The sequence below is a fragment of the Lepisma saccharinum genome, chromosome 1 (assembly GCF_977018435.1).
Source record: "Lepisma saccharinum chromosome 1, izLepSacc3.1, whole genome shotgun sequence".
NCBI classification, from domain to species: Eukaryota; Metazoa; Arthropoda; class Insecta; order Zygentoma; family Lepismatidae; genus Lepisma; species Lepisma saccharinum.
In genome coordinates, this window is record NC_139229.1 from 150826868 (window position 1) to 151070660 (window position 243793).

The 243793-nt window shown below is 39.5% G+C and overlaps 2 protein-coding genes across 2 annotated transcripts in view; both read left to right on the forward strand.

Annotated features, from left to right (window-relative positions):
* The window catches only part of LOC146002502 (chondroitin sulfate proteoglycan 4-like), a 549973-nt gene extending 464242 nt beyond the window's left edge, over nucleotides 1–85731 (forward strand). The window contains exons 3-10 of the mRNA XM_083140394.1: nucleotides 23319–23461; nucleotides 25269–25574; nucleotides 44595–47772; nucleotides 59958–60488; nucleotides 63157–63349; nucleotides 72121–72276; nucleotides 74775–75184; nucleotides 76529–85731. Coding sequence (XP_082996520.1) covers nucleotides 23319–23461; nucleotides 25269–25574; nucleotides 44595–47772; nucleotides 59958–60488; nucleotides 63157–63349; nucleotides 72121–72276; nucleotides 74775–75184; nucleotides 76529–78742 — 7131 coding nt within the window. The 3' untranslated portion in view covers nucleotides 78743–85731. The remainder of the gene's footprint in view (nucleotides 1–23318; nucleotides 23462–25268; nucleotides 25575–44594; nucleotides 47773–59957; nucleotides 60489–63156; nucleotides 63350–72120; nucleotides 72277–74774; nucleotides 75185–76528) is intronic.
* Nucleotides 85732–95062: 9331 nt separating this feature from the next.
* Cib2 (Calcium and integrin binding family member 2) lies at nucleotides 95063–243001 on the forward strand. The gene is made up of 5 exons (XM_083140407.1): nucleotides 95063–95118; nucleotides 144875–144909; nucleotides 187565–187682; nucleotides 201487–201634; nucleotides 242759–243001. Exons 1-5 carry the CDS (start codon nucleotides 95068–95070, stop codon nucleotides 242974–242976), a joined length of 570 nt encoding a protein of 189 aa, XP_082996533.1. The 5' UTR covers nucleotides 95063–95067; the 3' UTR covers nucleotides 242977–243001.
* Nucleotides 243002–243793: the final 792 nt, after the last annotated feature.

Below are 243793 nucleotides of genomic sequence, written 5' to 3' on the forward strand. Positions count from 1 at the left end.
CTTGCTGGAGAGTGGCTCTGCCTCGATATGAACGCTATACCTGTCTTTCCTCCGTCACTTACATGCCACAGACCATAAAAACATCGCGCGCTTCACCATCACCATGTGCACACACACTTTCTGTACATTTCCAGTCTCTCGTGCAAGCGGGGGAGAGTAACCCACATTCCCGACCCATTCTCCAGATCAAACGGACACTTCTGTTGGCACAGAAATGCTGACACAGAGATTTTCTTTTTTTTACTTTCTCCCCTTCATCGCAGTTGTCATGGAAACCTGCCTCGCCCAGCATCCCTCTTCCGAATCTTCACAATGGAGCTTTACCCGTTGCCTTTCACCGGCGGACAATGAAGACTCCTCTTTGAGGCAGAGACGATCTGGAAGGCTTCGGTATAATAGCGTTCCGAACAGGTATTAAGGTGCAGCGAAGAGACCAACGTCATTTAAGGCGTTTCTCCCTCCTCGCCCACCTCTCTCTCTTTCCCCACACAAAGCATATTTTCTCCTTCGACAGCAAAACGTGATTTCGCTATAAGGCTGTCAAAAACTAAAGTAGCTTCCCCACCACGAGATTATTCTCAATTGGTTCATCACGGAAGATGTTTTATCTTGATCTCCCATCCCATCTCTGGCGACATCGGATTTAGACATTAGATAGTGCAACCCTAATTTGACTGGTTCCAAAAGAGTAGTAAGATTGTATAAGAAAACTAGAAAGAGATACGTTTTTACAAATTGAAACTTAGGCTGAGTTCACACCTCTAAAGATAAACGTTTAATAAATTTCTCAAAATCAAACGTTTTCCAGCACTTTCTAGCATGTCTCGCGGGCTTACACTAGATCATTAAGGCAGACTATTGCATCCTTCGCGTTAGCTATGAAGCCACACACCATCAGTCATTCTTGTCGTCGCGATTAATCTGAAGAGGCAGAAGAGAGACTTTAAGAATTAAAATAGATACAACACCGACCCAAAGGCATCTGATCTGATTCAACATCAAAGCTCGCAGCGTAATGGTCAAACAGAATCATCCGATTTCAAAAGACTATATTTAGGAAACCAACGAAGATAGAAACTTGCAGTAAGTTGTAAAATACATGTTAGAACATACAATAGGTTTTGCCGGCCCCCGTGGCGTAGTGGTTAGCACTTCGCGCTGCGACGCCAGGGGTCCCGGGTTCGAATCCTGGCTTGGGCATGGACGTTTGTGATGTCTATTCATCAATTTCATCATATCATCTCTCATACCTATCTTTGCAAATTAGCCAAAAGTGGCACAAGAAGCGAAGTAAAATAAAATAAAATAAAATTATACAATAGGTTTTATTTTGTTTCGGATAGGTGACTTCCTGGTGCAGCTCACTCTTTAGTCCGCGTCAAGATGGCAACACAGCAACAGAAAGCATTCTGCGTGCTCCACTTCAACAAATGTGAGTCCGTTACAGCTTGTAGCGCGAGTTTCGTCGTAAATAAGGTACGGCATAACTTACTAGTCAGAATATTCGACGTTGGTACCAACAGTTTACAGAGACTGGCTGTTTATTTAAAGGGAAATCCACAGGTCCCCCCCGTGTTTCCGACGAAGATGCTGAACGGATCCAGACTAAAGATTGAGCTGCACCAAAAAGGCACCTACCTGCAACCAAGTAAAAAACCTACTGTAAGTAAAACTTCATATTCCAGCATGTATTTTACAACTTACTGCACGGTTCTATGTTCATTGGTTTCCTAAACATACCCTTTTGAAATCGGATGATTCTTTTTGATACACCCTGTATATCTGACTTATACAAATATAGGCTAAGCGGAACTGATTCCATGAAGTTGGCAACACTGCAAGAACAGACACCGATACAGATTCGCGATCCAGATCCGCCTGTTTGACTTAATGTGATGCCCTCGGGGGGACAGGGGGAAGGGGGAAGAAGTTTTCGAAAGCTCGGGAGAAGTGTCCGAGTTGTGTGACGGGCGCTTTGAGGGCAACGGACTCCCATTGGTGGACAGAGTCTCGCTCGGATGCACGCCGGGCCATGATCAATGATGCATCCTAGACCCGAGCATCTCCCTAGCGATTTGTACGAGTGGAGAAAAAGGGGGGCACAAGTCCCCCCCCCCTCCCAAGCTACATTTAGGCTTCGCTGATAAAAAGGCTCCGACAGCTAGGTCGAAGGAAACGTAATTTTTTTCTCTCTCTCTCTCTCTCTAACGAACCCTTCTCTTAGAAATGGAGCACTAATTGCTCTAGATTGGGCGCAGCATCCGAAAAAGGCCATCTAGTTCTTTTGAGAGAAGATTTGAAAGCAACAGCCCTTATTTTTTATACCCCCTCCTCTCCGCCGTTATTTATAAATTTACGCGAGTGGAAACTTGCTTTGCTGTGTTTCGGAGGGTATCAAGCAGAGATCTTGGTGATGGGAAGGGAACTTTTAAACTTTCTTTGACAAGAAGTCTTGAATCAATCATCAACACCAAATATGACTCTCCATTGGTGACTTCAATGCAGGATTGGGGCATTCCACGTTCGCTTCCGAAGCCAAGCGAGCACTCCATACGGTGCGCGAATTCTGCCTGCACCTCAAGACCAGCTGCCAGCAGAGCAGGAGCCAGAGACTCGCTTTAAGAGGCAAAAAAATATTTCAAGGCAGGAACGCGACCGGCTAAGCCTTCTGTCTCGTTCACTTCCGCCTCTCTTCTTACAACGCTGTTCGCCCTGCAGTCTACATGCACACACGAGAGCACTCGTTCACAAATACGGACGGTTTAACATCTCCAGACTTGCATTTTCTTTGTACTTGAAGAATTGAATATAGATGTCCTCAGTTTTAATAAAATATTCTTCTCGGGGCTTCTAATACTTCGTCCAATACAAGAATGCAACGATATGTAAAGGAAAGAAGAACAGAGGTGTATTTCAAACCAACATCAAATTATTTTTGTAATATGTTTTTATAAATATTTACACTGGTTTCAAAGGACAAGACGCGTTTTAGTTTTATTAAAGTGTATGTACAGTAGTGGCATTAATTCTGGACACTTTTAGTAAAATGTTATTTTTTAAAAAATTTCGAATGTAAAAACTATGTTTTGTATAGAAATATTAAACAAGTTTAAAATGACATCGTTCAGTAACTTCAATATTTGCATCTGAGTGCATCATTGTAGTCTGATTATTATTGTTATTGTTGTATAGTAGGTGTACTGGGAGCATAATTGTTGTACATCGTTCAGTAACTTCATGAATTTCATCTTACTGCAGCATTGTTGTTTGATTATTGGTATTTTCTGTACGTACAGTACTTATAAGATGTTCACTTCACAAAAGTCAGCTTCCAACTGCTGCAAACAATGAAGCTCACACTTAACTCACAGTACAGTACAGAAATTACCAATAATCAGACAACAATGCTGCGAAATTCATGAAGTTACTGAACGATGTACAACAATTATGCTCCCAGTACACCTACTATACAACAATCGCACACAAGCATTCTGTTGGTTGAAAATAACAATAGTAATCAGATAACAATGATGCACTCAGATGTAAATATTGAAGTTACTGAACGATGCCATTTTAAACTTGTTTAATATTTCTATACAGAACATAGTTTTTACATTCGAGATTTTTTAAAAAATAACATTTTACTAAAAGTGTCCAGAATTAATGAATGCCACTACTGTATATATAATTTCAAGCTCTTGAATTGTGGTGTACAATCAATCTGCGTTAGTCGCGACCAACGACTCAACTGCGCATGCGCTAACTGGATTAGTCTACTGGCAAAATGGGATATAGACAAAACGGATATAGACAAAATACTAATCTGAAACATTCGTGACTAGTTAGCTGGGGGAAGGGACGGGGGGCTGGGACAGCCAAATGAGGCGAAAATGCCGTCATCAGTGTGTCTCGCATACCTTTACAATATTTTTCCCTCAATGTAATGATTTCACAACCTTCATGGTCGTTTACCTGTCAGTGTAAGAGTTACTACCTTTATGTTGGAGTTAATGTTTTCTTTACAATACATAAAATGGGATATACATTTTTAATATTTTTGCTTGGGAGGTTGAGGATCACTTTTCACTATGGTTGTTTTCTTAATAATACAATAAATGAGAGATAAGTTTACAATATTTTCGCTTTCGATGTTGACGCCCACTTTTCACTATGGGTGTTTTTTAGAACAAAAAAGAAAAAGAAAATTTCAAGATTTTCTCTAGTGTGGCTGAGGAGCATTTTTCTCCATTCGGCTCTTTTCTTGGTTAATGACACAAGAAAATGCTTTTACTATTTTCGCTTCACAAGAAATGCTTTACTGTATTAGTCATAAGGTAAATTTGCCTTGTGAGGCGACCTAGCGCTCTTCAATGAGGAGAATCAGGAAGTTGTTAAGTGCTACTGCTAGGCTTCTCCGTTCGTAAGCTGTAGTGTCGTACGACAAGATTTCCGTCGGGGATCATCTGTACGCAGAATCTACCGCGGCAAGCGTGGAGCATCCGATACCACTTTTCTTGAAGCTGGTGCTGATCAATCCCGACGCCAGCGTCAGTCGTAAGTAAGTAGGTAGGTAGGTATGTATGTAAGCAGAAAGAAAGAAAGCAAGATAATAGCTCTTGCTCCATCTTTGCCTCAGCGTCGTCCTCTGTCGTCTAACAGGGTGGCGACAGACCTGGAAAACCTGGAAAACCGGGAAAAGTCAGGGAATTTGAAGTGTCAAAAAAAGTCAGGGAAATGTCAGGGAATTTCGTCTTCATTGACTTCGAACACTCTTTTGACGAAAATTGTTATAACTCGGGCACTATGGGAGCAATCTACTTCGGATAACTTTTGTTTTGCAGCTAAAACATCAGCGCATGCAACGGTGTATAATTTAGAACGCTGAACCGAGGAAAGGGGGCTTGGGGGGCACGTCGCCTGAATTTCAATGGGAAAAAACAAAAATCTGGAGTTTGCCCCATCTTCTCCCGCTATTTCGGGGAGAAGGCGCAAACTTTAGTATTCTTTTCAAAGAATGGACATTTCTCAACAGAATGAAACATGTTTTATGTTCTTGGGTGCCATACAAGTTGAATAATAAGCCAAAATGTGATTTTTGTTTTATGAAAAATAGGTAATTTGCATTTTTGGAGGAAAATTGTTATAACTCGGGCACTAAGGGAGCAATCTACTTCGGATATTTTTTTATTTTGCAGATAAAACATCATAACATGCAACCGTGTACAATTCAGAACGCCGAACTGAGGAAGGGGGGTTTGGGGGGGTGACCCCCGAATTTCAATGGAAAAAACAAAAATCTGGAGTTTGCTACATTATTTTCAAAGAATTGACATTTCTCAAGAGAATGAAACATGTTTCAGGTTCTTGGGCGCCATACAGGTTGAATAATAAGCCAAAATGTGAAACTGTTTTTTACGAAAAATAGGTAATATGCATTTTTGGAGGAAAATTGTTATAACTTGGGCACTATGGGAGCAATCTACTTCGGATAAGTTTTGTTTTGCAGCTAAAACATCAGAGCATGCAACCGTGTGCAATTCAGAACGCCGAACCGAGGAAAGGGGGTTTGGGGGCAGCGACTACCGAATTTAAATGAAAAGAAAAAAAACATAAATCTGGATTTTACCCCCTCTTCTCCCGCTATTTTGGGGAGAAGGCGCAAAGCTTAGTATTCTCTTCAAAGAATGGACGTTTCCAAAGAGATTGAAACATGTTTCATGTTCCTGGGTGCCATACAAGTTGAATAATGAGCCAAAATGTGAAACTCTGTTCGAAAATGTGGCATGGATATGTTGCGGAGAGGGGGGAGGTTGGTCATCAATATGAATTTCCCAGGCTTTCTCCAGACCTGTGTCAGAGTTTCCACCCAAACATAAGAGTATGAAGGTCCAAAAAGCACATTCATTTCGTAATCAGCACCATGATACCATATGGTATCATCGGGCCAGTACGACCTTACTCTGATTATGGTATCATCGGGGGAGCAAAGGTTAAGCCTCTAAATATTACGTGGAAAATGCATTGAATTAACATTTTTTCTTGTCCGTATGGGAGTAGTAAGGGGACTTGTTAACAGATGGAGGGAATAAGAGTGGGTGGCGCCGTCCGATAGTTGTCGGACGTCGTAGTAAGGCATTTTGTTGGGCAAACTGAAGGAACATGGAAACAAATAGGTTCCATTGATACATACAATTTTTGTTGAATATCACCACCCGGCAAAGTATGTCACTACAACATGCGACAGAAATTGCATGGACTGCAACATCCAACAAAAATCGCATGCATAAACAAGAAGAGCTTTAGACTGCAAATTTGCTGCTGGAATTTTGTTACTCTTCTGGCTCACTTCACCTTATTGAATGTAGCAGTGCTTACGAAGGTTTTCTTTCATCATCCTGATGCATTACTGGTTTCGCGCAAGTTAACATACGTTTACAATGACATTGCAATATTCTTAGATATCAAGAAGAATCCAACCAAACGGGATATATATTGAATACTATCACGATAAAGTACAAAAAAACAACTGCATTGGTGAACGTTATAAAAATTGGCAAGTGCATGCTCCCAACCGAAAATTTACTGCAACATTAGTATTGCAATGAAATTAACGCCACTCTCTGTCCTGTCTGTTTAAAATCGAGAGAGATGGTCTTAAATCTCTCACTTAGTGAAGTTAATGTCCAATATTATGAAATAAAATACTAATAATAAATACGTAAATATTTTAATATCATATTTACTCGAATCATTCATTCATAACAGCAAATCACTTCCTTCAGGAATTGACTTTTCTTTGCCAGCCCTGCTAAATTTTCACTTTCCATCTACTGATTTATACGAGGGGTGGCCAGAAAGTAATTTCCAATTTTTCGCAAACGCCAAAACCGTGAAAAATGATAATTGCTGCGAAATTATGTTTAGGAATGTGCAGTGATGTCTGGACACATTTTTCGGCCATTCGAAATATCGAAATAATGTGAATTTGGCAAAAAAAATGCGAATTGTTGGCATTTTTAGCAATTTTTTTAAAAAAGAAATGTCCTAAAACAACGAAAAATTCCATGAAATCTAACATCCTTGTCTTTTCTAGGCCATGTTTGTGTACATAGAACATGCAAGTTTTCCAACATTTTACTCAAGAGTAAACTATAGAGTTATACGTACATGGAATAATTCCGACAGCCACATTAAATCATTTATTTCCCACGATTTTTTCAACTTCTATCAAAACCATTTACATCACAGAGCAAAGTGGCAGTGTTCTAATAGGAGATTGAGTGCGTATCTACCGTCACACAGGAGCCACATCTTCAGTATTTGTCGCACGAGATATGTTTTGAATTACCAAGCTAAGTGCGCACTATTGGCGAGTAATAATGGAGCTCAGTTGTTAGGGCATCTGACTACTATGCGAGAGACCCGGGGTCGATCCCCTGCGGGGGAGAACCGGGATGTTTTCCACCTATTCAAACTGCTCCGGCACTCACCCAGCATCATATGAAGCTGGTACCTTGAGAAAACTTTGAGGGATAAAGGTAGCCAGTAGTGTGGTGCTGATCACATCACCCCCACCTTCAGCCGTGATCAAGAAAGTGTGGGGCCCTAACTCCACACCAAAATTCCATTATCTAAAATCCTTACCTTAAAATTAATAAAGGGGTATGGAAAATAACTTTCCCAAAATAACTTTCAAGATATCAAACTCTCACGAAGAGGCGTAAGCCATGTGACTTACAATTAAACAGTAGTTTAAAAACATCATGAAGGTATAATTTCAGATATTTGCCAGAAAATGCACTAAAATGAAAATGTGAATTTTGGGGAAAATAACACCGTATAGTAAAAAATAAAAAAATAAAATACACCAATTTGAAAAAAATAACAAAATATCAATGTCCCTACCGATTAGGCATAAATAAAACAAGAATATCAGTTGTAATTTATTGCATTAGTAACAGTGAGTCCTAACCTAATTTTCGGCATAATCACCACCGTTGTTCTGGCTTGTGTCGTAGCATGGCACTAAATTTTGTATGCCCATGGTATATGTGTCTGACAGCAAGGACTGGAACTATGTCTACCGCAGTGTAGCTGTCAAATCCTTGTCCTGCCAGAAACCTCTTCAGTTGAACAATGAGATGAAAGTCAGTACATTCAAGGCCAGGGCTGTACAGGGAGTGGTCTAAGATCTCTCACCTTAAGTGATGCAAAGGGCCCGTGTGTACTCAGCTGTATGGGGTTGTGCACATTCGATTGGCCTTTTATGAATTGTCTGCACCATCGTCTGACCGTACTATCACTCACAACGTCCGGTCTGTACAACTCACACGATTGCTGGTGGCTCTGTGCCAAATTCTGAGCGTGCAATGTAGGCTACATCGCAGTCGGTGGGAGACTTTATGAGAGCTGCAATCTTTAACCTAGAACTGTCCTAAACCGGCTGCATTGCAACTGTACCAGATTACAGCTACATGCCACTTCTTCCTGCCTGCATTTGTGTGTGTGTCGCTCTCCGGCCACTAGTGCTGCATACAGGCACCATTGGAGCTATTTCAGGATGCCCCTCGTATATGAACTTTCAAAAGCTTTTATTATTATTAGTGTTTTCCTGTTTTAATGTGTTGGTTTAAGTAAATCAGGTACCTATACAATGCAATTCTATAAATTCCATGCGTTAAATTTCTAATACTTACATACCCTTTTCGTCAGTATTAATGGTATAACTGCATGTTGTCAGTTTCACAGCACTTCACTTGGATATACTGTATTGAAGTAGAAATCCCATCGATAATGTAAGGAAATATGACACTTTCTTTTGTTCGATTCAGTTGTTTCACTTATATGCAAGAGTTGTTTGCGTTACAGACAAGAGAGAAGTAGCTTTATGCATCGAAAAATGAGTCCGCACTCATAGTTTTTGCAAGCAGAGGGTTCCAAACCTCAGTGGAAATATCAACATATAATACCGAGAATGTATAGGGAGACTGATAAATTACAAATTGTATTTCTTAATCATTCACTCTTCACTCTTATCTCATTTAGTCTTAACTTTAAAAATAATCAAGTATTTTATTTTAAAACTTACTGCGTATGACAAAATTCCATAATCCTTCCTTAGCTTGTGAATTGTAATAATTTTCCAAATTCACTATTTTGCAGTTTGAATTTAAATCATAGAGAATAGAGAAATTAAGTCAATTTAATAGAAGATAATATTGGTACTTAGCAAAACCATACGTGGATCTGTATGAGTTTATTATTTCCATTTGCAAAAACATCGATGTAGTTTAGTTTGTAATTGTCAGGGAAAAATGTAAATTTTGTCCTGGAAAACCTGGAAAAGTCAGGGAATTTAATTTCTGCTTGTTTGTAGCCACCCTGTCTAAGTCTCCAACGCTGCCTCCGTTGCCATGAGGGCTACTATCGTGTACGAACTGCACAAACCTGCCCGCAGGAAGTATCCTCGACTCCCCGTGGTCACGAAGGGAATTGACGACCTCTGGCAGGCCGACCTCGTGGTGATGAGCAGCGGAAACCTCAAGGGCTTTCATAAGATCAACTAAGGTTTCAGGTACTTGCTCACCATCGTGGACACTTTCAGCAAGTACGCTTGGGCGGTGCCTGTCGCCGGTCGAGGTCGCAAAACTTTCCGATCCGTTCTTGGCGTCGGAGCAGGCGAGAAAGGTCCCCTCGTTTCCTTCTGACCGATCGGGGCAAGGAAGTTTACAATTCGGCCTTCCAGAAGGTGTTGAAGGAGAACGGCATCCTCCACTATTATTCCACCTACAGCGAGTTGAAGGCGAGCATCGTGGAACGCTTCAACAGGACCCTCAAGAATCTCATGTGGAAGCTGTTCACTCTCCGCGGGAACTACAAGTGGGTGGACCTGATGCCAGAACTGACACAACAACCGCCGCCACAGGACGATCCGAATGGAACCGTCGGGGGTGTCCAAGCAAGACGAGATGCACTTACTCTCCGAGGTGTACTGCAAGCGAAACCAGAGCGACCACAGAGAGCCAAGTATAAAATAGGAGAGAAGGTGAGAGTGAGCAAGTTCAAGCAACTGGGGGTATTAGATAAAGGTTTTACCAGGAACTGGTCCACTGAGATTTTCACTGTAACCGACGTTCTCCTGCCATCCTCGCCTCCCTACATGCCCACCTACAATCTTAAAAGTGCCGTGGACGGCGAGGACATAGAGGGGAGATTCTACGAACACGAAGTATCCTCCACCCAATTCCCGGACATGTACCTCGTAGAGAAAGTGCTGCTACGCAAGAAGGGCAAACTTTACGTCAAGTGGCTGGGTCTTCCCGGTTCGCAGAACTCCGGGGTAAATGCTGTATGAGCTGGGACGTAACCAAGAGGCTACCCGACGTCGTCGAAGGCGATAAACGGAAGAAAAACTGAGAGTTGCTCCCTGAAAGCATTCGACGTCTCACAGTGTGGACAATGGTGGACAATTTCATCCTGGTTCCCCACTGGCTTGATTGGGAGAACAGGCAACTGTACGTTTTCTCAAAATTCTCAGGCAACCGAAATGCAAGCTACTGATCGAGATCTATGGCGATCTGGAAATAGCCACCTTCACCTCGCAGATGGTGCCTTTGGACGAGAGTCGGGAGAATTCAGTGGTAGTCTTCGACGACGTCATTCTGGAAAATCAAGACGAGGTACGCAATTACTTCACTCGAGGCCGCCACAAGGGCATGGACTACTTTTACTTGGCTCAGACCTTCTCGAAAATCCCCAAGCAGTTGATCAGGGATAACGCTAACTTTCTGTACCTGTTCCGGCAGGATAACGCCAACCTCAAGCACGTGTACGATGAGTTTGTCGGCGCAGACATGTCGTACGAGGCGTCCCGGAATCTCTACTTGCATTGCTGGAATGCCGACGACTACGGCTTCGCGACGATAGACATGACTCGAAAACCCAGCCAGATCAACGAGTTTCTCGTAGCAGAAAATATAATGTAATAGCACGAGGTGAGAAAGGAAAAAATGGATTATTCTCGACCGCTTAATGTAACCAACCTTCCAGCGGAGCTGCTCTATGAGATCTTCAAGATCGTGTTGCATAAAGAAGATGACATCCATAGAATAATTTATATCACCCATAGTTCGCCGGCGTTCACTGTGCCGTGTCAGGTGGTCACGAAGGATCACATATTTAAAATCACGGGGAGAGGAATCGAGAATACCGAAGATCTTCCCGCAATAACGGATCAAACGGGAGACAGGCTTGATGGATACCATAACCAGAGTGTTAGAAAATTTTTAGATGCATGGTACGAGATGAACAGGGAGAGAGGCACGATTCTTAACAATATCATTTCATTGACAACTCTGTATTCTTTCTTCCGTCGAAATAAAATAACCAAATTGTAAAAAACAGATATCCATACTTTATTTCGCAATGTCCAAAAGGAAAGCTGAAGAAAACATCAAGTTGTGGGAATATCTCGCCAAACGATTCAAGGAGTGGAAGGAAGTTAATCGCTGATATTACGAACAGAAAAAGCGACGGGAGCAACCGCTTATCGATGCCATCGGTGACCTGGGCAAAGAAATCAAGGATGTTGCCCAACATATCAAAGATTTGATCACGGAGCCGGTTCCGGTGGCAGTTCGTAATATCACGGACTATCCACTCACCCCTCCTTCTCCAACAACGTTCCAGCTGCCTCCACTTCCCACTAGGTGTCCGTCGACCAGCAGCAGTTCGTCTTCCGCCTCATTTTGACGTCCCAGGGTCCCCCCCCCAGCTAACTACTGGCGTGTGTAGTTCCTTCTTCCATTCTTTTCATGTTATCGTCCACTCTAGCTAGGAACATGTCCTTGGTCCTGTAGTCGAACATTAGTAGGACATTTTTAAGTACTTGGAAGTTGTTTTTTTTTTGTTTTTTTTCGTCATGCCAATTGGAGTTAACAAGGAACATGGAAACAATTGTTGAGTAACAGTACATATTGTTTACTGTCAGAATTGCGCATTGCTAATAATTCTTATTCGACCTATTCACCAACTTGCGGCCGGCTTCGTGCTACGATGCTCGGATTCGAATCCCGGTGCTGGATAAGGATGTTCTTTGCGAGTGTCCATCAATTTCATCATGTCATCACTCATCCTCATCTTCGCGATTAGCCAAAATATGGCAGAAATGTGAAGTAAAATAAACTAAATCAATCCAACTTGCAAGTCAACAACCATTATACAGGGTGTTTCTAAAGGTCGTTTACAACGCTTGGGAGGTGATTACTCACACGAAAACAAGCAAAAAGTCTAAGTTCCATTTTTACGACTGAGGCTTCGTTTCCGAGATAGGAGCCTCGCAAAAGGTGACAAAGTGATCGTCACACCTAACTGGGACGAATACTATAACAGATAGAGAGGCGGTTCCAAGGGAATCATAAAGGAATCGTATGTGCTCAGTCCGGAAGTCACTATGAAAAGTTCACTGCACGCATGCGCAATGGAGTCCTCAAAGGAATTGGGGATTTCCAGCAAGAACAATGCATGGAAAAGGTATGTAACGCTGCAAGAAGGACAGTGACAATGAGAAATGCGTTAAAGACAACACATCCCGACGTCAAACATCAAAACATGAGCACCGAACACAAAATCCGAAAAGTTGAGCACGGTTGCATACCCCAGTTACACGCGAGGAATGAACGAATCATGTCATGTGGCATACGAGAGACACATTACTCCACCAGGAGGAGGGAAAGAAAAACACATTATCAGGTGATTGCGACAACGTGTATTTTTACACGCGACAACTACGTAATATCCCCCCCACACACACACAACAAACAACAAATGCTACAATATCTTACGCACAGACAGTCCGTGTCACTGTACACCAACTGAAGATGTCACTTTCACCACACAAAGGGGGTGGGGAGCAATACCAAGAGTGTTCTCACTGAGATTTGCCGAGGGCAATAATCACAGACGGTTTTCAAAATGTCTGCCATTCACTTCTACGCAGAGATGACAGCGACATTTCAAGGATTGTCGAGTACGAGCAAATAAGCCAGATGTATCTGCTTCCGTCGCGGCGGCGACGTTGATGCGACAACGAGGTCCTCAGCTGATGTGACAGGTGTGTCGTATACGAGGGTTTTCATTTCTCCCCAGAAGAAAAAATCGAGAGGGTTGAGGTCTGGCGACCTCGGTGGCCAAGGCACAGGCTCATCACTACCAATGAACCTATTGCGAAACACGTCATGCAGGAAATGTCGTACATTACAATCGATATGAGCTGGTGCACCATCGTGTTGGTACCATATTTCTTGCCGCAGTGCCAAAGGTACGGTCTCCAACAGTTCAGGCAGAACGTCACTAAGAAATGCATGATACGTGCGACCATTCAGGCGAACAGGGAGAATGTATGGTCCAATTAAATGATCATGTACTATAACGCACAACACATTCACTGAAAACCTGTGCTGGGGATGGGCCACAAAAAGTGCATGTGGGTTGTCAAAGTCCCATACATGACTGTTTCTACTATTGAAGACATCAATCCTGGTGAAAATGGCTTCATCTGTCCACAATACGTTTGCCCCGAAGTGAGGGTTTGTGTCCAGATGATGCAACAACCATTGGCAAAACTCCATACGAGGGCGAAAGTCACGAGGTAACAGTTCTTGTACTTTCTGCAGTTGAAAAGGGTGCATTCCTTCCTCTGACAACACTCGCCAAACATTCACATGAGACGTGTTTCGTGCCCGAGCGAGCACGCGCGTACTATACCGCGTTTGGTAGAACCTGTCCCGCTTCCCGCGCTAGGGAGCGCTCAACAGTTTCGGTGTCAATGAGAAACGAGGAAAAAATCGTCTGCTGGGCAGCGAGGAGCGAATGAAAGCCAGAAGAGAGGCGTTTACGTAGACGCTGTTGCGACGTTGCGTATTTTAATTGGCTGCCTGGCTTTGACTTTCCCCAGCACGGAAACTGTTGAGCGCTCCCTAGCGCGGGAAGCGGGACAGGTTCTACCAAACGCGGTATAGTTCCAGGATGTTCTGCGACCGCTGTTAACACATCTTCTGCAAACTGATGTGTGCGTACACTTCGGGGTCTTCCAACTTCTTGCCGCGGTGGTAACACTGACCCTGTTTCACGCAGTCGATTGTCCACTACCTGAAAGAAGGTGTGAGACGGTAAAGGTCTATGTGGAAAGCGTTCTCCATAAAGACGCCTTGCCTCGCGGCTATTACCACGTGCCTCCCCATACATGAGATGCATGTCTGCTAGCTGCTGGGTCGTATACGCAGCCATCTGTGTAATAGGGAGCTGGAACTGCAAAGTATTGTTTTTGTTTAACACTGGCACACTGCACAAATTGGCCGTATCACCGTACGAACACCACAGACCAATTGTTGCGATACTTGACTTGTCCACTCCACAACGTCAACTTCTTTCAATACAACATACTAGTACTCTTCAATGCGTATGACAACCTAGAGCGAACTGCTGATCATATCCCAGCACCTGCAACACGACTGGAACGACTGCCGGAGAGAACCAACCCTTCGAGCTCCTCTCGCGGGAACAGCAGTCATGAAGGTCAAATGTAGACTACGAGAGCCAGACTTGCCTGTGCAGCGCTTCCAAAACTGGTCTCTTTTACGTCACAATGATCGCGTGCGAACACTTTTGGTATTGCTCCCCACCCCCTTTGTGTGGTGAAAATGACATCTTCAGTTGGTGTACAGTGACACGCACTGTCTGTGCATAAGACATTGTAGCATTTGTTGTTTGTTGTGTGTGTGTGGGGGGGATATTACGTAGTTGTCGCGTGTAAAAATACACGTTGTCGCAATCACCTGATAATGTGTTTTTCTTTCCCTCCTCCTGGTGGAGTAATGTGTCTCTCGTATGCCACATGACATGATTCGTTCATTCCTCGCGTGTAACTGGGGTATGCAACCGTGCTCAACTTTTCGGATTTTGTGTTCGGTGCTCATGTTTTGATGTTTGACGTCGGGATGTGTTGTCTTTAACGCATTTCTCATTGTCACGGTCCTTCTTGCTGCGTTACATACCCTTTCCATGTATTTTTCTTGCTGGAAATCCCCAATTCCTTTGAGGACTCCATTGCGCATGCGTGCAGTGAACTTTTCATAGTGACTTCCGGACTGAGCACATACGATTCCTTTATGATTCCCTTGGAACCGCCTCTCTATCTGTTATAGTATTCGTCCAAGTCAGGTGTGACGTTCACTTTGTCACCTTTTGCGAGGCTTCTATCTCGGAAACGAAGCCTCAGTCGTAAAAATGGAACTTAGACTTTTTGCTTGTTTTCGTGTGAGGAATCACCTCCCAAGCGTTGTAAACGACCTTTAGAAACACCCTGTATATGGAAAATGAATAATAAATCTACTACTGGTTACATAACAATAATATATACAGAAGATTTGTTGTTAAATCATTTTAGTTTGCGCAAATAATCTATACAATCAAGATAAAGAAGTGCAGGTTGAATGATAACCGTAATAAGGTTGCTAATTGGAAATCTTCTTTCGTTGGAAACTATATCAGGGTATTTCTGTGCATATAAATCTTGCTGTGCATAGAGAGGTAACGGAAGTCAATGTGATAACTCTAGCCGGTTCTGGCAAGAAAAGTGTCTGGAAGATTTCTTTGATCAGAAGTTCAACAGGTGGCAGCAGAAGTAGACCATATAAAAACTACATGCAATAGAACAATGCTGTTGATTGCAAAATGAGCTACAACTCTCCACGTTTATATGCCATACAAGTCAATGTGCGCCCCTCTCAGAACATGAAGGCGGTAATCCGCTTTTGCCCATACACGCCCCAGCATATCACCAGTAACAGTTAGGATACTCTCAGTTATTCTTCTTCGAAGAGTAGCAACATCTGGAACCGGAGTGCGGTAAACACAATCTTTGACATACCCCCAGAAGAATAAATCCAAGAGTGTGATATCAGGCGAGCGCGATGGCCAGGAAATAGGTCCATCACGGCCTATCCACCTCGTAGGGAAATGCCTATCCAGAAGACTTCGAACATCCTTAGACTAGTGAGGGAGTGCCCCATCTTGTTGAAAAATTATAGTCGGCATATAAACGTGGAGAGTTGTAGCTCATTTTGCAATCAACAGCATTGTTCTATTGCGTGTAGTTTCCGAGCTACGTTTTTTTAATGGTACCAAGAGTTTATGAACACCCTGTATATTTGACAACGCAAACCAACCTGTAAGGGGACTATACGCTGTATTCAGAAGCCTTGAACTGATACTAGCAACGAGGACATCACTCTACAATGATAAGACTAACCATACTATATGCCATACCAGCTTGGCATCACGCAGCCAGGACAACAAGAGGAAAACTATAAGTAATCGAAAACAAGGCGGAAAGTATAATAAGCGGCCATGACAGATACACATCAAACATCGAAATACAGGAAGACCTGGAGATAGATCCAATCGGGGAAGAGGTCACAAGACGAGAAACAGCCAAATTCTGGGCTAGTCTTAGAAGGCACAGTAACTCCTCAGTCAACATAATTGGAACAGCGGCCATCTTTAAGCTCACACATCGAACCCCACGACCACAGTGAGCCCTTAACAACTAGAAGAAGACAAACCCCTCGAGCGACAGTAGCAAGGGAAAATAAACCAAGGCAACAAAAACTCTAATAGAAGGGGGAAACATCCAAATAGGAGTCAAGGAAACGTCACTCCCAGATCAACAAAACAAAAAAAACCAGTCAAGTCAGATAAAGCATTGTTCGAATTGTCCGACATCAAACATCACATTCGTGTTTGGAAAATAAAAAAAACGAGAGAAAGACTGAACATTAATGATTGCCGAACACCGTTGTAAATCAATTTAGAATGTTATACAATGCAAGTCAACAAACATAATATGCTAATTACATTGCTGTTTTTAGTGCTGTAAAAACTATATGTGTCGAAACAATGCCACGGGAGAAAAGTAAAATAATCTGTGGACTGTTCTTACCACAGATTATATAATTGTCAAGCGGCGATTGAGTTTTCCAGAGTTACCACGTTTGTAGTCTATAGCCGTGGTAGAACCTTGACTGAACTCTAACCCCTGCTCAAGATAATGTAACATTTCAAAAAAGAAATGAACATTCAGTTCATACCCACAACACGAAATGCTTTGTTACAGCCCGTTAAACCTAGAGATCACTTTTTGTTGACAAACTTCTACAGGTGGGAGCAGTAGTTGACCACATAAATATCACGAAAGTTCATCAAACGTTACAACCGACATCTGTAGTTCTCCAGGTAACAAGCAGGAAAATTTTGGAAAATACATTCTTGAACTAGTCCAGAAATTTGTTAAAGAAATACTCACGAGGTACACTATGAATTCTGCCTGTCTCTATATTCTTAACAATTTATAACAGGCAATAAATTCATATTGTGACATAAAAACCATTACTGGAAGCAACTTCAAATTATCATTAGCTTTCGCTTGTTACTTTTAAATAGGTGAGTGGAGGCTACACTCTGTTGTTACATTCTCCTGTCTTCCTGGCTCAGTGTTGCCAGTGCATTGTTTCTTTTATAACCGCCTTGTAGTATTTTTACGCAACGGAGCAGTCAGCGGAGGACTGATATGTTTTTTTGGAAACAGAAATACTGTCTTCGGACATTGCCTTGCTTCATGACAATGCGCGACTGCATGTTGCTGGGTCAACCCAAGACCTTCTTCAACGATTCCACTGGGTTGATCACTACACTCCAGTCCTGGCGCTGAGTGACTTCAACCTTTTCCCGGCTATGAAGAAGTGATTGGAAGGACGGCGCTTCCACACCAATGAGGAGGAGCTTCAGGACACCGTGCAGACCTGTCTCAACAGACAAGCAGGTGGCACCTTTTTTTGCAAAGGGTACTCGAAAGATGGTGCATCGGTACGATAAATGTCTGAATCTTGTTCGTGATCACGTTGAAAAGTAGATTATACGTGTAGGTAACTTTTGTCAATAAAACCATTTTGCTAATCACTGTGGTTTTGATTTCATGCCCTATCGGTGGATGAAAAAAAAATAGCCCTCGTATACACAGTTCAGGAAGATGCGGAGAGATTGATTTACTGAGAATCATCATACTGCTGCTGGCAACATTGCAAAACAGCCATTGATCAGAGTTAGAAAGAAGGGAGAGAATTGGTCCAGGGTGAGGCTTAGAAGCTCGGCCTTGAGCCGCCTCTACTCGCGAAACGAGGTATAACCTCATCCAGCAAAATGAAGTGGATAATTAATTCAGATTTCTAACATTAGCTCCAAATTCTCAAGAAACCATATCCATTCGCATCTTCCGGGAACTAATAAGTTCAATGTGATTTCTGGAAAGAACCAACTCAAAGAAGGTAACTAACTGATACCAAAAATAACAGCTTATGTCGGCGTCTAATCTCTCAAGTGTTAAATACACTCATCTTCAGTGAACCGAAGATGTTGAAGTGGTTTCCACTAGCAACTCTTGCTTATCAACTGTTAATGCTAGTCCGCTCGCCAACAATAACATTTGAGAATCCCCAAAATTATATGAGAGAAAAATGTGTTTTTGGACGCTTTTCTCGCAGTCGTCTTGAATTCGACACCCAAAGGAAATTGCAACATTCTTGTTCATTTCCACTACCCTTCTTTGTTATAAGAATCCTCAGCAACTTCCAGAAATGCAGTTGCTTTATCCATTGTCTGCAATTATAAGAGTATATTATCTTTTCGTAGGAAGGAGTTAATTCCATGTAAAATTTTATGGTTCAGTTTATGCTTAGTCCTACAAACTTAATTTTCCAATTTTTCTTATCACTTGACCAACTACTGGACAGTTTTTCCACAACTTTTATGCATTTCGTTCTAATTCACTAATAGCAATAAAAGAGTCCTGCTCTCAGCCAATTAGACCCTTCCACTTTAGAAATAAAAGGTAAAGCTTTACCCTGTCCGTACATTTCATCGAACGGAATGTGGAGGAAAATTCTGCCGTCTCTACTACGGTGGCTCAACAATTTTTTGAACCGGGTTGTCCAGTTCCTAGAACGATGGCTAGCAATCAGGAGGTTATGGGTTCAATCTCCAATGGAAGTATCCCACTTTAAAATGTGCGTCTAGTCCCAATTAGCCTATCTGAGCATAAAGTGGACTTAAACTTTAAGAAGTAATGTTCTGTATTATGTAAAGATTATATCAGGAGGAAAATAGCGAACGCAAAGGTATTCGTGGCATAATCATCCTTACCTCTGAATTATTGTGGAGGAGAGACACACTGTATATTATGTACAAATATCTACATGCATAACTTTTCTGTATTCTTAGGGGAAAGTCTCCTTCACTAGCAAGGCTTGTGCTTCGCGGTAAAATTCAATCGCATATCACATTTTTATCTGTGGTTTGAAATGAAGCACACAGAGTTTGTGAACAGACGAGGCACGCAACGCGGTGTTAATGCCATTCCACGAAAAAGTTATCGGGTAAGGATAGAGTTTTCCGAATTGTGACGGGGGTTGAATCTAGATCTGCCCCCCAAAAATTCGGATATTATGTTGCCCAGTTCCGATAATAAACGAAACCGGTTCTCAGAACCGGGTACCCGGATCCGGATCTGGCAATTAGTAGTCCTTACCACCCCCACCCCTCTTCCCAGGTACCTATTGATTAGGCTGGGGAATCCTGGAACCTATTTATGCAGGGACGCTGTCCGATGAATTCGCCCCCGAGATAGCATCCACGCCGGAACGGTTAGTGTCACGATCTGGAAAGCCAGAATTTGCAGGTACGAACTCTGGTCAAGGCATATTCTTCTCGTAACCCATTCCGTCTGTCCCATCATTCATCCTCGAGATTAACCCAAGCACAGCAACCCAAAAATAAGAGGAATTCGGAAATGGGTCGCCAGCGACTCGGGATACCACAGCATCCTGAATGGAGTCCCTAGTATCTCTCAAGCTGAACGAGGACTGCGCTTTAAAGAGGATTAAAATAAACCTCTTCTGAGGGAAAAAACCCTCCGCCCATAAAACCAGTTCCCTTGTAACAAGTCACTCTGAGCCAGATCTACCCATGCATCAGGGTTTTTCCCTTTGAGCGCAGCCTCTCGCCAGTCTCCCGAAGCACCATTACTAACGAGACAAGCACCCTTGATGACTCGCTTCGCTGCAGTTCTTAACATCTCCCGCCGGTCCGCGCTACGGGCCTCGGAGGGGCCATTACACTCGGCACCGTGCCATGGCTTCGAGTCGGGTGGTTATTGTTAATGAAAAGAAAGAGAGTCCCTTCTTCCCTTCTCCGTCCCGACGGGGAGATGGAAAGTCTCCCGAGGGATGGGAAAGGGGAAGGAATGTCCTCCAAATTTCGATCAATGGGTTCAAGTGAAATCTAAGGGAACTCCGAAATCTTGGTGAGTTGGTAACTCATGTGTCCCCCTCTATGTTCTATTGATTGGAGACAGGTGACTTCGAAAGGCACTCGCGTTAAAGGGAATAGATTGCTTTCTAATCGCTAGGTGTCACTTTATACAGTTATAAGCTTGACTTGCGAAATTGTATTATAATATGCTTAGGCGTTCAAGTGTCTTAAAGAAATTCAAAATCATTATAATCATACATACAAAAATCAAACTTATTTTAAACACGAATATAGCCAGTTGTTCAACAAACATAAAAGTTATATGGACGTTCAATAATGAAACAGAATTTAAATATAAATCATCACGTGTTCACGTGTTAAATAATTTCAACATGGATATAATCAATAGATCGGAGGATGCGAGGTCTTACAGAGTTTCAAAATGAGTATAAACAAATTCAAAACAAATAAGAATATACTGAACATCAAAATAACCGGACGTTCGAGATTCATCCAATTTTTTTAGACATGTGTAAGCCAAACTTTCTAGTATTATTTTCAAAAATAAACACGCACTGTATATGATCAAAAATTGCAATACCGAATAAATGTTAATTATATAAGACGCCATGTGTTTAATTGCAGTACAGAATTGCTTTATGTCCATTGAATCTAATTGTGACATGATCTACTTTGTTTATTAATTTTAATGCACGTTTCAGCGCACCCTTTTGGAAATATGTGTATATTTGGAAAACATAATTAATATAAAAGTTAGTGGATTATAGTAACAAATGCATGTAGGTGAACTCCGAAAAACTAAAATCAATACACATCTGGGAAGATATCGTCTGAAGCAGAATCATCAAAACATAAAACTATAAACTAAGTCGTCGATAAAAGCTGAGGCTGTAGAACCGCATTCAACACACGTGAGAACAATACACAGAACAAAACCCGACAGAGGAAATATTATCCTGACTGTTGGTCCAAGCACCAATGTATTTTTGGCCTGCTAAAATGCATTTCAAAGTAGACTCAGTGGGGGAAAAAAAAGTTCAGTTTTGAGGGACATAATCCAGAATGTAATCACGCCTATACTCTGTCCTAGCAATCTTTAAAGCAAACGAACGAAAACTAGTCCTCTGCGCAAGTAGTGACTCGAGAGGGATCATCCAATGAACGCGTGAGCGGGGAAGGAAACAACGCGACTGCAGCTACCAGCCGTTTGCACCGCGCACTTCTTTGTTCCACCCCTTCTCTACCGCGATATTGCTTTACGGACTCCTGGAACAGATTCTGGGAGTGTTTTAAGTCACCAAGAAAGTGTTCAAAGTGCAGGTACAGTCAGCGGCAATAACTATGAGAAACCTCGATCCTGAAATGCTCTCTTCCCTGCAAGGCGTTGTGTGTTTTGCCTAACTCTACGGCGATGAATGAATTTTAACAGCAAATTTTCAATGGCAACTTCTAGCACCGCAGCAGAGTTAAGCAACACACCAGAATTTTATTGCCGGTGACTGTACATAGAGAAACGGGTTAAACCGTGCCAGTAGCGAGAAAACAAGGAAATCACACGAAAAGGAGACAAGAGTAGGAAGACAGTATTTGAATGTTACTATGAAAGTCGAAATAATAATCATCTGAAAATCAAGATGCGTTATTTCGCCTGATACCACAGGGGAAAACAGATCATGATTTATAACAAGTAAAGGAGCAAAAACCCAAACCGACCACTTCTATATTTTTCTGGCAGACACAATTCCCGCTCAGACCTCCAGAGCTTCGGACACAATGGAGGAAAATTTTTGCTGTCTGTCGCATTCAGTCTCTGCCCAGCGCCATGATAAATTTATTAGCTCCGCTTTAGCGCTGGACATTGATGCCCGCTGTAATTCATTTTCCTTGTACGTTCCAATTGATCATGCGTGCCATTGTTAATTCCGTTTCAGAATCTCTGGGCAATATGTTGCGCGGCGTTAAATAAGTAATAAGGAGAGATTAAAGGTGATAGGCCTTTTCATGTGAACTCTGGGACCTCATGCTTCCTCGGTTAATGGGGAATGCTTTTGTGATGGATTTGTCGCGGTTATGTATGGAAATTTTATTAACCAATTATATCCCTATCGTTCATTTGTAAATAGTGCTTTGTGATGACAAGGTTTTGAGATTTTCATTATGTTATCAAAAGGTACCCAAACTAGCATGCGAGTAATGATCGTGTCATATCACTATCTGTCGGATTTGCATACAGAAAAAGATGAAACTCACTGGATAGACAGCTTGCTTACAAATTGTGCAAATAAATTATTTCTATATGCACGTTGCTCAATATCTAAGGGGCTTTCCAGTCTCTTGTTAGCTGCAGAAATCTCAAGAATATAAATACGAGTAACAACTGTCTTAAGAGTAGCTCAAGTCAATTGCATAAGGCCTTACGTCTCAAGAATAATAGTTACTACAAAGTTTAAACTTTGATATATCATGCAATATTGAAGAGTCTGATTTGGATTTTATATCGTTCAGTTCTCGTCTACATTCAAGATCAAAGAAATCCTCAAGAGGCTAACCGATACTTAGAAAATATTGCTCTGTACCAATCTGTCCTTCAGTCATTTATTGTTTTAATAGAGTATTCGAACAATAGCGCTCACAATGTTTTGAAAATTGGTACATAAAAATGCTTGTCTATCATCTTCATTTATTATTGTCATTAGTCATGTACTGTTGTAACAAATATAGCGTGTATTCAGCACTTTTTACGCTGCTTTCAAGCTCAATTACATGTGAATATCTTGCAGAAAATTAGAATTATTTGTAAACTTTGACTGTAACGCCAGCTATTATTAGTCTGATAACGATTCTAGTCTTGGAACTTTCTGAACACCCCTTAACTTTTTCAATACGAACTTCTTTCGTCGCCTTTTTTTAAAATTTATGTCCTCCTCCTCTTACAGGTCCACATAAACCTCGGGGCTGGAGAATCGGAGATAGCATCTTCCAAGGGCTTGAAGCTAGACGATTTGACGTGGCACGAGGTCGTTATCACCAGGAAGGATGCAGACATCACACTCCAAGTGGACACTATACACATCATAAAGTGAGTGCTTAAAAGGAGCTTGAAAAGAAAACAGGAACCACTTAAGTGAATGGCTTAATGGCTCTCCAATTCTGGGAAATTAACAGGGGAGTGTTTATCCAGTCTGTTCTAGTGTTTAATGGGGGGTAGAATTACGTTTCTGATAATGCACGGCGGAGTACGTCCTCTTGTTTACTGAGGGTCCTGTGCAGAACTGGTGTCAACAGTGTCTTCGCAAGAGAATTTTGGTTTGTTGGGGCTCAAGACTGAACCAAAAATCACACTTTAAACTGCAGATCCAGCTCCGAATTAGCCTGAGCATTAAGTTGGCCTGCAATGCACCCCCCAACTGACTTTATTGTCATGTACACTTACCTCAATTAGTACTCCAGCAGTTTGTCTTTTTACACAGACTATTTGCAGATGATACAATTGAATTTACAGGTGTATCAATATACGCTGTATAAAACACAGCTTATTACTAACTTTGTTGACCCTGTACCATTGCATTCTTATGGAACTTGTTTCTTTGAGTCTATTTTTAAGTTCAAGTTATACACATAAAGGATAATCGGGACTGGACTTACAGTTTAAAGAGGGAACCAAACTACTATGTGCCTCCACCGAGTATCGAACCCGGGTGTCGCAGCTTTGTAAAGCTTAACGCCCACTGAGACGCGGAGATACGCGGTAGCAGAAATTCTGTTGTCTGCTTCTACTGAAATCAAATGGTGTAACGCCCACTACAGGGAAACGCGCTGAATTTCCGTGCCAGAAGTCTGCAGGTTATATTAAAGGTTATCGCCCACTGAGACGCCGGAAACGCGTCTGTTGCCTCGTTTCTACGCGTCGCAGTTAGCGTTAAGTTTTACAAAGTGAATACGTCACCACTACCCGAAGGCCATAACATTATGAAATGATTTGCTCCTTCTCAATTATAGTGTTATCTTGTAAAAACGTACGTTGAGGTCTTAATATGTCCTTATAAATTACACTTATAATTTCAACAACAACCATCGTTGTATAAGTAGTTATTACAGCACAGTTCTCTTTAGATTCTGAGTGCAGCTGATTGCTTGTAGTTGTTTAATACGTATCATGGAGATTTCAAATCCGTAGGGAGAGTGTGGGATGGTAGTTGATCCTCGTAAAAAGAAAAGTTGCCTATTTCCTTGTCTCTTTTTCATTTGTATCTCTTTTCTATTTTCATTTGTCCTCTTTCTACCTTTCAATCTATTTCTTAGCCTTAGAATTTTTGTTTTGTTTACTTCATCTCTTCATGATCATTTCTTTTTCTAAGTTTCCTCTGTCGATTTTTTCTCATTCTTCTCTCTCTGTCTCACTTTCTTTATCTCTTAACTTATTTCTTTCTTTTTCTTTCCATTTGTTTTGTCCTTTTTCTCCTCTCTTTCTCTATCCAGGTGTGTCTGGCTTCTTTATTTCTTTCTTTTTCATCTCTTCTCTTCCATTATCTTCTTCCTTCTGTTTCGGTTATTTTGCAACATTTTTCTACATCTTATTGATTGAATAAGATGATGCGCCAAGCACAAAAATAAATCTAATCCCTAACCCGGGTTCAAACCTGTAACCTTTGTATTTGGCACCTTTAAAATGCTTCTTTCTTCTGATAATACCTAAACATGACGTCAATATATCTCATACAGGACAACACTTTTCGCTTTTGACCTCCCTTGGACCTCTTTGTCCCCATTTGCAAGTTTATTCTAATATAGAATCTTAGGAAACAAATGGTGATGGTGTAATGGTTGCTTGTGTTTCTTCAGGTGTTTATTTGGGGGATCTTCCTCACCACTGACTTTCTTTTCAGCGAGAAGTTGCCTGGGAGGTTCTACGAGCTGAACATCCACTACGGGATCTTCGTGGGTGGCCAGGGGGACTTCTCGGAGCTCTTCCTCGGCCATCTTGAGAACATGCGAGGCTGCATGGCTGACGTCATCTACAACAACGTGAACGTCCTCAGCCGCGCGAGGGAGCGACAGGGCCAGGTGGATGTGCACGGCGTCACGTGGAGCTGCGCGGAGGAGTTCGAAGCCGGGTCCGAGAGGGAGATCAGCTTCGTTGAGAACGGCGCCTTCATGGCCCTGCCAAATGCCATATCGAGAACTGGGGCAAGGTAGGTTGTCTTTACTTACTGTTCATATACAAGGGTTGTTCAATAATTTCGGGTTGTGGTACAGTCATAAAGAACATTGTTGATGCAGTCCGTGCAGTTATACTTGTCGGCGGCAAATGAAAGAGGCGACCAAAGGCCGGGGGGGAGGGCTGTGATGAACCACCCTTCGGTCAGTCGCCATCTTTTCTCCAGCAAAGGATCTCTGGAGGATCAGGGGTGCTCCAGAAAGTTACCACCCACTTTGATGTTTGTCAATCTCATAACCGTAGTATAGTTCATGTCCTGATTCGAACGCCAGTTCGGTATCGTTGACACAGCTCTAGAGGAAGCTGACCGGACGCGTATCTGGTTTTGAGCCAGCACCTGTTTTTATGAGATCCAACACGAACTGCGACGACATTACACTCCCAAGGTCCCCGCACTGTATAAAAAAGTAGCATAACACAGTAGCACAACCTAGCAAAGATAACAGCAACCTCACGTAATTAAATATCTAAAGAATCTGAATTGGCAACATCTCATTGACTCCACGCGGACTTGGCAAGATCTGTCAGTTTCTAAAACGAACGCCATTGTTGGGAGGGGAGGATATACTGGGCTCCACGCGGACGTGACGAACGGAGGAACTGATCTTTTGATACTTTCTTTGAAGTAAAGTGGCGTTCGAATCAGGACTTCAACTTTTTTTGCAGCTTCCGTGTGCGTTTCACTAATCGACACCCTGTATACTCTCACCTACGACATTGGCCAATGTTCACTTACAGCTTTAATGTCATGTCGCTCTGATTATACCTATAATTTATATTCTTTTTTAGTAGGCAAGCCAGCGAACCGTAAAAATGAAGAGGTACTTGCAGAATGCAAAATTGTTATTTCAGGATAAGGTGTAAATTGCAGGAATTTCAACTTATTTTTCAAGTCCCTAACGCCTTTTCCTTTAACCCCCATTGGAACGCTTCATGTAATAGAATCTCGTGTAAAGGTTGGTGCGTATTTCTTGTTAGAAGCTCTAGGCTCAGTGTATCAGTGCTAGTAATAGTACAGCGCGTTAATATTGGGTTAGAGTTTTGATTGATAATTTCGTCCATCGGCTCGGATTTCCAATTAAGCAGCAGCACATGTTATGAAAACTAGCGTAAGGTGTTGTTTGAACGTTTTAACACGGTGACCTAAGTTATTTCCGAAAAAATTCCACTCTTATCAAAAGTACGATAATATTGCAATTTTTTAGTGCGTAAATTAGAATTAATTTGAGAGAATTCAGTTGGTTTGCTTCCTATATTGTCTAGATGTCTGCAACACTTTTACGTCGTCTTAAGTAGAATGTTTATCATACAGATATCTAGACAAATGCGAAGGCAAACTTCATGAAAATTCAATTGAATTCGCTAGATGGAATTCTAATTACATGTAATTTTCAGAATACAAAATACGAGGAGAGTAATTTTTCGAAAGCTACTTTGTAGAGACGAGCGAAAGGTCCAGCCAGCCAGCCGACCTACGTGACCGAGTTGTTAGCACAGCGCGCAACGACGCCAGGATTTTCTGGTTCGAATCCCGGGCTGGGAATGCATGTTCTTTGTCAGTGTCTCTTCATCAATTCCATCACATCATCATCTTCGCGATGATTTGGCAGAAAAGCGAAGGGAAATATACCAAATCAATCAAACTTAAGGTCCAGCCGCTAGACATTTCAACAGCGCGCCCTTCCTTTTCTGCATAAGAGTTGAAGCAAGGTCGTCGCCTCCTTGTGAACCCGGAGAGGTCGAGAGAACATCAGCGGAAAAGATGTCCCGGAGTCTTGTTCATTACTAGATGCGCTTTCCGGGTTCGAAATTGCTCACCCTTTGGGGGTGGAAAGGGGAGGAGGTCTACATGGCGTCCGGAGGAAAATTGAGCAACGGTGGGGAGGGGGGAACCCCCGGTGGAGTCCCGGCAATGTTTGTTAGTCTGATGGATGAAGTGCATCGATCGACGACTGCTTCGGAGTTCACTACACGCCCTCCTCTAACTCCTGTAGGAGAGCAGGGAAAGGAAGGGAGAACGCGGACGATCCGGGATCGATGCAGCCGCGTCCAGGATGACCAACAGCATCCTTCATCTCGTCGGCCACACGAGTTGAGTCTGAGGTGATACGCAAGTTGTGAACCCATTCATCTTCTGCTGCTGCGAATCAATCAAGTTGCGGAGTAGGGGGCCGCTGTAAGGGTGGGAGGACTGCATGTTGCGCCCGCAACCGGTAACCAAGTTCAGAGACGGTGATGGGATGGTCGGGTGTACGTGCAGCATGCTCTGCACCACGTTCCAGCGGTCGGTCACACGCATGTGAATACACGTACGGACACGCGGGGTGTGGGGAGGACGCCACCAACGAACTTTTATTTTCCACGATCCACGCGTGTTGACAAGTTGATTTCATTTGAGTTTTCAAGTGAGATTTGATTTGAGTTTTAAGGCCACTTTATGCACATAAGGCTAATCGGTACTGGACCTATTCAACTTTCCTCTCATCTTGCCTCCTCCTCCTCTCTCTTACCTCTCTCCCTCTCTCTCCATTTTCCATAGCTTTCATTTATTTCTGAGAAACAGAAATGAAAATGAGGGGAGGAAGTTACAGAAAGAAAGAAGGAAGGAAGGAGAGGCAAAGAAAACGCATGGTGGGAAGAGAGAGATTAAGATAGAGGGAAGATTGATTTACTTTATTTTACTTCGCGTTTCTGCCACGTTTGGCTAATCGCGAAGATAAGGATGAATGGTGATAAGGAGAAACACACACAGGCAGCTAGCAACAGAAGTCCCATAGAGGATTGTACTGGCCTTGGGTCCAGACGCCAGGGCATCATTAGTCTGCAAAATGCAGTCCAGGATGTACTACACTCTATCCCGGGTATCTCTGGAGAAAGCGAACGAAAGCAAGCCTCTGCGCAAGTAGTGATTAGAGAGGGCTCGACCATGAACGGATGAGAGGAGAAATGCGGCTGCAGCTATCAGCAGCAATGCGTACTCCTCCGCTCCGCCCACTAGCTGTGTCCTCTTATGCGCGGCCTTGCTCCACAGATTCCGGTGACAGAGTATAGGTAAACGTACTGGCATTTGGGTGTCTAGATAAAGGTTCACCCCTTACACCCCCAGAAAGAGAGAAGAGATAGAAAATGATTTAAAGATGGATTGGAGAGGAAAAGAAAGACCAAATACAGAGAGAGATAAAGAGAAAGAAGGAGATAGAGTAGACCCCACTACTTCCATTTTCCTGTTTTCGTGTATTTCATTATCCGACAGGTAGTGTACAAATAAGCCAGATTATTCTCGCCTCCTCATAAACTCTATAGTTTCCAAGTTTTATTTTCCGGGTAATTCCAGGCGTTTTCCACAGCATCTGCGAGATGAAAACTCTTGGTGGAAAAGGCAGCTTAATTAGAATTCCCTCATCCCGGAAACCTTGCCTACCGTAGAGGCTTTCATTTCAGGATTTTCCCCTTCCCAAGCAAGGCAAGCAATCGATGAACAAAGTCTCAATTTTCTACTTTAACAGGAACTTGAGAAAGAGAACTCCTAAGAAAAATACATCGTTAAAAAAATTTCTCCTTCACTCTCGCCAGTACACAGACCCCATCAGTTTGAGTCTTTTGCGATGGTCTTAACGTTCCCAAGCAATCAGTAATGGGTTTCAGTTATGTGCACTTGTTCAAAGAAACCGGGAAAATTTGATTTTAAGCGCTTGTGAGTGCGGTTGCGTTTCAAATTGTTGCTTCCTGGTACAACAGTTATTGACGATTTAAAGATGAAAAGGCCTCAGTGTTGTTTCCAGACCATAATGGGCCACCTCTAATTGAAGTTAAGAGGTCATCGGTTTGATTACAGGCGTCAGCAAACCCACAGTATTTGTGTACCGTAGGCTGCAAAGCGAGCAGCAGTGCTGTAGCGTTGTAAGAGGGAGTGAACGAGGCAAGAGGCTTCGTCGATCGCGTTCGTGAAACGGAAAGTCACTCATGGTTTGATTCGTGAGTAACAGTGGAGTGTGGTATTGCAACCATGGCAGAAGAAACAGGATGTGCTTTCGTGAAAAGAAGAACGCCTTCACAATAGCTTTTACCTCCAAGTAAGCAGCTAACCCAATCCTGCTGAGCTACTTACTGGCCTTAAGGTGCAATTTGCAGCGGGATGTTCAAGATTGCTGTAGGCCCAGTTGCTATTAAACTATGCGGTTCCAAAAATAGTAGGGCAGGGACAGTTTACATTTCTTGGTAGTTAAAGCTTACCGTTAATAGGCCACAGTGCGGGAGCAAAGGGGGGTCAATGCTTCAGAATTGCCGCCACTGTTTATGAGTGTCTCTTGATCAATTTCATCATATCATCACTCACTTAGCGCTTAGCTAAGTGGCAGAAAAGCGACATTAAATAACACCAATTCAAACCAAAAATAATTTCTTCATTTGTCCATCACAGGACCGAAGTCCCATTTATGATGAACATAATGTACACAATGATAATGTTAATAATATACACAAATGTTAGCAATAATGTTAATGTTAATACATAATTATTTTTTTTGATAGTATGACAACATATAAATACAGTTAAAAATCCTTTACACACAAATCCGATAAAATATAATGTTTTACAGAATTTTTTGCTCCTAACAACATTACATGAATCAAAAGATATGTCCAAATCATGCACTAATAATAACTCATTAAACGATTCCTGAAATCTTATTATTGGAGAGTTTTTGTGTATGTTGAACCTTGAGAATGGCGTGAAGAAAGGTGTTCTGTTCCTCACTGTAAAAAATTGAACTTTATTCTCTCTAACAACTCAGAACATAGCCAATCTTGTCTTACTAATTTACGTAAAAACATTAGATCATTAAAAACTCTTCCATCTTTCAAGGTATTGAGACCAAAATGGCTACATAAAGTTACATAATTTGTATTATGATATTCAATATTGCTTTTAAAACACAACCATTTGACCATTTGCATTTGTACCTTTTCCACTGCGTCCTTCCCATGACCTATGCTGATGATTCCAGATTGAACTGCAATCTTCAACATCCGGCGAATTAGTGAGATGTATATTCTATTTACCGTTGAGGCTGAAAAATTATGCAAAATGTTTCTCCTGATAAAACCTACAAGCTTCAGACTTCTTTTTATGATCGCTTGATAATGGCAATTAAATGTTAAGTCAGAAGTAATAGTGACGCCTAAATCTATGACATTGTTTGTTCGTTGAACTATGTTATTGCCTATACTATAGTCGTAAAAGACAACTCTTTTCTTATTACTAAAAGATACAATCTTGCACTTATCTACATTCAGGACCATTCCTGTTTGTGTACACCACTCGGCAAAATTATTCAAATCGTCTTGCAGTTTTATGCAGTCGTCTACTGGCCGAATCTGGTGGTACAACTTTACGTCATCTGCGTACATTAAGACCTTAGCGTTTTGCATTTTTAGGGGCACATTGTTTACAAATAATAAAAACAAGTATGGGCCTAAGTTGGAACCTTGGAGCACACCAGATGACACCTCCCTTTCAGAATACGAAAAACCGTTCAATGCTACAGTTTGCGTGCAGTTTGATATAGCTATAACTAGTTGGGGTGACCTTCCACATTGTACACCCTGGATTGCATTTTGCAGACAAACGAGACTCTGGCGACTGGCCCTATAGCCAGTATAATGCAGTGTGCTGTCCTTTGTTTTGTCATTATATGTGCTGAGTGTTCGTTTACAGCCTCAGCTTTTAACAGAAGTCAGAATATTTTAAGATTTTAGTTATGCAACGTTAGAGTTGTTATTTGTAATGGTAAGGGGCTGGCCCCCGTATAATGGGACGGGTGCAAAATGCCCTAAGTGCTGACACACCCAAAATTTTAAATTCAAATCAAATCAAAATATATAAATAGTTAACAGTTCTAATAGCTGACCCGATACCCCCACTGAACGTAGTCTTTGTATGAGAATTACGTGATTCAGTTTGTCAAATGCTTTGCTCATGTCAGCGTAAATAACATCCATTTGCTGTCTGGTATTAAAGCTATCGGCAATATCCCATGTTATTACAGCTAAGTTTGTAACCGTTGATCTCCCACACATAAAACCATGCTGTTGGTGTGCAATTGCATCCCGCAGATGCCATTTAAGGTAGTCGCATATCAGCGATTCCAATACCTTGGATAAAATAGGCAGGAGTGATATAGGACGATAATTACAAACGTCATGCTTGTCACCTTTATGATTTTTTTTCTGTACAGCATTGTTAAGGGATGTGACAGTTCATTGACCCAAGCGGAAATGAAATGTGAAGGTATTAGGTCAGATCCCGTAGATTTCCCCTTACGTAGGTTTCGAATTTTTGGGTTAAATTCCTCAGTAGTTACACACAGTTGTGGTATATTGTTGGAATAAATGTCTTCCCGCATTGTGATTGGTACATCATTATCAGCAGGAACATAAAAGCTAGCAAAATAGTCAGAAAGAAGCTCACGTGACACTTCCGAATGTACAGAGAATCTTTCGCCACAAAATGCATACGATGGTCGTCGAGCGTGAATAATATATATATTACACTGAATCAGTAAACGAGAAGTTCTAGGTTTGAATATCCGTTGGAGCATAGACGACGGAAAAGGTGCCCTTCAAAACCGTAGCTTTATTGGGTTAAAATTGAGCGATATTTATAAGAGAAAATGCGCCAAGTTCAGAAACGTGTGTCTGGAATTGAGCATACCCATCCCTGCCCTCCACACACCGAACTCACTCTTCTCAAGAACAGACTGCCAAAGCGTAGACCCAGTACCTTTAAGAGTGCCTCAGAATGGTGCCAGGCGCCGAGTTAGCGAAGAAAATTGGCCATCTCGGCAAAAGCAGTCGGCAATTGACTCCAGCGGATAGCGCCGTAATGACGAGCCGAAACTGGAGAGAAAGACGTCTGGTAATACTTCGAAAATGGACCTTACAGCTGCTGGAGCAGACATGCATTAATGCATTGGCGCTAAATTCGTAAATAAACCACGCCTTGCGGTACAATGTTGAACCAACCAAGAAAACCAGGATAAGCCTTAATACGGGAGCTGTTCTAGAACTACGTACCATGTTTATAATACCAATGTTACCATACCTTATAGTACAGTAAGAATTAAGACAGAATTTGTGATTCCGTAGGCGATACGCCAAAAGTAACGTTAAATAACGAAACAACATTGTTAGATTCAGAATATCATTTTTAGTTAAATGAGTCCATTTATTGCTCATGATATGCTAAATATGGTGATGAATATACAGGGTGTGCAAAACGTCACGCAACCGAGACTTTGAACGTACATAACTTTCGTACAAAATGCGATGGAGACCTGTACCTTGCACTGGGTGTTAACTTTATCTATGTTTGAATTAAATAAGAAAATATTCTTTACATGAACGTTCAGTTTGGGGAAAAGTTTACTTAAAAAAGTTGTTGTACAAAGTAAAAACAAATATGGATAAAGACAGTTGTGGATTTACTTGCAAAACCTTTCGATGGTCTATGTGATTGATTGATTGATTTCGTGTCTTAAGTCCACTTTAAGCACAGTAAGGATAATCGGGACTGGACCTACAGTTTAAAATGGGATCCGAACCACTTGTGCCTCAACCGGGTATCGAACCCGGGACCCCTTTATTACAAGGCGGCGACGCTACCACTGCGCCATCGGGGAGGCCCGATGGTCTAGGTGGGTGGAACCAATGACCCTTCAAAAAACAAATAAAAGAAAAAAAATAATTCTCATAAAAGTTAATAGTGGGTATTTGTCGAATTGATGAAAGAACGATAATTTTTTTTCTAATTTTATGCATTACAGATGATTTATGGGATTAATGATGTCATAAAACCCTATATGTTTTTCGAAATTGCAAGGTGTACTGGCAACATTGTTCGTGACAGAGAACAGTACCAAGTGTGTCCGACATCTATCTATACCTATTATTCAATCAATGCGAAGATGAATGAAAAGAGTTGAAATTTATTGGTAGATACGTATACTCTGTCTCGGTTATCTCTGGAGCAAGCGAACAAAAACAAGTCTCTGCGCCAAGTAGTGACGCCAGACGGCTCCACCAATGAACACGGGGCATGGAACGGGACTGCGTGGAGGGGTGAAGTGACTGAAGTTACCAGCCTTCGCAGAAGCGTATTCTGCTTCGCTCTGCTCACTCGCTCCCCCACCCCTTCTCTGTCGCCACGTGCGGCCTTGCTCCACAGATTCCGGGAACAGGGTATAGGTAGGTGCAAGTAAGTTAGTCCAAATCTTTGTAATCTTTATTTATGACATTTGCTATTACGAAATCTTTGTGAGTGTAACCTATATGTTTTCATCAACACTGAAAAAATTGATTTCCTTCAGTAAACGATTTCTTAAAGGAAAATCAAAAGAAAGTGCCAAAGAAGAAAATCCACTGGAGTAGATCCTGTTTCAACCTGGCAGGCACGTACAGTCAACGGCAATAAAAAGCGGGACACCTAGATCCTGAAATTCTCGTTTCCCAGCAAGGCGTTGAGTGTGTTGCTTAACTCTACCGCCATGAGTCGATTTTAAGAGCAAATTTTCAATGGCAAATTCTGCCACCACCGTTGAGGTAGGCAACACACACAACGCCTTCCAGGCTAGGGAACATTTCAGGATCTAGGTGTGCCGTTTTTTTATTGCCGGTGACCGTACATGGTAGAACATTAATTGATTGGTTGCAATAAAAGTTTTGGTGCGTCGGCACTTTAGGCCATTCTGCAACCTTCAATGTATACGGGGAAATATCCCGTATTTACTGCAAAATTTAAAACAAGGGGTGTAAAAGGCCCCTTGAGAAAAGTTAAAAGGGCAAGGTTGTAAACGGACCTGCACAAGACAAACGCAAAACATTATAAAGTAAGAATTAACTAAAAGCTTCCTCACAGACAGAGACCAGCTCTGCTCATAAAGCTAAGAACATTTGGTAAAACACTGTTGTCATCTCCCAACAGGGATGACAAACAGCTGGGAAAATTAAGAGGCTGCCTGAATTCAACAAGAATATGCCGAATATGGTAGAAAAGACAAGCTACTTTTTACATGAGGGAAAATTGCCACTAAAGACACCCCTGACGTCAGGCGAAATTTTTATCAATACGCTGACCGCAATGCTCAGCAATCAGTTACTAACATTTATATGCTTCGTTCTTAACTTTAGCTTCCGAGTTTGCAAAAGCCCCGCTCTACCATGCCCCTTGTCCCTGAATGAAGCAACATCCCATTACACGTCGTAACCAAACCGTGAAACGAGTTTTAGAAAGCTGTACACACGGCAATTGAAACTTGGAATGAATGGGAATGGCCGTTTGTGACTAGAAATGGAAATAAAAGATCGCTGCTGTACTCCAGAGGTACTTCTATTACCGCGAAAAGCATGGCCGCAAGAAGACGCTTAATGCGACTGGCAGCGACTCCTAGCGTTCATCTCGGAACAAAATGCTATCTTAAGCTTTCAATTATGAGGTTTGTTAATGATCACGTGACATCACCAGCAATTTGGTTAAAGCAGAACGTTCCGCTGAATCAAATGACTCCCAAGTTTAATTCCTGACAGCAGTAATGTCGCCCGAACGTAAAACTAAAACGCTGTGTAGAAAGTTGGAAAACACCTTCTTGTTTTCAGACTTCTTCACTAAATGAATGCGGTTTGTCCAGCTACTCCTAACAGTATTCATTTAGTGAATAAGTCTGAAAGCAAGCAAGTGTTTTCCAACTTTATGCACAGCATTTCAGTTTTACATGCGGACAAAACTACTACTGCCAGGAATTGAACTCTGAGTCATTTGATTCAGTGGAACGTTATACTTTAAGACTAGGAGTGACAGTTTCGATATCGTCGAAATGTGAACTGCTACTGAAATAAACAGAGGTACAAGATAATATGAATTTATCCCTATCTTGAACGTGGAAGCGTTTTTTTACGTTGATTACTAAGCTAGACACGATATGTAAAAAACTTTGGTGAATAAGTATTTATAGAAACCCGTGTATTCCCCATGGAGAAACAACTTCAAGTCATGGCTAATCATGGAAATTATGACTTGCCCACCTGCAAACCAAATCATCAAACTGTCCTCTTTCGTTCTTGTGTTTTTCTGCGCCATCGGAAGTTTGATATTGCCAAGAGAGGAAATTAAATAATACTCCTATAAGCGTAATGTTAAATTTTCCCCTGTTCTCTGACAAATATCCTACGCTAGAACTCCCCTTTCGACGCTTGGGGTTCTCGAGTCTGAATAACCTTAAGAAAATTGCTGGTGATGTCACGTGATCGTTAACAACTTCATAATTGAAAGCTTAAGATAAAAAAAGAAATGATGTTTCAGGAAACATTAATTCTCTCCCACTTAATCTGTTTAAAAACCCCGATGCGTGCGAATGATTTTTGTACGAAATTGATGAACGGACACGTAGGAAAGAAAACCCCAGACTAGATCGGTGTTCGAATCCGTAACTTTCGGTGACAAGTTCGTGTGTCGAATATTCACCGCGGGGGGGGGGGGGGGGGTAAAAATTTAAATGTTATGTCTTCGTTTGGACGTGGTGTCATTAGAAGAAGCGTTTTAAAGGAGAGAGATGACGAGATATGACGGTAGAGAATGGAAGAAAGGAAGAGGATTAGAGAAGCTGCACACGCACACAGACAGAAACTAAGAGAAATCAGAGAAATAAACGAAAATGAGTGATATAAATAAATATCAGAAAGAGAAACAAAAGTACAGAAGCGAGGCAGCGAGAGAGAGAGGTAAAGAAGCAACGAGTAAGAAAACGAGAGTGAAACCATAGAAAAATGAATCACCAAAAAAGGGAAGAAGCAAGTACGGATGCAGAGATACTAAAGCTTACAAAGGAGAGAAACAGAACACAGATACAAATAAAATGAAGAAGGGAAGTTTCAGTATGAAATTTTGCTTTATTGAAGAGGGAAGGAGACAAGTGTCCCACCTTGAACATGCTTTTGCTTCGTAGCACCATGTAGGAGGAACACACACCTACAACATGCTAATTAAATAGCATAATTATTTTAAAATTATCACTTTATTTGCTTTTATGAATAAATTTTGATCATTTAATTCATTAATCTACGACAGAATGATTCTTATCCTCCTGCATACTATAGCCATTATTAGAGGAAACATCAATCAGGAGATTGGGAGCGTTAAAGCAAATAAATTATATTCCCTTACTTCGCAGCAGTTCTTTTAAATAAGTATAATAATCTTCAATAAATCAGTAATTCTGAATTGTAAAATATTGGTTTGTTTGAATTTCCTTTCAAGAAAATGGCTGTTGAATTTCTAATAATTTACTAGCGCCATCTACTAGCTTTTATTTCTCCTACATGAATAATCCACACAAAAATTCAATGAAGTAGACAAAACAATGATAATTCTTACATGGTAGAAAACAGTTTGTTGGTTTACATCTGACGGCAACCTTAAATAATTTACAAATATTTGTATATTTGTAAAGAAGTAGTCAAATATAGAAAAATGTATCAATATACGGGGCACAGTTTTTACATATTATTTAAGATAAATTTAGGTTATTCAAATTTAGAATCATCCTGTTCTTGAATAGGTGTCGGGAGTTATGTTCCTGTAAAGGTCATTTTGCAATGAAATCCAGCTCATATAAAGTGTCTAGATTATTCATTGTATTTTGAATATTTAATTCAAGTAATTCTGCCCAAACGTCTTGCTCTTTATGCAACACATTAACACAAGTTGTAAAGCGGGTTGCCTGAAAACATGCGAATAACTTTTGCCCAATTTTTGTCTGTTAAATTAAGTAAATGAACGAGAACATGAATAAAGGGGGGTGATATGTAACGTAATAGACAACGAGCAAGGTCAGCACGTAAAGTTATCTGCTTTAAGGCAGCACTAAACTCAAGGGAGAGAACTTCTTTCTTTTTTTTACCACCAGACGGAGACAGCTAACGAATAAGGCATGCTTTTCAACTTCCGTTCTCCCCCCATAGTGCATTACAAATTCCTGCCGTAAAGCGAGTGGACAGGAAAGATACAGGCGCACCTTATGCCCCCACAGACAGAGCATAAAACCAGAAATGGTTCTTTTTTATGCCGACCGTAACCGACAAAATAAGGTCCACGCAGTGCGGCCAATGCTAGAAAAAAAAAAAGGGTCGAAAAACATCCCACGGTTTTCGCATTAAACTTACGAAATATTCGGACGCACGCTGTGCAAAAAGAGTAAAAAAAATACAAATCGTTAAGATGTCCCTTTCCCGGTCTTCTCTCACTATCCCTGGTGAAGTTTGATTTACGCAGACGCATCAACGTTTTTCACTGTCGTCAGGAAGGAAATTTGGCAACATCGCATCAACTATTTACGATGCTATACGTACAGAAACGGGTTTATGTTTTCCCGTAACGGGAAAGAAGACATCGTACTGTGGTTTTCATGGCACCCAGACTGTTTTTCGAAGAAGATGCACTTGTCTTTTTCTAAGGAAACGCCTAATATGTAGGCATCTTCCCTTACACGAAATTGTTCAATTAATTTCTGTATCATATTGAATAGATCAGCGGTTCCCAAAATGTGCACCGAGCGCCGCGATATATTCAATATTTTTCACTAAGACATTTACTTGTTAGTCAATGATATGATTGTTCCAAATATGTGCTTACTTCGTACTTTTTTACATGTAAAATGTTTCTAAATTTGTAATGTGTGTTTATTTTTTTAACTTAAGGCAAGCAACCTATGAACACTCCAAATGTTAAATAGTCGTACATTCAGACTTGGGCGCTGCGGAAAGATCTTGGAGCGCCGTTAAACGAAAACGTATGGGATCCTCTGGAATAGATCGATTATTTTTGAACGAGTGGATCATTCGATTGTAAATTTATCCGATGCAACATGTCTGCTGATTTTAAACAATATTTCATAGAATGTTGATTACAGTTTCGCAATTCAAAAAACCATGATCCTTAATTGGGAAGTTGTATAGAACCTTCCTAGACACACTATATTATTCGGTTCGATCATTTTTACCGAATGATTTCACTAAAGAAAGGGATCTGCGTGGATTTAGGTATGGTACAGTCTGAAGCGCAACTTGCCCCTTTCTAGAGAAACATCTAATATGTAGGCACCTTCACTTTCACGAAATTGTTCCTCTTATTGATTGGTTTGGTTCATTTTACTTCGCTTTTCTGCCATTTTTTGGCTAATGGCGAAGATGAGGATGGGGGATGAAATTGATGAAGATGAAGGGATACTCACAAAGAACATCCATGACCAGGTCGGGATTCGAACCCGGGAGTCCTGTGGTTGTAGCGTGCTGTGATACCCACTCCGTCACGAAAGTCGACGGATTTAGATTTTCGTCAGTGCATCGTACATACCTTTTAATGTTATTTTGAACGTATCACCTTACTGTCGAATAAACTATAAGCGTCATTCCACGTCAAATCATCCAGGCCATGTCACCCAACATCTCCGATTTTGATGAAATTCGGTAAACTTATAGAACTTTTGATGCTGATTACAAAAATGACAACTTTTTTTAGATTGGTCAAGGGGTTCAGAAATTACGCGATTTTAAATATCTCCCTGTACGCCACTTGCGGCTCCACTTTGAATGACACGCATTAGGCTATAAATTATAGTATCTTCTCTCAGGTTTGCCGTAGAAACTTCAAGTTTGATTTCTTTTGCTCAGGATAGTGTAAGCTTTCATTTAAATAAGGTTTCTGATCAGTGTATCAATAATCATGTATTTTATGTATAGTTTCATGTATTTTTTAGAAAAATAAATGACTAACTTCAAGAGCGAATTTCGTGCAATGCCCCCCCTTCAATTTCACCCAAATTTTATATACAGGTAGCTGAGAGTGGGTACTAATGCTTCATGGAAAAAATGGGATGGGCGGTTCAGAGACAGGGTGATAAAAAATCATTTGCATTAAAAGTTAATCTTATTAAAAATACTTATGTATTTAGCACTAAGTCTGAAGTACAATATGTTTTGAGGTATAACATTCAAAATTTCTGTTCACTATGTGTGAAGGTAAGCATAGGCGTAACCTGGTGGGGGCAAAGGGAATCATTTTCCCTATCCAAAATTTATAGATTAATAAAAACCTACAAGTTAAATATATTTTGTGAACCTCCTGGCACTTGAGGAACAAAAAAAAAGAGTAATTATTGTGATTTTTGAAATGTATCTTTGACACTATTTCTATGGGACTGAAAACTTTGATTCTCTCAACCAAAGATAGTTCCCAAGTTCCCAAGTTACGCCCATGAAGATAGTACCGAAAACTCGATTGTATTCTATGCATTGCCAAAATTTCATGCACTATAAATTGTGCCGTTCACATTTTCTGTTCCCAATTGTAAAAAAATATATATCTGTACCTTCTCTGGATGCTACGTAAAAGGATTTTCTTGGAATTGCCGGCCTTTCAAGGAAGCTATGCTTTGTTGCATGCTAACTTCATCCAGGCTTTACTTCAATTCATATCTACTTGTATGTGAAAACTTCAGTGTTTTAGGTGGACTGTCGAGCTAGGAAACAGTCATCATTGAAGGAGTGGATCTTTGGATTTTGTTGAACTTGGAATGGAGGAGAAAGAAATAGGTGCAAGTGGAATCAATGACACCATATTCAAAATACCGTGGTCAGCATTCAATGATTTCTTAATTAAAATCGTTCAAGCAAAGTTGATTCTGTGTTTCATAATTTATTTGCAGTAGTAATGTAGGTTTATGATGACATACGGATTATGTACTAGAAACACAATTTGTAATTTTTACACAAATCAATGATCATTAACTGTAAGTTTCTTTCACAGTAACTGTAAAGTAACTCAGTTACTTTCAAAGTACCAGTAACTGTAACAGAGTTACTTTTTAAATGAGTAACATACCGAACACTGTAAATAACCTGTAGCCTAAGTTCAAAACAGTGCATACTTAATCTTCCTGGTGCTGTTGTATAGTACTTTGCAATCGCTGACACATTGTACTGCGGGTTATCATCATTTCACCTTACATGATTAATAAGAAATTTATGCCTCGAATACTATTTCTATGGAATTGGTACTTCATTGCTGAACTTGTTACTTCATACTGTTGATGTCTATACAAGTCTTCTAAGTGTTCCAACCACCCCATCACAAGGAGATTTTCTGTGGTATGTGGCAAGAAAAGCTCTATTTGGAAAAACTTCAGTCAGGACAAATGTGTATTATTAATTCTTACTTCATATTACGTATCTCCGTGAAGAGTATAAAAATAATCCATATTGAGATAAAATGCACAAAAATAAGAATGTTCTCGAAGAAAATTTTCTAAGCTTGGGAATGCTAATGACTATGATTATAATATTTTTAAAAAATTGAAGACAGTTGAAACTAACTTAGATAGAGTGGAACTTCGATTTTACGTTGTTTAGGGGACCAAGCTGAAATAACTTAGAATGCGAGAAAATGTAAAACCGAGGAAAATTTGCTATCTTAGGTCCACCAATATTGAATGTAAAATGCAGGGAAATGTAAAATCGAGGAACTTGAAATCGGGGTTCCACTGCAATTATTATTTGTAGGTTTTAATTAATCTATAAATTTTGGATAGGGAAAATGATTCCCTTTGCCCCCACCAGGTTACGCCTATGCTTACCTTCACACATAGTGAACAGAAATTTTGAATGTTATACCTCAAAACATATTGTACTTCAGACTTATTAAAAATACTTATGTATTTAGCACTAAGATTAACTTTTAATGCAAATGATTTTTTATCACCCTGTCTCTGAACCGCCCATCCCATTTTTTCCATGAAGCATTAGTACCCACTCTCAGCTACCTGTATATAAAATTTGGGTGAAATTGAAGGGGGGGCATTGCACGAAATTCGCTCTTGAAGTTAGTCATTTATTTTTCTAAAAAAATACATGAAACTATACATAAAATACATGATTATTGATACACTGATCAGAAACCTTATTTAAATGAAAGCTTACACTATCCTGAGCAAAAGAAATCAAACTTGAAGTTTCTACGGCAAACCTGAGAGAAGATACTATAATTTATAGCCTAATGCGTGTCATTCAAAGTGGAGCCGCATGTGGCGTACAGGGAGATTTTTAAAATCGCATAATTTCTGAACCCCTTGACCAATCTCAAAAAAGTTGTCATTTTTGTAATCAGCATCAAAAGTTCTATACGTCTACTGAATTTCATCAAAATCGGAGATGGTGGGTGACATTTTCACAAAATTCTGGATGATTTGACATGGAATGACCCAAAATAAGATTTGGACTCTGTTTTCAATAGTTGGACCCGCAAAACGGAATGTCCAGGAACGGGAGGGATAAATAGAATTATCGGGCTAAATGTCCTTTCCACTACTTCCTTTTTTATCTGTTTTCGTAATATTTTTTTCTTGTTTTTTCTTTCTCTGGGCCTCACCAATGGAGTATGGTATCGCTGTCATCTTTCAGTCAAGAAATCTCAGGTGCAATCCCTGTTGGAGATTGCATGGTAGTTTGAATCCCACTCTAAAGTAGATTCAGTCCCAATTAGCCAGTCTAAGAACGTAGTGAACTTCTTCATTTTTCTGTATTTTATCTTCAATAACTTGCTATTTTTCTTTTCTTTGTCCGCGTCTCTTCGCGTAATGTATTTTCTAAATATTTATTTCTTATCCTACTTTCCTTTCATAAACTTTAACATTTTATTTGTGTTTACTATTTCTTCTCTTTTCATATCTCCCTGTTCATTTCTTCTTAGTTATGGATTTCCCTTCTTTCTCCTTGCATATCTCTAATTCAGCCTTACCTCTTTCACCTCTTATTTTAACTTTTATCGCCTTAATTTCACTCTGATTTATGTATAGACTTTTTCTCCCAACTTTGTTCATCATGTTTATTTCCAGTTTGCTTCACATCTCACCTCTGTCTCCATTTTTCATCTGCTTTGTTCTTCCGCACAATGATTATCAGTACCCGTTCATCGCGCAGCTTCCTATCAGCACAGTAAATTCCTATAATCATCCGAAGACGCTTGCAGAAAATATCCCGACACCCTTTAGGCCCCCTGCACAGTCTCTGTGATTCCTCCACTTTGCCACCGACGCCGATGATAATCTGTTAAAATCGCGGTTGCAGCAATAAGCGATAATTTGAGAGAACAATCGCCTCTTGGGCCGAGGGTGGCTTAATCCACGAATCCAGAACAAGCAATTCTCAGTCAATGGTAGATCATTAACTGTGCCTTATCTGTAATTAAGCACCTCCTCCTTAATGACTCTGGTTTCTACCAGAATTGATCACCAAGGATAGTCTCCAATTAAGCCCAGTTCTCTGCTGCAAATTCATCTCTGTTTCGGGGAGGGAAAAGTGTCTGAGAGATCAAGGAACACCTACATTCCTTACTTGGTTTCCATGGCGATTCTGTTCCCAAGCACGGACCACAGATTACTTGGGAGATCGTTTCTTTCTGTCGTCGTCGTCTTACTAATGCCCTAACATTATACACCTTATATCCTCGCAGAGACCTCCAATTTTCCTGCTGAACAGCCGTATAAATTTTCTAAATTTAACTTGCTGGGAAACTTTTAAACTTCGTTGGATACTGGAGTTACCAAACGTTTCTATCTTGGAAGCAACTTTTGAGTACGTGCCACTAGATGTCAGCTTCTGACTTGATAATTTACTAACAACATTTACTTATCAATTAGTATGTAATCAATGCAGTCACAAGCTTTATAAGAATTCGCTTATATATTTGATGTAGTTCTTCATAGCATGTTCATCTTCCTCCTCCGTAGAAAGTAGACACAAAAATAAGAGCAACTATCTCATGTTTTCTTTCCAGAGATTAGTTTAGAAATGGGATATCTGAAGAGAGACCCTTTTAAAGTTCACATACCTCTCTGATTTCAAACATGCATGTTATATACTGTATGCAATGAGTTGGACTGGCATCCAGACGTGGTTTACTGGTAAACTAAAAACTACCTACCAAGAATTCCAGTTTCGAGTCCCGCCATATGCGCGAGTTCTCACTTTTGAGAATCCCTTCATCAATATGACATAACCATTATTCATCACCGTTGTACCTTAACCAAAATTTGCAGAAAAGCGACACAAAATAAGAAATATGCAAAACAGCTTGTGCCTAAAATGGTTAAGAGAAATAATTTTTAAGTAGTTTTGACTGATTAATTGAATTAGAATTGTGGGTGCATCAGCACTTGTGCTATTTGCACCCAACCCATACAAGTCAGGTTCCTTATCATAACTAAAATCAAGATGTCTCTCTGATGATAAAACTGCCCTTGCCTAGGTTAAAAGTTGGTTCTGTAAAGGGGCATTCCATATATAAGGACAATACACAGGATAATACACAGCTCTAGAGAGGATTTTCACCTGGACCTGCAGTCAGTATAGAACCTCATTGGACTGGAAAATTGCAGTTACTAGGGTTTTAAGTAGTGAAGTAAAATATTGAACTCAATTTTCTCATGTCAATAATTATCGTTTATTGGCATATATGATGGTGATTGCTCTAGGTACTCTATCGTTAGAAGTAGGGGTGTGCAGTATCCAGAAAAATTGATACCGGGATCGGGGGGAAAATTCTCGTCACGATCCCGACTTTCCGGAATTTCGGGTTAATTCTTGATATCTTCTGCAAGAGTCTGAAACTTCTCTAAAATGGTTAGTTTCTACTCCATAAATGCAAAGACAATCACTTAAGGGGAACATGACGTCTACAGCGTCGGCAAAGTTGGAACACTTCCCGTCGAAAATTTTTACCGTCCCGAACGTCGAGATTTCCCGTTCCAACCGAAACTTTGTCCCACTACTTAAAAGATTTAGCCGCCTTAAGAGATTTCTAATTAATTACCAAATGCATATTAAAGGTCTGAACTTCTAATTCGGTTGTTTGAAAAATAAATGCATAAACTCCTGTTCTTTCTATTTGCAGATGGCAGCTGGAACTAAAGACGACAACATCAAGAGGGATATTGATGTACAACACAGGCCTATCTTCAAAGTCGGACTTCGTAGGCGTTGAACTTATTGATGGGCACGTCCGTCTTCTGGTGGATAAGGGAAATGGACCAGCAGAACTCATCAGCAAGGTATCAGTGGCTGATGGTCTCTGGCATGTTGTGGCTGTGCATTTTAACCCCACGTACATGGAAATATCAGTGGACGATCAGGTTGCTAGTATGAGGCTATCTCTAGGCGAGAACAGGTATCTGGACCTGGCCGAAACACTCTTCCTAGGTGGCATAGAGCTCAACAAGAGATCTCGAGCTTTGGGTCAAGGATTGAAGTCTGGAGAAGTAAGCTTCAAGGGATGTTTCAGGAGTATGGACTTGGACGGGAAACGAATAGGTATACCCGAAGCCAGAATAACCCTCGGGATCCTTCCAGACTGCGTGTGGGAGTATCAGTGCGTTAGGGACCCGTGCATCGCTGGGGCTAGATGCATTCAGCAAGGAGTCGACTCGTTCAGATGCGAGTGTGGTCTCCCATTGTGTGTGAAACCTGATTTCGCTACCGGATACAAGGTGTTCACGAAGACAACTTTGCCCGTCGATCTTGAAATTATCGCTCTGTCGCCTCTGCAAGTTCAAGAAGGTGGGAACACCCTCATCACTTCAAACAACATGGATGTGGTGCTGGATTATCCTAAGTTCGGCGTCAGAGAGTCAGGGGTTCTGTTTCGACTCGTAGGGAACCCTCAGCACGGACAAGTCAAAGTTGATCTCTGGCACAGGCCTAGCGATTCCATGTTCACGTTGCTCGACCTGAACACCGACAAGGTTCGTTATATCCACGACGGATCTGAAAATCATCAAGACTCTATAGTGTTCGAGTTGGAGTTCGCTGCAGGTTCGGGATTCATTCTTCCGGACTATTTGCAAGGTCAGCACCGTTTCGTATTGCATGTGAATGTAACCCCTGTCAACGACCCTCCTTCGCTGAGCATTCCCGCTGGAAAAGTGCTACGTCTCGCGGAGGGGACCAAGAAGACTTTGACCTCGGATTTGTTGAGTGCGGAAGACCCTGACAATCCAACATCCGACTTGGTGTACACCATACTCAGTCTAGGAAACAACAACAAAGCGTACGTCGAAAACTCAAAAAACCCTGGGAAGTCAATACAAACATTCACCCAAAGAGACATCAACGAAGGGCTTATATACTATGTCCACAAAGGATCTTTGACAAGCAAGCTATCATTGAGAGTTTCGGACGGAACCGAAGCGGGTGAAACAACAATCCTCAGGGTCTCGGCCTACGAGCTTCAGATCATACTAGTCAACAACACTGGTCTGGTGCTAACCCACAATTCATCTACCATGATAACACCTCAGAATCTGAGCTTCACCACTAACGCAGAAGACCAGAGCTTAGAAATCAGGTACGAAGTCACTAAGCTACCTCAGTTTGGGACCATTCAGAAACTCAGAACTAGCAGCGGAGTCGGATCAGGGCCTGCTCTTTCGCCTAATGGAGGACGGTGGCAAACCGTGAACCACTTTACTAGTCGTCAGCTGGCAAGAGAACAGATACGTTATCTCCATACCACCGGTTCCCCGACACATGATGAATTCAAGTTTCAGGTATCGGTAATGGATGCTACTCGAAGTCCTACTGTGTACGACTTTCGGATCACCTTCGTAGAGCTTCGTGTGGAACCTGTTCGGAACGAGGAGCTCTACCTGGATGGCATCCAGGAAGCCGTCATATCCGAATCTTACCTCCTGTACGAGACTCGGCCGCAACCTACAGACAATTCCTTTATCACTTACCATGTCGTGCGACCTCCGCGCTACGGAACGTTGAACTTGGCGAGAGTCGAACCAGGATCTAAGCACAGGAGGCTGGGAGAGGGAGATACATTCACGCAGCGCGACGTTGCCGAGAGTCATCTTAAGTACCGCTTGCATCGCAAGTCGTTCTCGAGAGTTCGCGATGAGTTTCATTTCCACGTTAGTACGCCGGATCGTTCCTCTGATCCTGCAGTTTTCTCCGTGTTCCACGTGCCTTCCGGAGGGATTGACGTCAAGGTTACCCTAGAGAGGCTAGAGGTCGTGGAAGGCGGTCGACAACCTATTTCCAAAAGTCACCTTAACCTCGAAACGGACAAGATGAAGGAGGTCATCTACAATATAACCCATGGTCCTCGACATGGAAGAATCGACGTGCTTGATCCCGGGCTCACGGATGCCGTAAGGACGAACGTGTCGTGGTTCGCGTCCCGGGAGGTGGCGGCCAATCGGGTCCTGTACGTTCACGACGACTCCGAGTCGCGGAAAGACGCGTTCCACTTCGTCGCCATAGCGGCGGATCCCGACGAAGATTTCCAGTACGTCGGTGTCTTCCACATTGACGTCATCCTGAAAAACGACAACACCCCGACGCGCGCCGTGGACAAAGTTTTCCACGTCGTGAAAGGAGGGGAGCGACTACTAACGGGTAACGATCTGAGGTACACTGACGCTGATATTGACACGAAACCGACGGATATCCAGTACACGCGGCGCGGAATTCCGAACGGCGGGATATTTGAAGCGAATAATCCTTCGCAGCAGGTGTTCCACTTCTCTCAGGACGATCTTGATAAAAAGCAACTGCTCTTTCGTCACCGCGGCGACGAGTACGGGAAAGTTGTACTGTGGATCACCGACGGACAGTCCCACGTCACGGGCATACTCGAGGTCCGAGCTTCGACGCCGTTCATAGAGGTGGCGAACAACAGCGGCCTGATCGTCAAACTAGGTTCGTCGGCGCAAATAACGTTGGCCAACCTAAGTTCAGAGACGAACCTGAACGCTTACGGAGAACAGCTGGTGTACGAAGTCACCGAGGGTCCCAATCACGGTATCCTGGAAGTTGACGGTCGTTCGTCCAGCCGCTTTACCGAGCTGGACCTTGAAGAAGGTCGGCTCACGTATCGTCACGATGGCAGTTCAACCCACAAAGACCACTTTGACTTCAGAGTTCAGGCTATGGAATCCTCGACTGAAGGAAGGTTTGAGTTCAGGATCTTCCCAGGCAGCTACTGGGAGCCACTGGTCGTCTCGAGCAACAGGACTCTCCTGGTGGAAGAATCTACAAGCGTGATGATAAATCCATCTTATCTCAAGGTATGTGAATCTATGTCTAACTCCATCTTAAGTAGGGAATAGTGTAGTGTGTTTGTGCTTTTGGGTCAGTGCATTTGTGTCAAAACGTTCACCGAAACGAAGCTAATATGTACAGTATTGTTGTCTCACCAGTGTTTTAATGTACACGAGGTTAAATACAGTTAAACCAATAGGAAATAACACGAGAAATACTTCCCTGAATTAAAGTACAGACTGTAAGTTTGATATGTTTTTACATATCGTATTTTTCTGAATTATTTAGCCATCCTTCCCGCACCTCTCCTGAAGGGTATGATAAGCATCCGTTAAATGGTTACGGATTCGATTCACTGCGTTTGTAACTTTCAGTGTGTCAGATCTCGCATTCAGTTCTAGGTCCAATCTCAATTAGTGTATGTACAGTCACAGGCAATACAAATTGGACACCTACATCATGAAATATTGGCTTCTCAGCAGTGCTTTATTTGTGTTGCCTAACTGCACGGCTATAACAGAACTTGACATTGGATATTGAAATTTGCCCACCGTCTTAGTGTTAGGCAACACACTGCTGAGAAGCTAACATTCCAGGATCCGTGTGTTCCATTTTTATTGCCGCTGACTGTATGTGCGGCTTTCCTTTTGTCGTACTATAATCCAATTCCGCCATTACTCCTGATCATTATTCATGCCTTTATTCTGCCTCACTTGGACTTTTAACCGAGCATCTCAATGTGGCGTGTCATTGGATATCACCAATGTTTAAGATGTGTTACTTGTACGAAACCAACTAAAAGATCGTCAACTAATTCTAAATACGTGGGTTGCTCAGAAAGTAATGCCCCACAATTTTTTCTCCGAAACTATTTATTCAAAATGTATTAAAACCACTCGCAGTATAACTGAATGTTTTCTTTACACATGTTACCTTTATACATAATCTCCATCAACGTCCTTACGCCAGCGCGAAACAAGGGCATGAATTCCTTCTCGTGTCCTGTTCACGTAGCCATGTTCTCACTGCACGAATCACGCTCGCGTCATGTTCAAACCTTGTCGCAGTAGCCCACACAGATGAAAATCTCATGGCGCCAGATCGGGACTATGAAGGGGGGGGGGGGGTGAGCACAGTACAACCAAATTTGGCGATTGCCTCCTGGGTTCGGAGGCTTGTGCTCGGTTTGAATTCTTGCACATACCTTCGAATACCCGTAGGCGTCAAGAATTGCCATTGCACTACCATCGTTACTGACAGAAAGCTATACGGTCAATTGCCCTTCTGATGTGCCGATCCGTACGAATAATGACATCGGCAACATGTCTGAGCTGGTGGCTGTGACATGACACCCAGACCGTAGGCGATCATGCAGCTCCATTTGTCCATTCCCTAACTCTCTGCACTAAGCGTCTAACAATGCTCCTATCGACCACAGATCTTCCATTCCCAGCACACAGCCGTTTGTGAATGTTTCCCACACTTTCTTTCTCCACCAGTAAGAATTCAATTACAGCTCGTTGATTCTAACGTGTGACACTCGTAGATGCATTTTCACGGGCCACTACCGCGGCGCTATCTGTCGGACGAACATGTACTTACACACATGTGGGCATTAAACTTTAATGTTGCCAGCCTTCCATATTCTGGCGTCAGAAAAAATTGTGGGACATTACTTTCTGTGCAACCTACGTACAATTTACAGTCAAACAGAAATGTTTGAACCAAATTAGGGTTCCAAATAAATTACTTTAGAACTAGTTTATTCGCCTACTGAAGAAACGACAGTAGCCCAGTCGCTGTCAGCCTCCGTGGCAGAGTGGTTAGCATAGCCCGCTACGAAACCAGAGGTCCCGGGTTCGAATCCCGGCTAAGACTTGGATGTTTGTGTTGTTTTTAAAAATGACAAAACCGAGAATAAAGAGAAAAAGTGATATGTACGAATGTTGAGAAAAAGTGTGAATGACGGTGGATACTACCGAATAGGGTATTTCTTTATGTAGAAAGTCGTTAGTGTCTGACTACGAAGCGAGAGATCCGGGTTAGATCCCCGGCGGGAGAGAACCGGGATTTTTCCCCACCTGATCATGCGGTTCCGGCGCCCACTCGGCGTCGTGTAAAGTGTGTACCTGGAGGAAACTCTGGGGGGTAAAGGCGGCAAGGAGCGTAGTGCTGTTCACATCACCCCGATATGCAGCCGTGATCCATAAAATGTGGGGCCCTAACTGCACACCCACTATACGCACGCTTTCATGGAGAAACACAAATCCAATGAAGAATTTCAAACATCACAAGACCTTTAATAGTAGTTTCCTCAACGTAAATTCAGCCTTAATATTCGAATTTCTCCCTTCTTTTCATTAATTCAATTTTTGTCTCAGTTTTGTTTCCAATTGTCTTTCCTCGTTTCTAATCTTAAGCATAATATTGGTAAATTATCTGACCAGTAACTCGTAAAATCAATAACCTTACGTCATTTACCATCAATAATTTCTGTAACGATACAAGGTTTGCTCATTTAATTAATGACCAACAAAATCAGTCTTCTGGAAAAAAAAAAACAAATTGGCTAAACCCTAACGGGTAGACAATTTTCTGGAAGTAATTCAGATATGCTAGTCACTGTGAGAAATGAAAATCATGCGGAAATTCTACTTTCTACGTAAACTTTTCCTCACAAAAGGCGTGAGCCTGATCAGTGGTTTTAATTACACATGCCATTGCATTACTCTCAAGGAATAAGTTGTTGATTCATATTAATCACTGTACACACTGCATAATTAAATCCAACTCTTATTTGGTAGTAGGCTGACATATAGATATACTCAATGAATAATTTGCATTACGATTTTAACTCTGTACGATACCTCGCGGCATAGACATGCTGATCGTATGGATGGGAAAATAATAGATATTTCTTCCTGGAAGAAGCAGTATTTTAATACCTGCCTCATTGTCCCGAATTCGAGTAGCTATATACCATGACTCGACAGTGACAGTGAAAGAGGTTCTACTAAACTCCTACTACACAAGATCAAGGACTTTGCTACTGAGGTGACTGGGAGGGGGCTGTACTCCCCCCCTGGAAATAATCTTTAACTGTGCCTACTCTCCACGTCCTGCATGAGAAATGTTCAGAAAGGGGATAGAAAGTATGTGAAACAAAGAAATAATAAAATGGGAGACAGATATAAAAACACAGAGTTGTTGTATGCATTTTGTTATTTGTCGTCGCTTTTATCTACGTTTTGTTAATCGCGATGATGAGGATGAGTGGTCGTTTAGTTAGAAGTAATTGAAGATTCACTCACAAAGGCAACTCAGCACGGGACTCGAACTTCGGTGGCGAGATCGAAAGTCGACTCGACTTCGGCCTTCCTGGTGGCATAGTTGTAACGTCGTCGTCTTGTAATCAAAGGGTCCCTGTTTCGACACCGATGGAGGCACCTAGAGTCGTTTTCACGTTCAGAAGACACAACGGCGCTTATGGAGAAACCGCACAGTGTTGCCAATACAGCGTTAGCTCATGTCGCCGGGAAATGATGACCTTCCTTCACAATGAAGGTGTTACATATTTTGTATATATAATGATAATTATATGTAATTATTAATATTAATATTATACTTTGAACGTTACAGTTACCCTTTTTACTATGATCCATTGCGATCACTACACACGCGAGTGTAATGTACGAATATGACACTTCAGAAATCACTTAAAAAAGTAAAAATCACTGAGAGCTCACACAACTGAAAACACTTTTTCGAGAGAGGGAAAAAGTCTAAACAGACCGAAGCAGATCTCTCACTAAAGAGATTCAAGTTGCAACCCAAACAAACAAATGAGTTATGGCCCACGTGAACTGATAAGACGTGAATGACTCAAGCAAGGCATGTCATATTTCTATCTTGAAGCCCCATATTTTGTCACGTGTTGGAAAGCCTTCAAAGGTTAATATGGTGTCTATGAATTTATGTGTACGTTGGAAACTGAAAGGTGATCTTCATTTCAGTATTAATGTCGACAGTAATGTAAACAAAAACAACGTGTATTTGCGACAGCACTAATGTTGCTCACAACAGCAGCATTGGAAATAATTGTCAATTATTAAATTTAAGTAATTTCAATTCTATTATAACAAACTGCATGAAGTTAATATTTTTACTGAATGGAAATAAAATAACATCTCGAAAACTTGGTGGTGATTAGCCGGAATGCTGCGGTGAGACAGCTCAAGATGGCCAGACAACGTCTTCTTACTTCGCGCGCGGTTCGGGTTAAAAAGAAACTCCAAATGCATGGAAGTAATATTTCTGGGAACCTTTGAGTGGTTATAAAAAATAATTTCATTATTTTCTCCACAACTTTGTCGCTGGAAGTTTTTACTTGGAATTACAGAACAAGAAATGGCCAGCGATCACATTTTCTACTGCACGAATATAAAAAATCTCCACATACTTTATTTGAATATTTTTTAATGCAAATATGCTTTAAAGTATTGATAAATTCTGAGTACCACCATCACCTATGACAATTAAAAAACAGTGTCAATTTTTTTAATAATGAATGCTTCAATTTTGCGGCCTGTTTCAACGTTAGGAATGAAAACAATGTAAAATTGTGTTTTCACGGAAAATTTGAGTTTTTAATTTATCTAAAATTATGTAAGCAAGATACCAGTTTTTTGTGTTCACCATCGTATTCTCTACAAAATTTCCTGCAAAACTGCAGGTACCGATTTTCCTTAAGCTAAATTTGTAAATCCAGAAATTTCACAACAGCGCGCTCGTATTTCCCATAAGAAAAGCATTGCCCATAAGAGCCCATTGTGTCTTCTGAACGTGAAAACGACTCTAGTGATTCGGATTCCACTTTAAACTGTAGGTCCAGTACCGAATAGCCTACCTGAATTTTAGTTTTAAGTCAACTTCATCAGCCACTGAGCCTGCCACAGAGAGACAAAATTGAAAATTGAAAGATCGAGAGAGAGAGAGAGAAATACATGGGAAGAAGGAAGCATATAGAAACATAGCAAGAAAGATAGAAAGAGAAAACATTATTAGCAATGACCGCAGAAGTAGTCCACCGCCACCCTTGAACCCACCCAAATGTACTCCTCTGACGACTCAAGTAGAATTTCCACAAGATCTTGCCTAGCTTCCACTTATTTTAACTCTTACAAGAAAAATCCCCAAGATTCCTATTTACGAAACTCCAACACTTGTTTTCCTGGAGCGGCATGAATATTTGACATTTGATCTTGAAAGATTAAGAACAAAGGACATGACGTAATGGCCCATAATTTCCTGTCCTATGCCATGAGCATCTCCCTCAAGAACTTGTCAGCTGCTGCGAGAAAAGCCGTCAAGCTTTGTCCACCTTAATTATTGACGGAAGCGTCCAAAGTTTGCCCGTCAGTTATGCAACCCAACTTTACACTCTCATTAAAGATATGCAACACAGATCTTCATTGACAAACTTGCCTAGGATACGCAAGGGTCTTTTATTCTTACGTTGAGGCTGAAATTGTGTATAGTGCATAGTCATCTCGCCGTCTCCATATTTATTGTCCCGTGCCTGGCGTGTTAGTCTATCAGTGAGAAGTGCACTGCGCCGGTTCGGTGGTATTGTAAAGTCTATTGCTTTTTTTCGAATTATAAGATCCACGAACCAGTCAGTGTATCTATTCATAAGCCAATAGCAAATTCTTGAAGTATGCAGAGCAAGTATCCGAAACGTTGAGTCAAAAATGCTACAAAGGTTAAAGATCTTGTAAATAAACCCTAAATCAACAGATGGTGTTGATTTCTCTTAACCCAATCGTTGAACCTGTATGAATGAATAATTGAATATCTAGTGGAAAAAATAACCTGCATAAACTAAAACTTATACATTCTAGTGTAAAAAAGTAAGAATGATAGGTAATAATCTGAGTGAACAAAGCATTATTTAAATTCCCCAGCACCGTACACCACACTCGCGTTTGGAAAATAAAAAAGGTCACCCGGGAATGGTGGACACAAGCGGTTACCAAATAATTTCTCCATGATACCCAAAAACGAATTTATTTTATTTTAAAACGTAAATTAGACGTTACGTTTCAACCTTCTAGCAAGTTCTTCTTCAGACTCTGTACCAAATAGAAATGACATAGTATTTGTATTCATTTGTATTTGGTACAGAGTCTGAAGAAAATCTTGCTAGATGGTTTAAACGTAACGTTTAGTTTGTTTTAAAATAAAATAAATTCTGCCTTGGTCAGCATATTGAGTTTTTGGTTATATTTCTGTTTATAACGCTGGAATCATTGTAGGGCATGTTCCAAATGAACTTCACGGGAGAAACCTGTTCTGCAGCCGCTTGAAATAGCGATTCACCTGATTATATTTTCGAGATTCGCCATCTATAGCCGTGGTAGAACCTTGAATGAAACCGACAAGAATTATAATTTGGGTAATAAAAAAGAGTCCCTGCATTCTCCACTGTCCAATCTGTTGGCGAGAACCGCCACAAGTTCGAACTCGTAAGGGAATTGAGTCCTTACTAAGATTTGAAAATCTATCCACAAAGAGGGTGCATGCCTAAGCGAAAAATTCGGGCTGATCCCACGGTATTAGCCTCAACGCCAGGCCCTTTTTCAGCGTGAAATTTGAAATTATGAATAGATCGCAAATAAAATGTAATATTTCTTAAACTAAGAATGACAGCGTTACGAATTATACTTCGATTTTTTCGGCATAGATCATGGTTCATGCTTGGATGAGTATGTCCAGAACTATTTTCTGTTCAACGGGTATGTTCCCAAATTCACATCATCAATATCCCAACGGGGGTTGGTCAAAAATGGTTGGGATATCGTCTCGCAATCCTATAGCAGCGATGAATGTTGGTACTTAACTGAGGCTTTGGATGTCTGTTTACAGTACACTTTAAAGTGGGTTCCGAATCACTATCTGCTTCCACCCGGTATATAAAATTTAATTTCATTGAATGAAAGATGGAACGTCAGTATAATATAATAAATATATTGCAATATATTTAATATTTTTCCGAGGTTGAAATTATACTGAATTATAAATAGGAAATTATTTTTTTGTTTATTTCTATCTATTTTTAATGTCAATAGTGATGGTGCTCATTTATCCTCAAAACAGAATTTGTTTTCTTGCAATTATATAAACCCAATAATGGATAACACCCCCAAACACACACACACACACACACACAAAGTTTGTTTTTGGCTGGAATCCAGTTTCATTAATACCGGCGTCTGTGGCGGGATGGTCAGTGTAACGTTCTACTCTACAAGAGATTCCACATTCGGACTCTTTGTAAAGCATGCGTGCATCACTGTGTCTGGACCCTTCATTCATTTCTCCAGTTTTCATTCGCCCTCATCGTCGCGATTAATTCAAACCGTAGAGAAGCGATGTAAAATTCAGAATTCTCACAACACGTAAGCAAGTCTACACAGTCTGTAAGCGTGAATGTCCAGCTGGCAGGCAATTTATCCTGCTTGATCTACTTCATGTGGAAATGTAAGATTCCGCCGTCCGTTTAGCATCTTGCTTTGAAGACAGAGACTGCGTCCAAAGATTAACTTGGTGCATATGCCAGCCTTCTACTTCCACTTTCTGAACCTCTTCGTTCATTCACAGCTTCTCTGCCTTTTGATACGAGGACGAGTGGTCGGACAGGGAGTCGAATTCAGGTTATTCGCGCCAAAGACTACCGTGTGAAGCATTAGGCTAAGTGATATATCCGGCGGAAAATTACTTCCAGTACCAAACTAACTCCGATCGTGGAAAGAGTAAAACATTCCATCCGAGACCATTGGTGCATCAATATTTTCTCAGCTCTTGAACTTTGCGTGGGAATCTCTAACAGTGAATCTGACCTTTGAAGTCAGGACTCCGGAGACCGCTTAATAAAGGCTAGAAGAAGTTCTCGCTTTGCCAGAACGGCTAGTGCTACCGTAAATGACGCACAGAGAAGCTTCTGTAAACTCGGAAGATAAATGCAAGAGGAAACAGACATTGGCATATCTTTGGTGCACGAGACTCACGATGTCGAATGCTTTGGTGAAGCCACTGGGATGAGTCGTGTTCATGATGGAATAGAAACTGTGCAGCACGAATTGCGAGTGAGTCTTTACGAGCGGATTATACGTATGCGAACATAGACAAAACAACCTTTACAAGCAAATTCATGCATCAAAAGACAAGGGAAGGTTACATCAAACGAACTGCATGATGTAGAAAAAAGTACAAAAGAAATGACAGGTTTGTCAGTTTCCGAGAAAAGTTTCGTGTAGATGAAACAGAAAATAGAATACTCTTTTCTATGATTATAATGGTGTGTTCTAGCCCTAGAAGGAGCAGTTCTTTAGTGAAATTCTATGATCAGTGAATCGTATCATTCTGATAGTATCCTCCCCCGCACATATGAATCTTCAGGATTTTATAGGAACGTTTCCCGGATGTAATTGAACTCGAGTCCCTTGGATTTCAGGATGACAATTCTGTACGTATGTATCGATATCTCTACATGTATCAAAAAACTATGTTAACATACTTTTATCAGAACATCATTAAGCTTGTCCCTAGTTCCAAAAATCTACGTTCATCAATACACACAACGGGAAATGATTTGTTAAAAATGCGAAGAATCTCCGTAATTGTTACATAAGCCATATCCTTATACAGTAATATACGTAGCTTCGAAATGTTTTCTTCAGCTTTTTACATTCTTTGACAATTTGCTTTTTACCGTTTGCCTGAACGTATGGAGTTTGTACGGAACGAATCATATCGATATATACCCTTCTCCCTATCCGATAGTGTTGGCTCGCGATCTCTCTCCGCCGAAAGTTCTGGGTTTGAATTCCATCCTGGGCATTACTTTGAGCGTGTCTGGAAACAGTTTCTTGTAATCGTTTGTAATCTTCATCGTCGCGATTAGCTATCAGATAAAGAATAGCAATGTTAAGTAAGAAATACCTATACCCTCCAGAAAATTGACTACGCTCTTGGGTCACTACTTTTTACGTCTAAGTTACCAGCAAGTCTCTTGCATGACAACGCAAAAACACACAATATTCTCATTTTGAGAATGTGTTTATGCGATGAAAACAGTTGTAATATCGCACTAAGTAAATTTATCAGACTGAGCAGCTCCGGTTTTGGTTCCGAAGCTCGCAGCCGTTACCGAGATACACCTGAATGTTCTTGTTCGATCTTCTTAGCGGCTAACATATGCAGTGCAGCGTGTATCATAATAGAGTAAGCAACTTATCAGGTTTATTGTGAAAAAAATATCTGAAACACAACAATAAGGTTTGTTGTATAACAATGAAAAATCTTTGTTTTGTTTACAAGCGTATACATTTCATTGTGGCGCTGGTGTAGTGTTAAAGAAAATGCCGGCTTTCACAGGTCCACAAAAGCAGACTGTGTCTTGAAGTTTCATGAAAATAAGTCCGCAACGACTGTACAGTGATGGTTCCGTAGTATCTACAAGAAGCCGGAGCCAACAAGAAAATTAATTTACCAGTGGCACAAATCTTCATTGAAACTGGTTGTTTGTGTGCAAAGAAACGCACAGGAAGACCACCTAACGTGAAAAATGTTGATCACGTGCGAGAAGTGTTCCAACGTAGTCCAAAAAATCAACAAGGCGAGCAGGCAAAGAATTGGGTGATGTTTCTCCACAATTTGGAGGGTGTTACGTAAGAAAAGTGTGGCAAGAACTCGAATTTCGAAGGGATGTGTGTCGCATAACTGGTGGAAGCCACATTGAACATTTGTAGCCATTCATGGAAACTTGAAGTGCATGGTGATTGATACATAGCAAATAACATCGAAATAAATTCTTAAAGTTGTTTACTCTATACTGATACACCCGGTATGTAGACCTGCTGGTGCACGCACACATGAAATTGTTGTTCCTGCATCAACTATCTCTGAGAACAAATTGGTCCACGTCCGCAGCAACAGCGGAACAACAAAAGCGCATTCGTACCCACAAGGGCACCCAAATCCATTGCAGAAGTCTTCCCAAGACGCCAACGGTTTGAAGTAAGAGCTCGGCGGAAGAGGGTTTGCATTTAAGACATTCATTTAGCCAAATCACCAACAACTCTTTCCTGCTTGTAAGTCTAGCGGGCAAGGAAAATTTGGCAGCGCCCGCATCATCGCAGAGACCGGAGCTGAATCCCAATTGGGTTTGGCCGTTAGCAGCAACAATCGCCAAAGTCTGGTGCTGGAGAGAATTCTTCTCCAGGAAGCGGAAGTTTAAAATTTTGCACTCTGCAGGCCCGTCACGTTGACCCCGCAATAGAACGCTCAGATGAAAGTCTTAAATCAGGTCGAAGTGGAAGACATTTCGTGCACTGGGTACAGTCCCCCCTCTTCCCCTCCCTCAAGAGTTATCGTGTTTTGTGAAGGATTGCTGAAATTGGACACAACAGCATTGCCTCGTGTTCCATACAAGCAAGCTTGGTTCCCAGAATGCACCGCGGAGAAGGCTGTGCCACGTGATATAATGGCACACAATACGGAAGTTATCTTTCTGCTTGTCTGCCTAGTTCGCTTGTCCGCACGTTCAATAATTCACACAATTTGTCTCGGTTTCTATGTGGTCAGTTGTGCCTATTTTTATAAAGAAAAAAAATATGCTACTAGCGTACCACCAAAATAGTGGTAGCAAAGTAGCCACATCAATAGATGCAACAATTAAGTATACTTCCTATCTTGGTTCTGCAAAAGTCGAACAAGCACCAGACCAGCCTTCAATTATGCGTACTAAAGAGGCATCGCATAACAAAGTACCTCTGAATCTATATTTTAAAAATTAAATGCAATGCTGTAATTTATATATTTGGGAAGTCATATTTCACAGTTCGAACACCAAAAACATTGATAAAAAATTAATAAAATATAGAGTAAATGGAATTTTAAAACAAATCAGAAATGAAATTCAAATTAGTTACCATAATTTCAAAACTGGCTCTTCTATATGATAGCGAATATTGGACTATCAACATCATAAAACTAGAATAAATTGTTCACATATGAGATTTTTGTGGTGTTTAAGACAAAATTACAAGTGAAGAAATCCTAAGTAAATGGAGGGTCGAAGCAATGGTGGAAGATATTCAAAAACATTAGTTAAAGTGGAATCAGCATGTTCTGGGGATACCAGATACCAGTTTTCCTCGAAAATTATTAAATTACAGGTCAAAAGGAAATATAAATTTAGGAAGACAATATCGCCCACGGAGTGATCAATTTTTGTAGTCGCAGAACGGGTTTTGATTACCCAGAAGAAGAAGAAACAGCAGCTGTAATTCTATTCTACCTTGCGAGTCAACAATCTAAAATTGTCATTTTGATAGAAATTCGGATATTATACATAATTCAGTTAGTAATAGAAGACATTTTACGTATTGTTTGTTCAATATTTTTATTTACTCTTGCTTCATATTGTGTCCCACTCGTGACACAAAAAAACAATTAATTTATCCTTTATCTGTTACATTTCCACTTCAACTCATTCCCATTTCCCCATCTTATTGCACTCATCTCTCCATGACCGTAATATTCCAATTCGAGGGGCACCTCCTACAATGGTACATCCACAGACACTTTTGGGTTGTAACATCTTCATTGACTACCGTGGAATCATTGCAACCCACAAGTGTTCGCGACTGTACAACAACCTAAAGCAAACTGCAACTTAAGTGTAAATTCTGTTGATTGTTTCTATTTCTGGTGATATAGAGAAATAATGATTATACCCTGCCCCTGGAATCTGTGGATGAAGGCCGCGCATAACAGAAGAGAAGAGGGGAAAGCGAGTTGACTGAGCACAGCAGTGTACGATGCACTCATTTCCCCTCTCACGAGTTCCTTGTTCAAGTCCTCTCGAGTTACTACTTTCGCAGAGACTTGTTTTCGTTCGTTCGCTCCACAGATTACCGAGACAGAGTCTAGATAAGAGAAATGAAACACTCATTCCACTTTTACAGATAATTAATATTTTCACCAATAACCGTATAATGAGAACTAAGCAAGATTACGATATACTGTTACACATTGTACAATGTAGATGGTAGCAGAGCCGGGGCTTCCATAAGAATTCGTATTTAATCAGTGAATGGGAAATTTCAACTGACAAAGCAATGTCCTCATGAACACATTTTCTTTCCAGGTAATGCATCCGCACATCTCTCCTGGCGACATAACATTCATCGTTCAGCGACCACCGCGGTTCGGATACCTCGAGGTTGAGTCTGCAGAACAACACGTGGACACTGCCGAGCCAGCAGTAGACTACCACAAGCCACTCACCTCGCCACAGCAGCCAGAAGTGACAGTCTTCGACCAGTCCCTGATCGACGCAGGTCGCCTGCACTACATCCAGTCAGCGCCCAACCAGACCAGCGACCAGTTCATCGTGGACGTGACGAACGGCATCTTCTCCATGCACGGGCTCCTGGTGAACCTCGTCGTGGTCCCGAAGCACATATATGTCTCCGGGGGTGACCTCAAGGTCGTGGAAGGAAAGGCAGTCACTTTAGACACTGGCCTGTTGAAGGTCCTCAACCAGTACTACGCCGACAAGGTTGAAGAGTACAAAGTGGTGGTGCCACCGAAGGCTGGAATTCTCCAGACGCCCTCTCATCCTGGAATGCCGCTGGAGAAGCTATCTGTAAGCCAGCTTGTTGCTGGTAAGTTGCAGGTAAGGTCACCATTTCGTACAGTTTGTTGCCGGGTAACGTTATCGAATGGCTAGTTTTGCAAGCATTGTTTGTAAACGTCATGTTATGCCTTGTCTGGGACCTACAAACGCAAGCTCAGAACCTTAATGCACCACGCGGCAAAAACCGGGCGGTAAGAAAAACCTACTCATCATAGGCGTGCGCACGGACGTTCGCCGAAGGGACAAACAAGGTATTTTTCCATGGGGCATATTACCCTGAGAATAGTGTTGTCCCCTCAAAAAACGCCTCTTCAATTTGAAATTATCGCATAATAATTAATGTAAATTACTATGACTGAAATCAAATTATACGTGCAAAATATATACTTTTAGGTTGACATTGCATTGCATTTTCCCAACCTTGTACGGAAATCAATTCTAGGGGGGCAAACATTGAAGTGAAAGAATGCTAGTCTAGCAGAATCTAAGAGTAGCAGGACAAAAGAATACTGAAGATGGAATTAGTTTTCACGTCTTTCTTGAATTATTTCTTCCAGACTGCCAGTAGCACATGCAGGGGAGCACAGAGGGGCAATTCGACTTCAAATTTTATACAAATAAAAATTCATTTCGTAAAATTTTCTTCCTCGCTTCGCTCGCAGTTTCTGCTTTTCTTAAGTCTTGTCAAGTTCAGAGCAGTAGTAGCTAGGGGGCTGCGAGAGGTGTCCCTCTATTCCGAACGATCTGAATGAGAAAAGTTGTAAACGAGAACGCCATGGCATCCCATGATTTTTTTGCGCGGCGCTATTAAACCAATCCTGTTTTCAATTTATATACATTTGGATCGAAATTCAAAGACAATTTATATCATTTTTTGCATTTGGTTTGTTATGGGGCGGATGAATTGATTATGTAATGCATTTAAAACTAAAAGAGTGAGATAAAATGAGATTTTACTTTCCCGACTGAACTTTCATCAAGGCTTTTGCCCCCCCCCCCCCCCCAATCAGAGGGTCTGCCACACCTATCCTACTCGTGTGATCGTAACAGTGGAGGAACTAAAATGAGGCTGCAGAAACGGCATAAAATCAAGTTTTCAGACATCGCATGAGAAATGTCCAGTCGATAAAGCAAACGCTTGCTTTCTTCGAAAGATGCGCTCTAAAAGTTATAGGACTGGAATTTAATCAGACTATAGGTCTGCTTATCATGTTCATATGCACTTTTTATTAAAGGAGAAAATCCGTTACTGAAGCAGTCCAAGTGGCACACTACAACAGGATAACACACGCATGAGCACGAAGACATTAGGAATATTCTACTCGTTTTCAGATCATTGTATATTGTAGTCATATTTTTTTCATCCTGCATATCATACTATAATTGTAATCTAACAATATATTTACACTTATGTTTTAAATTTATGTTATAATTATTCACGAAAGAATTTAATATATTGTGCTATAAAGTATTGTTGTTATGGGGCCTCCCCGATAGCGCAAGCGTCTTCGCCTTGTAATGAAAGGGTCCCGGTTTCGATACCCGGTGGAGGCACAAAGTGTTCGGATCCCAAGTTAAACTATAGGTCCAGTCCCAATTAGCCTTACTGTGCATAAATCAATCAATCAATATATTGTTGTTAACTTACGCTTCACACCACATTTACTTTTTTTTGATTCAGCAGTATAACTACACTCAATTCTATTTTTATTTGCGTTCTTCTCACGTTATTTTGTCGCCTCTTATTGTTAATCACGACGATGGAAATAAGTGATGAAATGATGCAATAGGATTGATCACGTACATCCGGCATTAGTCAGGACTTGAACCAAAGACTCTGGTGTCAAAGTCCACAGTGCTAAATACTCCGGCTCAGAGACCAGCATGATTATACGTCCTGCTTTACGAGCAGAACATAGTTAACAGCGGTTTTACTCTTTCAGGATTTGGTGTAATGAATATTTGTAATATACAAGATTCACGCTTTTGTTAAGTTTTACGCACTCTAAGTTATTTACATATTCACAAAAAAACAAATTGTGCTGAAATTTTAATTAAACGCAAGACGTAGATGAATCTGCCCACACTGGTAAAACTGCTCTTTCAGAACAGTTCGAAACTGACGCTGTTTCAAACCTAAAGCAACTACAGTACAATTACACATTTTCTTAAAGGCAACTTATTCGATAGAGTATGTGTCTCGCTTGTATCCTGTTTGTTTGAAAAATTACACTCCTGCTAATTTCTAATAATGTCTAGCAGATTATCAGGTTGGAATTGCTTCCGTATATTTTGTAGATTTGAACGTTCTCTAATCTGACTTGGTCTGCTAAATACATGTCTCCATATTCATGTCTGGTCTAACGTGCCCAAGTTACGTGTTATGATATTTGTCAATAGAGGGTGTTTAAATTCCTAAATCTAGTGTGAATAATTACCACGGGTTTTCTGTTTTATAGGGTCAGTTATGTTCACGTTATTTGACTTTTAAATTATTCTAGTACAGTCCAGTTTGATTGCTCTGTCTGGAAATCACCATTTCCTTTTTTTTATCATAATGCACACGATACTCATACCAAATTATTACACAAAGTTCTTCCTCAACCTCAAAGTTATATTATCTATCTTCTATTTGGTCTATTTCAATTGCCGAATCTATTAACTATACAGTTTCGTATATTTTGATATTATGTTACCCATCTTTCAGTATCAGCACGATGGAGGTGAGACCTTGGAGGATACATTCAGCATAGTGGCAAAAGCTGGTGACAGGGAGAGCCTTCCGGCTTTAGTTCGAGTCCACGTCATACCAGTAAACGACGAGATACCACGAATCGCCAACAACACCGGTCTCGAGTTGTGGGAGGGAGCCACCGTCGCCATAACATCGGAGCACCTGGGTAGGTCTTTCATGTGTTATTTCCATGACTTTAGAGCCACCCTGAAGTTCAAAACTCAGTGTTTTGTGAATAATAGGATAGAATTGCCATAAATGTTTTATATTCAGATTCATACAATTTCAGAAACAAAAGGAAAATATTTAACCTTGGGAGGGAAAGCGGTGATAATTGTTTAAAGAGTTTTCCAAGCACGGAAAACCCCAAGCCAATAGGAGGTGCTGGTGGTCAGAATGTTTAAATAGGCTACAAACAAATGACTGTTCGCCAACACTATTTTTAGGATTCTACTAATGAACCAAAGCAAAAAGTACCAATATTCGACGGTCGTATCCGTCCGTCTGTCTGTGTTTCTCTGTCCGTCCGTCCTTGTCAACGCAACATAAATCCACGCAAACTGGCTGCGAGGGACAACTCTCGATCAAAAGTGACGTTTCGATGTCTCGCAAACTAGCAAATGTGAAGATCTAAAATTTGAGAAAACTTATAACCTAAGAAATGCCGCTTACCGTATTCAGATGCTCTGAAAGAGTAATTTTTTAACAAAAATGACGCGCATTTTTAGCTAGAGATTTACATAAAATATTATATCAACATGAATAGTAATCCAAAATGCCAAAATGTGCTGATTAGAGTGATTTTTGTTCCATGAACCTAGACTTTGTCTTTACGGAGATATTAACGATTGCAAGCATATAAATGAAAACTCGGCTGTTATTTCAAAATAGACGCGATAAAACACAATGTTATCAGTTTTGAACTGTAAAGTGTACCTATGTAAAATCCTACACAAATAAATTATTGTATCTCAAGAATATTGTCGAGCGACCATTGGACAACTTCATATACGTAGATTAACCGAGATCTAATACCTCGATGGATATGTCCGTCTTTCCGTCCACGAGACTATCGGTATTACTGCAACCTGTTTTTTGTTTATTAATGCCGATAAGATAATAATTTAAAAACAAAGATAATAGGTATTTCGATTTGGTTATTTCTGAAACCACAAATGTTATTATTGTGTGTAATGAAATCGGATGCAAATGCTAATTAATTGCAATATAAATTAATGTCATCAGCAGTTCGTTACAGAATTATTACAAATATACCGGGAGATTTGCCAATGTTCTGATTAGTACACATGGAGAATATTGCAGTTTCGAGGTAAATGCAGCTTCTGTGTAATTATCAGGAAATAGTTACTAATTGTGGTTATACCTATATTGATATTGTAGCTCTTCAATTCAAATGCAAAACAGTATCTGTATAACCAAATAGTAATAATAATAAAACTAAAGAATTTAAAATGACTTTTCGGGGTGTAAAGGGTGATCCTTCCACGTAGTACACCCTGGACTGCATTTTGCAGACTAACGAGGCTCTGACGTCTGTGTTTTGTCCTTGTGTGTGCCGAGTGCCCCTTTACAGGTTCAGCTTTTAACCGAAGTCAGAATGTTTTAATATTTTAGTTAACGTCGTTACAGTTAATTTAGGTAAGGTAAGGGGCTGAACCCCGTATAACATGACGGGTGCAAAATAGCATTTAAGTGCTGACGCACCCAAAAATTTGCTACGTGCAATCACTCGTAACTCCTAGACACGGAGCCACGAAACGGCAACACACTGCTAATTGCTCCGGCTGGTCAGTTGGACGCAAGAGTTCTCACTTTAGGGATCGCGATTAAGACGATCCACCCATTCCCATCATGACCCATTCCCTGGAAGGTAACCACCGATATGTGACGAGTCACCGTAAATAAAACTAAAACAAAGTATTTTAAGTTTAAAAAGTTCAAAAACTTGAATACCGACTCGCGCGCGTTACATACTTATTCGCACAGTTCAAATAAATCATATGTTGAGTCCTGATTAGTAAACTTTTGTCACGACAGAAACCACGCACTTCCTCTACCGTAGATAACAAGACCTCAACACCCTTCCCAAGCGCGAGGCGCAGCATAACAGATTGTTCTTTTCACAATGCTAGCAACTCACAACATAAAAATATCACAAGATGAACTGATAATTTATATAACATCAATGTTAATTAGTAGAGACCGGATGTTTAGGCACTAAAAACATATAAAATAGGCAGGCAAATAAGCACTTATAATTTTCAAAATAGGCAGTAAAATAGGCATTAAAATACAAATAGGCAATAAAAAGGGCAATGAAATTTAACTCAAAATAATGAAGAGAGACATACAAAAAGAAATAGGTGTTTAAAAATATAGAAACATACCTGTACATTCTTTATAGTTGCTTAAAATAAACCAGGAACTCATCATTAGAGACAGCAGTCCAATATTGTACTTAATAAACCACTGTAAACAGGAGTCACGTCAGCCCAAAATTTTCCATTGTATAATGGCTACACACAATAGTCTGACAAAAGAAATTGTTGGCTACTTCCAACCAGTACGCAGTTATTTAAATATACACTTTATCACTGCACACAGGGTTATTTCAGTTAAACAATTTACACTGTATATTCCACACAGCAGTTCGAACTAAGAAACTGTTTAAATGCATTTCAAGCTTGTACTGTATGGTTTGGCACCCTTTTCCCTGGCCTTCGCAACATTCGTTTTCATCATATCTCTAACAGGAAAGAATAGGCATTTTGCCTAACATCCGGTCTCTATTAATTAGCGATAGTAAGCTAAAGCTAAAGTTCAGGTTGGCAACAATTAAAAATGCCAACGTGGAAGTTTTTACATCGCCAAAAACACGTAGCGTTGTTCCCCCACTCCTAAAATTAACAGCCAATAGGAAAACTATATATTATTGAAAGCGAGAGAGAGAATTATATGCTTATATGTTACAATATTAAACTAGGACAACAAATAACGAAACTGACTTTATAAAGCAATTCATATTTGCCCTTGCACATAAAATGAATAAAGAAAGATTTAGTAGGCCTATATGAATTTATAACGAACATTAAAATACTTTGATCTTGTCTATTGTTGAGCAAAGATTGATATTAAGAAGAAATATATTTAATATGCGGTTAAACAACATTTGTGTTAAAGTTAGAAATAATCCTAGCCATCTTGGATTTAATGAAAACGTTGCATATACTAATTAGGATGACTTAATTTTGCAAAAATACGCGAATAATATAATAGAAAAAGATAAAACATAAATATATACATGAGTTATGAAAACAATTTGCATCATTCATGGACGATGAAACAATGAAAACATCAAAGCGATAACAAAAATGTTCCAGGCACACCTTGTTGGTGTACACATTGTTTTACAAATCCTAATCGGGTGAAGAGTAACAATAATAATCAGGGACCTGTAACGTAACGCAATTCATTGGTATTTGTCACCGTTCCGCGTTATTTCCGTACCGGGTACCGCGTACCGGCCCAAGTGCTGTGGACCGTTCCAAGGAAAATACCAGAACCTCTTGGTAAGGCGAACAGTAACGCTTCTGCTATACCGTTCCGTTCGTACCCGAGAGTGCTTCGGGGACGACAGCTTTGGGTACACAGAGTGGAACGTTAAAATACCCGTACCAGAAAGCATGGAACTTGTTCCTTATCTGAATGCCGGTTCCGTTACGGTACGTACCTCTCCTTAGAATCATACCGGTACAAATTCATGACGGGTATACCTGAAACTTTGGGATCGGGTAAAATTGTAACAAAACCTATTTTCAACAAATCAAATGGGTATTGAATGGATCAGAAAATATATGTCACGTAACTCTTAATTTTAAAACTTTCATTGTTGAATTCTTGAAAAATCGATAAGAACTAATATTAATGGAGGTTTTAGGCAATAAAATATAAATTGTATATATAAAAATAAATATGGAATCGTGAGATTTGTTATTAATAATGTTACTTTTATATAACCAATACACTTAATATTAGGGTGCAAGGTGAACATATTAAAAAAAATCTTTTCAAGCAAGATATTGAAAGTTCGACATGATGATAGTTTATGTAATTAGAATATTACCAACTAATACATGTGGAAAAAAGGGAAAGTTAATGTACGCCATATTGAGAAATGTTACCATCTAAGTTACAGATCTTAAATTCGGGCTGACCTGGCATTGCCAAACAATATGATTTTGGTAAAACTGGAAATTAGACGCCATATTGAAAAATGTCACTTCTTAAGATAGAGAAGTGAAATTCGGTTTGGTGGTAGATCTTGCTAATTAGTGCATGTTAAATCAACATGATTGTGAAAAACCGGAAGTTGATGGACGCCATATTGAAAAACGTTACTTCTTAAGATAGAGAAGTGAAATTCGATTTGGTGGTAGATCTTGCTAATTAGTGCATGTTAAATCATCATGATTGTGGAAAACCGGAAGTTGATGGACGCCAGATTGAAAAATGTTACTTCTTAAGAAAGAGACGTGAAATTCGATTTGACGGTACCATATGCTAATTTGTGTATGGCAAATCAACATGATTGTGGAAAACCGGAAGTTCATGGACGCCATATTGAAAAACGTTACTTCTTAAGATAGAGAAGTGAAATTCGATTTGGTGGTAGATCTTGCTAATTAGTGCATGTTAAATCAACATGATCGTGGAAAACCGGAATTTGGTGGACGCCATATTGAAAAACGTTACTTCTTAAGACAGAGGAGTGAAATTCGGCTTGATGGTAGCTTATGGGAATTAGAGCATGACAAATCAACATGATTCTGGAAAACTTGAGTTTGATGGAATTCATATTTAATTTTTAATAAATAAAAACTAAATCCACACTCAAAAGTATTTCTTTTTCAATATGGCGTCTATCAACTTCCAGTTTTACAAACAGCATATGCATTACCCATGTTCGAATGAGCAAATGAGCAAGCGCAATAATCTAACTGAATTTCACTTCGTCATCTTAATAAAATGAATTTTTCATTATGCCTTCCATCGACTTTCATTTTTATAATATCATATAAATCGACCATGTTCCAATTAACATAAGTAATCACCAAAGGAAAGAGGAATATTAAAGTAAACTTTATCCGTTAACGTCCTGTTTTCCCTAATCATGTTGATTTCCAATGCAGTAATATCCATAATATCATAAAACCGAATTTCAGTCCTCTATCTGAAGAAATAACATTTTTAAATATGACATCCATCAACCTCAGGTTTTCCAGAATCATGTTTATTTGCCATACTCTAATTCCCATAAGATACAATCAAGCCGAATTTAACTGTTCTATCTTAAGAATTGACGTATTTCAATATGACGTCCACCAAATTCCGGTTTTACACAATCATGTTGATTTGCCATGCCCTAATTAACATAAGTTACCATTAAACCGAATTTCACTCGTATATCTTAAGAAAAAGCATTTTTCAATATGGCGTCCATCAACTTCCGGTTTTCCACAATCATATTGATTTAACATGCACTAATTAGCAAGATCTACCACCAAATCGAATGTCACTTCTCTATCTTAAGAAGTAACGTTTTTCAATATGGCGTCCATGAACCTCCGGTTTTCCACAATCATGTCAATTTGCAATACTCTAATTAGCATAAGCTACCGTCAAACCGAATTTCACTTCTCTATCTTGAGAAGTAACATTTTTCAATATGGCGTCCATCAACTTCCGGTTTTTCACAATCATGTTGATTTAACATGCACTAATTAGCAAGATCTACCACCAAATCGAATGTCACTTCTCTATCTTAAGAAGTAACGTTTTTCAATATGGCGTCCATGAACTTCCGGTTTTCCACAATCATGTCAATTTGCCATACTCTAATTAGCATAAGCTACCGTCAAACGGAATTTCACTTCTCTATCTTGAGAAGTAACGTTTTTCAATATGGCGTCCATCAACTTCCGGTTTTTCACAATCATGTTGATTTAACATGCACTAATTAGCAAGATCTACCACCAAATCGAATGTCACTTCTCTATCTTAAGAAGTAACGTTTTTCAATATGGCGTCCATGAACTTCCGGTTTTCCACAATCATGTCAATTTGCCATACTCTAATTAGCATAAGCTACCGTCAAACGGAATTTCACTTCTCTATCTTAAGAAGTAACGTTTTTCAATATGGCGTCCACCAACTTCCGGTTTTCCACAATCATGTTGATTTGCCATGCTCTAATTCCCATAAGCTACGTACCTTCAAGCCGAATTTCACATCTCTATCTTAAGAAGTAACTTTTTTTCAATATGTCGTCCACCAGCTTCCGGTTTTCCACAATCATGTTGATTTGCCATGCTTTAGTTAGCATAAGCTACCGTCAAACCGAGTTTGAATTCTCTATCTTACGAATTAACGTTTTTCAATAGGGCGACCAGCATCATCCGGTTTTCAAGAATCATATTATTTGCCATGCTCTAATTCCCATAAGCTACCATGAAACCGAATTTCACTCCCTTATATTAAGAATTAACATTTTTCAATATGGCGTCCATGAACTTCCGGTTTTCCGGAATCACGTTGATTTGCCATGTTTTAATTCCCATAAGCTACCACCAAGCCGATTTTTACTTATCTATCTTAAGAAATGACATTTTTCAATATGGCGTCCATCAACTTCCGGTTTTCCATTAGCATGTTGATTTTTCATGCTCTAATTAGCATAAGCTACCATCAAACCGAATTTCACTTCTATATCTTAAAAGGTAAAATTTTTCAATATGGCGTCCATTAACTTCCGGTTTTCCACAATCATGTTTATTTGCCATGCTTTAATTAGCATAAGCTACCGTTGAACCGAGTTTCACTTCTCTATCTTAAGAAGTAACATTTTTCAATATGACATCCATCAAATTCCGGTTTTCCACAATCATGTTGATTTGCCGTGCTCTAATTAGCATAATCTACCGTCAAACTCAATTTCACTTCTCTACCTATTTAAAAGTAATGGGGCCTACTGCACATGCCTCCTAGTAACAGGTTGCCTGAATGACGAGGTCGTTGTAATTAGTATATTATACGTACATGAGCTTGTTAAAACTAATTGTTTCTATTGTTAATAGTTTGCCAGAGTGACGGTCTTCGAAATTTTTTGCATAGCTGATACCATTATTAACAAATTAATGAAAGATAAACTAGATAGTATTTATACATATTTTTCGGATAAATAATATCCAGAAAGATCACGAATGACTTTTTTCTAAAGTCTCTATAATAATTTTTAAACAAAGAAGTGTATATTTATCGGTATTCCATTTGCTGCTGTGGAATTTTGATTGACAGTTAACTTAATTCGGATACGCTCAGTATGTTATGATACGTACTGTAAGTTCCTGTTACAAATGTTACCCCCTTCATCCATTTCTATCCACGTACCGGTATTTTAATAACAAGCGCTGGTCATAGTGCTTCAGTACCGGTTACCAACTTGTGGTTCCATTTCGTACCCGGTAGCCACCGTTCAGGTACAGTATGTACGGGTACGATCGTACCCGTTCCATCCGAGACCCGTTCCATTCAGTACCTGAAGCGAATGGGTCGTTGAGTAACGGTACGCCTAATTTACCCAGGTTGTAGGTAGGTCCAATCTGTCCGGTACTGTGTGGAACGCCAATGCCATTGTAACGCATAGCGATAGTTCCGTTCGTAACTTGACAGCGTTACAAGTTGGGTTACGTTACAGTTCCCTGATAATAATATGCGTGCGCACATTCAAGTTTCCATTCTACTACTAGCGCCGGACGCGTATTTACAAAACCTACATGAAAATCGCGACTGTGAGTGTGGCTAATGTCAGCATCCAATAGTTGGTCGTTTCTTCCATGACGCAACGTTCCATCAGCTCGTCGGCTACTACTACTATTACATGTGCTACAACGTATGTGTAGCATTTCGAGACGGTGGAACAACGTACAATCCTGTTCAGATAAAGTGGAACATACTTCAGCTATACAATCTTCCATTTTATGTGAACAGGAGGGTACAACACCGACAAACGTTCACAGTTTGGAAAATGTAAGAACAACGACTCTTCTTTATAACTCTTCCTCGTCTAGTCGTCGTTCCGACCCCACAAGCCCTCAAAAAAATGGCAAACGTTTTCCTGTATTTATCCACCTATGCGTCACAGATTCCTGGTTGCCACTGACACATATATTTTCTGTCTAACAGACAAATTTTTATTGCGCTACTGTGTAAGCAATCAGTGCAAGGGACGTTCTCTGTAGAGTGAAAACCTTTGAACAAATCTTACGAAGCCCTTCTTTAATGAAAGAATAAAATACAATACGCAACATATACATGCGTACTGACAAAAATATGGTTTTAGAGGAAGATTTAAACCTAGCGATTTCAGCCATGTGACTTCTCTTTTTGCATGATCATGTTCCCATGACATAAATCCTGATCAAGCAACCTCGGTGAAAAGCGACAACTCAACCAATTCGATCGTAGAAGCCTCTAGAAGCGTCTTAACCCGTTTCGAACACTTTCTCTCCCAACGCCCTGGATCGCTAAGTGAATCGTGGTATCTATCACTGGTGGAGCATTGCGTCATGCGATAAGGGCGCTGCCATTAAGCACACCCACAGATGCGATTTCCATATAGATTTTGTAAATATACATTCCAGACATTGTATAGAGCACCTGCCTTGAAACGTCTTATTGACTGGAAACGCTCCAGCAGTATAAATTTAAATGACTGTTTTAAGCGCGACACCTTGTATCTCCAGGACACATTGATCTCTATTATACCCTTGTAACTACCATTAAATTCTTAGTGTGCGAAGCTGTAAAATAATATTGTCATTGATTGTGTATTGAGATAGGAATTTGCTTTCTCTTCAGCTGCAGTCGATGACGATACCCCTCCAGCAAACCTCACCTTTACGATAACTCCGCCAACGTCCGGCTACGTGGCGCTGCGATCGTCTCCCAGGGTTCCCGTGGAGCAGTTCACCCAAGTGGATATCAACGCAAAGAATGTGCTCTTTCTTCACTCAGGTAAGCATGAGTAATATTGAAACAGTGATAATATGAAGTTAGGTTTCATGTGATACTGTGTAAGGGAACTCATAGCAACTACTGTATATATACTTAGGGGAGAGTTGCACAGTACCGGACAGTAATGGTTTCTCTGTATCCCCATTAGTTGTCATACACGTACTGTAATAAAAATGTAAGACAGGCCTGTGTGGCGCTACTGGTAAATTTGGAGTAATCGAAGTCACAGATTACGTCACAACAGGCCATCGAGATGCAGCTTCTGCTCGTTGGAAGAAGAAAGTGAACGAGAGAAGATAATTTGCAGCAGAACAATCTTTCCTGAGGGGTGAGTTTCATCAATCGTAATAGGTATTTCTTAATTTATGATTAAGTAAGATCGAAAACAATTAACAACCTTTGCTGTCGTGTTAACTGTGCGTTGTTTGTGAGCGAATTTCATAACACGTGCATGTGGCGCAGTACCGAACAGTAGGTCTGCTCCCAGTACCGGACAGATGAAAGTAAACACCATTCGTCTTGGAACTGTGTAATTGGGCGGTTTTCTTTCTTTCAGATAAAATATCAAATTGTGAATGAAAAAGAGTTAGGGAAGTGGAATGAAGAAGACATGGAAAGTGCAATAGAGAAAATCAGGACAAATGTAGTGTCGATTAGGAACATGTGAACTTCCTGACTGCATAGGTCTACCTGAGGTTCCTGCAGAGTCTGCACATGGACCGTCCACAGTGTCTACTTCAGATCATCTTAAACTTGAAAGATATGGTTATCTTAATGATTTGGTTTGGTTCGAGTTGGTGTTTTAAGTCCACTTTATGCACAGTAGAGCTAATCGTGACTGGATCTACAGTTTTTAAGTGGGATCCGAACCACTGTGTGTCTCCACCGGGTATCGAACGCGGGACACCTTGATTACAAGGCGGCGACGCTACCACTGCGCCATCGGGGAGGCCATTATCTTAATGATGGACACTCATCTCCTGTGACAACACAAACCAATCACGATAGCCCTACGTCACTCAGACTCTGTGGAGACTAAAATCAAATATATATATATTTTGTTGAATAAGATATTTTTCCAGTGACCATTAAAACACTTTCTTGAGTTTTGATCAAGAAAATAATTACTTTTTTGCTAGGGAAAAGTATAACCTGTTTTGTTAAATTTTAAGTGCTCTTTATGCACAGGTATGCGCGCAGCTTAAAATTAAATGCGAACACTAGTAATGTATTTTTTTTCCAACGCGAATCCAACTCTACCACCCACTTGATTATTACAAGGTCTTTCCTTCCTCTTGCCGCCCCCTCCCGCCTGTCTTGGAAGACAACTTTGGAGTGGATTCTTAACGGTATATCAACTTTGACGTGACCAGGTAGCCTAGATCTGGATATATCTATTTACTTATGATTGTCAATGAAAAAACAGCCTTTAGCGTCCGATAGTTTAGAATCACCAGGAAGTAAACAAGTTCTGTGTGCAGAGAAGTTATGCTGATAGCTAATTCAACTTGAAACATTATTATTACTTTTCAATGGCACCATTAGTTTGCTGAAAATAATTTAATTATAATCATTACATTCATGGATAATACGTTTAATTTTGTTTGACAACAAATTCAACTATTTTTTCTTGTCGAAATTAAGCGAGAAATGAAAGTTCGATAAGGAATCTGAGTGTGAAGTGTGAATTACTCTTGAATAACTCCATCTACAGAGCTTCCGAGCTAACTGTGTCAAGCTCATTTGGTAGAGCAATGGTACAGTGGGATGTATAAGCATTACAAAGCAAATTGTTCATCGCCATGTGTATTCCCTTTGTTATACCCAATGAGAACTTCGAGAATTATTGAAACAAAACAAGCTAATGACAATCTATGCACTACCATACGTAACAATCCATACCTTAAGAGAGAGTAGGATGAAAGAGAAATGGTCATGTACATCTTGTCGAGCAATTCTTATTCATCTCACTGCACAGTAGAGATTCGAGCCTGAATATAGCCGACTGATTGCTATTTTGTTTTGTCGTATCTCCATTTTTCGTCGGAAATGGGTTGATGACATCGTGATCCGTACATGTTAATGCGTTCCATTGTGGTGTAAATAAATTATCAACAATAATAAAATGATTCTGCAAGTCTTGCAGTGTATTTCAAATCCACGTGTCGGCCCCGTTGCGGAGTGGTTACAACATCGCGCTACGACGCCAGAGTCCCTGGGTCGAATCTCTGTCTGGGCGTGGATGTTTGTGAGTGTCCATTCATCAATTTCATCATGTCATCACTCATCCCCATCTTCGCAAATTAGCCAAAAGTGGCATAAGAAGCGAAGTAAAGTAAAGCATATCGCTACAAATCCACGTATGTCAAACTTTTAATCAGCTCCCCTGAGAAGATGGACATAACGACAAAATTATATTCAGCCGGCAATATGTCGCCTAGTATCTGCAATAGTGGGTGTGGAAATATAATGTAGCTTCCTTTTGTTTTCTTCATCAGGAGACAAGACTGGCAGCTTTCGTTTTCGTGTTAGTGACGGAGTGAACACAGGCAAGCAGCACTCGTTCAGCATCACCGCTCGGGACCTGACTCTCCAGCTGACGACCAACAGAAGGCTCCACGTGTTCCCTCTGCTGAGACAGCCCCTGACTCCTGCCGAGCTCCTCTGCGTCACCTCGGACCATGATGCAACGCGGGAGGTCACCTTCGTCGTGAAATCTGCGCCCGGCCTCGGACGCCTCGTGCTGGAGTCCGGAGGGTCGTCGGTCGAGGCCAGGAACTTCACTCAGCAGGACGTCAACGCCAGCAGGGTGTGGTACGAGCACGAGCGACCCTTCAGCGATCTCTCTGCGAACGATTCCTTTGTCTTTGACGTCTCTGCCAAGTTCACAGACACTTTGGAAGGACAGGTAAATCATAAGACCCATCTTTCTCTTGCGATACACCTCATGTTCTCTCAATTCTCAACATGAGAAAGTGATGTTAGTAAAAGTATCAATGGCGGTTTTGCATATCGGATGCTATAAATTTGTACGTGTTGAATGGCTTTGAGGAACATCATTTTTCAATACTTTTGATGGCACTAAAATGGATTTGACCAGTTAAAATGTGAATATTTGAATTTAATCTCATTACTCAAAAAGGAATTTGTCTTAAAAATCAGATTAATCTCTAGCTGTCTCATAATAAGAGATAATATTTAATACTCCATATTGAAAAGTAAGGCTAAACATAAATAGCAAAAATATTCATCACTACAAATGTAAAAGTTTCCACACTAAAATAGAAACCATCCATTGGTGTCGTTCAAATTTGCAAGCTGTGAAACATAGGTAACATTCAATCTCCCTTTCCCTCAATGTTATTTTTATTTGCAACTAGTGTCACCTACCATTAAATTTTACAATTGAAAATTGCTAATTCCTAGTGAAATAATGAAAATAAGTTGAAGTTCTAAATCAATAGAGGTCAAGCTAATAGGGATTGCAAATTACTAAGAAATACTGACACACTAAACGCCGTATTTATGGACGTGTCGTAAGACAAAATGTATAATTGGCTTTAGGTTTACACCAATATTGTCTATAGAAAAGTGGATTATTTTCTTGAATAGCAGGTAATTTAATATTGTGCTATCGCCTATATGAACCTATGAATATTTTTAAGACGTACTCGTGTAGACTGATAAAGTATAGTTCCAGTGGATAGCTTATGTACGTATTAATTAATGTTTATAAATATTTTGAACATACAGTAAAACATCGTTAAGCCGGACTTTGCTTAATCCGGACAGGCAAGAGGATAAACCCCCCCGCAAAAAAAGCAGAATGAAAGGTTAAAAATGTGGCTAGAAGTCAACAATAGAACTTCACAGAGAAAATGCTGATGAAATTCTGTTTCGCGCAGAATTTGTACTGTACTGTATAGTGTATTTAGGCCTATGCCCTTTAAATACACATAATGAACGTGTTTCGTTTCTATGAACGGAGTTTTAATGCACTTTCTACTGTTATTTTAGGTTATTTCAGTTAATCCGGACTTTCGTTAAACCGGCCAACTTATCCCCCCCCATTAATCCGGATTAACGAGGTTTTACTGTACTTGCATTGATCATGATGGAACTATTGGTATCTGTGGGAATCCGTACAAGTATCGGAGAGTAACGGTTCCAAGTGTATCGGCCTGGTGGGTATCTCTGCAAAGAGAATTATGATCTTTACGGCTCTTGCATTTAATCGTTTTCTTCTTTTCAGGTTTTCCGAATCGACATCTCCGTATCGTCAATGACGTCCAGCGGGTTGGATAGGTTCCTGCAAGTTGAAGCGTTAGACGTGGAGGAAGGCGGAACAGCATCCGTCAAGATGAACACGACAGGAGTTGTGGAGTTCATAGAATCCCACAGCGGGTGGCAGTCACCGGTGGTGCAGGTCGTCGTCACGGAACCACCCACTCACGGTGCGCTGGCCGTCGAGGGTGAGAACATCACTGCGGGCCTGTCCTTCACCCAATCGCAGATGGACTCTTCGGCGGTGCTGTACCATCACGACCACTCCGACACCACCGAGGACGAGATCCTCTTCTCGCTCTACCTCGTGGGGAAGCCTACGGAAGACGGGGACTCCAACGACGTCCTTCTGTACAATGGCACCATCCCCATAACCGTCCGACCGATCAACGACCAGCCGTTCACCCTGCTCACGGAGGCGCCGCAGATGTCCGTGGTCCAGGGACAGTTCCGTATGATAACCAGGGATGACCTCTGCACGGAAGATCCGGACACTTCGCCGGACGAGCTGGTGTACGAGGTCATCAGCGAACTTGCCGACGGAAAGTTAGTGTTCTCCGTGGACAATGTAACAAACCCGATCGTGAAATTCACCCAAGCTGACATCGACAACGAACACGTGGTTTACTTCCACGAGGGACCTTTGCAGCCCACCAAGTTCTACTTCAGAGTCTGGGACGGTAAATTCAATCCAAAATACACGATATTCAACATCCAGGTCCTTCCGTTGACCTTGAACGTGACCAACAACTCTGCCATTGAAATACAGCAAGGGTCGAGCGTGACGTTCATAGCCGCCGAGAACATGGCCGCCGTTACCAACGGCCGCAGAGACAACGTCCGGTACAATGTGACTTTAGCGCCACGACACGGCAATATTTATCTCCACGACGTCATGGTCTCCAGTTTTGGGCAGATGGATGTTGACCGTAAACTGGTGATGTATATGCAGACTGATATGACAACGTCTAATGACTCGTTTGAAGTGACGGTGTTTCTTTACGGTACAGAAGTGGCCATTCCTCATCAGTTTTTCAACATCACGGTAGTTCCTCTTGTTAACATTGGGAACTTCAGCCCTGTTGTCGGATCAAAGGCACCGATAAGCATTGACGTCCTCGATGCTTCGCCCCTGGCAAAGTTGACGAGTAGCAACCCGGTGTACCAAATCATGAAGCGACCTCGGTTCGGGAGGATCAAGAGGATTATCAGAAGTACCTCTCGAGTTAAGAGAGAACTGAGGGAGAGAGAGGTGAGCAGGTTCACCCACGAGGAGGTCAAGAGTGGCGTCATCTACTATGTCCCACGGCGGATGGATTTGAGTGAAGTGGTCGATGACGGGTTCATGTTCGTTCTAGCAGCGTCCATCTTTCAGCCTGCTCTAGGAGAACTAAGGTTCAAGCTCCTTCCTGAAGGTTACAGAACGGGCAACGAACTGGGGACTCAGGATGATAGGAAGATGGGCACTCACAGAGCCTCCTTCAATCCAACTTTGCAGCCGAAGCTGAACCCAGGTCTACCGGGAGGACGGGAAGGGATGGGAGGGGCCAGTCCGGAATTCGCAAGCCCGAATATGAGCAGCGACTATATACTCATTGTGTCAGTGGTGGTTGGTGTCGTCGTGTTGGCGGTGTTAATAATCGTTGTGGTCAAGTGCAGAACAATGAAGTCTCGTGAAGAGAGACCTGGTAACAAAACTGAAGTTCGGCCGGGATCCGCGTACGGGACGCTACGAGGAGGCAGTGCCGGGCCCAACGGAGACTTGTACTCCTCGGACATTGACACTGCACCACCTCTACCGCGACCTCCGGACCATCTTCTACCTCATCATCCAGCGTCGCCGCGTCCTCCTAGAGCGAAGCGGTTCGTGTCAGCCAACGGAGCTCCTCATTACAGCGACAGTAGTGACTCCTGGCGAGAGCCATCCCGGGAAGTGTCCCCTGCTGTGCCTCACTGTAAGGTGATACCCCTTTGCGGATCGGAGCAGGGTGAAGTCATTGTCCCTCCTCCACCTCCGTCGTCCACGATCCCTGACAGCGTTCCTGACGTGAACGCCAGGTATCCATACGGAGCTCCCGACGAACCCACAGAGGAGTGGAGTAGTTACGACACGTCCTCGGAACCACAGTACCCCCCACGAACTACCAATCCGATGCTGAGGAGGAATCAGTACTGGGTGTGAGAAAGACTTATCCTCCAATGAGGAGGATCTGAACTGTTAGAGACTGAAAGGCTGTCCACACGTCCAACTCCTTATTTCTCGAGGAGTACTTACGGTAGTATATTGAACGTCGAATGAAGATAGAGTTGAAGCTCTGTCATGAAGAACAATACACCAAGGTACCATAGATATCACACTGTGAGATGGACGCTTGAATAATGCGTATGGTACCAAGATGCAGGAAGGTACACTTTCCATGTTGGGAAAATCCTATGAACCTACATGGGTGCATCTGGGAAGAGATCTGCTCCTTAAAAGCAACAGGGTACAATTAGTAAGATAATAAAGAATAAGTAGGCAGAGAAGACAGTGTAGAAAGCACAGCTCAAGTATGAAGAAGAGTTGAGAACCGCGTGTGTGCGTTGAGTGTAGTGCGTGAGACGTTAACAATTGTCCAAGCGGCTTCAAAATGCACAATTGATCCACCTGTACTCTCTCTATATCTTCTTTAGGGTTCAGTTTACTGGGAGAACCCATCCAAACAACGTCTGCGCAGTAACCAAAGAACTCCATATCGTGTACCACCTGCGCACATTTGAATCACTTCGCCTGTGGAAATCGGTTACCATTTTCATCCATTTTTTTAAAACTTTTGACGGACATTCTGCACGCGTGCAAATAGAAACATCCTAGTGAAACGAAGATTGTGCATCTTTTTCCATGACACGAAGATACATAACCAGGTTGATATGGATTAGGTATTTTTATATAGAATCAGTGTGGTGTTTGCTAGAATGCATTATGGGAGCTGTAAGATGTGAACTGAGACATAGTTCCCGCTCAAGTCAAGCGAATGTTTTATAAGTTTTTACTTGTTTCCTTGGGCCAAACACACAGCAACTGTTAGCAGAGTATAGTCCATAGCATTAAGGGTGATATAACATATTCTTAAGATCATGTTCTTCAGTGAACAGCTTCCACCTCGCTACACACGTTCCCTTTTAATAACGGTATGGTAGAAATTGCTGAAGGTGTCTGAAGTGCACAGCAAGTGCAGGGTGGACTGTCGTCATGGCTTCACTGTTGCAGCTCTGGGCTAAAGGTAGCCAAATATCTTCACTGCACAAGCGAAATTATACAAGGTCCAGCAATGAAGTAATGAGGTTCGTTCGAGATGTAACTTTAGTTTCTACCCTAATTTTATAGGTTCACTATATATTGCACTCATCCGATCTTCGCTGTTTTCGTGTTACGTTTCTCGCCAGAGCTACGATGTTGTCCGTCCACCCGTCCGGATTGTTGTCATGTCAATCCTTGATATTACTTGGTTATTGGTAAAACGGTTTATGTAAACGAAGATTGTATGTTGTGGTCCCATTATAACTCAACGACCAGCTTCTACTATAGTCTGTGGGGTGTAACTGTTTTCTTTCCCGCCAAGAGCTTTGACGTCATAGCGCGCACTTCAGTCAATTACCTGTATCTGAGGAGTTATATGATTGATTCTTCAGTAAACTTGTTTGTTAGTGGAGGGAAAAGAAAAGAACATGATATACCAAGCACTATGCTATGACCTAAGGCAATGAGTAACAATTGGATAAGGGCAGTCATGCCTTTAGAAGAATGTCACCAAGCAGATACAATTTTTCGATAAGAGGAAGAGCCTCATTTCTAAATCGTTGGACCTCGTATGCGCTTCACATTCTACGTTTGTAGAGTTTTTACTCCTAAGATAAGCACTCTTCCGCCTTAGTAACAGACAAATATTCCGGAATTATTAGGTGCTGGAAAAGCCACGCGATTCAAGAAGTCTGGAAATAATGTAAGATGGCGCAGGAAATAAATATATTTTAGGGTTCGTTTATTAATATTTAGTTTTGAAAGTTTTGTTGCTTAACCTGTGAAAATTTCTTATTAAATAGTTACAAATATTTTCGATGGTTTTCGATGAAAGCAATGATATGTTATGTCTTTTTTAGTATCTCTGTTCTAGTTTACTCACGCTGTTATACGAAGAAGTATGGGCTTATTTTAGCAAACATCTGATACTTGTGTGTATTAGCAGGGTATCTCTCAGTTGTGCACAACTTAAGGAAAGAAGCTGTCGTCAGGCATTTTCTTGGTCTCAGGTTGCGGTGCCAACCGTACGGTCCTGATCGTACATAATGTCCACACCTTGCAACGTACTCTAAAAATTCTGATAGTTTGAAAGCAATTAGCAATGATGTGCCAATATAGAATTGCGATACGAATTTCTTATTCTGATATTGTGGTCGAGAATCTGATATTCCTACCAACTTCAAAAAATAAATAAAAATGAATAGAAACATTCCTAAGACAAAGAAACAGTAGGCTTAATTCAGGAAATGAGTCATACTTTTCTCTTCATAAACTTTTATCTTCTCGTATAATATCTAAGATACTAAAAGTTAAAATATACAAAACAGTAATTTTGCCTGTAGTATTACATAAATGCGAAACTTGGTCCTTACATTGAGGAACATAAATTGATAGTATTTGAAAATAAGACATAAGGAGACAGGTGAGTGAAGAAGGTTATATAATTTGTATTCGCGTCCAGATATTATTAGTATGATTAAATCATGAAGACTTAGGTAGACAGGCCATGTGGCACGAATGGGAGAGGAAAGAGGAGTTTACAGGATTCTTGTTGGGAAGCCTGATGGTAAGAGACCAGTAGGAAGGCCAAGACGAAGATGGAGATGTAACGTTGAGATGGACCTAAATGAATCTGTAGGGATGGAAAAGAGTGGATTGGTTGCCCAGGATAGGAACAGATGGAAGTTCTGTGTTGCTGCAGCCATAAACCTTCGTGTTTAAGAAGATTAGAGAGTTAGTTTTAAGAGAAATAAACAACTGTGATTATGCACGCAAGCTACAACGATCAGAATTCAAAAATTATCTATATTAATAATTAACGTACGGGCAGGAATCTTTAAAATGCAAGATTATGGTCCTGGAGGCAAAATATGGTCCATTTTACACGTGTGTACGGTGTTTTGAGAATTTGGCAGCGCTAGTCTCAAGGACCCTTTAAATATCGTTGAATTCCTGACCATCCACATCATTCGCGAAATAAGGCCAGTAGTTTTACTTATCTATGTTATTTCACCATACAGAACGTTAATGTAGATGTTCCAAAGTATTATTAAGTTCAAGCCTTAAAAACAAAATCGAGAGAATAACTCTGGAGTATCCCCTTCCACACTAACATGGAAGAAAAGGCTCTGTATGGTTTCCACTTTTCGCACACAAATGTAGCACCAAGCGTCAGTTTATGCAGTCAGAAAATCATAATTACAAAAATGAAGACATATTAATACGTTCTGATCTAACCTTTGGTCCTTAAGGTAAAAGCTAAAGATACCTTCTGTCCTTTACAACATGCAGTGAAGGTATGGGGAACGTGGAGGTAGAACACCCACACGTCCACTACAATCTATCTCTGCTATTCTGTAGAGGTGGTGTGATCAGCACCAAGCTACGGCCGACTTTACCTCCTCTCGTACCCATTTAGTAGAGGCTAGCTACACCTCAGAACATGGATATTGCTCAAAAAATTCCCACCAGAAGTCGCCCACCCAGGGAGTCAAACCCTGGTCTCCCATGTAGCAGTCAGACGACGTATCGACTGGACCACTGCTTCTCTATTCGAGAGGTCTTTCGTGAAGAAAAAAATTAGAATACTACAATGTATGTAATCAATAAATGTCCCAAGGGAAATAGGAGATGCAGCAAAGAAGCAGATACGAGTTTTGAGTGTTTAAAGTATATTTTATGCACAGTAAAACTAATCGGGACTCGACCTACAGTTTAAAGTGGGATCCGAAGCACAATGGCGTCCACCGGGTATCTTGATTACAAGACGACGACGCTACCACTGTGCCATCGGGGTGGCTCTTGGGATCCCAGTATCGAACCAGGGAGCCCTTCATTAGAAGAAGACAACGTTGAAATGTAGATACGAAACATGCCTGCTCTTCTTATGTGCCAGTATGAAAAAAGGAACTGCATAAAATCCACATAAATAATGGCTAATGAATCAGATTTTTTGGATACGCTGAAAGTAACCTTCACCACTAAACCAAGAAGTTTGACACACTAGGTCTTGAAAGCCATCGTGGTATCCGTCAGGTCAGACTTCAAAATTCTTCTAAAGAGCGAGTCAGTTCATTGAACTCACCACCGATGTTATTGCCTATTAGAGAGAAGCAGGAAAGGTTCAAGGTTCTTATTCTCACCCAACGGGTCGGTCTCCAGGTGCCAGGGCTTGCCTATTGCTAATAGCTTCCCGGAGAATGAGTCCTGCTTGAAGGTTCAAGTTATTTGTAGTCTGCAGACTTCAGTTACATACAATAGACAGATACTTGAGACAACTAAACTCACAGACAGTAAGAAGCAACATAAGCTATTTTTTTCCTAAATAATGGAAAGCTTTCTGGTTCGGATTGCGGCATAGTTGCCCCATCCCGTGCATTCCTTCTTTCGAAGAAATTGATGCATACTTAGAGGAAGAACTGCTTCGTAGATAGAATTTTCCTGCTGAATTTCTGGGGTTATCAAAATTTGAAGCAGGTGAGCAAAGGTTTGTAATGCCAATAAGCATTTTTAACGCCGTGGAGCTAAACTCACATATAGGATAATTCAAAAGAGGAAGGTTAACTATTAGAGAGAGAGAGGGGGGGCGAGGGAATTAGAGAGAACGAGAGAAACGAAATTGGAGATAAAACAAACAGAACAAGAAAGAAGGAAAAAAATATATGAGAGAGAAAGAGTAGAAGAAGATCAGGAAATAGAAAGAAGGAAAGAAAGATAGAGAGAGAGGTAATGGGGAAGAGAGGGATAAAGGATGAGGGAGAGAGGGGGAAAGAAAAAGTAATGTTAGGAGAAAGAATGGAATATAAGTCTCTGAAAGACCGAAAACATTTCTGTCAACACTTGAACTCACCCAAACAAAATTCTCTGGATACTTGATAGATTTCAAGACCGTATATTCAACCTGAGTGGCCCAGTCACATAGAATTTCCTGGGGTTTTTTACTGGTGGTTTGTTTCCCATTTTAGTGTGAGGGCACAAAGCCTATTACTAACTAGAAATACACATTCATGTATTTACAATCTACACCAGAACGTTTTGGAACAAAAATACATCAAGCGTCAATAGCCCTTCCTAACCTGTCTAGTGTTTTTTTTTTTTTTTGGAGCGGGATAAGAAATCCTAGGGAGTTCTAGAACCATTTTAGAGACAGTGACAGTTCCAGAAAAAATAGGGGGAGCATACTGCAGGCAGTTATACGTACATCTAAGTACCATACAAAAAATTTACTTTTTTTGTAGTTTTCCTTGTTTGCTGATGGGGGTGTAACTGGTCTACCGAAGGGAGCGTTCGCGTCATTTTACGTCTGGCTGCTATGCATAAGACGCGGGTTCGATTTCTGGTGTGATTGACGTTGCTTTGCATGCACAAGCGGCTGTCGTTAATGGGTACTTCGGCGGAGTGGATAAAGTCGTCGGCAGCATGATGGTAAGCACACCACATCTATGGTCCAGATCGAGAAATCATTTACTTTTACTTCTAAGTTACAATGCCAATTCTTTCCTTACACATATTTCCCTCCCACAAGAAACTGAAATAAAAGTCTCCACTCATTGTTATGAATAAACGATGTGGTTTATATTGCGCTTGCACAGTATGTGCAGCTACAATTTGTTTTATAAAGTACAAACACATGGTTCAAACATTTTCTATATAACCTTGAAGAAGAAAGTTAAAACGAAAGCAGTCGCCAGTTTGAGCCCAGCCCTTGCCCAACCAAGGAACATGCTCATACACACAGGGGAATAAAGAAAGAGAAATGGGTGTAGGGAAAGAGAGATTGGTTGGTTGATTTAGTGTTTTAAGTTCACTTTAAGCACAGTAAGGTTAATCGGGACTGAACCTACAGTTTAAAGTGGAATCCGAACCACTATGTTCCTCCACCGGATATCGAAACCGGGACCCCTTGATTACAAGGCGACGACGCTAGGGAAAGAGAGAGAATGACCCAGAATCAATAGAGGGAAGAAGAACGAAAAGGATAAAGAAACATGGATGAGAGATAGACATGGGTACAAAGAAGGAAGAAAGAAGGAAAGAGAAATCGGGTTAGAAAGAGAGAAGCATGAAAAGAGAAATAGAGGAATAAAGAAGGCTAGAAAGATAGAGAACGAGAACAATGATAATGTTTTCATTGCAACCATTTTTCAGTAATATGAAAAAAGTAAAGCAATTTCCTGTACATTGCAGCTTTCCATGAAGGCACAAAGTGGGTGAGGATGCAGCCACCCCCACTTCCAAATTCTCGATGTAGACCATAGTGAAAGTGGTGTTATCGGCACCACGTTCTTCCTGCCTCTAACCCCCTCCCCAGTTCGCCCACTCCAAGAATAGAACCATGCTATGAAACGAGAGTTTCTAGGTTCGAACCCTGGTTAAACCACGTGCATATCTTATGTTTCTCCATAAATTCGTAATTCATCTTCATCGTCACGATTAATCCAAGTTGTAAAAAGGTGACTAAAACATAAAAGTAAACAAGAATCCGGGTGTCCCAAGTGACAAGTCAGGCGCCTGAATTTAAACGTATACCACCACCTTGGTAAAGAATCTGTCAGTTGTCGCACAATGCTACAGAAATTAGAAATAAGGTATTTATAGAACGATAATACAGTATCAGAAAAAGTAAGGCCATGTGAAATGAGATTGTTTATAAATTCACACCAGAAATATATGTATATTAAATGCATCATTTAAATTTTAAACCATGCTATGTTTCTCGTTATGTTTCAACAAGCATTGAAATGCATCACTGTTGCTGTATTTTCATTTAAAAGAATGGACTCAAAATTATTACAATGTGATTTGAGTTTTTAGTAATTTGATTTCAAAGTAATATATGTATACAGTGGCGGCGATTGGGTTTTAAAACTGCGGGGAAGCAAGATGCCAAACTGAGGGGGGGGGGGGGGCAAGGACAGCTTGCTTCCTTTTGTATATAAGATTTAGCATAGTGCGGGAGCAAAAGTGGCAAAAATTGTATGGGGCAACTGCCTCCTTCACGCACCCTAATCGCCGCCACTGTATGTATACACAGAAGGGTCTAACATAATCAAAATGTCAACATTGTTGGCGATTTAATGTGATAACTGTTAGTAAAATATCGTGCACATTTGTAAAGAAATAAAGAGACCTTTCAATAGATAAACATAACTTTTAAGTTAAAAAAAAAATATATCTTTGTTACTTTCATTAGTTTGATTTTAACATAGGCTACTGCAATTCTAACTGTAATGTAACGTCAAGTTTATGTCATTATGAATGCGTTATATGGACAAAGAAGAACATATCCTTGCCGAAGCAAATGTTGTGAAAGTCATCAAGATGGCGAAGTAACCATTCGAATACTAGACGACCGTCCAACAATGGATGAACAACAATTAGAATATCTCATAACAATATCATAATAACCAGCACGCTAGTTTTGCTCAACAATACATGCTTTCTTCCAATTTGAATATGCGGTGCAGGTTCTATCTGTTCCCCAAGACATTGTTTCCTTTCTTTGTCATGAAATTATATGAGCTATTTGTACTCATAGACCTTAAGACACGGAGAAACATGCCTTTTTATATCACGTGATTTGGTGCACGCTGTTATATTGTTATGGACGATTTCGCCCGGTGAACACACTGTGTTGTTATCCGAACTGTTTGGTGCCAAAGGAAGAATCATTAAGCGGTTACTTTATGAAAAACAGTTGTACATAATATGTATATCTTCATTTGTATTATGTAAAAAGAATAAATGCTATGATGTTTCTTAAAATCTTTGCCACTATTTTCCCCATTGTGTTTGCCTTGTGACCATCACCTTGGGAATTTATCAGGAAATATGGTGTAATTTGTTATGTACAGTTTTTTGTGTGTGTGTGCGCGCATGGACACCAGCACATAAATAATAATAATAATAATAAGGAATAATAAGATCAAGTTCATCTAGAAGCCCTCATCCCGCGGGGAAATACATGGGAGGTACAGAACTAGAGGAAAATCTATTAAAGAATCGAGCGAGAAGGAAGATTCTGCACAAGAAATTGAGGACGGAAGCAGAAAAAAACATTAAGACAGCGACAGAGGAAAAAGAAAGTGAATATGAAAAACGAAGAAAAGGGAATATAAATAGTCAAAAACCAAAGGAAAATATATAAGAAAATTGATTGACAGAGTTGGTGTTTTAAGTCCACTTTATACACAGTAACGCTAATCGGGACTGGACCTACAGTTTAAAGTGGGATCCGAACAACTATGTGCCTCCACCGTGTATCGAACCTCGAACGCATTGATTACAAGGCGACGACGCTACCACTGCGCCATCGGGGAGGCCCTATGTAAGAAAATAATAAGACGATAAAAAATTATGTAATACTTAAGTAAACATGAAGAAAGATAAACTTAATACATGCGAAGTGAACAAGCTTGCTTCAAGCAATATAATGCCAAGCTGTAAGCTTGCATCAATCTTCAATAATGCCAACTAGTTACTGCGTGTCAACGTTGCAGCAAGCTAGACATGACAAGTTTGCACTAAGCTTGTCACAGAAAGCTGCATGCTTGAAACAAGCTTGCATCATGCTTATATTAAGCTTGCCTTATCCAACTGGCTTTGAAAAGCTACAAGCAAGCTACATCAAGTTTATCGCAAGCTTTCTAGCTATCTGGGTAGCTAACTGTCGAATAATACACATTTTAGCAGCTTTCGTATTATTTGAATTTATCTCACCCTACCTTTGCAAGTCATGATTTAACTAACAATATAGTGAAATGATGATATTAACAGAGCTGCGGGAGGCAGTCTGTGCAGCGTCTGAGTGCCAGCAGAGAGACTTTGGTTCGATTCCCAGAGTGGCTGATTTCATGTGGTAATCTTTTATCAGTCTCCCTGCATTGACCAGCTCTGGTATTCACCTAGCCTCTAATCTAATAAATGAGTACTTGATTGATTTAGTTTATTTTACTTCGCTTTTTTGTGCCATTTTGGCTAATTTTGCGAAGATTGGGATCAGTGATGATATGATGAAATTGATGAATGGACACTCGCAAACACCCAAACCGGGATTCGAACCCGGGACCCCTGGCGTCGTAGCGCGATGTGCTAACCACTCCGCCACGGAGACCGGCAAATGAGTACTTGGCAGGAAACCCTATGGGGAGAGGTAAAGGCGGTCGGAGCGTGGTGGCTATCACATCACCTCAACAAATGACCGAGATTATGAATGTATAGGGGCCCTACCTCCACATTCCTCCATGTGCCTCGAGTGTCGCAGTGTATGCATAAACGTACCGCAAAGGTATTAACAATGCACCTTGTATTAGCACAGCATAACATACAATAAAAATAGATTCAGCCCTATAATAAGCTATACTTAGCTCAGGAACTTATTCTGATTAAATAAAATTATCCTTTTAAAAGTTGCAAAACATTTTTTGAACAATATCGAAAGTCCAATAATGTTTAATTTATTGTTCCTGCGTTTTCAATTATTTGGGAAGATAATAATGAACTCTTTTCTATTAAATATTCAATAATTTTTGTTATTTAGATCCGTTATTAGTGATTAAATGAATAAGTTACTTTAGGGATAACAGAAGTACCATGATTTCACATCAATACATTTTTATATATTTAGAATTCTATTTGCTTCATAAACACATTTTCAAAGGAAAAAATAAGAAAATGTGTAAAATCTTGGGCTGGTCTCAGAAGCACCAACACCTGGGTCACTTAGACCCCGGCGTTACTTAAGGGTTAATGGTACCAGTAAGCATGCGACTTGAACATAACGACGAGTCCGAAATGAAAACTGAGGGTCGTCCCTCTCCCTCTCTCTCTCCCAAAAGTGTTCCAATCATATCACATAGCACATCAAAAGGACCTAGACATTCTCGAAATAGGGGAGGGGGGAGTAGGGAGGAGCCATTATAGCTTCATCCTGGCTATTAGGAAGCTGACAAGGCACAAATTTCAGGGAGTGTATCATGCGCCCTTTTTTGTGTTTCCATCTTGACACATTTAGATGGATGGTCCTGAGGAAACGCGACGTATAAAAGAGATCTCGGATGGACAGCCGAAGATCGATCGCGTTTCTTTCTGAGGCAGCGTTTCGTGTTTTTGCCCTGCACACGACATCGCCTCCATTTTAGGCATTAGGACACGCAATTATACGCCGGCCAGATTGAGACTTTTAGTTATATTGATAAAGAGAACTGTTTCGGTTTCGAGGGCAGTGCTTGCGGAAAGTACACTAGGGTGCCCTTGCTATTTATTTGTTGAATTCTGATGGGTGCGTCAGCATTTTAGGCTATGCGCACCCGTCTCAAGGTACAGTAGGATGCACAAGTATTGCTCAGCAAATTGTCCACGACTATTTTAATTAATTTATATCTTGCATCTTACATGTTCTTAAGAAATTTATTTTTATGTATGCTGGTAAAGAGGTTGTCAGCAACTTGTTTGGTGTTTTGTTCAATTATTAAAGTTCTTTTTATGTAAAACAAAACGAGTGAATATGGTGATGGACAATTTGCTTGGTATTATTTATGCATCCCACTGAACACTTAACAAAATCTCAGAAACGCAGAGACTTAGTACGATGAACTTTATGAAATGGCCAAAGCACAGGTCTAAAAACCGCGACAGTGGGAATGGCTAAATGCAAGAGCCAATAGTAACGCTCTTCTTACATGACGAAACAGTCCATCAGCTACGTCGGCTGCTGCAGACATCATGAAGGAGGAAATGAAAGTTGCTAACTAAGAGCAACAAATCAAAACACGCCTATATTAACAAAAATATAAAATTATTAATAGCATCAGTCTAAACCATCTAACATAATTACAACGTATTAATTATTTTAAAAAATACCATAAAGAAGTGATCCTACGAAGCAAGGTTCTCGAAGCGATAAACAGCAATCATGATAAAACTTCATCCACAATGCCGCAACGCTCTGGTATCAAGCAATCAGCTAATTAGTCGTTGTACCATGTAAAAAATTATTGGTTGTTGCTGTTCGCCACTCCAACAGTGGCTTTTTCCATCCTGATTTTCTAGGATTCCCTGAAGCAGGACGGAACAGTGCGCCATTAGCTCCTATAGAGAGCGAGAGATTGATTTCCTACTGTCTTGTCAAGTATGTATACTGCACTGTAACAGAAATATTGTATCATTTTACGCCGCTTTTTACCTTTTTTAGGCTAAACCACGTTTGGCCTAAGCTGTGTTTGTTGCCCCGCTTGCTGAATGTTGACTTTTCTAGAAGTCACTGTCTACAGTCAACCCCGCGTTGTTGAAGGAAAGCCACGGAACGATAAGCAACACGAGAATGAACACAGTAATCACTACCACGAGAGCTGCGCCAAAAAGTGACAAAAGATTTGATGTGGCAACGACGTGTGAATTATTTTATCCCTAGTTGTCTAGCAAACATCTTCCTTCATTGCTGATTGACACAGGAACTGTCGAACGGTGGCTGGCGTGGGAAATGCTGACAGGTTAGGCCAAACGCGGTTTAATCACAGTGATTCGAATAAGTGATGACCATTGGAAGTTGGCCTAAAAGTTATCTAAAAATTGTGATATAAAATAACCCACCAATTTCGAAAAAGTTACCTATAAACTTGCATTTGATGTTAAATAGAAGCTTGGATTTTTTCATAAATGGGAAATGAATCGCAGTTCTGGCGAAAGTGTCTCGACAATTTTACGCAACCAGATGTTTGGTGGTTAAAGCTGTTGAAGCTAGAGACAAAACAAACAATTATTTCATTTATTAAATAACAATTTCTTGGGTGGCCCATCGCATCGATCTCGCCACCGAAGCTCCCGGTTTCGAGTTTCGGCCTGGCCTGGCTGTTCTTTGTGATTTTTTCCTTCATCAATTTAATGCAATCAATCTAATCATCACCCAACTTCATCAAGTAGCAGAAAAGCTATGTAAAATACACACAATTTAATATTTGAGGCTGCCTGCAACGATAAGTCTTTAATTCATTCCTGTATCTGGGGTTATCTGCATCGGGTAGCCAAGAAGACGCCTTCTTTCCCCCTTCCCCCTCCCTTTGCAGTTTTGGGAGAAGCAAATGCGACTAACGTACACAAAATGGCCTTGAAGAAGCAAAATGAAGTTTAAAAACTTCAAAGAATTATAAATATGCAGTAAATTACTGAAAATTTGCTAGTACAAAAATGTACAATGAAAACGATATATGCTCGCTCTACATTACAAGAGGCTACTATTATGTTCAGCATCCTTTACAAAGCCCGGCAGAAGTGAGGAGTTCTTGGAAAATGCACTAAGAGTTGCTCAAATAGGCATGCAAGAAAGCACTAAAACTTAGTACATAGGCCATAACTTGTCACGTTGTGAATAATAAAAGGCTTAAAATTCAAAATAACATCCAAAATCTTATGCTTCCGTAACAAGTATAATTTCCTGATATATGCATATAATTAGACAACTTTGACATTAGTATGAATAATTATACATTATTCAAAACATGAAAATGTTTAAAATTTGTTGTTCTATAACCTTCTGTAAGAATAAATACTTGTGTATATCAACAATTCTAGCAAGCTTCTTCGCAATTACATTTTTTCATTGCTTCCTTTGAAAAATATTTTTTTTTATATTCAGAAATAATTATTTCTGTCTTTTCAATTTATTAATTTCTTCCGAGCTGAAAAGTTCGTTTATTTGACCATAAAATGTATTTTGTTAGTCTTGTACATCTTTCAACTGCCCGTGAGAAAACCTAAACAGAATGGCACCAAAACACACACTTTTTCCCAGTTGTTCTTTTAGCATTTCTCGCAGTTATAGATCCTGGAGATCAAAATAGGTACTAAACGTATAAATAGACAATTATAGGAACATTGGAATCTACATATAGTGATGGTTGTGCAGTCACAGACCCTTATGGGTTGTTACGATCCCATTGAAAGTCAACAGGTTTGCTACAAGCCAGAGGTGTCCTTAACTGTACTCTGAAACGATTCTGTACTGAAAGTCTACGAAGATGTTCTCAGGATGAAAATATACATTTATGGCAATATCCGTGCTCTATTTGTGATTAAGTGCCTTACACTCCGACGACATGAATTACCCCGTCGTAGATCGACAACAAGTCGATCTGTTCCATACTTTTGCTAACTCCTAGACCAAGAAGGTCATCGGTTCAAGAACTGAGCTCGAATATTGTGCGTGAAGCACGTATGCTGCGCGCCGCTCTAAAGAAGGCTTCGGGATGTAACACGTGTGGCATATTCCTTCAGGGGCAGCGAGAGTCAAAATAATCTCCTCACGTTCCGAGGTAATGACTGAAACGTAGCAACGAGCAGAGGCATAGGTGAACCTGTGAGGAAGGGTTCCGGAGAGGTAAGCAGAGGATTTGTCTGCGGATAAGCGCCCTTGAGAAAGCCACGAGTTCGCATCCTCCGTGTGAACATTTGGATCCTAAAAGAACGGAGAGGGAAAGATGCAATAAGGATACCAGATAGGATGTAAAGCTCCAAAACGCATATATGGAAATGTATACAATAAATGAGAATATATTTTACACCTAGCGTAGTTCCGATGGATAAACCAGATGAGCTCAGAGTTAAGGTGACGGATTCGTATTCAGTTGTTCTCCGGTTCAAGTCTTTATCGCTTTCCGCAGCCACTCCTGGCCAATCCTTAGATGGTGCCGTTAGCAAAGGTCACGGATGTTTCCTCCGAACAAGACCTCCTCGTTGGCCCAGTGGTAAAACGATGCATCAATGAGCACCAGGACAGACACATCCCAGTTGGGGACATATTTTAGTAAATCGTATCCGTCTGAAAACTGTAGATTCAGTCCCGATTAGCCTACTAGTGAATAACGTCGACTGGAAAAGAACTTCGTATAACCCATATCTTCCATTATTCTCATTATCTCGTTGCGGTTAACCTGCACGCAGAAATAAGGAACTGAAATTCACCAATATCATTTTTTGTTATTTCAGTTCTATTTCATTGTGACACATGAAGCGAGAGTCAGACTGGAAGAAACTAACAAATAGTGCTGAGCCGTGAGGCTTATTGTTTTGGAATAAAACTATAAAATTTGAATAAAATACTCCTGTGGTATGTTGTGGTCCAGTCAGAAAGGAGTCTGCAAACAACGGGCTTTCAGTTCCCTGCACCAATAGCTCTGAGGCTCACCTAGCATCTCTTGAATCTTTAGGCGACTCTAGGATGTAAAGACCGGCAGGACTATCACCGAGCTCGAGAATATGTGGAGTCCTATCTCCATACCGTTCATGATGTGGTGCAATGCAAAGAGTTTTATCTCTTCCTTTCACCCCTAATTGATGCCTAATTTATGTACCTTAGAACACACACTAGCCATTCTTGAATATTTTATTAGTGCATTCTTTGCCGGGAAAACTGAAAGAGCCGAAGTTAATTGTCTAAAGTTTACTGGTCAAAGCAAGGGTGGAGGAATCTGCGTGATTCCCGGATGAACCAATATTCATTCTATGCTTCTAGTGACATCACTGACTTTTGTCCCTCTGGTGTGTTTGATGCGCTAAAGATGATGTTCTTGCGCACTGGGGCAAATTAATAGAAGAAAGAGGTTCTTAATAGAAATACAAGAAAAGCAATGCCTCATTGTGCTTCTGGTTGGGACCAGTTCCTCAATCTTCGTCACTTCCGTTTCCTGGCGAAGTTTCCCTTCAAGGTGCAAAGATCATTTATTCTTTATTTTACGTCGCTCTTCTTCTACTTTTGGTTAATCCGTGACAATGAAATTGCTGAAAGGACACTCAAAGTATACCAAAGCCCACGGAGGAACTCAAACCAGGAACTTTGATGACAAGGTCAAACGTGCCAAACACTAGATGAATAGAAGGTGCTGCTGCTTTTCTGTAATGGAAAGGAACAAAGGCCAATTGGAACAATGTTTGTTCTTGTTTGGAAAATACAAATACAGTTTGAGTGTGGAGGAAGATTGAAAAAAAAAGGTTACCGATTACCATTCAATAAAATATAGTGTATCGTGCTGAAATAATATGTAGTCTTTTAATATTTTTGTTTATTTGTATTAGAGTATATTCAAAAAATATATTAGAATCCTTCTTTCACTGAAGCCTTTGTGTTCAATCTTCCTCCATACTCGAGTGACCAATTTTTTATTTTGCAAACACGAACAAGTCATCTAATCGGTATGGCGTCTGACTGCCACACGGGAGACCCGGGTTCGATTCCCGGGGTGGGTGATCTAAGGTCGTAATTTTTTCGGTTTTGTCGCCGCATAAATCGGCTCTGGGGGTCACCCAGCGTCAAAAGTCACTCTGTACCTGGGGGCAACTCTGGGGGGTAAAGGCGGCCGGAGCGTGGTGCTAATCACACCACCTTCAAAATGGGTTAGATCGAGAATGTGTGGGACCCTACCTCCACATCTCCTAAATGTGCCTTCATGGCACGGTTCTGTATGCGCGGGCAACTTTACCTTTTTATTACCTTACCTTTTACCGAAGGCAAACATCCATTGTTCCTCCCTACCCTAGTCTCCATCAGAGTTCTTCCAGCATTCAAGCGGAGACCCAATTTTCGCCACCTATGGCCACGTCGCATACAGGAGGAGCCAATAGTTTTGTTCCTTCTTCCTTCGTCGCCTCATATTTTGCATGTCATTTTTAATTTATCTTTTCAGATTTACTTTCCTATTCAAATTTTTGTAAACTCAATTGTCTTTCACATCGGCTTAACCCTTATCTAAATAGCGAAAAATTATTCAGTGCGTCATCTGTTCAGAAACTTACTTTTGGTTCAACCTATGAAGGTTTCGTTCGTGGCTTTGGTTCCAGGACTTTTAGTCTTTAATAGGATTTAATAAAACCGCCTTGTCGCATTTTCCTTCGCTGAACCACACCACACATTGTTCACAACAACTCCCAATTGACGAGGACCAGTTTTCCGAAGTTGAGAGCCGGGCCCCTTGAACCCCTCCGTCCCAACCTTCCGTACGCCGCCTGCTTGCCAAGAACAGCAATCAAATCAACCTGATGAATTCCAGTCGGGACAACTTCCTTCCTCGCCTCAAAGTTCTGATGAGCTTCTGCCAGGTGGCCACACCCGCGTCGGCGGGGGTGTGGGGGCTGTTGCCATGGTTACCTGTTTGGGTGGTGCTTCCGAGGGAAATTACACAAGCAGGCTGAGGTCTCGCAAAGGGCTTGGCTTTTTTACCCAGTATACTTCAGTAACCATGGGCAACAAAGTGGTCACCTTCAGCGAGGAGCAGTTGGAGGACTATCAGGTAGGTTGGCAATTGTTCTGCTACTAGTTTGTACCACTGAGTTTTTTTTAAGGGGGTATGGTTACCGCCACAGGTTACCTCATGATCATATAGCTCGAACACTGCTGACAGGCAAGACTGCGCATCCTTTCACAATCTCCTGCTTCTAGACCATATCATCGAATGTCTTAGTTACATCGTTTTAGGTACGTCCAGTGATTGATGGGTATTTATTTATCTTCAACAGAGACAAGTCTCCAATTACAGAAGGTAATATTACATTTACAACTTGTACACACACCCATTCTCCCTCCTTCCTCCTTTACGCACACCCATACATGAACATAAACATACTAAACGTAATATTACGATATATCTTGGTGACAAAACAGATTTATACTTAACTGTGACAACAAAAATTTTCAGATATTTACCCATTTCACTTGAATCACACAAGACAGTATCACAACACTGGTGCAATATATCATTACAACACACTTTAATGTGACAAATCCAATCCTCTTAATAAATCCATTATTAAGGAATAATACCCCTTTAACATATTCATAAATTTGGCCTGTGTCGCACCGAAATCCAAGTCCATCAAATGATTTGAGATCTTGTTATATTCAAAAGTCATTTTTTGTAGTGGGGAACTTTTGTACATTTCTGTTCTCGGGATTTTGTATGCAAGTAAACGTCTATTACGTAAATGACCCTGTCTCACATTAAACCATATTATTCCTAGCATAGTACTGCTATCAATATATCCATTTATTATTTTATACAGAAACATTTGTTGAGAAACTTCGTCTATTTCACAGTCTTACAAAATCAAATTCATTTAACAAATCATTGTATAGTATATAAAGTGTCATTGCCAATATTTGATGCTTCTTATAATACAAAAATCTCAGATTTTTTTTCTGTATGCGTTCAGTCATATTTTTCTTGGAGTTATAGATTGGCGCCCATACAGAGCAAGCATATCCTAGTCTGTCTAACTCAACATTCTACAACATACATCATTTAAAGTTTTAGCATTTGTTATTAGAAAACCAAGATTCCATCTCTTTGAACGCCAAGATCGCTCATTGGCCATCATTGCCGCCTTAAACCTACCATGCTATCCGAATTTGCCATCCCTCTATTTTTTCTGTACAGATCGCAACTATAGGCGAACACCAACATCTTTACACACCCCGTTGCTATAGTATTAAATTCAGGGTGTCACATAATAAATGAAACATTTTTTTAATCACAATCGTCTAGAACTAACCCTCCGTTGGTATACGCGTGAGAGCGGCGCTCACCCTGGGATATAATTGTACGTTTCTCAGGACCAACCAATGATATCACTTTCTGGTCTTGTGTACCTGCAATTTGGAATGTCTATGGCCATATGATACCAGTTATATGTTGTGGCATTACTCTCAGTCTGAGCAGACACGTCATTTTGACGACAGTGTGTTTTGTGAGCGCCACGCTCACACGTATACCAATCGCGTAACCATTTTCTGAAAACATATTTTATTTCTGTGGTCACTAAATCCGTGTTGTCTCACTCTTTTCTGCTTTGACTTTTCAATAGTTCTTTTATTTGTCTCCAATTACGATTACCATTTCTGGCTAAATGAACTTTGGAATATGATATTCGTCACGAATGAAGAACTGCAGTTCCGAGCATGGTATCATAATAGGTAATCAGTAACATTGCAATGCAATACAAGAATATAGTGTTGTTGTTATAGAATAAATAAGAAAAAATAACTTATACGTGGAGGGTAAGGGGAAAGAACAAGGTATGTCACACAACCAGTTTTTGGAGAAAACGACATTTTAATACTAATCTTTCCTATGTTCTTTCACAGTACCTCAAATATTCGATCGTCTCTTACATGCACATTTCTCATTTCATTCCAGTGTTTTTTGTACAGTTGTTTAGTACAAGTTCCAACCCAACAGAATGAGCTGTAAACCTCAAAATCGAAAAAAATGACATTCCTTGTTTTTTCCCCTTACCCTTCAAGTTATATATATTAGGCAATACATATTTATATACTATCTTCACTATGATTAACGTAAAAATATATTCGAAAAAAAGACAAAAAACAATAAAATTCATGTGTGAGCGCCACGCTCACAGTATACGAAACGCGTTACTCTGGAACACGTATACCAACGGAGGGTTAAGTAGTATATGTAATACATAACTATAGGAGTTTTATCACTGTTCAAAGTTTGAAAATACCATCCCTTAGATGGTTCGACATCGACGAGAACATTATCAGGCTTCGTGTTATCGTCAATGTAGCGCTATGAAGCACGTCAGAGGGGATGGCCTCTATCTTCCTCCGAATGCTTTGTTTGTGTTTCAAAACTGTGCGGGATTTCCCAACCTCACATGAAGTAGCCCGGTGCGATTAGATCCGGTAATCCTATTGGCCAATGGATATCACCGACTTTGGAAATGGGTGCCTCGGGAATTACTGTTCAAGGATTGGCAGTTGTACAGTCATGGACACTGCCGGCTTGTAATGAATAAATTGACTTTCAATGGAATCGTTACAAACCGGCAGTGTCCGTGACTGTACCTTAGTATGACTTGCATTTTCTCGTCGCATTCGCATTTGTGTAAGACCAACCTGTTGCACATCAGGAGTGTAAAAAGTAATAGCATGGGTTGTAGAGCTCAACAGCAACAGTGGTAAAAACGGCCGAAGCGTGGTGCTGATCACATCATCTACAAAATGACCGAAATCTAGAATATGTGGGGCCTTACCCCCACAACCCCTAAATGTACCTTCGTGACAAGGTGCTCTATGTTTTTCTCAGTGAATGATAATATTTGTCATAGAAATTCACAAGACTATAAACCCGCCCAATCATTTTGAAAGCAAATTTGCTCTGAAGAAAGGTTTGCCACTCTACTTAGACCAAAAATAAAGTGCTGGAAAGAGCAAAAAGATGCTCACCATTAGCGACGTCGCCTTTTACTGACGTTAGTGACATATAGAATAATAAGGATTTTCATTTCTTAGAGTACGTATGTGTATATAACTCTCGTTCAAGATTCCAGCGCCGACCTGGGCAGAGGTGATTTTCCTTTCATTTATGTTCAGTAATCGTTGCGATTAACCTAAGTTTTAACCAGTTTTAAGAACTTGAATGAAGCGTTAGATAAAGACTGACTTAAAACATCACAAAAGTTCTGAGTACCACAAAACATCTTTTATAACATACGTAAATTATTTTAATAGTGGATCGTCAGTGATAACGCTAATTAGTGAATTACATTAGAAGGTGGTTTAGAAAAACCGGCACTACATATCAGTTGTTGTGTATGTATCCCGATATCTTACTATTCAGGGGCTTGCTTTTCGAGGTGGTGATGAGACTTAGAAATTTCTTGGAACTCTTGAAGTTAATTTCAAACTAAGACAATATTGTTCGGAAACGTATTGAACTTGGACCCCTAAATGCAAAATACAAGGTTCGCCCATAAAAAAAACGAACTTTTCTTTTTAGGAAAGAAAACAAGTAATTACCTGCAAATGACTTTAAAATAATCACCAGAGGAGGCAATACACTTTGACCAGCCTTTGTACAGGAATTGGAAACACTGTTGATAGTCATTGACAGTTACTCAAAATACGCGTAACATTTAATTTAATGTCCGCGACGTCGTCAAATCTTCGCCCTTTCATAGCCATCTTAAGCTTGGGTAAATGGAAAAAAAATCAGCAGGCGATAAATCCGGAGAATATGGAAGGTGATTGATCACTGTCACTGAATGCTTAGCAAGATATTGTTGTACAGACAATGCGGTATTAGGCCGAGCATTATCGTGTAACAGAAACCATTGGCCAGAATCACAGAGGTCCTTCCTAACCCGCTTCATCCTGTTTCTGAGTCGACCAAGCACTTCCTTGTAATACCACTGATTGATTGCTTGGTTTTCAGGGACAAATTGATGGTGGATCAGTCCTTTGGAACTTTCTCCACATTGTCGTCATTCCTTGACGTTGAAGGGCGCCCTGATCTTGGTTCATCCTCGACACTTTCACGTCCAACTTTGAAACGATTGTATCAATCTTGATAATGCTGCATCACTATACGCTGCCCGTATCATCTGTAACGTTTCGGGAACGTTTCGGTAAACCCAATTTGCAACAAAACTGTATGTTGTAACGTTGTTCCATCTAAGTGTGCATATTTTGTACGCCGCCTGCCCCGATACAGACTGCCTGTAACATGTTGAAACATACACTGACAGAAAATTTAGATATAGCTCTTCGCAGTGTTGCCAGAATACGGTACTTTTTTTTTTACAGTTCGGTTTATTTATGGGCGGACCTTGTACAATCACAATTCGATTCAAAACTAATTAATCTGCGTAATATCTACAATTATTGACAGTAAACTAAACCAGGAGGTGGAAGAGGCTAAAGTAACAGATTGTGACAGATGAGACAATACACATTGCGAGGAAATAACATGTGTCAGTTGTTGTCCGATATATCTATAGCGGGAAGTAAAATAACCCTTTTTAGAATTCACTATTCCTCAGTCATTAGAAGCAGATTTGCTCTTTACATATATCAAAGAACTTCTCTCCAAGAACTCCCTAAATAGTAATTGTGTAGTACATACGATGGAGCTAGTGCTATGAATGGTAGAGTGAGAGATGTACCAGTGTCAGAATATTTCTTGAATTATGAGATAACTGTACCTTTTATACATTTTTATTCCTATGATATCATTGCCTGAAAGCTGAATGACAGATTTTGCTGAAACCTCTTCAGCGTTACGAAGAAAGTGGAAGCAAAGTAGTGCACTTAAAGGATTTCGTCGATTTCTTATCAAAAGTATAAATTGCCATTTCACGAGATTCAGAAGCTAGCTATAATCTCTGTGACAATCAGTTTCCAGTGCAAGGCGTGAAAGAACCATTTCGTGTTTGAAACCTTTGAAAAGTTTTCCTTGCAACAGAATGCTGGATGCTCAGGCCGTCTCATTAGGCTGTTCTACATATTGAGAATTATGAATGTCAACTTTTGGAGGTCGATGCGTTCTCCAAAGAACATGAGAATTTCACTTCGCTTTCGTTGTTTCTAATACTTAAAAAAATTATTTTCTTCCAACGTCGTATTACGAAAAAAAATTAAACTCTTCCAAGCATTTTATTTATATTATTAAATTATAACTTGAATATTTATATCACTAGTTTCTTCTCAAGAAAGGCGATGAATTATAAAATTATAAATGGAAAAATTATTTTAGACCATTTTACACCTCTCAATATTGAAATAGGCCCCTAGAAACAAAACTTACGGAAATAAAATGACTGTATTAAAACGAATTGTGTGAAGATAAACTCGTAATCCACCATTAAGGAGGACAAACACAAAACACCATACATGAATAAACAATATCTATTGTTGTGTTTTCAGACGTTACATAGTTGTGAGCCTACATTAACACACTTTGCAGACTGCATTAACTCGACAAGAGATCGTACATACACGCGTATACATTGTGTGCATGTAACTGCCCGCAACTATCAACTGGCGCCGTTTCTGCTCACCATACTGGAATCTTATACTCTAAATAACTGCACTATTGTTCTACACTACACAGTTCACTTTCTACATGCCTTCAATTACCATTCATAAGTCAAATCTACAAATTTAGCTTTCTTCATACCTTGTAATAACATGAAGACAGCCGATCTCTTTTGCAAGAGATAACAATACACACTTCATGTTCTATCCTGCAGAAGACAATATACAATCGTGCGGGAAATATTTACCCCTCATAATTTAGCATTTAGCTAATGATAAGTTCCAAAGGCATCAATTTGCGAGATATCGGCTGGATGTTTCCGTGTAACTCAGTCGTTCGTGAATCACGCCATCTTTCAGGAACTGTAGGTTATAAATCAGTTAAAAGAAAAAAAGGACCATCGGCAAGTTTAAGACGTGGGTAACGATTATCAGAGGTAAATTATCATAGATACCGCAGATTGGTTCATACTGTGCGAAGGTTAAGCTGTTGATAGCTTTCATTAATTTAAATTACTTCTCTTTCATCGTGTCGATAAATCTAAACTGGTCTTAAATTATAGATAAATTCTTAAACGATACGCGTGTTCAGTTTCTGAATGTACTACTGTAGTATGTTACAAACAGAAAGGCCCTCATTAAAGTGGCGATTTTCTTTATTGTCGACTATAATTGTGGGAAACATTACAAGATTTTTATTAATATTACGAATTCTCGTTGCTTTTAGACATAATTTCTGGCAATACAGCCTTGCAACGCTCCCTGTGGGACACACTGGCGTACTCTGGCGTACGCCCCTCCCGAAATCTCGAAGAGGTAAAATCTGAATTTTCAAATTCAAACAGTAAATTCACCCTCCCTTAAATGCTCCCGATTATCGAATTAAAAAAAAGGAAGCTTAAAAATGGTAATTACAAAGTATTTGATCCGTCTCACCCAGCAACGTAACTATGTAAGATCCACATTTAATTTGAGGATTTAATTCCACTTTATGAACAGACAGGCTAATCGGGACCGGACCTACAGTTTAAGTGGGATCCGAACCACTATGTGCCTCCACCGGGTATCGAACCAGGGACCCCCTTGATTACAAGGCGACAACGCTATCACTTTGCCAACGGGGAGGCTTTTACAATTTCGGCCCCTTCCGAAATAAAATCGTGCGTATGCTAGTACTGAGGGAGCTTTCATACCTTAAGCAACAAGCGAGAAGTGATGAGCCCCTTCAGTTTGTAAGCAAGCATTCGCAGGCATGCGCGCGCAACAGGCGACACGATGTACAGTACACCATTTAGGAAACGGTCCGAATAACATGGAAGCGACAAGCAACACGTGCAACTTCTCGTGCCACTTCCGTTCGAAAAGTGTCATTGATTTCCGAGGGTTCGCTTCCAAGCTACATGTGCCGCTTGTCGCCTGGAACGTGTTGCTTCGCTCTGAAATCTCCCTTGACAAGTCCATAACAACTACAATTTTCTCCTGACCACAACAACGGTTCAGCCATATTTTTCGTCAAAACCTGTACTAGTACTAGCATTAATTAGGTAAAGGTAAAAAAGTAAAGTTCCCCGTGCATATAGCACCGTGCCATGGAGGCACATTTAGGGGATGTTGGTGTAGGGCTCCACACATTTTCGATCTCTGCCATTTTGGAGGTGATGTAATCAGCACCATGTTCCGGACATGTTTACCCCACAGGTAAAATTTCGAACGCTGATTACCCCGGAAATCGAACCCGGTTCTCCCGCGTGCCAGTCAGACACCATAACGACTAGACCACCGCGGCATTAATTAGAGACAGATTTTTTTCGTAATTAACATTGTCTAACTATGTGTACCTGTGTATTTTTTTTATTTTCTTGCAGCTCCTTTGACAGGCGTAGAGCTGCTCTGGGGCTTACACAGCCGCCAATCAAAGTGCTCGTGGTCAACTCTGAGGGTAAAGAAGGCTGGTGCATGATCACATCACTAGACGAGATAGATAATGTGTGTGGTTCGACCTTCACACTCTCAATGCGAGTTCATGGCATTCTGGTACAGGAGATAGCTACCCATATTATTTATTTATTTATTTATTTATTGATAGAGCTCAACAGACTGAGCCCAATTATAGTGCTTTAATTACATAATATTACTACAATAGATTCAGTGTTCCAGTAATAGTATTTTTAAAATTGTATAAACTCATTGCAAAAATATCAATTTGTTATTTACACATGAAATTGTGTTGAAAGAGTTGCACGCTCTCCACACCGGAGAGGTAGGAAGAATTGATGTTTTTGCTCTCTCGCAATGAAAGATTTTGTTCTTGGGACGTGTTTTGGAACTGGGAACATTAAATGATACTGCTGATAATAAGTTGGAATCGTCTATTATACCGTTAATTACTTTATACAGAAAGAGCAGGTCATTTACTTGTCGTCGGAGTGCTTGTTTGCTGAAGTTTGTCTCCGAGACTAGTTTAAAGGGGTATTCGCAATTGAACACATGCCGGGACTCGAATCTGGAACCTCCACGGTATTGGTGTGCATTATTATGGAGAAGCTTTTATACCAGTTTTAGTTAATCGCAACAATGAGATTATTGATGATTAGATTCATTTACGAAGCCAATGTGGGTGCTAAGGGCAAACGTCCCCCAGTCGATCCATGATTAATTGTGACCCCCCCCCCTCTGCGCCCGCAGTCTGCCTTCCCCTTTATATTATCTGTTGCCGTCACTGATCAGATAAAAATGATGTAAAAAATGCATTCACAATCGAATCAACAATGTCCAGGTCCGGGACTCTTAAATAGGAACCTTAATTACATGCGTGTGTGTCCGTAAGTTCAGTAACGCAAGGAGAACAAGACGAATTGTGCGGAAAGCTTGACGTTTCTCGATTTCGCAACACTGTAGTCTGCTCTTCTGGTGAATCTAGCTCTAGAGTCTAGAGAATCCTCCTCCTAGGCAGCCATCCTAGCGTGGCACCGGGGCTACGTGGTTAATTAGGACAGACGTGACCTTAGCACACCGGGGCCGAAGATCGATCGTGACGTGTCGTGCTGGAAGGTCACGTGATGAAGAATATCCGCTTGGCAGCCAACCAGTCACGCCCAAAACCTGTGCATGTCGCGGGGAAAAATCACGTCAACGCCTGAACCCTGAACTCCGCAGAAGTTGGAAGACACACGTCAGCAAATTTGCGCCCAAGTTTTGCGGCTTAGTTAAGCCAAATTTGCATTGAGCTTCCCTGACAGCTTGAGGCGAGAGGAACGTCTTTCTGGAATCGACCTGACGCTCCCGACTGGAAGGATGACACGACGCGGACCCCGATATTTCACTTTGGCTGAAAATCAGATACCACATTTTGCAAATTCGCTGCCTTGTGGTAACGAACACGACTAGGATATTTCTACCCTGAAAATCATCAAAATACGCAAAAAAAGATATGCACGTATGACGTAAAATTTTCATAAATATGCCCTATACCCTGTCCCAGCTAACTGTGGAGCAAGGTTGCGCATAGCGTCAGAGAAAGGAAGGAAATTCAGTGAGCAGAGCAAAGCAGTACACGCTGCTGCGAAGGCTGGTAACTGAAATGGCTTTCCTCCACCTCCACGCAATCCCATTCCCTCTCACGTGTTAATTGGTGGAGCAGTTTTACGTCACTACTTGCGCAGACACTTTTTTTCGTTCTCCTGCTCCAGAGATAGCTGGAACAGGGTATAGCTACTAACTACTGATTGATTTAGTTTTTTCACCTTCGCATTTCTGCAACTTTTGGCTAATTGCGAAAATGGGGATGAATGATGATGTGATGAAATTGATAAAGGGAGCCAAAGAACACCGATGCCGGGATTCGAACCCGGGACTCCTGGTGTTGTAGAACCCTATGCAAACCACGGACGCCGGCTCGAAGGTATTGAAATAGTAATTATAGGAAATAGTTGTATTACACAGATCAAATCAAGACAATTAGAATTGGGCAAGTCAATCTCCATCGAAATGGGAGGATCACGTGTTTGGATTGCAATATAGAGTTCACAAGCTGTATATTTGCGGGTGGCCTTGACTACTCTGCGCAGAGGGAGAGAGAGAGAAAGAGAGAGACATTTTCGTAGTTGCCACCTGCTCGCCGTTTCGTTGGTCGACAGTTCTTAAAACAGACAAAAGCTACCAAACTTCAACACGTACCAGTTAATAAGAGATCCCGAGCACTTTACGTCACTAAACGACTTAACAAACCTGGTGTCGAAAGAGGAACATTCCCTCTTCAAATCCGGCATCACTCACCTCCCCATTCAACCCCTACCTCCGGAATGTAATATACCCCCCAGAAGATCACAAAGAATCCACCTTCGACAAACTCAACAACAGGACATCCCTCCTTAGGACTAAGATCACCAAGAGGATAATGAAGCAGAACCTCCCACAGGAACATCAAGAAGGAGACACTAATACACAAGACAGTGATACGCCAAAACGAAAAAAGGTTACGCCTCCCCGGAGAAAGGCAAAGGATAACACTGCAAGGACTCGACCTAGGAACCAATCCAGATTTTTCTTTTTCGTTTCTTTCTTAAATTGTAATCTTACACCGCCTTCTTTATTCTCGTTACTAAACACACTGCAAACTTCTCTCACCGATTCTTGACAATTCTCTATATTTCCACTACCGAACGTACTAATGTACCCGATACTTCCCAGGAAATCCCTCCCTACTTCTTCCCTTCCTGATGATGTCCCGGGTACCAACCGTCGTACCGATGTTCATCCCAGTCCGACCAACTCTTGCTGGTCTCCCGCAAGTCTCCTTGCATCAGGTAGCTACCACTCGTTCTTTCATATCTCTTCCTACTATTAATACGTACATCTCAAAGCCAATAATACTCTCACTATCTCAAACATAACATACTAGAACATAGACCCTGCTTAACATTCATAGAATCGTGTTAATGTCCATTCCTCATCTCATCCATCAACACTAATGCACACGACACACAATAAAACTTATCCTAAGAAAACATTACCCACCCAATTACACACTTATGTAATTTCGTATCTGTGATCATAAATAATATTAATGTTAAACACTAACACTTATTTACTTCCTACTATTTCTAACCTTTATCTTAATCTTCTTACCTTGTAGAATGATGTGAAACCAACTTTGTTCAGGAAAACCGAACAAATTTGGTTCTTCGCACTGGGACATTCTTGCCAATGTCACAGTGAATTATTGTAATTAAAAAAAATGGAAATCAAGGATGAATCAAAGAAAAGCGGGGGAATCCGTTAAAAAATTCACGGAACTGACGCCCTGGGTTAATTTTCAGGTACCAGGGCATAAGCACATAGAGTCCAGCGCAGATAATTCTGCCGTGCAATGCGCGACAGAACTAAAGAAGCAGTGTTGCTAATGGAGCAGATAGAAAAATCGCTGCGGTGCGCCGATGCACAGCTGTTACGTACAACAATAAAATTAGAGAATTCAGGTCTATCTAACGTTGAGTTTTAAACGTCATGCATTATACCAGGACTAGGATTAATATGTACTAACAAGTGACTATGTATGTAGCTACATACATATGGACTAAAAATTCGCAAAATATGAACTAACACATAAGTAAAATTACCAAAAATGCTGCAAAGAAGACTTCTTCATACGATTCCTTATTTGAGTGATTTCAAACAAAATAAAAAAATATATATATTATTTTTCATTGCATTAATGCACTGGTGGCGTTCTAACTTTTCACTCCCAAAACCCGTATACACTGGTATGGAACTGCAACGGCAGATAATAACATGCCAACGTGTTAAACCGCTACAATTGCACCATAACACTCCTCCTGAAGCAGTATTATTATTTCCTCTCTGAGATCGGCGACAGTCGGTTGCCTTTGTTGTACATTTACAAAGGATGCCGGCTTCCACAACAATAACAAGTACATATACTGCCACTAGACGATAAGCTGCGCGGCTTTTTCTTTTGTTATGAACCAGGGCCGGCGCTAGTCATTTTGCCTCCCTGGGAGGTGGCGGCAGATGCCGCTCTATTTCGACCCCCCCGGTCATTACGCAGCAACGGAAAATTGAAAATCAATATATTCCTAACTAAAACATCAAAATATAAAATAAATAATGAGACTTCTTATGCTATTTCAATACTATTCAGCGCAAAAGAATATCTCGCTCGATCACAGTTTTCAATAGGCTTATTTTTTTCTTCTCTTCAAATTTTGCCGCTCTGGGCGATGGGACGGTTCGCCCTCCCCTTCCGCCGGCCCTGCTATGAACTTGGTCACCCATCAAAGCATGGCAATTTTAACACAGAAAACAATATGTATCGCATTAAGCAGCAAAAATGACAGCCTCCTCTATGCAATTTCTACAAGAACACGTGCCGGAGCCAGAGTTGAAATGATGTTGGAGCCACATAATTTATTTATTTTGAATAATTCCAAAATTATGAAATATGAACAATTTGTTGCTGCTGTTCGCTGCTCTCTTGCCAAAATGCTTTATTGGGATGCTAACACCATGACTGGCTTCCTCCTTCATGAACTCGTGCACGTTGCTTAGAATTTCCCGAGCTTGGCTATGCAAGGTTTTTGATTTCAACTTCGACAGAACTGGAGGCATTATGGAATTTAACGTTCATTAGCAAACACACACTTTTACATAAACACACGCAATACACGCACACAACGTCAAACCGGTCAAATACTTAGTATAAAATAAAAATATGGTGCTTCCAATCCAACAAAACTCACCGCCACTTTACCTGCTTTCCCCTTCCGTGACAGAAATAGTGCTTCATTATTACAGTTGGCAACACTAGTTACTAGCTAGCCAATGAACATGCACTGCATAAAAGAAGCAACGACTACGCCGTGCTATATTGCCACATTGCCGTCCCTGCTGACCGGTGGGAACCGCGAGCTGGAGCGCTGTTCAATTGTTTTCAATGAAGTTTGCGCGAGTGTGTCCAGGAATGGAATGACAATATGGCAACAATAGCGAAGGTTTTCGAGCAGGGTAGAACACGTGATGCTAAGAGAGAGGGAGACGAAACGAAAATACGTTTCTACGCAACGGCAAATTTACGTGTGTGGCACTCTACCTCCGAAAGTAGCTTGACTACTTTTATCCGTATACATAAAATAATAATCGTTCTATGTAACCATATCTTGTATACTGTTTAGGAAATAAAATTCTTTGTAGTTCTTAAAAGTAACAGGAGAATGCGCATTTTGAACGCCATTCTTCTACACGCCTACTTCCCGCGACAATGTAAAATGGCTACCATTTACCCTATCCTCAAAAGTGGGGAAAACGCTCTGTTTCTCGCTCACTACAGGCCAATCAGTCTTCTCAGCCATGTCTCCAAGGTAATAGAAAGGCTCCTGGCGGAGCGGCTTCGTGATTTCAACCTTCAAGCTCACCTACTTCCAAACTTCCAGCATGGTTTCCGTCCTAACCACAGTACAGCAACCCAGCTCATGAGAGTAGTGGACTTGGCTACTATCAACTATCAACTTTAACAGGAAATTCAACACCCTAGTCGTGTTTCGCGACTTCGAAGAGGAGTGTGGCACGAGGGTCTACTTTACAAACTTAGTCGCCTCGGCTTTCCTGCCCATCAACATCAACTACTTCCCTCGGTCACGCTTGCAGTCTTCGCCGAAGACACGGCAATTTTCACATCTAGCGTAAACAAACTATACACAGAAATACTAATGGAAACATACCTCCGGCAGTATGATCGTTGGACTACAAAGTGGCGCATCAAAGTTAACCCAGAATAAAGTTCAGTCGTGATCTTCACAAATAACGGAAAGCTGTTCCAACCACGTGTCCGACTCCACTAAAGAGACACACCGCAAGCGGACTCCGCCAAATACCTGGGCATACTCCTAGACCACGGCCCTACCTTCGGGAAGCATCTAAAAGACGTCGCCAACATAGGCACACAAAGATTAGGACAACTCTATCCGGTCTTCAAAAGCCCAACGCTAGCAATACACATACGCCTGTGCAGTGTGGTTACATAGCTCAAAATGCCACTTGGACGCCCTACAACGAGTACAAAATCATGCTCTTCGCATCATTTACGGCGCCGACCGTTTTACCGGCACAGCGCAGATTCACGATGATCTCGACCAGGACATGATATTCGAATTCATGATGCGCGAAAAAGTGAAATTCTGGCCCATGCAGCCGCACTACCACAACCCCACAGTGCAACTCATCGGGCACGTCCACCCAGCACGGAGACACACAAACTGCCCGTCTCTAGTGAAGAAACGGACCATCTTCAACCGACTTAAAAGTCAAGCGGCCCTGCGCCGGAACACCACTTGGATGGGTGACCGCTCTTGAAGGAGCGCGGCGACTCTTCCCTCCAGGCCAACAAGAAGTACAAAACTCCTGAAACAACAAACACCAGATAATCACTCCTCGCCCGCGACAGTTGTGAGGCGAAACCAAAGCAACAATATATAATAACAAACGTCTGGAACTTCACAATCAAATAAACCAGGAGGCAAAGCCCAACACTTGGAACTCCCCACACAACAAAAAACCGCCAAAATACAGATACTCGGCTAAGTTGCTAAGGCAGCCTGTACCTACTCTCGTTGCTATTGCGCAAAGTTCATCCGCAAAGATAAAGCTCGTCAACTCTATAGTAAACTTGCTTTCACACACATTCACTTATTATTCTTTTTATCACTTTTGATATGAAAAAAAACTGCGGGTGAGGAAAGGGGTGCGCAAGCATCCTCCAGTACCTTCCAAACTTCGCATATGATTGCACCCATAGTATCACCCAGAAGATAAATTTGGTTCAAAATAATGCCAATCCTTTGTGTATTTCTTAGAGAACGTTCTATATCTACGTTATCTGAACGTAACCAGTGCTTGCGAAAATGCTAGATATAAATCCTCTAATTGCATTCACGCTAAGACGCCAGGGGTCCCGGGTTCGAATTCCGGGCTGGGTGTTCTTTGTGAGTAGGGCTAGGATTTTGATGACCTTAAAATTGCCAAAAAATGACCTTTAAAAATGCATTTATGACCTAATACATGCAAGAAAATGCCCTATATACTTAGAAAAATAACCTAAAAATTCTGAAAGATTTATAAAACAAATTTATAAACTACCAAGAGAAATTAAAATTACAAATTAATGTTACATTATCTATCACATGTTAATTGTGTATGGTAGTACAAGTAAGAATGTTCACTTTTTGTCATCTTTTACACTTGTAAGTACCGAGTTGCAGTACACAACGAAAATCTGTTTTCGGACAAGAGAGCCTTGTACACGGAAAAATTTCTCTCGACTTCCACCGACAGAAGAGGAGCGTACTCGAAATGAACAATAGCACTTGCTGTTAAGTCACTTTCAATTCCATAGAGTGCAAATTGCTTCCCTGACAAAATGTCCTATACAGAACACAAAACTCTATAGAGTAAGGTGGGGCAAGACTGCGCAGTTTGAGTTCATAATTTTATATTCAAGCTATGAAACTGCAGACACACATGAAAAACGCAATACACATTGCACTATTCTTTGCTAACTCACAGTAAATTTCCGAAAGCTGAATGAATAATATTTCTGCATGAAACAATTACAAAACCGTGACCATGCAAATGCGCAGTCTTACCCGCACCGCGGGGTAAGACTGCGATCAAGTTCGGGTAAGAATGCGCACTTTCTACACAGTCACATTTGTATAAAAAGAAACACAAATCACCTAAAAAAGTTCTTCTATCATATGGGATACATTTCTCGGGGCATTCTCACAGTAGGCACAGTGAATCCCGTCCTGCACTTGGGTTAGGAATCGCTAACACAGATCACAAATAAAGGTTCCTGTTTCATACGAGGTGCAATTTTCATGACACCACTCGTCACATGAGGAACACTGTATCCAATCCTCTACTGAAGGATCGCTGTACTTCTCATTACAACCTGGGCAATTGTACTCTTTCTTCTGGCGTTTTCTGCTTGCTACATCTTCTTCAACAACAATGTTCCGTTTCTGTTTCCCCTGAACTTTCTTCTTACTCTTCTCAGCCAACGAGGCTTCCAAGTTGACTTTGAATGGAGATCCAGTTAACACCTGAGACTGCCTTCCCTTTCGTCGGCGGTGCTGAATATGCTCTGCACGTGAAAGTGGTGATATCTGGTTAACGGAAATGTGCCCGTATGATCCAGTATTGTTAACCCCACTTGTTGAAGGCTGCTCACCTGGAGTTGGAGCTGATACATTTTCACAGTAGAGGGAAGAAACTCGTCCTCAGTGAAGATGTCTTGATTGAAAGGGCATAATCCAGTCACTTCAAAGCCATTCATGGCATTCCCAACTGTAGCTGCCTTCCCATATGCCTTTGTAAAAATGGATGCCACTTGGAAAACTATGATTTGGCCACCCGGATGGTTACTCATCCACTTATCACACTCAGATGAATAAAACGACTTCAGTGGACCAAAAAATGATCTATTTAATGGCTGGGCCTTGCAAGCCACGCACTTGTGGGGTAAAACTGCGCACGTGCGCAGTCGTGCCCCGTGCTGCATTCCTGAACAAATCACGTGATGCTGCCCAGCCATTGCACAAAGCAATGGAAACTAATACAAAGGTGGACTCGGCATTAACACAGCTTCTTCTATCCATCAACATCGTAATATTGTATACATTCACAGTGACGTAGTACTTAAAACACGTAGTACCAAAATAAATAGAAAACACCCTCAAAATCTTTTCACTTGCCTCTCTCAGCACAACGAATTTCAAACATATCTTCACCACTGTCCACAACTAGCTACCATCTTGGACGAAGTAACGGTGGGGCAGTGGTGCCAACTGTGTGTGATTTTCACCTCGAAAAACCGGTGCGCAGTCTTACCCGCCGCGCAGTTTTACCCCACCTTACTCTACCCCTTGTTTTTAACAATAATCCGTCTGGCGACAATATATTTACTGATAGAGAGGGGGGAATCACATTGTTTGAGGTGAATTGTTACACAACAGCTTGTGTTAACAATACTGCACAGAATTTCTTTGTTTCTTCACGCACTGAAGGCAATGAGACGAGAGTCGGGAATATCTCTCCTTCAAAGGGTTGCATTTGCATGTAAAATGCTCCTTTCACCAAAATGTAGAAAAATGCATAAAATGACTTTTAAAAGTTCGAAAAATGACTTAAACTGTTTAAAAAGTTTAAAAAATGCCCTTTACTCCAAAAAGGGTCAAAAAATGCAAAATAATGCCCTAAGAAAGGCATCCCAATTAATTAATTCACTTACGTGTAAAACACATTTCTATCTACTTATGCAATGTTTCTGCCTTACCAAAAAAAAATATGCATTTGTATCAAAATCCTAGTCCTATTTGTGAGTGTTCTTTCATCACTCGCATCTTAACCAAAAGTGGCTGAACAACGAAATGAAATAAACTAATTTAATCAATGAATAATTTCAGTAAATACATATTGAATAAATTAATAATTTCAGTAAAGTAAAGAAACGTAGCAACACTACACTGCTCAAACTACAGAGCACTCAGCATTCTACTATTTTGGATGAACTGCGTCATATGATACGCGAGCTTTCATCTTGTAATTGGTTTTAGGCAATAAGCTACGTCTTCGATCAAACAAGTGTCACATTCTTTGGAGGCTGCCGTTGTAAATGACGATGGTGATTTATCTCTGATTAATAGGATTGCAATTAGACACACCATATCTTGCTGTTTGGCCATATTGCTATTGTCCTGCCATCTGTCATGGACTTATGTAATGCCTACCAAACTCGTAAACATGTCATGCAACAATTTCCTGCACAGTGTGTATAACAAGCAGGTTGATAGTGGTAATAATAAAAAGGAACGTATTAAAGGGGTCTGGTCTTATACTGGATATATTTTAGCCAAGGCAGATTAATACAGGCTAGTCCATAAGAAATAGTCAACAAACACGATTGGATAACGTCCAGTATTGGCAGAAGACCTGAACAATGTTAGCATTATATTGTTAAGAGAATGATGAAATTAATTTACCGGCTATGCATTTACTAAGGTTGAATTATCCATGGAAAATGAAAATAGGGAAGAAGATACCTCATAACTCTCGATATCTGCAAATTTGGTAGGGCTCTCAACGTGTGGCAACCGAAAATTTTCGAATAGAGAAGAATGTACACTAAATCCTTGAATCCTTGTTCCTGTTGAGTCGAAAGGAAATCAGAACTAAAGATTGTGGGGTATTCAAGTTTTGTTAAACTTTGAAGTTTAAATCCACTTTATGCACGATAGGCTCATCGTGACTGGTTCTACAGCTTGAAGTTAAGATCCCAATCACTATGTACCTCCGCCAGATATCAAACCTGGTACACAATTATTACGAGGTGACAGCATTACCATCGGAGAGTCCTCCAAGCATTGTTCTTCGACAGTTCAAAGGAAACTAGAAGCTTAATCAAATAGTTTGTTACAAATCAAATGTATGCTGAAAGCCTAATCGGGAATGTACTTAGAGGTTAACGTAAGATTGGGATCCGAACCAATGGGCAATGTGCCACCACCCGGGATCGTACACGGGACCCCTTGATTACAAAACAATACCATGACATTATCACACACACCTGGAAAAGATGTAGCACCGAAACTGTTTTCAGAAATGTGAAGTTGGAATTTGGTACCGAAGTTGTTATCTGAAAGCCAATATGAAATAACTAGAATAAGACTGGCACTGAATCTTTGTAGTTCAAGAGCTAGAAGAAAACTATTAGTGAAACTTTCCTGTTCAAAAGCTAAAAGATAACTGGTACTGAAACTTTGTTGTCCAGAATCTAAAAGAGAACTGGTACTGAAACTATGTTGTTCAAGAGCTAGAATAAAACTGGTACTGAAACGTTGTTGTTCAAGAGCTAGAAGAAAACTTGTTCTGAAACTTTGTTGTTCAAGAGCTAGAAGAAAACTTGTTCTGAAACTTTGTTGCTAAAGAATTAGAAGAAAACTGGTAGTGAAACTTTGTTATTCAAGAGCTAGAAGAAAACTGGTACTGAAACTTTGTTGTTCAACAGCTAGAAGAAAACTAATACTGAAACTTTCTTGTTCAGCAGCTAAAAAAATAACTGGTACTGAAAATGTGTTGTCCAGAAGCTAAAATAGAACTGGTACTGAAACTCTGACTTTCTTATTCAGAAGCTAAAAGAGAACTGTTACCTAAACTATGTTGTTAAAGAGCTGGAGAAAAACTGGTACTGAAACTTTGTTGTTCAAGAGGTAGAAGAAAAACTGGTACCGAAACTTTGTTGTTCAAGAGCCAGAAGAAAAACTGGTGCTGAAACTTTGTTGTTCAAGAGCTAGAAGAAAACTGGTAGTGAAACTGTGTTGTTGAAGAGCTAGAAGAATATCGGCACTGAAACTTTATTGTTCAAGAGCTAGAAGAAAACTGGTAGTGAAACTTTGTTGGTCAAGAGTTAGAAGAAATCTGGTACTGAAGTTTGTTGCTCAAGATCTAGAAGAAAACTGGCAATGGCATTGAAACTTTGTTGTTCAAGAGCTAGAAGAAAACTAGTACTCAAACTCTGTTGTTCAAGAACTTGAAGTAAACTGGCACTCAAACTCTGTTGTTCAAGAACTAAAGGAAAATTACTACTAAAACTTTGTTTCCGAGAGTTAAAAAGGACACCAAAGAAACTTTATTTCCGGCAAACTTAACAAATATATGGAAAAGTTTGATCTGTTCCTCTATGGTCTGACAGAGTTACTCACGAATACTGATTCAAGAAAGTCGAATGTGTCCCAAGGCATGTCAAATTCAGCACAGCACTTGAATCAAACGCCTAGCTGTAGTAGCAGCTAGAACATTCCATAAATATCCATCCGTACTAAACTTATATCAGGAAATACCCACCACCACTTCTCTGAATATCTTTGATACGTCAGTCAAAGACCCCTGTCAACGTCTGGTGTTTTCCTGCTACGTCGGCTGCCCTATCACTCAATTAAATCCTTGCGAAAACATAATTAGTTGTGGGAAGTTGTCGTAATTCGCTTAAGGGTTTCTTGGGAATCTCGCGAGCTGTTTAAGGAGGATTTGAAGTATAGAGGGAGACAAGAATGAAGTTTTGCTTTCGATCTCAGACGAACATTCAATTATCATCTCCTACAGAGACCAAAGTATTCCTCTTGTTCATGCAAATTTCAAATCGAATTACTCCGTGGCTCAAAAGTTTTTCTTATTTTTAAGAAGCACCTAATTCGGTTTCTTCATATTTGAGTTCTCAGATAAATCAGTTTGAGTAAAATTTTGTTAAGGGTAATCCATACAAAACAACAAGTTGAAATATTACACATTTTGATATCTGTGTTTGAAGAAACAATGTTTCCCAACTAGAAGAAATTATTTGAGTGTAACTCCTTGTTGTTCAAGAGTTAGAAGAAAACTCGTACTAAAACGTTGTTGATCAATAGCTAGAAGAAAATTGTTACTGAAACTTTGTTGATGAAGAACTAGAAGAAAATTGGTACACTTCTGTTCAGAAAAAGTGGCACACCTGTTTGAGCTGGTACAGTTACGGGTGGCAACACTGACAGTTTCAAATGTAAGCCCTCTCTCGCAAAGCACTTTACAAGCATTTCCGTTAACATGTATCATTTCTCTAAGTTGGACAGAAAATGAAATACAATAACCTTATCATTTGCCACACAGGTAAATCAGCGACAGCGAAAAATCCGGCAAAGCCAGGACTGGATCGGTAGCTCGGTTGGCACAGCAATGGCACAGTGTGCCACAGACCCGGCTTCGAGTCCTGGTTGAGCCTGCATTTTTTGCTCAAATTTTTACACAATAATATAGAAGTTAAAAATGAAGATTCGTTATTTAATTTCGTTTAAAAATTCATTTACTGGCAACACTTTAATATCGTGAGAAGTAGTGGTGCGTGTACATTGGTTATTTATCGTCAGTTTTCTACTTCTACATCGCGGCGCTGAAGATGAGTGGCGTTGAGACGAAACAGAACACCCATGATCTGACCTGGACTTGAATCCAAGGAAAATTCGGGGCCGATATATAATTATCAAATTTTATTGAAACTTTCCGCCACACATGAAAAATTAGAATTCACGATAACACTTCGTCGCCTCACTATTTTATTTATGTTATTGGTTAATTGGGCAATATTGGTTCAGTCTGTACTGCTTACCCATTCTAGATTATCCGATAGAATAAGTAAGTGAAGTAGTTATCAACTTATTTTTAAAAAATAAGCAAATTTAAAAAGGCAGTTAAAATTCGATCAAGGCTGGTTTATAACGTATTCTATCCCTAGATGGGAAGTTCTTTAAATCCTTTCAACGTAAATTTAACACACTCGCTCGTGGGTGGTGGGGAAGGTGATTGAAAGTTGTCCTTCCATCGGTGAAAATTTCCTCCTTCGATGGAAGGTTTTCTACCTAGAAGATAATTAGCATTCCGTCGATGGGATTGTACTTTATTCTTCTTATTTAACCACGGTGTTCTAGCCGGTATGCTGTCTGAGCACCACGCGGAAGACCAGAGTTCAATTGTCAGGCGCCTCTGGGGCTCACCCAGCATCTACCTACAGGCAAGCCTGGCGGCTAAAAGGCCGAAGCATGGTGAATGATTACACAACCTTCAGTGTGGTCGAGATCGAGAATGAACGGAGTCTAAATGCCATACGACTTAGGCACCTTCGTGGTCCGATGTACCGTTTACTACCTTAAGAATAATCGTAACTTAACAATAATGATGAATAATAATGATGAAATCTATGAAGGAACATGCGCATAGAAGCACCCAGAACCTCGCACTTTAATATTTTGCCGCCCTGGAAGGAAATTAATCCCCACTCCGAAGAATGTTCCTCTCCCTCTGGAAATCTCGTTCCTTTCTGGATGGAAATTTAACTCATTTCAACGGAAATGTTCTCTCTCTCTCTCTAAATTTTGTTCCTTCCTTGAAGGAAAGTTACCCCCTCTCTACGGAAATTCAAGCTCCCTCTGGAAACTTTGCTTCTTCTTGAAAGGTAATTAACTCCCTCTCAACGGAAATTTCACTTCTCTTTGGTACCTTTGTTCCTACCTGGAAGGAAATTAACCCTCCTCGCTACGGAAATTCATGCTCCTTCTGGAAACGTTTTTCCTTCCTGGAAGGAAATTTTCTCTCCCGCTGGAAACATTGTTTCTTTCTGGAAGGAAATTTACCCGTCTCAACTGAAATTTCCCCTCAATCTGGAAATTCCGTTCCTTCCTGGAAAGAAATTTCACCTCCATCTGGAAATTTTGTTCCTTGCTGGAAGGAAATTGAACCGCATCCCGACGAAAATTTCAATCTTGCTGGCAACACTGATCCCGGTAACCTTACTTTTTGATCATCCCATGGAAGAAGAACGACCACAAATGATTCGGGGTGACCGTTTTAATACGCTCCGTCGCTTGTTGCCCCGCATTTGCAGAAGCACCGGAATGGCCCGCTGGTCCAGAGCTCACCGTGTCCCATGGTTTATGAGTGGCTTGGCGGTCATCTCTTCTTTCCCTCCCTCTCTTGCCAACCCCGATTCCTACCACTCTTCCTCGTGGTCATCTTTTCCCTCGCCCCCTCCCGGCTAACCCTTACGCTCCCATGAGCGCTGTTTCCCAGTTTGAAATGGACAAAGTTTGAAGCCATTGCGGGTTTCGACTCCATGTACTTGGTTTGCTGGTGGAAAAAAGTGAAGAACAAAAAATTGTGAAATTGAAGTTAATTGCAGCATTTTCTCTGAAAAATTAAGTCCGCCATGTGGCAGATTTCTACGGTTTAGTGCCTATTCTGCGCAGGCAAATAGAGGTTATTGGCAGTAGAAGTCTTCTAGGTCCTCTTTTTCGAAAGGGAAGAGGCACATTAGAAATAAATTTCACGATAATCTGTGGAAATATAGGAAAAACGTTTCGGGGCGTTCAGTGTGATAACTAGTGAAGAGAGTAAGCCGAATCAGATATTTCACTTCTCCAAAAGTTCCCCTGCAGTCAAATTAAACAAATTTTTCACATGGATACTAGCTTAGATTAAATGGTTGGAGTTATGTTTGCGGCAACAGGAATAAGTGTAGTTCCTTATTCTTTTTATATATTTTACATCGGTTTTCTGCGCATGCCCAGACTCGAACCCATGACCTTCGGTGGCGAGATAACGAGTTCTCCACCCCATGTGCTCGGCACAAAGTTTGTTTCTTAATGCGTTTCTGACATTTACATGCATAATATTGATGAAACTGTTTTGTTTTTTCGAGTTTAACATTAAAAGCAACTATTCTTAGTTAAATTATGGCTTTCAAAAGTGTGAAAGGAGAGAAATATAAAGAATTAGAAAAGTAAGTAATGATGTATTCAGTCAGTATTATTAATTCGTTAATTCTAACTTTAACACTGCAAAATTATAATTGAATGTTCATTGTATACAAATTCTGCACTCATTCCTATTTACTTACACAAAATATTTTTCAGAAATTTTATAAGATGAAAATAATGTGTGTTTCCAAAGTATTGATCAATCAATTTTGTTTGCTTACACCAAATACTCGCGTACTTTCGACGTGGCCTTTGGCCACGTCTTGTACGCTCGCATGCGTGACCTTCGGCCACGTTGTGGACGCAATCACGTTATAGATGGGGTTCCTCAATGATCTTAATGACTTTAGAAATATCTGCATGTTGTATTGGATGAAGGGGAACAAATGTATAAGTTTGCTAATTTGAAAAGTTTAGAAAATAACGTTATGTGTGTACTATAATATTGTACAAATATTCAACACATTATTGTCTATTTTCATAATAATAAACAGGGTAAATATTGTTAGTTTCAAAGAAGTTAGATATTTTATATATTGAATAGCGACACTATATTGGAAAAGCAGTATTTACGTCTTTTATCATTTTCACATTTGTAAACATAATTGAAATATAATTGTTTTCCGTCATTCCCTTCAAATTCCTACCTCTTCTCTGTAATAAATTCTGATGCTCATGTTTTGAAATTCAAAAAGTCTAGCAAAATTCCCTTACAGTAATTTTCGGGGTGAAAATAAACTTTCTTTAAGTTCCCTAGCAACGTCCATGGACAACAACAAGTACGGCAAGCTCTAAAGAATTGTTTGTTATTATACCCCTAAACATTTAGTTAAAACAATCACGATGTAGATATTTTCGCATTGAGTATGAAAATGTATGCGTAATTGTATCTGGACTGAATCTTCTTCTTATGTCGATGTCACCCTTATTTGAGGCACCTTTTCAAAAGCAGGAGTTCATTCATCTGTGTGTGATATGAGAGAAATATAATGTAGCTATTTATTTTATTTTATTTACATTTTACTTGGGATTACCGCTAAGCTTATATAATGTAGCTAGACAATTAAGAATTGAAGGAAACAATGTGTTCTGCAAGAAAGGCCCTTGGAAACGGTTGCTAAGGACGTAAAAAAGGGCATTTTTACCCATAAGAAAAGGTCAAGTAAGGGATTTTTTTAATTTTCTCGGCCTTTTGGGATAATTTCATAGGGGGTCGTAATCGGGCATTTTTCGCCTCTGGGGTTTCCTTCATGTAGAACATTTATGTCATTGAGTGAGTGAGTGGTGAGATTGGGGCTTTATAGATATTTGACTCGTGTGCTTTCGACGTGGCCCTTGGCCACGTCTTATACGCTTGCATGCGTGACCTTCGGCCACGTTGTGGACGCAATCATGTTATAGATGGGGGTTCTTCATAGATCTTAATGACTTTGAAAATGTCTGCATGTTGTATTGGATGAAGAGGAAGAAGTGTATAAGTTCGGTTATTTGAAAAGCTTAGAAAGTAACTTTATGTGTGGAAGTGCTCTAGTATTATACAAATATTCAACATATTTTTGTCTCTTTTCATAATAATAAACTGAGTAAATATTGTTCGTTTCAAAATAGATATTTCATATAAACTAATTAAATAGCAACACTATATTCGGAATAGCAATATTTTACGTCTCTTGTCATTTTTACATTTTTGAACGTAAATGAAAAATAATTGTTTTCCGTCCTTCCCCTTAAATTCCTACCCCTCCTCTGTAATAAATTATGATGCTCATATTTTGAAATTCGAAAAGTGTCACAAAATTCACTTACAATAGTTTCGGGGGTGCAACTAAACGTTCTTTAAGTTCCCTAGTATCGATTTTTAAGATAACACAATAAATACATTCTGCACAAAACTTAAAACCTAAGTTACGTTGAAGGTAATTCTAGTTATATCTAACATTCAGTGTTCATTTGTGTTTCCTATATGAAAATTAAGGAAATATATGTTATCTTCACTTGTTAGATACAGCCCATAATTTTCTACGGTATATTGTTAGAATCTCTTATTGTGCACACGAATCACTTTTAAACAACATGAGCCACACTCTTAGTTATCTTCTGGTAGTCAATTCCCCTCACAAAATTTATTTTCCGTAAGGTATGGACAGTCGATACGAGTCATATTTTACGTGACGTCACAACTGGAAAAATATGACATTAAGGTACCATTTTCAACGTCTATTTCCAAGTTCAATTACAGGCATGGCTAACAAGACAGTATTACATGTCTAAAACATTTCGTTAAAATAACAATGATGTATCGAATTTTGAGTACTAATGAAGTAAGTTATACATGACTGTTTATGTTATCTCTTGACTAAATCATCTTATGTAGATGTCAATATTGTCTGATGCATGTTTTCTAACTATGAAGTTAATCATATGTGATATTGATTACCTCGAGGATAATAAAAATGTTCGAAGGCACCAAAAACTCTCAACTAAGCACCGAAATACCAAGTTACTTGAATTGTTATTATTTTCTTGGACACCATGTGTCGCCTCAGTCGAATATGACCGTGTATATTTTTAATCTAGCATTGCAACATCTGCGCTTACATTAATCAGTGAGATTCATAAAAATCGAAACATATGCAGGAGATTTGTTATTTTAGATATCAAGATTAACTATTTTCCAATTAAGAAATATTTAAAGAAGGTATGTCAATTTCAAATGTAATTATTGTATGTAGAAGTTGTAAAAGCCATGAGGGGAAAATGCCGGATTTGTAGCCCCTGGACGGAAACAAACGTTGCTAGGGAGTATGAAGCGGGTATTTTCACCCTTTGAAAAAGGCTAAGCGAGCGTCTCGTGCTCTCGCCGACGTGGTTCGCTTATTTAAAAAGTTTTCAACGTAATGTTATGTGTGTATAGTCTCTAATGGGGCTTCATATATATTGGATAACCGTGTTATTGACTAAAAATTCAACCAGTGCCATCTACTGACTTTTTAGTGTAATGCCAGGTACTGTACTACCTTCAATCTTTGCAACAAAGATGTGTTGAATGCTGTACGTGTAGACTACAAACGACGCACAAAATGTAAAGTTCCTCAACTTCGTAATAAATAAAGGTTCTTATTTTCAGAAGGTTGGGTTGTAAAGTAAGTCTAACTTCAAAGCAAATACACATGTTCCACACAATGGACAAAAGTGTACGCACATTCTAAGAAAATTAGAGTACACTCCGAGCTAGGACGAAGATATACAGAATCAATTATGTGTGTAACAAAGAATACTCACAAACAAGAAAATTTAATGTTATGAACGGTAGTTGTTTACATTAGTAAAGCACAAGGAAGATATAACAATTGTCGAGCACTTGTCGAATCTGCCTCACAATTTAATTTAAACGTGGCAAAAATGTGTAGAAATTTTGTATAGCATTTAATTAATGATAAGTAAAGATGCTACAGAAAACAGTTTTGTTTTCTGGTCTTGCAAATATGAAGTTAGTATAGTAAGAATCAAACTACGGATACAGTAAATATATTAACGTAAAATGTATGGATCACGTGAGTCTCCACGCACCTACTTAAAGATTAAACTGTAGGTCCAGTCCCACTTAGCCTGTACAGTGGACTTAAGTCTTGTCAATAAAGGACAAAGAAAGAACAGAGGAGGTTGCTAAGAAATGTTATCAGAGTTTCAAGGATAAAAGGTCGTTTATCCTTATCTGATCATCCGCTCATAATACCCGTTTCGGTTAACCTAGCAGCAGAAGTCAACGTAATTTCACTTTATTTTTTAGAGCGTGCCTAATTTCAGAAGCTATTTCAGTGGGCTTTACAGAAAGCCTCTGGTTCATAAGCTCCGAAATTATTTAAGTTTGGATGCCTTTCCCTCATACCTGTGGACGTCTTTCTGTTAATACGCATGTCACGGATGTCTTGCCCCCCTGCGCCCCACCCCCCGAAACCATCGCACCATGTTTGCTATCCAACCACCTCACGTCCCCCCTCGCACGCGTCTTGAATCCGAATGGGGGAACAGAAAACCCGCCCTACGTGCGCGCCATTCCCATTGCATAGCTCGCAGGATATAAAAGAGATTAGTCGAGGAAATGGCCAGCACGCAGTTTCCCGAGAAGGAATGAAAGAAAGAGATACATGGGCATCACTGGTCGGATAAGTTTCTTGCCCTTCAAATCCCAAACAGAAAGTTGGGTTAAGAGAGCTGGCTGCCTGATGAAATTCAGTGACTTTTGATTGGTAGGATTTGGCTCCCTCGACTCTTCTTAAGAACAACCCTAGGATTTCCTTCAGCAAACATGGGTTCATTCAAGACAGACTTCGCAAGTATTGTCCAGCACTAATGATTACGCACACATTGTCAGTTTTTATCTTTTCTTTAAACAGAAAATGTATATGTGACAGGCCACCATGAATCTGCGCCCCGTGGTTGCATACATACAGAATAACTCCCTTTCTGTTAGTTTGGTGCATCTAAAGGAAGCCACAACGTAACATACATACTGATCTGTGCAAATCGGTCTTCGAATTTTGGTATTGCTATTTTTCGTTGATCATAGTTCTCAGATAGGCTAAAACCAGTTTGCCAACGCAAATTAAATAGGAAGAAATGGATTCTCCGGACGGAAAATAAGTTGGCAATGCTGCGAACAACGAGGCAATCTTGATAAGACGCTTGAGGAGCGTCGAGCAAAGTTTCCTGAAAAGCACAACTCCAGTATCGAAGGTCATGCTACACGTGGATTGGCAACTTTCGGGAGCATGCTGTCTGTCTTCACAGTTCTCCCCAAATGCCTGTTTGAAGATGAATCTTCTACTAGCATTTAATTTTTCAAATGTAGTTCTGATCTTGTAGTCATTTTACAATTATTTTTATTTGTTCTTATTTTGCTTTGATTTTATGTCACTCTTATAATTAATCTCAACTATGAAGATTGATGATAATCAGATTAAATTGATGAAGGGATACTTAAAAGAGAAATTGTCAGACCAGGACTTGAACCCGGAAACTAAAGCGGATACGTTGCCGAAGACAGTCAATAACTCCCGGCCATGAACTGGCTTATAACATTTGTAATTCCTCAGGAGTAATTTGTGTTCTGTCCATGCCTAATACCTGCTTTCGGACAATTAATTTATAAGTGACATTAATCCATACTTCGTTCGGTGAGGACAAGCCCCGTATTGTGTGAGAGGAGAGACACATCTCGTTCATATACCAGATACAATCATGACCTACACTAGAATTGAATTACTCTATTTTACTTCGCTTCTTGTGCCACATTTGGCTAATTTGCTAAAATGAGGATGAATGAGTGATGATGTGATGAAATTGACGAATGGACACTCGCAAACATCCATGCACAGGCCGAGATTCGAACCCGGAACCCCTGGCGTCGTAGCGCGATGTGCTAACCACTCTGCTACAGTGGCCGGAACATGCTAAACAATACTTTCGGAGATCATTTGGACATGGCAATTTTGATATACAAGTTGCATTTTCTCTACTTACATTCATTATGTCCAAATTATATCCTAATAGATAATCTCGCAACAACGCAAAATGTTTTAATTGACTCGAATTCACAGACTAATATATTCTTGACCTACATTTTTTAAATGAAAAATCTGGGTGACGAAAATGTGCCTCAACACAAAATGAAAATGCAATTTTCATTAAATACACTGAAAATGCTGACCAAAGCAGACTTTATTATATATTATTAACAACACTACACACGAATTCCTCTAACAGGGTTTTCTTCGGAATAAGATTATCATTCTTTACAAAGCAATAGCTATAAACATGAGATAAACCTGAAATGAGGGGTTAGTATTCACCATAAGAGAAGTGCAGCAGGTAAAACGATATAGGCTACATATGTAAGAAAGAGGTGTTCAAGTTTCTATGTGAAAGTTGACTGAGTGGTAGCACTAGAGGCTTTTTCGTCAAGGATCCTAGGTTCGAATACCGGCCTGGTCATTGGTGTTATTTTTTAATGTTCTATTTATCATATGTTCACTCATCTTCATCGTCGCGATTGCCCAAAAGTGGAAGAAAAGCGACGCTAAATAACAAAAATAAAAATATATGTGAAAATTAAAAGGCAAATTAAGAGCTGATAGGGAAGATATATTTCATGAGCGATGGTCGATAAAATTTCTGTTAAGATGTCAAAACTGTAGCAAGCATATAGCGAAGTTGTGTGAAGGATTGACGATAAGCTCACACAAAGATAGCGACTGAGCGAGCAAGAGCAATGCAAAGCAAAGAAAGCACTTAATCAATCACTGAGAGAACCAATGAATTTCAAGGCTGCAAATTTCTGCAAATGTCAGAGTTTGAACTCTCAAATAATAATCCTTATGTGATGAATAATATGTTGTAAGCCAGTGGAGATTTGAGGTGCTTTGCGTATTGTTGTTTTTCGAAATAATTTTCGTTGTTACCATTCTTGATATAGGCAGCATTTTGCAATAAGTTCTAAATTAGTTTGGGTTTTTGTTTCAATTCCATTTTATGCACAGATAGGCTAATCGGAACTGGTGGAATGCAAACATTTATATGTCTCCGCCGGGTATGGAACCCAGGGCCCCTTGATTGCAAGGCTTATCACTACGTCATCGTGAAGGCCCTCCGTAATGGGTTATATCTGCATGGATTAACATAAATTCATTTTAAACATATTTCGAACACGAAATAGAGTTCATTATCACCACAGACTGGAAATTAGATTTTTGCAAAAAATACGAGGATTAACTATCGCTCTTCTGTTGTTATTATTCATTCGAAAGTAAGAATTATTTCATTTCACTCTCACGGTCTATCGTTGCTGTTGATTGACGAAACAACAATGCCTCAAACTCAGAAGCCGACACCGAAGGTTAGATATTTGTTACTTCACGCCATTGTTCTACCAGCCTCCGTTAATTACGATAACAAATTTTAAAGATGCGATAGGTGGAGGTGGGATGAAGACCAGGTTCTAAACCCAGCTATTCGACTTTGAAGCACGTTACGCTAACCAATTTGCCACGGGGTTGGCTTTTCAGTTCATCAAATCACTCTATTTGTCATTCAAAATCCAGAGGTAGCAAAGCAACGTAAAATAACGAAAACAGAAAACAAGAACATATCCACTTATCATCACACAGCAAATCCACACACAAACCTTTATTGGCAACGTTTTGCAGAATGGCCTTCGGGATTAAAGATCGCCCATTTCCTGGTTCAGTTCGAGACAATTGAGGTGCCTTATCAAAGCTGCCCTGAAGCACGAAGGGTTTCTAACCCACTTCGCCGTGAGGTCTACTATTACCTTTGCCGTTGTTTGTACCACCAATTAATCGTATCTTCTATGAGTTCAGACATGGCCGTATATATACAGGAGAAAGGGTGGGGTACAATTTACAGTAGCTGAAGAATGATACAGTTTAACAGCAGTAATATAACTAAAAGATTCTCTATCTCTAAACAATTTAGACATTAGCATAATATACATTAATTATATTTAATAATATTAATAGTAATTTAAAATTTAACTGGTTGGATTTATTTTTTATTTTAAAAACACATGTTTCTGTGCGTATCAGTGTTTGGAAGTAACTAGTTACAAGTAACAGTTACTCTTTTTGAGGAAATGTAACTAACTAGTTACTTTTGAAAGTAAGTAACTGTAACTCAGTTACTTTTTTACAATAGAAGTAACGTTTTAACAGTTACTTTGCGACACTTAAATTGCCATGTAAGTGTCGTAAATTATTGGGTATTTAGGACTTAAAGGTGAGCCGGAATTCAGTTTCTGCTGCGATATAAAAGTCCATTCTTTGACTTGCAAACAATAGATGAAGAGGAAAAGAGAAAGTTGTTGTACTAAATGTGTCTCCTGTCAGTGGGCAGTTGGTAGGCTCCAGCCAGGTGCCAGGAATTTCAAGGTTTATCGTATGTTTCATCTTTCGTTTGGAAGATCTGAATTCCAAACCAATACACACACCTCGGAAGAGGGGTGGATTTCCCAGAAGCGGGAAGGTAAGCTTCTAGGAGGAGAATTCCATCCTATTGCTGACAGTTTGCCGTTGTCAGTTTTGTGATGTGAAGTGTCTCTTGCTTGTGTACTTTGTTCCTCTGTGGTGTTGCCCCTTCTGTAAGCAGCATCCGATAGTTTTTTCTTTGCTATAATATTGGTTTAAACTGAAAAGGGACGTACTGCAATATTTCAGTGTTTTTACGAAAAACTTCAACGGTACTGGTACAATGAACGAAACTGAAAAAGACGAGAGCTAGCAAGTGCGCATATGAATGGAAAACAATGTAATTGTTTCCACGTGGTTTCATTTATTTCACTTCCTGATAATTTAAAAATGGAAGTAAAAATATTTCCGGTTAGAATTCGCTTATTTACGATAATTCAGCATTTCCGGAAATTTTGAAAAAAACATATATTTTGGTAAGTGCTATTCGATTAAGATGTAAATGAGAACCCATCTTCTTGAAATGACAAATATGACAGATCTCACCATTATTATTGATACAACAGTGAATTGAACACTCAAGTGGCAAACGAACGAGTCAGCAAGACCGTAGCCATCATTCTCGCTTGTTTACGTAATCGTCTCAGAGAGAACTGAAGGGGTAAGTTTAAAATGCTATTTTCACCTTCCTTGATAAAGCACAATTATAGGCTACTACATTGTCATTTTTATCATTTTCTTGTTCATAAACACTTAAAATTGTACAACAAATTTATTTCTCTCTGACACACCCTTTATGCGCAACAGACCTCCCTTGTTAGAATATATTCTGCGTCAGTGATCTCTCTCTCTCTCTCTCTCTCTCTCTAAACACACCCTATGGTAGTCGGTGGAATATGAGCAGTTGGGTAATATGAGCAGGTTGAAGCATTATCGCGCACACCGCCAAGAGGAGAATCGCGTTTCCGACACCGACAGTTGGCAGCACTTCGTTGAAGCCTCTACCAGTGCCCCACAAAATGTCGTGAGCCTAGCGACAATCTTTGTCGTGTCAGCGTCATTTTAATGTAAGTCTGTGAAAAGTTTGTCAAAATGTAGTCTCATAGTTATTTAGGAATATTTGTATAGGCTAAAATAACATGTAAATTAGTCTGACAAAATGCCATAATAGTCATTTGAAAACGTAGTGATTAGGTTTTCTATTCAGAATGAAACTGTTTCGTTGCATGTAAACATTGTGGCACAGGAGATGGTAATTCAAATTCTGGGGAAATATGAGCAGAGGTATTCGGAGTAATATGAGCAGAAATGGGGAAATATGAGCAACTATTTTCGACTGTAAAATATACCAAAATTAGATTAATAGATTAATTATTCTGGTCTTTAGAACATTTAAATTAAAGAAATGAATGTAATTTAACAATATTATAAACAAATAAGTAAATAAACAAATAACAATGAAATACATTAATGAATGATTTATTCATTCTTTAACTGATGACAATTGTATGTGTCCTGTTTGCGGAGGAAACAATGACTTCAATGGAGAAAAATGGTTAAGGTGTGAAAATAGCAGCGAGTGGTTACATGAGGACGGTGTAAACATTGAGGAAGATGGAGCCACCTTTGTATGCGAAAACTGCAAATGATTTTTTGGGTGGTAATGATGGAGACATTCCTTTTGTGGTGGATTGTGCTTGTGTAGAGTATAAAAGGTAATAACTACCAGGTTCACTGAAGAAAATGTAAAAATTTTGATATATCCAGCTTCATTTGCAGTGGCCCATATTACCCCTGGTCTATGCTCATATTACCACGTGTCTGGGGTAATATGAGCAACTTGACATTATTTTGTAAAATATTGTTTTTACAAGAAACTGTTTCTTCTTTTATATGTTTTGGGTTAAAGTAGAAAACAAGCTGCGGAATCAAACGGAGAAGAGTTTAAGACTGTAACGAATACGGATTTTTAGTTTTTTAATGAAAAACCTTAACTATGTTTATATTCCCCCGACTTCCCCTACCAGCCTATACAGTGGAACTCCGTAACTTTGTAAGTGGATAATGTTTTGAAGCTCATACATAATCTTTCAACACCCCTGAATTAAAACACAAGGCCAGTTGGAAGGTGGTATTTTTTGGTAGAAATAATTTTCGGTTTCAGCATACGTTCCCAAGTATAATTAGCGAACAAATATCATTACTAAAATACAGATGAATCTATATTGAATTCATTCTCTTGATCAGTTCCAAAACAAAAAACAATTATGAAATTATGTGCACAGTAATGGGCCTCCGAGACATTGTTTATTGCTATGACCTTGTATTCAATAGATTTTCTAGTGGGAGTGTGAAATCTTACTTTAACCTCGTGTAGGCCTAGTCACAACAGCTATTCTGACCGTAAAGTGGCCTTGAACTTTTTTTTGGTCAGGATACAAACTCAACTATTAAAAAAATTATGTCTCATATTTTAAATAAAAAGTTTTGTACAAAGCTTATTTTGAACTTAAATGACTAGTAAAACGGAAATGTAGTTCGACCCCCGTAAATTGTCGAGATAACACCCTGTATCACTTGAGCGGACACAAAGACACACATACGTGAGCAGCGAATGAGAGGAACCGGTATGTTAGATGGTATAAAATCATGAACCCGCCCCCTGTCCAATGGACATTCCTTAAGTACAACAACGATAATAAATATAAATTTTATTTAAATATAAATGTATGAGTCACGGTAGATCAGTCGGCCTCCGTGGCGGAGTGGTTAGCACGACGCACTATATGCCAGGGGTCCCGCATTTTAGGTAGTTCGGTTCGGACATGGATGTTTGCGTTTGTCCCAATGAGAATACAGATAACTGAGAAAATTGAGAAAATGTGAATAACGGGGGATACTACCGCATAGGGGTATTCTTGTTTTTTTTTAAAAAAAAGAAAGGGTTCCTGACTACCATGCGAGAGACCCGTATTCGATACTCGTAGGGAGAGAACTGGGATTTTTTTCCACCTGATCAAGCGGCTCCGGCGCCCACCCATCGTCGTATAAAGTGGGTGCCTGAAGGAAACTCTGGGGCGGCCAGGGGCGTGGTACTGATCACATCACCCCCACCTTCGGCTGTGATCAAGAAAGTGTGAAGTCCTAACTCCACTCCTGCCCCCCATACGCCTTCATAGAGTTGCGCAAAGCACAGGAGAGCAATTTATTTAGTAATAAATATACGAAGACTTATATTGTAAAATACATGTTAGTCTTCACAAAATATTTTATTACAATTAATGATCGATTTGTGTAATTTGGTTGCAAGAAAATTTTCAGCAGAAAGTAACTGTAACTGTGTTACTTTTTAAAATGAGTAACTGTTACTTTTTTAAGCAAGTAACTGTAGCTAGTTACCATTTTAAAAGTAACTTTCCGAACACTGGTGCGTATGATATTAAAATAACATTCAAATACTTTTCGACCAATGTACGGTTTTCATCAATTTCGAGAAGTTTCATTATAAAAATAGTGCAAAATGTTTACTAAACAATGAGCGAGGTTTGAACCTATTTCCGTTCGGGAAAATAAAATCGTAATTAGAATTAACTTTATTTTAATTTTCTTCTTGACTCGGTCACAGACATAGAGCTACAGATTGTTAATCAATCGCACACATTTATCATAATGCTTGAAAATGATATGATTGGACACTTTGTATTCCACGGTTTTTTAAACACTTCCTGTTTCTTTATGAGGTTTTAGAAAAATAGCTGTTTCTAAATTGTATTAAAATTAAAATAATTTAACAGTAATATATTTTAAAAGAACAACTGGAACATATAATAGACAAACACAATAATACACAATTAGTAAATTTGTAAGTAATTCAAATAAAATTACTGTTTAAGAGTGATGGAAAGGTTTTACAAGGTAAGTACATGCAGGTTGGTAGCTACACTGCAGAACAGCGGCTCTGTGTCAGAGCGCGTCAAGTGGTCGACTTTCGATTTCGCTACCGAAATTCGCAGGTTCGAGTACTGGCATCGACATGAGTATTATTTATGATAATCCCTTCATAAATTTCATCCATCACTCATCTTTATCGTCGCGATTACCTAAAGTGGAAGAAAAGCTAAGTAAAATAAAGGAAATCAATCAATATAACCTAATATTTTAAGGGTATATTATGACTTGTGCACACATCGCGTTCAGCCATGTTTAACTAGGATTAGAATTCGGTACGTACAGTCACCGGCAATAAAAATGGGACACGTAGATCTTGAAAAACTGGCTTCCCTGCAATGCGTTGTGTGAGTTGTAGCAGAACATGCCATTGAAAATTTACTGTTAAAATGCACTTATCGCCGTCGAGTTAGGCAACACACATAACGCCTTGCACGGAAGCGAGTATTTTGGGATCTACGTGTCTTTTTTATTGCCGCTGACTGTACATTTACCAATATCATGTGTGTTCCGTGGACGTTCAAAGGAAAGATGTGAAAGAAATTTCAGACGATGGTAGTGAAGATGTATGTTTTCCCGGCAAAACGCTGCAGGAACGATAATGGAAACTTCACGGTTTTTGTCTCTTACACGAGTTTGCCCCGAAGTGAAATACGAAGCAGTGTTGCTAGTACTCAATTTATAATTCCCCTTTCTGTCTCCAACTTTCCAAGTAACATATCTTGTTACTTAATTAAGAACATACATATTGTTTTGATGAAATCTCCTCTCTTTGTAATTATTTCTAGTCATAATTACGTATATATTGTCTTTTATGGTATCTCATCAGTTTTAAATTTTCCTCTTGAACTTTATTTTTTGTATCAAAATTACGGGAATGGGTGTCTATCCACTGTTATGCAGTATCATTATCATTGTAATAGTATGCAAAAAATTTAATCTATATTGTTTGTTTGAGTATATGTGTTAAGTCCACTTTATGCGGAGATAGGCTAATCGGGACTGGACCTACAGTTTAAAGCTGGATCCGAAACACTATGTGCCTGCACCGGGTATCGAGTCCGGGACCCCTGATTACAAGGCGACGACGTAACCAGTGCGCCATCAGGTTGGCAGGAATCAATGTTCAAGGGCAATACATTCATAAACAAGAAGACATTTTTCCATGTATCTATTTCTTGCTCTATCCTTCATTATTTGAGAATATATTGTTCTGGAATGGCTCACGGAACCAAAAATACCACTTCACGACATTATAACATATTACCAACGTTGTATGGTTGCAACCAGACAGAACAAATTCATGGTTATCACAGGATTTTTCTTTCGGTCAAAAAGCGTACTAAAACTATAGTTCACTATGGATTGTCGCACTCAAAGTGTTCTTCGCAGAAATTGAAACAAAGAATGCAGGCTCGACCAGGACTCGAATCAGGGTCTTACCGTTCCATTGTTCTGCCAAGTGAGCTACCGAGCCAGCCCTGGTTACGTCCGAGACTTCGCTACCGCTACTGTACCCGTGATGAATTGTCTTTATCAGTGTTGCCACCAACGGGATATGTTGCCTTAAACCGACGGTGCCTACCTTCTCCTAGCGTAGGTTTGGCACGCACAGGATATGTATTATATAGAACTTCCAGCAAAAAATGCAATGGTACGGTATACAAAATAGGCAGTTCGAGTGACGGTTGTTGGCCCCCACCATGTCCTTGGATCCAATATGGCGGCCAAGACATTTTTTTGTGAAATAGGTGTTGGCAACACTTGTCTTCTAGAAATCAGCATCATGGCTCCATGATGCCGTTGTGTTCGTGCATATTTATTCCTTGTCATCTGTGCAACAGGGAATGTTTTTTATGTATCCAGGTATACGATTGTGTTATTAAACGTGTTTCTCCATTTTCACACCTGCCCATCCACCGAAAGTTTGGATTACAAACTGGAACGGGGCACGTTCCCCGACAATGGACTTACCCTCGTTGTTCGGTTAAATTTCTATTATTTCACAAGTAGAACCCGGACTTTTAGGCAGTAAAAATGCTCAAATAAGCAGGAAAAACTTCAATTAATTTTTTGGGGGGAAATCTTTATATCAGGCACTATTGTAAATAGTCAAAAATTTAATACTTCCATAATTGGGAGCGATCACCACCTCTCATATTCCATCTACGTATAATGACGCGATCGGCAGCTTGGGACCGCTAAAACTAACTATAGGGAACGAATGGGTGGCAGCTAGAAGAAAGCCCCTAGTTAGTCTCACCTTGAACTTAGAAAGTCTCAATTAAATGAAACGTCAGGGAAGAACGGTGACGAATTAAGAGAGCTTTCGCGCCAAAGCCATAAGTGACAAGCGTATCAATCCATAGGATTATTCTTTACTTTAACTTTCTCTAGAAGCTTCAATTCACCAAGGTTCATTCACTTGTGTGCAACAGCTGTCCACTCATCTCAGGTATTTGAATTATGCACAGTCGGGTGTTAACCAGACTTCCACTTCCTGATATATTCAGGCTACAAGGTTTACAACAGGTAAACAAGTAGTAAGCTTTTGACAATAATAGGAAGGTAAAAACTCACGTATCAGCGTATAGGAAGTCTCCACGGACTCGGGTTTAGAGGAGCGGACAGACTGGCAGACGATTCACTTTTCGATTTGATTAGAGACAGGCAAGAACACTTTGGGAAGGAGAGAAGGACAGCAGTCTCCCTGACTTAGATGAACTACCTACCAAGCCTGGAGAAAGGATAGTTTCATTTTACTCTTCGATATTAACTTCATCATCATTCTTCTAAGTCTAGACAGGTATTTATCCTAATCCTTACCATGTATGATTCGGATTCAAGGTTCTAAAATCCAACGAGTAGCTATTTGCCATTTCTAGTTGTTTAAGGTATTTTATTTCAGTTGTGCCCTTTGCTGCCAAGCATTTAATTTGTCGTTATGACAGGTGCTCTCATCATTTATGAGGATGAATGATGATTAGCTACATTACGCATTGGGAGTGGCAGGTTCGATCCCATCATTCATTAGAATGATACGCAAGCTTGAAGCGACACCTGCCACTTGTAAACAAACTTTCAGAACCAAATACAACCTTTCGTACCTGAGCAACCAAGCTTGCATGTCACTCGGACTGAGGCAGTTTTCCCAATAGCGTGTATCGTTTCCCTTTGGTTCGTTGCTTGCGTATGTGCAGTGAATGCTTCTATCACACTGGAGTGGAAAGTGCCTACTCTGGCGCGTGTACTTTGTCGCCTTGTCGCAATGCATGTCGCGTGTCACTTCGCTCACGGCCACTAAAGTTCAACAGTTTTCACTTGAGTTGTGAGAGGATTATTTATTTTTCTGGTTTTCGCCTACTGTGCTCAGTAATGACGTCAAGGTTGTTATCACTCTTCGTTCGTAGTTAACTGCACGTTTGTTGCAAGTTTCTGCCACTCGGAGAGATCACATCCCCCTTTCTCCATAGTCCATTCTTGGGAATTTTACGTCATCATGAGGATGAATGATGAAATGGTGATAATGCAATGACTTAACCACTTCTTCACGGAGGCTGTCCCAGGAACACCAAAATGTCAATGGTTTTGTCACATTCTTCAACACCAAAAAGAGCGCAAAAAACATTTTTCGCGCTTTTTACGTACAGTCACCGGCAATAAAAAGGGGACACCTAGATCCTGAAATACTCGCTTGCCTGCAAGGCGTTATGTGTGTTGTCTAACTGTAAGGCGATAAAAGGATTTTAAAAGGAAATTTTCAATGGTAAATTCTACCATAGTCGTAGAATTAGTCAACCCACATAACGCCTTGCAGGGAAGCGAGTATTTCAGGATCTAGGTGTCCCATTTTTTATTGCCGGTGACTGTACATTATACTCTGTCCCTAAACACTTTATAAGATGTAGACACAACTTGGAGATATAAGGCTCTCACAGTCGAAATAAGCATCAACTTAACGTGAAAACTGTACATCAGGGTTGAGCATCTCACTTGCACTTATGAGGGGGCAGGTATCACTCCGTGCGGTGTGAGTTTCCCGCCTACACACAGCACCCCAAGGCCAGTAAACAGTAGAGTAGGAGCACGTGCGATGAGGGGATAATAAATACTTTCTTCCTGCTTCTTCTGCCATGATTACAATGCCACACTGCACTGCTACTCACGAATCAGATGAGAGGTTTCCCACAGCACGAACGCAATCGACGAAGCCTCCCGCCCGTCCTGGAATGATACAGTAACGCTGCTCGCTCTGCAGAGCGTTCTTCCTCGAATATAGCGGGTTGAATTACGGCCGTTTCGCCTTATCCCGTTTCGCCTTCCTGCGTTTTCACCACCCCCCATATAACTTTCTAAGGCGAAACGGGACATCCCATTTCGCCTTATCCTGTTTCTCCTTACACACAAACTTCTTTGAAAGGAGATAAAATGTACTGCAGTTAGTAAATAAAATAATATTTGAAAATATTAAATATTTCAACTTTCCACCGCGTTAACGTAACCTAACCAAGGCGAAATGGGATGTCCCGTTTCGCCTTAGAAAGTTCGTGTCACATAAATCATTTGAAATTGTATTGGGGGAGGTGAAAACGCAATAAGGCGAAATGGGATAAGCCGAAACGGGAGGACACGGCGGGTTGATTAGGTACGTTGTATGCAGAAATAAGTTTCTGCTAAACAGGACATTTAGGGCACAAACCTGGATCTAGTCACGTATCAAGATAAGAGGCACCCTCTGAAGTGTCAATAAGTGGAGAAAGACATGTATAAGAACAAACATGAATACTTCAGAGTTACTAATTTGGATGATGGGTGGTTAAATAAGAACCTGTTATACAATCAGCGGTATGGATTAAGATGCTTAATGGGTAAAATATATTTAAAAATCCATATTAATTTAATCCACCTGTATAACGAAAAACTCCAAACAATAATTATGCTTATTTATAGTAACTGCTATTAATAATCTAATTCTTTAAGTTGTTGTGAAATTTTGTGTGCAATAACTCCTGCGCCACTGGCAACACTGTTGCGAAACAAACTTTCCTCACTATAAGTTTCCATCCTCACTGTTGCTCATTTTTCTATTTTCCTTTCATCCTGCTGGAAAACCTAGAGAAATTCTCCAACAGAAAATATTAGACGGTTCCATACCGCTGTCAGGGATATAGTGAAATAGCGTGATCAGTAGAAGGGGACGAGAGAGAGAATTTTGGGCGTGGAAAAATTTAGAAGGATTTTCACACTGTATAAAAAGGAAGACAAAACCAGGTGGGATCGTCTTCATCAAGGACACAGCTAGTGGGCCAGATAATAGCTTGCCTCCTTCCTTTCGGAACGCTTTCTCATCTCCCCTCCTGCTTGGGTTTACCCCCGCTCTCCTATCTCCTGCCGAGGTTTCACTGCTATAGTTGAGGGAAAGAGAGCGTTTTTTCTAGCGGAGGGGGCGAAAGGGTGGAGGGAAAGACGAGATCTGGCAGGTGGCACAGGTTCCGGCAGATATTGATCCGGTGAAAGGTCGTGGAAGTGGAAACTAGCACCCGATGACCTCAGTCGTCTAATTTTCTGGCAGGTGCGTACGTGTCTCCATCTACGCGGCAGAAATTTGAACTAACATGAGTTCGTTGTCCCCTTAATGAAGCACAGAACGTGCTTTTCAGTCAGTATCGGTATTATACATGTACCGTGTACTATTGTTACCTGTACAAGGATTTTTGTGATTAGCAAGGTTCATTTTGACCAGTGGCGTAGGACGTTTCAGATTATTGAGTCGTAGTTCGTTACTTTAAGAACTAACCTACTATTTTTTAGTTATATTATTCTAGATCATCTAGAACGTGTTGCATGTATGAAATGCAAGAGGTTTGCTCTTTTATTTACTAACGCCCATCTAGAACTAGCACTAACAAAGTACCTCTACGTCTCTACTAGGAATTAACCCTTCGATCCCAATGTCCTGAAGAAAAAGATTGATCTTCTCAGGTGGTACACGAAACCCTCGATTTAACCTTAATAAAAGATCCATTCCTCGTACACTCATAATGTTTATACAAGCTTAAGAGACCATGATTAAAATCTGTGTCGGAATTTTTCTCCATTCTATTAACTCATTCGCATGGATATTGCCAAACTGTTGAATAGTCAATGTCGTTGTCAGGTTGGCATCTATAGATTACTCTCCCCACTAGTCCTTTGATACTGGTTGTCTGCGACTCACTAACCAGTTGACAATTATAATGTAATCTTCAGGGCATTACAAATTTCATCCAATTGTAGCGAACTCATTCTCTAAATTATGAAAATACAGAGCTAAAAAATATTAGACAAAACCGTGGTTGTTGACAAAGGAAAGCGACGGAAAACATTGGCTCCTAACAAATGTACACATGAAGATTATAAGTGCCTTTATATATGTTTTTTGTTGGAACAAACGAAAAAGTAACATGCAATGTTAATTCGATATTATCCATTGGATAGTGCTTCTACTATGTACACCTTTTCATACACTACGTCCCGGGAGAGAGGACACTCTTCCCTCTACGATGGACTTGCGCTTTTACTACAAATCTGTTGAGCTAACAGAGGTACTGTCTGGTTGCCTTAGCTGAAACCATGGACGGAAGTGTGCATTCGCCAACTGGACGTGTTCATAGGGGTGACGGCACTTTGGTCAGGAAGCGGGTTTCGTGAAAATGGTCCGCTGTGGAATAAACAATGAAGTTTCAAACGTAGTAACATCGCCGCCAAAATACATAGATATATTTACGAATTTTGCAAGGGTACAGAATGAAAAAATAGCCATCCATATACGTACTATATAAGCAAACAGAATATATCAGGAAAGCAGGGACGGCGCTACAGGGGGGCTGAAGCCCCCCGAAACTGACCTCAGCCCCCCTTGTAGCCCCACAGATTTCTCGACCAAAAAATAAGAAAAACTAGATGTTTTCTTGCTTAATTTTTTCGAATACAAAATTTCCATTTGGCCAATCATGAGTTGCCAAAGATGCTACTAAATTGACATGATACTCTGCTGCCTGCTTGGTATGGCAGGTGGGTGGGTGGATGTATTCAGCGGCTGAGAGATTGTTCTTGGTTTTAAGTTCAAACGGTAACGAAGAACAATTATTTGTCCCTATAAATTGACTATCTAGAAGGTGAGAAAAATGATTTTTTATAAGTGAGAGGGTGTTCAACATCTAAAGAACCGTCAAGTTTCACTTCTGTTTGTTAGTTGCTCATTCGTGTCATAGTTATGCATAACCTTATCGTTGGAAATATCCCAGACGGAGAATTACGACGTTAAGGAATCAACCTATTTTTTAAGTACTAAGAACTGGAAATGTTAAAATTGAGCTCCCCACCCCCGGTAATCTAGCTATAAGACTGCTGCCTGTAACAAGATGGTGCAGGGTTCGATCCCTGGTGGAGGCACATTTCATTACGTCAGGGTTCAAAATGGAAATTTTCACGAAACTGAACATTTTACTTTCGGTAACATGTTGTTGTTCTTATTTTTCTTTCTTTTTCTGTTGTCTGTCATTACAGCGAAAAGACGCGAAATAACGCGCTGTATTACAATTAATAATTGTTAGGCTAATATTAAAATTCAAATTGAAAATAAAAATGTAGTAAAATATATACAAAAATTAAACGTGCCGGAACAGTCTGTTGCCATCTATGGCGAAAATGAACGGAAAAGTTCCAGATATTCACGAACCAGGGCGTCATTTCTCTACAAGCTGTGGATCTCGTCCCGATTAGCCTCTGGGCATGTAGTGGATGTGAATATAAATGCAAACATCCAAATGCTGCAATACGGTGCAAAAATCAGCACGCTTGGGCAATTGTAATGCTCGTGGGCGTAAGCGTAGGCTTACATAGCCTATTAAATAAGTATCATTTGTCAGGTTAAAATATAATTTCTGCAGTACTGTCATAGTAGCCCATTTCGATTCCAGCATGTGGAAGCAAAAGAGCTGCATGTGAAGAGGATAAAGTTAGGATCCATTTTCCGGATCTTCATCACCTAATTTCTAAATTAAAGGAAAGCTTTACTAACGATAGTGATGTGTTAATTACAGTTAGGCGTTTCAGTTCAGAAAGTGCCGAAAAAAAGGTTACAATCTTTCACCGCGCACTACTTGTGTGATATGGACAGTTTAGAGTCTGAATTAAAGCTGATGCCTAAAGTTATGGCAAGTTACGAGGCAGAACGGAAACTCAAAATAAGAATGTTTCAGCAGCTCTGGTTGAAACGTTCAAATTTGCCATTCACTTTTTTTAAGCTTTGTGTTGTTCTAAATTGCAGTGTGCATACCCCATCAACAGCTGGATGTGAGGGACATTTTTCTAGTTTCCAGCGAATCAGTTGTTACCTTCGTAATCGGATTAGTAACTAGAGAACGAGTGCTCTAACTATTGTCTTGAAGGTAACAGTTATTTAGCAAAAATAGTCCTGGACACTATTTTTATGCGATGGAAAAATTTTCGATTCTGCCCCATCCCCCCCGCCCCGCCAACCCGAAAGTTAGGTCCCAAGTTACGCCCATGTTAGCCCCCCGAGAATTTGAAAAGAAAATCTGGAGCCCCCCAGGCTGGCGCCGTCACTGCAGGAAAGAATTCATCACTTCATATTAGTAGATAAACTTGTTTGTAAACCAGTAACTTTTTATCGTCCAATTAAATTGATCTCCTTAGTAAATATTATAATTAGCACAAATGTACACAGCAGTAATGAGGATAGTTTTCACTAATAATATAATTACCATTATTATACATAGTATTATAAATATAATAAAGAAGATGTTGTAACGGAATGGTTTGTGGTATACGAGGGTGTTTTGTAGAATATCCAACAGAAACCAAAACGACACAGTTTTCTTTGTTCCACTTCGAAACTGTTTGTTACGAATTGTAAGAGACATCACAAACACAACACAGCAAGCAGTAATAAACACAACAAGCGAACAAACACACTGTACAAGCAAAATGACACAGGGTGGATTGGTGAGTGTTCCACCTGTTTCCCCTCTCGCGTTTGGAATCGTACTTTTCAGCTAGTTTCGTTTTCCTTGGCCGGACTGTACCGTGGAGTAGTTGGCAGTAGCTGTCAAAAATTCCATTTCTTCAGTACAGGACTTCGAACTTCTACTAAAGTGGCATTAATGCACTAGTATCTCGTTGGGAGAAGTGTATCGCATCGAATGGTGCCTATTTTGATTAATACAAGTTCCTTTCCACCAAGAGATCAAGATCAAGACATCATGGTGGGGTATGTTATTTCGAAGTTTCGACAACTTTGTTACCCTGCCTTCTAGTTCGAATTGCGGCCTTATCTCCACATATTGGTTGCAATTCTTATTTATGTCTCTTCTATACTTTTTCGCACGGCTGTCGTGTTACTTGGGTATGGGAATCTTGAAACATTGTGAGGGCCTCCCGATGGCACAATGGTAGCGTCGTCGCCTTGTAATCCAGGGGTTCCGGGTTCGATTCCCGGTGGAGGCACATAGTGGTTCGGATCCCACTTTAAACTGTAGTTCCAGTCCCGATTAGCCTTACTGTGCATAAAGTGGACTTAAAACACCAAATCAATCCAATCCAATCTTGAAACATTGTATAGCTATATTTCTATTTACATGTATTGTCTTAGGACCAGGTAGTAGGAGCAATAGTCCTAATTTAATCTACTCCGAACATGACTAGTTCTATTACTTTAATTAAGAGTAATTGAAATGTTATGATTCGGTAGATTGTTGATTTGTTGTTTTAAGTCCACTTTATGCATAGTAAGGCTAACCGGGACTAGACCTACAGTTTAAAGTGAGATCCGGATACCACTCCACCGGGTATCGAACCCGAGACCCATTGATTACAAAGCGACGACGCTACCACTGTGCCATCTGGAAGGCCAGATTCGGTAGACTAGACTGTCACTCATCCAAGTACTTTCCAGACGTAACACTGCTTCATTTTCCTTTTCATTAATAAAATTAAATAAGTCTAGGCATTTTGTGAATGCATCTTCTTGGATCTCTGTGGTGAGGTTGTTGTGCCCAAAATGTAATCCTCTCGCGTTGCATGAATTCAAATAGCGTTTCTTGGTCTAATGCTTCTGTTATTTGAATGTTAGGTACGTATCGATCTGCGCCAAAGATTATTCTTACTGCCTTGTTCGGGATACTTTCCACCGAGTTATTATTGTCTGAAGTTTCACTACCAAATCCGACATTTCGTGTTCAATGACCTGATAGAAGCTAAGTAGTGTCATGGGCGGGGCTAATCAACACTTCCAGTACCATGGAAACAGGTGAGCATGGTATTCTCACACAACAGTTGCACAATGAGACTTCCGTTGAAGTCAGACTGTTCTACTTCAAAGATTATATTGACAAATTAATGCAATTAAGTTCAAAAATTTAGTCTCCATCGGGTTCCAAACATACATACTCGAGATTAGATTCTACCATGAGCGACAATATACGAAGCAAATCGTTGTTTTCAGCAGCAGTGTTGCAAACTTCTACAACATCTACTCTCTGACAACAAACAGCAAAAAGAATATCGCCGCCCGCCCCCACCACCAAATCTTGGAATAAAATATAGTGGATGGATACACTGAGCGGAGAATTTCTTCATTACATTTCCGAAGTGCGCGACTCTTTGCAGCGATGAACGATGAAGGCTCAATCAATCAAAGCCTGGTTCGAGTGTCATGGAAATGTGTCTGTACTAACGAGTTCTGCAATTTAAAACACGTTTCCGCCCACTGAGCACCATTTCGCGCTTGTTAATAACACTAATTAGCGCTGGGAAAATATTGCGAAAGTGGTGAAAGGTTACGCAGGAAAAAAAAGTATCAGATTTTCAGCCTGTTTCGCAAGCCAAACTAATGGTCGTCTATTTCCAGAATTCGCGTTTCTCTCCTTGTTAGTAATTTTGATGCCGTGGCATTTGAACTAAAGAGGGAGAACGATGACGTAAAATAACCAAAACAGAAGAACCAGAGGCTAACATGGAAGTCAATTCAGTCTTATGATCGCAAGGTCATCGTTAGCCGATATGGGACTCGCTATGGTAGATCTCGGGGCTTGCTGGGTGAATAAGAACACACTGTTAGGAGTTTTGAGGGTTGAGCCACAAAAGGTTCGGATTTATTAGTCTTGAACAGCTTTATCTCACCCACAACTTTGCCTCAGTTACAATCACAACTACTTTATTTCAGTTTGACAGACGTACATTCATATTTTATCTCTGTCAGCTACACAATCTCACTTAGAACAATCTTATCTCATATCGATTCACAATTACCTCACCTAATAATTTTATCATGAATGGCTGTTTCATTTTAGCTACTTTGAATTTTCCTCTACTTGGGAACCAACAATTCAGGTGTGCCGACTTGTCAAAATTATGGGAGGGGGCTTTGATCACTGAAATAAATTAATGAATGACTCACTCTCTCCCTTTTTTTAAGTTTTGGCCTCATAAAAGCCCATGAATTCCTCAAATATATCAAAGTTTTTATTCACAGTTCGAATGTAGAATATTAATTGTCAACGAATGGATATGACACCAGTTTCGTCAACCATAATAGCAAAATATTCTCGACTTTTAATATCTGCTACCACGGAGCGCAAAACAGATTTTCCTAATATATCAATGATCACGTTCTGAATGTCATGCGAGAGCCTTTTGTAGCCCGAACGTCCCATCCACTACCCTAGTTCGTCTTTTGAAACTCTTTTTAGTTAAAATGTTAACAATACTCATAATTACATACTTAGTACATAGTGTTAAGTCATGTGGTTTGCTGTTTCTGGTCATAGCCCCCCCCCCCAAAGTTGATGGTTTAGCGGTCTCAACCCCCCCAAAGATAATGGTCTAGTCTAGAACACTTCAAATGTGTATTTAAAGTTAAGTTCATGTGGCACATTCAGAGTAAACTTTACAAGAGAAGCAAAATAATACATTAGATTCTCTTAAGCAAAATTATTTGGGGGCTCTGCCCCCACATCGTTAACATTGGGGGCTCGAGCCCCCCCCCCCCCAAGCCCCATGGAGTCGGCGCCTATGCCTATAGTTTATAGAAATATACTTATCACATCCCAACTTACTGGAATACAATTAATATTGGATTCTATCTCGGGTACATACTCCACCTTACAGTGAATGCGTCAGAAAAGCAGATGGGGGAGAATGTTGTCTGGAGAGCAGTCACATTCCATATACACCTAAATGCCACACAAAAATATCTGGATGTGTCCCTCTGGTGCTATAACTGATACCTTAGTTTGCGCTGATTGAAAAACAAACCAACGGAAGTAAACACATTTCTACAAACATGCTCACAATGTTTGTAATTTGTCTGAACTGCATTCCTAACACATCCTAAACCATATTGAGACTGATTTGATCATTTAACAGGGGAATGTCGTAATTAGCTTGTGAAGGGACATCACCGCCAGATGGAATAGCCTTCATGACGAATGATGATGAAAATTCATAGTAGAGCAAGAATCAGTCACACACGGAGGGTTAAATGGAGAAGGAGAATGAACGAGATGCGAAAATAAAGAGACTGAACGAGAGCAAATGATACAAGACAGTAAAGACAGAGGGAAAAGTAGTAAAGACCAAGAAAGATAAAAGGGAGATAAATAAAGGAAGAGTGAGAAAAATAGAAAGATGGAGGAAGAAAGACTGAGAGAAACAAACGATGGTAGAAGAAAATAGAAATACAGAAGGAGAAAGGTTCGAATGGAAGCAAAACACATAAAAACAAAAAAAGATGGAGATATAGAAAAAAGGGAGGAAGAGCGAGAAACATATAAAAATACAAATGAAGAAAGGCGGATAGAAAGAAAGAGATGGAGAAACAGGCAGAAAAAGAAAGGAGAAAGAAAAATGGAAGGAGTGAAAGTGCTAATGAAGCACTTGAACAAAGAGAGAGAAAGGAGGAAAGAAACAGGTGGAAAATGTGGAGAAAGAGGACATGATACATAGAGCGAGGAAGAGAATCATAGAAACTATGACGATCTCAATAGAGCCGAACTAAATATATTTTGTCACCCCAAACGAAAATCTCTTGTGACGCCACTGAGCTTGTGGTATTTTAGCGATACCACTTTAACAACACAGGTTAATCTGGCCTGGATATACAAATTAACAGTGGAATTCAAAGCGCTGAAATACGCTCCCTCCGCGGATTGAATCCAGGATAGACCTGTTACAATTATAATTTTCCTATTTTAAGTCATCGCAACAATGAAAATTAATGACAATTGTAGAGACTGACGAAAGGAATGACTCGAACCCAGAGCTTTCGGAAACAAGGGAGCTGTTATGTGGCAACATAAACCACATGGTAGTATGTACCAACATTTCCATGAAGAAAATATTATAGAATTGTGTGACCAAAAATATTTGAAGAAAATATGCCAAAGGGAAAAAGATTGAAGAAAAAATAATCAGTACGTTAATAGCATGCGGTTTGTAGAGTAATTTTTTTATTACATTGCAATTTCCTAAAAAGCTTCTTGGCACCGTTTACAAGGAACTTATCCAAGTAGATACTTGAACAAAAATCAGCTTCATGGAAACGGTGCTAATAGGGAAAACTAATTAATCTTGTCTTCTTTCTGAAAATAGAAGCTACTGTAGTTCACTTTAATAATAATACAACTCTAATGCGCGTATGAGCGATATTATAAGTGTCCCTTCTACAGACCTATTGCGACAAAGGAATTCAGAAGCAGCTTATATAATGAACTTAATTGCTTAAGACAGTCGTTCCTAACCTCATTTGCCCACCCGAATGAGTATGAAGTGGCTGAAAAAGGGTTGCGAGGGATTTCAAATATAATAAATTTACAGGTTTATGGAAATCACATTATTTTTAACCTATTTGTTTAAACTTTTGAAGAGATTTGTTTATTCAAAAAAAATAGTTTTATACGTTTATTCGGACTTAACTCGTATTTCCATTTCTGCTTTCTTCCGATGGGGCAGTGGTAGGGTCGTTGCCTTCTAATCAAGAGGTCCCGGGTTCGATACCCGGTGGAGCCACATAGTGGTTCGGATCCCACTTTAAACTGTAGGTCCATTCCCGATTAGCCTTACTGTGCATAAAGTGGACTTAAAACACCAAATCCATCCAATCTGCTTTCTTCTATGATATTAAAATCTTCACGAAATATCTTTTGAATATATCGTAGGTTCTTATAAGCAAACCTTCTTTTGTAATTCAGAAGGTTTAAATATGTCGTTTTCTTTGTGTGTTCATATCATCTTGAAAATAATGAATTATTTCGGTTTGTCTTTAATGTCCAATTTTCATAGTTATTGTATTAAAATAGCATATATTTGTTTATTCAGCATCATTTTTTTTTAATGTTTCAAAATTTCTTACAGGCATGATTACAATTGCTGGTCTGGTAAAGAAAATGTTGAGAAGCGCTGGCTGAAAGTTGGTGCGTATCATATCAAACGAAGATTCATGTGTAGTGCAAAACAGTGGTACTAATAGTGTAATTTATAACTAAAATTCCCATGGAACAATGAAGCCCCTTAGTTTGTGAAATGCGTCGATCTCAAGGTGTAATTTATAATGTTCTGTATTCCTTAGAGACAAGAAATAGGAAGTGTACAACTTAGAATTTTTGAATTAGTGAAGTACACAAATCTCTCCAACCAAAAAAAGCTGATGAAAGCTTGGTTTATGTTAAATTGCTCCAAAGAACACTGTCCTTCAATTTTCAGGTAAACTTTTTTAAAAGATTTGCAAACCTTATAGTTAACTACCTAGGTAGTCAGAGACAAAAATTCTGAAGATACGTATGAACCTGCTTGATTCTCGACTCAACAATATCTGAACTGAAATATGTTATAATGTAACTAACTTACATTTAAATATTTCTTTTTATTTCAGGACTGCACATTCTTCACCAGAAAGGAAATACTGAGGTAAGAGAATGCATAACTAATTTGCTCTTATGCGGCTTGTGTTAAGAGCCCGGGGTTTGATTCCCAGAAGAAGCATATTTTCAGTTACTCTAATCTCACTTTCAACTTGAGCCAAAGTTATGTGTGCGAAATGAACATAAAAGCTAACTTTGCCACACCACACTTATTTTATGTCCGAGACAGTTTGTGTAAAGTCCAGTACACTTGTAGTGGGCATCAGCACTGCGGGGGAAGGTGCCCCCCTTTTCAAAGAACTACTTCCTGTTTCTTCTGTCATAAGTGCCATGCCACAATTTGCTATTACTGTCAAATCATATGGCAAGGTATCCCACTTCACGAACGCGACCGACGAAGCCTCCTGCCTACTTCTTTCCGCCCCTCTCACATATTTCTAGAATACTACTGCTTGCACTGCACTACACAGTCTGATACTAGAGAGCTCTTGCATAAATCCTGTGGGTCGACCTGATCGCTTGGTCACTGTGATCGAGTCTTGATGGACATATATTTTTTTTTATTATTAAATATTTAATGAGACTACAGTTAAGGTATATAATGATCCTTTATAGCAATATAAATGCAAATAACGGCTTGATAACCTTTCATATTTCCACGTAATTATCAATCATACACATGGTTGCGACAAAAGAGACAGGAAAGCGACGAAAAATAATATAAAAAAGAAATTCACTACATTTTAAAAACTGCTTCATAAATCAATCTTTGCTACAGATAAAGGGACAAAAACAATGAAATGTCCACTCCTCATATTTATATATATATATATATATATATATATATATATATATATATATATATATATATATATCAGGAAATGCGCTAATATTATTGTGAAGATGTTAAAGGACAATTTGCAGACTAATAAGTTAATTGAGAATAAAACTCAGTACATAACCGCGCGTCTGTATACGTAACTGCGCAAAATAAGAGTTAATTAACTAAAAAAGATACTATTGTGACTGTCTTCTACATTCACAATAACTAATATTTACTTTATTTCTATTGCGTACAAGTTTATAAAATTAACAGGGAACTATTGAGATTAAGATCGCTGTATCAATGTCGATATTTGTTTTAAGTTGTTGATTTCGATTCGTTTTTGATATATGTAAGAATATTAACTTAAAATGTCTTGTCAGAAATCGAAAATGAGTTCATATCAAATATTATAAAGTGAAATAATATTTTGGAAGTTGAGCTGTGTTGTTTAATTCTTGCAATGTAAGTATAATAATAACATTTTGAAAACCAGTTGAACGCTGAGGACTTGCAATTTAATTTTAAAATTGTGTTAAAGTCTGCTCATCCTTCGCGTATACAATATATATTCAGTGTGAAGTATCGTTGCACTATTCAATTTCTTTACAGTAAATTTAATTGGAACAGACTGAGTGCTTAGATGTAGCTCCCTAGTAATTACGTATTTTATTCCTGGTTACATAAAATATTGACGGGTTGTACTAACAGCACTAACATTCCATTTTATTTACGAAGCCAGAAGTACAAATTTCAAATCCAGGTTAATATATAAGGTGTGTATATATATATAAACATAACATAATTAAACAACACAGCTCAACTTCCAAAATATTATTTCACTTTATAATATTTGATATGAACTCATTTTCGATTTCTGACACAAGACATTTTAAGTTAATATTCTTACATATATCAAAAACGAATCGAAATCAACAACTTAAAACAAATATCGACATTGATACAGCGATCTTAATCTCAATAGTTCCCTGTTAATTTTATAAACTTGTACGCAAGAGAAATAAAGTAAATATTAGTTATTGTGAATGTAGAAGACAGTCACAATAGTATATTTTTTAGTTAATTAACTCTTATTTTGCGCAGTTACGTATACAGACGCGCGGTTATGTACTGAGTTTTATTCTCAATTAACTTTTTAGTCTGCAAATTGTCCTTTAACATCTTCACAATAATATTAGCGCATTTCCTGATTTTATTAAAAAAATTTAACAGATAATTAGAACAAATCCTTTGCTGACTGATAGGTTCTGTTTCAGCAAAGGTATATTTGACCATACCATGTGCAAATGTGATAGTTCACGTTGAGGAAGTCCGTTTGAGTTAATTGAATATCAGTTTCCATGGAAAGTGAGAAAAAATTCACAATTGTTTGAATAATATCCATGGATACCGAAAATGAAAAAAATAGAATGTTTCTATTTACATAACAATTACAAGCAATATATTAGGGCCATTCCATTATTACGGGTGGGACGCATAGACTACATACTATTCTACTAACAGTTAAGCAACATTTTTCTTACAATGTTTGTGCAATGAATTATGAAACTAAATACTGTTGATTAAAACACAACTACCCTTAGAATACTTTTCCAGATTAATACAAGGTGGCGCAAAAGTCATCACCTGATTTTCTTAGCTTATAGCTTGAGTTTTAAATTAAACAAAGTAGGTTTTTTTGTGTTCAACTTTTATTGATACTTATAAGTCAATTTTTAAAGATAACATCCAATAAATGACCACCATTCCAACTGATGCAAATTTGGGCTCTTTTTATTGCGTTTTCCATGGTATTGGAAATCTGCGGGGAAATGTTTTCAATTTCATGCTGAATATTGTCCTTTAGTTGCTGTAACGTCTCTGGCTTATTCACATAAACCAATGACTTCAAATATCCCCAAAAGGAAAAAAATCTGGATCGTTCAAATCGGGGGGCCTGGCCGGCCATGGCAAATCACCAAAACGGGATATTACTCTGCCCGAAAAAGTGTCATGCAAAATTGTCACAATTTTTCCACGTTCTTCATTTTTGAACACAATAAATTTCGTGAGTATCTTCTATTTAACTGACAAGACACTATCGGTTAAAAAAAAAAAAACGATGTCAAAATAAAGGTCAGTTCAGATGACTTTTGCGCTACCCTTTAGTTATACGTGAAGATTTTTTTGTCACGGCTGGGACAGATGAAACACTTCCTCCTCAGCTTTATTTTAATTTATGTGAATTTTCAAATGATGAAAAATAAATTGTTTAAGACAAAGAGAGGAAGTTAATTGACATTTTAATATTCTAATGGAGTGGAAGGGTAAATATTAAAGGAGAAATTACTGTTATTTCGTTTTGTCACGGGTGGATACAATAGAAAACAAACGTAAACCAAGAACAAAATAAACACACAATATATAAAATACCTTCTACTCATGGGCGTCCTTAAGATTCTATCATAAGATAGAATAAAATTACATTACATTACATTCAATTTTAAAAAATATAGATTCAGGGGCACTCTGTCGTGGAATGCCCCATTGCTATTTATAGTTTATTTCCTATCTAGGTCTTTCATTCCAAGTAGATGCAAATAATTTGGCAATCTTTTTCAGTCACACTATTTTTATTATTATTATTTTATTTCAAAATTTGTTTTAAATCCACTTTATGTTTAGAAAGGGTACTCGGACTGGACTTACAATTTAAAATTGACCACAAACCACTGTATTTGAACAGGCAAAGGCAAAAATTTGCCCTAGGCTGAATTGTCTATCGCTATTTTGATATTTTTTTTATTCTTTATCCTGTGTTTTGAGTTGTCTGTGAATAGTTTTTTCTAATAGGCTATGATGTGCTCAGGTTACTATTCGTGAATATTTATTATTATTTTGACGCTTATTTCCATTATCTTTTAATTTTTTTTAAGGAATGGAATGCTGTTGATGCAGAATATGTTCTCTGCTTGGTGACGTTTTTATTTCAATACATTAACATACATTGTGGAAACATATACGCGCGTGTTCCATATCGTTTCTAACCATTACTTGTGCTAAGCTTCTTCTTAGCTACCGTATAATCAGACATGTTAAAAAAAAACAGGCACAGTTTATGCGCACTTTATGCACAGACAGATCAATATGGACTGAACCTACACTTTATTGTGGAATTCGATCCACTTGTGCAATTTGTTTCCAATGGAAACTGAGTCAGGGATCCATTGGTTAAAAGATTGTAGTATGAACCACCTCTCTGTCATGGAGACAATAAAAAAGTTTAAGCATCAAACACTAATGTTGTTTTACTTATTTCGTGATGAGGCCTCAGTTTTCAATCATAGGTTTTAATCCAGAACTGAGTCACTTAGAGAGGCCCAGTATGTAAATGTCATGCTTTATTTCGTGAGGGATTTCTCGATGTTATGCATATCCACATATATCTTTATTTTGCACATTCATTAATCCTCATATCGTAGAATTAATGATGAATCGAGAAAGGGGATGCCCATGGTCAACTGGTCCGACCACTGGCTTCTGCGGTGGTCATCGTATCATGCTAGGAAACTGGCAATCCTAAGTTCGAACCATGTTTAAGGCATGGATGCATGGGCGTATATATAGTTCGTGTAAGGTGGAGTTTCAACTTTTGGTATGATTAGGGTTGCTATATTTCATAAGTGAAAATCCGGGACACTGCTGACCGGAAGCTTGTTGGGGAGCGGGGAGGGGGGGGGGTTGGACCCGACAAGGTTGTGTGTATGTACATATCCATTATCATATTCTTTACGCTTCTTAAAGGAAGAGAAAACAGAAAACTGAAATCCAAATATATCATTAATATTGCAATTCTTTTCGGTGTCATAATGAACTAAGCTGCTATTTCACAATGTCGAAACTTTGTTTGAGAACTGCAGACTGAACAGTGGGGGCACCCAAGCACTGACTCTTTACAGTAAGCATCTTACTATGTAATGGAAGAGATTTACAACTGAAATTCAGTGCTGCTAGCAGACGTCGGCGCTATCGTGAAGTTTGACTTTGCAGCATCTTTTTGTAACTCGATAACTCTTGTAACTATTATCGAGAAGGAGAGGTTCAATGTACAGTTCGATTGTTTAGTAAAATTAGCATTTTAATATTACGCATTTCAAATATACAACCTTGGTGACAATGAAGTTCGACCAGAAAGGAATACGTGATTAAATGCACAGAGGCATAGGCGGTGGAATGGGTGACCCGCAGAAGTGACGCATGTGTGTAAGAGGAGGCGTGTGAGCAGGCAAGAATCGTGATCCCAGCATGTTGCACCCAAGGTCACGTAAAGAACAAAAACGGGGAACTATACGCGTGACATTGAACTTCGACCAGGCACCAGACCCATACGGAAAATTCCAGATAGTGGCCCATTCGACGGAAGCATGACGTCACGGACACGATAAGGGAGTCCGCCGTATATAAGCGCGTGCTGTGCACCGAGGAACCGCATTCTCATCTTTCGAATCCACGTACGTGCACTGCAGAAATGACCTTCACAGCCTGGCAGAGGTAGAGAGAAGATACGTTCGCTTCTGGTATTCCCCTGTCATGGAAAAGGGGAAACCAAAGAAGAGACCCCGTAAGAGACGACCTGAAACCGAAGAAGTAGATGATGAGAACTCTACCACCAGCGAGTATGACAGTGACCGTCAGCCCGAGTCGCAGCCAAGCAATTCGTCACGAGGCAACAAGCCAGTTTCCTCACCACCAACTACGACACGCAGGCCACCCTGCATATCTATTTTCAGCATGACTGGGAAGGATCTCTCTCTCCAAATTTCCGATCTTACAAAGGATCGAGCTAAATTCATCTTTACCAGAGGGTGCTACAGAGTTACATCGCACGACCAGCGGGATTTCCTTAAAACATATGAATTCCAAAAAGATTGGATACGCATACGGCTCCTCAGCCGCTGCAAAACTAAAGGTTATCCTTCGATTCCTCCCGGTTGATTTGGACCCCGCGGACGCGGCAACATTCTTGACCAAGGAACATGGATTCACCGTCCACAGCTCCAGTCGCCTCCAGGCTACATCTAGACGCTCTCCACCAGCTACTGATGTGGACCACGCCACCCCTGGTCCCACCTCGTCCAGACGACCATTACCTTTGATATTGGTCGTCTTGCTGAATGTTCCGAAGTCGTATGACATCTACAAGCTACATGAATTGGGACAATTTTTTATGAGAGTGGAAAAATATCGCTCTACGCAAATACTACAATGCCACGCGTGCCAGAGGGTCGGGCACGGCCAGCGGCATTGCTTCGTTCCGCCCCGCTGTGTTAAGAGCCCGTATCAGCGTCGCTCGAAAAAAGCAACGGACAGATGTCATTTATTCTTCCTAGTCTTGCCAATATTGATTCCATTTCCCCCTTCGAAGGCAAATCCATTGCATGGGAGACTTTGCTGGAAGGAGGGTTGCTGTGTCGAAAGAAGCAGAGGACAAGGTTCCCTGTCCGCTACTCTCCCCCATTCATGCAGGTCAGAGTCTGACCATAACGGACCTTTCTTTCCAGCCCCCACCGTTTATTACCCCGACATGTTTCCTGTGACAAGACAAAACTTTTTCCGAGTGTCTGAAAGAAGAAAAACACACATTGATGAACATCGCAATACAACTTACATGTAATAGAGCCAAGGACTATTTAGGGGATGCGGGGTGTCCAGGGAGTCCGAATCTTCCACGAGAGACTTAGTACTAAAATTAAATAATGTAAATATACTTGTTTTGTTTAGCATCTGTCGTATAATCGAGAGAGGTGTATTTCCGTCAAACATATTCTACGGGAAGGATTACATTGGGGTCAAACAACTTTGGATGACTGTATCAAATAAGATTTATGCAGACCACTACTTAAGTAATATGCTTAAATATTAAATTAAGAGATTTTCTTTTCGTCAAATGGATCTAACATCCTTTTTCGTTATTCAACAAATATTCAATTCCTTATCTGTTTCACAATCACCTTGCCAGGGCAGTTGTTTTTATACAAATTGAAGCGATCTGAACTATTCTTGTGCTAGATAATGAATATTCTTATGCCGTCTTTTTCCCATTCATGTAATAACAATATTAATTAATATTTTAATTATTAATTTAATATTACAGTTATTTTAATTTGTTTTTATTATTAGATGAAGGTACCAACATCATAGGCGTGCGCAGACCCTCTGATAGGGGGGGGGGGCAAAAGCCTTGAAAATTCAGTCAGATCGGGAAGGAAAAACCTCATTTTATCTCACTGTTTTAGTTTTTTGCATTGATGTGATATATATACGTGTGTGTGTGCGCGCGAACGTGTGTATATATATATACCTAGGTATTAACATATTATTTAAATACATTACGTAATCTATTCATCCGCCCCTTAACAAACCAACAGCAAAAATTATATAGATTGTCTCTGAAATGTGAGCGCTCGTTTTCCTCCAAACCAAACTGTTATAGCAGCAACTGTCTGAATTACTTATCTGTTCTTACTTTCTCTCTGGTAATTTACAATGTATTGGAGAAAATAAGTTGCGAGCGAAGAGAGCAAGAAAATTTTTCGATCCAAATTTTTGAAAGTTGAAAACAGTATTGATTTAATAGGGCGCAAAAAATTTCATAGGACGGCATGGCATTCCCTTTTACAATTTTTCTCAATCAGATTGTTCGGCGCCCAGGGCCAACTCCCGCTACTTCCTAGCTACGGCTCGGAAGTTGACAAGACTGCAAGAAAAGCAGGTACCACGAGCAAAGCGAGAAAGAAAATTTTACGAAATGTATTTTTATTTGTATAACATTGAAAGTCGAGGGGACAATTGCCCCTCTGTAACCCCTTGCAAATTATCCTGACCGTCTAGAAGAAATAATGCAAGAATGACGTGAAAACTAATTCCGTCTTGGTATCCTTTTGTCCTACTACTAGTAGATTCTGCTAGTCTTGCTTTCTTTTACTTCAATGTATGCCCCCCCCCATAATTGATTTGCGTCCAAGGTTGAAAAAGGCATAAGGCAATGCCCCCCTGTCCCCTTGTGGTTGCGCCATTTCCTTTTAGAGTATAATATTGTTTGATAACAGCGACAATATTGCTCTCCACTAAATTTCTAGGTGAAAGTATAATAATATAGGGGCATGGAACGTCTGCAAGGGGGCAAGGATGACCACACCTCGAAAACGAAGGTCAACCTAAAAGGATATATTTCACAAGTATAATTAGATTTCAGTCATAGTAATTTACATTAATTATTATGTAAAGGGGACACAGGAATGCGATAATTTCAAATTCAAGTGGTGTTTTTTGAGGAAACAGCACTAGTATCGGGGTAATATGCCGCATGAAAAAAAAATACCTTTCTTGTCCCTTTGTGGAAAAATCTGCGAACGTCCATGATTAAGGGGCAATTCCCCCCCTCCCCCGCACGTGCGCACGCCTATGACCAACATATATGGAATAGTTTATAACACCGAGTAGCAGGATATCTCTCCTGTATGGTGCTGTAAACTAGGGAAATAATGACGATGTTTTGTAGTAGGGCATAGCTATTATTCAGCCTGTTGCGACACATGTGCAGAACAGGCGGAAGACATTCTTTTGTGTTTTCTGCAGTTGGTGGATTATCCTACATGAGATGATTTTGATGTTCTTTCTTTTCTTAACGTAATAAAAACGTGTCTTACAACCTAAGGCGTCATGCTTTGTGCTCCGCCTGAGGATGAATTCTATGATGAAACTGATGAACGGACACTCACAAAGAGCATCCATGCCGGGATTCGAACTCCCGGATGTGCTAACCACTCCATCACGGAGGCCAATTTCTATTCCATGGAGATGAATCAGATGTGAAACATATATAAAACTATTGGTAGTTATTTTCACTACTAATCACAAGTGCCCAGTGCGAGAGCTGCAACTGTATCCGTTGATTTATGTCAATGATATTGATAGTCAATGCTTTTGTCTCCTAGTGTAGGTGAATTTGCAGTGAAAATATGTTTGTTCTCTCAGTGTTACCTTCAGAATACAATTGGTAACATCCTCCAACTTATAAAAAATAATTTTTAACACTCGTTACAAAAATAGTGACATGATTCACATAGGATAATAATTGTTAACATTTAGCTTCGTAGGCATCGTATTATCATCATCGTTTGACCCTCCAACAACCAAACAGTAATCCCAAAGCCACTGAACACATCCACCTACCAGATAGGCAGCAGAGTATCTGTAAATTTTTTTGGCAAGTTTGGAGACTTGTGATTTAACAATTACTTAGTACGTATTAAATAATCAATGTCCGTTGTTGATCCATGCAGATCTGCAGCTGTCACCTCCAACCACGATTTTGCGTACAACACGTTGTATTAATCTTGCGATCTTATAAAAGCAGAAAATGGAAATATACTTGAATATTGCAATGGCCTTGCCCTAAGGGAAGTTTTATAATGGAAAATATTACGTAAGATAGCTTCTACTTCTTTAATTTTCGATCACAAGGCGTCTACCGTACTATAAAAATCTGGGGCTAAAGGGAGCTTAGATCTGTTGTTGGGGTTTCATCCCCCCTGGCCGTCCCTGGCTGTATGTATTTCGTCGAATGAGTACAAGCTAGCAAAACTGTGAATTTCAACGGAGTTTGTTGATAATTCTGCAGCTGTTCATAAAAACAGACGTATTTTATTAGTTTCTTGCTGTGGTTCATTTTCCCATTTCAGCAAAAGAGTATTCACACTCTTTGCATACGGTGAGTAAATGGGGGGGGGGGGGAAGGGAGAAGTTGCGCCTTAATAGTTTCACTTAGAAATTTAGTGCAGAGGAATCTAATAACCGTTCTTAAACAACATTATGCTTTAATAGAAATAAAAGTTAATACTATTTTCAAACCTACGAAAGTTCCAAGTAACTACGTAAGGAAAGGGTAGTGTATTACTTCCTATGTAATTGGACTCTCACACTAGCAAATTTATTATTAACACCTCCACATATTTTATTCTTTAGTTGTATTATCTGTATGTGTCTGCAGAATAAATTGCCCATATATTGCACATGAATAAATTATGTGTAGTTCTTTTGAATTTGCGGTACTAAACCACGTTTATACGTAAATTAGTCTTTGAACGACAGAGATGGAAAATAAAGCGCCAGCAGAGAACAATGGTGCCACTGAAGTTGAAATTCATCTAATAAAGTGATTTTAATTGGGTCGGGAAACACACGACCCTGTTTTGTTCCCATCAATGTAATAAAACAGTGAGATGGAATGAGGGCTTTATTTAGTCAGTTAAACTTTTAGCAAGGCCCTTGCTCCCCATAATCGGAGGATCTGAGCACGCCTAAAATTCCTTACACAGAAATAGTGTTATTTGTCGTATATCCAGAAAGTTGATTGATTTGCTTTATTTTACTTCGCTTTTTGTGCCACTTTTGGCCAATTTGCGAAGATGGGACTGAGTGATGATATGATGAAATGATGAATGGACACTCACAAACATCCGCGGCCAAGCCGGAATTCGAACCCGGGCCCCCTGGCGTAGTAGCGCGATGTGCTAACCACTCCCCCACGGTGGCGGGCCCCAGAAAGTTGAAAGTGAATGAAATTTTTATCGTGTGTTTTGTATGGTCATTATCAATAGTAAGTCTGTCATATTATTCCACTAAATATTGTATTTGGAAAAGAAAAAACAACATATAATTAATGTATTTTATTTTACATAAGACCTATGCCTAAAAGTATTTTTGTATATATGATGACACAGAACTATCTTATGTTGTGATTTCTTTGGGTCTGACTGTAATATATATATATATATATATATATATATATATATATATATGTAATTGGTGATAAAATAACGCAGTAAAGTATTCAAAGAGTCAAATTCGAAATTAAATTGAACGGACGTTCAAAATGTTTAAAAATAGCACCGCAGTAAAGTATTCAAAGAGTCAAATTCGAAATTAAATTGAACGGACGTTCAAAATGTTTAAAAATAGCACTATTTCCATAACAGATCATCAAGCATTTTTTACCATTGACCCTCAGAAATATCTCAAACTGACGATGAACGTTCATTGAACTTATTTATGATCGACAGCTAAAAAGTCGTTCATTCGCGTGGCTGGTTGATAATCCACCACCAGATAGAATTTACACAATATTTACCTAAAAACTTTGGGTAAAGTCACCTTCCCCCTAAAAAAAATCCCTTTCGTGTTCTCGCAAAAAAAAAGTTATAATTTGGCACAATTTTTCTTTTGCAGGCAACCCCTTTGTAAAGGTGTACTTCAGTCTGTGCAACCAGCCCTACCCATTTGTGAACAATATACTGGGGAAAATCCCCCGTCCTTCACTGTTGTCATTGCACTACAACCCCATTGTGATTTAGTATTAGGATATAGCGTAGTGAAGAACTGTTTACAAGCATCACCCAAACCATTGATTCTCCCCCAAAACTTTTCCCTGCCTTCTTTTTTCTTTTCCTAGCTCTCAGCATGCGGTTTTCTTGGAAGACGGCCGATTGTGAAAGACAAAAGGGACGGCGAAGAAGTGGGGGGGGCGGGGTTGAGCGTCAGCTGTACAGAGGGGGAAGCGGCTAGCGCGACCAGCTTAGGAAAGTCGAAGTTAAAATTTACATACATTGCTCTGTACGTCGACAAACTACAAACATTCTAAAGAAAATTATGTAAGATCAGTTTCATTTCTTTGCTGTAGAAGAACAGTTGAAGCTTTCTTGCGCTTTAAAATGTTGATTTAAGTTATTACATACAATTGGCGAGCAAGTGAATTTTACGAAATTGAGATCAGGAAAACTACGTAATAGACAATGTATTTAAAAAAAGGCCGCGCGACATAACTAACTTCATATTTGATCTTTAACTCAGTAAAATTTAAATGCCACACACTTGACTGTTCGAGCACAGAACGTCGACGCAAGAACCTATTTTTTAGGTATCGTCACCAGCGGTGATACGGGCTCTTAAGTGCGCGGGGGCTCACCGCTTTGCTGACTGCCCGGAAAAAGACCGGGCCACACCACCAAGATGCGTGAACTGCAACCAACAGCACTACGCCAGCTATAGAGGCTGCCCGCTCTTCAAAAAGATAAAAGCAGAGAGGAAAACCCAATCTGACCACCGACGCCGAGCTCCAACCCGGCCAATTCGACAGGAAGTTCCAGTGACGTCATTCGCCACGGCTCCAAGACCAGCACCACTTCAGAGACCGGCCAATCAGCGGCCGCCACCAAGCAGGAGAGGCCCCAGCACTCCGGCACCTCGACCAGCTACCAGCCCAGCTGCTACAAAATCTCCGACCAGTCCTCAAGAGACCCTCCTAGACTTGCTTCAGAAACTCACACAACCCGACATCCTAACTGGGCTGATTACCCTACTCCAAGGTTTGCTGCAGATTCGGCAGGCGCCGGATCGTTCGACTCGGCATCGGGTTCTCACCAACCTCGTCGACACTCTGGTGCCATAAGGTACCATGTTATGTCCTGTACCGTCCTTTTTGTGTAAATGTTTGGGTAAATTTTGGGTAACAATGTATGATCGTACCTCTAGCGACAGTTGCAGAGGGAAATGTAATTGTAGATAGTTAAACCACTATTATTGTTAATAAATTGATATTAGACACCTGTTAATGAGTAATAAAGTAAAAGATGCAGGTCCCAAAAGATGACGTCCTGACCAATCATGGTCATAAAAAAAAAAATAAAAAAAAAAAAAAAAAACGAGGAACCGCAGTGCATCATCACCATGGCCAGGGGCAAACCTATTGACAACACCGTGAGGAGAAGAGTGGTGGAGTTGCAACGGGATGGACTCAGTGAACGGGAAATAGGGCGCCAACTGAACTTACCCAAGTCAACCGTCCACTGCATCATCAAACACCACCAAAATACGGCTACTACAGAGCCAGGTAAGGCCCCCGGTCGAAAACGCCTGCCGAGCGTGCGTGACCTACGGATATTTAGGCGCTATATCCAGACCAACAATCATGTTTCTGTGGCCGAATTACGACTGTGGACTCGAGAACTTTGAAGTGTCAACCAGAACCATTCGCCGTTACCTACAGCCATGCGGATACCGAGTGTACAAGGCGAAACGTAAACCCTTCCTTTCCATGTTGAACAAAGGCGATCGACTACGGTGGGCACGAATGTACCGGGGATGGACATTTCGGCAGTGGAACAGGGTTTTGTGGACCGACGAATCCATTTTCAATGTTGTGTACGGGAAAATACGGAAAACAGTCATTTGTCGGAAGGAGGAACAGAATGAAGCAAAATGTTATGCACGTCGGGTACAGAAACCTGCGTCAGTGATGGTATGGGGATGCATGACGGCATCTGGGGTTGGCCCACTACACGTCTGTGAGGGCATTGTGAATGCACACGCCTATACACGCATACCGGAGCGGCATCTTCCCACAGTACGAAGGCATCTGTTCCACAGGCGGCATCTCATCTTTCAACACGACAATGCCAGGCTTCATACAGCGCGGCTGACAAGAGAATGGTTGACTCGCCATCACGTGCGAACTCTGCCATGGCCACCATCGAGTCCCGACCTCTCGCCCATTGAGAATGTGTGGCGTGTTCTTAAGCGACGTGTGCAACAGAGGGGACCCACGACAGTGGCTGCTCTTATCGCCTGCCTGCAGGAGGAATGGCACCGCATCGATGTGGAATACCTTGAACGACTCGTCCGCAACATGCCCCGACGCATTGCCACAGTTATTCACCGACGGGGCGGCGTCACACCATGGTAAACAGGATCCCCTCTAACAGTGGTCGAACTTCAATGTCACGTGTAGATGGACGAAAACGTTTTATTTTGTGTGGACACCATACATTGCTGCGTTGCAGCGGAAATTTATGTTTTCCTTTGTTCCATGTAGCCTGCTGAATAAAATATGTTCAACATATGCATGTGTTCTCCTTCTTTCACAACGCACTCCTATATTTGTGACTGGTCGAACTTCATTGTCACTAAGGTTGTAAGTAAAGTTCAGTTAAGTATAGTCTTCATCATTTCTTCTTTTCCGCCCGATTCCAGGACATTGTACATCCCGAAGAAACTATTCGGGACACCAGGACAAATGATATATCATTCCGGGATTGTCCCGGAAAATCCGGGACGTACAGCAGGCCTAGCTATGATCAGGCTATCAACCAGACCATCCAACATTTTGACACATTGTTCCAATGAATGAGGGTCCATTTCACATTTTTGGAATAAGTTGAAATTTTGCAATGTGTTGGCTGTGTTCAGAGGAACTTGAGTTGAATTATACTACAATATGTTTATAAAATGGACAATAATGGTTTAGTTTGTAATATTATTTTGTGCTCTCAGCTGGTGCATTATTCCTCCTATTTGACGGCTGAGTATTCTAGGTCTCTTCATTTCTTTATCGTAGTCTCTAAGTAGTTTCTCTGCTTTGGAATAAATTTCATTAAGTTCTCAGAACTCTCTCTTAGATTTTTTTTAAAAAAATATCTTGACATGTTCCCAATATTGAACAGTTCACCTTTTGAGGGGCCCAAAATAATGTTGCACTGCATAAAGCAATTTAGTTAGAACAAGTGGCGTTATTTCAAACACCCCACAGGATAGACACTGAAGAAACTGATGAGCTTGCTGAAATGTTTCTCTTGTACTGGTAAATTGTTAAGCCTCTAAAGTTTCATTTCCAGAAATCACACTATTTAGTATTGATACTTTTCAGTCCATCTTGTGTCAAACAACTTGAGAATGCTACGGTGTTTCCCTGGTTTTCTTGCATTGCGTTTCTAAAAGACCAAATTCCTTTACGAGGACTCGAGGGAAGAAATTATAACTGATTCGACATTCCCAATGTAGTTTCTTATCGCAGAAAGTCCAAAACTATCAGAAAATTGCAGACATTTGGTTTGCAGCCCCATCTGGTGTGTGAAATTACGTAATTTCCTTCCCATCCGTATCCCGTCATATAAGTCTCTAATTTAGGAGAATATAATAAGTCCGAAGTAATTTTTATGAACAAACTGATAAAACAGGTAATCTGGTAATTTTACTGAACCAAAGGGGGGGGGTTGGACCCGTTGAACCACCCTTTAAATAGCCCATGCATTAGATGTATCATTGTGTTTATCATATAATTAATTTTATCAGTTCATCATTCATTCTCGAAGTGGTAATTAACGCAAGTGATACGAAAGTAACGTACAATACCCAAAACGGGCAAAAGAAAGATCAGGCCCTCAGAATGAAGAAAATTAGATAAACAATGATAATCTATCCCAAACATCAATTTTAATAGTGTTTAGGAATGTCTTAAATGTGACTGCACCTAGAAAATACTGTACAATAACCGTGGTGATCCAATCGGTGAGGTAGACTTCAATTCTGGAGATCCGGCTCGGTTTCCTGACGTGGGTGATCCCGGGAAGGGTTGGGGAATGGAAGGGGGGAGGTCTTCTGACAATGTCCCTACATAGAGCGGTTCTGGTGATCGCCCAGTCTCTAATCAACGGCTACCTGGTGGCAGCCCTGAGGGTGGAGCGGGGTTCTGATCACATCACCTCTGGTGTCGTCTGGTGGTATAGCTTGTATGCATCTTCATTGCATTGTGCAATGCAATGCATTCTTTAAAACCGATAAGTTGAAAGCAGGAACGATATTGAAAAAGGTCCTTGTAATCCCGGAATCGATACCCGGTAGAGGCACATAGTGGTTCGTATCCCACTTTAAACTGTAGGTCTAGTCCCGATTACTTTTTTTGTACATAAACTATGATTAAAACACCAACTCAAATAAACAAAGAATATCGAGAAACTCATTTTAAGCCACGATTCTACGAAACCCTTCCAAATGTGTATATGTAGACACTATGAAAATTCGGTTATCAGTATCAAATCATTACGAAATGAATTTAAAACACTGCAGCCTGTGTTTACTAAAAGGAATAAAAAAAGCAAACAGGCAAAAATCTGTTCAATAATAAGTGCGTGAAAGTACGGGTCGCATTGTTCATAACTTTGCGTGGAGTTCAAAAGAACCTTCCCTGCGCGAACATTTTCTGGAGACGTTTACAAGCAAACAGTTGGCAACACTGCCGGGTCTGCTGAGGGGGCTGCCAACTACGCAAACACACACTGCCTTAATGAAATCCCTCAATCAATATTAATTTGGAGCCTTCTGCGCTTCCACGCCACTCACATTTTTGTTTGGACTTTTAAGCCGGTTCCTCGAGGTGGAACGGTTAGAATTTCAACCGCCGAGAAAAGGCGGAAAATGCCACATAAATTATTCGGGTCATAGGGGGAGACGCCGGGGATCGAATTCTCGAAAGTTGAAGGGCGAAAGGACTTTTTTCTTTTTTGACAAGATTTTCCCCTTCTTTTCATTTCGTGAACAGCTCTAAGATTGCTGGGAGGAAAAACTCATATTTACATTTTTCACAGATTGGAATAACTGTTCTTAGGAAATTACAACTTCATCTTAAAGTGATGGCGTCAGCACTGCTTTCATATTTCGAACTTGCGTCATATTTGGCAGCTACAACATATACATTTGTAAGTACCGGGTAATCCGTTTGAGATGTCAGAAAAATAAACCGTTATCTACAAGAGGTTAATGTAGATATCTCAGAGCAGCTTGTTGTAGTATAAACAGAAAGGGTGTAAGTTTCGAGAGTTGAGGTTTACAGTCTTCAGCTGCGTGGCGGCAGTAGCATGCATGTAACACTCGAAAATTTCACATACCATGCGACATACTGTGTGCGCTGTTGTGACGTGACCATCACCTTTGTTACCATGCATATCAGCGCCGCCATGTGGCTGAAGTCTGTAAACCTCCACTCACTCGAGCTCAAGCTGTTATGTGGACTAACTATTGTTTCAAGTATGTTATTTGAATTATTAGAATATTAGAATAATAACTATTAAGTCTTTATAATGTGTTTGTTGTTTACCTGGTCCTACCCAACACAAATCTCCAAGGGACATCCATTGGATATCCTCCAGTGTAATCAGATATATGTTGGACGTTTATTATATATCCAGTTGACCAAGAGACATTTTTTGGATGTCCAACAATAATGTTTAAAATTTGTGCAAAGTTTGACATCTAGTAAATGTCTGCATAGTATCCAAAAACGAATCCTTATATTTATAGCATATTTTAACACTGGATGTAAATATTGAAATGAGACTCGCTTGCAATCGGTTCGATCATTGTAATACAACAATGTCAATTAACAATCAGCAAAACATAGCCTGAAGACATAGCGCCGTGCATAGGCTCGGTGCTCACTATGTTGCGTCAGACAATGGCAATAGTAATACGGCAAATCGCCATTGTATTGAGTGGACCGCAACTCAGATCTACCGGCGCTGCAGCATGTTGGCAGTCTCCCATGGGTCCAACCAATTGGGTAAACAGGTAGGCTACAGTCGAGCTCTAGGGAGTGAGTCCCCGTGGCGGAGTGGTTAGAACATCGCGCTACGACGCCAGGAGTCCCGGGTTTGAATCTTGGCCTGGCCTTGGATGTTTGTGAGTGTCCATTCATCGATTTCATCATGTTATCACTCATCCCCATCTTCGAAAATTAGCCAAAATTGGCACAAAAAGCGAAGTAAAATAAATCAAATCAAATCTAGGGAGTCCTTCTTGTGTGTGGCATACTTCATGCGATTAGTGTGTTAACTGCGTGAATGCACACCGAGTATATGTTTCGTTCTAAGAGTCCTTTAATTTAAGCACCTGCCAGGAGTTTGATTGAAGAAAGGAAGAAGAAAAGTTAGGGATAAAAATTATTGGCACGATAATTATTCCGTTTAAGTATTTGGCAACTCGAGGTCGCCTGGTATAATTTGTGTAATTTGTCTGCAAAATAATATCCATGATTTAATAAAATGTAAAAAGTCAGACAAGATAGATGCATAATTTAGTGGTTTAATTTATCCAAGACGTCGTTGTCACAGAGGTGTCTGAGCATGGGCGTACTATTTAAGGGGGCAACGGGTCCAACCCCCCCCCCCTTTGGTTTAGTAAAATTACCAGATTACCTGTTCTATCCGGTTGTTAATAAAAATTTCTTCGGACTTATTTCATTTTCCTAAATTAGAGACGTATAAGACGGGATACGGATGGGAAGGAAATTAAGTAATTCCACACACCAGATGGGACTGCATACCAAATGTCTGCAATTTCCTGATAGTTTCGGAATTTCTGCGATAAGAAACTGCATTGCGACTGTAAAATCAGTTATATTTTTTTTCCTTGAGTCTTATTAAAGGAATTTGGTCTTTAAAAATTCAGTGCAAAAAAACAACAGGGAAACACCGTAACATTCTCAAGTTGTTTGACACAAGATTGACAGAAAAGTATCAATACTAAGCAGCATGACTTGTGGAATTTTATTCATTGATTGTAAACTTAATAGACTTTACAATTTTCTAAAGGTCTTTTCTACTGTTACGGTGGGCGCTCTATATGCTGGCAAGGGAAATGGGGAGCGGGGAATACGCACAAGACCAACCAACCGAGAGTTACGACGTTCGCCTCGTTATACAGGCTGCTGCGTTTCTTATCGCGCTGGTTTGGTCGCTTCCCCGCTCCCTACTCCCCTTGCCAGCATATAGAGCGCCCGCCGTAAGACTTAAAAAGAGCTATAGTAGAAGAGAAATATTTAAGCACGCTCTTCAGTTCCTTCACTGTGTAGCCTGTGGGGAGTTTAAAATATCTCCACTTGTTATAACCAAATTGTTTTCATGCAGTGCAAGATTATGTTGGGCACCTCAAAAGGTGGACTGTTCAGTACTGTGAACATGTCAATATTCCAAAAATAAAAAAATTAAAAAAAAATTAAAGAAAAACCTAAGAGAGAGTTCTGGGAACTTTAATTAAATTTATTCCAAAGCAGAGAAAGTACAAAGAGACCATGATGAAGAAATGAAGAGACCTAGAACACCCAGCCGTCAAATAGGAGGAATAACGCACCAGATGAGAGCGCCGCAACCGAATTGCGCACACTTTAGATTCAGAATTGCGCACAAATCTCACTGGCCTGTTTTGCGCACAGATTTTGATCGAACGTTGCCACTTTGATAGCTTTAAAGTCTGTGCGCAAAACTATTTTGTTTACTTTAGACAAGAAGAGAGTTAAATTAGAAATACGAGGCTTATTTTTAATTAGGGGCAGTTTTGCGCTCACGTTGGCAACACTGCGTGCTTAGCGTTTTGAGTATGTGCGTTAGTTACCGACATGCTTTGCACGCAAACAGACTCCATTTGCACGTTGTGAAAATCTTGGTGTGGTTGTGGTGGACAATGAAAGTGGTGCAGGTGATTGAAAATCCCGCCGAGTGTGAGATACGACAAGTGATCAGGTTTTTGACCGCAAAAATGTGAAAGCGGCAGACATTTATCGCCAGTTACGTGAGGTGTATGGTGAGAATGTCATTGTTGAAAGCAAGGTGCGTAAGTGGGTACGTCTGTTTAGGGCCGATCGCACGAATGTTCATGACGAACCACGATCAGGACGCCCCTCAATCATAATGGACTCATTGGTGCATGATGTTCTGGGACAGGTTCGGGGTGCTTCTGATGGAGTTTCTGCCGAATGGACAAACAGTTAATGCAGCCGTGTATTGCAACACTCTCAAGAAACTTCGCCGAGCAATACAGAATAAACGACGAGGAATGCTGACTTCCGGTATCATGTTGCTGCACGACAACGCACGGCCACACACTTCAGCTGCCACGCAGTTGCTCATGGACACATTTGGCTGGGAGCGGATGGACCATGCTCCGTACAGTCCGGATCTCGCCCCTAGCGATTATGACCTATTCCTCCACTTGAAGCGATTCAACAGCGCCGATGAAGCCAAACAGACCGTGACGGATTGGCTGTCTGACCTGGCGGCAGATTTTTTGATGTGGGTCTACAAAAGCTCATCAACCGCTATGACAAGTGTCTCAACAACTATAGGAACTACGTTGAGAAGTAGCTGAACGTATAGCCACAGAGGTAATTAAATTTCTTCCTTTGAATGTTTTCGTTTTAATTCAAAACGGCCCCTAATTAAAAAAAAAACTCGTAAAATAGTCAATCTCTTAAGGATTAAATAAATGTAGCAAGTCAAGGTTAGGTTAGGTTAGGTTAATGACTGCCCAACAAACACTTCTGTCAATCGAAGCTCGTGACCTTCGGTATAAATACGGAGATACACCGACCATTACATTCTACTCCACCAATCAGGTTCATCCTCTATGCCTATCTAATGCTATCCTTCCAGCAAAAACACGTGTAAGTCCACACACACACAAACAAACACAACAGAAGTGAGAACGGCTTGAGAACATTTAACATCTGACAACATCGCCTCATTTTTTTGTGCGCAATCCTGTACATTGTGACAGCTTGTCAACGGCTTATCAGATACCACTGATAAAACCGGAAAAGTATGCGCAATCCGGTTGTAGTCGTTGAGAGCACATAAGAATATTACAAAGTAAACCATCATCGTCCATTTTTTTACCATTTTATAATAGATAAACTCAGGTTCGTCTGAACACAATCAACATATTGCAAAATTGCAACAACTTAATCCAAAAATGTACAAATGGCTATCCCTCATTCATTGGAACAGTGTGTCAAAATGTCTGATGGTCTGGTTGATAAGATTGGATTTTGATAGCCTGATCATACCTAGGCCTGCTATACGTTTTTCGGGGACAATCCCGGATTGATATAATTTGTCCTGGTGTTCAGAATAGTTTCTTCGGGATGCACAAATGTCCTGGAATCGGGTGAGAAATAAATATATATAAATATATTTAAATGCTCATTTTACAAAACAATCTAACTGTACATTGAACCGCTCCCTCTCGGTAATACAAGAGTTATCGAGTTACAAGAAGATGCTGCAAAGATATTTTACTTCACGATAGCGCCGCCGTCTGCTAGCAGCACTGAATTTCAGTTGCAAATCTCTTCCTTTGCATAGTAAGCTGTTTACTGTAAACAGTCAGTGCTTGGATGCCCGCACTGTTCAGTCCGCACTTCTCAAATAAAGTTTTGACATTGTGAGATAGCAGCTTAGTTCATTACAGTACTGAAATAAATTGCAAATTAATGATATACATCGAAATGGATTTGTTTTGTTTTTTTAAGGAGTGTAAAGAATAAGATAACGAATATGTACATACACACAACTTTGTCGGGTCCACCCCCCACCCCCCTCCCGCACCTCAACAAGCTTCCGGTCAGCAGTGTCCAGGATTTTCACTTATGAAATATAGCAACCCTAATCATACCAAAAGTTGAACCTTGCCCCCTTACGTGAACTATATATACACGCCCATATGTCTGAGTAAGAATCTTTCTGGGAATTCGTTCGCCGTTGATAGACAGGCAAGAGTAATTCCGGACTTAGTTCCCCTTCGGTTCCTCGATTCTCTTCGCCCCCCTTCCGCGAAGGAAGATCGGCCGCGGTCAGCAACCCCGATTGAAATTCGGAGCTTTGTCCCCTTCACTGGTCATCCCGGCCAAACCAACAATGGAGAAGGGGTTTGATTTGACTGCTTAGCAAGCTGATAGCTGTATTGCACTTGGCCAGACCGCAGTTCAGCTCGCGCTCACGACTTACGTCATCCCGATCACCTGTGATGTTCCCGGCATGGTGAGATGATTCCATGGGTTCGCATAGAAGATTGCGGAGCTGTGCTGGGATCCCACCCCGTGCTGGTCCCTCCGAAGCTTAACGCCAAAGAAACATGGAAACAGAAAGCAACAGAACTTCTGTTGTCTGCTTGTATCGAAATCAAATGGTGTAACGACCACTAAAGGGAAACGCACGGAACCGAAGCGGGAATTTCCGTGCCAGAAGTCAGCAGGTTATCTGATTTCTTAACGCTCACCGAGACACCGAAAACGCGCCACCCCGAACCTCAGAGTGGAAAATTCTATGCGACGTTCCGAGGTAGTCCGCCCATGTACCGTGCCGCCACGCTCCGAACCACGCCGCCGCGCGGAACCTTTTTCATGGTCAGCTACAGCGGGGCCGAACATGACGCTTGGTGGAGCTAAACGAAGAGACGCGGAATTACACGAGAGGGTATTTGGAGACGCAGTCAACGGGAAAATTCAACCCTAGAAACCTACATACGTCTGGCACGGAAATTCCGCGCGTTTCGCTGTAGTGGGCGTTACACCATTTGATATCAATAGAAGCAGGCAACAGGAGTTCCGTTGCCGCACTTCTCCGCGTCTCAGTGGGCGATATGCCCTTCCGGTTATCCATGGTGCCCCGGAGGGTGAGGAGGGTCCTTTTCAGGAACGAGACACACCCCTGTGTTGGCGCGGGAGTGTCTGGCGAAACGGCTCGTTGTCTGGGAGCGTCATCTTCTACAGTCTCGTCCTCTGAGCGTCCCTAGACCTCGCCTAACTGCCACCCAACCCGTCCGCGGTATTTAGCTGCATACATCCCACGGGCCTGGTGAAGAGGGTTGAGATTGTTCCGCTCCGTCGTAGAGTCTAGTACTCGTTCAGCCATGTTCCCTGGACAACCGTTAACACAATTACCATAGACAATCCTTGCTTTCTTTCTATAGCCCCGTCTAGTTAGCTGCACTTTTTGACACACTGTGTAGTGCAGGTGTGTCCCGGTGACAGCCTGGTGCAAGGAAATGACGTTCGACCAACTAGACGAATAGCCGTGTTCAAGTTCAGAAGATTCAACAAATGTCTGTCTGCTGCTTTAAACATTCATTTCATTGGTTAGCACGCACCACGTGACCATACACCACACATTGCACCGCTCCAGAACGTAGTGCAAACGGTGCAGACACCAAATACAGTACTTGACACCAAATCAACGAAGTAGACGGGTCGGTGTTGCACCGTAAAGCCAAATATACCCTGTCCCAGATAACTGTAGATCAGGGCCGCTCATATCAGCAGAGGAGGAGGAAAATCGAGTGGTGAAAGCGCAGCGTTGCCAACCGTACATGGGCTTCGCACTCTAGCAACGTAACTCTGTGCCATACCAGACCACTAATTCGGGTTCAGACCGACACACTGCACCACCATGCAGCTTGTACGCATAACGGACCATACAACATCGGGATTCAACAACTGGAAGAAAAGTCTCCACAGCCTTAACTTCGCCATGTAAAAGAAGACGAAATAAATAAAACAACAAACTCCACACCCTAGCAGTGGTTCCTAGATGTCGAAAAAGCCTTCGACAAGGTGTGGACACCAGGACTACTCTTCAAGCTCATCCAGCAAGGTTTCTCCGACTGGGCAATACAAGTTCTCCAATCCTACTTCAGCGAACGACGCTTCCATGTTGTCTTCCCAGGAAATCAATCATCAACCAGACCGATCCAGGCAGGGGTTCCCCAGGGATCCGCCCTAGCACCACTCCTGTTCACTCTTTACACACCTGATATGCCCCTCCACGGCCAATGTCACCAAGCCACCTACGCTGACGATGTAGCTTACTACACTTCAAGCAAAAACATCAATATGCAAAGACAACTGCGCCTGCTAGAAGACTGGACCAAGAAATTGTGCAAGGAAAAGTCAACGCAGACAAAAGCGTCGCAGTGGTGTTCACCAGTAGACGACCAAAGATAAACCACACACTACAACTTCACGACAGATATCCCTAGAGTCCAAACCACTAAATACCTCGGTGTCACTCTAGACACTCAACAAACAGCCAACAGAGGACTCCGTAAGCTTAGAGACCAGGATACAGTTATACCAAACTCTCATAAGACCAGTATTGACCTACGCGGCTCCAGCATGGGCACACGCAGCAAGTAGCTATAACCACCGCTTACAAGTGATCCAAAATAGAACCGGACATGAACGGAGCACCAGGATAACCCAGCTTCACGAAGACCGAGAGGCGGGCCTCCCCCATGGCGCAGTGGTAGCATCATTGCCTTGTAATCAAGGGGTCCCGGGTTCGATACCCGGTGGAGGCACAAGTTGTTCGGATCCCACTTTAAACTGTAGGTCCAGTCCCGATTAGCCTTACTGTGCACAAAGTGGACTTAAAACAGCAACTCAAACCAAACGAAGACCGAGAACTCACCCTACCACCACAAGTAATCAACTTCCAATGTCAAAGATTCTGTGCTGCGATTTCCAATCATGTGAACTCGGCAGTACGCAACATAGCATCACAACCAGTCAGAAGATGCACATATACCACGCCTAGACCATAAAAATCTATCTCACAATCCTAATAAACAGTCTACAGTCCCCAGTCCGCTACACCTCAGATCCGTCGGCAGAAGACCGAAATGCATGATGACAAATTCCATCACACTCAAGTAAAAATCCAAATGAGGAGTCAGGGATTTGGCCCGATACTCCAAATATTGCAATGTCACAAGTTCGGACTTTAGAACTGCGATTGATAACTGGCTGCAGACTCGTGAACAGGTCTGAAGAGCGAGAGGGGCAGCGGAAAAAGCAGGAGAAATACAGCAATCGCTACCAATTTTTTTGCTGTGCGAATTTACTTTCCTAGTTCACACCGACTTCTTCGCAGTTTGAAGTACACTCACCAGCAATAAAAATGGAACACCTAGATCCTGAAATACTCGCTTCCCTGCAAAGCGTTATACGTGTTGCCTACCTCTACGGCGATGGTAGAAGTTGCAATTGAAAATTTGCCACAGAGTTTGGTAACGTACTGTACAAAACGCTTTGCAGGTAAGCGAGTATTTCAGGATCTAGGTTTCCCATTTTTATTGCCGGTGACTGTACATTGGGTCATTCAGCCCCGTTCTAAACTTCGACTGGTCGAGGTAACCCTGTATCGTCCAGCAGTCTATCAGACCTAAAGGAACTGTCACTAAAAGCGCAGAACAGAACCTTACAATAACCAATACACCACAAAGCCCGTCGATATCGCCACGTTATTTCGGTAACGCCGGACTAAGAAGCGAGAGACTCTTGAAGTGCCTCGGATAAGAGATGTTTACTACTCTCGGCGATTCCATCATCCAGACCCTTCCTTTGAAACTTCCCGACGACGTATTAGCTATTGATTTCTGTTATGAATGCCACGACACGTGGTTGGCCGAATCCTGTCAATAGCAGATGCTTTTGGCTTGTGGGTATCGAGTAACCCGTCCCCCGCAGCGAAAGTTTCTTCGAGGTTGGTAACTGCAACATCACTTATTTGGTGTGTATGTTTCTAGCACCCCAGAAAGTAAATCAAAAAAACTAAACAGAAAAAGCATGAAGTATGAGGATAATAAATAAATATGGGCTTCATCTTGAAGTTACCGCCTCAATGTTGTCTTGAAATAATTGAGTTAAAACCATGAATTACAGCAACACTCAAGTCCTTTTGCTCACTCTCTTACGTCATGTGGTAGTCAACTGTTTTTGGAAACAGTGTTATGTCGAGGCATTTCATATGACCAAATTATAGTACAAAATACTATGCTGTCATATTTTACCAGTCGGACCTACATTTATATAGGATGATCACGTAAAATCGGATGATTTTTCAAACCTAGGTAGTAAGATATAAAAAAACAAGTTAACCCCGGCACATTGCAATATGCCGTGAAGACATAAGGGAAGTGTGGGGGTATTTTCACAATCTCAGCCATTCGTGTAGGTGATCAGCATCACCCTCCATCAGCCTTTATCCCGCATGGTCGGCGTAAGGTACTCATTTATCAGAGGCTAGATGAACCCCAGAGCCAATCCATTCAGGGGGAGGGGCATTGTTGAAAAATATCCTACCTGAAATCACCACTCCAGGAATCGAACCCGGGTCGTTGCGAGGCAGTCAGACGCCCTGCCGCCTAGACCATCGCGGCTCTATCAGTAAGGTATTAGCAAGCATGGATAGGAAGCTATTGTATTCGAAAATTATACATGCTTGCACTTTTGGTTGGCCGTCCACCATAGCAACGAGTTTATTTATTCATTGTGTGACAAGACTTTGCCTTCTTTTAACTTTAACTGATTGTGTAATTGATGTTTTGACGTTTAACATAAGTTCTAATCCATTGCCTTAAGGTTTAAATAAACCAAGATTAGTTTTCGTCATGAAAAATGCCCCTCTTTGACAATATACACCATATAAAAGCGGAGGAGTACAAATTCTCCAGGAACAGTGACGTTTATGGGTGGATGGCACCACTTCTTCTCATGTTTCGTCATCCGGAGTCGCAGCTCGGGCTTGATTGCTTCGCGGGCAAGAAAGAACCAGAGGTAAACACTGCTGTGGAAACAAAATTTCTGCCTGATAACGGAAGACAGGAGTCCCTAGCCACAGATATACTCAGTGAGAAAACGGGACACTATTGTTTTTCTATCACCCCCTTCAGACCTCCCGCTTCGTGTCACATCTCCAATAATTTCCCTCAGCCCGTCTGGGTGCGCTAGATTACAAGAATTTCTTTATTCCCGCGGAGGAAAGTGAAGTTCGTGGCGCCACCAGCAAATGTCAACTAACCGCCATGTCATCTCTCGCTTTTTCGTCGTCTTCTTTTTCATTGTGACGCTTTCTCTCTTTTCCCGATTGAATTAATTAAAATTGCAGCTTAAATATGCCTTTTTGTTCTTCCTCACGAAAAGACAAACGTATCTCTTCCACGTAAATGTTATCTTGTTTCGGTATCCATTCTTTTTCTGTTCTATCTGCAGTTAGAGTTTCAGATTTTATATTTTCTCACGTTTCAAAGCTCAATAGAGTGCAGGGGTATTGGCATATGGTATGGATATGCTTTACGGATCTGCTTACTCATATTTCCAGGAAACAAGAATAAATTTTACTTCTAAATCAACAGTTGAATTTAGGTGTTCCGCCCGAGAATCAGTGTAGAACAGGGTGATCATAACTTTTTTACCATATTTCCAAAGTAACAAGGAAGGTTTGCATGCTCACTCTGTGATAAAATGCCTTACCCTTAATGTAGCCATGTCCACAATTTACTTTGTTCCGCCGTCTTTTGATATTTCGATAAGCTTCAAATACTCGCTGGAATTTTCTGCTGTGTAAGCTACTCGGTATCTCGCAGCCTCTTATCAATGGGTACGTGGTGGTGAAAGCGACAGGAGCGTGATGTTGGTAGTGATGGGTTATGGCCGTTCCTTTTCGGGAGTCAGTTCACCGGAGCTCGCTCACCGCAAGGAGTCGTTCAAAGGAACGATGTAGATCCTTTTTGCGAGGCAGTTCACTTGAGCTTGCTCACTGAGGGAGTCGTTCAAAGAAACGACCGACAACACTCGCCGTTTTTTTTTCGTAAAGTTGAGCGAAGGGGGCGGGGAAGAGGTAAGTTTGTCAGATTCTGCGTCTTCTTTGTTGGATTCAGGTACGTAGCCAGGGGAGAGGCTCGGGAGGTTGTAGCTTCCCTCGAAATCCTACAAATGTGTAATTTAAATAGTGTATTATGGTAATTAATTTTACTCCCTTAGCAAGATTAAACACCTTACATAATAAGTTGCAATATACTGAGAAATTTATCTTCAGAGCTTCTATACCCCCCTTTTTTCTTCTTTAGATGGCGGCTGCTGATAAGAGATGAGCCCCTCTCCGAAATGAATATTTTGGCTACGGGTCTGGTTGCTTACGTTGCGTCACATGCGTTTTCGTACCGTTAGATTAACTGTGACAATTAAACATGGACGTACGCAGTATTTTTTTCTGGAGGGAAGCAAGCGAGTCATATTTTTCCACGTAATAGTGGGACAGTCCTTCAGTTTGAAATTGTCATGCTCCTTTTACACCATTCTAATAATGACCAAGTTACTGCGACTGAAATAAAATAATATGTGTTGAATATATAATTGTATTTTGCATATCATTTTTCAGCATGTCGCCACCCCCTTGCCCCTCCACTTACGGGTGTCCATGCAATTGTATAAACGGTCAAACAAACACCCATAAGATGATATAGGACATAACGCTAATCCCTGGATTGCAAATAGTAGCACTTTAAATCACACGCTCTCCCCAGTCCTCCAGCCCCCACCTTTTCTTTACGATAGTAGTTCTGCCGATTAAAAGACATTTGAATAAAGAAGAGCACAAAAAAGGAACCCTGTGTGTTTCATCGGAGCTTGTTTCTACCTGCGAAGTTCCTTTTATAGTTATTCTCAAGCTGCGAAAACATGTCACAGTAAGTGTTAAAAGTGAATAACCAGGCCATTACTCACTCGCTTGTTGTTCCGCTACTGTATTGTTGTTATAAATAGAGTTGCGGGCATTTCTCTGTGGAAAACCGCCACAACAATACAGCAAGCAGAAACAAAACATGGTCGTTCTCTCTCTCTCAGGTACTTGGGAGTGAACGACTGGGAGCCGGAACTGCCGGAGCGGCTGGTAACACACGCAAAGCTCACGACTCCGAGGATCGAGTAACGACCCTACTCTATGGATGAGATCGAGAAATTACATTTTCTTTCGGGCTCAGCCGATACCACTTTGAACCGATGCCGATACGCTCACCGATACTTGAAAATTGCAATAATTAAAATTTGTTCAAAATGTTGATCAATATTGGTGTGTAAATATTCTTCTCCAATTATGTGCATGAATTTACCAAGAAATTTGCTTTAGAATATTCAAGAATTACATCAAAATATTAAAATGGATCTTATGTAATCACAAAATACAGTTTTCGAGCACAATAAAAAGAAAGTTTAATTTTGCACTATTTCCAGGGTCCTGTGAAATACAAATATGCCGGAAAAGTATCGACTGGTATCGGTAGATGAATTCCAACCGATACTTTCAGATACCGATACCACTGGTATCGGTCGATACCGATACATCGGCATCGGCTCAGCTCTAATTTTCCTACATTTATTTTTTTGCTATTTACGTCGCTCTTCTGCCTCTGTAGGTATATCGAGAACGAATGAAAGATATGAATGAACCAAGACAATGAAATAGCCATGTATTTCGCTGGAATCTAAGCTAATCGTTCCTGCCACATAGAACTGTAAGATCGTGTTCCTGCTGTCTCAGTTCAAATTTAAGATCGATCTTGTGATTTAAAAACTTTGGGTTTAATTTAGTTTTCAAATATTCTGTGTTTATTTCAATATCGAGGATATGGTGCCTGACTTAAGAGATCGGCAAGCTTGGCGGCACTGTACACCCCCAAAAAAGTTATGAACGGATAATACCATTTTGAAGAAATTTTGTAGCCCCTAGGGCGCCGCGAAATGTTCCACTATTTCACTGAAATGCCACTTATTCCAAATATGTGCTTATTTAGTACTTTTTACACATAAAATGTTTCTGAATTTGAAGCAGGCGTTTATTTTTTAACTTAAGGCAAGCAACCTAACCACACTAAATGAGCGTTGCAAGTGTTATGTAGGCCTACATTCTGACTTGGGCGCCGCGGGAAAATCTTGAAACACTAAGGGCGCCGTGAAACGAAAAAGTTTGAGTAATATTCCGTTGTCATTCATCCATGCTCTGGATTCTATCAGCTTACATGGACTACAATAAGCGAGCGAGCATTATTGAAGTTCAGCGTCGCCGCAGTGCATAGAGAAGTGTGGTAAAGAAAGGATAACATAGGGCTGAACATTATACAAGTGGTAATGCCAGAAGGAGCAGCTGCTTAAGACGGCACACAACGAAGAAGGAACGCAAACACACAAATATTTTACGTCGGAACGTTGGCATGTAATCTAACGGGGCACCTCGGAATAACGGATTTTGTGTACTCGCACACACATTCTACCTCTGAACGTTGGTGTGTAATCAATCAAGGAACCTCAGATAACAGACTTGCGAACACTCTCCCCCTCTCATACACACACATGTACGTACTTAAGGTTTGATTGACTGATTGATTGATGGCGCTGATATTTATGTCCATTTTATGCACAGTAAAGCTAATCGGGATTGTACCTACATCTTAAAGTGGGATCCGAACCACCGAAAGCTGTTTCTATAGTAAGATAATCCGTCTAAAAATACTGTAAGTTTAAGTGTAACCCTAATTCAAATAATAAAATAAATATTAATATGTGCCTCCACTGCACCATCTTGAAGGCCCTACACGCACTTAAGGGTCTCCCCGACAGAAGAATGGTTAACGTTGTCGCATTGAAATCGAGGAGTTCAGACTTACCTATGGTAGAAGCATTACTGGTTTCGATCCAACTTTAAACTGCAGTTTACAGTTCACCAAACTTTACACACACACTTGAAAATTTTACCATCCTTTCCTATAGGAAATATGAAGCACAAGGTTCAACTTACCCATTCTCCCCGCAAATGCATCGCTGGGCTAACTCTATTATTCTTCAACATACTCCATATTTCCATTTAGTTATTATTAGCATCGGGTAGCTACGCACGTGTTTTTGCATTAGCCATTTCATCCACTTGTCCATTCATGTTCGCAAGTGTGTGAGAGACCAACCACTGCAAATGAGATCCATAAATCCGTTTGGAAAAAACCGCACTTAACACAATCCTCATTCGTACGGAAAAACCGTTGGAATTCCGCCACAGCGGGGGAAAAAAATACACGAACAAAAAAAACCATTGTGATTCTTGCTCGTAATCCTAAACAAAAATTAAACTTCCGGTACTCCAAATTAATTAAAATTGACATTTTCAGTACCTCTTTTGCTTTGTTTTTCAGCTCGTTCCAGGCGGAAATTTGCACTGTAACGTAATACAAAAGAGCGAAGTGCTTTTGGAAACGAAGTACTGTACATCAACGAAACACCCACCGACACTGTTTTTACGGGATAATTCTGAAAGTAATTGTATCGACTAGGTATACATTGCGTGTTATTTTTTAGAACAGAGCAAAAATCCTTCAGGTTCGAATCAGCAAAAGCAACATGCGATCATGGTGAGACACTCTTACTGTGTCATGTAACCGTGTCTCAGAAACTACCAAAGCTACAGAGATGAAACTTGGTAGACTGCTCGACGTTCAAAATACTACCTCAGCGGACTATAAATTAACATATTTCAAGAATCTAATGAAAACCTTAAAAGTTCAATAAAAATTGTAGGACAGACTGGACAGGCTGTATACAGCTCAAATTTACAAGAGGTATCAAGTGTTATATACAAAAACGACGTCGAGGCTGCAACACTAATCAAGTGAGCTTCAAAACGACATTTTCTTGTTATTTCAAACATTGCGTCTCCTGTACACACTTGCACCAGTGAAGAGGAGTAGTTCTTGCCTTCTGTCAGCCTAAAACTTACAGAAATTTCTCGGCAAATGAAAATTCCATATCTCTGTGCATGCTTACCACATCAGCAAGTTTACTAATGTGGGACAAAGTTCGACAATGGCATCAGTTCTCAGGCAGATGGGTGGGCAGGCCTTCGCAGTGGCTCATAAGTGACTGCACGTGGATCCCAAAGACTTATTCTTCTTGAAGTTGTAAATAAATGTAGATCGACAATAGGTCTGTGCTACAATTCAGAAAACTTGTGCAACCCTACTTACAGAAATCTACTAGGTAAGAAACAAAAACAAATTAACGTTTTCAATTAACTCTCCCTTGTAGTTTGTCTGGCCATGAGGGGTGTCAGTGGAACAAGCCTCGCCTGTCGGTATCTTTTGAACGAAAAGGTTCAAAAGCTGTAGCAACGCAATATACTTCGATTATTCCTGTCTGCAGATTGAACATCAAAAACCATATATCGACTAAATTCCAATGTTGCAGTATCTTGGAAACCATTAAAGCTGCAAGTACGAAATTTAGAGAGTTTAAGATCAATCCAATCTTTTCCATCCTTACCAATTTTCTTTAGGTCCATCTCAACATTATCCCTCCATCTTCCTCTTGACCTTCCTACAGGTCTCTTACCATCAGGTTTCCCAACAAGAATCCTGTAAACTCTTCTTTCCTCTCCAATTCGTGCCACATGGGCTGCCCACCTAAGTCTTCTTGATTTAATTATTCTAATAATATCTGGACATGAATACAAATTGTGCAGTTCCAAATAATGTAACCTTCTTCACTCACCTGTCTCCTCAACCCTTTTAGGTCCAAATATTTTTCTAAGGATTTTATTTCCAAACACTCTCAATTTATGTTCCTCTTTCAATGTAAGGGACCAAGTTTCGCATACATATAATAATAGAGGCAAAATTACTGTTTTGTATATATTAACTTTTAGTTTCTTAGATATTAAACGAGAAGACAAAAGTTATGAAGAGAGAAGTAACATGCACTTCCTGAATTAAGTCTGCTTTTTATTTCCTCTTTAATATCATTTTCATTTGTTAGTATTACTCTAAGTATTTGAATTTGGATACTGGTTCAAACGAGTTGTTATCAATAATTAGATTTTGATTATTACCTAACACTTGGTTTCTACCTGTAATCATATATTTAGTTTTCTCTTTGATAACTTCCAACCCTATCTCTTTAGCTGCTCTCAAAAATACTTTAGCATTATTCTTAATTGTATTTACATTGTCCCCTAGTAAGTCTACATCATCTGTATATGCTAACAACTGAGTCGCACCGTTTAAATTTAGTCCTTGATTAGTTTATTGTACCTTCCTAACAGCATATTCTAAGGCAAAATTAAAGAGCAATGGAGATAATGCATCTCCCTGTTTTAACCCATCATGAATTGTAAATTTGTCAGACAACCACACGAATCATACTTTCTGTTTCACTGTTGAATACGTTTATTATATTAACAAACTTCTTAGGTATTCCAAACTCTACTAATATATTATATAGTTTATCTCTTTTAACCGAATCATATGATTTTTTTAAATCAATGAATCTGATGGACATTTTGATTATATTCCCACTATTTCTCAAGTGTCTGTGATGTGAAAAATTTGATCTGTTGTTGATCTGTTACGTTTAAATCCACATTGATAATCACCTATAATTTCATTAGCATATGGGGTTAGTCTTGTTAAAAGAATGTTAGAAAATATTTTATATGATGTTGAGAGTAGAAAAATTCCACTGTAATTATTGCAGTTCATTTTATCACCTTTTTTAAACACAGGAGCAATTATGGATTCTTTCCACTGTTTAGGAATTGCTTCTTTATTCCATATTATACAAATTAATTTATGAATTTCACATATTAACGAAATCCCACCATATTTAATTAACTCAGCTGGTAACTCAGGTGCTTTATTATTCTTTAGCATTTTAATAGCATCTTTAACTTCAGTCAAGTTAGGTTCCGGAATTAAGGGTCTGCTATGTGTACTTCATTTACTTCTGATTTATCTCCTACATGAACATTTAAAAGGTCATTGAAGTAGTTCTTCCATCTATTTAAAGCATTGCTTGGATGAGCCAAAAATTCACAGTTTTTATATTTTATCAAGTTTACTTTCGGTTGCTATCCCTTTCTAAATTAATTTACACCTTTATATAAATCTCTGATATTTTAATTTTTGCTGCTTGTTTCAATTTCGTTAATTTTGCATTTCAAATCATCTTTTTTTTAATTTCTAAATGTGCGGTTAAGTTCTCGCTATATTGTATTATAATTGCTTAAATTTGTATCATCAGAGTTATTTAACAACCTAAGTCTAGCCTGATTTCTTATTTCTATTAGATTATGACATTTATTATCAAACCACGGCTATCTATCTGATTATAAGTTCTACCATCTGGAGAAGACCAGGTATATTTATGGATATCTTTATGTTTAAAAGTGGTACTTTTCACAATTAAATTACTTGAGGTTGCAAAAGTTATTAGTATTATTACATTATCATTACTTACCAATCTGTGCATTACAATCACCTAACAGAAATTGCATAGCATACTGAGAAAAGTTATCAAAGACCTGTATATTAAAATGGTTTTACACCACATACCTTGTAAAACTGCAAATGATATCCTATCATTAATAAATTCTACTGTTTTAAGATCAGAGATAATTCTATTATTTATGAAGAAGGCTGTTCCAAAATTATGATTTTCAGTACCACCGTAGAAAGAAGTATAATTTTTAGTTTTAAAATTACCTAACTCCCTGGACAGCTACTATATCTAATTTATACATAACTATCTCATTAACTCTACACTGAAATGAACCAAGTCGGTAAAGACTCAGAACATTCCAAGTGCCTAATTTAATATCCTTATTCCTAATGTAGATCTTATTCTTAGTCCAGGGATCTCCCAAAGTAGTCCCCGCCCGGAGATTCGAATGGGGGACTATTTTACCTCCGGAATATTTTACCTTGGGAACATCCATGGCCTCATGTTACTGATTCTTGACATAACTTGTTTACAGTGCAGAGTTGTCAGCTCTGCGCCTAACTCCCAATTTGAATGGAGGACCGTACCTGTCGTTGGTCAGCGGATCCCTCGCATCTAGCTGGGAGGACCACATAGTAGTCCACCAACCATACCCCATTTCTGTCAATTGTGGGACGCTCATAGAGCCATGACAGGACAGCTCTGTAAATCTCAAAAGAGCAAACTTTTGATCATTTCACTCTATGGTTCACTGTAGTTAGTGAACAAGCCACTGGACGATGGCGCCATCACATCCGTACGCCAGTCAAAAAAAACAACCTACAAATGATGCTTGAATCGATATTGAGAGCAAGGTATGCAGCTTCAGGACCATAAGCCCCTTACACACACCTGCTCCTTGTCTCTCACATCAAAACGCTCCTTTTTATTCTGGATGACCCTTATACTTCCACCGAAATTGACTGATATCTACAAAATCCTTATCTACATTATTCTATAATTATTTCTTCAAATTGATTTAAATCAGGATCTTTTTAATAAAATCCCCTGATTTTAATCAACACACCTTGAGTGTAACACTACTTCAAATAATACCGTATATCTCTGAATGTAAGACGACTCCGAATCCAAGATGACCTCCCCCCCCCCTTTTCAACAAGGGATTACAGAAAAAACTATTTTCAAAACTTACAAATGGTTACCTTATTACAAGTAACTGAAGGAGACAATAAAAGTACGCTACACAAAAAATAAAATCAGATACAGATATCCCTTAGTCAGATACAGATCCCACTTAGTCCTCACTGGAATGGTCCACAGAATCTGCAATGTCACTGTCATTGTGATCTTGCTTTTCTTCCCACAGTAAAGAAAAGAAAAACTCCACATCATATGCTGCGAAATCAACACGACCCCATACTTCTGGGCACGAAATTGCGGGGAAAAAAACTCGTTTTGGATTCAGAACTATACGGTAAATAATAATATTAACATCAAGAACTTGCAATTAGTACACAACACAGCAGTGGTGTCTACAATTTCGTGAAAACAAAACTCCCTGACTTTTAACGCATGCTTAGAATCTCGCTAAACCTAATACTGGAATATCTACTTTACATGTAAAGGTAATAACGAGACGGGAAACTCAACAGCAATTTACCCTGTAGGAGGGAAGCAAGTATTCACTGCAGGTTCTATGATTTGCCACTTGGCTTGTCAAGGGCACTGTGATGCTTAGACTTGATCCAATTTCGTGCATATTTCTTTTTTGGATGAAAGGAATGCAACGGGGGTCTAAGGATAATTTATCTAATCAGTTAAGGTTAGGTTTATGGCACTGAACCAACCCGCTTGCACATTCAGCTGTAGATATTGGTAGATTTTGGATTAGATTCACAACGTCATTGAGCGAGATTGGAATGTTTGATTGATTGATTTGGTTTATTTTACTTCGCATTTCTGCCACCATTGGGTAATGGCGAAGATGAGAATGAGTGATGATATGATGAAATGACACTCGCAAATAACATCCATTCCCAGACCTGGATTCGAACCCGGCATCTCTGATGTCGTAGCGCGCTATGCTAACCACTCCGCCAAAATGGATTGGTTGTGATGCACATCTGCCATAAATTGTTTTGAAATATTTGTATATGTAGCTATGGGACTTTAAAATTTAAAATAAACTGAACTGGAGTGGAAACTATATACTTTAAGTATGATATGATGATTCCTGGTTGGGATAGCTCAAGATAGAGAAGGCGGAAATCTTACTCACTCTCTTTAATCTCACCCTGCATTGAAATGAAGAAATGTATCTTTGTTCGCAAGTTTCATATTTCAAACTCCTGATTTTCCGTTCCGTTAAATTCAAAATGAGGCTTGAACAAGGGCCAGAGTACTATATGTTTCGGAATTGTTATCTAGTCTTAAAATCGGTTTTTAATATCACCATAAATTCTAAGAAAAGAAAAGAAATAAAAATTATTTATGCAAATCGCATTAAAAAACAGGAAATTCGTGTGTACTGTTCTAAAATGGAATAATTACCATGCCTTCACATTATACCTAGGTATGCCTGTGAAGTAGTCTGTGATGTGTTATCTCTTTTGGCGAAGGTTGCCAACTCGGGAACTTTTGGCGAAGGTTGCCAACTCGGGAACTTTTGGCGAAGGTTGCCAACTCGGGAACTTTTGGCGAAGGTTGCCAACTCGGGAACTTTTGGCGAAGGTTGCCAACTCGGGAACTTTTGGCGAAGGTTGCCAACTCGGGAACTTTTGGCGAAGGTTGCCAACTCGGGAACTTTTGGCGAAGGTTGCCAACTCGGGAACTTTTGGCGAAGGTTGCCAACTCGGGAACTGTGGCGAAAGTTCCCAATTCAGGAACATTTTGGCAGCATCTTGTAGGTGATAATGAAACTAGAAAAAAAGTATTAATATGAAAAAGGATCCGCTGGTAATAATAATAATAATAATAATAATTAATATGCATTTGTTTATTATTAGTTGTAGTAGTGGTATTCGTGTCTATTCATTTGTGGTTGCTGTTCCGGCTATTGACAAACCACTTTAATCACTGATTAAAATGTACTATAATTATGTATTATTTGCACTACAAGTGTCATGAACATTGAGAACAAAATAATACTGACCCCACTGACACTTACTTGCTTCCCTCTCCCTACCAGTCAACCGCTGTTCAGTTTCTCTAAGTGTAAGTGTGTTGAGATAGAAGCCAGTGACCGCCCTCCGGACATGTTCACCAATTGCCCCATAACTTGGCATGGAAAAGCCAAGGAATTTTGTTTGTATGAAATTTTAGACAGTAGTTCCGGTTCATCATATATTATTGCTATTCTTGGTTGGACTGTCCAATTATCTGTTTGAACCATTAATCGAGTGAATCAATTATATTTATAATTGAAACTAGTGCAGATACAGACAGATAAACCAACTGATCAGTATGTTCAAGAATCGATAAGCAATGATCTATTAATTGGACACTTTCTGATTGGTGCCAACAATGCATATTGCGTTTGCGTATGAAATAACTCGATATTTAAACGTAAAAATGGTTGATCAGAAATGATTTTGATTCGTTCATCAAATTGGTCAACGCAAAGGAGCTTCAGGTGTTACGTGGTGTCATAAACGAAGCTCGAAATTGCACACTTTTCTTGGCCAAAGGGGGGCGGGGGGTTGTCAGAAAAGTCCATCGCAGATATTGTTTCGGCTGTATTTTTGTCACACAAGAAGTATACAAATCCAATTTTCTCGGGAGTTCCAATCTAGACAAGAAGTAAAAACCCAATTGTTGGAAATGTAAGTTGACGTCTGTCGCTGTTCATAAAGGAGACATTAATATCTGTGTGGAGTCCAAGACGACCTTCTGGTAACGTGCATTCCTAACCTCTTACCCGATTATCTACAACGTAGCAAAAATTCTTCCCTAAATGTATATAATATCCCACGCACTTCAGTATATGTTTTCTTCTAATTTCTCGGTGGCCGTGCTCCGTTGAGTGGTTGAATAAAGATCTCTCCCGTGAAGTCTCCGGGTTCGACTCCTGGCAGAGCGTGGGTGTTTCTTTCAGAGTGTGGCTTCAGTTCCGTCTAATTATTAGTCACCCTGATTGTCACGATGGGTCTGCTAAATCTGTTTCTTATGGCTATCCTTATTTCTAGGGTGTTCTGGAAAAGGGACATAAGTCACAAACTGTGGCTTTCTATTGCTTTCATTTAAGTCACAATCAATTATAGAAAATATTAGGAATATAACTTTATATTGGGCATGTGAAAGAATTCGAAACAGTAATGAAAAAACATGAATAGCACGTCAGTAACGTTTGCTATTAAAAGAATACACAGAAAGAACTGTGTGCTGTAAAATTGCATTTTTTTGCATTGTGTTTTCCCGAACAACCTAGATTTCTCTCTTTCCTTTTTCTATTACGTTACCTTGTGTCTCTTTCAATTGTTTTTCCTTACTTCCTTACCTTTCCTCTAATCTATTTTGAACTTCCTTTATTTTTATTTTTCCTCTCTCTTTCTCTCGCATACTCTCATGTTACACATATTTTTACTGTTTGCATTCTATTTTCTATCCTTTTGTTTTATTTGATTTATTTATTTCTCTTTCTTTCTCTCTATCTTTCTTTCCGCATCCTTTACTCTCCTATCCTCTCTGCATTATCTATCTCTTTTCTGCCACCCCTTATCCATTTAACTATTTTTTATCATCCTTTATATTCTTTCTTCCTATTCTTTCTTTCAGTCACTATTTTTTCATTTCTATTTGTCGTTTTATTATACACTACTATTTTATCTATCTTTATCTGTGGCTTTTTGCAACTTTGCAACTTTTGTCTAATTGCTACGATGAGGATGATGACGATTAGATCAAATTGATGAAGGGGTTCTCACAATGTCCAGAATAGGACTTTTCTGTTTTTTACTCTTTTCTTTCTAATCTCTTTTTCCCTTTTATATCCATTGTTTCTCCTAGTTTTATCTTTTCCTCTAATCTTCATTCCCTTTTCTCTCCTTTCTCCTAGGCGAAGCATATTTCTAATTCACGCTAAAGACATGCATGGAAGTAAGTGAAAATGCGATAACCTCTTCTAGGAGGAGCGAGATAGGGATGATCTGCCGTAGTCACCCAGCATCCTCCTCTCTCTCTCTCTCCGTGACGATCTCCCTGCAGTCAGATCTCGTACGTGCAATATGAATAGAAGGTCTTCGAAACCGCGGGGCATATTTCTGGAAGACGGCTGGAAATCTCCAGAAGAAGCGCGCGGAACTAAACTCCCATTATCTTGCGTCTCGACGACTTCCAGATCCTATCTCGGGCGATCCAATTAGAAAGGCGGGTGCTTGACCTGCAAAGAGGGGAGGGGGTGAATCCTCTAAGGAGATCAGCCCCTAAGATATTGAGATGAGGAAAGTGACGCCTCTGAGGAAGATAAGGACCATTGTTGGTGGGTGTCCCGGTTCCACGCCTCGTCTCACCAGATGAACCAGGCTTCCTGGCAGTCGGCCATAACACGTACCTGACCTCGATACCCAATCCCAGATGCACGCGAACAACAATAAGATCCCCCCCCCCCATCTTCTCCGCTCCCTCATCAACAGCATCTTGTCTGGATTGTTTACATTCCCTGTTCTTCCCTAAATTGGTCTCCGGGAAGGGGGAGGACTGAGCGAGGAAAGAAGGGACACGGAGGATGAATTGACAATTAAATTTGGATTACAGGGATCGGGATGGATATAATCAGATTCCGGGGTTGCGTGATAGGGAAACCATTGCCTTGTTGTTTGCAGATGGTTCGAGCAGGCTAATGATTAATTAACTGTCGGTTTTGCGGAGGTCGGATTCGAACACCGATCGTCTCTCATAACTAGGTTATGGATTTGATCTATAATGCCTTTCCTGGTCCCTAGCTTTTAACTTCATTTCGTGTCATTTCTGGAAGGAATTCATCTGTTTCATATTGCCCACTTCAAAGGTTACTGTGTTCTTAAGTGCGTAAAAGGGGAATTGATGAAACGTCTCTTGAAATATCTGATTAGATTACGATTTTCTGTTCTTTCTTTTGACTTTCTTTGACAACGTTATCGCTTGGTGCATCTCTTGGTAATAGCCAATCAGAGGTATTCCTCCTGGCTCTATACTCTGTCCCGGGAATCTCTGGAGCGAGCGAACTAAAACAAGTCTCTGCGCAAGAAGTGACTCGAAAGGGCACGTGCTGCTTCGCTCCACACACTCGCTTTCTCCCCTAACCTACCGTTACGGTTTTGAACAAAGTTGCAGTCCAACCGTCAGATGGTGCTAGTAAACTTCCACATTCGCTTTTCCATAGACTGCGGCGAGATCGTGTTCTTTTTAATATATGTATCTTGCAACACTGTCGTTTCATGGTTTCACATTCTAATAATACATTAACATTACCACCAGTAGCTACGTCATTGCGCAAATCAAACTTAAAAGAGTCACTAGGAGATAGACCGGGCTTGTGACAGACATTCCACACAAAGTCAACACTTTCTCCCAATCCCACATAAATATGACGTAACGAAAGATTAGCAAACATTTTATTCTTGCTACGCCCCTTGTGGGTACGTACTTACATGTTATTTACCACGGCTACAGATATCTTAATCTCAGGGGATAGGTTCTTGATTCGAGAATTCCAAATAAGAAAGCGTTTTATAGCCAAGAGGATATAGTTAAATGCGGATCTATATTCTGAGAACTATACAAAATACAGAGAAATATATATATATATATGTATAATCGACAAGGCTTCTTCTTCTTTTATCATCAAAAGGCTTCTTCTTCTTTTAACATGGAAAAGGCTTCTTCTTCTTTAAATGACTTCTTCTTTTAAAAGGCTTCTTCTTCTTTTATTATCAAAAAGCTTCTTCTTTAAAGGGCTTCTTCTTCTTTTAAAAAGCTTCTTCTTCTTTTAATATGGAAAGGCTTCTTCTTCATTTATTATCAAAAGGCTTCTTCTTCTTCTATTATCAATTTCTTCTATGAACAAAATATATGCATGTCTTCTTCTTTCTTCTATTTACAAAAAAAATAGTCATTCCCTTTTTATTCATCGCTGTTCTTATTTCCTCTATTCATATCAATTCTTATTTCTTCTTTCAGCAGCAATTCTTATTATCTTCTATATTCCGCCGAGATATTCTTATATTCTCGATAAATTCTTCTATTTATTCTTTCCGCAGCAGAATCTTATTTCTTTCATTTATCGCAAATATTTCTCTTTACCGTATCTCTTCTCAATAATATAGACAAATCATTATGCTGCATTCCTTGTAGAGCATTGAACCAAAGCTATAGAGGATTCTTAGGGGCGTCTAATCTGACAACAGCGCCACCTCCTATTTAACGACCAAAGGGGAATAACCAGGATCGCTAATAGCAAGCGCTGCCAATGGCCCAGTGCGACTAATAAAGAGCGCAACCGAAAAGTGCTTCGGGGCGTCTAATTTGACAACAGCGCCACCGGGGAACGGACAAATGCAAAAGCTGACGATGTTCTCCTCGTCAGAGAATCAAAAAGAAATTGAGATGAGATACATTTCTGAATTCATTTGCTCGCTTAATGACTTTCGTAAACGTTTCATCTGCGGCCATATTCTTAATTCTTTTCATTTACTATATACATCATTCTATTTACTTCTATTATAGTATTTGAACTCTTCTTTTATATATTTCTCAATTTACTATAATATATATCATCCCTCTTCTCCGCTCCTAGTTTGTACAATGAGCTCTGCTCTTCTTTATATGGCGTGCTGCCATCTCTTGTCGATTCCGAGAAACCATTCCTCCTTGCAACATTCATTGTGTCGTCGAAACTGGCACGTGACATTCTGCATACGCGTTTTGCAATCGTTCCACCGCTCGAAACAGGTGCGGCGTCATGCTACAATGGAAGGAAAATGCGACTGAAACAACCAATGAGGATGCAGAAGCTGTTTTGGTGGAGCAGATCTTTCACACATTTATTGAAACCTTGGAAGCAGTGGTGCAAGATCATGGTTGGTCCAGTAACTGAGAAGCACCTGAAGAAAGTTGAGATGGTGTGCGGAAAATTTCTAAGGATAGTGAAGAGGAAAAGGGTGGAATAAGGTGGCATTCTGTGAGAATGCTTGCCACCTCCAACAGCTAACCATAGTCGGAAGCGATCTTGAAAATCAAAAATTAACGGAAATCCAGTAGGTATAAATAACCCATGGCTCAACAGCTCTCGAAGTGCCTTGGCCTATCTCCTTCCCACAATCCTGCCTAGAGGTGTGGAGATCTTCAACCGGTAATGGGGTGACGTGGGGTCAGCACGTCGAACCACCAGCTGTTATAAGAGAATTCCGAGACCGGGATACGCTACTCACTCGTAGCTCCTCACTTTCCTCACGATGGTGGGTTGCCATAGGTCCTATACATAGGCCGAGAGTCCAGAGACTGAACCCATGCCGTCCCGCAGTCGGAGTCCCAAGCACAGCGCCTTAGACCGCGCGGCCACGGAGGAGGACCAGCTGGCATAAAAACCTCTCGAAATAGACGGGCAAATAGGCACTTTAAGCCTACTGATAAGCAGGGCTCGGAAGATGTAGGAGTGGTTAGCACAGCACGTTACTACGTCAGGGGCTCCGAGTTTGAATCCCGGCATGGGTGTTCTATGTGAGTGTCCCTTCATCAGTTTTATCATATCTTCCCGCTTAGTCAAAAGGGGCAGGAAAGCGAATAAATCAACCAAATCAATCAGTAAATCAGAATCTGATAAAAATTATCTGCTTTTCGGTCTTGGGTGACGATGTTAAATAGTTGCAGACACTAAACATTTATATTTTGCACCTACTTTTTAATTTATTGTTCATTTCTACTCTGCAGATGACAGACAATAGATTTGATATGATTACAACGTCCTTTTGAACGTGACCGAAGATCTTTCAAACTTACGAAGCACGATTGTTTTCTATTCGTCCTTGAAATTTCTTTTTTACTTTTCCATCTCTGCATGAATTTTTCAAATGTCGACAAAGTTTGAAACACCCTGTATATAGCTTGTTTCTCATAGAGCTTGATTCTCTTGCATTCTCTTGTTTCCAGGGTTCACAAGAGGCTCAGGGAGTTGAGTCCCGACCTCATTCCGAAGTCGATGACGGGTGACGAACCGATGTCCATCAGGATACCAGTGGAACAAATGGAGAAGTTGCCCGAGTTGAAGGTAAACTTTACTCTGTCCCAGCTAACTGTGGAGCAGGCAAACGAGAACATGTATCTGCGCAAGTAGTGACGCGAGACGGCTCCACCAATGAACACGCGAGAGGAACGGAATTCCGTGGAGTGGGGGAAAGCGACTGCAGTTACCAGCCTTCCCAGTAGCGTGTACTGCTTCGCTCTGGCCACTCGATTTCCTCCCCTTCTCTGACGCTATGCGTAGCCTTGCTCCACAGTTAGCTGGGACAGGCCTTATTATGTAGATGTTAAGTAAGGTAATAATAGAGGAAAAGGTCTAAATATGGGCTCCCCTTTCTATGTTGTCATTTTTCGGAGGAAAAATTATATATATCAAGCACCTGCCTTCAAAATGCATATCTATGAAATATATACTTAAATGTAATAGCATGCTAATGTATATAAGATCTCCATTTTTTTTTAAAAAAAAAGCAATTTCCAAAAAATGGTAAAATTATTTGTTTCATAATTGTGGTCTAAATATGGGCAACTAGTGGCAATATCACAAAAAGCAATTAAAATTTTAAAAAACATTCATTTATCGCTAAAACATTATAAAATTTATATTTATGAATAATCTGTTGTTTTGAAAATCACGCGGAATGGGGAAAATCAAAATTAAGAAAAACATCCTAATATTTGTTGAAAATATGATCTCAAGATTAGACCTCATGTCATAGCCCATATTTAGACCATCATGCTATTTTTCTTCAATTTATTTTCGCTCTCTGTGGTACATATTTCACAAACAAATCATGGCATTATAAAAGCCCACATTTGTTCTATGTACATCTAATATCATAACCTATACAAAGCAGATGAGAATTCAGAAAACGCCGAGTTAAAACATACCTGCAAAAAATTTTCGGAGGTCGCAATTCTATAACAGCATCCAAGGCCGAAACTAACCACCACTTTCTCTTGCGAATTGGCGCCCCAACCTTTGTCCTTGACAGATAACCAGTTCCCACAGCCTCTGCCAGGCTGCAGCACCCGCTAGCGCTGATAACTCCAAAACCCATATTTAAACCTTCGCCCATATTTAGACCTCCTCTAATGTTCCGTTTTAACTTTGATAAAATATAATTCACTACAATGTCATCTTAAATTACAAAGACTTGGAATTATTTTGAATCTATTGATAACTATTTTTCCTTATTAGGGAATGTCTAATTTTTTTATGAATTGGTTTATTGTTTCATATATGAGTAAATTAAAAATATTTAATCTGTTTTAAAATTAATTAAAATTTTTGATTGGTTGATTTTGTGTTTTAAGTTCACTTTATGCACAGTAAGGCTAATCGGGACTGGGCCTACAGTTTAAAATGGGATCTGAACCACTATGTGTCTCCACCGGGTATCGAACCCGGGACCCCTTGATTACGACGCTACCACTGCGCCATCGGGGAGGCCCAAAATTAAAATGTTAAATATACTGTTGGCTACATTTGATATGTATTTTTGAATTTGGATTTTTGTTAATTTGCGTCGTTTTTCGTCACATTTAGATAGTTGTGACGATCAGGGTGAATACTGATTAGAATAAATTGATGAAGGGCACTCACAAAGGTTGCTGGAGTCGTGAATCGAACCCGTAACCCTCTGTAACAAGATCAGAAGTCGTCCTCTCTGTTTAATCTATTTCGGTTAATAACGACGATGAGGATGAATGATGAATTGGATGAAGATATAATACACAATGATACATCCATGCCTTAACCAAGGTTCGAACCTGGAACTGTAGTGTGTTAAGTTGACCAATCCGCAAGGAGACCGGCTCAGCCACGGCTATTTCAGGACATATTCGCTTAGAGTACTTTTGAACTCATATTTACTCGTACTCTTGATTAACTATCATATTCATATTTATTGTGGCTGTTCTTATGTGGGGGGTTCCTGTACTTTTCCTTGCGTTTCTTTTCTGTGGGTTTTAGGCAGCGTCCTTGGCGGATGGAATAATACACCGCGCAACGACACCAGAGGTCCCGGGTCCGAATCCCTGACCTAGGCATGGATGTGTCTTGTGTGTCCTTTCATCAATTTCATCATATCATCACTCATCTTCATCTTCGCGATTAGCCAAAAGTGTCAGAAAAGCGAAGTAAAATAAATAAATCAATCAATCAATTTTCGTCAGATTTGGTAATTTTGTATTTGGTGTAGCTGTTTCATGTTTTTCAAAATTCATCTCAAAAGCATAGAAGTAAGTATTTGCTCATATTGTTGTAAGTGGTTGGTAGTATCAAGAAATCTATGATGGTGCTGGTTTTAACGTCCGGCGAGATCCCTTTAGAAGTGGTTGTTGGGCCGTAAGTAGCAGGCATTGTATTCACGTCACAGAGAACATTTCAATCCCCCGAGTTCTGACTTCTTAAATTCATACAAAAGTGGTGAAAGGGGGAGGAAACCCCATCTCAACTGGGGGTTGAAGATTTCAGCACATTTCAAAAAAAAGAAGGGAGGAAAACATATGTCATGCACGTGGAAGGGGTAACTTTCAACTTATCCTACCCTCACTTCCAATTGGCTGCCCTTATCGTGGCTCCCCTCCCTTCATCGAAAATCCCATTTATCGTGGTCTTCTTCACTTTACAGTTTGGTCAAAATGCGGAACAGTTTCTTGCTCGTGGATGTCAGTGACCTGTCACTTCAGTTTTCAAGTTCGGTAAAGATTTTATTTCCTGAAAGTTTCTTCATGCTCTCAGATATCTATCCCTTTATGCATTCTTGCGGATATGCTTTTCCTTGAAATCCCTCATAGAGTAGGATCATTGATATGCATACGCATAGTGGTGAAGGCATCCAAATGTAATTTCTACTCATATTCGCATTGGAAACTTCATATTTACAGGCTAACAATACATTAGCGCCTGGAACAGCACCCAGTATAACCTCCTGTGGTGTCTACCACGTGCACGGTGGTTATATCTTTATTACGCACACAACTTTTTTACACGTCACAAGCCACACGAGGCGTAAGGTGGTCACTTGCTTTATTTTCACTTTTGTATAATTAAACTAAGCGTTCGTTAATATTCTGAACGATTCTCATTCTCTGTGTGAACGTAAAATGCCTTTGAACTGACTTGAATCAGTAGGTTAGGTTTGTTTAATAATGGAAAGATTGAAACAATGAACATGCATATAGTTTGCCTGCAGTGTCCTCTACTCAGCGTTACCCTTCCACACAGTTGCCATCACGTTCGATGCATTTGAGCGAGCGTTTTACCAGGCGTCAAAAAAAGTTAGGAAACATTCCACACAACATTCCCTGCACCATCATTCAAAGCTATTTTAACCTCCTGTAGGTCCTCGAATCTCATTCCAGGAAGCACAGACTTTATTGTATCCCAAACTCTCAATTATTCCCTGTGATGACCCACAGGACATGTGCACTGCATCAGAAATTTCCTGGATGGTGATTCGTCTATTCGCTCGAATGGGCTCATCAACCCTGTGGCGGTTGATGGCCTGCCACTCCTGGTTTTTTCCACACATTCGGTTTCTCCCACTTTGAACTTAACTACTAAAGTCTGTGCTTCGTGGAATGAGATTCGAGGACCTACAGGAGGTTAAAATAGCTCTGAATGGTGGAGCAGGGAGTGTTGTGTGGAATTTTTCCAAACTTTTTTGACGCGTGGTAAAACGCTCGCTCAAATGCATCGAACGTGATGGGAACTATGTGTAAGGGTAACTCTGAGTAGAGGACACTACAGGCAAACTATATGTATGTGCATTGTTTCAATCTTTCCATTATTAAACAAATTATACCTCAACAGGCGAAACTTTTTGATGCCCCCTCGTATAATATCCACAAATTACAAACGGAATTGTGCCTTGAAAGAGTCAAAATTTATTGGGTATGAAAGTCCAGTCTTATAAAAACTTCCTGGTCTATCTTAGATTTAATGATTGATTGATTTTTATACTATGGGCGCATCAGCACTTAGGCTATTTTTGCCCATCACACAATACCCCTTAACTACAGGGTGGCCCAAAAGAAACAGACATTTATTAGTTACCTTATATTTCGGTTACCTTTTTTGGGCCACCCTGTATAATGAAACTGAGGACAGGGCTAACAGGATAATCAAATATGTATGCTAAAACTTCCTCACACATATTCCTTGACAAGAATTAAAACTATACTGTCTCCGAGGACACAATCATACGTTGGTTAAAGCTGAGGCTGTGAAGAGCAGCACAAACAAGGACAACACGATCCCACACGCCGTGCGTCCGGGCGCCAGAACCTCGTTGGCTGAAAGAGTGCAGTTGCCGAGGTGTACTACGTGGAACTGAGGATTACTTTTGGATGCCTTCTCAGGTCATTTCCGGTAATTCGTTTCCCCTCATCCAGCCGAAAATTAACTTTGTTTATTATATTGTAGAAAAATGAAAAAGCAGTCCCATAGTCGATACAATAAAAATATTTCAGTTGCTAATATCGCCCGAGAAAAAATTAGTTACTCTAAAAAGATCCGCGGTGGTCTAGTCGGTAGTGTGTCTGACTGCCACTCCGAGACCCGGCTTTGTCCCCGCATAAATCAGATCTGGGGTTCACCCAGCCTCAAAGCAATGAGCCAACTCTGGGGGTAAAGGCGGTCGGAGCGAGGTGCTGATCACATCACCTCCAATATAGCCGAGATCGAGAATGTGTGGGGCCCTACCACCACATCCCCTAAATGCTCCTTCATGGCACGGTGCTATATGCACGGGGAACTTTACCTTTTTTTACTTTTCTCTAAAAAGGATTGGAAAGGACAGAAACGCTGTAATAATATGACGTATGCATATTCCACCACTAAATTTAAAATTTCAATAAACTACACTCAGCGAGAGGTCGCTCACAAGAATTCGAGACCAAAATGTCCCCCTTAACTTTCAAAGATACACGACTGTTACAGATTAATTTTGAATAAGGTGGATAATAGGTGTAATTAGATGTACTCAAAGCTATGCATTTCAGCGTATGTACGATTTTTAAAAAAAATCCTAAATATTTCTCTTAGTGTATTTTGCAAATGTCTCTTCTGGGATGAGAAATCCTGGCTATATGTAGGTATTCCCCGGGTTTGGTGCGGGGCACACCCATCTTCCAAAACTAAATGCTAAAAGCTCTAAGCCTGGCCCTCCTAACCTGACCACATGTGCATTATTAGGAGGGCCAGGTTTAGAGCTCTTAGCATTTCGTTTTGGAAGGTGGGTGTGCCCCACACCAGACCCCAACTCTTTCGTCCATAAAAAAAAGTAAACTTTTCCATGGGGAGAAGAACTTCTTTGTTATAAGAACAAAGGTAAACAATTTACTTTGAACGTAAATGTATTTCACCGAGTATGTCATTTTCTCTCTCTCTCTCTCTGTGCATGTGTGTGTGAGAGTGCATCACTTCAGTCACAAAGCAGATTTACAAATAATTTCGGACAGATAAGTATCTTTTTTCTTTAAGAGACAAGAAAGAGTTCTCTTATGCGGCTATTAAGACCGAGGGAGAAGTATTTGTTTACACCACTGTACACCAATAAAGCATTATATTCAGTGTTCGAATTGAAGGGTGGGAAGCCAGGGAATTTCCACCCTTCTACTTTTTTCATCCCCGGCTCTACATTTATATTTTCATTCCCAACAAGGGAAAGAAATTCCCCTGTCTGAATGTGCATTCTATTATTATTTGGGATGGCATGACAGTCATTTGTCACGTACCCGCGTCCGGCTCCTTGGACACCACAGGTATCGTTACCTTCAATATCGAACTCTTTCTTAAGGCTGAGGTAAAACCTAGTCCGTTGCCAGAGATACAGGCCGGAATTTATCCGTTCTATCCTCCAACAGATTGTGTTTTATTATCGGATTAGTTATTACCATAATTTTTTATTGTGTTGCTGTCTTTTCTAATCAATTCTAGATATTACCAGCTTATGTAATACCACTATTCCAAGAACGTGCCTTACGTAAATCTCCTTGGTGCTGCTTAATCCTGTGGAAAGATTAAAAAATCTTGTTAGCGGTGAGAATTAGGTACCCCTGAGTTAAGACCCTGGGTCGCCTTATTGCTGACTCTGCTGGTGATTATCAGACGAAAGGTCCTGATCGGGTTTAGGTGAAGACCTCTCCCCCTTCCAGATTTCCGAAATGATCCTCAGACAGCTAAGCCTTCGTCTCGAGGGTAAAGAGGGGTGTAAGGGGTGCTCCTTCCACGTAGTGCACCCAATAGTCAACCTCACTTCCACGTAGTACACCCTGGACTGCAAACTAACGAGCCTCTGGCGACTGGCCCCATGGCCAGTATAATTTTGTTTGTGTTGTCCTGTGTTTTGTCCTTATTTGTGCTGAGTGCTCCTTTACAGCGTCAGCTTTTAACGAAAGTCAGAATATTTTAATATTTTTTTGATTTTAGTTATGCAACGATAGAGTTGTTATGTGTAACGATAAGGGGCTGGACCCCGTATATTGTGACGGGTGCAAAATAGCCTTAGTGCTGACGCACCCAAAATTTTAAATTCAAATTCGAGGGTAAAGACCCTGTTGACGGGACTGTTGGGCGGAGTGCACATGGGGTAAAGACCCTATATGTCTCCAAAGAGCATATATAACAAGAGACCTCAATTATCGAAAATCCCATATATCGAAGCGTATCACGTGCGCAGTCCTGCCACTTTCGGGAAAATGCCAAACTACTTCCAGTAGTACGCTGGAGGCTGCTTCTGAATGGCTCTAACCTCTTAAATGTGATTGGTTGATACTTTTTTTTACTCAAAATGGCGCCTACGGGAGAGTCAGGTCATGATCAGTGGCGGCTGGTGGTTCTGAATTAGGTAAAGGAAGAAAATGGGGGTAATAGAGAAAATTAGATCAATAGTTGTACATAGTACTTATTAGAAAATGGTTTTCGTGTGTTTTTGTTAGAAATCCCATCTTCTAATATGTATGTGTAACTATTAATCAAAATTTCTCTATTACCCCCATTTTCTTCCTACTAGCCCTTCACTTAATTCAGAACCACCAGCGGCCGCTGGTCACGATCGTCGATACTGCAAAAGGACAGCTGCTATTACGTCGTTTATTAACAGACGCGGCAGATTCGCAATTTACGTTTTGCGTTTTTGGTGCTCAAAACTTGTTTCAAAACAGCTTGAAATGCACATCGTACACCCGACGACAAAGAAAACAGTAGGCGAATTCAATCTTTATTTTTATTCCGTTTATTTTCCACCACGACGATAATGAAATGAAATCAAAATGTCAATATTAGAGGTTGTCACCTGCTTCGAATCAACAGAATTACATTCCTTTAAACAACACAGGATGTGCAATAAATATTTATAATGAAAATAGCGATAAACCGTTTGATTACTATTATTGCTATTATCTTTTCCGTTGGCTCTTCAATAAACAGAAGTTCCGGGTGGGAGCGAGTTTCAAGAAAATTTTATACAACATTAGAAAGTACATAATCCATCTGCAATTTTAAAATTACGAATTGAAAAAAGGCGATAGCTAAAATTTTTATCCTGCATTCGAAACTTACTCTAAATTCGTAAAGAATTATCATAGTTCGTATGGAATTGCTATTGAATTGCTGTATAACAACAACTTACTGTCCGAGTTCCGTATTCAAGATAATTTTGTAAAAGTTTACGTATAGGAAGACGAGGAAAGAGTTTGTAACATGGCCGCATATAAGGGGAGGGTTTAACGCTTCCAAACCCCTCCATTGCTTTAATCAACATCTTGCATTAATCGATTGATTGATTTGCTTTATTTTTCTTCGCTTTTTGTGCCACTTTTGGCTAATTTGAGATGGGGATGAATGATGATGCGATGAAATTGATGAATGGACACTTACAAACATCCATGCTCAGGCCAGGATTCGAACCCACTGCTGGCGTAGTAGCGCGATGTGCTAACCACTCCGCCACGGGAACCGGTATTTTGCATTTATCGAATAATCGCATCAACAATTGATCAAATCATTGTAACATCTGAAATCATTTTGAAAATATAACTCATAATGAATGGTCTTCAATAATTTTATTTTATTCATATCTTCAGAATAACTTTAACAGTATTCATTATGTTTAAAATAAACTGTAAAATAGAATTTTAGAATTTTCGAGAAACTCTTCAAGAGAGAGAAAGCATACAAATAATTACTAATGCAACTATCATAAACTACTAGAAATACCAGGATGCTAAGAACACCAAACTTGAATGATCTAACCGACTAATTCAAACCCATGAGAAGGGATTTACGATCACACGAAAAATGAAACACGCTGAAAATATTGCTAAAAGTAACTTAGTTTAATTACGAAATCCAAAGCAAAAAAGCAAGATAACACATTAGGTCTCGTGTACTATCTGGAGAATATTGTTCGAGTAATCTGTTGTTCTAAAATCCTCATAATTTATATTCCATTTCAGTAGACAAGCTAAATAATGAAAAATGCAAGAGACAATTCATGATGCAAGTTATTTTTCATGAAACAGAATAAGTTGTAAGCTTTAGGAACTACAATTTACATCCAACTGTACATGTATCGAAATCATGTCATGTAAAATAGGTGTGTGTATAATGAATCTAAACATGGGCCAGATTACGAATTCGAAAGTACCTATATATAACTTTAAATTCACTGACATAAATTGAGAATTATATTTTCACCTTGTACTCGTGACATTTAGAACAGGCTGAGATAATATCTCGCTCTCCTACTCTTTCATACGGAACATAAATAAAAATAAAGCAAATAAGATTCTGATCACATTGACTGACTGTGCAAGGGTACGAATTGTTATTCTTTAAATAGCAGATTTTCACTTTATGAACTTATCTACAGAATTTCCTTATCATTTCCATATACAATTAAATGCTGTTATGTGACACGAGTACACATTTTTATAAGTTCATTAACTAAATCGCAACAATCATAATGATCTTGCTGTTTTTGACAGAAATATTCTACAAGGGGAAAATATAACATGCATTGTTCACACCGAGTACAAAGGTACAAAATTATCTACCATATGTTTGTGAAATAGGTTATTGAACGAAGTTGCAAAATTTAATTGATGGTCATCATATTTATTTCATGTCATGTTTATCATAGTACACATAATGGTTTTAAACCAAAACGTAATGCATTATTGAAAAAGTAATGAATATTCTCTGTGGCTAGGAAGTGAAAACACGACTTTACACTTCGAACTGCACAATTTCCGACAAAGTATGCACAATAATGTGGATATAAAAATCGCAATACAACAATTTTCTTTCGTGTTTAATAAAGGAATATTAGTAGTTACACGTTCGACATCTATGCAATCAACATTAGCAATCAGCTGAGTTCACAAATTCTCGTACTTCGCGCTGATGAAACACAAACATTTCTTGCAGTAATATGTAATTCAGTTTAGTATTATACACGAACGCACAAATTTAAGTGATTCTTAGTCTGAAAGTAGATACATTTCCAGGATCTCTTTTTCGAACTCCTAACTCATTCAATACGTGTATTTCCCCAAAACAGGATCAGTCTTTTGATGTTATCACCTTATCAATCACTACGCGTATAAGCCTCTTTAGCATCGTAGATTGATGCCCGTTTCGGAGGACCCGCTCATCAAGGTTCTTTTGTCTAAGAGAAAGACATCTGTTGGGTAAATGCCAAACTACTAGGGATTTACGTACGATGCTTCTCGAGCTCGATTGAGACCTCTTGTTATATACGCTCTTTGTGTGTCTCCAAATAGCTGTCGAATTTTCTCGCTCTTATATCAGAAGTTTGTTGATTTGGTTACTAGGTAGCTTTCAACTGTCTGAGGTTGGTAAGGCGATAATTTTGATTTCTGCCTTTCTGACTTTACATTATTTGTAAGGAACGAATGGTGCAAGGATCAATTTAAGTTTGTGGACAATACATATAGATGGATTGCAGAATGTAAATCCAAGGTCCCTTGGTTCAATTCATACACACTCCCATGGCAAGTCATAGTTTTTATTAATAGATTAAGAACAGCACATGTGTGTACACCAGCACATTTAGCAGAAATACATATTAAAACTCAAGAAAATTGTAAATGTGGCAATAATAATCCTGATGCTCAACATTTATTTCTAGAATGTGCAATTTTTTCAGATCAACAAATTACACTCTACAAAGGTATACAACGTTTAAAAATTCCATTTTCAATATCACTTTCATCCATTCTAACAGATTTATCCCCTTCATTAATATGGATGCTGTATGCATATGCTCGGAAATGTAGACTCGAAATATAAAGTGACTTACATATATATATATATATATATATATATATATATTAAAAAAATAATTAACAACAAAAGGATAAAAAGTGAATTATTCATAATAATCGTTTTATGTTTGTGATTCTGATTAATTTGAGAGACTATCAATCTTAGAAGAAAACATTAAAACAAATACAAAACAATAACGATGTCCAAAGATAATGCTAACAGGGACAGTTAAAAAGAAGTAGAATATTTGTATACATCACTATTATTCTTCAATTTTTAGCATTCTTCTGAGATCATAATTTCCATTAATATTAGCAGCGTTAATTATTTAACAAAATACAAGGTGGTTATAATTAAAGTGACGGTGTTCAGAGTGGTACAGCACGGGCTGTAATGAGAGTAGCAGTCTGAAACTTCGTAGATATGCTAATGAAGCAATGCGCTCGCGAATTATGCAAAAAAAAAATAGTTCCAATTCTCGCCACCAGGGTAAAAATGGCGCTGTAAGCAGTCAAAACGTGGTATAGTTACAGGAAATAGGCAGGAAAGATCAAACACACGAGAACAATGATTCTGGCATGTTTATTAGGAACTATGGTTACAAGAACTGTTCAATATGGCCTCCCAATTCAGCAACATGCTGCATTCGTAACACGGCATGATCGACAGTTGCTCGCAGCATGTCTGGTGAAATCTGAGCGACATGTCGTTGTATGCTAGCTTTCAGATCAGGCAGAGACCGGACATGTCCCTGATAGACACGATCTTTTAAATATCCCCACAGCCAGAAGTCACATGGATTAAGGTCGGGGGATCTGGAAGGCCAATCATCTGGAAACTGCCTAGAGATGATGCGGTCATTAGTGAAGGTTTCTCGCAGCAAATCTTTCACGTGGCGAGCGACATGTGGTGTTGCCCCATCTTGCATGAAAATGGTGGTGTGTTCACACTTCCGTTCTTGCAAAGCTGGAATCACGTGTTGCACAAGGAGGTCCCTATAACGTGCAGATGTCACTGTACACCTAACAGGCCCTCGAGGTGTCATCTCCTCAAAGAAAAACGGACCAAGAATGAAGGAGCTAGTGAACCCACACCAAGCAGTCACGTAAACTGAGTGCAATGGTTGTTCCTGCACAACATGTGGACGAGTGGAACCCCATATGCGACAGTTCTGAGTATTCACTGTACCGACCAGAGTAAAATGCGCCTCGTCAGTCCACAGAATATTCCCCGGCCACATGTCATCCACTTCCATGCGTGCCAAAAACCGATGGGCAAACTCACGGCGTTGTGGAATATCTTGGGGTTTCAATTGGTGCACAATTTGAATCTTGTAGGGATACCAGTGTAAAATGCACCGCAATACCTTGCGAACTGTTGACCAGGGGAGTGACAATTCACGTGCCACAGCTCTAGCACTGGTTGCAGAAGTTGAGGCATGTGCTGCACGGTCAGCTACAGCTACAGCAACTTCGTCCACAACTTCCACGGGGATGGGCCGCCTTCCTCTCCCTGGTGCAACACCCAATTCACCTGTTTCCTCGAATTTCTTCATCATCTTCTTCAGCCCATTAATTGACATGGGCCCTCTTCTCAGCCCTTTCTGTTGGCGATATTTCCGCAGTGCAGCGTTACTATTGCTCCCATTCTGGTAAAACAACTTCACTAGCAGTGCACGGTCTTTCTTCGCAATAGCCATTGCTTTTTACACGGGAAAAATCAAACTTTTAATGTTCGGCGAACATTCACATCACTAAAGGAAAAAGAAAGCAACACGCGTCACCAACAACAACCAGGGAGCTCACACAATGGTTAGGCAATGTCAACGACTTTGACGTCAGAGTTACGGAAAATTCCACGTTTTGACTGCTTACAGCGCCATTTTTTACCCTGGTGCCGAGAATTGGAACTATTTTTTTTTTTTTTTTTTTTTTTTTTTTTTTTTTTTTTTTTTTTTTTTTTTTTTTTGCATAATTCGCGAGCGCATTGCTTCATTATCATATCTACGAAGTTTCAGACTGCTACTCTCATTACAGCCCGTACTGTACCACTCTGAACACCGTCACTTTAATTATAACCACCTGGTATAATTTACATGCGTTTCCAACGAAGTCCATAAAATGTCTAGATGGGAAGGAGGCCGTTGTATAGGAGCATCCTGAATCCTTGTAAACTATAAAAAGGCTTTCCTATAGGTGAGTCCTCACTTGCCGATGATAGGAAAGTCGTGTTTGCAGAGAGGTACCTGTCACATTGCACTTTATTTTTTTACGGGTGCCCATTACTTTATGTTCAGTCAAAACAGCAAAAAATCAAAAGAATTTGTTCGAGATTGGTCAAGCAGTGGCAACAACAATGATGGAAATTAACAAAATGTTTGAAATTTGATGGGTGACATCTTATCAATCTGTGTCGGCAGTAATAAATAATTATCCAGCCTTTCTCGTACAAATGTGAATGGATGTTGTGTGGAAAAGTACAAAAATTTCAGTTTTTGTGAATACATTTCCGTTGAGCTGTAAAAAATTTACTCAATTACTTTTTGATATCCCCTCGTACATTTCACTTCGAGTCGTGAGCTCAGTGCAGCTACCTGTTGAAAAGGAAGAGATAGTGCAAATAATGCTAACGTAGGTACCAACTTAGTTATTTGTAGTAGAACTTTGTTTTTCCAATGTTGTATTGCATTTCCTCAAACAGTTTTCATTGCTTCTACAGAGAAGAAGCGCTAGTGTAGGCCCTACGTAATGCCAAATTTTACAAAGTTAAAAAGTCAAAAGAAGTCCAACAAAAAAGCCGCGGAAAAACTATTTCCTCCCCACTTCTAAAAGTGTATTTTTTAGGATAATTTTCAACTCTACATAAAGGAACGATTTTCCTGTGACTAAATTTTCTGAAATGAGGCTACATGAAGGACACCATGATGCAACACAGCATTTATACATTGACATCAATAGCGCCGATTGGGTGTCAAACGGGGGAATAGGGGAGCAAGGACAGTTTAATTTTTCTTTGTAAACAAGGCTTAACATTAAGAGGCCATAATGCGGGGGCAAAAAGCGTGTGTGTCTGGAGGAAGGGGACCAACAGCCCTACCACGCCTTCATTGTCGGCGCCACTGGTCAGTAATTCTGAAGTCCCCCCCCTGCATTTTCTTCAATTCGAATACATATTTTATTTACAATAAAAGAAAAACATAAAAGTAAAACGAATAGAGATTTGAAAATTATTGCTGAATATTAATACAATACAAAAATGAAATCAATAATAAAGTGGCAAATTATTAAAGAAATCTGCATCTCCCAACTTCACGTTAATCTAGCAATGTTCCCTACCCCCACACCCTTTCATCGTCTTCAGATGTCAATTCTGTAAATACATCAAGATTGACTTTGGGATCAAATTATAAGGATGCCTCCAGGTAAGACAGTTATGAGAGTACGTTAGTTCGTAAGTTTGTCACCTCTGGCGCTGCATGTCAATCCTTCTCTCGAAAGAACCCTGTCAAGTGCTGCTCTCTTTCGGTTCGCAGGAGAACCCGTTCCGCCGCAGGATCTGCGAAGTTTTCTCTGGGGACGGATCCGGGGACCTCACCTTCGAAGACTTTCTGGATCTCCTCTCCGTGTTCAGCGAACAGGCCCCCCGTGACATCAAGGTGTTCTACGCCTTTAAAATATACGGTGAGTTGCCCCGACGGGCTGTTTACACGGAGGTCGAGCAAACAACGTGGGGAAAGGAACGCATGACATGTTGACACCGTTTTGTTTGTTTTGCAGAAGGGAAACGCCACGCTTTTGACTTCAGAGGGACAGAAATTCTACACCAAAAAAAGAAGCCTCGACAAGAACTTCAACATGAGTGTGACATAATCAGCTTTTCTTTTATCTTTTTTAACACACAGGAAAAATAACGAAAAATTAACTGAAGTTAGGATTGGCTCTTATACTCTGTCCAAGGTATCTCTGGAGAGAGCGAACGAAAGCAAGTCTCTGCGCAAGTAGTGACTCGAGACGGTTCGACCAATAAACACGTGAGAGGGTAAAGGGATTGCATGGAGGGGGGAAAGCGACTGCACCAACACTCTTTTCAGCCGCGTGTACTGCTTCGCTCCACCGACTTGCTTGGTCTTTTTATTGATTCTTCCTTGACGTTCAAACAGCATATCTCACACGCTGTTAATAACCCATACAAATTACTAGGCTTTGTTATTAGAAATACTAAGAATTTCAGAAGTATAAACTGTATCACAACCATATACAACAGTATTGTAAGAAGTAGACTTGAATATGCTTCTATTATATGGTCACCAATCTACAAATCGCATGAATATACCGTGGAGAGAACCCAGAAGAAATTTTTGAGGTATTTATATTATATAAAATATAATAAGCCAGTACAATATAATGTGCCATATCAAATTTGCTGCATGAATTTAATTTTAAGAGCCTTTGTAATAGGCGGAATATTCTGTATCACTTATACTTACATAAAACTGTAAACGGTATCTTAGACAATAGTTATTTCCTCAGTCAACTACAATTCAATACGAGAAAAATTAATTTACGTGGGCGAAACTTACAGATTCCGAAAATTCCTAAAACTCAGAAATATAAAAGCAGCCCATTAAGTAGAATGTGTGATTTGTACGTATAATACGCTTTCAATGAATAACCAGGCCTTAGATTTATCATTGCCATTCAAACTAAAAAAATGATTGAATCAGAATTATCACAACAAATACACTGTAATCATTCCCATTATTTTCAATTATACTCTACAATTATATATCTATAGGTATTTATATCTGTAATTATTGCACAAGTCTTTGTTCATGTATGGTGAAAGACACGAGAAAGAGCCAGATTGTTTAATTTTATTATTGATTACGTTATTGATTACTTGTATTATCGGTTGATGTATATTTATATACATGCTAATGATATTGTTTTCTTTGTTTCTTTTCTGCCGTCTGTAATTGGAGGTTTACCTCTGTTGAGGGCAGTAAATAAATAAAATAAAAATAAAACTGTGGAGGCAAAGACAGTATATTTCCCTTTGTAACATAATGCGGTGGCAAAAGTGGATAAAAGTGGGAGGCAACTGCCCCCCCCCCAATCGACGCCACTGATAGTATTTATAAGGTGACTAGCTACGCAGACCATTTGCAAAGATTTAACATTGCACTGTTTCTATGTAGGTATGTAGGGCAAAAGCAGATATGCATTCGTAATGACAGATGTAATTTAATTATGCGTAACGTTATGGCAATCGTAAATAACGAAATGTACTTTACTTTCTGTTACAGTGCTAAAACAACAATATATGAGAGAAGTCAACTGTAGGGCACTATGTATTGGACTAAAAGAATATATAAATGGCGATTTATTTGTTACCACACCCGCCTCCCCGATGGCGTGGTTGTAGCGTCGTCGCCTTGTGATCAAGGGGTCCCGGGTTCCATACCCGGTGGAGGCACGTAGAGGTTCGGATCCCACTTTAAACTGTAGGTCCAGTCCCTATTAGCCTCACTGTGCATAAAGTGGACTTAAAACACCAAATCAAACAATCGCAAATCTACATCCTGGTGTCACCTATTACATGCAAGTGGTATTCATTGTTTTTAAAATAAGAATTAGGAATTTTTAAAATAATCATATTTTCAGTTAATTTTTCCATAGTTGGAAACACTGTATTTAAGTCTATAGTTCGTAACTCGCTCTGGTTTCTGCCTGTTTTGTGCTTTTCCTTTGCTCGCCAACGAAGCGGATCGATTCACGCGGAAGGGTGTTTGTGGACAACAACCGGATTAAAATGCCCAACGTGGAAAGGGCGACAAGGCACGAGAACAAATTCAGAAACGACAACTCGGCGGATGCAAAAAAAAAAACGAGCCATCTCGGGGGTCGACAATGATCTAAAAGCCGAACAATCTGAGCGAAACGGTCGAAGCTGAAGCGGAAAAAAAAGGAACAAAGAAGAGTGGAATGGCCCTTCCCTCCTTTCTACCCAGGTTCTCAGAGGTCCATATCTCTCTCTGTTCCTCCCTCTCCCCCATTCTTTTCCATCTCTCTCCAATTCTCTATCTTTTCATCGCTCCCTTTGTGTTTTTCTCTATTTCTCTTAAATGACCTCGGTGGCCGAGAGCCCTCCAATCTCGCTACGGATCATTCGAGGTTCGAGTCCTGGCTCAAACATTGGTTGAAACTATTAAAAGTGTCAAAATTATTTATTTATCTTACCAAAATATCAAACTACTAACCGAATACTGGCCAATTTAATTACAGCTGAGCAATAAATTAGCATTTCAAAGGAGAACTGCGATTTGATTAAAATATAAGTACAGAGTATCTGGCCTCCAGGTCACCGTAGCCAGACTTCGCATATTTTTTTATTGAACACAGAACTAATGTTTTTATGAAAATTAAAATATGTTCTCATGATTGTACAAAAGCAAATAATGTAAATCATATTCCACTTTAATAAATATGATATCAATATATAATTACTCGAAGGTAAAACTTATCTTTTTTGTACTTTGTTCTTGTGGATAAAAAGTTGTTAACGCACTTTTCATTTCTTGAAATCACAAGACTGCTCTAGTATTGTATTTTTATTATTTAGCGTCACTTTCCCGTCACTTTTGGCTAATTGAGACTACGAGAATGAGTCATGATTCGATGAAATTGATAAATGGACTTAAAAAGAACACCCATGTCCAGGACAGGACTCGAACCTGGGAACTTGGGTGGTGATATCGAAAGTCGGCGACTTCATGTGTTTGACCACCGAGCCGGCATCACTAATGTCAGTCATGAAAACAAAAAATACAGTCTTTACTGACCATTTTTTTAAAAAGAAATTACAAATTCCAGACCTATATGAAAAAAACTGCATTTAACTGATTTCACTGACCATTTTCCAGCCCTGCGATTATCCTAAAGAAACAGAAAAGCGGCGGATAATATTAAAAGTGCAAATACTCTCTCCCTCTTCTTGTTTACCTGTCTGTCTGTCTGTCTGTCTGTCTGTCCCTCTCTCTCTCTCTCTCTCTCTCTCTCTTTCTTTCTAATGCACGCTTTCTCTCTCGGTTTCCTTTCAGTTATCTTTCATCTCTCACTGCCTCTCTCTCTATCGCACGCTTTCTCTCTCTCTCTCTCTATCGCACGCTTTCTCTCTCTCTCTCTCTCTCTCTCTTTCTCTTGTGTCATTCTCTATCGTTCTATCTCCCTCTTTCTCACACTGTTTTTATCACTTCCCCTCCTCCCCCTCTACCACGGTCTCCCCATCTTGAAAACGATGCCAAAAGCAAAGGCCATTAGCAGAGCAGATGGCTACATCTGTTCCCACCTCCTTATCGGAATATAAAAAATGAATTGGGCAACAAAAGGTTGGTGGGACGTTTTCATTGCTCTTTTTTTGGTTCCACTGTGGTCTGAGGGTTCCAGGAAACCTCTCACCCTCTCCACAATCAGCTTCAGAATCTGGAAGGGCTGTGAATAACTCTTGACGTATATGCATTTAGTCCGGATGAACCAAGATCCTGGAGAAATCCCGCCGAGACGGAAAACGGCAGATTTTCGTTCTCGAGAAAAAAACATAAAACCTGGGAGGAAGACGACGTCATTACCCTCTGCTAATGCTACTTACTCTCTCTCCTGAATGCACTGTTTATTTCCCCCTCTCAATCAAGTGAGTAGTGTGTTTTGTGGTACAACCAGTGCCACTTACAAGTGTACAAATGATGAGCTCATATAATTAAACAGCCCGATTTGCCCACACTTAAAATTATGCCAAGATGCCCCTTATTCCCCAATTCTTCAAGTGTAATATGCTCTTAATTCTAAGAATTTTGAATCCTAGTGTACAAATGATGAGCCCCCTCAGATTGATTTGCTTACACTTATAAAAGGCACTTCTGTGAGATTGTTGTCCATAAATTTGTTAAAAATATGCCCCTCTTGATATTTTTTTTGCCCACACCTAAAACTAAGCTAAGATACACACACACACACACACACACACACACACACACACACACACACACACACACACACACACACACACACACATATTTACTTCTGGTTTCAGTTCAATTGGATACCAGGTTCAATTTGTTTATCTAATATTAAAACAATGTAATTCTTCTAGAATTGTTCTGTGACTCTCTCATTTCTTACACCATAAACATATGATTTTTCCCCTATGAGAATAACACTACATATGGTGTCATCAGGTAATGCCTCATGGAATTCACAGATAATTTTAATGTTTGTCCTGTCATTAACCACAACTTGTTTCCTTTTTGAAGTGTTGATGACAAACATGGGTCTCTGTGCTTTGAATTCATCTGGTGTGTAATACATGTCAGTATTGCCAGTAGTGACCCTTTTGTATGCTGTAAATGCTTCATATAATTTAAGGAAATCATCCTTGGACATGTCTAAATTATAATTTTCTCTAGGAAAGACCTCATTTCTGCCATTTTTAAGATATATGTTCTTGATGTTGCAGTTATCAAATTTACTTGAATTTTTTTCCTGATTATTGTGTCTTCCAGTCTGAAACAATACCACCACAAAATCCGGCATGTCATATTGTATACTGGAGAATGAATTTGTAGCATCAAACTCATAATAAGTACCAGATGCGGGCTTCTGTACACATTGATATGTATAAAATTGTAAAAGAATCTGTCGATTTTTTATTATATCTGCTTTGTATTTAAGAGCATAACTGGCTTCATATTCAACAACTGGGATTCTTAGCTCCATAGTCAAATAATGCATTTGCCTTCATCAGGTAGGGTATTGGGCAGAGCTTCCCCTGTAGAGTTTAATGTGCTGTACCTCATCAAAGCATTATTATCATTGGCAGCTCTTCTAAATGTGATTCTTAAACCACCCTTCCACATAATATCTTTGTAATCTGAGAAGAATCCTGGCAACAGACGCATAGGAAACAGCACTGTGTGGCTCTTAGATATAATTTTATCACCAGCCTCAAATCCACCTATTTTGTAGTAAGAAGCCTCGGTTTTGGATAATTTTAGTGTGGCCAAAGCTGTGGAGGTAATGCCGGGATAATCCACTCTGTTTATAACAACACCATGCTTTCTGATCTCAATTTCAGAGAACAGATGCGGCACAAAATTGTCTACCAATCTTATATTTGAATTTGCCGGATAATCTGTTCCATCGAGCTTTACAACATCAAATTTGATGTATAGATCTGCTCTGTGGGGGTGTATAAAGCCATCCCCTACATCAAGATCAACCTCAATTTCTGTGTTGGGTTGATTTAAATTTGCAAATGTCCTCCTGTTTGGGGGGAATGATTGTAGCTCATAACTCTCAATATTTTCCATTTTTTTTTGTATGTATTTTTATTTAAATATTAATCTCTATGATAGCAGTTGTTGTGGCTCCAGCAAAATCAACTAATTCTTCTTTTTCATTAGTGACCATCAATTCAATGTTATCTATTCTATTATGGCACACAGGAAAATATTTTGTTGGGGATGGAGTGTAGATGATTGGCTCCATAAATTCAGAATTAGGTTTGAATGTTGCAATGATGCCAGTTTGTTTGTGAGTGCCTATGCCATTTGATTTGGTGATCATACCCTCTGCCACATTACAGTGAATATTCAGAGTCTCTATGGCTAAGAATTTAGGTATATTAATAGCAGTATGATTGATGGCCGCTTCAAGTTTTGTGTTGTTCTCAAAGCCTAACAGCTCTCCTATAGTACCCAGATCCACTGTTTCTGTAGCAGATACAATCTCTACTCTGTGAGTGACAGAATTTTGAGTTAACACTATACCTCTGGGTAATTGAGCATTTAGAGTGGACAGATTATACTGCCCTGGAGTGATGACAATTTTTTGATCCCCTACTGCAATTTTGTTGTTGTGGTGAGTAATATTAGGGATCAAGTACATGCCATAAAATGCTCTGAGAGCTATTGTTTTGGGATACACTATGTCATCATGCAATTTGAGTTTCAATATTGAATTTTGGCTGGTGAGATGGAATTCCCCCATGATGTTTTAAATACCACAAGGCTTTTTGAAAATTTTCAATTGATGGTTTATTTATTTGAGACATATATCTGAGAACAGATAAACACAAATGTCCACAATTAACATCTTTGAAATTTTGTACACGGGCATTATTGTAATAAAGATTAACTGATTTTAGATATTTTATTAAATTTTCAGGTGGAACACCTCCAAATGAATCAAACACAAATGCCGTATTGTTTAAATATTTAAGATAACAGATCCAGTGAGTGCCCTGATTTTTGTACTTATCCAAATTAACAATGCCACACTCTTTGTTGAGTGGTTGTTCTGGCAAAGAATCAGACATGTACACACCTCTAAAATTTTTGATGCCCAGTGGCTTGATTAAAGCTTCAATATCTTGGTTTGTAAGCGGCTCTTGTTTTTTTTTTAAACTTATTCATGGCTCTCTTAACACCTTTGCCTTGTTTCTCCATGGCCAGGTTATGGCGCTTCAATTCATCTAATTCTGCCCTATTTTTCTTGGCATCTATTACTGTTTTTGCTATGGCAGCTGATCCCCCAGCCAAGCTCCCAACAGCCCCGAGAGCAGCTAAGATGGCCGGGATAGTAAATATGAAACCCCCCACATGTGATTTTTTTCTAGATTGTTGTAATTTTTTTAATTGGGGGGTACTAAGTAATAATTTCATACCATGGCCCTTGGCAATACAAGAATTTTTTTCTTGCGCTGCTTTTTGGTTAAAAGACTATCAATAGTTTTAAGAGATTTAAGACCTGCATAAGGTATTTGATACATAACACCCTTGGCCTTCATTTTAGGTTTATTATATACATATTCACAGCCCCCACCCCAGTTTTTGTTTGGTGTTCATAGCTATGGTGGTCCCCAATGCTGCTATTTTTTCACTTAAAGAAGCATCTTTGCTTACAAATCTACCAAATGCAGCCTCTTCTAATTTCTTGTCTGCAACATGTCTCTTGTCAAGATCAGAATGTGTGTTGTATGCTATGTCATGGTCTCTACAAGCAGCATCTAGGGGATTAACACCAGGATCACCTCTGTTTAATCTATGGTCCAATTTTGTGCGTGGACCACAATACTGATAGCCTGGAATATGTAGTTCAAATGGCAGCTTGTTTATAATGTCATTAACCAACCCCCGGCCCTCAGAAATATTCCAAAATTTAGGTGGTAGAGTATTAATAATTTTTATAAGATATCCAATCCCCTTAGTGTTATTTACTATAAAATTAGACAATTTTGTGCTTATCATGTCCATAATTCCAACCTTTTCATTGTAAAAATTGTGGTTGCCAGCATTTTCCTCCCCAGCTATCACCAATAACCTATCTACAAGTTTCCTGACATCATCAACCCAGACAAATTCTTTAGGCAGGGTGTTGTATTGTTTGATTCCACTGCCTGTCTTTATTTGTGACCATATGGGCTTGATTAAATTGTTGTATTTTGCTCCACTGCTAGACTTGACCCTTTTTTGTGTGGGATCATTGTTCTGGTATAGAGCATCTGATTTTATTAATATTTCTTTGTAATGTTCATAATCTTGATCTGTATAGCTGCCAGGCCTTTTCCTAGTCATCAGTTCCCACAATCCAGGTGTGCCAAGATACTTAACAAAAGCACCTCTTTCTCCAAGATGAGATTCTGAATATACAATTATATCATCTCCCATAAATGTTACTCTGAAATTGCCAATTCTATGTATGATGCTACCATCACGCTCTGTGTCAGCATATAAGCCAAAGACCTCATCTTTGTTGTCTTTAGGTGTGCTTAAATATTTTTGAGCAAGAAGACCCAATTCAATAGGATCCTGAGTAGCTTCAATTCTTCGAGGAGCAACAGGACTAGGTGAATGAATACTGGAAAGTGGGGTGATTGGATAATCTAATATGTTCCTTGCAGCTACAGGTACAAGCTCCGTGATCAAATTTTGATTTTGCTCTGTAACAGTTTTGATATTTTTACCTAATTCACTAATAGCATCAATTATAGGCTGTTCTGTTTGTTTGTGTTGTTCATAAATTCCTCGGTTCTGTGATTTCCATCCCTTAAATCTTTTTACAAAATAATCTCTTAATTTAAGATCATCAATGATTGGCCTTTTCATGGTTATTTATATATGTTTCAATGTCTAGAAAATTGTTGATTTTATTTCTGTATTTGCCACTATTGGGTTTTCTTGTCATATTAATTGTGACAAACCCATAACTGTCCTGATTCCAGCACCTACTGCAAAACTTGGAAAAATCATTGTAGCTCAAGTCCCCACCTACATATTCATCATGTATGTGTTTGAGGTTGGTATGATCTTGATGAAACACACATAAAAAATTGCTGTTGTCTCGGATCAGCTGCTTCGGTATTTTTGAAAAAGTCTGTGCAAGGTAGAAGCAATCAATGTTTTTGTGTCGGCCCTGTGTAAAGAAATTTCTAACCTTGTTTTGATTATCCAGTATAATGTCATCAAACACAACAGAATTATCGAGACATTCATGAAGTGGCTTAACACCTGGTTCAAAAGTGGCTATATCCAATCCATCATATAGCTTCATCAACTGCTGATATTTTAATTGTTCCAAGCTCTTAGAGAAAACATACAAGTGCCTGTTTTTCCAGTCTAACCAGTTGGGTGCCAATAAAAAATTAACAACCATTAGTGTAGTTTTACCACAAGCCGATGGCCCAACAATAAGACATCTAATATTTTCAGGCAGCAACTTGCCATTTCTCTTAATCTGCTGTTCAGGTTCTGGCAGACTTTTTATAACATCCCAGGTGCTCATATTATCACTTTGTCTGCATCGATCCAGCTGTGTTCTGGAAGTCCTAGCCATTTGACAAATAACTTGTTGCCTTTTCTGCGGATGATTTTTTCTATGAGATATGTGTCAGGCTGTTTAGTTTTGTTGAGTTCTTCTTCATAGAACCGGCCTTTGAGAATTTCTCCTCGGTGGTCTTTTATTATATGTGTGTTAAGGGACCCAGGTTTAACTTGAACCACTGTAAATAATTCAGTGCTCCAGTTTCTTGTAAAGCCTCTTTTGAATAAGTGCTTATATTTGCTGATTCTTACTTGATCACCCACCCTGTATTTGGCCTTTCTTGTTGTTGGCTGGTATCTAGGATAATAAACAGTCCTGATCAATTTTTGCTCATCAGATGAAGTTACTTCAGAGGGTTTCATGTTGATTGTGGAATGAACCGAGTTGTTATATTTATGTAGAAGTTCTGGAAGAATATTAAGCCATTTATAATTACCTTGAAGTGTAAATTGTTTATACATAAGATTTTTTAGGGTTTTGTTGAATCTCTCTACAATTGAGGCTTTGAGATCACTGTAACTCGAATAATGTTTTATTGACTGGCTTTTAATAAATTGTTGGAACACAGAATTATAAAATTCTTTGCCATTATCTGTTTGCAAATAGCGCGGTGATCTTCCACTCTGATTGATGATTGTCCTGATGGCTTCTGTAACACATTTTCCAGTCTTGGATTTGAGTGGCACAGCCCAGGCAAATTTTGAAAATGTGTCTATTACAGTGAGTAGATACTTGTAGCCCTTGTTGATTTTATCTAAGTTTTTCAACTGTCCACTTGCCATCTCAATCAAGTCGCTCTGCCATAAATCATCTATGCCTTTTGTGACTACTGGCAGTCTCTTATAATTATGTCTGGCTTGTCTGTGTAATTCATCAACAATAATTTGTCTAGACATAATATGTAAACAAGAATATTGCAACTATGGGGTGTTCAGCAGCTGATACTACAGGATTTTCTAAATATAATTTGTCCCCTATTTGTATTTTAAATTCCAGAGAGCCATCATCTTCAGCATAGGCTGTTTCTAATGTATTGGGGTCTGTAAAATCCTCTAACTCTACACTGGTGATTTTTGCTTTGTTATCAGCATTTGTTATTGATAAGGTAGGGTAGTGGTGTGCCTGTGGTTGAAGCCAATATTTGATCTTGATTGGTCTCAATGTGCCCCCAACAAAAAATTGGTAATAAAATTGTGCAGGGGACAGCATATATATTTTGCCACCTGGTGTAAATGGTGAATCATATTCTTTGTTGGGGATGCTGTACAATTCAAGAATTACTGTATGTTTTGGATTCTCGATTATGCCTGTTATTTCTTTTTCTGATGTAAGCAATCTGTTTGTTACAGATTCAAGATGCTCATTGATGGTCCTAACAACAACATCATGGCCTGGCTTGATTTTTATGTCCACAACAAGTTTCTTGTATTGTTGCACAATCTCTTGTAGCTGGGTGGCAAAAACAGACAAAGCATTTGCTTGATTGGATTCCATGGTCCCTAGCTGTTGCTTGATATTAGCTACAATTTGTTGCAAATTTTCAATAACTGCCAATTTTGAATTTTGAGCAGTAAGAGCATGGACCTGTCTTCTGATATCCTCAAACAGGGCATGCAGTTCATTAATATGTTGATTAGTTGGTAGAGTGGCCACTGTCTGAGTGAGTTGTTTGATCTCTGTCTGGATATTCTTGATATCTTCTGATTTCAATATGCGATTCACTGCTCTCTTAATATTTTTAAGTTCCTGTGATGTAGGCAGATTTGTTACAGTATTTTGCAGAGATTCAAGTGCCAATTTCACATTGTTTAATTCAGAAGCATCAGCCACATTTTGCATAGCATCTTGGAGCAGGGCTATATCAGCCTGAGAGGGTGTTGATTGTTGTAAAATTTCAAGTTTTGTTTGGATATCATCGATCAAGTGATGAAAATGAGATAGCTCAGATTCAGTGTTGAGGTTTTCAAGCTTTGTGATCTGTTACTGGACACTGACAAGTGTGTCTACAATACCGGGCAGGCGGGATTCTAGAGATTCTTGTATATTTGTCAAATCACTTTGCACTGCTGCTATTGTACCCTCAAGATGGGTTATGGTACTTTGAATTTTTCCAAAATCTTCATATGTTTCAAGTTGCAGCTTGATATTTGCAACACTCCGAGTTATTGCACTCAAAGCATCAGAAGATGGCAAATTGTTCATAAAATTTTCAAGTGTCTCAATTTTTTCTTTAACCTCGGCTATGGCATTGTTCAGAGGGTCCAGATTAGGTATTTGGAGTGATTGAATCTGTTTCTTTAGAGTGGAAATCACTAGATCAAAATCTTCTTGTGATTTTATGCTTTTCACAATTGTTTGGAGCTGTGTCTGGACATTATTTATCTGCTCCTCCAATTGTTGTTTCAATTGCTCAGAGTTGGTGGCCTGGCTCTTAAATTTGGCTTGAATAGCTGCTACAGCTTCTTCTAAACTTTGAAAATTATCCAATGTGGCCAGGTCAGTATATTTCTGAAGCAGCACTTTGAGTTCTGAGTCAATTTTAAGAAGAGGGTCCATGCATTGTGATTGTAAATTTGTAATTTCTAATTGAAGACTGGCATTGAGTGTGGTTTGTAAAGCTTGTAAATCACTTCTTAATTTCTTGACTCTGACATCAAGCATCAGAATCTCATCACTGTGATCTTCATGCCTTGTATGGCCAAATATATCATTAGGCATTTTTGTTTTAGTGGTTATTTATTATTGAATATCTGATTCTTAATTCTATAAAAAAAGGTATAAGCTTGTCATATGACCCAGGGACCTCAATATATAAGCAGTCACCAGCAGAAACAGTATATACAGTGCCAGAAATCATGTTTGAGTGCTTAATTCTATAAATATTTCTCCCTACTGAAATCTTGACATCACCCTCAGGGGTTGTAATAAATTGCAATTGACCACCTACAGGTAATTGGTAATGATTTAAATTATTGTTAAATATGTACAATGTTTTACCTGTTTTATCATCAACATCTGTAAGTATGCTGTTCAGATGAATAATTAACAAAGCACTTAGTTTAGATATTATATCAGAAGAGGGTTGTGGTGTTGGCAGATCCATAATAGCTTGTTTTTTTGAACCCAAATAAGTTCATAGGCATGTTTATTTATTTTAAATTATGCTCTGTAATTGGGCATTGATTGCCATTTTTCAAATCACAATGCCCCCATGGTAGGGTATGTATGCCACATGATAAAATACATCTCTTATCATCATGTGGGTCCAGAGCCACTTTTCTTACAATATTGCTAGTCAATAAGTGATCCACACTCTGAATTCTGGATTCTGATGTTCTGATTAAACTCTGGGATTTGAGACAATTTTTGTAATCCTCAAATTCAAGCTCTTTTTCAACAGTTACTCTGCCAATGCCCTTGGCCTTTTTGGCAACAACACCACTACATGTTTCAAAACTGTACATCTTGGCTCTTAACCCAGCAAATGCCACAATAACATCACCAAGTGTCTCATCTTTTAACTTGTTCAGTGTTCAGTGGTATCAAAATATTTAAACAATTCAGGCTGTGCAATATCTTGATAAACATCTTCTGTTTGAATATCAAGAACAAAACTATCTGTGTCCATGTACATCAATTTTACACGATCCTTATAAAAGGGCTTCAACACATCATAATACAATTTTAACATGTGTAATTTGGCCAATTCCAATATCACAGCCCCTACATAAATAGGCTTATCAAACTTGATCTTTGTTTTTTTCATGTTGAAAAGTGCCATATGCTCATCATAAATTCTTCTGTAATTGAAGTTGGGCTTTGCAATCAATTTTTTGCTCCGGCTGGGGTCAGTAATTATTTTAACATCAATGTGTTTTCTGACATTTTCAATTGTTTTGCCATACACAGAATTGACCATCAATTTAAACAAAGATTTATCAAATTGGCTCATTGCAGATGTTCGAAGCTCTGTGTTTGTATCAATATATGGCTTCAACCATCTTGAGTGCCTGAACCTCAAAACTTTTCCAACTTTGGTCACTTGAACACCATGATTCATCAGGAACTGGAGGTTTTTGTAATATATGACATAATTCTGTTTCGGCTCCAGAGTCATCATCAATTTCTTCTGTTTAGAGCCAGGTGAACACTTAACCTCAGGAATTGGGGGCAGATCAGAAAATGTGTTGTGTAAATTATCTGGAATTGTCAGATCAACCTCTAAGAACAGGCCATAATTACTGTCATCAAAATTCTTAAGATCTTCAATGTTAAAATCTTCAACCCACTCAAGCCCTGCATATGGCAGTTTTTGCATCATGGCATAACCATAGAGGCTGTTTGCATCTACATACAGTATATAATTTGATGGCAGTGCTGGATCATAATCAGGAATATATTTGTTATTTGCTCTGGCATATCTCTGAGAACATTGCACCATGCCTCCTTTTATACATTGCTCCATAAACAAGTACATGTCTTGATCCTGGATCAGATCCAACTGCATTTTAGTGTTTAAAAACATTGCAGACCATGCTAGGCCCGGAGCACTGTAAAAATACATTGGATCCAGCTTATAATTTTGCATGGAAGATTTTCTGAATGCCTGCAATATATCAGCTAAGAGGGTCACATCAAGTTTTAAATATGCCTTGTGATAATCACCAAATGTCTTGCATTTTAAATTGTTCCACATCAACTGGGCATGGTGATAATCATCATGAGTGATTCCAGATGCTCTGATTTTGCTGTAAAACTCTTGTTGTGGTGGCAAAGAACACTCATCAAATTTAGAAAAATCTGTAACATAATCATAGGGATATACACCCTTCCGCCTAATTAATTTCAGGTCCTGATTTGGAAACAAAGCACATGTGATTTTGAATTGATCATCAGATAATTGACTGGCCAGTGTAGCCAGGCTAGCTGATAAAATTCTGTATGAATCAAGAAATCTTAAGTGAATAGGAACACCATTAACTTTAATTATTTTGTTAATGGCAATATATTTCTCATCATTTTCAGCTAAAATATTTAAATTCTGCTTGTCAAACCCCTCGTACCTGATCAAATGATGAAAATCATAATTGGATGCTCCATGGCAAAATATGGGGACAAATTTTGGTCTCTGGATCTCAATATTACAGCTTCTACACAGGGCCATTAAGAATTTACCATCTGTATGAGAATGGTGTTTCACCTTGATATTTGCATCTGAAAATTCAGAATCACATACCGGGCATTTTTCTGCATTGTTGAAATCTTCAATCTGTTTCTCTGTTAAAGGCAACATGGGTTTTGATTTTAATAAACTATTAGATGCTATGTCATTGCACTCATTTTCTATTCTTTGTGCAAATTCTTTGATGGCATCTGCTCCCATGTATAAATATTCTTTACAAACAACACCATCCTGTACAACCACATAATAAAAGCTGGAAGGTTCATGTAATTGATATGCTGTAATTAAAGATTCCTCAGGGTCTGGGCTACAGAATGCAAGAGGTTTGAGATTTGATTCAAAATCACAGACTATATATGCTGGGTGTTCCAACAAGGCTTCAAATGTTTTGAATTTTGCATTTTCACTTGGCTTTGGCATCACCATATGAATAGGTTTATGGTTGCCACAGTATTTCAGATGCTCAAGTAACTTGTTTTTAGCAATTTCTGCATTCTCTTCACAAACACCATTCACCATTTTTCTACCATCAACAACACTTAAACATCTTCTGCACAACTTGAATATTTTATGAGTTTTGTCTAGTTGTGTTCTGACTAAAGCTTCAAGATTATGTATCAGAGTGTTATGATTTGTGCCATCCCCTTTAATTAAGAGCAGATCAATCGGAATAGCAGATTCATCATCAAGTGTACTGATTCTGAGAGGATCTATCAAGCAATTGTCACGGCCAGTAGAACAAGTAAATACATTAATAGATAATTGTTTGCCATTGATGTGCCTGGCCTTTTTTTCAAATTTATCAATATTCTGAACAAGCATTGGATATTCTAAACCCTCCATTGCTTCATCAAAATCATTTTCATGTTGTTTATAATAAGTTATTCGCTGAGGATCCTTTGAAACTGGATACAAAGCAGCTAAAATACACCACAAAAAGCATTTCTGGTCATTATTTTTTATATTAACCACGGCTTGTTTGTTTTTAATATTGGCAGGTAAAGGCACATAAGTGGAACCTTGTAATGGGCTGAATTCAGAAATATTAACATATAACTTGTGTGAAGATCCGCATAGGCTCCATCCAGACTCTTTTGCTGCAAATTCAGAGTGTTTAATATTCAATTGGTCTATCAAACTGCTTATTATTTTGTCTGAATTTACATTTGAATATAGCGGTACAGTTTCTGTTATGTGGGGCTGTGTAAATTTTGTGCCATTTGGCTTCTTATATTGTGTAAACAATTTGAGAGACAGCTTATAAGAGCCATTTTGTGCATTTAGAATTGCCTGCACATCTGGATTTATACTCTTCAAAAAATTCTTAATGTCACATCTTGGCTCTGATACAAACCGATGATCCCTTAATTGGCCGTTAAAACTGCTATGGATGGGTTCATAGCGTGGCTGCTTTGCCGGTCCAGCATTAACAGGTGTTTCATGCTTTCTTTTCAGACCAGATGTAGATGGTTGTGGGGGCAATGTTGATGACTGTACAGAACAAGAACCCACATGTCTATTGAAATATGCCTTGCTAAATATTTTATTGCATTTAGAACATATTTTAGTGGGAGTTCTGAATTTGCCTGGGTTACAATTCTTTTGGTGTCTGGCCCAATTGGGGCTGGATATATTCTTATTACACTGATTGCAATATTTTTGATTTGGCATTTTTGTTGTTGGTTTATTATATAAGATTTCCTGGGGTTCAATTCAGAATTTTGTACTTAATATATATATATATTTTGTTCAGCTGTGTGCTTTGTTTATTTCTTGTGTATATTTAATATGTTAATATTATTAATTTTTATTCTCAGTTTATTATATAAATTTTTTTGGGTTTTAAACCAAAACTCTATGCTTATTATGACAGGTTGTAAAGCTAATAGTCCACAAGTGGAAAAAGAGAATAAATATTGATCTACACTGACCTTCCGCAAATGCCTGCACAGACATGCATGTCTAGAAAGGCAATGACCTAGCGCTGTGTTATGTATTGATTTTTGTATAACAGGCTGGGACAGATATAAGCCTGACTCTAAATATGAGTGGATTACAACAAACAAGCTGGATGCAACAAATATCAGATTTTTTATACAAAATATAAGCCCTTTTGTTCAATATACCAGAAATATATTTAATATGAATAATAAGAATTAAGCCAAACAGGCCTGTAAGTATGAGAAGCACTGTAACAACACATCTGTTCTCCTCAGCCACTCTCACAATACTGGCCGAGGAGTAAAGCAAAATCTCTTTATATACCCTAAGCATGGATTAAAACATCTGAAACAACAAAGCAATCAGAATATAACACATCATCACATTATGTCATAATTAACCAATCAGAAAACAACACATGCCTAATAATTTATTGCTTAATATTGGATAATAATTTGTTGCACAGCATGATGTAATAGCTCTTGCATCATAATTTGTTGCATAATATTGGATAATAATTTGTTGCACAGCATGATGCAATGGAAATAAACCAGAAGTAAGCATGTATGTGTGTGTGTGTGTGTGTGTGTGTGTGTGTATGGGTGGGTGTGGGTGAGGGGGGCTTAGTTTTAGGTGTGGGCAAAAAAAATATCAAGAGGGGCATATTTTTAACAAATTTATGGACAACAATCTCACAGAAGTGCCTTTTATAAGTGTAGGCAAATCAATCTGAGGGGGCTCATCATTTGTACACTAGGATTGAAAATTCTTAGAATTAAGAGCATATTACACTTGAAGAATTGGGGAATAAGAGCATCTTGGCATAATTTTAAGTGTGGGCAAATCGGGCTGTTTAATTATATGAGCTCATCATTTGTACACTTGTAAGTGGCACTGGTTGTACCACAAAACACACTACTCAAGTGTTCCAGGATTGGGGTTCTTGCATTGGCACCTTTCAAGATTCCTAAAACTTTTTATATGACATCATTATTTCCACGAGTTAAATCTCCGCTAGTATAATCCATGTGTTATAAACATTATTGTCAAACTGATCGACTCTCAAAGAGGCATCAAATACTTTGCAAACTTTCGCTGAAACATTTTTTTTTTAAGTCCTAAAATATAATTGGTACATATTGATATTTCAGAATAAGAATAAGTAATTCTTCTTAGAATTCGGAAAATTTAAGTACTACATAACGTGTTAAGTGTTAACATAGTGTTAGGCGTGAGCCTAACCTTATGATCCCTTAACAGTAATAATGAAAGACTATCCATCAACACGCTTCTTGGTGGAACTAAGCAGTCAGGGAAAATATCCTTTCAGACACGCATCTGTGCATAAATAATAATAATGAGGCATATTATTAGTCGTAATATTTAAGTATTATCACATGAAAAAGTAAAAAACAGATGGCGTAAAATAAAGACAAAACAGCAGACAATCATTAGCTTCTTTCTTGTTAAGACCACGAAAAATTGTTAATGCAAGAATAACTGAAAAATGCAAGATTTATAAGATAACAAACTTGTTGTTTCTCCCTATTGTTAAAATATTCAGTTTTTATTCCGCCGTAATTGGAGCATTTAAATAGATATCCTCTATTTTTAAATAATATTTAGGCCTATATAATTATTAATGTGTGACAGTGTTCGTATGGTATTTTGGGGAAGAAGAATAACATTGGCAAGCTCACATATATAGAAAACAAACAAAAATTTAATTTTAAGATTACTGTGGACTCAAGTTTTTTTGGGGGGGAGATCTGCTTAGATGGCTCATTAACTTGAAATCGCCTACGCTATTCTTTTCAACTCAACTATTAGTTGATTAAGCTCACTTGTCTGAGTTTATCTACTAAAGCAGTGGTTCTCATACTGTGGTACGCGTACCCCCAGAGGTACATGAACGACTTGAAGGGGGTACGCGATCAGCTCAGAAGAGAAATGTGAATAATACCCATACGATAACACTTTTGCTGCAGGTCCGCAGAGCAGATTTAATTGTTTCAGACTTCATAGCCTTAACACTCAACAGGTTAAGGCTGATTTTGTCACTGACACTCTTATCTTTATTCGTATGTTTTGAAATAAAATACTTGTTCGAAATCTATAATAGACTACATTTGGAGCCGAATCTTCGCTTGGAAGTTTAAAGTGCACAACCGGACATCAAGAAACTGTGCAGGAACATCCTTTTCACTAGAAACTCTCAGGATTTACAGTAAAAACTCTAAAATTGTTCTTGACAGTTTGTTTACAAACTTATTTTGTTCTTTACTTTCCTTTCAACAACTCTGGGAAAAAATGGAAATTATTTTTATATATATACTTCATGCAGCATGCATGTGTTTCAGTTTTTAATCTTGTAACTTATCATAAAGATTGTAAACCTAGGAACACCCAATAAAATAATAAACATAAGATTCTAATGTTTACATGTTTACCATCTTTCCACATATAGTCCGAACGCCATTTTCATCTATTGCAAATACACGCCTCCAACATATCAAAAACGCGCCACTAACCAGGCAGCCAAAAAAATTCCCTAACACCCACTATTCGGAGAAAACCTATGGTGGGGTTACATTACACTAGTTACTACTGAAGAGTTCAATGAGGAAAAAGTTTGAGAACCACTGTACTAAAGGAATAGATAAGATGGAGAAAGTTTCTTAATTGAGAAAGAATAACGAAGAGGGGGAAACGACTCTCTGCCCCTTTGAAGTACTCTGGAAGGGGCAGAAAGGGGGGGAAAGGTCAATTGACTACACAAGTGCATGTATCCGCGGTCTGATATTTTTTGATATCACTATAAAAACACATCATTTACAGAAAAAAATCTCGGACGTTCATCGCGTATGGTACTAAGTAGTGTAATTGATGATATAACCAGCACACTTATAGCGTACAAATGATGAGCCCCCCTCAAGCAGATTTGGCTACACTTAAACTTAGCTCAACATGCCCATATGAGTTTTTTGCTCAAGTGTAGCACCCTGTCTAATCAAAGATTTTTGTAAAAATGCCCGAAACTACAGTGTACAAATGATGAGCCCCCTCAGATTGATTTGCCTACACTTATAAAAGGCACTTCTGTGAGATTGTTGTCCATAAATTTGTTAAAAATATGGCCCTCTTGATATTTTTTTTGGATACACTCAAAACTTGTTTGAGTTGCTGTTTTAAGTCCACTTTATGCACAGTAAGGCTAATCGGGACTGGACCTACAGTTTAAAGTGGGATCCGAACCACTTGTGCCTCCACCGGGTATCGAACCCGGGACCCCTTCATTACAAGGGAAAGACGCTACCACTGCGCCATGGGGGAGGCCCACACTCAAAACTAAGCTAAGATACACTCACACCCACACACACACATACTTACTTCTGGTTTAAGTTCAATTGGATACCAGGTTCAATTTGTTTATCTAATATTGAAACAATGTAATTCTTCTAGAATTGCTCTGTGACTCTCTCATTTCTTACATCATAAACATATGATTTTTCACCTATGAGAATAACGTTACATATAGTGTCATCAGGGAGTGTATCGTGGAATTCACAGATAATTTTTATGTTTGTCCGGTCATTAACCACAACTTGTTTCCTTTTTGAAGTGTTGATGACAAACATGGGTCTCTGTGCTTTGAATTCATCTGGTGTGTAATACATGTCAGTATTGCCAGTAGTGAACCTTTTGTATGCTGAAAATGCTTCATATAATTTGAGGAAATCATCCTTGGACATGTCTAAATTATAATTTTCTCTAGGAAATACCTCATTTCTGCCATTTTTAAGATATATGTTCTTGATGTTGCAGCTATCAAATTTACTTGAATTTTTTCCTGATTATTGTGTCTTCCAGTCTGAAACAATACGACCACAAAATCCGGCATGTCATATTGTATACTGGAGAATGAATTTGTAGCATCAAACTCATAATAAGTACCAGCGGCAGGCTTCTGTACACATTGATATGTATAAAATTGTAAAGGAACCTGTGGATTTTTTATTATATCTGCTTTGTATTTAAGAGCATAACTGGCTTCATATTCAACAACCGGGATTGTTAGCTCCATAGTCTGAATAACGCATTTGCCTTCATCAGGTAGGGTATTGGGCAGAGCTTCCCCGGTAGAGTTTATTGCACTGTACCTCATCAAAGCATTATTATCATTGGCAGCTCTTCTAAATGTAATTCTTAAACCACCCTTCCACATAATATCTTTGTAATCTGAAAAGAATCCTGGCAACAGGCGCATAGGGAACAGCACTGTGTGGTTCTTAGATATAATTTTATCACCAGCCTCAAATCCACCTATTTTGTAGTAAGAAGCCTCGGTTTTGGATAATTTTAGTGTGGCCAAAGCTGTGGAGGTAATGCCGGGATAATCCACTCTGTTTATAACAACACCATGCTTTCTGATCTCAATTTCAGAGAACAGATGCGGCACAAAATTATCTACCAATCTCATATTTGAATTTGCCGGATAATCTGTTCCATCGAGCTTTACAACATCAAATTTGATGTATAGATCTGCTCTGTGGGGGTGTATAAAGCCATCCCCTACATCAAGATGAACCTCAATCTCTGTGTTGGGTTGATTTAAATTTGCAAATGTCCTCCTGTTTGGGGGGAATGATTGTAGCTCATAACTCTCAATATTTTCCATTTTTTTTGTATGTATTTTTATTTAAATATTAATCTCTATGATTGCAGTTGTTGTGGCTCCAGCAAAATCAACTAATTCTTCTTTTTCATTAGTGACCATCAATTCAATATAATCTATTCTGTTGTGGCACACAGGAAAATATAATGTTGGTGATGGATTGTAGATGATTGGCTCCATAAATTCAGAGTTAGGTTTAAATGTTGCAATGATGCCAGTTTGTTTGTGAGTGCCTATGCCATTTGATTTGGTGATCATACCCTCGGCCACATTACAGTGAATATTCAGAGTCTCTATGGCTAAGAATTTATGTATATTAATAGCAGTGTGTTTGATGGCCGCTTCCAGTTTTGTGTTGTTCTCAAAACCTAACAGCTCTCCTATAGTACCCAGATCCACTGTTTCTGTAGCAGATACAATCTCTACTCTGTGAGTGACAGAATTTTGACTTAACACTATACCTCTGGGTAATTGAGCATTTAGAGTGGACAGATTATACTGCCCTGGAGTGATGACAATTTTTTGATCCCCTACTGCAATTTTGTTGTTGTGGTGTGTAATATTAGGGATCAAGTACATGCCATAAAATGCTCTGAGAGCTATTGTTTTGGGATACGCTATATCATCATGTAATTTGAGTTTCAATATTGAATTTTGGCTGGTGAGATGGAATACCCCCATGATGTTTTAAATACCACAAGGCTTTTTGAAAATTTTCAATTGATGGTTTATTTATTTGAGACGTATATCTAAGAACAGATGAACACAAATGTCCACAATTAACATCTTTGAAGTTTTGAACACGGGCATTATTGTAATAAAGATTAGCTGATTTTAGATATTTTATTAAATTTTCAGGTGGAACACCTCCAAATGAATCAAACACAAATGCCTCATTGTTTAAATATTTAAGATAACAGATCCAGTGAGTGCCCTGATTTTTGTACTTATCCAAATTAACAATGCCACACTCTTTGTTGAGTGGTTGTTCTGGTAAAGAATCAGACATGTACACACCTCTAAAATTTTTGATGCCCAGTGGCATGATTAAAGCTTCAATATCTTGGTTTGTAAGCGGCTCTTGTTTTTTTTAAACTTATTCATGGCTCTCTTAACACCTTTGCCTTGTTTCTCCATGGCCAGGTTATGGCGCCTCTGCTCATCTAATTCTGCCTTATTCTTTTTGGCATCTATTATTGTTTTTGCTATGGCAGCTGATCCCCCAGCCAAGCTCCCAACAGCCCCGAGTGCTGCTAAGATGGCCGGGATAGTAAATATGAAACCCCCCACATGTGATTTTTTTCTGGATTGTTGTAATTTTTTTAATTGGGGGGTACTAAGCAACAATTTCATACCATGACCCTTTGCAAGACAAGAGCTTTTTTTCTTGCGCTGCTTTTTGGTTAAAAGACTATCAATAGTTTTAAGAGATTTAAGACCTGCATAAGGTATTTGATACATAACACCCTTGGCCTTCATTGTAGGTTTATTATATACATATTCACAGCCCCCACCCCAGTTTTTGTTTGGTGTTCATAGCTATGGTGGTCCCCAATGCTGCTATTTTTTCACTTAAAGAAGCATCTTTGCTTACAAATCTACCAAATGCAGCCTCTTCTAATTTCTTGTCTGCAACATGTCTCTTGTCAAGATCAGAATGTGTGTTGTATACTATGTCATGGTCTCTACAAGCAGCATCTAGGGGATTAACACCAGGATCACCTGTGTTTAATCTATGGTCCAATTTTGTCCCTGGACCACAATACTGATAGCCTGGAATGTGTAGTTCAAATGGCAGCTTGTTTATAATGTCATTAACCAACCCCCGACCCTCAGAAATATTCCAAAATTTAGGTGGTAGAGTATTAATAATTTTTATAAGATATCCAATCCCCTTAGTGTCATTCACTATAAAATTAGACAATTTTGTGCTTATCATGTCCATAATTCCAACCTTTTCATTGTAAAAATTGTGGTTGCCAGCATTTTCCTCCCCAGCTATCACCAATAACCTATCTACAAGTTTCCTGACATCATCAACCCACACAAATTCTTTAGGCAGCGTGTTGTATTGTTTGATTCCACTGCCAGTCTTAATTTGTGACCATATGGGCTTGATTAAATTGTTGTATTTTGCTCCACTGCTAGACTTGACTCTTTTTTGTGTGGGATCATTGTTCTGGTATAGAGCATCTGATTTTATTAATATTTCTTTGTAATGTTCATAATTTTGATCTGTATAGCTGCCAGGCCTTTTCCTAGTCATCAGTTCCCACAATCCAGGTGTTCCAAGATACTTAACAAAACCACCCTTTTCTCCAAGATGAGATTCTGAATATACAATTATATCATCTCCCATAAATGTTACTCTGAAATTGCCAATTCTATGTATGATGCTACCATCACGCTCTGTGTCAGCATATAAGCCAAAGACCTCATCTTTGTTGTCTTTAGGTGTGCTTAAATATTTTTGAGCAAGAAGACCCAATTCAATAGGATCCAGAGTAGCTTCAATTCTTCGAGGAGCTACAGGACTAGGTGTATGAATACTGGAAAGTGGGGTGATTGGATAATCTAATATGTTCCTTGCAGCTACAGGTACAAGCTCTGTGATCAAATTTTGATTTTGCTCTGTAACAGTTTTGATATTTTTACCTAATTCACTAATAGCATCAATAATAGGCTGTTCTGTTTGTTTGTTTTGTTCATAAATTCCTCGGTTCTGTGATTTCCATCCCTTAAATCTTTTTACAAGATAATCTCTTAATTTAAGATCATCAATAATTGACCTTTTCATGGTTATTTATATATGTTTCAATGTCTAGAAAATTGTTGATTTTATTTCTGTATTTGCCACTATTGGGTTTTCTTGTCATATCAATTGTGACAAACCCATAACTGTCCTGGTTCCAGCACCTACTGCAAAACTTGGAAAAATCATTGTAGCTCAAGTCCCCACCTACATATTCATCATGTATGTGTTTGAGGTTGGTATGATCTTGATGAAACACACATATAAAATTGCTGTTGTCTCGGATCAGCTGCTTCGGAATTTTAGAAAAAGTCTGTGCCAGGTAGAAGCAATCAATGTTTTTGTGTCGGCCCTGTGTAAAGAAATTCCTAACCTTGTTTTGATTATCCAGTATAATGTCATCAAACACAACAACAGAATTATCGAGACATTCATGGAGTGGCTTAACATCTGGTTCAAAAGTGGCTATATCCAATCCATCATATAGCTTCATCAGCTGCTGATATTTTAATTGTTCCAAGCTCTTAGAGAAGACATACAAGTGCCTATTTTTCCAGTCTAACCAGTTGGGTGCCAATAAAAAATTATCAATCATTAGTGTAGTTTTACCACAAGCCGATGGCCCAACAATAAGACATCTAATATTATCAGGCAGCAACTTGCCATTTCTCTTAATCTGCTGTTCAGGTTCTGGCAGCCTTTTTATAACATCCCAGGTGCTCATATTATCACTTTGTCTGCATCGATCCAGCTGTGTTCTGGAAGTCCTAGCCATTTGACAAATAACTTGTCGCCTTTTCTGCGGATGATTTTTTCTATGAGATATGTGTCAGGCTGTTTAGTTTTGTTGAGTTCTTCTTCATAGAATCTGCCTTTGAGAATTTCTCCTCGGTGGTCTTTTATTATATATGTGTTAAGGGTCCCAGGTTTAATTTGAACCACTGTAAATAATTCAGTGCTCCAGTTTCTTGTAAAGCCTCTTTTGAATAAGTGCTTATATTTGCTGATTCTTACTTGATCACCCAACTTGTATTTGGCCTTTCTTGTTGTTGGCTGGTATCTAGGATAATAAACAGTCCTGATCAATTTTTGCTCATCAGATGAAGTTACTTCAGAGGGTTTCATGTTGATTGTGGAATGGACCGAGTTGTTATATTTATGTAGAAGTTCTGGAAGAATATTAATCCATTTATAATTACCTTGAAGTGTAAATTGTTTATACATAAGATTTTTTAGGGTTTTGTTCAGTCTCTCTACAATTGAGGCTTTGAGATCACTGTAACTCGAATAATGTTTTATTGACTGGCTTTTAATAAATTGTTGGAACACAGAATTATAAAATTCTTTGCCATTATCTGTTTGCAAATAGCGCGGTGATCTTCCACTCTGATTGATGATTGTCCTGATGGCTTCTGTCTTGGATTTGAGTGGCACAGCCCAGGCAAATTTTGAAAATGTGTCTATGACAGTGAGTAGATACTTGTAGCCCTTGTTGATTTTGTCTAAGTTTTTCAGCTGTCCACTTGCCATTTCAATCAAGTCGCTCTGCCATAAATCATCTATGCCTTTTGTAACTACTGGCAGTCTCTTATAATTATGTCTGGCTTGTCTGTGTAATTCATCAACAATAATTTGTCTAGACATAATATGAAAACAAGAATATTGCAACTATGGGGTGTTCAGCAGCTGATACTACAGGATTTTCTAAATATAATTTGCCCCCTATTTGTATTTTAAATTCCAGAGAGCCATCATCTTCAGCATAGGCTGTTTCTAATGTATTGGGGTCTGTAAAATCCTCTAACTCTACACTGGTGATTTTTGCTTTGTTATCAGCATTTGTTATTGATAAGGTGGGGTAGTGGTGTGCCTGTGGTTGAAGCCAATATTTGATCTTGATTGGTCTCAGTGTGCCCCCAACAAAAAACTGGTAATAAAATTGTGCAGGGGACAGCATATATATTTTACCACCTGGTGTAAATGGTGAATCATATTCTTTGTTGGGGATGCTGTACAATACAAGAATTACTGTTTGTTTTGGATTCTCGATTATGCCTGTTATTTCTTTTTCTGCTGTAAGCAATCTGCTTGTTACAGATTCAAGATGCTCATTGATGGTCCTAACAACATCATCATGGCCTGGCTTGATTTTTATGTCCACAACAAGTTTCTTGTATTGTTGCACAATCTCTTGAAGCTGGGTGGCAAAAACAGACAAAGCATCTGCTTGATTGGATTCCATGGTCCCTAGCTGTTGCTTGATATTAGCTACAATTTGTTGCAAATTTTCAATAACTGCCAATTTTGAATTTTGAGCAGTAAGATCATGGACCTGTCTTCTGATATCCTCAAACAGGGCATGCAGTTCATTAATATGTTGATTAGTTGGTAGAGTGGCCACTGTCTGAGTAAGTTGTTTGATCTCTGTCTGGATATTCTTGATATCTTCTGATTTCAATATCCTATTCACAGCTCTCTTAATATTTTTAAGTTCCTGTGATGTAGGCAGATTTGATACAGTATTCTGCAAAGATTCAAGTGCCAATTTTACATTGTTTAATTCAGAAGCATCAGCCACATTTTGCATAGCATTTTGGAGCAGAGCTATATCTGCCTGAGTGGGTGTTGATTGTTGTAAAATTTCAAGTTTTGTTTGGATATCATCGATCAAGTGATGAAAATGAGATAGCTCAGATTCAGTGTTGAGGTTTTCAAGCTTTGTGATCTGTTGCTGGACACTGACAAGTGTGTCTACAATACCGGGCAGGCGGGATTCTAGAGATTCTTGTATATTTGTCAAATCACTTTGCACTGCTGCTATTGTACCCTCAAGATGGGTTATGGTACTTTGAATTTTTCCAAAATCTTCATATGTTTCAAGTTGCAGCTTGATGTTGGCAACACTCCGAGTTATTGCACTCAAAGCATCAGAAGATGGCAAGTTGTTCATAAAATTTTCAAGTGTCTCAATTTTTTCTTTAACCTCGGCTATGGCATTGTTCAGAGGGTCCAGATTAGGTATTTGGAGTGATTGAATCTGTTCTTTTAGAGTGGAAATCACTAGATCAAAATCTTCTTGTGATTTTATGCTTTTGACAATTGTTTGGAGCTGTGTCTGGACATTATTTATCTGCTCTTCCAATTGTTGTTTCAATTGCTCAGAGTTGGTGGCCTGGCTCTTAAATTTGGCTTGAAGAGCTGCTACAGCTTCTTCTAAACTTTGAAAATTATCCAATGTGGCCAGGTCAGTATATTTCTGAAGCAGCATTTTAGTTCAGAATCAATTTTAAGAAGAGGGTCCATGCATTGTGATTGTAAATTTGTAATTTCTAATTGAAGACTGGCATTGAGTGTGGTATGTAAAGCTTGTAAATCACTTCTTAATTTCTTGACTCTGACATCAAGCATCAGAATCTCATCACTGTGATCTTCATGTCTTGTATGGCCAAATATATCATTGGGCATTTTGTTTTAGTGGTTATTTATTATTGAATATCTGATTCTTAATTCTATGAAAAAAGGTATAAGCTTGTCATAGGATCCAGGGACCTCAATATATAAGCAGTCACCAGCAGAAACAGTATATACAGTGCCAGAAATCATGTTTGAGTGCTTAATTCTATAAATATTTCTCCCTACTGAAATCTTGACATTACCCTCAGGAGTTGTAATAAATTGCAATTGACCACCTACAGGTAATTGGTAATAATTTAAATTATTGTTAAATATGTACAATGTTTTACATGTTTCATCATCAACATCTGTAAGTATGCTGTTCAGATGAATAATTAACAAAGCACTTAGTTTAGATATCATATCAGAAGAGGGTTGTGGTGTTGGCAGATCCATAATAGCCTGTTTTTTGAACCCAAATAAGTTCATAGGCATGTTTATTTATTTCAAATCATGCTCTGTAATTGGGCATTGATTGCCATTTTTCAAATCACAATGCCCCCATGGTAAAGTATGTATGCCACATGACAAAATGCATCTCTTATCATCATGTGGGTCCAGAGCCACTTTTCTTACAATATTTGTAGTCAACAAGTGATCCACACTCTGAATTCTATTTTCTGATGTTGTGATTGTGCTACATGATTTGAGGCAATTTTTGTAATCTTCAAATTCAAGCTCTTTGTCTACAGTCACTCTGCCAATGCCCTTGGCCTTTTTGGCAACAGCGCCACTACATGTTTCAAAACTGTACATCTTGGCCCTTAACCCAGCAAATGCCACAATAACTTCACCAAGTGTCTCATCTTTTAACTTGCCAGGCACCTTTTTGTTGTGGGGTTGAATTTTTGAATGTTCACTGGTATCAAAATATTTAAACAATTCAGGCTGTGACATACCCTTATAAACATCTTCTGTTTGAATATCAAGAATAAAACTATCTGTGTCCATGTACATCAATTTTACACAATCACCATAAAAAGGTTTCAACACATTATCATACAATTTTAACATGTGTAATTTGGCCAATTCCAATATCACAGCCCCTACATAAATAGGCTTATCAAACTTAATCTTTGTTTTTTTCATGTTGAAAAGTGCCATATTCTCATCATAAATTCTTCTGTAATTGAAGTTGGGCTTTGCTATCAATTTTTTGCTCCGGCTGGGGTCAGTAATTATTTTAACATCAATATGTTTTCTGACATTTTCAATTGTTTTGCCATACACTGAATTGACCATCAATTTAAACAAGGTCTTATCAAATTGGCTCATTGCAGATGTTCGAAGCTCTGTGTTTGTATCAATATATGGTTTCAACCATCTTGAGTGCCTGAACCTCAAAACTTTTCTAACTTTGCTCACTTGAACACCATGATTCATCAGGAACTGGAGGTTTTTGTAATATATGACATAGCCCTGTTTTGGCTCCAGAGTCATCATCAATTTCTTTTGTTTAGAGCCAGGTGAACACTTAACCTCAGGAATTGGGGGCAGATCAGAAAATGTCTTGTGTAAATCATCTGGAATTGTCAGATCAACCTCTAAGAAGAGTCCATAGTCACTGTCATCAAAATCTTTAAGATCTTCAATATTGAAATTTTCAACCCACTCAAGCCCTGCATATGGCAATTTATCCATCATAGCATAACCATAGAGGCTTGGATTAGGCATAAGCAAATGAACAGGTTTATGGTTGCCACAGTATTTCAGATGCTCAAGTAACTTGTTTTTAGCAATTTCTGCATTCTGTTCACAAACACCATTCACCATTTTTCTACCATCAAATACAATTAAACATCTTCTACACAACTTGAATATTGTATTGGATTTGCCTTGTTGTTTTCTTCAAGACTGTGTATCAGAGTGTAATGATATGTGGCATCCCCTTCAATTAAGAGCAGATCAATCGGAACAGCAGAATCATCATCAAATGTACTGATTCTGAGAGGTGCTATCAAGCAATTGCTACGGCCAGTAGAACAAATAAAAACATTAATAGATAATTGTTTACTATTAATATCCCTGGCCTTTTTTTTTTCAAATTTATCAATATTCTGAACAGACATTGGATATTCTAAACCCTCCATTGCTTCATCAAAATCATGTTCATGTTGTTTATAATAAGTTATTCTCTCAGGATTTCTTGAAACTGGATACAAAGCAGCTAAAATACACCACAAAAAGCATTTCTCATCATTATTTTCTATGTTAACCACGGCTTTTTTGTTTTTAATATTGGCAGGTAATGGCAGATATGTAGATCCTTGTAATGGGCTGAATTCAGAAATATTAACATAGAGCTTGTGTGGAGATCCGCATAGGCTCCATCCTGACTCTTTTCCAGCAAATTCAGAGTGTTTAATATTCAATTGATCTATCAAACTGCTTGTTATTTTGTCTGAATTTGCATTTGAATATACAGGTACAGTTTCTGTTATGTGGGGCTGTGTAAATTTTGTGCCATTTGGCTTCTTATATTGTGTAAACAATTTGAGAGACAGCTTATAAGAGCCATTTTGTGCATTTAGAATTGCCTGCACATCTGGATTTATACTATTCAAAAAATTCTTAATGTCACATCTTGGCTCTGATACAAAATGGTGATCCCTTAATTGGCCATTAAAACTGCTATGGATGGGTTCATAGCGTGGCTGCTTTGCCGGTCCAGCATTAACAGGTGTTTCATGCTTCCTTTTCAGACCAGATGTAGATGGTTGTGGGGGCAATGTTGATGACTGTACAGAACAAGAACCCACATGTCTATTGAAATATGCCTTGCTAAATATTTTATTGCATTTAGAACATATTTTAGTGGGAGTTCTGAATTTGCCTGGGTTACAATTCTTTTGGTGTCTGGCCCAATTGGGGCTGGATATATTCTTATTACACTGATTGCAATATTTTTGATTTGGCATTTTTGTTGTTGGTTTATTATATAAGATTTCCTGGGGTTCAATTCAAAATTTTGTACTTAATATATATATATATATATTGTTCAGCTGTGTGATTTGTATATTTCTTGTGTATATTTAATATGTTAATATTATTAATTTTTATTCTCAGTTTATTATATAAAATTTTTTGGGTTTTAAACCAAAACTCTATGCTTATTATGACAGGTTGTAAAGCTAATAGCCTACAAGTGGAAAAAGAGAATAAATATTGATCTACACTGACCTTCCGCAAATGCCTGCACAGACATGCATGTCCTAGAAAGACAATGACCTAGCGCTGTGTTATGTATTGATTTTTGTATAACAGGCTGGGACAGATATAAGCCTGACTCTAAATATGAGTGGATTACAACAAACAAGCTGGATGCAACAAATATCAGATTTTTTTATACAAAATATAAGCCCTTTTGTTCAATATACCAGAAATATATTTAATATGAATTATATATTAAACCAAACAGGCCTGTAAGTATGAGAAGCACTGTAACAACACATCTGTTCTCCTCAGCCACTCTCACAATACTGGCTGAGGAGTAATGCAAAATCTCTTTATATACCCTAAGCACGGATTAAAACATCTGAAACAATAAAGCAATCAGAATATAACACATCATCACATTATGTCATAATTAACCAATTAGAAAACAATACATGCCTAATAATTTGCTTCATAATATTAGATAATAATTTGTTGCACAGCATGATGTAATAGCTCTTGCATCATAATTTGTTGCATAATATTGGATAATAATTTGTTGCACAGCATGATGCAATGGAAATAAACCAGAAGTAAATATGTGTGGGTATGGGTGTGGGTGGGTGAGAGTGGCATTTTGCCTTAGTTTTTAAGTGTATCCAAAACAATATCAAAAAGGGGCATATTTTTAACAAGCTTATGGACAACAATCTGGCTGATGCAACTTTTGTAAGTATGGGCAAATCAATCTGAGGGGGCTCATCATTTGTACACTAGAATTCAAGATTCTTGGGATTTTGACAGAATAACACACTATAAACAATAAAATCATATGGATACTTGACATAATTTTAAGTGTGGGCAAATCAATCTGAGGGGGCTCATCATTTGTACACTAGGATTCAAAATTCTTGGAATTAAGAGCATATCACACTTGAAGAATTGGGGAATAAGGGCATCTTGGCATAATTTTAAGTGTAGGCAAATCGGGCTGTTTAATCAAATGAGCTCATCATTTGTACGCTATAAGTGTGCTGGTTGTATATACTTTTATACTACTGTACTAGAACACAGAGTTCCTGCCTGATAATGTCGATTGAGATATCACTATACGTATAATGTGAATGCAGTCAAATCCAACTTGCTTCACCAAAAATGTTCTACTCTTACGATACATAAAACATTGGCAACTTTTGCATGTTTTCATGTTATGCGAGGGAATGGAAATGAAATCGGTCGCAACTGTATTTATGCCCCCTACGTATGGACCTTTCTCCTTTGTACTACTAGCGATAAGCCGAAAAACATTACGTATATTTTGCCCTACTAGTGTAAAAGAATGAAATTACGTGCTAAACATATATTTAATTCATACTAAGCTGCGAAATAATGCAGATGAAGCATCTTGCGTAAAAAATAGTGTTCCTTGTTTATTTTATCACATTTTGCACAAACACTTTAAAGTGCTATTTTACGAAGAGTATAGTCAAAAGGTATAATTTAACAATACAGGGAATTTCTTCAATTTGTTTGAAATTTCGGATACTTACTAATTTGGGTCTCCTAATCACGAATCTGCACTTAAAATTTGGCGCTCACGTATAGAAATTCCTGAATTATGGCTAGCCCCACGGACCATTGGCGCTAGCCCCACGAACCATTGGCGCATGGTTAGGTTAGGTTAGGTTAGGTTAGGAAACATAGTTAAAAAAATTTAGGGTCGTAGTAATATCAGGAATATATATATTTCGTTCTTTAAGTATTCGAAACGGAAAATGTTGCGATAAATAATGAGCAATTGTGCATTGTCGGTTGCGATGACTGACCCTCTTATTTTGCAAGTTTGATACGTGAGCGCCAAATTTTAACTTCAGATTCGTGATTAAGAGCCCTAATTTAGTGAGTATGCCGAATTTCAAACAAAATGGAGAAATTCCCGGTATGTTAAAATCGCTCCTAATTCTGGCTACGCCCGTGTTCTAAAATTGTGAAAAGTACTCATAGCACGGAATATAATTCCTTGTAAAAAAAATAATTAAAAAATGAAACAAAACGCCAACGAATCAATTGGCATCATCTGCACAAGAATCAGCAGAATTCCAGCCAGTTTCGTGCCCAAGGTCATAATCTACCCCATTTGACCCAGTATTCCCATAAATAAAGAACACCAAAGGCAGTGAAAGATGGCCAAATTAGTACCGACTACTAAAATAATTATACGTACCCCCCCCTTTCCTTCGAAAATGCTGAGCACGTCACAGTTTCCAGTCGTCAGAAGGAAATGAATGAAAAGAGCACCATCTTAGGTGTATCGATAATGGAAATAAAATTTTTCCATCCAACTGTATGCAGCCATTTACTAACTTACAATAATGCATATAACAGAAACCGTAATATACAGTGATGGACAAAAGTATTCATACAAAGGCATTGTCTGAATGAAACATGTTATTATACAAAGAAGACCGTAAAGGCAAGTCACGTCTGTAGCACATATGCTCCATTGGAATGGCAAGAATAGAAACGCAAACCAATTGTGTGCATACAATTAAAATTGTCGTGAGAAATGTGGGTAATCCTTAGATAAGCTGCTTTCTGGATGGTCATAAGTATTCATACACCAGGTTATAAACCCCAAAAAAAGTTCGTGAAACAACCGTTTCCATCATTCAGTCCCAGATATGTGTTTACTGCAGTTGCACCTGTGTAAGGAAGTGGTTGGTTTGGTGTTGGCGTGCTGCAGGAAGTCAAATGGGCCGCAAAGGGAAGGAAACCACGATCGAAAAGAGGAAAATTATGATATCATTATACCACAATAAGAAATCATATTCTAAAATCGCAGACATACTTGGGAGTAGTCGTGCGACTGTGCAAAGTGTCATCAAACGATATAAAGACACAAAAGTGCTGATAAATAGGGAAAGGGTTGGGCATCCTCAGAAACTTACTTCGAGAGAGAAAAAAGGATTGTTGAGAATGATCAATAAAAACCCAAAATTAACATCATTAGCAGTGTCGTCACATGTTCACGAACACCTGGGAAAACAAGTGTCCTCAATAAGTATTAGATGGCTTTTCAACCGAGCAGGGTACAGAGCTAGTGTACCTAGAAGGAAGCCATACATCAGTAAGAAGAACAAGAAGGCCAGATTAACATTTGCAAAGGAGTATGTGAGTAAAAGTTTGGACTTCTGAGATAAAGTGTTGTTTACGGACGAGAGTATATTCAATATTATCCATAGTGATGGTAGAATTTTGGTGTGGAGAAAGGCCAATACTGAGCTTGAGCCTCGAAATCTCTTGGCCACAGTTAAACATGGAGGTGGTGGCGTTATAGTCTGGGGCTGTATGTCAGCCTCAGGTGTTGGAGAACTCGTCTTTATTGAGGGAACTATGGATAGATTTGTCTATTTGGATATTCTGAAGAACAATTTGCAGCAGAGTATCGATCATTTGGGTCTTGGGAATGATTTTCACTTCCAGCAGGACAACGACCCTAAACATACAGCTGAGATTGTCCGCCTTTGGTTGTTATATAATACTCCCCACACACTCAAAACTCCACCTCAGTCCCCCAACCTTAAGCCCATTGAACATCTTTGGAGCCATTTGGAAACCAGACTCCGAAAACATGACATAACAAGCAAGAATAGACTGAAAGAGGTCATTTTGCATGAGCGGCACAATATTACATCTGAAATAACCACGCCTCTTGTTCATTCTATACAAAAGAGACTGACAGCTATTCTCCATAACAGAGGAATGTATACTAAATTATGACGACATGGTATTTGTTTCTTTCTTTTCTTCAAAGTGAACTTTTATGTTGGTGTATGAATACTTTTGTCCAGCCAAAGAAGCGGGTATTGAGAATGTTTTGTATTTTATTTTTCTACAATCAGCATCTGATATTTATTTTTGTTGTCAATATATCGTTTGGTGCATACATGGTAAAGCATTAACAGCTTTGACTTCCTTATTGCATTCCTAGCTACTGCAATTCGTCCTTTCTTCCTTTCAGTTCCACTGTATGATTACTTTTGTCCATCACTGTATATCGCTTTCACAAATATTTTTTTGAAAAATTATCGTCTCATTATTTGTAGGGTAACATCATGAAATTTATAACCTTTCTTAGAGAACAAAATCACATGACGTGCGGTGATACAAACATGCCAATTGACTTATTTTTTGCATCACGATGTAATTTGTGGACCTTAACCCACTGTACCCTCTCGAGAATACGTCGATTTTTTTAGGATATAGATTTCGATGTGTTAAATTACATAAAATTTGCTTCAGGGTGCGGACACCACAAATAACACATATAAGGTCTCAAAGTATGCCCCTCGCACGTAAAAAAATACTTATCTCGGACTATTTCCACTTTTTATTCGCAAGGTTATTATAAATGATGGACCCATTTTCAAAACATCATATTTATTGAGGTACAAATCCAAAGTGAACAAGCTATATACCAATGGAAAGAGGAAGGTTCAAAGTTTGTTACCACAATGTTTGTAACTGTTATAAATGTTCAATGTGGCCACCATTGGCTGCACAGCAAACATCGACGCGGTAGCCAAACTCGTTCCACACACGCGTAAGCATATCTGCTGAATCGACTTCCAGTCGCTTGAAATTGCTCAAACCAACGCCTAATGCTTTTCCCAGTTGGTGGTTTGCTACCGAATTTGGTACGGAATGCCCGCTGCACTGCAATTTGCGACTCACTTTTCGCGAACTCAAGCACGCAGGAAACCTTGTGCTCCAAGGTCGCCATCTCGCTCACAACTGACAGAGACGGTCCTCGCGCGAACTCTACCGGCCGCTTCCGCAACCACCACAGCCCGCCGGCCGCTGCCCGCCAGAAACTTTGAACCTTCCTCTTTCCATTGGTATATAGCTTGTTCAATTTGGATCTGTACTTCCCTACCTATGACGTTTTGAAAATGGGTCCATCATTTATAATAACCCTGTATAATAACATATAAAATAACCTAACCCATGACACAACAGCCATCGAAGGGCTTTGGCCTATTTCTCGACTGCCGTCTCCCTCCACAATCCTGCCTAGAGGTGTGGAGATCTTCAACAGGTAATGAATGGGGTGACGTTGGGTCAGCATGTCGAACCCTCAGCTGTTATAGGAGATATTCGAGACCGGGTTACGCTACTCACTCGTAGCTCCCCAATTGCCTCACGATGGTGGGTTGTCACCGGTCCTATACACAGGCAGAAAACCTAGAGAGTGAACCGAGGCGGTGTTATATGCACACTCAAGAAGCGAGAGAATACTTGGATATGTTAACAGTACCAAACCTGACATTTTTAACAAAGAAAGGTCAAATTTCTATCAGCATCAAACCTAACAGCGTAAATCCATTATCATTAAAGGTAATACTCCTAACGAAATGAAATCGATCATATATAAGATACCTTACAAGAAAGATATCGTCTACAAATATACGTACATGCATACCTTTAAAATCTACATTATCCCCTATGTAGTTGCAAAGGGAAATGTGTCAAGTAGCACCTGAATGACGTACCACTTTCACAGCTATTTATTCGTAAAAACCGGTGGTATGCAAACTCAAAAAGCGAATCAAAATTTTAATCGACATTTTTCCATGTTTTATGTAACGTAAAATTTGTTTCTGGGACAGGAGAACAAAAATAGCAAGAGATATTTGACCCTAACCATACCATATAATTCCACACATTACTTAGCTAAAACACATCTCAGCGAGCAAACAACAACAGGCAACATTCGTAACAAACAATCTTAAAGCATGCCAAAGTTTACACTTTTTAGCTGGAGTACAGAGGAAGCCATCAGGTAATAGCAGGTGCGTGCCTACGAAATCGCATGACGTGATGCAAGAAAGATACCGATTGGCATGCTTTGGAATCGCAGTAAAATTCCACACAATGCTATCAGAATGTGTTAAGTTTGAGTTACCAGAACACTGAAAGCGAAAAGTTGAACACGCTATACACATATATAGGACAATGTGATTCACAATTAGGGTTGCCAGACCTTCTATTTCAAGTGAAAGTTTATATTATTTTCAAGTACGTATTATGCATTAGAACATACAAAAGACGTATGTCGGTGTTGTGTGTTAGTGTATGAAACCTAGTTTTTACAATCGTGTTCAGTGTGTGTTTGGCAAAGGAGGAACATAGCAAGCCAAATATTTAACACTAGGATTAGCAATAATAATGTGAAATTGAAATTTTCAATTCAAAAACAATGAATTTTGAACTCGTGAGTATGAAATTCCTATTGTGATTTTCTGCATATCCCATTAAAAGACGTATTTTAATGCATATGTGAAATATAGGGCATGTTCGGACAAACACGAAAACCTCTGGTAGCTCTAGCTTTACACTTAAGTGGCATAACAACACTTCACTTACCTTGTTTAATCTTGCAATAAAGATGTATTCGTGAAAGGCATCGTAAGGTCGTCATACAACAAGCACAATTTTGTCGTTCTTGCCACACACGCTACAGGAATGGAACGGCTAGTCTACTGTACGTACAATTAGATTTGCAAAATCGAATGAGCTGCTCACTACAAGACTCATCGTACCTCGAATCGTAGCCATATTCTAAAGTCGACAATTATCACACACTATGCATATTGTTTTAAACTATCTTTCACTGTTGTTCACGCTTAAAAAAAACACTTGAACAGCCCTACGATTAATCAACTCCCTGTTGACACACACTCCTACTGGTAGAGCTTATCGCCAGCGAAGGACAATTGAACATCGCACAGAAGCCAGTACCTTTCGTTGTACGTCACTACCATGTAGCTGCAAGCCTCGGAGTCTAGGGGGCGTGTACGTAAGCAACCGGAAGCAGAAGAACTGGTTTTTGACAGAACTATGTAGGATATCGGGCAAAGATTTGTTCATAATATTAATTATGCCGACATTTTGCACGAAGCTCAACAGAACACAAGTATGACAATCGAAATAAACATGAAACACAACCATAATTCACCAGTTGACGGTAGTCTCTGGAACTGTCCTGCGGTAGTATTGAACTTCGGACCACTGTACGTGAATCGTAAAACCCCGTTCTGGAAGTTTCCTGAAAGGTTTGCTCAACCTTAAATCGGTAAAAAGGAATGAATGCTTTCTCATTTCCGGACTCGAAGTAATAGATACAAAACTTTAAAAACTATTTAAACAAACTAAAAGCATAACTTTTTGCACATCAAAACACACACATAACCTATCAATAAATATTCGGAATAAGTCGTAGAATCAATTTTTAATTTCGCAGTACCGTGCATTCGAACCAGATACTCTCAAACAGTACGTTTCGGTCTCGTCAAGATATTTTCATGCTCCTGTCTTGTTCTAGGTATTTTTCTTCTCTTCTATTTCTGTAATTTTCCGCCTGTTGGATTAATCGCGTTATTGAGGATGAATGATGAAGTTGACGATGGACAAAACATAGCGATTACAGCATAAATTTATAGACGCTTGAAAAATCTACCCAAATAGGCAGGCAGTTGTAATGTCGTTGCCTTATAATCATAGGCGCCAGCTCCATGGGGCGTAGGGCTGCTCGAGCCCCTCCTCCATGTTAACGATGTGGGGGCAGAGCCCACCAAAAAAAATTGCTTAAGAGGATGTAATGTATTATTTTGCTTCTCTTGTAAAGTTTACTCTGAATTGTACCACATGAACTTAACTTTAAATACACATTTGAAATGTTCTAGACCATCAACTTTGGGGGGCTGAGACCGCTAAACCATCAACTTTGGGGGGGAGCTATGACCAGAGACAGCAAAACACATGACTTATTACTATATACTAGTATGTAATTATGAGTATTGTTAATTTTTTTGCTAGAAACAGTTTCAAAAGACTATGAGCATGAACTAGGGTAGTGGAGGGGACGTTCGGGCTACAAATGGCTCTCACATGACATTCAGAACGAGATCATTGATATATTAGGGAGATCTGTTTTGCGCTCGGTGGTAGCAGATATTAAAAGTCGGGAATATTTTGCTATTATGGTTGACGAAACTTGTGACATATCCATCCATGGACAATTAATATTCTCATCCGAACTGTGAATAAAAATTTTGAGGAGGACAAAACTTTAAAAAATGAGATAGTGAGTCATTCATTAATTTATTTCAGTGATGAGTCCCTCCCAATAACTTCGACAAGTCGGCGCCCCTGTTTGTAATCAAGGGGTACCAGGTTCGATACCCGGTGGAGGCACATTGTGGTTATGATCCTACTTTAAACTGTAGGCTCAGTCACGATGAGCCTTTCTATGCATGAAGAGGACCTTGACTATTTTTTTCAAGCACGAAACTAGGCATTAACTTGCCTTCCAACCTCAAAATCCTAATCGGATTAAACGTGTAGCAAGCAGTGACATCAAAGACGGCGCCAGAGAGGAGAGGACGTTCACCAGTAGATTAGGCAGTCCCCTTACTCTACCCAGCAAACAAGAAAAAACTACATGAACACGTTTGTATTGTATTAGGGATATATTAAATATTGCTTCCCCTCCAGAAAATATTCTCCCCTTCTACTTTGCTATTTTTTTCTGGCGCACTTTTCAAGTGACAGGCGACCACCCTTAATTCTAATGTTAATTAAAGATTTATTGTAAGTTGAAGACATCATGGGAGTGGAGTCAAATTTCAGTACCCCCTGCAGTGACGTAAATAGCACCCCCGCAACCCCCGGGGGGAGCACGGGCTTCGGGGGCACAGTAAGAATGATAAATTAAGAAAGATCGATAGTTAACAAAAGTTTTCCTTTCGGCGTTAAAATATATTTTCAACCAAACATATTTTATTTCTATGTCCTTACAACTGCAAACAGAAGATGTTAATCACTAGAAAATCAGTGAATTACCAGATTAGAGGAAAACCTTTCTTAGCTGAATAGTTCAAGTCATTGATTACGTCATCGAAGGGTAAACGACAGGCATGAAAATATGTTTTTCTACCGTGCTTTAGAGATTGTAGTGAATCAAGTAAACAATAGCTTTCAGTGTATGAAACAAGTCAAAGAAAGCTTCACCTTTTTAAGCCTCACCACCCTAACGGAACACACAGACAGACAGTTAGTGGAATTTGCTGTTTTCTTGGTGAAATATGAAGAAAATGTAGCTACAGACATTGTTTGTTTTCGGAATGTAGTGTCAAAACTAAAATAATAATAATAAAAATGAAAAACATGTCGAACATGAGCGAAGTTACAGAATTCCTGTTGATAGTAAACAAATTTCTGGCTAGTAGCATTCCTGACGTATGCACTGCTTATATATGCTGTATTTGACGATATTTGTGACGTCCTCATCAACTGAGAGTTCGTTTTCGAAGCTACAATTGATCAAAAATTACTTGAAGAACACAATAACAAGAGTGAGATTGAGTGGACTGGCGTTGTTTAGTACCGAAAGTGATCGGGCTCAAAAACTGGACTTGACGAAACTAGCAAAAGAATTTGCTTCCATAAAAAAACGCATAGGACTGGTAATTGGCAATTAACAATATCGTATTTTTTGTAGAAACAGTGAATTTTCATATGTAATGATAATGCATATCTATCTACAGTTTGTCTGTTGTCTTAACCTTTCGTACCAGTTTTTACATTAATTCAAATTACATGTATGTACCTTCATATTTGTATATGTCTAATGTAGGCGTGAAATAATATTTTAGAAAGGAAAGCTTATTTATAAAAAAAAAAAAAAAAAAACTGAAAGTTGCGGGTGGGGCGCAGAACGTGTTAGTTAGGCTACTGTGGAAAATCCTCACTCGATAACCGGCAAAACCCACTTAATACTTTTTTTTTCAAAATGTTAGGCACAGTCAGGCACGTATCTAGAAATATATTTCGGGGTTTCCTAATCAAGTGTCTAAGAAAAAATATGTTTAAATTAAATATTAATTAAAATATGTAAATTTAATAATATCCCATTTTTATCATTACATGAATAGGCCTACGTAAAAGTATGGTGTAAGAATATAGGTATGACAGCACGTATTTCTTATCTAGCTTGCTTGCTCTTAAGATCGCCAAAAAACAAGGAAATTAATGTCAAATAGATAAAGAAATTAATATGTATTGAATAATAAAAAAGGATGTTAGATCCAATTGAGGAATGGTAAAGTTCCTGATTAATAATTAATGCATATTATCATAAGTAGTACTATGCATGAATCTTCTTTAATACTATCCTTCAAAGCAATGATCCCACTATAATCATCCTAGCCTTCCAGTTCAAAGTAAAAAAATAGCAACCGATTACAGTACAACAAATGCTAAACAAGTACATTTTCATTATTTCATTTCAGTACTTGGTAAGTTTTTCGGTGTGGTCCTGAGCCCCTGGACCCCCCTAAATACGTCATTGGGCTCAATGTAATGTAAGTTCAACGACCGTGAAACATACTTCTGTACTGAAAGCCTATGAATTTGATCACAGAAACAAAATAGACATTTAGAGCCAAATCCGGATGCTAAGAATTATTCATTCTTTGACTAGGATTCGAACCTGCCACCTCTTGACATTGTAGCGCGTTAAGGTGATTAGTCTACCACGGAAGCCAGCGTTCTCGGTCTCGTCTCGACAATTCTGGACCGAATCCATTTTTCGGGACAAAGGCGAGAATCAGTACCGTCCCTACCTTCTCCCCGAAAATTCAAAGCTTGAGAGGTGTGTTCCGCTTGCATGAAATTAAATTCGAATCCTCCTCCTGTTGTTTTTGTTCCCAGACTTCGACAACGACCAGCACCTGGGGCCGAGGGATCTGGAGCAGACCCTGAAGCTTCTCACGCAGAACGAGCTGACTCCGGAAGAGGTGAGCCAGGTCTGCGAGAAGGTCGTTGAGGAATCGGACGTGGACGGAGACGGGAAGCTGTCCTTCATCGAATTCGAACACGTGATCACCCGAGCACCAGATTTCCTCAGCACCTTTCATATCAGGATATGATGCTCTTGCAGGGAAATCCTCATCAGCAATCAGTAAGCATATATATGTTATATTTTCTTGTCTTGTTTGTGCAACAAATTAAAATAAAGAACTATTGAATCTTGTTTCTTGCTCTTGTTTTTTCTAACATATGTTTATAAAGTATAATTTCTTCCCATTTTTTATGCTTTTCTACTAAGTTCAAACTTTAAGCGGCTACAATGTAGAATTTTGCAAATATTATCTCTGGTAATATGGCTATGAAGACGAAACATCCCTGTGTTCTACTTGAAATCCCTGTAGTAACGGGAGAAGCCTCGTATTATAGCAAAATGGAACCACTGACGGTGTGCACGAAACTGGAGATGTGGTCAGTGATTCGTTTCAAGCATGTTGAGGGCTTTAAATTGGCTGACAATTGTTAACTAACGATGCAAACTATCCTACACCCTCCCTACTCTCCTGACTTAGCCCCCAACCATTATTAACTCTTCCGATCTCTTTCTGGGGAACACTTCTCATCTGATGAAAAGATCAGCAGGTGACAAACTCCGGGTTTGGACAGCAACCAAAATATTTTTTTTCCCAAGGGCGGAACGTTGGGATACGAACATCGATAGAGAAGGGAACTATACACATAAAAATCAATTCAATGAAGCGAATATGTTCAAATGCGAGTAACAAAATTCTGGTTATTATTTTACCCAAGTCTACATTTACAAAAGGGAATGTGTTTCTTTGTAAGGAGATCCCACTGACATTTTAAAGAAAGGCACATGCTATAAAAACAGTATTTGTAATATTTATTTAACGTTTTCTTCAAGAAAAAAAATAACAT

What these genes read in the sequence shown, in the direction of transcription:
- Cib2 (XM_083140407.1), top strand. Translation starts at nt 95,068, where the DNA reads ATGGGCAACAAAGTGGTCACCTTCAGCGAGGAGCAGTTGGAGGACTAT. An exon ending in AGCAGTTGGAGGACTATCAG is followed by an intron (nt 95,119 to 144,874) that starts GTAGGTTGGCAA and finishes TTTTTATTTCAG; the next exon opens with GACTGCACATTCTTCACCAG. An exon ending in AGAAGTTGCCCGAGTTGAAG is followed by an intron (nt 187,683 to 201,486) that starts GTAAACTTTACT and finishes TTCGGTTCGCAG; the next exon opens with GAGAACCCGTTCCGCCGCAG.